Source organism: Semicossyphus pulcher, unplaced genomic scaffold, assembly GCF_022749685.1.
Source record: "Semicossyphus pulcher isolate SPU_LCO1_2020_fin unplaced genomic scaffold, fSemPul1.0.p SCAF_26, whole genome shotgun sequence".
In the NCBI taxonomy this organism is placed as follows: Eukaryota; Metazoa; Chordata; class Actinopteri; order Labriformes; family Labridae; genus Semicossyphus; species Semicossyphus pulcher.
Genome location: NW_027211700.1, coordinates 4,849,876 through 5,138,233, shown reverse-complemented (window position 1 = coordinate 5,138,233; position 288,358 = coordinate 4,849,876). Strand labels below are relative to the sequence as shown.

Genomic DNA, 288,358 nt, shown 5'->3' with positions numbered 1-288,358 from the left:
GTCGCCTGCTCCGATGGAGGGACACCTTACTGATTCACTTTGTTTGAGCTCATTGTTTCTCTCTCTGCTGCTCACACTGTTTTAATGTTTCCATGGATCATTTTTTAGTAGCTTTGTCTGCTCTCTTTAACAGTACAACAGGTACATTATCCCCAGCTACTTCCTGCTTTTAAACCCATTTGCATGTGGACAAATTACCAGAGTCCCCGTCTTCAGTGGCTCATCCACATTTGCAAGAACATTTGGGAACATTAGGCGATCGAATTAGCCTCCCATTATCTTTGTGACGCAGGATACCTTACCATGACAAGCTTTTGCATCATTCACCTCACATTTTGTCGCTGTGATGGAAGACTTTTGGACAAGCAATCAAAGAAAACATCCTGATACGCATATAATGGCTCAGTCCTGGTGGACTCTGTCTTTCTCACTTACATAACCGTGTCCCCTGCTACATTATCTGTCAGATACAGTCCACTTATGATTACAAATCACACACACACACACACACTTTCCATAGCTGCTACACACTGCCATCCCTTTGATCTTTAGCACAGCGTCATAAATTATGCCCTAAATAAACTGTATCATTAAGCACTGTCATTAAAGCTTTAACGTCTGTCAATAATGAATGCGTCGGATTTAAAGTGTTTGTCAAATCCTGCAAACATAAACTCAGCTCTTCATTTTCTATTTCTCTGAGCTATTTTTAGTTTTTATGCCTTTTTTTTAATCTTTTCATGCCGAGGTCATTTCCCGAAAACCTTCAGATGATAATGTATTTATGGCCTGCTGATAAAGATGATTGGCAGCTGCTGTGATTATAGACGAGCATTATTACAGTGAAGGTTAGAGGAGAGCGTTACTCCCACCTGTGCACGGCCATGGAGGCGACAAGAGCGGCCATCGCGGCGTTCCTTCTGCTGGCGGCGTTTGGATCATCTGGTGCCAAAGGTAAGAAAAAAAGACACGATTTTTTTAAGGCTTTGCACACTTTTAGAAGTGTCTTATTGACTTAATTATTAGTGTTCAGCTTCTTCTTATACTGGACACTTGAGAGGTTCCAACATCCTAATAAAGTCAGCTAATTAAGGATCTGTGCTTCTATTCCAAAAATTGCTATCTTTTCCCTTTCGTGACATGATGAGGAACAAAAGCTTTATAGCAGTTCACCTCTTAATCCTTTAAAAACTCGAGATTTAGAAACTTGAGATGACACCATCAGAGAGACGACATATTGCTTGCCATAGATTTTGAATGCACGTGCTGCACAGACACAGACAGGTCTTGCTCTTTAACTGGCATGTTAATAAGTCAGCTGACGGTTTACCTGCGTGCATCTTTTTCTCCTCAACTGACGTTTGAACACATTTCAATGCATACGCTTTGATGGGTACGGAAGCCCCAAGCGGACATGCATCCATACATTTTATTTACTCCATTTTCCCGTGAGTCTTTTCAGGTTGTTGTTGTTTTTTTCCCAGATCTCGACTTATTTATCTCATTATCTTGAGATAACAATGCTGCACCGCCGTAACGTCAGCATTTGAAACTGCAGCCTCAGTAGAAATGAAAGGTCAGCAGGTTGAACGTTAAAACAGTGGTTTAGCTACAACCTGCAAATCAGTTGAAATAATTATTTTCAGAGTTTTCAACCGAGGTTGCTCATTAATCACACATTTGCTTCAGGAGTCCCATCCTTTTCTTTCCTTTTCCTCCTTCTGTTGCTCACACACACACACCTGCAGATTTCTCCCTCAGATCACAGAGGCCTGAAAATGTTGCTGTATGAACCTCACCTTCTTCCCCCGGAGTCACACTTCTTTTCCATTTTTCTGTGTCTGTTTCAAACATAAAATCACTCAGGTGTTGATCTCTTCTCTCACTCTGTTTGCCCTCATTAAGACTCCTTCATTCTCCTTAATGATTGCACCTCTCCTTTCATCCTTTCATCCTTCACTCTTTTTTTAACACTTGTTTTGCTCCCAAACTTTTCGTCTCAGCACACTCAGTACCTGCGAAGTTATGCAACTGGCTGCTATCAGCGTTTACTGCTCATTAGTGGACTATTGTATCAAACTACCTGTTACGGCACAGAGAGATGTGCTGCAGCAGATAAGAGAGCATGTGACATGGTGTGACAGCTACAAACAAACATGCTAACACACACACACACACACACACACACACACACACACACACACACACACACACACACACGCACGCACACACACACACAGTCCCAGAAGGCCTGAACAAAGAGCAGTGGACTGGGTTTTCAGCAGGGATTGATCTCTGCAGGATGCACAGACTGGCTCTTTTTCTCTCTGCATCTGTCACATTTGAGTCTGTTCACCTGTGAGAAAACAAAGTTACACCTGTATCAAGATGCATGATTACCGAGAAGCATTTATTCTGCTCTAATCCGCTTATCTTTTTTAAGTGTTTGAACTTTAAAACCTAAAAAATAGGATTAGGCTGATTTGACTTTAAAAACAACTTCCAAATACAAAAGTTTCAACCAGTAATACCGTTATTTTGTCTGATCTGTTTGTTTATGTTGATAGTTGAGGAGGAGAACCCCGAGTTCTGGAGGACGCAGGCCCGGAAGACTTTGCAGTCAGCGTTGGACAGGAAGCTCAACACCAACGTGGCCAAGAACATCCTGTTCTTCCTTGGAGATGGTAGGTTACACAACCAGTCGATTTCTCACCCAAATTACACCACAGTCCCGCCTGTCTGAAAAGGTAAGAGACAGGAATTAGTGTCTGACCTAGTTAAGTATAATTTGGGGCTTTTTTTTTTATCAGCGTGCAGCACAAAAAAATAAGAAACAAAATGTGACAAAGCTCTGTGAGACTGTGAAGCAAGAACACTCTGCAGAAAGACATTATGAAAGTATGAAAAACTGTATTGAGGTTGAAATGATAAGAATACATTTGTGCGTGTGTGTGTGTGTGCATCAGGTATGGGAATCACAACCTACACGGCGGCTCGTATCCTCAAGGGTCAGCTGCAGAACCAGACCGGAGAGGAGACGGTGATGACCATGGACACCTTCCCTCACGTGGGACTAGCTAAGGTGCACACACTGCATTTGATCAATGGACAGATATACATGTGTACATTTAACGTGCATTCATATCTACTCTTTAATATAATGCATCGTGTTTTATTGCTTTATGTACTGTGCAATATGATGACTGCAATCCAAAAAAACTAATTTGAATATAAATGAGATCAACCGTGCACCTGCAGTATGAGACGTATGTCTTTATGCAACATTAAACTACACATACAGGCCAACATGTGGAGGGAGTTTAGAGAGAATGAATTCAAGCCAGGGTATGTATTTCATTTTGGAAGCTATTTATTGTGCTTTAGTTGTTGTTGAAAATCACTCCACAATTTTTTTTACAGTTGTTAATAAGTCAAATGCTCTGACATAAAAAGGAAAATGTCTGCGCTCTTTGGCAGTCTTCTTTTTTTTTTTTTTTTTTACAAATATAAGACATTAAACTTTTAACCACTAGACAAGGCAAGGAATCCTTTCATACGGAAGGCGACACAAAGTAAACATTAAAGTAATAATCTCGAAGATTTTCATTTCAATAAATGTCTGTTAAGTCTCCATTGCCGAATGAGGTAACACAAATGTGATGGAGCCTATGGCCCACTGATGAAAGCCTTTGCATTTGGAGTATTACAGACTGGGTGTCACAAGCGGCGCCCAGTTAGTGACGCATTCTCCATCAGCCAGCAGTGGTTGGTCTGCCAGAGAGGGTAGGCGGAGCTAAGCGGCTGCTTTTCCAGTCTCTGCAAGTGTTGCGAGTAAACAGTAATCTACTATGGCTGAACAAACAAAGAAAAGATGGATGACTACAGATACAACTTCAACAAGAAGTGAAAATCCAAAGAAAAAGAAACAAACTCGACGCTCAGATGAAGCAAACAGTCTGAAAAGGAAAGCGACCGTCAGCCAGGAAAATCAAGAGTTACAACCGGAGCCAACCGTATATTATATTCAAGCTCACCTTTGTTGTCTCTCACTTTGTGTGCAGACCTACAGTGTGGACTTCCAGATAGCAGACAGTGCAGCCACAGCCACAGCCTATCTGTGTGGAGTGAAAACCAACCTGAACATCATCGGTGTCAACGCAGCCGGTCGCAACGGGATCTGCAAGACTCAGAAGGGCAACGAGGTCACGTCCATCCTGAAGTGGGCCAAAGAGGCTGGTAAGACCCTCCCCCAAAAAAGGTTAAATCACTGACAGGTGCCAGAGGTCTGACAGTTGGTGTGGCTGGTCATGGTGAGGCCCTCTACACTGCCTGAAAAGTTCATGTGTCTAGGTGCTTCCTGTCCCGAGTTATTGGTGAGCTCAAGAGTCAGGCTAACTGTTAGGTGATTAATATGACTGAGAGTTGCTCCCTACTTGAATAGCTGTGGTTGTGAAGTAGCTAGATGGACCTAATTTGGCATGAGTGTGCCTTAGACGTCCTTCCACACTGCCTGAAACATTCAGGTGTCTAGGTGCTTCCTGTCCCGAGTTATTGAGGCGTTATTATAATGTTTATACGTTAAAGTAGTCATATAAAAGACGTACTTTACTCAAACGGTTGAACTTGTACAGCAGCTGTTTCACTAAAGATATTAGACTCATATGAACAGACACGCGTGTACAGCCCAGGAAACAAGGACAGTATAATGTAAGATGTCTTCAAGCAGAGCTGTGATGGGTTTTGTGACTCTTTGTGAGGTAGCGGGCTGATACCCTCTCAGCCCTGCTGTGTCACACTTTAGTTCTGGCTCCCGACAAAAACAAAATCCCTCAGGTCTCAAACAGCCTCTGCAAAACCTGATTTTACAGCTGAGCGCTCTGCTGTGAGCCGCAGTGTCCCGTCAGAGCGATATTACAGCAACCACCGGGGAGCTGAGAGCAGCAGCAGCCCGCGGCCGCAGGTTACACTGCAGGATGATGTGCTGCACGGGGAGCAGCCCGATGCTTATCGTGCCCTGTGTTATCAGCACACATCTTATAACACGTGCACACACACAGCGCTGGAGACTAACACTTAGGTGTGTGTGTGTGGAGATGTGTTACATAATACAAGTTAGATGTAATCTCTGATACACTTCATTAATGGTCCTAAAGCAAAGTCCTCAAATTGTTTGATAACCGAAACTAGCTGCTCCCGTCCTAACAGCCAATTAGATTAGAGAGTACGGAAGCCCTGAGCGGACATGCATCCATATATCTTATTTTCTCAGTTTTCCTGTGATAACAAGTAATTTCCGGTTGTTTTCTCAAGATCTCGACTCATTTATCTCGAGATAACAAAGCTGCACCACCGTAACGTCAGATGATCTTAACTCGAGTTTCAAAAGCACAAATCAAACATAGAAACAGGCTTAACTTACCTCATCAGTGTGGGCGTTGGCAGCGTGGCATGTCCTGGTTTGTAATATCACAGTGACCAGCCAAAATTACCCCGTTATCATGAGAAAACCAGCGTTGTTATCTCGAGATAACGAGATAAACAAGTGGAGAAAACAACTGAAATGACTCGTTATCGTGGGAAAATTGAGTAAGTAAAATGTATGGATGCATGCCCGCTCAGGGCTTCCGTACCACCGGTCAGTTAAGAGCTGAAGAAGCCTTTCGGATGAGAGGTGAAACGTCTTCAAGAACAAGTCCAGCTGCCTTTTGGATTACGCTCAGAACAGAGAGGAGGATGAACAAAGAAAGAAAGAAGCAACGACTAAAGACAATTACAATCAAACAATCATTCACGCAGTCTAGATCTTTGGTGAGCTCCTAAAACACACCTGCACTTACTGCTTATGGCCAAAGGTGGCGCCAAAGAGAATTAAACTTAGCTGACCTGCAGAGGTTTAACAGCCAACCTGTCAGGACCTTTAGGACCCTGTGACATCACTGATGGGTGTTCTGACCACACCCTTTAAACTCTTCAGCTACACTTATGACACACATGTGGGTTCACTATTTATGGTGTTGCATGGTGCAGAGCAGACATTAAAAAAAAGGCAGTCAGAGTTTCTGTATTTACTTACTTCGTTAGATGTTTGTAGGATAATGAGACAACGCCAAGGATATTGGTGGAGTCTGTACTTGCTTTCAGATTATTCATCTCACCGTCTCTGGAGTGCATTGGTGTCTAAGTTTCTTTTTATGCTTCCTCTGGGGGGCTTTTAGGGGGATTTAGAGAGCAATGTTTGGCTCCAAGGTTGTTAAAAGGACAACAAGCCCCATACCTCTACATAATCATAATGTACAATATCTGCAGGGGGCTGCAAAAGTGCCCGCTGATCAGACTGTTTCACACAAACATGCAGCAGAGTGCATACATTGTATATCTCTATTATGCATTAAGCGTGCATTAAATCCATATTGTAGGCAAGTCTGTCGGCGTTGTAACGACCACGCGGGTGCAGCATGCCACCCCAGCGGCCAGCTACGCCCACAGCGCCAGCAGGAAGTGGTACAGCGACGCCGACGTGCCCGCAGGCGCCAAGAAGGACGGCTGCACCGACATCTCCTCCCAGCTGCTCAAAAACACCGACATAGATGTAAAGTTCTCCACAACTCATTTCCATCAACGTATTAGCGTTTAACAATGAAATTCTGCTTCACATCACACTGAAATGTGTCTGTGCCTGTTTCAAGGTGATCATTGGTGGTGGCAGAAAGTACATGACCCCTCGGTACACCAAAGACCCAGAATACCCCACAGATTTCTCCTCCAGGGGCAAAAGAAAAGACGGGCGCAACCTCATCGATGAGTGGCGGAGCATGAAAGCTGGAAAGGTATTTTTTTCTGTCTAGCCTTATCAGATAAAACAGCTTCAGGGAGGAGTCTGCTGAATTACAAAAGAATAGGAAAAGGAACGCAGCGAGGTCTTTGGATCTCCTTCTTACGCCTGCAGTAACAGCTCTGCTTCTGCTGCCCGCTACTCTGAGAGCTTTTCACCTTGCTGCTCAAGCTGTCCAAACTGCTGTTGTGATTCAACACATATTCTGTGGTAATAGTGATATTAGCTCTATTCACACGGGGCTAGTATTACCCTTCTTATCTAATCTTTTGAAAATGACCTCCCTCCCTGTGTTCGTGTGGTAAATTTACACAGGACGATTGAGTCTTTATTGCTCTGTTTTATGAGATGAAAAGAGCTGTTTGACCTTTTAGTCGCACGTTTCAATCCAGACAAGACTGTCTGCTTTGCTTTTCCTAAATAATTACCACAAAGAAATGTAGATATATTTTCAATATCTAAATCAATGACTATATTGATGGACGACGCGTCTCCGTCTACTCTCATTGTATGAAATTGAAGCCAAAATAGCCCCTGTGACAGGCGCTGCCGTCTTGCGCTGGTGACGTCATTTGGAGCCGCAGCTGTGCGGTGTGCAAAACACACACTTAGCTTCCCAGAAACAACAGCAAGGATCCCGCAGGCCGGCGTGTTTACCAGCTTCTTGTGTTGTTCTGAAGCAGACGGTCACAGATATGGAAAATTCAATGACTGCAGTGTTAGTGTTGCTCCTCTCGCCGTTCCTTCTCTACTCTGCTACTCGGGAATAGAACGGCTGCAGGAGCCTGATTTGTCAACAGAGCTGTTAATCATCATTTTTATAGCATCAAATAAACTTGTCAGATGAATGAACACTTGGACATAAATCAGCAGGATAAGAACTAACTATAATGACAGAAACCATGTTTGAGAAAAATGTATCTGACGTGTATTTTGATTTTATAGTTTGACTCATGTCCCATCTGTTAACATGGAGGAGGCGGGGCTTATGAGCTATACTGCAGCCAGTCAGCAGGGGGCGATAGAGAGGGTTTGGCTTCACTTTTAGGGAGCTGTTGTGTCGTCCATCTTTTTATACAGTCTGTGATCTATATTCAATATTGACACCTGAACAACAGGCTTATAGAGTGTTCAGTTCTCCGCGTTGTGGTGTTTTCATGCAGTAAAGAAATCAGTGTATTTCTGATAAAAAACAACTCACCATGGATTCTTTCAGTCACACATTATTTCACAGATAGTAAACAAGCAGCTGTGAGGTGAGGAATAAATACTTGTACCTGAGAATAGCTGTGATGGAAAAGCTCGTCCTGTGACTCACAACAAACATTTGGCCATCTTCCTCCCACTCACTGTGTGTCTGTGTATCCCGGGTGTCACACAGGTAGCCCGCTACGTGTGGAACAAAACAGATTTCGATGCTGTTGACCCTGAAACTACCGACTACCTCATGGGTGAGTTTTCTTTTCTTCACCTCTCTTTGCCCTGTAATGCTTTCCTTTCCCTCAGAGCGACACATGAAGGCAGAGCGTTCCCATCAGGCCCGTAAGGAACACAATAGGCCTGCGTGTCCTTGGTCTGGCTTACTCATTTCCTTTGTGTTGCTGATGCCGGGCTTTCGTACACATTGTGTTTTTCCTCAAACACTGTACTTGACCTACATGATGTTTTCAGGGTGCTAAAACATTCACAGAGTATTTTAACACGTCTGTCAGCATGCAGTTCTGTTTACCAGAACCGGCTGATTACATCATCTTTTAGCTGTATTTAGTAGTCAAGGTTGGGAGAGTTATTTAAAAATGTATTGGATAACTTCAACACTAAATCTGCAAATAAACACAAGAGAAAAGAAAAGTCAACACCTTTGTAATGCGTGAATGTCTGTTTAAATTAATCGCAGAACTTATGCACATTTAAATGTACTTAGTTAAGTATAATATTCACACTACTTCAAACTCAAACTTCAAATAAACAGCCATAAACTTATTCCAGTCTGGAGCTTGTGTTTTTACCCACACCATCCCGGCCGCAGCTTCACCAGAGTCACAAACTATTTGTCAGTAGAAGAAGCAGACGACAGGTTAGCTAACATTTAGCTGACTGTCGGGGTCAGCCCTACACACGGGTCTGTATGTGACTGACTGACTGAGTGAGTGACGGTACTTTCACAGCCGTACAGATAGAGAGTTGCGACATCGCAAAGGCGGAGCATGGAGCAAATTGCACCTCCACTGACCTGACTCTCTGTCTATACGGCTCTGGATACTTTGTTCGGGGGAGTAGGCGGGACTGCTCCTCCGCTGTCCTCACCTACGTCTGCAGCGCGCACCTGCTTTCAAACACGTTGTCATCGGCCTCAAAGGCGCACATATGAGGTAGTGACCTAGTCTTGTTATCTGGAATTCTGTGCAGCTGACATTAGCGGTTGATCTTACCTGTAAACGATTCTTTTAATTAGATGAGCTCTTGGATAATGACAGCCGGAAGTCATAACTTGCACTGCACTGCGATGTTCCAATTTTCTCCTTTGAAGACAGAATGATGGCGAAAGGTCCACCCACTGAAAGCATTGTTTTCACCACAGGCCATGGCACATGGCACACCATGCTTTATAATTTAATCTACTCTTAATGTGGGCATAATTTACACATTTAACATCATGCTGTGTTGAAGAACACTTGAAACTAGCGGTTCAGACCATAAATCTTCTGGGGCAAAGTATCCACCAAGAATTAGACTACATGTAATCTGCCTTAATAAACTCAAACCAGTGGCGTCTCCGCCTACTGGCCAGTAGATACACTGCAGGTTTAAGGCACGGCAGCATGGGCTTCACTTTTTAAAGAGGGAGTATCATGCTGTTCCACATTTTAAGACATATATATAATGTTACAATGTTGGATGTCCAGACTAAACATGGGTGTAAGTTTCAGATCTGTAGGTAAAAGTATGTTGGAATAATCCCCAGGCTTCTCAGGTCAGTCTGCTGTGAACGCCAGGTTTTTTTTACATGCTGCACTTTGTGAGAGCTGGCCAATCAGAAGAAAGCGGGCTTGTAGGGGCGGGGTTTCTTAAAGGGACAGAGCTGACTTGAGTTGTTTCAAGCAGAGGCTGCATGAGGGCCTGCACAGAGCACCAGTGTGAGATTAATGAGGAGTTTCTTTAGCTGTTAATTGTGCTTAGCTAATCCACAGGTATCACAGAGTGAAATATGAAGCTTGAAATTAGCATAACACCCCCCCTTTAAACTAAGAGCTACATCCACTTCTTATGTACAGTCTGTGGTCCAGAAGCGCAAAGAGCAGTGCTGCTGCTCGAAGGGGGAATGAGATCATTTTGTGAGTTCTCTGTCTGCAAACGGAATGCAAGTAAATAAAAAATGAGCTGACAATGAGCATGTCAGCACATTATAGATATTCACATAATTTGGTGATATCAGTGACAAATGATTCTGCCCACCTGATGAATGTGAAGTCCAACCTGTACTCTCCTATAGCTTTGTTCTGCTCTATCATTGTTAGTTGGGATGTAATGGACGACAGGTAAAGATTCTGGACTGTGAGTGTTCACTCGTAGCTTTAAAGACTTAGATTTTACCCTCACAGTGTGGTTTATCACTTCCTGTGTGCTGAAAATAGCAGGAGCTGTAGGAGGAGGAGGAGGACAGGACTTTCCTTTCTGCTGCACCTCCACTGTAGGCGGATAAACCACAAAAAACAGTATTCCTACATGAAAAATGTTTTTATTTAATATATTCTTTTCTCTCCCCAGCTCTGTTTGAACCCGGTGATCTACGCTTCGAGGCGGAGAGGGATCCAAAAATGGACCCATCCATCGTTGAGACCGTAGAAAAGGCCATCCGCATCCTGCAGAAAAACCCCAAAGGCTTCTTCCTATTAGTGGAGGGTGAGGACAACAGCTTCGCCCACCTTCCTCGCTCTCCCCCTCACTTAATCTGTCAAAGGTTGGATAATGAAATCCCCTGAGAGGCGACCGTCCGGCTAAAAATAGGAGGAAAAACACAAGGCAATCAATCGAATCATTGATCCTGTTGTAGCGGCAATCTAATGAACACACTGACCATTATTGTTTGCTGCAAAACATTAGAGTGTGTTTATGTTTCATAACGACTTTTTATGTGGAGTTTCTTTGAGGTGGCCGTCCTCCAGAGCACATTACAGAGCCGTGTGCGCCCGCAGTGGATCTGTTGATTTGACATTGATTCTGCATACAGCTCGATGAGTTTGCCGCAGTGTGTGTTAGCAGAGTGTGTGTGTGCTCGGCTGGCGTGTTTCTGTTCCACACGGCCGCCTCGCCGGCCTCCTCATCCATCTCTCCTTTAATCTGAGGCAGCCGCCGAGGGACTCCACGCTGCTGCCGAGTGTCTTCACAATGACTTTAAAATAACAGGCAAATGTATAAATAGAAGCAGGCATATGGTGCGCCCGATCACTGACAGCTCACTGAGACCACAACTTATTAACCTAAGGCTACTTCACGTTCTGATACGGCTGGTGGAGAGGACAGGAGCTGTGGAAATAACGTGAGCTTTATCCTGCAGCAAGATTAAAATTCTCTGTTGCAGAAAATTCCCATTTTTTATGTTATTACAAGATATATTGTTCGGATTCAGCTCTGTAATGATTCAATTGTCTGCTGTCCTCTAACAATGCAAAGGAATCGATTCAGAAGGTTCCATATAAGGATGATCCACCTCAAATTTACTAAATTACAAGCACATTTTTAAACACAGCGAGGGGGTTTATGATACGGTACAGTCTTCAAGGATTATTAAACTCACATATTTTCTTGGCCTTTTATTGAGAGAGAGGACAGTGGATAGTTTCTGAAACAGGGGAAGAGAGAGTGCAGACGACAGAGCTAAGGGCCGAGGGTGAGAGTCGAACCTGGGGCTGCGGCATCGATGACTGTAGCCTCTGCATATGGGATGGGTGATTTAACAACTCAGCTAAACCGACGCCCTACATTTTTTCACAATTTATCAAACTTTTTGTGAAACCTTTTAGAACAGATATTACCATTTTCAGGGCTGCACGGTGGTGGAGTGGTTAGCGCCGTCCCCTCACAGCTAGAAGGGTTCTGATTCAAATCCCGGTTCGGACACAGAGGCCCTTTCTGTAAGGAGTTTGTATGTTCTCCCCGTGCATGCGTGGGCTTTCTCTGGGTACTCCGGCTTCCTCCCACAGTCCAAAGGCATGCTTGTTAGGTTCACTGATGACTCAAAATTGCCCTTAGGTGTGACTGTGAGCGTGAAAGGTTGTCTGTCTCTATGTGTCAGCCCTGTGATTGTACCCTGGGATAGCTGGGATAGGCTCCTGCGACTCTGAACAGGATAAGCAGTAAAGATGGATTACCAAGTCTTCTCTGCTAGGTCAGTAGATGTTGCAGTATCAAACCTTGACTTGTCTGAGTTAAGTTGAGAGCCTTAAAGACGAGTCTAACTTTGATGTCAAGTCATTCATGACAAGTTTACTGCTGATACATTTGAGAAAAGTCAGTGACAAGCCCGAAATCCACCCATATATCGCTTATCCTGTTCAGGGTCGCGGGTGGCTGAAGCCTATCCCAGCTGTCATTGGGCAAGAGGCGGGCTACACCCTGGACTGATGACCAGTCAATCACAGGGCTGACACACAGAGAAAGACAACCTTTAACACTCACTTTCACACCTACGGGCGATTGAGAGTCACCAATGAATCTAACGAGCATGTCTTTGGACTGTGGGGGGAAGCCGGAGTACCTGGAGAGAACCCACACATGCACAGGGGGGAACATGCAAACTCCACATCCTTCTAGCTGTGAGGCAACAGCGCTAACCACTGCACCACTGTGCAGCCCCAAGTCTGAAGTCATCAGAGAAACGTCACTGTCACACCTCAAGCTATTCACAGAGAGGCTTAAGTCAAGTGTCAAGTAATTTGTCGAATTCAAATATCAAGTAGTGACGATAAATTGGAGTCAACCTTTTGCATCATAGTAAAGTCACAGAGACAAGTCAAAGTCGAGTCTCAAATTATTCAGGGAATTTTCATTCAAAGAGTCGAGACAACAAACACAGACCTGGGTCACAAGTCAAGCTGAAGTCCCATCTCTTTTAACAGTTTGATTTCAAGAACAGTGTGAGCTCTGTGAGGACACGTCTTACGCCCTGATCAGACAGAGCGCGTTTCTGCAGGCTGTAAAACGTGAGGCGCACCGCACCGCCTTTTCTGTTGAAGCCTAGATTTAACGACCGAATCCTTAGCTGTCATTAACCTAAGCGTTATTTTGTAAACTGACAGAAGGCCCGCCTCTCCATTCATCCGATTGGACAGTGAGAAACAATGACGTCGGGCGCTTTTCGGGTTTGAGTTGAAGTTTTTTCAACTTTGAAATATTGCGATACCGATATTTTTTGCAGGACGAGGCGACTAAATCTCATTATCTTCTTCCAAACTTTTTTTCTTAATGAGTCTAATTAAAAATGGAGAAATTAGAGAATTAATCAGTTGCATCCGGCTTAATTAAGTTTTCACAGTTAAATTTATAAACTGTCCTCTTCCCCATCTTTCCTCCTTCACCCTTCGTCTTCTCTGCGCTCAGGCGGCCGTATCGACCAGGCCCACCACGCCGGCCGGGCGTACATGGCGCTCCACGAGACGGTTGCTTTTGACTACGCCATCGCAAAGGGCCTCGAACTCACCAAGGAGGAAGAAACTCTCACGATAGTGATGGCTGACCACTCCCACCCCTTTACCCTCAATGGATTCCCATTCAGAGGGCAAAGCATTCTGGGTAATTATTAACTTACTTCCTGTATTTGTTTTTTCCTCCTTTTGATGTAAGACAAATCTCTCCTTTCCTCCTGTCTTTGCTCCGTCCTGCCGTCCTTCCATTCCCGCCTCCAGGTGTGTTTTTGTCCCTTAGACACAGAAGGTGGCTTTTATGTGTGTGTGTGTGTGTGTGTGTGTGTGTGTGTGTGAGGCGCCTGCTTCCCCTCAGCTTCAGCGTGCCTCTGCCACCAGCAGCTTGACATTTCCCTGCTTTCTCTCCTCTGCAATTACAGCCCGGGTAAACACATATAACTGGCAGCCTCTCTCTCCCTCGCCTTTCTATTTCAGTCCCTCGCTTTCTCCTCCTTCTGCCAATCTCTGACCATCAACGCTGACACCTCTCCCTCTCTCTCTTTGATTATTCTCTCCAAGTTCTCCTCGCTCTGTCAGTCTTTCTCACCTGTTAATCTCCCTTTGGATTGTCCTTTTATAGACCTTACTTACTCCTTACCTCTGTTCCTTCAGCTCTCCGTCTGCTCTCCATCACTGCTCCCTGTCCTTTATCTCGAGGCTTGAAGCCTGAGATAAACCCAACACATTCATGGAGGGACAGAGGGTCTTATTCAGGGTTAAACCTACTTATTGTTTTCTATATGTGATCTCAGTGAAATACAAGAATGAGTGGTAGAAACAATGATGAGTGAGGGCTTTAAAATTAGTGATCCTCACTGCTCCGGGGTGCACAGTGTCCAGAGCATGTACAGACATAAAAGTGGCATTGGACTAAAAGTGGCAAGTGACATTCACTTTCAAACGTTCTTAAACTCGAAAGAAAGGCAGGATTTGATCCTAAAATCTGTGTACCCTGAGAAGTGGAGATCAGAGGTGGGTTCGGAGGCTTAGATTTAGCATTTGAAAACAGCCTAACTTTTGTTTTATCTGCGTTTCGAACAAGTTTTAGCTCAAAAGGTGATTGTGGTTTGGGTTCAAATAAGTTTTAACGCCAGTAAAGTGACATTTGAAGTTATATTTCTTACGTGGTGAAAAACTACCTGGTCATTTTAGAAAATGTTTCAAGTCCAGGACAAAAAAAGTTCTAAAAGGGGGGGTATTATGCTAATTTCAAGCGTCATATTTGACTCTGTGATACCTGTGGAGTAGCTTAGCATAATTTACAGTTTAAAAAATGTTTTTTTCTCACACTGGTGCTCTGTGCAGCTCAGTATGCAGGCTGCTGTGAACGCCAGGTTTCACACAGTTTTTCCTACATACTGCACTTTGTGACGTCACAAAGTGAAGCCTCAGCAGGCTTCGGAAAGCTGGCCAATCAGAAGAAAGCAGGCTTGTAGGGGCGGGGTTTCTTAAAGGGACAGAGCTGACTGAGTCGGTTCAGGCAGAGGCTGTATGAGGGCCTGCACAGAGCACCAGTGTGAGTGTGTGTGTTTTTTATCTGTAAATTATGCTAAGCTACTCCACAGGTACCACAGAGTGAAACATGAAGCTTGAAATTAGCATGATACCCCCCCTTTAACATTACATCACATTATGTAAGTAACTCTTTGTTGCGTTCAGACTGAAATTTAATATGTATACAGTGACATTCAGTCTCATGGAAGACTCAATATATATAAGACACGTGTATTTTAAAGTAACGCTTCGGCTACAATAATAGTGATACTGGGTGACATTAAAACTTTGGGAAAAGGCTAACAGTGCCAAAAAAAATGAGCTATGGTGTCTTTATCTGGATTTTCATTTTAGTTTACTTACAATACATCTGTGTAATTACTTTATTAAAAGTCTTAAAACTAAAATAAATTGAAATTACTGTCGCTGCACTAACCTATAGGCTCAAATCTCATTAGCTGTAGATAAGAAAAGAGTCCAGTTTAGAAGGAGAATCTTGTCACATGAAGGTTTTTATTACCTACAAAGGTAAATACAGCTGAAACATTTAGTTTCCCTTTCTTCACCCTGAAAGGCTTGGATTACACTGGGTAACTTTATGCTGGATTACTCTCTGCTCTTATACCAGTAAATATTTCATTACATTCCAATAAGTTTGGTTAACTGTGATGAATTTAAGAGTCTTATAATGGTCTGAATGCTGTTACAGAGGCGCTTCCACCCTGCAGAGAATAAAATCCTGCAGAAAACAATATTTTGAGGATTTTTTGGCACTAGAATATTCACTTTCAAAGATTCAGCCCACAAACATTTCTGCATCCGCCTTCAAAAGCTGCAATGATTGAGCTCTGTTGTTATGTCCTGCTGTTTCCACCTTTATACTCTCTCTTTCCTGCCGTATCCTGACTTTACCCTCCTCCTCCTCCTCCTCCTCCCAGCGGTACAGCAGTGATTAATGTGCTTGTGAAACTCTGAGCTCTTCATCAGCGGGGGAGACACGGCAGGCTAATGGCTCATCTGGAGAGAAACACAGAGATACTCAACAAGCTGTAGACCTCCTGCAGCACCCCGGGGACCAAGAGACCCCTCCTCTTGTGTGTGTATGTGTGTGAGAAGCAGAAAAGTGTAGAAGATAAATCAAAGTAAGTGTTTGATGGTCTTTCTTTATGTTGTAGGTAAATCTCCTCTGTGGGGTATAGACATGCTGCCTTACACCACGCTGATGTACGGAAACGGACCGGGACACAAAATCAAAAACGGGACACGTCCAGACATCCGCAATGTCAACACCAGTGAGTCTTTCATTCACAAAACCCCACAGAGCTGGATTAATTTAAGTTAACACTCTTTCAACAGTTAGAAATATACTGTTTCTTTTTTCTTGTTTCTTCTTCTCAAGATCATTTAAAGAAGAATGCTCGACCCATTTGTTTGTGGGCTTTTGTTTTAAAGCTTCAAGGTTGACATTTCAATTTTTTGAAACCAGAAGTGACCGTATGTGGACCAGAGGGTGGAGCTGGAGAGGAGTTAGCAAATGCTAAGCTATTAGCTAAAGCTAGTGCTAGCTTGGTTAGCAAAGAGGAAAGTAATTTACAGTAGTAAGTGGAAAGACAGATGAACCACGACTCCATCAGGTGTCTAGTTCTACTAAATGTTTATTTTTTAAGGTTGCCATGGAAGCAACTTGACTAAACAAGGTATCCGCGCCCTTAAACTAACCTGCTTTATTGGATTTTTGACTCCATGTTTACAAAATTAAAATGCTGCTGTATGGAAGGAAGACTTAAAACTAAACTCAGCATGTAGAAAAAACTGGCGTTCACAGCAGCCTGTCTGGGGATTACGCCAACATACTTTTACCTACAGATTTGAAACTTCACCCACGTTTAGTCTGGACATCCAACACTGTAGCATTATATATATGTCTTAATATGTGAAACAGCATTATACCCCCTCTATAAAGCTACTGTTAGGAACTTTTGGTTTTGTTGATCTTGGCGCCCCCCTGTGGACAAAACGACATCTTATCTCTCTGCTCATGGCTGTCTGCTTTTAAACTGAAGCTGAACAACACGCTTTCAGATTGGCAGGTTTGAGATGTCACAAACCTAAGGAGCCAATCCCGTTAATGGACGGGGCGACGCTATGCGTATCATTATGTGTAACCTATGGCGACTACTTTGGCGATGCGCGAGCCAGCTGTTAATGTTACTACTACTAATTACTACGTTTCAAGCTAGCTAAGTTTCAACAAGTTGCCACTAAACGATGGCAGAGACGTGTTTTGTTTCCGGCTGTAATTTTAGGAAAGCAGAAACGTAGTACATGGTGGGCGGGGCCTGTGCAGATTCAGGAATTTTTAATGAGGGAGAAGGAGGAGAAGCCTTGGCAGCATTTTATGTCTTAAAACATGACTGGAACTGGTCTCTAAGAAAAAAGGAGGACAAGAAAGTTTACTGAGGGGATAAATCCACGGAGAAGAGGAGTCTATGTCTTCTCTGGAGTTGCCCCCTGCTGTCCATAAGAAGTAATGCAGGTTTAAGGCACTTCTGCATTGTCCTTACTTTTCAGACTCACAGGCTACGTCCACTTCATTTAAATGCAATCTGTGGTTAAAGCTACATAAACTGATTTTTGGGGGGCAGCACAGCAGTTTGTAAACACATCGACTTTATAGCGTTGTTATGGAGAGAACGGTGGACAGAATCTAATATTTATCACTCTCTTCCAGAATCTAAAGACTACGTCCAGCTGTCTGCCGCCCCAACAGAGTCGACCACCCACAGCGGAGAAGACGTGGCCGTGCTCGCCCGTGGACCCATGGCCCACCTCTTCCAGGGCGTCAATGAGCAGAACTACATCGCCCACGCCATGGGCTACGCCGCCTGCGTGGGCGCCGACCTGCGGCACTGCCACTTGCAGACTGAACGACCTGCGCTTCACACCACCTTCAGTGACGGGATGAACGGAGCCGGGCCGGTGGCATCAGGCTCGGCCGCTTTGCTCATTAGCCTCCTCAGTGCGCTGCTCACACTTACTCTTCTGATGTAAGACCCCTTTTCCTCAGCGAACTCTATTGATCTCACTCCGCACAACATCAGGGAGGTCAGAGGTCAGGGTCGTAGAGGAGAGGGCAGGGATTCAGAGACTTGCTCAGGGACACCTCAGCAGGATGGATGTTTGCCTCTGCAGCTTATTGAACCGGGGTTATTTGACCCTGCAGCAGAACATTGTGGTAAGGAAGAGAGTCACAGAGTAAAGATATTATAAGATTAAAGAGGAATTGTTTAAGTCTAACTGCAAATGTTTTGAAAAAAATGACAATAAAAACCTATTGATTGTCAATTTATCTTGTTTGCACTTTGGCAATATATTGACTCCTTGTGTCATACAAATAAGGCTTTGAATAGGGAGTGGATTTGTCACTTTATCAATAGAGATATATTGATCTACGTCATACACTGACCTTCATGCCTCCCTCATATAAGATATGACAAACCTTCTGTCTTATATTCAGATCCATATCTGCAGCTATAAAAGATGTAGGCTGTCTTTACTTTTTCACGATCTAAAAATTAAAAAACGTAATATCCGTTTGTTTTCCTTATTAGACAGTTAGACAGGAAATATGGGAGCGAGAGAGAGAGTAGGGACGTCGGGAGTAGTGTGGGGCGAGGAGGCAATGTATATGGGGTGCACGCTATAACAAGTAAGCTAAATAGCAACTCTTGTATAACTTTCTTACAGCACAAAGGAACACATAATCCTAACTCAGCATTTTTTTTTTTTTACATATTAGTAAACATATTAACCATTAACCATTGGTAGCTTGTTGTTAATCACAAAACCTCCCAATTAAGTAACACATTGTACATGAAAAATTGTCTCATTGTTTGCTTAGTATTGCTGTTAAAAGGAAACACACTGAGCAAAGCATTTTAGGATTGTATTAGGATTATTGAAGGAAAACTCTAAGGCGCCTGTAGCTGTAGAATACATAATCGAGCATTATTAAACACCTACCCACTTACGAAATCAATTATTTGACACAAAATATTGATTTGGAAATTATTTTATTCATTTAAAAATTATCATATTTCTGTTCTCCCTTTAAAAAAAGTCTGTTACGGTCACAGAGAGAGCTGCGTCCATAGCAACGGTTAACTCTAGCCTTCTTAGAATGAGCTAAGCTAGCTTATTTCCACTAATGGTGAAGTAACACAAGCTGAACCAGACTGTGGGAATCAGAGCAGCACCTGATGGAGGTTTTCTGTCTCGTCACTGTCACAGTCTGTTGACATTTTCTTTTCCATTCACCGTCTTTACACAACGCCGTATCCCATACTGTGTTCTGTTTAATGTTTACTTCCTGTGCCATCTTCAGGTTTGTAGATCTCTCTGTCGTAGCTTCAGTTTTTGCATCGTTTAACCTTTATTGCTTTCTCTCTGCTGTTTTGTCTCTTTTATTTTTTTACCTCTGTAAACAGACCGACGTCAAATTCACCGGACTTCTTTCGGCGGATCAGTAAGATTACAGTTAGTCCTCCAGATTGTGTGATTAGAGCCGCATCCCTAGCAACGGTCTGTTCTTCATAGCAACAGTCTGCTATCCAGACATAGCAGCTGGGAATGTTGTGATTAACCAATCAGAATCAAGTATTTAACACAGCCGTGTAACAATATGACTTAAAAATATGCTACTGTTAAGCATGCTTATGAGGAAGAAGCTAATAGTGAATATGTGTCAAACTTTCCAAGTTTTTATCATAAGCTTATATATCCTGATGGTTTAGCCTGATGTAAAGCATACACACATGAAAGCGTGATACATTCATTCAATAAGTGTTGAACTGTTGAATTTGGGATACGAGCTCATTTGAGGACACGTTATTCTTAAGCATATTTTTGATATTTTAAAGTTCGTATGCTCGTTCCAGGCCGCTTACACTAAAGTATGTCTTTGACTTTATTTGCCTGAGTAAATAACTTATGATAAAACAGGAGACTGATGTGCTCTCGGCCAATGAGATATGAGTTTATAAAAAGGTGTAATTATCAAACCTGTGATATAAGATGAGTGTAAAACAGAGTCTTCATCCTTTGATCCTCTGTTCCATATCCGCAGCACTAATTGAGGTTTCCAGGCGTCTGGGTTTGATGACATTACTACATCACTCCATTAATAATGCAAAATATTTAAAGATTACCTATTTTTATCTGTGGGTGACAGATTGTGGTAATTATTTTGGACATATGTTGGGGTTTGGACTTTATTAAACCTGATTTGGACTCCTCTTGTTCTCATTATGACTAGCCAGAGGCCATCATTTGTGTTTCAGATGATAAGACTGTTCTCATCTTTTACACACGGTCAGTCAAGACTCATTTATACATCGCTTGGTGATGTGAAGCTCTACAGCTTGAGGGGAGATGTGAGTGCTTCTTTTGTCTGGTATCAAAGTTCTGCTGAAGGGGAGGAAGGAGGCAGCGATCAGGGTCTCTTTCATCATTTCACCTCTTTTTTACATTTAGACATGCAGAACACCGACTACATGGACAGATTCAGTGAGACGTCACACAGTGCACCATTTACAGGGGTTAACTTCTTCATTATTGTACTTTTTACTTCATTTGACTTCATTAATTTAAAAGCTTTAGCTACTTGTGGCGGCTGTGGCTCAGTGGTAGAGTCAGTTGCCTCTCAATCGGAAGGTTGCGCGTTCAATTCCTGACTGCTACAGTCACTTGTCAAAGTGTCCTTGGGCAAGACACTGAACCCCAAATTGCTCCAGGAGGCATAACCTTCAGTGTATAAATGTCCATAGAATCTGACTGGAGATTGGCAGCTAAAGCGGGGTACACACCACTCATGTTTCCCAATTCAGGGGCTGCATCCTTCGAAGGACGTATTCGAGGCTCCTTCAGATGCGGCCGACAAATGCGTCCTCCTTTTACCGGGCCGCGAAGGTAATAACTAGTTTCTTCTTTCCTCTAAAGTTACGAGTGAGTACCTAGTACTTATAGAATAATGAGTTTAAATAATTTCTCATTTCTTTAAATTACTAAAATTAAAATTAAAATCCCTAATTGTTGCTCCCTTATTCCACTATACCTACATTTAAGTACTGATACATGCAACGATATTACATTATAAGTACTGTAAGTTGCGGGCCGTGTTATAAAGCGCTACCAATTATTTTTCTCGGGTTATGAATGACTGAAAAATGAATCAGGGAAAACTTCAAATCAGATCAAGTTTATTTATACAGCACATTTTATACGACAAGCGCAGACTCAAAAATTATACATGACAAGCATATAAAATAGGTACATAAAGCAGAAAAAGACACCATGTACAGAAAAGAGCACAGACACCAGCAAACCCAGCACACCTCACCCGGGACCCACATGACACAAACGGTCCACAAACTTCTGTATCATTCCCACAGTCAGTGCTGAGTGAACAGTGAGTTAATGATGGCATCACTTTCATCAAGTTCTTTACAGAATTATTTGTTATTAGAATCTTTTAGAAACTTTTAATGGATGCCTCGTACTGACTTGTTTTGGGGGAATAAGGTTAAAAAATTCAAATAAAACTATTTAAAAAATGTATTTTATTTTTATTTTATTTTATTTTAAGTATTCTAAGTAAAATATTCCTTTATTCTTCTTTCATTTACTTGTTTTCCACTTTATCTCGCTCCAGATGAAGCCTTCTGTCCGTCACAGCTCTCCGGCTTGTGACCCACACTTGGCTCTCGTCTGGAGCCCTTAGGGGACAGGACATCTCCTCCAGGCTCTCATGGTTGGTCCCCGGGCCAAGCTCAAACACCTGTCACTCTGTTCTTCTCCTTCGTCTCTCTGCTCAGGGAGGCACCCCTTCACCGCCATTCATCCTCACTGTGGTCGAAGGAGATGAGTCTGCAGGATCTTAAATCAAGATCTGCATCTCGTCGGCAGCGTCAGCACTGACAGCCTGAAACTGTGGAACAGGTAGTGAGGTTTGCTCTGGAAAATACCTTCAATCTTATTGATGGCCACGACCTTGTTGGTCCTTTTACTTTAACCAGCATGGTGCTTTAACGGCTCCCCCACTTGGTCTATCTGTGCCGGGCCTGCTGGATCGCTCATTGTTTTTCAGCTGAAGGGCTGTGGGGAAATAAATTTGACAACAACTCCCGGTGCAGTCCGCCTGCATGTAGGTGGGAGTTTATGAGTGCACAGATGGAGAGTAGGATCCCTTTTCTTGTCACTATTAGAATCCACTTAAACCAGGTCGAACACAGCTGCACTTACCAGCTTTTCTCCAAATATGTTTCATACGTGGGTGGAGTTTAATCAGAACAGAGAGGCTGATACGGGGTGTTGTTGCCCTGTAAAGTAAAAACAACATAAACAACAGATGGAACTCGATGTTTTTGGTCAAACTGTGAGAAGCAGACTTTCATGCTCACCATTTTGAGGCCAATACAGGAGGCTGAGAAAGACGCACTTTAGTTGGATTATCACTTTAAATTGTCTCTGGCTTGTTAATTGCAAACTAACTTAAATATTGTGGGGGCTCAGTTTAGCTCAGTCGGTAGAGCAGGAAGTCCTCAATGCAGCAGCTGCAGGCTCGACTCCCGCCCTCGGCCCCTTGCTGGATGTCGCTTGGCTGTCTCTCGCAGCTGTCCTACAAATACAGGCAAACATGCCAAATAAAAATCATCTTTAAAATTTAAAAGATAATAATTAGCTATGTAAAGCAATTATTTATAAATACCCATCAGACATTTTACCCATTTATTTTCATATGCATAAACTAAGCAAATAACTAAGGCATATTTTTACTGAGAATAGGAACGACAGAGGGTTTGTGATCTCATACTTAATATGCAAAATATGACATTGTGGCCATTTTTAGGTGCAATAAAATGATGAAAAACACCAGATGTGGGCTCTACATGCAGGTTTTTGTTTCTTATTGTACGTTCCCTTTTTCTGGCACATGCAGGTTTTATTTTTGCAGCGTAAAAGCATCACGCCTTGACGCTGTGATAATACCGTCTCTCCTCATGTTCCCCCCAGCAAAGCCACGCGCTCTCAGCTCTGCAGTCACATACTGGCAACAGGCTCTCGGCACTCCTGCGGCTCCCACAGCTGCTTGTACCTCCGCCTTCCTTCCGGTGGCGCTATAGCTCCAGAAAAAAAAGCCCCGCGTGGCATGGCGAGGGGCTGATCAGGCTGCATAAGCTGTGGCTTTGCCGCAACTTTGATGTGTTATGAAATGGGAGCTGAGTGCGCACTGCAGGAAGAGAGGAAGTACAGAAGATTACAGTCAGCTGCGCTTCTGACTGTAAAATCACAGACTGTGGCACATTACATGAGTAAAAATGACAGTGTGACGAATGCGTGTGTCGAATGTGTGATGAGCAATGCTGCACATTTCCCCCAGTTTGTCTTCAAGCTGTGTGATTTTGTATCTCTCACTCGCTTTCAAAGGGTTTACTGTGAATTAAGTTAAGATCAGTAAATGTTCACTCTTTGGCAGGGAAAGGTGCATTCATGGTGGAATAAAAACACCTGTGGCACCTGCTGTTTTTCATTCTGTCCCTATTCTGTGCGTATTTACGCACAGGCAACGCGCGCTGGAGCGTATTTCCATTAACCACCAAACTTCCACTATGCTTTATATATTTCTGAGGACGATTTGGGGAAATACAATAACTAAAAAGACATTAAATTTAGATCAATATTTTTCCTCGTGAGTTGCGCGGAATGAAAACTCTACAAGGCAAAATTTTGCTGATTCCAAGCAGGCAGGTATGAGGTTTCTCTACTTAAAACAGTGCCACACATTGCACCTAACTGCGCTCAGGATCACATTAAATAAGATATCATGGGTATTGTGCGTGGGCAAATGTGGGAATGTGGTTCAGTGTCTTTAAAAGCACCCACTGAGCACCCACTCCGAACATACTGTTTTAGGGATAAATGGAAAATGCGCGTCTACTGGGGGCCCGGATGTGTCCTGCGGTAACAGATAATAAGTGCAGTGGAGGAGCAGCCGCGTGGGTCAGCCGCTCCGCGGGTCTATGTTTAGAGTCCTGGTGGGCGTTAAGAGCGGGAGAATGAAGATGCTTCAGCGCCGACCTGATGGAGACAAGAGCAGCTCGCTACAAATAGGCCACAATTAGGCCTCACAAAAGACCTTTCTTGTGTTCATTCACGCCCTCTCCACACGAGCCGCGCTGTGACGGGTCACTTTGATCGAACATGCGTGAAGCGAGAATGTCAAAGCTTATATTTAGAAACGCTGTCTATATTTGGGCGCGTGGACTCTGAGGTCGTAACGAGCCTGTAGCGAGGCCACTACACAGTGTGGGAGCATGAAACTGGGTTCTGATGTCCTAGGCTGCGCGTGAAAAATGTCACTTTGCTCACATGTGCTTCTGCTGCCATAATTGGATGGTCTTGTTATTGCATCACTGCGCAGCGCCTTGTGTAAAGGCCGCGGGCATTTATAGGTCCGACGCGACCTTTTCTCCCGCGGACTGTTAGATAATTCTCGACAGAGAAACATATATTAATACCTCACCCTGTGCACATGTTGCTCTGTTATTATTATTACCTGCTCCCGGCTGTCATGTACTCTGCCATTTTCCTTTTTAGACCTGTTGAAATATGCAGCATGTCCCCCATTTCTCATTATGTCAGCTGATGAGCTGAAATGCAACCCTTACTCGTTAACTTGTTCTTCTTATGTGCGGCACCGCTGACTCCTCCCTTCTCCCTGTGTGCCATGTAAGGTGACACCAGCCAATCACATCTCATTCCGCTTCTACCTAGCAGGGGAAAACAGCACAAGGAGGCGGAAACTCGCTCAGGGTGTATATAAGCAGTTAAGCGTGGGATTTTTGTATCAGTATCACCCTCCAATCATTCTCTGCCTGACCGGGCGAAGGTGAGAGCGCAACAGGGCGCGCAGGGACCCGAGATCCGTGCCGGCGTGTGCTGACCGAGAAGGGAAACCCCGGCTTCTGCAGCTCCCAGACCGCTGTAAGAAACCCATGCAGCCGCCGCCACTTGTCAGAGCGCTTTCCGTCCGCTGTGGTGCTGAACCGCAGGACTCGACCCTTCAACCGGTGACGTAGAGCTGAGACTCATCCAAGAGAGACACAAGACTCAAGCTTCTTCCAATAAAGACAAACAAATCTGAACTAGAATTGCCCTGTATGTAAATGTACATGGATTTGAAGCAAGTTGAAATCAAAGAAGAGACTGAAAACCCGGAGCAAGAAGTGATGGCTGGACTCCCCCCCTCCCTCGGCGTCACTCCGGCGGTCTGAGCAGCGCGCTGCCGCTTCGCACCGGAACCCAGCGGAGCCTCCGTGGATGAGCAGGAGAGTGACAGAGGCTTTCGATCAGTGAGGTACGCTCTTGCACGAGGAAATTAGGGAAAGAAATTTTGCTAGATTGCTCTCCTGAAGGGCTCTACATGCAGCTGCGAAAATGGGCTGTATCAGCTCCAAAGCGCCAGTTGGTAAGAGTTGTTTTAATCTCTCATTTAGATGAAACGCACGCTGGAGGAAGCCTGATTTTTCGCATTTGTTTTGCTGCAGCCTTCGCGGGTGCAGAGGCTTGTAGTGAATTTGGGTGCTTGTAGTGCACAGCATGCTGTGCCCGATCTCTGAGACATATGATAGCGCTGCTGAGTCATATGCATTCATATAGAAGAAGCTTTACATATAAAAGCGTTTTACGTGGCTGGAATTCATACAATTTCGGTCCATTTGGAGGTTAAATGTGTGTATGCAGGCGGGGTGGCGGGGTGGGGGGGCATTTTAGTGAGGTGGTGGGGAAGAGCTTGAGGGGCTGGTATCTGCAGCCTAAACATCGCGATGCTTCGAGAGTTGCAAGAAGCTTTTTGGTGTGCACGCCAGTCAGAGGCAGGGACGACAGAGGTGCTCTTGACACCATTGAGGGATGCGCTGCTAAACGGCTTTTCTATGTGTTTGTGAGGCGAGGACGCATCCAGGCACGATGGTTCTGACCGCGCTGACCCAGTTTAGCTGCAAGGTAGGACACACTTTGGCTCGTATCCTGACGCATGCGACCGAACCGAATCTTCGGCTTTATAACTCGCTATTCTAAGTATTTTGGCTTAACATCTTCCTGCTGGTAAAATGCTCAGACTAGTTCGCAGACGCATAATAAAAACGGACTCCATTAGCGCTTCCAGGCGCACACATGCAGCAGTACATCCTTTTGCTTGTTGCCAAGAAACAAGCTCCCTGTTGCCACCGTATCTCTCTGCTCTCGTGGTTGTTTACACCTCCGCTGTACGTGTCTCCCTGCACGCTGCGCTGGCGGCTAACCGTCGCCGTGGGCCCCGTCCTCTGTGTGTGCTACCCCGACCTAAGACTCGTGTCTCCCCCAGATATCCCTCCGCCCTGTTATTTATCAAACTGGGTCTCCTCTGTAGCCTCTATAAATCAAATCTGCCCCACATCCATCCATCTTTCCATCCATCAACTCATCCGTCTCGAGCTCACACTCCAGCAGACTTGGTCGCTTAATTTTTATTTCATTGTTGCATTGAACCTTTCAAACTGTGATTTATCCTTCATGTACATGCTTACATCTCCCCTCTGCACCTCTTAATTGGTTATGTAATCTGTCGCTTCAGTCACTTGATGATTATGGCGCCTCGTCCCCGTCTCCTTGTCGCGGAGTGCGTAAGGACATGCCCTAATGCCATAAACCCCCTATAAAGCGTCCGTGCGTGCAGGTTTCTGCACATTTATCAAGCCAGTGATATACAGTAGGTCAATAGCAGCCACCTGTTTGACTCTCAGATTCAGCCTGTATAGCCTATGTGTGTGTGTGACATCACACTGCTGCTGCTGGTGTCGACCTAAATGTGTTGATTCGCTCATAAGTCACTGAGAGAGCCCCGAAGACATGAGAGAGAGAGAGAGAGAGAGAGAGAGAGAGAGAGACAGAGAGAGAGAGAGAGATGCACGGCTGAGGTCTCCCTATCTGCAGTTTCCACGACAACGGGAATTACAGAGAAAAAGAAGAGAGAGAATGAGTGTGTGTGTGTGTGAGAGAGAGAGAGAGAGAGAGAGAGAGAGACCTATAAGTAAAAAAACATGGCTAAATAAATAAATAAAAAGAAGAATGCAGTTCTTATTTGCTTTGAGGGGACACTTTTTTTTTTTTTGAAAGATCGCAGTCAGAGGAAGAAGATTAATTAAGATAAAAAGGCGTCGAAGAAATGAACAAATTAGCCACAGACAGCGGATGACCGCAGGGCCAAAGAAGAGAGTCGCCACAAGTTTCCGTCTCTGAGTGATAAAGGCCAAAATCTTAGTTTGATCAAGCCCATCATATCGTGTGTGTGTGTGTGTGTGTGTGTGTGTGTGTGTGTATGTGTGTGTGTGTGTGTTTCATTACATTTAACGCAATTCATTTATCAAATGTGTGTTTTTTCCCCCATGCCATTTAAATTGCATACTTGGTCTTTCTCAGGGTCACTGCTGTAAAGCCAAGGCCAATGACGTATACCGGACTTGTGCATTGCAGACGTGAATGTAAACCATTTCTGTTGAAGAGTGCACAACGATCTGTCGCGATACACCGGCTCAACAATATCATGTAGTGCGTGTCTGGGTCATGACATGCGTGTTGACATGCATATGCCTGTGTTGAGTCTTGTTATCCTGGTTTGGTGTGATGGAACATAAAGAATCCAGGTCTCTGATCATCTGTGTGCTTCTTTTCTCGCCATCTCAGCCATCATGTTTACCAACACATACTGTTCAGCAGCCACGAGCCACTCCATCATATCCAGGTTTCTTTAAAACATGGGCTTATCCATGTTTCTGAAACCAGGATGTTTACATGCGCAAAACAAAAGCAGGATACTCCAAACCCCGATCATAACCAGGATAGACCCGTTTGTGCGCATGTAAACACAGTCAGCAGGCGGCTGTGCGAGTTATGAGCATTTTCTGTCAGCCAGCTGCTGATGTGTCACCTTAAATCCTCCGGGTTGAACAGGTAGCAGGCGCAAATGACTGTCATACTCTGGACATGTTATACAAAACACGTGCGCATCCTTCACTCCTTTCAACAATACATGCATTGACCGAGGTGGCCTAGATTCAATGATACAATACACCCCGGGTATCTGATCTCATCACACCCAATTAAACGGCACATATTGAATTGTGCTGGTGGGCAACCTGAGCCCGGCGCGCTAAACTGCGTCTCTTTGACCCGGAGGTGAGTGATTGGTCCTGATATTGGACTCAATATTTGAGATGGGTGCCGGCGACTAATCGAGCGGCTCGTTCTTTTCACAGACAGTAACTAGACACGCCTCCCCGCAGCGGAGGGCCGGAAAGAGGAGCCAGGCACTGACATTTAGAGGCCCACCTCTTAATCTCGTTTTGCAAATCTGATTTTGAAGAGTGGCCAGCACGCGCAGGGATTGCACGTGCGTGTGTGTGTTTGTGTGTCTGCAGCAGGTCTGAGTGCGGAAGCTTCAGTGTGCGGCGGAGAGGATGGGAGCTGTCCAGGTGCTGAAATGATCCGCTGCACGCTGCAGCGAGTTGCCAGGTTTATGCACACAGGAGCAGATTATAAGCAGCCCATGGTTCACTCTGTTCTACAATGAGCCTGTCGGGCTACGGCGAGGGCAGCTGTAAGAAAGGTTAAAGCATGTAATCAACCGAAGAGTCCTGTATCTGCAGGCAGTCACGTTTGCAGCCAGGAGGTTGCTTAGTGGCATTCCGTGAAGCACTGCTTTCTGTTCCCTCAGCTTCTCCCTGCTTTGTTGTGTTGATGACGTGGCGTGTTCACGTCAGAGAACGTGCTTTAGACAACAGGGAGGTAAAAATTGCATAATGCTTTCCCAGGCACGAGCCTTATTCTGTGCTTTTTTAAAATGTGTTACACTGCTTCTCTCCTTTTTGACAAACCAGAACCGACTTCATAAAATATCAAACAGGCTTGAGCTGCTGCCAAGGCCTCGGCCTTACCTGCATGACATGGCATGGCTTTAAACTGCATGGAAGTGGGCCTCCACGCCCCCTCCCCCTCCCTCCCTCCCTCCCTCCCTTCTTGACGTTATCTCACTACAAGTAGAGTATGCAGCAGTAAAGGGCTCAGTGAATACTGAGCCCAACACTTAGACTCGTACCAGGCATAATAAAAAGAAGGGTGCTCCAGAGCTACAATAGTGCTTCTGAGAGTGCATGGTACGAGCCTAAAGACGCCTTAGTTCTGTTGCACCCTGAAATAATACTTAACCTTCATCTTGACGGTGCTGTAAAAAGTATTTTAAATTAAATCTTCAAACAATATCGTTTTGAAGTACCTTTGAGTCCTTGAGTTTTTGAATCAGTCAGTTCTTTGGTTCCTTTTTCTTCAAATTTGCCTTCAAAAACCTCTTTTTTGTGTTCTTTTTGACATTTAGGAATTGGCTGGCAGCCCTACGTTTATTATGAGAGGTTGTAGTTTAATATTTCATGTAGATGTTTGATGTGGTTTTTATTGGGGGAAACTGCAGTGAGATATGGCAACGTTACATTCCCTTTATGGTCATCGCCCCTCCATTGATGCCCTGGGGACCCCGTGGAGGCATGGGGTTAGCATGGTGACTGCAACTTTAAACGTAAAGCAACATTTAAGGATCCACATCCTTAAAACTCATAGTAAGTTGGTCATTCTGGCTCCAGTAATTACAAATAAGATTATGACCAATAACGTTTTAGTGACGCATTAGAGCGGAAGCGTTGTTGTCATAATATTATTCGCTTATTTTGGAGCGAGGATATGCTTCGGAGCTTCTATGAGTTCTGTTCATTTGCTGTAACCTTCACGTGGCTCTCTTCCTCCTGACAGTGGCGGTTGACGGTACATTGCGCGTGGACTGGAGCGCGGCAAGCTCCCTGTCTGACCTCGCGCTTTTGGGGAACACGCGGACCTGCTTGGCGCGCAGACTGATTCTGACAGCACCTTTGGGCGCTCTGGACTTCAGCGAGGTGCCCTTGACTTATATATTTTAAATTCTTTTTATTTCATCTTGGTTTGGTTTTGTATAGCCGTGCTGTAATGTCGACCTACTGACACCTCGTGCATTGTCTTATTGCTCCTTTTTTATCATGAAAACATGGGCTAATAGCTGTTTTTAGGTGCTTAAACAAAACGTCATGAAGTTGGTACCTTTTTTTATTGGAAATTGGTAGAGGAGTCTTTTCTGATTATTAAAGCAAATGGAGAAGAAGAATTTTTGGTGCATGACGGGAAATAGTCCCAAGGGGCCATCAACAGAAGCAACTGTTGTATTAAATAACAAGAATAATGGAGTTTTAGTCATTTTAAACAAATGTTGTGAACATTTATTGTGCAGTAGTGGTTAATTAAATGACTAGTGTAGAACCTACACTATAAATTAAATTAAAGGAAGGTAACATGTTACGGATTTAAAGCCCCTCAGGGTGGTCTATAGCAGCACATATGATCCAGGTAGTAATTAGAGTAACTTAATTAACCTCTCTTGAATTCTTTAGCCTACGACATGAATTAAGGTCTGTTTTTTAAAGCTCCTGTGAGGAGCTTTTTGGTTTGTGTTGATTTTGGCGCCCCCTGTGGACAAAGCCGTAACTCTTATCTCTTTGCTGATTTTGTCCTGTACATGTCCTGATACAACTGTCACATGTATCACTCATTTAAAATTTTTGCTTTAAAGGTGGCGTGTCTGCCCCCCCCCCGCCAATAGTGTAAGACATTAAAAATAACTACGTAGAAATAATCAATGTTGTCGCTGATGGTCTGGTTTGCTTTTGTAGCTCATACAGAGGCATCAGAATTAATTTCAGTCTGTTTCTTAACTAGTGAAAAACTCCTCACAGGAGCTTTAAATACATGTACCTTTAATGCAAGCTTTAAGGTAAAGTGTGCGGTTAACTGGTAAAACTTTTATTTTGGAATCAAAAAATAATAGTCTTATTTTTAATTTTTTTTAAAAATTTTTTTGTCATTTATGAACTCTTATTTTTATTTATCTATTTATTTTTGTTTGACTTTTACTTTTAAGCTCATTGATGATCCGCCTGTTGTATGAAATGTGCACTATAATTTAACCCAACTGGACTTGACCTTTTATAGAATCGATAGAAATCTTTTGCTGTCTAGTCTTTTTGCAATTTCATTTGTAATACGCAAAACTTATGTAAGGATCATAATGCCTGGGTGTGTAAATGAGTCTGCCGTATTGTTTAACCTGATTAAACCAATTCCAATGATTGAACCGAGCACTTAATAGACATTCACAGACTTTATGGGTTTTCAGTGTATAAAAATTCACACGATTGAAGCTAAATGCTGTAAGCGTTCCGTATTCCGTATTATAACCTAGTGAGGCACGGAGCAGGCCTAATCAGAGATGACAGTCTCTCAGTAATTCGCCGCATGAAGCAGAAAATTCCAGCTTTAATAATTACCTTATTAATCAAGCCATCCAGATCTTTCATGTGTGTTTCAACCCTGAGTTCTTTCTCCAGTTTTTCTTTTCATTAATGTAAACCAGTTGGTTTCTAATTATTTAAAAGTCATTCAGCGTAATTAAAGCAGTACATTTTTAATTTGGGATTTTGAATAGAGAGCGTAATGCCTCATGCCTTTGGAGAAAATACAGCACAAAATCTCTGCTTGAAAGATCAATACTTATTGCACACTATTGATTTTACTGTTAGACCATGTAAGCAACTGAATCGTCCCTGAATGTTTAGTTCACCAAACTTTGGCGCAATAAATGAGTAAACATCATTGACTGTATATAAGAAGTGTCAGTGCTTAACCTGCACTCTTTCTAACGGCCAGCAGGGGGCGACTTAACTGGTAGCAAAAAAAAGTCAATTAAACATAATTTCATTACATCGAAACAGTGGACAAACGATCCTTCTTGTTGATCTGTTACCTCAGTAAACCTTTTCCTCAAGAGTTACTGGTCTCAATCGCCAGTTTTAGGTCTATAAGCGATAAATTATGGTCCCATTAGAGTAAAATGGGAATCATGATATCCTTTAAGGCAGTGGTTCTCTACTAGTCTAGCCTCAGGACCCACCATCATCTCCTTAATGACAAATCGCCACCCAAATTTCTGAAATTTTATCAACCACTCAAATTTATTTTATGGAAAATGGTGCCGTTTGGACCTGAGATGGAACACGACAGTATAATAGTCAACCAAAATGACAAGCAGGCAAATTCATTCATTCATTCAGTTCACAGCCTTTTTTACTCAAGAAGTGCAACATAAATGCAGCAACTGAAGTGCATGTAACTGGAGCTGTATCAGTGGAAACATGGAGTGTGAATAAACTACACTACAGCAAGCACGTCATAGGAAACCCATGTCCTTCAAAATAAAAGTGCAGCATAGACTTTTTTTTTTTTCAAACACATCCACCTGAAAACAGCTCCACGACCCACTTCTGGGTCCCGACCCACCAGTTGAGAACCAGGGCTTTAAGGCCTTATGATTTACAAGTTGCTACCACGGTGATCTCTCAATAAGGAGAGAACTGTAGCAATGTGTATCCACTTTTTTGTCACTTCTGGCCAGGGGCGGATCCAGAGGGGTGGCCTGGGCCCCCCTTGAAATCTGATTGGCCACCCCAAGTGCCAGCCCAAAATCCTACACTATGATTGGCTATTTGCCTATTTCAACTATTTGGGCCGTGTTGCAACAGGCTGCTAGTAGCGTTCATTTCAATGTGACACATTTACTTTAGTACTTTAAATTGTTACTCTGACCACATCTTCTGTTTGAGTCCTTAAAGAATTAAGATTAGAAGGAAGGGTTAATCAAATGGTATAATTATTGTGGACAATTACTTCACCGCCCCTGATTCTGCCTCCAAAAAAACAAGATGGTGGCCACAACTCAAGGCTTCAAAACAGTCAACAAACCAATGGGTGACTGTGCTCCATTTCTTTTACGGTCGATGGATAAAAAGTGAAGAAAACAGATTTTTGTGGCACACTTTGGTGAGTGTGGGGGCTCTAGAAGAACCTTCATAAGAAAAGTGGTTCGTCTGTGGGAGAGGTATTAAGCCTTGAAGTCTAAAGCAAAGTTCCGCATGAGCTTTTGAACCTTTGCTGTGGACCTGAAGTTAGTCTGATTCCTAGAACTGGCTCAGAGACGACGATAATGAGCAGGATGAATCCACCTTGACTCTTTTATCCATCAGTGTGCACCATCTGGGTGTGAATCTGATGTGTCACAGCGAGCCAGCCAGGCGACGATTAGCAGCGCCTAAGTGATCCATTATGAAATGCAGCCTCTCACTCTGCCGGTTATTGAATGCTGGGCGCTGTGAGACACCGGTTGGCAGCATTTTGCTGATCTTATCACATCACTTTCACAGAGGAAGAACTCTGATGCTGCTGGGACCACCCCAAAGACACACATTTGCTGTATTCGGTCAGACCTCGTATCAGGAAATAGTTCATATGTTTTGTTTTGTTGGAGCAAATATATCTCTGGCCTTTTCCTGCTTCATATTCGGCTTCATATTTGGCTTTGATGATGCAAATGCCTCATCTCTGACGCCCGTGTGATCCATGGCGTCTCTGAGCACAAGCGTCTTCGGCATATGAAAGCAGGAAGGCCACGTGCAGGACTCATTAATTTAGTCGCGTCGGTTGGTGCTCTGAGCGTGTGACATCATCAGTGAATCAGGCGCAGGCATACCTGGAGGAATTGTTCCATGGCGACCAGTTTCCATAGAAATGTTCCCATTGTGGAAAGTGGAGAGGGAGAGAGGTACGCACAGAAACGTGGCACGCTGAAGGAGGGAAAGGGTGTTATTTTCCACCGGGGAGGCAGATACCGCGCCAGTTTGTCACACTAAAACCAGCATGATTCGTCATTTGTATCATGTCTTCCTGTGTGTAGCACAAGCAACAGGCAAAATGCGTTTGTACCAATATGTTGTTGATGTTTAGGAAAGAAAGGGTATTTGACTCGATCAGCCAGTACAGTGGAACAAATAAGATTTCTGCTCTGCTGTGATGTAACCCTGAAGAAAGGGCAGCCACTTTGTCTGTCCAATCATTTCATTTGGACCAGGACTCATTGACAACTGCGATGCATCAGCAAGAAATCAGGGATCCAAGGAAGTAATCTTTAATAGTTTTACAGGTGTGTAGTTCTATGATTCAAAGACAACAAACAGCATCAGAACACGAGGAAGACAACAGCACAAGATGTCTTAAACATTGGCTGAGGACTTCATCATTGTAGGCATTGTGAATTACTTTCAGAGTACACTTATAAGACACTACTTTCACAAGTTTTAGCTTGCCACTGGAAATGTTTACCTTATGGTGGATGGCTTGCAGATTGCTGCTGTTTCTCTCTCAGCCACTCTCACCCCAAACTACAGAGTGGTGTCTGGCTCACATCAGTGTTTGCACCGATTTGGCTGCTACCTTCCACCTCCAACCGACTCAACTACTATAAAACACACATAAAAGTTCTTTATAATACAAACTATATTAAATGGTTTGATATTTTACCGTCCTGTCTACCTTACCTACATGTTTATCTACCAATGACCAACACGTCTCCATCTGCTCTCATTGTATGAAATTGAAGCCAAAATACCCCCCATGATGGGCGCTGCCATCTTGCGATGGTGATGTCATTTGGAGCCAGAGCTGCGCAGTAGAGATCGGCGGGTGGAGCCGCCGTAGCCACTTCCGCTAACCAAAAAACACACTTAAAAAAACAGCAAAGATCCCGCACGTCGGCGTATTCAACAGCAGAACAGCTTCTTGTGTTGGTCTGAGGTTAACGTTCACAGATATGAAAACTTCAATGACTGTAGTGATTGTTTTAGTGACGTCTCCTCTCGCTGTTCGTCCTCCACTCTGCTAATCCAGAGCAGATCGGCTGCAGGTGCCCGATTTGTCAACAGAGCTGTCAATCATTCCTTTTACAGCATCAAATAACTAATTATGAGTAAACTTGTCAGAAAAATGAACACTTGGACATGAATCAGCATGATAAGAACTAACTATAATGACAGAAACCATGTTTGAGAAAAATGTATTTGACGTGTATTTTGATTTTATAGTTTGACTCATGTCCCATCTGTTAACATGGAGGAGGCGGGCTTTATGAGCTAAACTGCAGCCATCCAGCAGGGGGCGATAGAGAGGGTTTGGCTTCACTTTTAGGGAGCTGTCATGTCGCCCATCTTTTTATACAGTCTATGATATCTACACACACTCTGCCTGTGCACTCATTAGTTAAAGCTAGCTAGCTGGTCGCACAAAAACAGTTGACAAAGGTAGTAGGATACATTTAATGATTCAAATGATGCATGGTGCTACCTTCCTCTGGAGGACTTGTCCTCCACCAGAATTCAGGACGTGCAGGTTCAGGTGTTTCATTTTTACATCTTATACCCATTATGCGTTCTCCAAAGTTGCCTACTCTTTACTTACTTTAACTTTAATTATCCCAAATGTGTTTTAGCCAATTAGGGAACCTGAGACGCTGTGTGTCACTGATGTAACCAAGTCTGAAACGCCACGTTGACTAATGAAATACATTTCTGAAATAGAATTAAAATAAACTTAAATACTCAAACAGCCCAAAAAAATGTGTGTGTGTGTTTGTGCAGACTTCCAGGTGACGCACACAGGGAGACACCTCTGAGGTCATCTCTATGTCACACACCCACTCCCCCCCTGCACTCTGCCTGCTCCCAGCTCCTAACATGCGTGTTGTGTCGAAAAGTCTGTTTTGATTTTCTGCGAGTCGTCTCAAGGCTGCATTAGTCCGCCCCCACAGCTAACCAGTGTTTTTAAGAGCCAAAAGCCTCTGTGCTGTCTGCGCTCACCAGACCATGAAGATTCACAATGTCAAGACATGAGCCTTCCCTGCAGTTTGAAACTGTTTGGGGTCTATGATGTTAATATTTTCAGCTTGGTGTCAGGTCAGGGTCATGCTTCAATAATGTATATATTTAGATGTGCATATATGTAAGTGGTGCATGCTGTTGTGATGTAAGTGTGTGCTGGAAGAGGAGCTGCACAGCGGTGTAACGAAGCGCTTGCTCTGCTCTGAGTGCTGCTCATGTCTTCCTCTGTGTTCGCGCTGCTGTTCAGTAGGGCAGTGGGGGAGTGGAAGCAGCAGAGGGGGGGAGGGGAGGGGAGCAGAGCCGGCAGCCAGCGGTGTTGTTAGCCGGAGCTGTGTGGCAAGGTGACGCTCGAACGTAGTCAAGGACCCGTTTTTTAAAAGCTTATACTGTAATATTTTATACAGTTGAGTTAATTTTTGTCATGATTTGGTGCTATATAAATATCTGTTTTTATTGTTGTAAGCATTCATTTCATCTAGGAATCCTCCACTGGAAAGAATAGTAATAAAAATGAAAGCAGCAGGAGTATTGGAGTTGGATATCTCTGAAGATCTACAAAAAAAAAGCCTCCCACACCATATGGAAAGGATTTCTCCTGGCATCTATTTGAAAACAAATAGAACATGTTCAGCTGTGGGCGGACAACATGAACCGCCTGACGTGGGATTTTTAATTTAAAGACCAGCACAGTATATCTCTCTAACCCTCCTCGAGGGCATATGTCACATTATCTCCAGATTATCCTCCCTCTGATCTGTGAGCTGCTCTGCGGCACAAGAGGATTATCACGCCTCGCGGCAGCCGCTGATACCGTCACCAGCGCGGGATCCCCCTTCTGCTCTTGCACGGCCTTTCTGACAGATAGTTTCTGTTTAGTTATTCAGCTGTCAGTCTGTTGTTTTTTACGTGGAATGACAGGACACGCTCAGGGTGTTTGGTGCTTTGTAATTCACTACAAATCAGATAAAAGGTGGTGAACCATTTCCAACTTGCAAATGACTCACAAATCAGAATATCTTTGATGTTTACGGTTGCATTCGAGTCCCTCGGTTTAGTTTCTCCAAATGAAAACAAGTGAAACTAGAGCCGCTGTCACTCACCACAGGACCAGGCACAAACTGTACCCGTAGAGCTGAACGTATCTGCCTAAATCTGTCATCATACGGCTCGATGAACCAGGTGTGTCGACCCATATAGAGTAGCGACTCCGTCAGCTCCGCATGTGGCCTTTGCTGTTGACGTGAATGTTTCCCACGTGAGTACAGGTAAGGCTATAAAAAGAGTAAGCAGACAAAGGCGCTTGTCAACACCTGATACTCCCTCTGTGGTTTGACTTTACAGAGCAGACAGATTTGATGAGGACAGACGGAGAGGAGGGGGTTCATCTTTTGTCTCCTGTCTGGTTCTGTTAACTCACTGAGATTACCCAACTAGCCGTCTGGACACAGGCCTTCATCAGTTTCCTTTCAAGAAGCTTTTCTATATAATTACTGGCATCATTGCAGTTGCGTCAGAAATCTCGTAACAGCTACATCTGGCACCACTGGAGGGATAATGTGAAGATAGACAGGAGACAATCTAGAGCAGTAGTGATGGCTTCTTGTCTGCAACCATAGATGACGCAAAACACTCTGGAGCTTGAGAAGGGTCAGCTCGGTCACCAAAACAAGCTATTAGTGTGCTAATTAGCCAGCAGGCTAATTTAACCAACCCTTTATGTAACGTGGCTACAACTAGCCACCAGTATAACTGCCGTGTTGTTTTTCCACCGTTTGTTTCTGCTCTTCTAGGTGTGATGCAATCATTAGCATGACTAGCTATTGGCTAACTAGCTATTAGCTACAGTAAGCAAATACAGTTGGAAATAAACCACAAGCATTTCATTACTTAAAGTGGCATTAAGTATTATTTCATAAAGGCTTGTTCTTGACTCGCACAGTCATTGTGTATGTTTTTCTTTTAAAACGAATCAGCTTAAAAAACATTTAAAATTTAGCCAGTCAGCGTTTTAAACCCGCTGAGCTAACGTAAGTTTAAAGTGATAATCTCAAAGATAAGTTAAGTCACTAGCTATCGCCGAATGGGGTCAATGGTGATTGAGCCTATCGCCTGCTGATGAAAGCCTTTGCATTTGCAGTATTACAGACTGGGTGTCACAAGCAGCGCCCAGTTAGTGACACGTTTTCCATCAGCCAGCAGTGGTTGGTCTGCCAGAGAGGGTAGGCGGAGCTAAGCGGCCTCTTTTCCAGTCTCTGCAAGTGTTGCGAGTAAACAGTAATCTACTATGGCTGAACAAACAAAGAAAAGATGGATGACTACAGATACAACTTCAACAAGAAGTGAAAATCCAAAGAAAAAGAAACAAACTCGATGCTCAGATGAAGCAAACAGTCTAAAAAGGAAAGTGACCTGAGCCAACCGTGGACGTCACACATGCAGCACTGTCTGGATATCTGTGAAGTGTGCTCCTGTAATTACCGTTTATCGCCACAGGTGTCGCCAAAGAAAACGAAACTTGAGATCTTCGAGATTACCACTTTAATAAAAAGGAACTAATGTTCCAGCTTATAAACTCTACCACAAACGGTTGCCATTGCAGATTACATTTGTTGACTAGAAATGAGAATCCTGGTTTGTCTCGAACTCTTTCTGAGTATATTTAGAATATTAGATGGTAAATCTGCCAAGGTAGTGTTGTAAACTGCATTTTATGGCAGGCAACAACGCAAAGCTTAACAAACGTATCCATGGTAACCAAGAGAAGCAGGACTTAGTGTTTGGTCAAAATTATTTCAACTTGAAAGGAAAGTTTTTTGCCCTTTTTTCCACAAAATTAAACAAACATGATATTATTTTTCTTTCTCTTATGGCAGGACATTGCAACTTTTCCCCTAACATGCGTACCTTACATTATTCAGACATAAACAGCCTTATTAATGAGTAGCTGCTGAATTATTCATTGATCAGCACTAATCAGCGTATGTGTGTTTGTGCGTGCTTATATGTGTAGTTGTTGGCGTACACCTTGGGCCTCATCTAGAGCATTGATTGGTGTGTAAAGAGAAAAATCCTTGAAGCACGCTGAGGTAGTTGAGGAACAGTGAAAGCAGGAGTCCCTCCTCCGTGAAAAGACAACACTGGGTTTTTCTGTGAGTCATGGCAGGATGTGTGGAGAGGCTGGCTCACATTCACGCTGAGCTGAGCTGCTCGAACAGTTTTCCCTGAGTCACACTTTTTTTTTTCTTGTCCTTGCAGGTGAATGTTGATGACACCATTGAAATGTTACCAAAATCAAGAAGAGCTCTCACCATTCAAGAGATTGCTGCATTAGCGCGATCCTCCCTGCATGGTGAGTGCAACATTGAACACTTAAAAGTTCATAAGAAGCTGAAACATTTGTACAGTTATTCTCTATCAAAACCCCTTTCTCTGTCGTTGTAGGTATTTCCCAGGTAGTGAAGGACCATGTGACGAAGCCTACAGCCATGGCTCAGGGCAGAGTGGCCCATCTCATAGAGTGGAAAGGCTGGTGTAAGCCGATCGACTCTCCAGCAGCCCTGGAGTCAGACTTCAACTCTTACTCCGATCTCACTGAGGGAGAACAGGAGGCGCGCTTCGCTGCAGGTAAGATTTCTACTGGGACTTTTTTATTGCACAAATATTTAAAACATAAACACCATGCATGTGAAAATATACACCATCATTTATTATAATTTACCATTGTCAAATTAGCATTAATAAAAGTCTATCGAATCGAGAGTTTTGAAATCTACATACCGTGGTTAAAATAACTCTTCCTAATAAGCATTCTGCATAAAACGGATTTGCAGAATTGAGCTTAATTTAAAAGTAATTTTAAAGTTAATTCAAGGTATCAACCCTAAAAGGCACCTTGACAATTATTCAGTAAGCTGGATCATATCTGGAGGTCTTTTGGGTCCCTGTCATTATGTTTTCAATCCATTTTAAAAAGATCAAAGTCGAAGCAGCAGAGGCCAAGTTATCCTGCCTCGTACTCCTTAGAATGGGTCACCTTTAAAGAGCAGCTCCAGTCATGTTTTAAGACATATAAAATGCTCTGCTTCAAATAATAAAATGTTTCTGATATGTTTTATCTGCAAAATACGTTTAATTACCATGTAAGAATCCTCCCAAGGCATCTCCTCCTTCATCTGCATTAAAAATTCCCAAATCTGCATCGTCCCTGCCCTCTATGTGCTACGTTTCTCCTTTGGTAAAATTGCAGCCGAAAACAAATATGTCTCTGCCATCGTTTAGTGGCAACATGTTGAAACTCAGCTAGCTTGAAATGTAGTAATTAGTAGTATTAACGTTAGTAGTGAGTTTGCAAAAATTACGATGACGGTTACAGCTGGCTCGCACATCGCCGAAGTGGTTGCCATAGGTTACACATAATGATATGCACAGCGTCAACCCGTCCATTAACGGGATTGGCTCCTTAGGTTTGTGACGTCTCAAACCTGCCAATCTGAAAACGTGTTGTTCAGCCTGCCTTGCTCAAGGGCACACTCTCCAGTTACCAGCCCCCAATTCCATATTTGGTCCGTACCGGGACTTGAGCCGGCCACCCTCTGGTTCCCAAGCCACGTCCCTACAGACTGAGCTACTGTGAACCCCAAATCTAATAATGACATCACTATGACATCATTTCTGAGCTTCTTCCGAAGTTGCTAAAGACATTACACGTCTGTTTTCAAAAGGTCACTCCTGATGACTCTCAGTATATCTCACCAAACAGGTCTAGAGGTCACTTAACTTTCTTCACAAAAGAAAAACAAGCAGCATCACCTCACTGGGCCGAGTCGCAGGCAGATTCAAGATACAAAGAACACGTATTAAGAGCAGGTGTAAACAAAGAAAAGTCGTAAATGTTTGATTCTGGTTTGCATCTGTCTCCTCATCTTTTACTTTTCCATCACTCACCTCTGCCCACTCCATTCACTCCCCGCTTCCTCCTACTCACACTGTTCCCTCTTTTAAATTTCCTCCCTGCCCTCTGTGTCTTTATCTCCTCTTTTTCTCCGTCTTTCTCACCCCGTCCCTCCCGCCTGCTCTGCCTCCATTCTCTCGCTCGCTCCCTGCAATGCAGACTCTCAAGGTTAATTTGCACAGTAAGGTTTTGCTCCTGGCTAGTGGCACAGTGACTGAGCGATTTTCCTCTGTGCCTCCTATTTTCACCTTCCTTTTTATCTTTTCCTCTTTTATTTCTTCCTATTTACATGACATCTCTTCTGTTCTCTGCTCGTGCTCGTGATCCATTATCACTATAAAGAATCTATTTCCATATTCCTTGGTTAGGATGTGTGATATGTGCATATGTAATGATGATTCAAACTAGTCTAGAGCACCCGAAGTAGTTCTTACAATCAATCATTTCATACTCTTTATATAGCTTTAACATCTCTAGACCTTTTTGGTACTGTTTGAACTTCCAATTCCAATTCCTCTGCAAGAATTTTGGATGCACTGCACAACCTTTAGTTACATTTAACCTTATGAAAACCGACCCCCGTCTGCAGCCACAAACAGGATGCTGGACATAGTTTTTTTTTTGCATAATCCTGTTTAAAGTATTTTAAATAAAACACAATAAAAGATAGACTCATAATTCTTTTTGCAATGGATGCTAAGGCTTCAGTCTTTTTTGTCATCATACTGTGCATTTGTCAAATATGTCATACGTTGTTACGATGATGCATAAGCAGCTGTAATTTGGCAGCAGGCTAGGGATGTGCAAGTCAAATGTTTTTACTGACTCGGGAGTCACGACTCCTCCGCTCCACTAGCTCGTTCACTAACTCACCACTCCTACCCGCTCCTAGCCACTGCAAACTGCAAATTTGAGGCGAGGCCATCGTATAAGCCTTGCCCTGTGAGAAAAACAACCACTTTGCTGTCAACTCAGTACTCCCTCCCACAGTCCCACGCCCGGAGCTCGCTCCCTGCCCTGAGCTGAAGGTCTGACTCGAGTTACACAAATCACTGAATAACTCAGCTGTCAACTCATGGCAGCTCTGAAACCGGTTGCGTGCTTCAAACCCCGTAAATGGCGCCGAGCATTAGACAACATTACATAGTGGTCAAACTGTCTAATTACAACTTCCTGGTCCAAGGACACAAAAAGCACTTTTTCCACACTCAATAATGGGCAAACAAACCCTGTGAAATGACTCGCTTTACTACCAGAAATTCATCAATTAGGTCGAAAAACAATCAGAAGGTCTAGAAGAGCTGCACGATTAAATTTAATCTCCAGTAATGTGAACGGAGTGCTAAACCGTAAGTTAGCCCGATCGGGTGACTGATATCTCAAGTGCGCATGCTCTGTGGGCGCTTGGGCCTGTGGGGGATTCAAGCTCTGGGGAACTGACTCAAGTGACTCGAAACCTGACTCTCTTTAGTGAGAAACTCGAGTTTGTTAAAAGAGTCGAACCTCCCATCTCTACAGCGCGCGAGGATTTTTTGCATGATCTTGTTTACATTGATCTAAAATAAAAGATGTCGTAGCGGGAGCATAACTTACAGAACTCAAATTACCTTTAGGTTGTAAAGATTTTAGGGACACGAATCTCTGATGATACTCAATCCGGAGGACTAACTGTAATCATATCAATCTGCGGAAAGAAGTCTGTAAATTTGATGTTGGTGTTTATAGAGGGAAAAAAGAAAAGAGACAAAACAGCGGAGAGAAAGCAATAAAGGTTAAACAATGCAAAAACTGAAGCGACGAGAGAGAGATCTACAAACCTGAAGTCGGCACATGAAGTAAACATTAAACAGAACACAGTACGGGATACGGCGGTGTTTAAAGACGGTGAATGGCAAAGAAAATGTCAACAGACTCTGACAGTGACGAGACAGAAAACCTCCATCAGGTTCATCCCGTTCTCCCGTGTCTTACTACACCATCAGAGGAAATGTTTTCATTTAATGTGAGTCACAACAGCTAGCTTAGCTCATTTTAAGGCTACAGAGTTTACCATTGCTATGGTTGCAGCTCTTCCATTCCACGTTCACAACCTGCTCACTATACATTATCCCTTACTTGTGTTCATGTTAGTCCTTTCATAATTTTTTAACTTAGGTATGAAGCGTTTGAAGATACTCCAAGAAGTGACTTTACAATAAGCTAATTTAGCAATGCAGGCAGTGGAGGACCATTTCTAATGCAGGAGCCGTGACTTTACATTATGCTTCTCCGTCTCTTACATCATCAGCGTGCGCCCGTACCATCAGGGATCTGCCAGTTGTGCTGACTCCTTTTATTTTGTCCACTCTCTCCTTGAAGCTTGTAGCGACGGCGTTGTTGTGGGTGACTGGACACGCTGCATGCGTGAATGTCAGCGAGCGCGTTAGTACATCAAGCGAGCATGTGCAAATGTGTGAAGTGAGAGCTTGATCCCTTTCGTTGGATGTAAATAAAGAAGAACGCAACACCATGAGTGTGTAGGAGGAGAAGGCAGGTTGTCCTATTGACAGACTGACTTCTACTAACACACACACACACACACACACACACACACGTTCTTTGAAGTTAATCCTGCAGTGTCTCTCCGTAGAGCATGAAACTGGCTGCCAGGCTTGACCGACACAGAAGGGCTTATGTCACTGTGTGTGTGTGTGTGTGTGTGTGTGTGTGTGTGTGTGTGAGAAAGAGGAACAGAGACAGAGTGAAAATGAGAACATTTGTTGAAAGTACATGTGTGTATATGTGAAATGTGTGTATGGGTGTATTAGAGTGGCTGAATTCCAGTTTCTCGTGCACTGTAGTGTAGCGGAGGTGTGTGTGAACAGTCCCACTCAGCTTTACACTACACCAGCAGCAGACAAACCTGTTGGAAACACTTAAAGTGGCAGTAAGCAACATGAACACTTTAATGTAAAAACAATCCTCCTCTCTGTATTACTCCGCTACACTAAACATGCATGCGCATTTTGTAACTGGTGTGTGCCGCGCAGCCGTCTCTCTGCAGCACGAGAGGCACAGAGAGAGAGAGGAGAGATGCTGTTTATTCCAATAAGTACACTTTATTCCAGGCAAAATGTTCAAATATTACTAAACTATCATTATAGTTAGCTTAGTGCTACCGTTAGCTGTTACCGTAAGAGCTACCGCTACCTGTCAAGAAGGAACAGGTCAACCTCTGCATCGTTCCGCTCTTCAGCTTCTTACCCTTAAATTCCACCAGATGCATGTTTGGTCCGTCTCCGCTCCGCTACGACAGTGGAGCTGATAGTTTTCTCTTCAGTCAATGAGAGTGCTTCCACCTGCTGCGCTGGAGATACGCAGGGCTTCTATTTCTGCTGGATGCCGGAGCACTGCGCAATAATTCAGCAAGGAGCAGATCGGCGACAGGAAATCAGACACCGAAACCACATTAAAACATCCGGTTAATTTTCAGAATGAAATAGTCTGTGTTGACGGCAGGTTGCATTTCGCTTAACTACATAGACAAAATGACTAAAGCACATTTGTTCATGAATAGGTTACTTATTCATGGAAGAAGCCAAAAAATCTCAAAAAAGAGACAAATCCAAGCAAGTCGGGAGTGTGTTTGTCATTGTTTTTATAGCACATATGTCGTATTATCTCACATGATTGCGCGTGATTCTGTAATTACCGCGGCTCCAGCTGTCCGTCGATGCTGCTCCGTGCTGCACACTGAAAACGGAGCCGGTGGGTGTTGACGGACAGGGGAGCACGGAGGCAAACCGCAGCGCAACTGTCACGCAACGGACACGTTGTCCGGGGTCACACTCCCACTCGTCTGATCCCTCTTTTTATTTAGGGCTCGCTTTGTTGCTCTTTTCTCCTCCAACCTCTTCCTTCTTTTTGCCTCTTCAGCAGTATATGCTGTTGTCAGCAATGGAGGTGCACGAAATCTACCGTGCGCTGCTGACACAAGTCACGTAGAAGCCAATGTTTGTACAGAGTCGCTGTGATTGGCTAGTTACGTGTCAGTCAAATTTCAATCAGATTTTATTTGTATAGCGCCAAATTATAACCAAAGTTATCTCTAGACACTTTACCCTTTACGTGTGTCAACATCATTTCAATTTAATGTTGTTAGGGAAGTGCAATGATCAAAATGTGTTATTTTAAAGTTCTTATGAAATAATGTTTCCTACTGTAGCTTTAATCTTGGATTTAATGTTAGGTGATGGAAGAAATGTCTTTGCTACAAGCGGCAGCACAATCTCACATGCAACTAACCGTGTTATTTCAATATTGATCTGAAAATCTGCACCAATTACAGTTTAAGGCCTGGTTCGTCTGTTATTTGTATCATGTAATACAAATCTGATTTGATTGTGAGGAAACGGAAGTGCTCTTACGTCTGTTTCTGTAGGCGTTCACTGTCTCTCATCATACGTCTGTGTGAAATGTGGGTCAGTGACACATGAAAGCATGCACGCACGTGAAAACGCTCTTCCTCCCGGAGTTAAATGAATTTTTAAAAAACGCTTTCAAAGGAGAACTAAAGAGCTTCCTGCACTTGCCGGAGGATGTGCCGGCGTTTGTGAGCAGAGTTCAGGGCCCAGCTACAGTCGGAGATGAATGAGAGCATCGATCTCTCTCTCTGTGGGAGACGATGCATGAATACTGAGCATTGACCAGAGAGACAGAGAGGCACAAAGGGATGCAGTCTGAAGAGAGAGAGAGTCAGAGATAGAAATCAAAAAAGAAGTGAGGGACATGGCTGAGAGATTGCACGCTGAAAGAAAAGGAATTGGTAGGAATGAGGAGAGGCAGGTGAGTCGATAGAGCGTTTCATTGAGAGAGACGACTGGACGAAAGGCGTGACATGAAGGAGGGAGCGGATGAACAGGGAGGAATACAAAACAGATGGATGGAGAGGAAGAGGAGGACGAGGCTGGACAGAGAGATAAAGAGAGAGGGGAGTCTTACTCCGGGATTGGCCAGCTCCTGATGATGATTGCAGGTGATTTGTCAGTTGGACCCGGTGGCTTATACTGGTTCCGGCACATGCTGAGTCACCTCAGCCAGCCAGACACAAACACACACTGATGTCCTCTGAGTGGCCTTATAATTATGTGTGTCTGTTTTTTACATGCACATCCATGTGAGTGTGTTGGTGACTCGCAAAATGTGCTTTTTAGTTTCAATGATGTAGAAAAGTTATCTTTTCTTTTATGTCCCATCTGGTGCAAACGTTGTAACACTAACAGAGGGGGGGGAGGAGCCAAATGCAAACTTGGATTACGGAGGTCATAATGTTCAAACACATCACCACACCAGTGCAAGTGCAGCTGACAGAGATCACGAAAAACCAAGAACAACACTATAAGGAACGTCTGCAAATGCTAAACAAGCTGGACAAAATATACTCGGGAAGGTGAGACTTAATAGGAACAGGTGAGACCAATCAGAGCAGGAAGTGAAGTGTTTGAAACAAGGGGAGAAATGAGTTACACAAAATAAAACAACTACATGTTTGAACACATGACATAAATCAAAGGTTGTGACTTGTAAATCCAGTTTTTTGTTGTTCACATCAACATGATATTGTTATTTGTTTATAGGATCATGTTTGTTTATAGCTGCATCTCAAGCTGCAATCAGCAGTAGGAGTGGATGAACACAAATACAGACACATAAACCTTGTAAATAAACGTTAAAGACCAGCTCCAGTCATATTTTAAGACATAAAATGCTCTGCGTGAAATAATAAATTGTGTCTGATGTGTTTTTTCTCCAAAATACGTTTAATTACCTCATAAAAATCCTCCCACAGCATCTCCTCCTTCTTCCTCATTACAAAACATGTCTCTGCCATCGTTTAGTGGCAACTTGTTGAAACTTAGCTAGCTTGAAATGTAGTAATTAGTAGTTGTAACGTTAATGTTAGTAGTCAGCTGGCTCGCACGTCGTCGAAGTGGTTGCCATAGGTTACACATAATGATATGCATAGCCCCGTCCATTAACGGGATTGGCTCCTCAGGTTTGTGACGTCTCAAACCTGCCAATCTGAAAACGTGTCGTTCAGCCTGTCCTTGGTACACTGCAGTTTAAAAGCAGACAGGCCCAGCCATGGAGATGACTGCTGATGTTGTCCCTGGTATGTCTTGTAGCACGTGAAGAACACCACATGGAGATGTTTACAAGGTTTAACACTTGATTTTCACTGGAGGGGGTTTTTAAGAAGCTATGGCTACGCTAACACTTCACAACAGCACAAACCAGGTTCTGAAAAAACTTCTTCTTGTAGTTATAACATCCATGACTCCTTTCCTGACCTCCTCTCCTTGGGTCTTCCCACCTATGTATGGGAGCTATGTATGCGAGGAAGAGACATGAGAAGAGAAGAGTTGAGGCACGGGGATTTAAATTTCGAATTAGATCAAAACAGATGTGTCTAGCATTTATCATCACTTATAAGCCAGTATCTCGCCCAACAATGAGGTCTTTAGCGTTATTTGCTGCTGTAAATGCCAATCTATATCCACAGCAAGTCCAAGCTACCTCTCTGTTATTACAGGAAACAGGTAAATATGCTGAATCAAATTTCACTTTGCTAACACTGTAACTTTAAAATAAATGACACACTTTCAGAGCTGTAAGTTTAAAGCAATGTTAATTAAATACGACGGTCATGGCTCTTTTAAACACAGCTGATGCCGAAGACTTCCATAAAGGATACACCTACTGTATGCATCCTAGTTCAGAGCTCCTTTAACAGGCCCTCTCTCTCCTCCCTCAGATTTACAGGTCACAGGAAGAAGGACAAAGGAGAGATGAGATAAGGAGGCCCAAAATAAAGACATTAGAAGAGCCCCGGACTTGATTTTAAATAATCGTAATTTCAGTTAAAGTGTTGATTATATTTCCTTCCTTGCATTTCCAAGGACGCTCAGATTGTGTCTGTGCTTTCATAACGATCTTCTCCGTGCTCCTTAAAACTTACCGTCTCCCCTTGAAGCTGAAGGAATGCCACCTGCATAACAACACTGTCAAACACGCAGTGACAGCCATCTTAAGTGCACCAGCCAAATGACTGTGAGGAACATCAACCGTAATGGGAACGCTGTCTGTCCGGTCTAATAGCACTGTGCGCACTTTGTTCCCCGCACAGACCTGCCAATCAAACACAGCTACATGACATGGAGACACAATGGCCCCGCTGCCTTCTTGTTACCATGCCAACCATGTATTTTTTTTGTCCGTGTGTACATGCGTAGCTTATGTGTGTATGTTTGTGTGTGCGCAGGAGTGGCAGAGCAGTTCGCCATAGCGGAGGCTAAGCTGAGGGCCTGGTCCTCTGTGGACGGCGACGAGTCCAACGATGACTCATATGACGAGGACTTTCTGCCTGCCAACGAGCCCACCACACAGAGCACAGGTACGCACGCACAAACACGCAATGAACCTCAACACCTTCGTATTTATTCTCTTCATATTGTCCCTTTCCTTCCATCCTAATACTCGATCACACACCCTCTTCCTCATCCATCTCTCTCCCTCTGTTTCATGTCATCTCTCTCTGTCATTGTCCCAGTGCCCTACTTTTCCTCCCTCGCCACATTTTTTTTGTTCCTCGGCGCAATTTGATATCCCTCCTGCAAGTTTAATATCATTTCCTTTGCTGCAGAGACGGTGTCTGTGTGAGGAATGTGTGTGAGCGGGTTATAAATACACACAATGTATTTGACCGAGGCGGTGTGTGTGTGTCTGTGTGTGTACCAGAGCTTTCATCTTGATTACACTGAGCCACCAATAACCTGTCCTGCAGCTAATAACATTCAGCTCAGTGTTTCTTCTCCATCTTTAGACATTCATCTATGGCCTCTTACTGTCAGGCACAGAGTTAGTGAACGCGGCTTTGCCAGTACCAGCCTCTGTATTACATTGTTCATCTATTTGAGGCTCCACAAACTTGTTCAATGACATTCCTTCCTAATAAATTAACTTTAAATATTTAAATCTGGTCCCTATTTTTTGCACACTAAAGACTTTATGGCTGTAGAAAGCTTTTGAACTGCTCATGTGGATCGGCAGTACGGACAAACTGAGTGGTAGATGCAGGTACCCTAAAGATGGCTGTTCCTGTTTAAAAAACATTATCATACCTTAACAAAAAGGTATATATCTTTAGGGGCCCTTTGCCTTATGGTTCCAGACACTTTAAAGTTACAATCTAGAAGATTTCAGTTTCGTTCTTTGGAGCCACCTATGGCGATTAATGGTAATTGCAGGAGCACTCTTCCCAGATATCCAGACAGTGCTGCATGTGTGACTCCGGTTGTAACTCTTGATTTTCCTGGCTGACGGTCGCTTTCCTTTTCAGACTGTTTGCTTCATCTGAGCGTCGAGTTTGTTTCTTTTTCTTTGGATTTTCACTTCTTGTTGAAGTTGTATCTGTAGTCATCCATCTTTTCTTTGTTTGTTCAGCCATAGTAGATTACTGTTTACTCGCAACACTTGCAGAGAGCGGAGAAGCAGCCGCTTAGCTCCGCCTACCCTCTCTGGCAGACCAACCACTGCTGGCTGATGGAAAACGTGTCACTAACTGGGCGCCGCTTGTGATTTTTTCCGTGAATGTCGCCACAGACACCCAGTCTGTAATACTGCAAATGCAAAGGCTTTCATCAGTGGGCCATCGGCTCAATCACCATTGTGTTACCTTATTCTGCGATAGATAGAGACACAGACATTTATTTAAATGAAAGTAACTGTCAAAAAAAGCACTTAAAGTGGACATAGATTGCACTAGTGGATCAAAACTCCTCATAGTACTTTTTAAATAAGTAAAAATGTAAATAATGACCAGGAAGGGTTCAGTCTTTTAATACTGGCCCTATGGAAGGATTTGCAAACCTTAATAACTGATACCACAACCACTCTAAATGTCTTCTTCCTTAATTGTTGTTCTTCATGCTCACAGTGTGTATGCTTCCCTCTAGATGTGCCATCATATCCTCCCTACTTGAAGGACCTGATCCACAGCCAGCTTTGCCAGCACCTGGGCCTGCGAGGACCCTGCTGCGAGAGCGGAGGTGGAGAGGGAGGTGGCAGCGGCGAGCCGTCCCCCACGGCGGGCTCTCCCGACACCCTGTGCTCCAGCCTCTGCAGCCTGGACGAGCACCACCCACTGCTGCGTGACCTGGGAGGCCACCGCGGCACCCACTCACACAGCAACGCCGCCGAGCTCGCCGCAAAGATCCTGTCGGCGCTGCAGGGAGGGGAGGAGCTTCTGCTGGCCCGACTTCAGAGGGCGGGGCAGAGCGTGCCTGGCGGGGGGGACTGTGCTTTTCACAGCCTGGGCGGGGGAGGGAGGGGCATCAGGCCCTGCAGGGGTCAGGACTCTCCATGCTACTCCATGTCTTACTCTGAGACGTACCTGTCGCCCGGCGAGGACGACGACACCCCCTGTAAGGACTATGAGAGCACCGTGTGCCAGGTGGAGGCGGAGGGCAACGGAGAGGAGTACCGGCCCGACTACGACCTGCGCAGGAGGGTGTCTGACGTAGCCTCCTCCGGCGTTGTGTCTCTCGATGAGGAGGACGAAGAGGAGGAGGAGAGGGCAGCAGAGCCACGCAACCAATGACTCCTTTCATCTCACCTCAGTGTTTGTTCCCTCCGAACTCTTTGGAGGGGTTTCTCTTTTGCAACAACTTCTCCTCTTCATTGCGTCTGAAAAGTCTGAACTTTCGCGCATGTTGTTTTTTGGACTGAAGCATCCGTCTTTGCCTTACTTGCAGCATTTCAACTCCCCCTGTCCACCTCCTAACTGCTCCCCCTCCCCCCCATTCGACGTATTTTCTTTGAAGGCGTCCAAACAATCTTTTTTATCGGTGTGACAACAGGAGTGCGGGACTTGCGACAGCAGTCCAGGTACTCACTCGTGGGTATGACGCTCACAGTTTTCGGCTGGCTGTGTAGTGACTCTGAAAAACGGACGCCACCTACAGGCAGACAGAATGACTCCAGAGTCTGAAAACTCTGACTTATCTTTGCATGTGTTTTGCAAGTGCTGAAATCGATGGGCTGACCCAGTCTTGAGCACGGTTTGTAATCTCAGCTGTTCTGTATAACCCCCTCTCCCCTCTCCCACACCCCCAGCGTCGCCCCTGGGAGGGAGCGTTGACACTGCATCCCGGGACCTGCCCTTACCTCCCCCCCCTCCTCTCTCCCTCCCTCCCCTCCCATCCTTTGCAAGAGACAAAATAGCATCCTTTTGGGCATGGCTTGCTGAGTATGCCAAACTATTTAACCCTGTCACTACCAATTATGAGCAAATGCTGGAATGTCTTCAAAGTGACAGGACATAGTATGTATTTTAAAATAACAAAGTTTAAAAAAGACTCGTCACAGATTATACGACAGAAATGATATGCTTTTATTGTACTAGTTTTCTATCACTCAGACATGTTGTTGTTCACATTATTCCAAGCATCATTATGATGGACATCTGCCATAATGATCTACTATAGCTACTGGATATTTTTGGAGGTTCTTTGGATTCCTGCGTGGAACACACAAGAACTTTGGTTGTCTTAAAAAAAAAATACACAAACAGCAGCAGAAGCATCAGCGACAACAAACTCTGACAGAATGTTCCTGAAGTGACCCTTCGGCAGAAGAGCAACGAAATGGTGCAGGTGGAAGAGACAGATTTTTCTGCGAGGAGACGAGTTGCATCGGAGATTTTCTATATTTTTGTATGCGTTGTCTTGCTTTGATCTCTTTGCCTATGCGGCGTGCCAGTGTATGTGGTTTTTTGCACGAAGCTAACGTGGCTGTAGATTTCTCCTTTTCTTCGTTATCACTGTGTGATATAGTTTACTGGGAAAAAAAATAACAAAACAAATGTGAACAATTTTTATTTTATTTTTCAAAAGAGGATACTGTGATACGGTTTGTTATTGCCATATGTCATGATCCTCATGAAGAGCTCTCCTTTTTCTTTCGGCTCTTCTTCCTCTCCTCTCATACTGACTCCTGAAAAGCTTTGCCTTTTACTCTATACTTTCCCTTCTTTTCTATGATGTTCGGCATGTTTTAATGTGACATAAGCGGAAACTCCCCCATCTTCACTGAGCGATGTGAGGAGCCATATTGAGGTTCTCCCAGAGGGACCGTCATTCATACAACTCAGGAAACTCCATTGGACCAGAGCATCATCAGTGCATCCCGCCCACTCGCATAACACCTCCGCCTCTCATCCTCAGCGTGTGTGCGTGCATCTTTGTGTGTTTGTAAGAGAGAAAGCCTGGCGTGCGCGGTTATTTTCTACAAATAATTAAAGCACAGATTCATCAGCCCCCTCATCCTTCTTTTAATGTTCAGAAAAGCCTCAACGTGCGAGTCTGTGTGTTGTGTGCAGACGTGTGTGTGTGGCTGTATTGTAAGATGTCAGCGAGCTGCAGCTTGCGTTGTGAATCCATTCCAAAACCCCTCCGATGCAGCGATTCCCTTTAAAGCAGTGTCTGGTGTAGCTGAGCTCTTGTTGGAGGTTGAACTTTAACTGGTGCTGGAAAATTTAAAGACAAAAAAGCATTCGGTACAAACATCTGGAAATGATTAGAACACAGAAGACAGCTGGCTCAAATGGGCTCAACACAGCGTGAAAACTACGCGAGCAGCCCCGGGCAGGAGAGTTGAAAAAGACAGCGACAACTCAGGGGGAACCATTAAAGCTGTGCCTTTCATTCGTCACCTTTGACCTCCCAAGTTGCACCATCATCATCATCACATCCTCTGGGCTGTCACTCAGGCCACAGCTTGGCTTCCTCACCCTTCTACCCTTTTTTAAATGATCGAGCACGGAGAGAAACGCTGCGACAGAGGCGCAAAAAAACCCACACTGTTGCATCTCCGGCATACATCCTCTGGCTGTAAGTAGAAGCTGGAGGTTACAGCAGTCTGGTGTGCGTCATGTCCTTTTGGTTGACATTAAACGCCGGGCGATGCTGGCGAGGCGAGGTCATGCTTTTGTCCTGGCGCTGTTATGAGAGTGAGCCATTGTTCAACACCCTCCCCTTTTTATCTGTCCACTACAGCGCCTGTCTCTCTCTCTCTGTGTGTCCCCGTCCTCTCCCCGGGTTGTGTGTGCGTGAGCGAGAGACGGGCACCTTTGTGTGATGCGCTTTTTTTTCATTCACCCGGCTGTTTTGTTCTCTCTCTCATATGCACATGAGTGTGTTTTTATTAGTACACTTCTGAAGGACACATTTCTATCCAGATTCAAACCCTGAATCCTGCTCCTCTTATGGAAGTGGCCCTGTGGTGGATTTCCTTATCCATCTCTCCTTGTGGGAACATTTTGTCCTCATAAAGATAGAAATGGAAGATTTCCCACTGACACACACACACACACGCACACAGACACAGACAGCCTGATGAATGTCTCCCCTCTCCATCCTTCTGTCTCTGTCCCGTCATTTCCTGCCCTCCCCGCCTTTCCTCCCACCGTCCTTTCCTCTTTGCCCCCTCCCTTCATCTCTCCCCACAGTGGGGGGCTCATTACGTAACCAAGAGGACGTCTGAGTGCTACCTTTGCCAACAGGCAATTAGCCCTCGATTATGAAACGGCCTGACGAACAGGAGATGCATATCTCTCTCCTGTCTGTCTTTTTTTCTCCCTCGTGTCATTTTCCCCTTCACTCCATCTGCACCCTCCCCTTCCCCTTTTTTCTCTCCGCCCCCCTCCGAACCGCCTCAAGCTTTTTCTAAGAGACATCTTTTGAGGTTGGCTGTCCCAGAAAAAAATCCAAGTGGCTCCGAGAAGTGTTTTTTGCTTGCCTCTCTGTTCGGAAGCGATTAATATTTCCAAAAACAGAAGAGCACCCGGTCGTCCTTGAGTCGGACAGATGTCTTTAGAATGAAACATGTCTCTTTCTGTGTGTGTGCGGGTGTGAGTGTGTTTATCTGGGCAGTGTGTTTTTAGTTGGTTGCTCCAGGCAAGCGCTGACATTGGACACTTATCAGAGAGAAGTGCTCCAGATTCTCTCTCTCTCTCTCTGTGATAGTGGCGGGAGAACCCAGCGCTAAAAAAAGACATCAAAACATCTGTCGGACAGCGTCAAGGCGGGAGGGCGAATGAATATTCAGTTGGTGGCGCCCTCGTCACCCTATAGCCTACTTACCATTTTAGAGCAAAGCAGAAGGGCCGCTCGCACCCAAAACACCGGCCCCCCCAGCGGTGACTATTAGGACAGAACCTGCAAACACAACTGAGGCCGTGAGTGTGAAAACTGCTAATATTTGCACAGAGAGAAGGTCTGTGTTTAACCCATATTAGCCTCCACAGTCTTAATTAAAACATCCCACAATCCTCTGGGGGGTCGGGTGCGCACAGTGACACCAGCCACACACACACACACACACACACACACACACACACACAAAAAGACAAGATGCTCGTGAGAGTTCACAAAGCCATACAACTCACCCAGCAGAGAGGGAGACACCATGAACTCACAGGGTACGAGGAAAACAGAGGACCTGAAATGAATGTACTGTCCCATCCACATCCTTAGCGGGTATCAAACCATCACAGCATCCGTCACACTCAATCTTCTCCTCCCTCTGAAATCTCAGTCGTTCTTTTTTCTTCTTCTTTGAATACTTTTCTTCCTCTTTTGGCTGAATGTAATTATTTGAATATTGCCACCTTGGGTTTGGAAAATGAATCTTTGTTTGCTGCATCTGATATTATTTCAAGTTAATAAAATATTGTTATTGTTCTTTGCAACAAATTCAAATCTGGAGTGTTTATTGCTTATTTTATGGAAATGAAGGACGGGCGTGAACACTGTGACGTCTGTATTCAAGTATAGAGTTAAAGCATTTTATACATTATAAATATAAACATAACTAAACTCTGTTTTATACTTTAAGATGACAAATTTGATGGGGACACAGTTTTCAGTCGGATATAACTTCAACTAACACATCTAACAATATTTGCAGATTCTGCATAGAAATGTAGAACTGTCGGCAGGGACGAGGATTTTACGGATGGCAAGTGTTCTGGTTTCTGTTTGTGGTGCGCTTGTGCTCTGAGTAATATTGACAGTGAGGAAAAACAGTCCGTGAGGAGAGCAAAAGCAGGCGGAACGTAATCACATCCCGGCTCCCATCAGCGTCATCTGACAACAATTTAGCTTCTTATTAATCTCCATAAACAGACATCTGCAGCAAGTTCAGCAACAATCTGCTCTAGATCACAAATTCAACCTGAGATAAATTCCCTTGAAGCTGTGTCATGACAGCAGATCAGTGTTTCCCGATTTCCTGGAATGCATCATAAATGATGGCTCAAACAAAAAGTAGTTTTCTTCTCCTCTTGAGGACAGACCTGACAAAGCTTCATGTTGTCTTGTTCCTAATCTGCATCATGATGTTGTTCTTTCAGCAAACTGAAGAGCCGTTAATTAAAGTCAATTACAAGAAAATCTGTTTCTGTTTTGGCTTCATGCCGCTGAAGTAAGCCAGAGTGCAGCCTCTGTGTAACTTACAGTTTACAGTGAAGCTGAGACTCAGCACAGACAGATGAACGGGCGCTCCTCCGGGGGATTTAATGAACCAAGAAATAAAGGCTTTTGTTTTGCAGACATTTGGAGGGGAGAATTTCACTTCACTTCGATCTGAACACACGGTCGCTTCTCAAGCTGCTAACTGGACTGTAAACAATGCAGCGCACGGAGAACGAAGTCACCTTTGTCCCCAGAGGCTACATCGTCGTCAGACTATAGTATGTGGAATGTAACGTGGAAGGCAAGGTATGTAACACAACTAGTTAGATGATTCACCATTTATTAAGCACAAGCAGAAAACACTGGAGACAGATTACAGGCAAGCTACTCGCTAGCAGAGTTAGCATGCACAGTTGTGATGCTACCAGAGCAAGATTAGCCAGCTTCTCCCAGGTATGGTTACTGTAGATAAGCTCCAGTTAAGTTTGCGGAAAGACAATGCTTCCATGTTTTAATTACATTTGTTTAGCAAGAATTGAAGCTACCATCACGGCAAACAACAACTGCGAGATGTATGAGGAAAGTGCTGTAAAATGTGGGTGAAAAATGGGGCAAAATGTGTGAAAAGTGCCCATGTGTTAGCTACAACTACAGGCAAATGTACAGCAAGTAATCTCTTGTCATATGTTAGTTACTTGTTATCTTGCTTTGATGTTGGGCAAACGACAGGTCTCTTTTATAGCTTAACTCTTTACTTAATTTACTAGCAGTGTTAGCATGCACAGTTGTGATGCTACTAAAACAGAGAACGTTAGCCAGCTACTTACAAAAACAAAGAAAGGAGATCTGCTTCCATTTAGAGCATAGCAGCTGTTGAGAAGGTGGGCCTGTTGGAGAAACTTAGTGCTTTTGTTCATGATAATGCAGCTAATATTGTGTTGACAAACCAGTACCTAATTTTTGCTAGCACTCTATAATAATTTAGTGTGAATACGAGCTCGTATGACCAAGAGTTACAGACAGACGGGAGGAGCAGCTCGGAGAGCTCAATTTATCTCACAAGATTCCATGCAGTGTTTTATGGTTATGATTGGATAATGAACTGTTACATTCGCCTCTTTCAACATCATTTACTACCGGACAATCACCGCGGTACACACACCATGAAGCCATCCGCAATTAGCTCCCTGACACGAAGACGACATCATCATTATCAAGTTATTACCGGAGCAGAGGACAGCAGTCGAGCTGGTCTTACCGATCCTCCAGCAGTAGGTATTTCATTCCTCCATGACATCATGGGCCCCCGGGGAGCTCAGTAATCCATTAGGTGGGTGGTCAGAGAGGGAGGGGTACATCAGAGTAGGACATGATGGATTTTGAACAAAGGCTGGTGTGTGGTTATCAGGGTTTTTGAATTCTTGAAATCCAACAGACAAAATAAAAGCCCAAGAAATAGCATCAGGGTTAGTTTCTGGGTCAGAGCTGCACGGTGGTGCAGTGGTTAGCGCTGTCGCCTGGTTCAAATCCTCGGATGAAGAGGGCGGAGTGTGCGTCTGTGTGTGAGTTTGCATGTTCTCCACGTGCATGTGTGGGTTCCCTCCTGGTACTCCGGCTTCCTCTCACAGTCCAAAGACCTGCTCGTCAGGTTCATTGGTGACTCTGAATTGCCCATATGTGTGAATGTAAGCGTGAAAGGTTTTCAGCCCTGTGATTGACTTGCGATCAGTCCAGGGTGTACCCCGCCTCTCACCCAGTGACAGCTGGGATAGGCTCCCAGCTGTGCAAACTGTTCTGCACCGTTTGATCTCCACACTTAAGCTGATTGAAAACTTGCCTGTGTTCATACCAAAAACACACCAGGTAGCCTCTTTTGGATAGTTTTGCACCATCAAAAACTTTTGCCAATGGAAAACTAAAATCAATCGTTCCAAGTGGGATAATTTGAATCTAGTCAAGCCGTACCGTGCAGTGGAGATGAGACCAGGCTTCTTTTTACTTTGTACAGAACCAGGCTCGCTGCTTCCAGTTGGTTTGCCTAAGCTAAGCTAATCAATCTTGTACGGACATAAGAATGGTTAGTCTTCTAATTACATGAGTGAGAATGAGTATTTCCAAATTATTGAGCTCTCTGTTAAAGTTGGAGACGGTTGAAGAAACAAACACTGACTGGTAGGAGGCGGGGGCCGAACAGCAGCCTCAAGAGCTAACCTTGTATTCTGGGCTTACAGTTACAGTCACGCCTCGGGTTTGTAGGCTGTTAAGGGTTTGAACAAACACCAAGTCTTAATTATTCAATTTTTAATAATTATTTTTTGTGCTAGTTAGTGTTTCACAGGTCATTTGACCTTTAAAGACCAGCTGTCATGTTTTAAGACATAAAATGCTCTGCTTGAAATAATAAATTGTGTTTTTTTTGCAAAATACATTTAATCACCATGTAAAAATCTTCCCAAGGCGTCTCCTCCTTCTCCCTCATTAAAAAATCTTGACTCTGCATAGGCCCCGCCCACTATGCACATTTCCAAACACAAACACGTCTCTGCCATCGTTAAGTGGCAACTTTTTGAAACTTTGAAAAGCTAGCTTGAAATGTAGTAAGTAGTAGTATCGTTAACGTTAGTCGTCAGTAGTGAGTTTGCAACAATGATGATGACGGTTACAGCTGGCTCATGCATCGCCAAAGTGGTTGCCATTGGTTACACATAATGATATGCATAGCGTTACCCTGTCCATTAACGGGATTGGCTCCTTAGGTTTGTGACGTCTCAAACCTGCCAATCTGAAAACGTGTTGTTCAGCCTGTCCTTGGTACACTGCAGTTTAAAAGCAGACAGGCCCAGCCATGGAGATGACTGCTGATGTTGTCCCTGATATGTCTTGTAGCACATGAGAAACACCACATGGAGATGTTTACAAGGTTAAACACTTGATTTTTACTGGAGGGGGTTTTTAAGAAGTTGTTCCTTCCTGGAAATAAACACCACTAGTGTTCCTAGACAGCATCGTGAGAGGAGCATTGTGTCCTACATTGCACTTCATGCATCAATAGCTATTGAGATACGTTGAGAGACGTTTTACATCATGTCTGTGACTGAGTTAAGCAGGAACTCTTCTGGAATGACACACAAGTCGAGGAAAAGTTTTTCCGGCTACATTTCCAGAATTTCTACCAGTTGCAACATCCTGACATGGCATTAAAAAAACATTGATATAAGACACATAGTCACTTGTCTTGACCGTGGCGTTCATGCAGGACTTCAGAGGATCACATCTGATTGAAAGATGATTAATTGATGCTTCGAAATGCTAAATGGAGCTTCTTTGATGTTCCGTTTCCCTCCTTCGCTGTTCTGCGGTTTGTCTGCTTTTGCGTCATTAACATCATTTCATCACTTCATCTCATCTGACTCATGAAAATACACGATTGGATAGAGGTCAGGAGGGATATACTGTGTTCTGGACTCAGTGTGACTAAAACTACTCCCGGTGGAGACACTGGACCTCTGACTGAGACAGATGAGTTAAATGTTTTCTATTACCCTGCTCTTCTTTAAGGTCATACCATGTGTAGCGAGTGGTCTTTAAACTATGCTTTAAAATATTTATTTATGCATACTGTTTTACACAAGGACAGATACAAGTGTTGCACCTGAGAGCACAAATTGGGACTGTCATGTTGATGTATGCTGCGTCTGTTAACTCGATTGTTTCAGCTTTACAGCTCACATGGGAAGCGTCCCCGCTATGACTGAGGTTACGTTATCCTTGTGGGTGAAATTAAGTACACGGCTAAATGTCATTTTTCACATCCTCGTATGAAACACACATAAACCATGAAAGGATTAATACGACACTCTTGACTGTCATAGCTGACATGCAGCTTTGAGGACACTTGTGTTGTCAATAAGCAAATGTCACTTCAGTCAAAGCTTCTAAAGAGGTGATGTTAAGGCGTGGTGTAAGGTAACAAAATAATGGTACTTTGTGAAGAACAAAGCCACACGAGAGTTATAGGGAAAAGGCACACTGTATAACAACCAATGACGGTATATATAGATGGACAACGCGCCACCATCCACTCCCATTGTACGATATTGATGCCAAAATAGCCCCTGTGATAGGCGCTGCCATCTTGTGATGTTGACGTCATATGGAGCCAGAGACTGCGCAGTAGCCACTTCCACTAACCCAAACACACACTTAACTTACTGAAAAAACAGCAAGGATCCCGCACGCCGGCGTGTTTAACAGCAGAACAGCTTCTTGTGTTGGTCTGAGGTTAACGTTCACAGGTATGGAAACTTCAATGACTGTAGTGATTGTTTTAGTTACGTTTCCACTCGCGGATCGTCCTCCACTCTGCTCACCCGGAACTGATTGGCTGCAGGAGCCGAATTTGTCAACAGAGCTGTCAATCATCATTTTGACAGCATCAAATAACGTATTAAAAATACACTTGTCAGAAAAATGAACTTGGACATAAATCAGCATGATAATAACTAGCTATGATGACAGAAACCATGTTTGACTCATGTCCCATCTGTTGACATGGAGGAGGCGGGCTTTATGGCCTATACTGCAGCCAGTCAGCAGGGGGCGATAGAGAGGGTTTGGCTTCACTTTTAGGGAGCCGTCATGTCGGCCATCTTTTTATACATGATAACAACATGCCGAAAATACAACTCGCGGCCAAAGCCGATGCTAACAGGGAGTAACATAATCAGTGCAAAACTAACAAACGATAAAAAAAAGTCTGTCGGCGATCACTGACGTCTCCGTAGTAGTTTGCAGTAAACAAGTCCGGGCATGTCTCCCTCACTGCCGTGTTTCGAGGGGATGCGCTGAGTTGTGCTGCATTCAGGGGCTCTCAGAAACGTGAGTGATCAGACACATTTTTATATATTTTTAAAGATCGATTTCGGGATTTATGAATCGATATTGAGTCATTCAAATGAGAATCGATTCGAGGGAGGGAAGCCACTGGGCTTTCTTCAGGCACACTCACACCGAGACAAGGATTTAGTTTAAAAAAAAAATATTACAGGAGTTAACGCCAACCGGTTTAGACCCTCATCGGGTCTTCCTCAGGGCGTGGCTAGGAAGAGTCATGAAAAAAGAGAATCAATTCGAATTGAAAAAATAAATTTTTTAAACCCAACCCTAATCTGTACTTAGGGTTGGGTTTCACTTCGACTAAAGTCATTTTCTGGTATCTGAACTTTTACTGGCTTTCAGGTTCTTTATCCACCAGCGTGTATAGGTCCCACAGGATGGTATATACTTTGGCTTGTGTCTTTTGACGTCTAGTTTTGTGTGTTATCTCGTGTGTGTTTGGGGGGTGGGAGAATGTATTTTTTAATCTTTAATCTCTTTATCTTCTTATAATGTCTATTTTATTATCTTACTCACCTACCCGGGGACTAAGGGCGGAAAAAAGCAATTTTGATGCAACACATCTCTCCTTGTTTTATATCAGGGTTCATGGTCTCTGTGCATTGTCCCTGCTCAAATAAAGAAACAGAACTTAACAGAGCAAGAAGCAATTTGCACATTAGTCAGATTTTGGGCCTTGATCTCTCTCCCTCAGGAAGCACTCTTTCAGATTTGAACTTTATCTTTTATTCCATTAGCAGGTTAGCAGCTCATAAATGGCCGTTTTTCTCCTGCATTATTGATACAGAGTTCACATTGCGTGCCCGGTCAGTCTAACGGACGACCTGACCACTCAAGCGCTTTGCTATTTCTGACCACATGCTCGAAGCGTCTCCGAGAGGCCCCCTTCAGCCTTATCTCTGCTGTCTGAATAAGAAGGGGTCTCTGCTCCTTATCAGTTTGTCCGTTACATTCTTGGCACCGGGAGCTCGACAAACGGCCATTTATGGTTAAAGGAAGAGCGACATGAAGCCCACGCTGTGCTCTACTGACCCACAATGCACCAGGGCTTTATAAAAACCCACGACAAAGACCCCTGGATGGTTATTGAGAGGTTAAAAGCTTTTGGTAACCTGCTTCTGTGACTTTTGTTTTCTCTGCATTTGTTCCAAGGAGCTAATTTGAGAGACGGTCTTGTTGGAGAGTGAAAGACAACCGCATATCCTCCGCTATGTCATCACTGACGTCTTCCAGCCGCAGATCCTCCTCGTCCTACCACTCCTCGTCCCGTTACAGCACCTCCAGCTCCTACCGGTCGGAGGGCTCCCTGGGGGGATCGTCCGACACCCTGGATCCTCTCTTTGAGCCGTTTCTAGACTCTGCTGAACATTCGAGTCTGTTTGCTGAAGAGGGCCCCGGGGGTCCCAGCTGTTTGGCCCCCTTCAGCAGGCACAGCAGATCCTCGTATGGACACACTGGTAAGGAGTTTTCACTGTACATTTACCACAAACAAATCTTAACATCTGAAACAGTCTATTATATTTCAGAAGGGATTAGATATAATGAAAGGACAACTGTTGTATCCATATAGAGACATTTTATTACTTGTATGCTAATGTTAGCTCCTTGAACTGTTGATAAACAACCACCAACTGAACTCTTTAGTGTTTACAGGTGACTTGTTTTTACAAGAACTCTGCAAAATGGTCTCCAGCATTAATTTGATGTGCACATACACAGCATTGAGCTACTGAGGCTAACGCTGCATGTCCCCTTGATGATTCATGCAGATTATGTGTTTTTGTAATGCAAGTTAGCAGTCCTGACATTATCAGTTTGCATACTTGTTTATATATTCACAGTATATTTTTTACTTTTGGTGCAACAAGAGAAAGGGCTGTAAGGATAAAGATAGACTTTATTGATCCTCCATTGGGGGAAATTCCTTTGTTACATCAACTGAAGGTAAAAGGCAAGGGTATAACAAGATGTAAATGATAGATTAAAAAATGCAAGAAGAAATGACATTAATAAAATACAATAATAATGATAATATATATGCTATGTACACCTATAACTTAACACTAGATGGTCAGGCTGTGCACAGAAAATGAAATGCAGTTGAAAAACACACAAATGATTGTGGATATAATTGTAGTGAAATGCTGTCGAATAGAAACTGTCACGAATCAGTGTTAACAAAAAGGTGGAGGACCCAGATGCAGACTTAGAAAAGAGTTTAATTAACTGAGGCAAAATGCAAAAACAAAATCTAAACTCCAACAAAAGACAAAAAAGGAAACCCAAAAGGCAGAGCAAAAACTTCAAACAAATCACAGTAACTGATAATCCAAGGGAAAAAACAACAGTAACACGAGGAGCCACGAGCAAACTAGGAGCAGGTACCATGAGGGTACACATACGTTGGTTTCATAAAGACAAAGACAATGAACCAGCACTGAGACAGGGGAGCACAAAGACTACATAAACTACGAGGCAAGGCTAATCAGACACAGGTGAGACAATCAAGGGGCACATAATCAAACAGGCGGGAAACACACAAAGGCAGGAAGTGGATCAACACGACAGACAAGGTGACAAAGTAAAACAGGAAATGATCTAACCAATGAGACACAAATGAAATACATAACTAAACAAGACTGAATAGTGATCAGAACATGGAAAACACTAAACAGAAAACTAAACAATAAGAATACATGACAACAAGAGACAAAGTGACCAAGTGAAACAGTGAGAAAAACACTGCAAAGAAGCTGGTGGATGAGTAACAGAGAAGTATTGTGATCAGACATTGATGCTGCTGTTAAAGAGTCTGACTGCAGATGGGAGGAATGACCTGCGGTAGCGCTCCTTCTTCTTGCAGGGTGTGTGTCTCAGTCTGCTGCTGGAGGAGCTGCTGAAGGCCCCCAGCTCAAGGGTGAGAGGGGTTGTCCATGATAGATGTCAGCTCCTCTCTGGAGTCCAGAGGACAGTCCAGGACAGAACCGTCCCTCCTGACCAGTCTGTTCATGATGAAGACATGCTGGGCAAATGTACCTCGGTAAAACTTGTCTGGGGTTGCTGGATTGCAAACTTTCCCAAAAATTCAATTAAGCTGACAACAGAGAACAGCTAAAGATAGCATAAGCTCTGATCCAGAATGTCTTTCCACACAGAAAATACCACATGGCTGATTTTTTGGGGATTTTGTCTTTATTTATTGGACAGCTGAAGAGAGACAGGAAGTGTTGGGAGGAGAGAGAGTGGGGGTAGACGTGCACCAACTGATCGGCAGACCAGGAGTCAAACCTGCGATCAGTGCTTCGCTCTACCCACTGAGCTAAACCCGCGCCCCAAACATTGATTTTTTAACATATACAGCTTATATTGAAGCAGACTAACACACTCTCCATACACATGTGTTCTGTTTTAGTTTTGGTTAAAACCTTTAAAATGCAGGGTAAGAGCCCCGTTATTCACACTTTGACACGTGAGTATATCCCAAGTTTGACAGGCCTTCAGTGCCTAATTACTGCTCTAAACTCTGATAGAACAATAAATGTGCTGTTGTTCAAAACGTCAACTCTCCCCTGGAAAAAGCCTCTGTCAGTCAAAGCTGAAGTTCTCTGTAATCAATAGAAGCAATAATATTTGATATTGGCGCCATGGCTGTGGAGAAGGTTGTACAAACAGCTCGTGGTTTCGCCCATTCTACATTCCTACAACCCCCAGCACGCATTGCGCCCCTCCCTCTGAAAGGAACGGCCCAGCGATAGACGCTGGAGTGAAATACTACCGTTTTCGCTGCAGGCAACGGCTCAGAGCGGTACAGAATCTGAAATACGTTGAGAATATACCGGTGGATCGTCTAAAAAATCTTCAGGTCTGCAGTCTACAATTTAAACCTGACGATTTTGAACGAGACATGACATCGGAGGCGGGCGTCCTAGACTGAGGAAGTGTAGTTTAGCGAGCTCCCTGGCCTCCGCCAGGTGGCGCGTTTTACGTAGTCTGGTGGAGGTTTTCCAGGGCCATAATGGCATTAGCTCCCCATAATAGCATGCTAGGACTGAGGTTGAAGATTGGCGAATTGGCTCTTTAAATCTAGATTAATAAGTGATTTTTTTGTTTATTATACGGCAGAAATGTTACACGTGTAAAACTGACTCATCCTCTCATCATGCAACAGCTTTTCTGGAGCGTGGAGCCTTTTTCACTCATTTCCTGCAGCAGCAGGACAGAAGCATTAGTTTCTCACATTACAGTGGTGGGTTGATTGAAAGAAAAAACGCCACAGAGAAGAAAAAGACCTGCGGCTCAGAGAAAGTAATGAGCCGGAGTCGCAGCAGCTTCTGTGCTCTGTGAGAAAAAGAGCCGGTTTGTCTCCAGACGTCATCTACGGGGGCCGCATAAAGAACAGAACCAAAGGTGGAGAAAGTGAAGTGCTAATATAAAACACAAGAGCTTCTAAAGACTTATTATGAAGAGTTAATACAGTTCTGCTGCAGCACTGAGCAGCAACAACCACAATAAAACAGGTTTATGACCGATGTGACTCTGCAGGACGATTAAAGTGTGATCAATAATTGGGGTTTAATTAGATTTCACTGACTCACGTGGAATATTTCAGCACCCACATGTCGAATGAAATAAAGAAGATCACGTTCGACGCCCAGAGTGAGTCTCTTCTTTTCATTTCCAGACAGGCAGTAAACTGAATTTACAGCCAAAACAGAAGCTGGAGTCTCTTATTGCTCTTAAATATGTTTGTGTTCTACTCTGAACATAAAGCGCAGAAACACCCACAATAACAGAGTTATAAAGCAAGAATATAAAGGCCCTAAGCGTCCAGTAATTATGGTAAATGAGTAAAACCACATTATGTGCTGCATAAATCTCTGAAAATATGTATAAATGGACCAAAGATTTGGGAGATGATACCTTTTATTGAATCACACGGGATTTTATTTTACAATGTTCTTTTTCAAATGTTTTTTATGGTATTTTTTATTATGAACTCGAGTCAACACCCCCTTATCGTTTAGCAAATAAATGTCTCTGGCTGCAACCAGTAACCACTTAGCTCAGAATAAACCTGCTGTCGTAAATGTGTGTGTGACATTTTAAATTCTGTGGTTATGAAACTTTCATGTTGGTTCTCTCTCTAAACGATATAGCAAAGAGTACAGTCTAGACCAATGACTGTATATATAGATGGACGACGCGTCTCCAGCTGCTCTCATTGTACGAAGGTGATGCCAAAATAGCCCCTGTGATAGGCACTGCCATCTTGCGATGGTGACGTCATTTGGAGCCAGAGTCACACATTTAACTTACTGAAAAAACAACAAGGATCCTGCACTTCGGCGTGTTTAACAGCAGAACAGCTTCTCTGTGTTGGTCTGAGGTTAACGATCACAGATATGGAAACTTCAATGACTGTAGTGATTGTTTTAGTTACGTCTCCTCTCGCCGTTCCTCCTCTACTCTGCTAATCCGGAACAGATCGGCTGCAGGAGCCCGATTTGTCAACAGAGCTGCCAATCATCTTTTTACAGCATCTTTCTTCTGATTGGCCAGCTCTCCGAAGCCTTCTGAGGCTGCACTTTGTGACGTCACAAAGTGCAGTGTGTAGTAATATGCCCTCTTTAAGTAAAATGAATAAATGAAAAAGATAAATTACAATTGAGCTAAATAATAGTAATAATAATAATAATAATACAAATTCAGAAATCTCTAACTCATGTAGAGTTATGCTGTGATTCAAATGCATTGCTTTATATACATTTCATTAGGCTTATTAACACTCCCATACTATAATTTTTACTACAATTGTTTTCCATGTATATATACAGCTCCTGAAAAAATTTACAGAGCGCTCAAGATGTTCCTTTAATCAGCATCTCTCTCTACACATCATAAGCAGAAAAAAACATATTTTTTCAGGAACTGTATATAGAAGTAAGAAAAAAACATACTTCTGTATGTTCTCCTTTAATTGTTAATCCCACCATCTTACCCTCCTGTGTTGTTTCCCAGCAGCTCCTGCAGGCGGCGCTGTGACGGCCCGGCAGAGCAGCACAGGCAGCGGCGGCGTTGTGCGTTGCCTGGGAGACAGCTACTACATGTCAGCTGACGTCAGCCAGTTCGAGCCGCACGACGTGGTGGTGATGGCCTTCAACCACCACGTCGTCATTCACGCCCAGAAGGTGTGTGTGTGTGTGTGTTAGTGTGCTTCTGATGGTGTGAGCAGGTACTATGTGTGGAGCATGTGTGAACACAACACATGAGGTTAGATAAACTTACTCGTGTGTGTCTTTTGAATTGATCTGCAGCGTCAACGATCTTTAAATTTGATCATTTTCATGTCGAACGAATCCACATAATCAGAGTAAAGCCTCAGATTTATTCAGACCAGCAAGTTACTCACAAACCGAATCTGCTTTAAGCCGTTATAACGACACTGCTGCTGATAACACAAATGCAACATAACCTCCTACCAGAGATACAGTTGATTCATAATAACTTAGTTTGTCAACAAAAATGAAGACTTTGGTTGATCAAGTCCATAAAAATATTCAAAATATTCTTTGTTTCCAGCTTCTCTAATGGTAGGGTTAGGGGTCAGAGGTCATTCAGATCTGAGAGCTAAATGCACAATAAACATGGACATTGAAAAGATGCCCCATGACTGCCCCACAACACCTGTGTTACTGGAGGATCCCTCTAGAGGGCACACCAGAGAGCTCAGGCTGTATATAACTACCGAATGTGCGGGATGTAAGTGACAGACATGGCGACACTCGAGGAGATTACTGTTATGTTCATTCTGAGATCACGCCGTCTGCACACGTCTCTCCAACGTGTTCCTCCGTGCACGGACGTGTACGGACTTGTTTCCATGTAGTTTTGCAGGTTTCCACGCCGACTTCTAAAACAGAACTTATCTGTCTCCAGCTGTTTTGACAGGCATGTTTGTCTCTGTGCAGAGGCAACGACACATCCTACAGGTGTGGGTAATTGCAGACTTGGACTATCAGCTTGTCATCAGATCTTTCTGACGTGTGTTGACATCACATCCTCTCTGCCTCTACATTTCCCCTACTGTTCATGTTCACGCTGCATCTCACGTCCGAGTAGCGTTGAGGATGTGCACAGCCGACGCTCCAAACAGACGCAGGGAACGCAAAGTTAAAAGTCAGCCTGCCAGAGTTGGTGTCTTCAAATGTCTAAGGGTTACTATCACCTAACTTTAAATTTATAAAACCATGACACTTAGAAGCTGTTGGTTCTAGCTGTTGCACCATCGCCACGCCTCCTCTGAAGCTTTAAATAACACGTTTTTGCTCAAACCTTTTGATGATTAGACACACTGTAGGCCTACTTTGAGCTAACCTGATGAGACTACATCGTCTTGCATGTCTTACTCCTTCTCGTTATCCTGTATAATCATTTTTGTTGCAGCATTATGCAAAAATTAAAATGTGTTTTTATCAGTAGCATAAACTGAAATGCAAATAAAAATAGATTCAAAGATGTATCACCAATGATATGCATGTAAATATAAATGTATCCAAGACCCAGGTAATGGTACTGTCATGCAGCTGCTGTGTGAAGGTACTGGCACCTTATTTGGCCTGAATTGGCACTGCTGTCAGTTAAACTCAAGACAAGCTGCCTGCTGCCGGTCTTGCTTCCTTCTCCCTCTCTCTCTCCTCATCACATTTTGACATTAATCATGTTTAAAAGGTGAGAGAGGAGAGGAAGACACAGAATGGAGAGACTCTGAAGCAGAGCAGGAAGATCATATTAACTCTGGTCAGCACACAAATTGGCTAAAAATCAGCAGCCATTCAGCTCGCCTTCAAGGCCTTTAACAGCAAATCGTCTTCAGAGGGAACTAGTCGGTGTTCATCTCCTCTCTCGCCCTCATCTTCTCTCTCTCTCCACCAGCTAAGCAGCGCTGACCTCTCACATCTCCGCCTTTCACTGGTTCTCACCCTCTTTTCTCGCCCTAGCACCTCTCCCGGCCCTGTTGCTCTTCTCACTTTCTCTCCCTGTCCTCCAGGGTTGGATGACCTTTCTTATCACCCCACCTCTCCTTTCCAGTAGCTTTTCCTTCCTCCTTAAATCACCCCCTCCGTCCTCAGCTCCTAACTTTGTGTCTCCCTCTTTCAGATCCTAGATGACGGAAGCGTCAGTGACACGTTCACCCATAAGTCCCTCTTGCCGGAGGATATGGACCCCCTGTCAGTCAGTGGGAACATAAATCCTGATGGTACTCTAGTGGTGAGTGTCCGCCGGACCACAGCGGAGCCCCCTGGTGTCCCCAGCTACCGCAGTGAAGCTCACTTTTGACCTCTGACCTCGCTGTGTTTCACTGTATTCCACCTCCTGTTGTTTAGAATGTATATAAGACTGTAATGTGTTCTTGTCAGGTGTCAAACTTTTGCATCTCAAAGTGTGTGAAAATCTGCTAACTATTAAATCTACAACCAACAGATACCTGCCAGACTGCTTTGACATTTAGTATCAAAATTCGTGATCCCCAGACGATGACTCCTAATAACCACGGTGACCCCTTGACCTTTTGTCAAGCACCTCTGTCCTGTTAAAGTTTTCCACTTATCAACATTTTTTAAACGAGGTGGGGGAGACTGGGGACGGTTGCGACACTTATTGCCTGTCTCTCAGGTACTCAGAGAAGACTGGGATGAGACCAATTAAAATTTAAATGATATATTTAAGTCACAACTGTTACTAATGACCTATATCATTTACAGTTAATTACACACGCCGTGTTGTTTGGAATATTTACTCAAATGGAGGAAGGCTGATTCTGATCAGGGACGGTTGCAGCGGTCGCAATTTTCACACACTAACCCCGCTAGTTTCTCAATATATTTCTCCTTTTATTTATATTTCAAGTTTATTTTTTGGCCTTTTTGCCTTTATTCAATAGGACACTGAGTAGAGTCGTAAATGTGGGAAGAGAGAGAGGGGATGGCATGAGGCCGGGGGTTGAGAGTCAGATCCAGCCTGGGGCTGTGTACTGATTGATGTAGTATGCGTTGTTTAACAATAATCCTAATGACAATTATTTAAACAATAATTTAAATTTTAAATTTGAATTAATTTGTTGAAGGCTGCACGCTGGTGCAGTGGTTAGCGCTGTTGCCTCACAGCTGTCTCTATGTGTCAGCCCTGTGATTGACAGGTGATCAGTCCAGGTGTAACCCCGCCTCTCGCCCAAAGACAGCTGGGATAGACTCTAGCCCTCCCCCCTCCGCGACCCTGAACAGGATACCACCTTCCTGATGGGGGAAGGATCTAACTGGGCATGTGCAGTGAGTGTGTTCACTCTAGCTTGGGTCTGATTGGAGGAATAAGACTTGTTGCATGTGATCAGGTAACTTGACAATCAATCAAAATAAGACTTCAGTAAATCTTTGCGTCCAGCCATCACTTAGTCTGGCACAAAAAACGCAGTAACCTTTAATTTACTATAAAGACGTAAAAGTGTTATTGATCGTTTGCAGCTCTTGGCAGGAGGACAAAGAAGTGTTAAACTTGTTCTTTATGCTCGTTAGGTCACGCTGTTATGGCGGATGGAAGGTGAAATAAAATTAGGTAACTTTTGTGAGCATTTGCTTTGACATTTTATATGTAGAATATTGAAAGTGTCAGAGAACGCAGTAAATGTATACGTTTGTATTTCAGTTGTATGTTAAAAACTCTTTGGTTGTTTTATAGATAAGCAATAAGTGTGCAAAGTTCATAAAAATGAATAAAATACAAAAAGATCTTTTAATAATTGTGTTGGTTTAAGTACTTTTTCTGAGCGAGTGCAGAGCAGAGGTCTAAAAGTCAAACAGGGTTGTGTTTGGAAAAACACTTTGACCTAAAACAGCTTCAACTTTTTGGAACTTTGTGTTTTACTTCATGAATAAGCAGTTAGATATTAAGGTAGCAGCAAGGGCTCTAAGAAGAACCAAACACTTATCCCCTTATTACAATCAAGATAATTGGACTGACGTGAGGTCAAATGAAATCTCATGCCTGTCAGCGCTCATCTCTTGTACCTGCGTCTGCACACACACACATCTTTGAGGTATTAAACTTCTGGTGTCCCAATGTTCTCCGGCCACATCCCAGGTCTCTGACTCTTACACACATTTATATTTGGAAGGAGTACAAATGACATATAAAGCCGGAGATATACTTTCTTTTAACTACACGTTTGCGTATGTACGATGGCTTCCCTGCGTCTGTTTGGCACATCAGCCGTGCACATCCTCAAAAATTAATGCTACGCATATGCAAGATGCAATATGCACATGACCGGTAGGGGCAGTGTAGCGGCAGAGGGGATGTGACAGGGTCAACGCAGCAGATGAGACAACAATGGCAGAAAGTTTTGAAGATAAGCTGATAGACCAAGTCCGCAAATCTCTGCATCAGTACGATGCTACTGCACAGCTGGAGACAGATAAGTTCTGTTTCAGAAGTCAACTCGGAAACCTGCAAAACTAAAGCACAAAAGCTGTCGCTGTAACCTCTTCAAGTGTCAAATGTCCGTTGTTTACATCCCACGGATTCGGTAGTTGCATGCGGCCTGAGCTCTCTGTTGTGCCCCCGAGCAGTATCCTCCAGTAACAATTGTAGTGCATAGACAGACGGTTGTTTACGTGAACACAAGGTTCAAAAGCAAGTATATCTCTGGCTTAAGAGGACAATAATAGCAGTGCTGTATGGCATGTACATCAGGACTTACTTAAACGAAGGTAAATATTCCTAAGGGCAGAAACAACATTTTTTTGTTTTTGCAACTTGAGAGCAACATATCGTAAGTCCTCTCTGCAGTTCTGTTCTTGTCCTGCTTCTTTATCACTTTGTAATGGAAAAGGCAAACAAAAGGGAGTGACGCCTGCGAGCTGGTTCAGTCAGGCAACTCGAGCTGCGCTGATTTCATTCCCCACAATCACCTGACAAACACTTCCTCCCGATTTGGCGCTCTATTTAATCTGCAAGTCTTTCCCTCTGCTCTGTCGCTGCCTCCGCTGCCCTGCACCAGAACTGCACTTATACTTTCAGCCCCAGCATCCACCTGCATCATTCCTCAAATGTCTCATGTAAAATAAATCTGTGAGCAGTGATGGAGCGTAGACAGCGGCAGTCTCATGCTGATCGCAGCCCTTTAAAAACACATACTGTCATGAAGAATAAAGATAAATACATTTTGCACAAATCCCACAGCCTGCCTTCGATTGTTTCTTGAGAAGCATCTTGCATTTCTGTCACACACTTTAATCACACAATGGCCCTTCATCACGCAAGATGGAATATGCGCTCAGTATGTCTTTATTGACATCATTCTCTCCTTGTTTGGAGGTGTGGCATTGATGAAGATGCACGCACACACACACACAGGCTGAGAACAACGCGTGTGTCTCCAGAGGCCTGTCTGCACCTCTTACCAGCCATTACATCAATCTGTCTCCCAGCGAGACGAGCACTTCCTACTCTGTCGCAGTCACTGAGAGGCAGGGAGACTTTCTGAGTGACGCCTTTATTTAGCATTCATCAGAGCGAGGGCGGCGTCAGCACGCGCAGATGGCGCTCTGCTCTACGCCGCTCATGTGTTTCTAACCTCATTCATCGCAATGCAGACGAGCCGCTGCAGCTGGGCCTGCTCCAACTCACTCTTGACTTCTCTGTATCCGTCTGAAAGAACTCGCACACACATGTTGATAACCCGGTTGTGTAACAGGATACTGAGGTGTTAGTGTCACACCACTACAGCTATTAACTGGCAGTGAGATTAGAGTGGATTAGAGATTACATGGGAGTTACGAACCACAATAGAACCTTAAAAAAAGTGCTAAACAATCTCCACAAACACACACAGGCAGGCACAGCTCACTCAGTCTCTCTGGAGTCCCACCTGACACTCACAGAGGGACGGAGCTGCAGCATACTTATCGAATGAGCTCATTAAGCTTTTACTCTTACTCTCTCCATTACAGTCCAGATGCTCTCCTCTCGTTCACAGACGACAGAATGAAGGTGTGTGTGTTGTGAATGAGGACGCGCCAGAAGGAGGGGACGGGAAAACACAGACAAAAGAAACAAACAAAAAAAAAGTGTGGGGTTGCACATCAGCGCTGTGGCGAATGATGCAGGAAACTCTTCCTAAGAAGACAATGAGGAACGTTCAGTTTAGGGCTGAGTGCTTTACATTACTTAGTTTAAACCACTTAATCAAACATAAGGTTCCCATGCTGGAGGACTCAAATTGCACGTTAAGATGTTTTAAGTAGATCACAACAGATACAAGATGGTTCAGACATAGTGGGCCTTTCTGTGTGGAGTTTGCATGTTCTCCCTGTGCATGCGTGGGTTCTCTCCAGGTACTCCGGCTTCCTCCCACAGTCCAAAGACATGCTCGTTAGGTTCACTGGTGATTCGAAATTGCCCGTAGGTGTGAATGTGAGCGTGAAAGGTTGTCTGTCTCTATGTGTCAGCCCTGTGATTGACAGGTGATCAATTCAGGTGTAACCCCGCCCCTTACCCAAAGAGGTGACCCTGAACAGGATGAGAGGTATAAATAATGGATGGATATCAGGACATGAATTGTTCTTACTTTTAGCATTTTCTCACCATGAATAATGTACAATAATATTTATATCTGTATTCATGTTGATATTTATAGAGTGCATTATCATGTGCAATACTAATACCATGTGCAGTATCAGGATCAATATAATCTTTTCATCCTGTACAGTTACACTCTATGTCATGCACTATCTTTACATTCATGATCTTGTGCAACAGAAGTTCTTACTGCGTAATAACTGTCATTTTAACTGCCACCATCACTTCCTGCCTTCTTCTGTAAATAGATGGGGCGACGCCTGCGAGCTAGTTCAGGCAGACAGCTCGAGCTGCACTGATTTAATAATTGATATGCGTCACTTCCACAGTCGCCTGACAAACACTTCCTCCCAACGTGGCGCTCTATTTAAGCTGCATGATCCTCGCTCTCTCCCTCGGCTCTGTCACTGCCACCGCTGCCCTGCACCTGTACTGCGCTCTCACTTTCAGCCCCACCACTGCCCCAGCATCCACCTGCAGGCTCAGAATAGGGGGGTTTATCTCATCACTCCTCAAGTTTCTGCATGTAAAATAAATGAGCGGGGAGTGATGAGGTCGGAGCCGAGACGCCAAACACAAGCTGTGTTCTGCTGCTGCTGTAAGCATTTCAAACTACGCGAGTTGTCTGACTGAACTACTGTAATATTGATTTTCTATCAGGCACTGCCTCACTTTATTTTTTCACTTCTATTTGAGTTGTTTTTCTGCATTTCTCTAATTACTACCTGGCACTTTTCCTTTGAGATTAATAAGTTCTTATCTTAAATGAACGTGTCGCACACCTCAGAGCATCTTCATCACACTGTGTTTGACCTTCTGAGCACTCTAGACTTTTCCAACGCTCACTGCTGTTCAGGAGGCGCACAGGAGTTTCATCTACGTTTTTTTTATGTCTGTGTTTATGTCGGTGAGAACACACTAAAAAAGTCTCATTACAAAGCTGACACTCTGGCTGAAACTGCAATGAATTGTGAACCTTGAACCAAAGTAGATAAAGAAATACAGCGTATACACCCCCCCGATCAACAAGTATTGAAGTCAGTGATGGAAATATGCCGTTTTCTGCTTCATCTGTTTGTTTACTGAACAAAAAACTCGACCTTGATTACAGCAAAGAAATTTTAATGAAATGTGTTCACACCTTTAAATGCTTTAGTCCTCCAGCCAGTGAGCTGGAGCGGGGCAGATTGAATTATAGGGGAACAAACATGAATATTGCAGCGGTGAGCGTATATGAACGGCCTCTCATCCAATCAGAGTTATGAAGAAATGTTACATAAAGCCTTTATCTCTCTGTGCTATAAAAAGATCTGGAGGTAAGACGAGCTACTTTGAACATTATTGTGGCATTACTGCGTTTGCTTCCCCACTGGGAGTATCAGCATGAGACAAAAAAAACACTCCAGGTGCTTTCCAGCTGCTACTGAAGGGACAGAAGAGGACGGGCGGGAGAGAAGCAGGATAACACGATAAGAAACAGAGAGAGAGTCGGCTTCCTGTTTGTTAAAATCTCATTTATTCATCCCTGATATACAAAACAATGTTTCATTTTTCTGTGTGAAAAATAGCTCTGGATTTTGTTCAGCTCAGTCTGGTTTGGCCCTCTGGGTTTGCCGTAGTGGAGGCCTCCAGTATGTACAATATACAGTCCCTAAGAGCCCTAAGGAGTGGAGAAAAGATAACCCCAAACATCTGATGAGAGCGTGGGGTCTTATCAAAGCCCCTCAGACAGAGTGAGAGGGGTGCATGATAACACTGACTCAGCGTCAGTGCTTAAGGGGGGCTTGTATAAGAGTGCCAGCTACAGTCCATGCAGCAGGAGTCACCACAGAGCCTTGTGAGACCAGACAGGGAAGGTTTCCCAAAGCCGCAGTGAGGAATCTCATCCTCTTCATCAAGACACGTACCAAACAGTGTCCTTAAATATCTGATTCCAGAGAGACTTTGGGGAACCTTCCTGTTCAAACCATCATTCAAACAGCTCGTTATCACACACGAGCTGGTGCGTGAGCGTCACTTCTCCTCATATACATACATCTTTTTACACTTTTCAGGTTTCTTTACAAAAATAAGGTTATCTTGCATTCATGTCATCAATTAAAACTGGGTTACAAAGTGAGATGAACAACCGTTATTGCACAAATTTGATTACCTACGAGTAGATCATCCATAAAAAGAACGAGGACAAGAAATTTTTTTTACAACTTCTACTTTGATTAATACAGACTAATAAATATGCATCCACCTCGGTGTACGCCTGTCTGCTAGAAAATGAGATGAAATGTCGGCGGAGGGGAAGGCTCTGGCACAAGGCAGAATAATGAGAATCGATGAAAGCACAAACAAATGAACAGAACCAGACGAGTGGATCTCAGTCAGCTCCTCGGGCGAGCAGAGGAGGAGGAGAAGGAGGAGGGTGGGGGACACAACGTCAGGTCGCCATGGAGATAATTGCACACCGAGCTGACACATCATCCACCCTCCTTATATTTTTGTGTACGTGTGTGTGTGTGAAAAGTGCCTCGTCTACATGCGTATGACCAGAAAACCACACACTTGTCGATTGCTTATTTCTGTTAAGAAGAAGAAGAAGAGGAGTTCATGCAGGCACTTGTGGAATGGACATGTCACCAACAGACCGCATACTGCTCCCTCCAACATTAAAGGGGGATTCTGGTGTTATCAAACCAGTCTCCTATTTTTACATATAATAAGGTCTTAAAAGCTACATAAAGGTTTTGAATTCCTCCTGTAGTTCGCCTCAACCGGCAGCCGCCGATTAGCTGTGAAGGCTGCAACGTAATCTTTCCGTGCAGATGTTTTGGCACTGACAGACTCTGTTAACCTGAGTATCTACCTTTATTATAGAAAGGATCCCTACAGAGATATACCTCTTTGTTAAGGTAAGATCCTTCTTTTAACACGAGCACATCATCCTCTTCTCACTAACCAGACTCCATTGACAAAAACAGTCATTTTACTTTTAAAAACACAGATGTTGCTCGTCTACCGCTGCCTCGATTTAGTGAATTTGTTTATGTTATTTTGAGTCTTCTTCGTCTTAAATGATTCGTTTGGAAACAACACAGTGTTTGTGTGTCATAAAATAACACAAAAAAACGAACTGTTCGAGGGGGCGGTAGACAAGCATGTCCCACGTTTTGCGAGGTATAATTGTTGATTTTGTCAATGGAGTCTGGTGGCTCTGAAGATGGATTTAAAACGGCATCTTACTCGCTTTAGGAATCCTTTCTGTGATGTTATTGGACACTTCATGTCAGCGGCAGCGGCTGAAACAATCTACCGAAGCCATTCAAAAACGTTTTCTGGTCATTTAGATCCCAAAATATGTCAAATAAGGGCTGAGTGTGAGACTCCATAATTCCCCTTTAACTTCGGCGTGCTTTACAATCACATTTCATTTCTGCTTCCTTATCAGGCAGCCGTCGCGAGCCTTCGCCCCGTTAGTGTTATTTGCACTTGTCTTAGTAGAAATGTTTCAGACAGCACGTCAAAATATAAAAAAAACAAACATTAAAATCAAACTTTCAAATCATCAAATATGAAAAAAAATACAACAAATATTATAAAACCAGTCCCCCAAATCTCTTTCAAACAGAGAATAGTCAACAATTTAAGATTGGTTAAATTATGATTTATATTATTATATTACAGTAATGATGTTAAATATATTAATCTGTAAGCATCACTTCGCAAACCCATCCCCAGGTCAAAAATCAGGTGATGAATAAAGCTCATTGGATGAATGGAAGATCATAGTGGTATTATCTGACACTGTAAGTATAAAATAAGATACAATAAGGACATATAACATACAGGCACATGATGGCAAACGTCATTCATTCGTCCCATATTCACGTCTGTCAAGTTTTTGTTTTTGGTACATTTTGATCACATTAAACTCACATGCTCTCTTGGCATGCAAAGCCATGCTGTCTTATAGAGTGTATTTTACTTTCAGTGGTACGCAGCAAGACAAGACACCACCGAAAATAAAATCCATGCGATGCATCAAATGCTAAATTACCACAATGAAGCTGGCTATGAGTGCGTATTTAAGGCCTCCAAACAGTAGAGCTAGTTCTGTAGGTAGTAGTGGACATTCTTACTTGGTCTAAAAAACATTTAAAAGTATATAAAAATGGAGTGTGTCTGAGAGGACGTGTTTGTGGTCAGTAGCTAACATAAGTGAAAGAACTGGAAGCAGAAGAAGGATGGAGGGATGGAGGAGAGGGAAAACAAATCAATGCATTATGGAAGACATGAATTATTAAATACACAGTACGTATACATCATCTGTCATGTCGGAGTGCTTGCTGAATCAGAGACCATGTCGGCATTAAAACACTAATGGCTCCAGTTCCAGGGATCATCCATCAACCGTGTTTGGCACACAGCTGGAGCGGGAATCAAACGCTGGTTTGGACTTAAATTGGTTAAAGAGGTACGATCTAAATGTTTAGTCTCACTGTGTGTTATGGATTACCTTTTTAGTGTTGCCAGATGTACCACAATGTCAGCTTAATTTCAACGATCATATTTACTGAAACAGACTTGGAAGGGCCCAGGATGCGACACTGAGAGGGAAAACTGTGCCATGTGAACCCTATTATTAACACATTAATAATGCAACACCCAAACAAGACGGCAACTGCTCACTTCAAATGTAGTAAAACCATAGACTGTATCATCCAGTTGGGCATTATTGTTTTATTGGAGCCGGGAGTGACCCCAGCTGTGTCTCAATTCAGGGGCTGCATCCTTCGGAGGACTCAGAGGTCTACGGAGGACGTGTCATTCATAGCCTGGGTAGACCGCTAAGGCCGCACTGGAATGAGACTGTCTGATCATCGGAGAAATTCCTGTTTGCGCCTCCAAACGCAGCTCCTGGCGCCTAGTAACAAGTAGCTAGCGGGCTAACTAGCTATCATAACTGACATTGCATAGCTTAATAGATTATTTGTTTCAATGCCCCTTTTGTTGTTTTAACATGTGGATCTCTAGCTATTCGATTGAGTTGAAACCAAAATTGTTTACATTTAAAAGTGTATTCCTCAGCCGCCATCTTGTTTGTATTGCCGCGCAATGAATCTCGGGAAACGTCGGGCCGCGAAGGATGCACCCAATGGATCCTTCGTGGCCCGGGAAAAGGAGGAAGCATTTGCCGGTCGCATCTGAAGGAGCCTTCGACATGGGACAGCCTTCGATTCACCGCTGTGATGCAATCGGCCTTCAAATACGTTCTCCGAAGGATGCAGCCCCTGATTTGGGACACGGCTCATATTTAGATGAGAGGATGGATCTGGAGAGCAGCGAGGAGTTGCCAAGCGACAACTTATTAGAGTTACGCCTGAGAGAGTTAAACCACAGAGCTTCTCACAGATTATATTTGCGGTGGTAGCTGACCGGAGGGGAGTAAAAAAGCTAAGAGAGCGAGAGGAACTTGGGTAAGTACACATCTCCAGTGGGAACGCAAGAGGTAAACAACTTAAAATAATCTCATCATCACTACAGCCTGCAAGCCAACTACAAATGTAACTTCTGTAAACGTACCGCCAAAAAGAAACTAATGTATGAGAAACACTGAACAAGCCAATAAGCCAGGTATAGTGAGTGTAGACGCCAATACTTGCTAATAAATGCCAGCATATAAATACAGTATCACTAAAATTTCACCCACTGGAAAAACTGGAGGTCAGACTTCTTCTTCTGTCAGCACAAATAACTGCAGAACAAGAACTATAATCTCTTTATGCATGAAAAAAGACGGAAAAGGCAACGCAAACACGGCAGAGGTCAATTTAAGGGACTGGAATTAGCCACCCGCCAAAGCAGCAATTTTTCACCGTCATATAATTGAGTTAAAAATAAAAATTCACCTGTACAGTCGTCGTGTTTTTTTCGTACCAGGCTGCAAACACGTTTATTTCAGCTGCAAACTTTGACATTTTAACACGGGGCTCTAAGGGAGTCGACTCGCTTTGGAAGCAGCCTCAAGTGGTCATTTAAGGAACTGCAGCTTCCACGTTTCTTCCTCTTTATTTTTCAGCCAAATGTATTAAAATAAAATGTCAAGATATTTTTGTTAAACTTTACCTATTGGCTGCGGGCAATCAGGCATTAGCTGGCGTGATTTGATACTGTAGCTTTGAGATCACTAACATGGTTTCTCTCAGTGTTTTTTTGACATGCTTAGAATTTTGTTCACTAATACAATTGTTGAAATTATTGTTCATATAGACACTCACTGGACATCTGGCAACACTGACCATGCTTCCGTTTAGTCAAGTTATTGATCTGCATTAATCAGGACATCTGCTGCTGTATATGTTGACAACAGCGTCTAAATCAGCCCTGAACCATTACATCACATGGTGGAGGGGGCGCACTGTGTCTCTGGTAGTAATGGAGGTTAGCGAACATGGAAATCAAAGGCAGATTGATGAGCGGGCCCAGAGCAGCTGGTTAGGTAATGATGTCTTCATTCTTTCAGCCATCCATTTGCTCCCTGTTCTCCCATCTCTCCCTCGCTTCCTGCCCCCTCTCCATCCGCCCCAACCTTCTGCAGCGCGGTTATTAAGAGCTATATTTAGAGAAGTCTCGGAGTGCATCGCCGCCGTCTTGTTTGTGCGTCTTTTTTAATGTGTCTTTGTAACGTAAGGCCGTAGCTACAGTATGAAAGGACATTCTGAAAGGGGTTACAGGTGCTTCCGCCGCAGCCAACATGCACGTCTGCTTGCATAGACTGGACTCTCAATCTGACCATCGTAAGAGAAGAGATGAGGAAGAGCAGTAATGGAGACGAGAAAATAAGAAGAAAAAGAAGAAATAAGGCATCTGTCCCCGTAGTCCGATGCTTCTCAACGAGGCCAACTGTAGTGTAATTAAGAGAGAAATGATGCAATGGCAAATTCCAGTTAAACCCAGACCACCTGATCAGCTGGAAATTAAATCATTCAAGCTGGAAAACAAAGAATGTGTTCGAAAGGCAATAAAAAAAAAAGAGTACGAGGAGTAGTCATTGTATGGAAGACAATAAGAGGCCAAGTGTCGGAAAAACAATGAGAGGAGGAAGATTGTTTTCTTGAATGGGAGGTTTAGAAAGAATCATGAAAGAGGAAGATTTTTGAGAATGTCTACTTTCCGATCATTTCTATATTTCTAGTATTTTTCTTTAAAATGCAAAAAGAAAAAAGATGTATTTTTTGATGCCTTGCATGAAAACTGAAAGTTTGACTTTAGTCTCAAAATAAAATGAATATCTTCCTCCTCAGGTTAGTTTGTTCTGCTGCCTTTCACTTTCACTAAAAGTTTTACTCGAAGATTTTTATTTAAATGTCTGTTAAGTCTCTATCTATCGCCGAATGAGGTAACACAATGGTGACTGAGTCTATGGCCCACTGATGAAAGCCTTTGTATTTGCAGTATTACAGACTGGCTGTCTTGTGACATTCGTGGAAAAAATCCCAGCAGTGGTTGGTCTGCCAGAGAGGGTAGGCGGAGCTAAGCGGCTGCTTCAACTCTCAAATGAAGGCAAACAGTCAGCGAGAAAAATCAAGAGTTACAACCTTAACAAAGGCAGCCAACCATTGTTGCTGGTTATCTGGGACGTATGCTCCAGCGATTACCGTTTATCGCCATGAAGTTCCGCCAAATTGAGAACTTCGAGTTTATAACTTTTAACTGGCATTTTGAAGTTTGTTCATTCTTGAAATGCAAAAAAAACCTTCCTCATCTCATTTTTGTTCTGACGCCTGGCCCTCGTATTCCTCCGCATGTTTGCTACCTCCCTCTTCATACACGCTCACATTCTCTCGCCTCATACACTCACACTTACAGTACACGCTTACGTTACTCTTCCTCGTCACTGTTGCTTAATTCTCTTTCTCTTTCTCGTTCAGAAAGACAACTTTGATCAGAACTCTAAAGATAAACAAGCTCAACAAAATCTGCTAAAAAAATTCCCTTTTGAAAGATCTGAACACATCCCCATCCCTTTGTTGGATTCAACCAACGTGTCTTTTATTCTTCGCCCCCCTGATCCACATCCGCTCTGCTGTGGGTTCTCGAGGGAAAATGCAGAGCAGGGCACAGGTTGAGTCGTGTTCCACTCCCTCGTGGAGTGTCGGGCTTGGTCAGTGCAAGACTCCTGGGGAGAGTACTGGTGATGCAAAGTGGTTGAAGGAGAGAAAGAGAAGTAAAGGAGAGAAATGAGGAGGCTGGCGTAGCAGTAGAACTCTTTCCAGAATTAAATATTGATCCGAAGCCCTGAGGATTTTGCATGTTTGTGGCTTTGGGGGATTAAAGATCTCAGCGCCTCCTCCTTCTCCTCCTTCACCTGCTCTTTTTCCTCCTCCTCCTCCTCCTCTTCTTCCCCTCATTGAGACTTCTCGTCGGACTCGGAGGGGGTGTGTTCGCGGGGCAGTGACATGCTCTTGTGGCGATCCCACAGCTTGTGGAGCTCGGTGGCCTCGTTCTCGCTGCTGCTGGTGCCGCTGTCCCTGAAGCTGGCCAGAGGAGGACGGACCTTCACACCTTTCACTGTCACAGAGCCCTCGATGGCCTTGCGAAGCTGGACGGAGGAAGACGAGACAGTTAGAGAGGAAGGCACAGAATCTAGGCACTCATGCAAGTAACACCCCAACAAAGCTATGAAGGATTTTAGTGCCTCAACCAACCAGAACGTTTAAGCCTTTGAGCTCCCAACCTGAAGAGTCTAAACTGAGATGTCCTGCACTGTCGGGGCACCTATGGTTTTTCTAAGAGGGGGATATACTGCAGACCAACACAGACAGAAGACACATCTGTTTTTACTACATTGGTTGTAGCACACACCAACATCTTCACATGCTTGTTATGTAATTAGTTTGTTGTGTATAGTCAATGCAGAACCTCAAGGACATAGGACATAGCTGACGCTGGCCGTCAGATGGATGCTGAAAATTTTCCTTTCTGCTTTAGTGTTTTGAAAACCTGCACGCTGCCGAACTTGCGTTAGTAGATTTATTTGCAACATTTTGGTGCTAGACCTTCATCAGCTATCAGGCTAGCATTGATGTTGCAAATAAATGTATGAATGCAAGTGTGGCAGTGTGCTGGAGGCTTTTTCCACCTTTGGATAGCACCTGTCTTTTATCACAAATGTCTGCAAAGTGCTCGTTTGCCTTAGAATTTCCCACAAATATTGCTGAGCTGTGAATAAGGCTGATTCTGATAAAATATCAAGTCAGCATGCATGCTGCTTCAGTAAAGGTCCACATTTTTAAACATGGATGCTTCACACACGAAATCAACCAGGGCAAAAAATGTTTACAACCATTGTTTCAAGTCGAGCAACCAAGATAAGTGTTGCCAATTGAGTATCCAACCTGACGATACGATACACGATACGTGATACGATGCGTGATATGATGCATGATACGATACGTGATACAATACGATACGATATGATACGCAATACGATACACAATACGATACGTGATACGATGCGCGATACGATGCGCGATACAATGCGCGATACGATACGCAATACGATACGCAACACGATACACAATACATGGCCCACGATAACGATAATATCACAATACAGCGATTCTGCGATAACTGATATATTGCAAACAATCATATAATGATACATCACGATATCTGATTAACTTCTTCTTTGGCTGATTAATTTCCGGTCACGTTACCCTCATTCATGTCATGAGCGCCACCGCGAGGAGTCATGAAGTAGTGACGCGGTGAGTCAAAGCCTATTGATAATTGTATTGCACAAGTCAGGACGACGATATATATTGCCATATCCTTTTTTTCCCCCACCCCTTAATTATGATGTCACAGTGAAGTTGACCTTTGACTTTTGGTTGATGTCATTATTTCATCCTATTAGACATTTGTGTGACATTGTTGTTCACAATAAGCACATTCATTCTTAAATTAAAAATGTTTTAAGAGGTCTAATTTGTCTCTGAGTCCAAGTTGGCGTTGTGCTAAATATAATAAATTCCTTCGAGGTCTTGCTGAGATATCGCCTTCACAAGAACGGGACAGAATGGACATTAAATAGTTCTAAAATAGCATAGTAAGTAGATAGTGTGTGTTTGGCCATGTGTGGCCTCCTGTATAAATACTTGTGCTGTATGGTGCATGGTTTTATTCCGAGTGCTGTGCTGCATACGGTTTTGTGGTTGGTGGCCCCAGTGGAAATGGAACTGCTAACCCAGACTCTGTGGCCTTGCTCTCCAGTGATCATGTCAGTAGTTTACAATTGGATGCAGAGGCACACAAGCCACTTTCTATTTTGTACTGGATTCTCTTTTACAAAATGTAATACAGGGAATGCTCATGGTCAGAGGGCAGCGTGCACTGAAAACTGAGGTCGGACTGACTTTGGCTCCGGCTGGTGTTGGTTGAATTATTTCAGAGGCGGAAACGGCTGCAGATTTATTAATCTCTGCGGCTCACCTGGCCTCCCACACGCAGCAGAAATGAAAGTAGATTTTAAAAAATGTTCCCTCACAGGGTCCAACCTGCTTCTGCCACAGTATCTACATGCTGCACTCTGCCTGACCATTACGCCGACTGCAGTGTGAAAGCATCTTTGTGGTTTTGTCAACGCCACCTGCAGAATTTACTATGTTGAATTGTATCCTGTAGATCGGCTACATATGGTCTGTGTCAGCGCAGATTATCAACTCTAACCAAAAGAGATATTTCCTCTCATGTTATAAGAATTCAAAGAAAAAAAATATTATTTAGGAAGTCGTTAAGTCCAACCAAATTTTTAAAATCATCTTACCGTTCATTCTGGGATAAATTATGCAGATTACAACAGATTATGCTCATGATTTACAATCTAACAGAAGTTTTTGGGATTGGATGTGTTCTGGTTGTCGTTTGTAGTCCAAGAAATATTGAAAAAAACTACGTATATTTGATAGTAATTATAAGGTTCTGAGATTAGCTATTTTATTCAGCAATTTCAACCTATAGCTAACTATTTGGACGGTTTATTCACTACATAATGAACATTTACAACCACTACTTTTGCAAACAATTTCAGTTTTATTCACTTCTTTAAGATAGCTTTTGAACTCTATGTTCACTTCATTTATGAACATTTTCAACCTCTACTTTTTGCTAACAATTTCAACTTTGATCATAATGTGTAGCTTACCATTTTAACTGTATATTCACTACATTTGACATATTTGACTTATTTCTTACTTCTATTTTCATGCCATATATTTCTCCATGCTTCTCTCTGTATCAGAGCAACTGTAACGCCCAAATTCCCTCCCGTTGTCGAGTATAATAAAGTATTTCTGATTTTTATTGCGTAGCATAATTCAACCATTATTGTAGCCTAAAACGTCATGTGTTCATTCACATCTTTGAGCTAACTATTGTACTCATCTTTTAGTAGCTACAATCACTACTTAGCTACATGTTTCAACGTTAACTTTAGGCCTCAATTTCAGTATATTCACTAACTTTTGACAAATATTTGAAATGTATGATTACTAAATCAAGCAAAATATTTTAACTACCATTTTAAAAGTTTATCATTATTATGCTGTTTAACATTTTAAGACATATATATATATAATGTTACAATGTTGGACGTCCAGACTAAACGTGGGTGAAGTTTTAAGTCTGTAGGTAAAAGTACAAATACAGTTTTTTCTACACCTCAGCAGGCTTCAGAGAGCTGGCCAATCAGAAGAAAGCAGGATTGTAGGGGCGGGGTTTCTTAAAGGGACAGAGCTCACTGTGTTGTTTCAGGCAGAGGCTGCATGAGGGCCTGCACAGAGCACCAGAGTTTTAACTGTTAATTAGTGAAGTGAAATATGAAGCTTGAAATAAGCTGAATATTTGAACTGTATTTACACTACATTTAAATACATACGCCAACCAATGAACTCTCATATTAACTGTTAATTACTTTGAGCTCACTATTTAAATTGTACACTCAATTTAGCAACAAATTTAAAGTCCAACAGTTTATTATTAGCAACATGTTTCACACACTATTTAAAGTTAGCATTTCAAATATGTATTCACTACATTTTGGTAACTGTTTGAGCCGTATATTCACTGTATTTTTTGTACAACTTTAAGCTAGCAATTTAAACCGTCTACTTTTAGCTAACTCTTACAACCATTTATGTGTTATTTCAGGCTAACTGTTTAGCCTCTTCTGCTTGCTTTCCAACTAGCTTGATGCAAATGAACTAGTAAATGAATACTGCAACTCTTCCAACTACCATCTTGATGTAAAGGCACGTGGTGCTAATGTTTTCGGTACATAGAGGAACACTTTGGGGTTATACAGCCTCTATAAACTACGTATCCATACTTAAAAAAACCCCATTATTCATCCTAAACGCACTGGAGTTGTGTGAAAGTTTTCTGTAATGTCTCCACAGTCTCTTTCATCCCATCTCTCTCCGCTCACAGCATGAGAGAGTATTATTGAATTTTCTGTTTGGCCAGGCCAAGTTTGTCTTTAGGCTGATAGGGTGAAGGATTTGGCTTCTACTGATCCTGTGGCAGCACTGAAAAGAAAAGCATCTGCATACTGTAGGGTGGAAATAATGCACTATAATCACACACACACAAACATCCCTGCGATCCGTCCTCTTCCACATGGACCAGTGCGGCTGTGATATAACAGCGTGTCTGTGTGACAGACAGGCAGACTGGGAGAGGCTGGGCTTTATCTGCTTTGGCTGGGTTTTTGTCTGCTGGTGGAACGCAGAACAAAAAAGCCTAAATGTCAGGGACAGGCAAGCGGCTCTGCACTTAGCAACAATCCTCTCCCCACTTCCTGGCCAATTCACAGAGAGCGAGGGGTTTGCAGTTGTTTGTGAGGCAGGCGAGAGGAAAGAGAGGGAGGCGGGCGGAGAACAGACAGAGAGACAATAGATAGAGACAGCAATATTAAGCAGCCTTTTGTCTGTCACAGTACATAACAGGGAGAGGGAGGAGGAATCATTAATGTTGACTGAAATGTCTTTGTGTGCGTGTTCGGCACGTTGACAGCGCTCCTGGTGATTTGACAGTGATTTTACAGTTATGAAAGCAGTGAATATGCTGCCTGTGTAAACGATGACAGTCGTGACGGTTTTCACGAGGCTGTGTCGAGGATATTGACCAAAAGGGGATCGTTACTTTTGGTGCAAGGCGTAAAAAAATCCATTAAACGCCTTGAGTGATAAAAAATGCACAACCGGCAAGAAGAGTCTTACCTCTTTGAGCGAAACCACTCCGATGAGGCGCCCGATGCTGGTGACGTAGGCGTGGTCGAGGCCCAGCAGGGAGAAGATGGTGTGGGTCTGCAGGGAGACAGCAAGAGAAGTTGGAAACAATCAGTGAAGCAATAAAAACGGTGCAAGAGACGAGGCTGTGCTGGGTTCCTTTAAGTAGAGAATGAGGAGCAGTTAGAGAGATGCACCAATGACTTCAATTATCCAACACCGACACTTCCTTCGCAATGGATTCATTCAAACAGTCAAATGTTCCTTTAAATGGGATACGATCACTTTGGGAAATGTGAAACAGAAAGACATTCTTGTTGCTCGATTTAAAACAAAAAAGCACATAACTAATTTAGAGAAAACGCAAGATGAGGGAAAAAAACAGTCGATTATAGAGGAAGAAGTCTTTGTCAAACTTGCTAAGTGGAGGTGCGGATCAAATAGCCGAAAGAGAAGCACCAGACTTCATGATCGTGTTTATTATGTGGATCAATGGAAACAGTAAATTCCTCAGTGAAATTCAGAGAAAGCTTGTTTCTCCTGCTCGTACCGAGATGCATTGTGCGCTAACAGTCATTAGCCTCGGCCTGCTGGAGCTCTTTATTCATCCTAGAATAAATACAGCTCAATATGCGAGTCAGCCAAAACACCGTAAAATAGATCCCCGTCCAGAACACCTTCTGCACTCAAATTATGGGATGTCATTTTCACCATTTGTAGTGTAGATTTCAGCTTTTTTGCAATTCAAGCAAAGGTGGTGCCAAGAAATCAAAGAGGAAGTAGCCTCTACTTATTTTGGGCTGCGACTACATCAAATAATGTTGAACAGTTATCAACATGCGGTGTTCTGTGTCTTCAACACCAGGATCGAAAGCTTTCTGATGTACAACCAATCGTAATGGGTTAGTCATCTGTAAAAGCCAGGGGTGGACAATAACGAAGTAAATTTACTTGATGACTGTACTTAACCTCCTGAGACCCGAGCTTTTGTTTGGTATGCATTTTTTATTTCTCCTACCTTTTGGGGATTAATTGGGCCTAATAAGTATAAAACCAAAGAATTGTCTTTGTGTTACATTGAAAAGTCCCAATGTCCTCATGTGAGCACCTTGTCGTAGCGGTGTTGTAGCTTGTTGCTATTGATAAAATTAGTCAAATGTGTCTACCATATCAAGCTACAACTGTTGATACGCATTAAATAAACAAGTTTCAATCATAAAATCTGAAGAGGTTTTCTGTAGAGACCGACTGTAACACATTTTGGTCGGGATCACGGCCATCTTGAATGTACACTGATCAGTGTAATTTGCTTTTGTGACCACAGGTTGGTGGACAAAGTGTCCATGAATAAGACCAACGGGTCCAAGTTTTGCAGAATTAAATATTATGGTGCTGTGAAGCCAAAATGTAATGTCCCCGTATGAGGACGCAGGGTCTCAGGAGGGACATTGTTTGAGTATCTGTACTTCACTTGGGTATTTTTCTTACTTTTACTTCTGACTCCACTACATTTCTGTGAATGTTCTCGTTACTCGCTACTTTTGCTCCCAAGTCAGCTTAATTTTCTTTTTTTTTCCAAAATCCAAAAGACAGTAAACTGTGTTCGTGAAGTTCTGCGTTTGGTTTGTCTAAGTGGTGTTGCCGTACCTGTACCTCGCACGTCTCCATGGTTGAACGCAGAGCTAACGTCACTCAGATCTGACAGTTCATTGAGTGGTGCTAATGATGGCTGATGTTTTCCCTGGTCATACGGTATTTTTGGTTGTTCCTGTTATTGTTCTGATTATTTTGGAGCTGCAAATCTGGAAATCTGCAGCATGCGAGTTTAAAAATGTTTTACTATAAACATCACGGAGCAGAATGTACACCCATGTACTGTGGAAATACAAAAAAAAGTACTTTTTAAAAGCACATACTCCAGCACTTTAACTCAAGTAATAATTTGACTGAGCAACTTTCACTTGTACTGGAGTAATATTTGACCAGGAGTATCTATACTTTGAAGTTGTGTACTGTGTCCACCACTGGTAAAAACAGGACCCCAAACAGATCTGCAAGGTCGGACACATGTAGCTTCACTGTGGTTAGCCCAACAATGCTAACATTAGCTAGTTGACCTTTAATGTTGCTTTTGAAGACTCCTTAAAAAAAAGCTGAAATATTCAGTCATAGTTTATACTCAGAAAACGGGGATAATACCAATAAGTTGAATATTTTTGTCCTAAATTAACCTCCTAATCTCTAGTTCCCGTTGCCTGTACCTTTGATCGACTGTAACAGAAGCACGACTCTTGTTTGTTGTTGTGTTACTGTATAGTTTAGCAGGTGCGTCAGAGGAACTTTACCTGCAGACTTGAGTCTAGACTAATGATGATGACCACGCATTAACCTGAGACAGCTGTCTCATGAATGGGATCAAACGCAGGTGCGGGATGTTAAAGTGCTCAGAGACTCTCGTAGAAAAGGGGGATAAAAGTCAAGACCAATTTCTAATAATAGTATTGACGTCAATTTCATCAGCTGAGCTAGTTGGAGTATCCAAAATAATAAGGATATTTAACCAATATCCTGGTTGATATCTTTGATTTTGAATATAATCTTTTTTGTAGTGATGATTTATAACAGAAAAACAACATGTATCATGTTTATGCAGTCCAGATAACAAAAAAACGTGCTCTCATGTTCTATGAAAAGGTGTCATTATGTGCCATTATAGTCATCCATGCCTTTATTCTTACATTTCCACTTGGAGATCGTTAGTTTTTACGACCCTGTTTTGCTCTATTTGTACTCTCGGCCCTATTAGTACTGTATTTGCTGATGCAACGACTCAGTTTCCCTCCAGGGATCATTAAAGTTTCATTTAATCGTATCTGCACTGCTAGAGTTACGGCGGAGGAGTGTGGCTCCGCGCGGCTAAGAGCACAAAGAGCGAGGGGTTGAAAACAGCGGCGGATCAGATGTGGAGAAGGACCGAAGCCAACTGGACTTTTTGTTCTGGAGCCTTTTAGGGTTTAATGGGACTTTCTGCTCAGCCGGAATGATCATTTGGGACGTCTGAAATTGATCCCACTGTGCCAAGCAAACTGAAGCCGAGCCAAGAAAAAGATTGTTAAGTGTTTTTAGGTCAGGGCCAGTCGTAATGTAACAGCAGCTTCTCTGGGGACGGAGTCAGCTCACCTCCAGTTCAGCACATTCACGTCTATTTAAACTGCTATTCACTGATTAAAAGGTGCTGCAAATAGAATTGAAGAATCAATTGATCGTCAGCGCAGCAATGGGACACAATAGAGACTGTAAAGGAAACAGGAGCTCGCCCAGCAGACCCCACGCAGAATTATTGTGTCATCTTTGGTGTTTGTCATTTTTTATGATAAAGTGAAAAGCTTTGGCACGACAGAATGGGGATTACAGGAGATGTGGGCATCAACTGGAGAAGCACTGCCAGGACCAGATGCTACAATTACTCTACAATAAGTATAAATGGTAATTATATCAAGGTGTCACATCTGATGTGGCAAATTATATATTGAATAAGACAAATCATGTGCTGCCCAGAGCTTTCAGAGATCTGTCTCCATTGGGATTTCAGACGCCAACACAATGGAGTGTAATTGTCTTTGTTGGCATGTTTGCGACATTAAATAGGGGGTATTATGCTGTTTCACTTACTAAGACATATAAATATAATTTAATAATGTTGGATGTCCAGACTTAACGTGGGTGAAGTTTCAAATCTGTAGGTAAAAGTATGTCGGAGTAATCCCCAGGCTGCTCAGCTCAGTCTGCAGGCTGCTGTGCATGCCAGGTTTCACACAGTGAGGTCACAAAGTGCAGCCTCAGCAGGCTTCGGAGAGCTGGCCAATCAGAAGAAAGCAGGCTTGTAGGGGCGGGGTTTCTTAAAGGGACAGAGCTGACTGAGTCGTTTCAGGCAATGGCTGAATGAGGGCCTGCACAGAGCAGCAGTGTGAGAAAAAAAAATGTTTAACTGTAAATTATGTTAAGCTACTCCACAGGTATCACAGAGTGAAATATGAAGCAAAATACAAATTCAAATAAAAAGACAGCTGGAGAGAGACGGGGAAAGCAGGGGAGAGAGAGGGAATGACATGCAGCATAAAGGCCCTTGATACATGGGGTGTGCACTTTCCCCGGCGAGCTACCAGGAAATAGTTTTTGGGAAAAGCACTACTTTCTTGTAGAGCGGACCTCTAACACCAGTACTTTTAAAGCTAACCAAAATGGAGCGCTGGTTTAGCTCAGTTGGTGGAGCAGGCGCTCCGTGTACAGAGGCTGCAGTCTTAACATACTGATCTCAGGTTCGACTCCCGGTCTGCCGATCATTTGGTGCATGTCACCCCCCACTCTCTCCTCCCCTTTCCTGTCTCTCCTCAGCTGTCCTATAAATAAAGCCCAAAAAAATAATCGTATACTAAACCCTGTCTGCTTGGCTCGCCTTGATACCACAGGAGGTGTGTGAGAAAAAGCTGATTTGTAAGAACCTATTGTGAAAATCGTTAATAAACGAAAGAAGAAATACAACAAAAGCAGACATTTCAATGGCGGGAACAATGCTTCTCTGAATAGCTGTCACAGTCGCTGCGTCGACTCAATTAAATACCTATGGGAGATAATTAAGCTGTTTGGGAGACTTGCTTACTGAGACACTTCTTGATTCGACAACAAGCTCCTTATTTGGATGAACCCGTCCATTTGTTTTGTACATTAAACATACAATAGCACCATGAGCTCTTTGCTTTGATGAAAATGTAAAAAATAATAGACTCATGGGTTGCTTTGAGTCCTGTTAGCCACTAACTCAAATCATCTGGCAGCGGCCAAGAGCCAAAAGCCCGAGCAGGCCCGACTGCAGAGACATATTGTCATGTAAATATTCTAAGGGACAGATTTCTGTTACAAAAGGGCCTGCAGACAAACACGGAACAACAACACCAGTAAACAGCTTGTGATAAATGATAGCCAGATCCAGAGAGGCTGAGCAATAGAACAGGGTAAGATGTAGGGAAAATAACTCCACACACACACACACACACACACGCGCGCCTGTATACAGCAGCGGCGGCAGCGGCGGCGGGCGGTGTTTAATATGCTGAAGGAGATTGTGCGTGGTATTGGCTTTTGGCAGAGTGCAGTGGAGGGAGGGAGGGGAGCGAGATGGATTGGTGCAGGATCCCTCTCTTAAATGTTTAAAGAGTATTCACACTGAGCCCAGAGGGTGAGAGAGAGAGAGAGAGAGAGAGAGAGAGAGGTAGCATTATGAATGGAGGACATTAGGCACTGCCACAGCCGCTGGCAAACCAGAGAGGGTGTGTGTGTTTGTGTGTGTGCGCTTGGTACAAAGTGTGGGTTTCAACAGTGGAAAGCACGTGTGTGTTTGTGCTGGGGACGGAGCCTTTTTCAGTCAGGGTGTGCGATTGTGCCGCAGTAAGAAAAGTAAATCAACACCGAGTTGAAAGAGCGAAACCTCATTTTTTTCATGCTGCAATTTCTCTTTTTGTTCGAGTGTGTGTGTGTTTGTTTTTTTGTGGTGTTTTTGCTGGATGCGTCAACCCACCGCGGGACGACCAACAGAGTTTTTAAAGTGGTAGCGGTTTACTCTCCAAGTGTTTCTGTGCATGATGGGTAATTAAGATTACGACAATACTTACACAACATGAATTATACTGTTTAAAGGGAACTTCCATCGTGACGACCAATGTTTTTGTTAAAGCCAGTGTAGTTTAGCCTTCTTCGAGTCATTTCCTGACGATGTTGATTAGCCTTCTGTTCGCTAAACATATAAAAAACTAGCTGGTGGTAAAAGGGAATCTCCCACATCTGTTTCAGCAACAGGAACTTACTGAAACAGTGATAAGGCACGCCAGGAGCGACACACATTTGTGTTCCAGCATTAGACACACACACAGAGTTTGAGCAGCAGCTGTATTTGCAATCAGACCTTATGCAGTGATGTGCGCTCCACCAGCTGGAAGGGGGCGGGGTCGATCTTGCAGTTGTTGAAGTTGACCTGCTCATCAAGCTGCATCTCCTCCCACTCGGCAATCTGCAAAACACACAGAGGAGGAGGGAGTTTAGGGGCAAGCTAAACTTCACAGAGAAACGGATGACAAAAGAAGAAACGGGAGCGGAGTGTCTTTTCGGGGCAGAAGTAACTCGGTCCGTGGGGACTCTGCTCGGGAACGGAGTGTTCAGAGAGTGGTCAGGTAGCAGAGGAAGTGCTGAGGTAGAACCACTTACTGCTCGGGGCAGTCTCACCTGTGGCTCGCTCTTTTCCAATTAAACAGGCGCAGGAACTGTAGATATCTGTGACTGATTTTTCAAGCCAACATATCATAAATTTTATTAAAGATAACTAATTTCTCACTAGTCAAAATGTTTATCCTGATATCAATTTATTTTTTCACTTGTGGAAAAGTTAATAGTAGATATCTGTAACTTCATTAAAACGCAGTCAACTTTAACCTTTGCTTTCTAATAAAACTCAGTTACAGATATGTGAAGTTCAATTTTGGAACATTTACTTTTAGATATCAAAAACTTCATTTCCAGTAGTCACAATCCTTTAAAAGACATAAAAAATGCTTGAAATAATAAACTGTGTCTGATATATTTTTACTGCAAAATACGTTTAATCCTCCCAAGGCTCCCTCGTTAAAAATCCCTGAATCTGCACAGTCCCCGCCCACTATGCAAATTTCCAACCGTCCCCCTAAATCTTTCTCACCTTCGACTCTGCCCATCAAACTCAGAAAGCTGAATGCTTGTTTTGATTTTTCTATTTTGCTACGTTAGCTTCTGTACGCTACACAATGAAAAAGTGGTAATTTAGGGGTAATTCAGTCGTAAGTGTTCGAACCGGAAAGCGATTGAGAAGAAGAAGAGGAGCAAATTGGACAGGGTCGCATACAAGTGGACGTATGCCATCGTTTATGGATGTCCAGGCAACTTGTTGAAACTTAGCTCACTTGAAATGTAGTAATTAGTAGAAGTAACGTTAACGTTTGTAGTCAGTAGTGAGTTTGCAGAAATGACAATGATTGTTACAGTTGGTTTGCGCATCGCCAAGGTGGTTGCCATAGGTTACACATAATGATCTGCATAGCGTCAGCCGGTCGATTAACAGGATTGGCTCCTTAGGTTTGTGAAATCACAAACCTGCCAATCTGAAAACGTGTTGTTCAGCCTGTCCTTGGTGCACTGCAGTTTAAAAGCAGACAGGCCCAGACATGGAGATGACTGCAGATGTTGTCCCTGGTATGTCTTGTAGCACATGAAGAACACCACATGGAGATGTTTACAAGGTCAAACACTTGATTTTCACTGGAGGGGGGCTTTATTAATCATATTGTAATTCTGTATAGCGGTAATAATTATTCTTCCTATTGAAGAAGTAATTACAGATTTTTATAATTTAATCAAAAACAGCAAATCAGTCAAACTAGTCAAAATGCAATTTGAGTATTGTCTTGCAAATATCTAAAAATTACATTTCAACGAGTCAAAAAGGAAATCTTGACATGTGAAAATGTTATTTACACTAGTCAGAACTATACTGCTGTTAGTCAGCCCTGCTAGCTGAATAAAAGAGCTCCCACTCTTCACTGCGACTGTCTCTGTCTCTGTGTGTCTTTCTGTATTAGTACAAGTCTTTGTATGCGTGTCAGATACGACTGCAAAAACACAATAAAATTTCCCCCAAGGAGCTTTATGAAGTCATTTTGTCTTCTTGTGTTTTTGCACTTCTAACAGCCAGTCTAGTATTGATTAATCAATAAGAAGGTAATCAAATGAATTGCATCATACCCAATTAAGTCAGAGATATAGGCCTCTGGCTTGACTTTAATAAAAGGTTAGGGCTCCCAGTGTTCGGTCCTGGCTTTCACAGCCAAACATCTAACTCTTTGACAGTCTGACTGCGTGCGTAATCGCTGCTGTTGGCAGATGATGTCTTTATGCCTGCTGTCAGTCACTAATCAGAAGACAAAGGCATCAAACTATTCCACCCCACCTCCTGACAAATCACCTCCCTCTGATAGACAATCAATGGACCGGGCACCGCACTGAACGACTCTATAAATCAAACAAAACCCACGTCGATGGGCGGCGAGGAAGGTGAACGGCGAACACGGCAGGGAGACGTAGCGAGGAGCGATGACAAGGCAGACGTATGCGGGGTGAACGATGAGTGATGGGAGGGACAAAGGAGGGGAAGGAGGGAGAAAGTGTGAGGAATGTGCGGCTGACAGAGAGGAAATGAGAGGTGCTGTTGATGGATGAATTATGAATGATGTCATATCCAAAAATATAAGACTGCAGGGTAATCGAGCCGTCTGGCGATATTGAGGTATCTGAAAAACCAGGTGGTGGTGTGATGTCATCAAGTGCAAGCTGAGATCAGACACAGACAGGCTTTTGAAGACCGACGCGCATGCTAAGACTCCAGAGTCTTTGACAGGTGATGGACAGAAAGGCTGCTCATATGATATGCTTTTCTGATTGTCAACAAGAAAGCCTGATTTATCTTCTTCTTCTGTACAACATACACAGTTCTGCTGCAGGACAACACTAGATTAGGGCTGCACAATATATCGTTTAAAAAGTGCAACTGCGATGTGTTCATGTGCAAAAGTCACATCGCTGGACGTGCGATAGTGCAACTTGCTGCAGTTTAAAACAACACGGACTGTTTCCTGATTGGCTGAAGGACTAACAGTTTGGTCTTTGATGACTTTTGATCCCTTTTAAGCTCAGTCAATGAATCAATTTGTATTTACATAGCGCCAAATCATAACAAAACTTATCTCAGTACTCTATGTCTTATTATTTACAGAGACGTCACCAGACATGAATCCACTATGAATAAACAGAAAGAAACCTCGAGCAGAACCAGGCTCATTGCTGAAGAGTCGTCTGCCACTTTCTGGGCTGAGAAAGTGGGAGAGGGGGAGAAAGAGAGAGGTGTGTGTGTGTTGGTTGGCTGTCTGCCTCACCTCTCTTATTGTCATGTCGTCCTCCACATCTCCGTCATCCTGTGGATAGAAGGAACAGAGGAGAAGTCAGTACTCTGTACGTAAACACAATAAATTCAAAATGCAGTAAAATGAAGAAACAAACATATTGTGACCAACACGAAGACACAAGAAGTGATGGAATAGTAAACAAGTGGAAGATAAACAATAGTGTCCTGTTATCTCAATAAACACGCCCCCAGCACTACACCTGCGCACACACGGGGTAAACACACAATCGCCCATGCACCACATCATGAGAGTTATACAGCGCTGCTGTCGCGAGACAGATGGGCACAAGTGGAATGGGTGACTAAAGGAGCGACTACAGTACATTTAATGAGTGCGGGGGATGTGATGTATGAGATGTCGGAGCAGATGATCATTATAATGACGGATCTGCGGCACACTCACAGCTCACGGCTCGAAAGTGACAGGCTGACACTGCCGACGCTGTTTGACAAGCTGGAGTCAAACCAGCAACCCTGAAGACGATGCAGCCGGCTGAGCGAGGGAAACGCACAGCTGAGTGTGTGAGAACGTAGCCGCAGGATGTGTGTGCAGCTATGTGTGTGCGTGTCTGAAATCATGTGCTTGAGTAAAGGTATTTACTTGCTTAGGATTGAACGCAGGAAACATATGTGTGTGTGTGTGTGTTTAGGAGAGAAAGGCAGAGTAAGTACGACCCAGGGGCTGATGGGAGCCCTGAGCTCATTTATCCTCATCGCTGCAGTTGCCGACCTGTCGGTAACCCTAGCAACTGTTGCCGCGGGGTAGAAAGAGGTGCCCTACTGTATCGTTATGCAAGCTGAGGCCAGACGTGCTTAGAGTTGATGAGGCTAAAACATAGACTGTATGAAAAGATAAGACGACCTGACAGCTCCCCAAAAGTGAAGCCAAACCCTCTCTATCGCCCCCTGCTGACTGGCTGCAGTATGGGTCATAAAGCCCGCCTCCTCCTTGTTAAAGGATAACTTCGGGATTTTTCCACCTAGAACCTATTTTCCCATGTGTTTGTGTGTACGTGACTTGTGGAGACAACAATTATTGAAATCGATCCAGCATGCAGGGAGGGAGCAGCCGCGACATGAGATACAATGTAACTAAACGGGGCACCGGGCACACGCCAATATACAGCCACTAAAAGTGGCTTGTTTTTGCTACTGACAGGCTCAGATTGTTATGACATGTCTGACAACACTGTGGCAGCCATGCTACTTTACCTTATGCTCTCTGTTGTTGTCTGTAACCAAGTCTCACTCACGGAGAAGTCTTGTGCTGAAATCTCGCGCGAGACCGTAGTTGTTGCGGGAAGGAGAGAGGAGTGAGAGAAGACGAAGACGAAGAGGGAGAAGTGCGATTTGTTGTGTTGGAGTACAGAAAGCGTTGCTCAGTGCTATCTAAAAGATTGTCATGGCTGAAGATCCTCTCTCCTCTCTCCTTCTTCCCGTAACAACGACGGTCTCGCGCGAGATTTCAGCGTGAGACTTCTCCGTGTGCGAGACTTGGTCGCGGCCGCCGGCCGGTGCTCCCTCCCTGAATACTGCATCGATTTCAATAATTGTTGTGTCCACTAGTCACTTACACACAAACACATGGGGAAAATAGGGTCTAGGTGGAAAAAGTTATCCTCTAACAGATAGGACATGGGTCCATCTGACATACGGTCATTGGACTAATAAAACAAACCTACAGACTCTGCAGTCTCGCAGATCACTCAGCTCGTCACAAGGGCACTCTGAATGTCGTTAAATGTAAACTTAAGAGGTATGGGAAGATCACACAACTTCTGTGAGTGTGTATTTGCAGAGGACGGTTTATTTCAGAAAGACAGAGAGGAGAGAGAGAGAGAGAGAGAGAGAGAGAGAGAGAGAGAGAGAGAGGTGGGACTGTGCATGCAAAATAGGTGCTTTCAGAAAGATTAGCTGCTCTATTAAAGGAGCAAATCTTTGCTTCTAGATACAGAGTTTAGCAGAAGTGTGTGTGTGTGTGTGTGTGTGTGTGTGTGTGTGTGTGTGTGTGTGTGTGTGTGTGTGTGTGTGTATGGGAAGTTGGGGAGTAAACTTCTGAATGCGACTGACAGTGAAATTGGAGGAAGTGTGTGGGCATATTCAAATTAGGTTTGTATGTGTGTGTGTGTGTGTGTGTGTGTGTGCAGAGACTCCAGAGTGCTGACAATAAGCAGATGAAGCTGTATTGCTTGCTACGCTGAAAGGTCTGTTTCCCTTCCTTTCCCTCCCTCCTTCCTCCTACAGCCATCCATCTCTTCTTCCGTCCAGCCAATCACCCAATCAGTGGCTGCCGTCCAAGACTAGGTCAGCAGGGAACAGACACAATCTACCACCAAAGACTGCTGTATCACACACACACACACACACACACACACACACACACTCTCTGTAGGATTATGTAGTCAGAGTTTGATGATTGTGGAAATGTGGATTAAAAAGAGCCTCTCCTCCAGGATGCTACTTCCTTTTTTAATCCTAGAGGAGATATATGAGGTCAGGCTGAAGCTTTCCTAACACTTCAAATTCACATTTTAACCTCTAAACACGTAAATAACATGGCAGTTATCTGGAGGGAGAACGCCAGGGGAGCTGTATGCACGCTTTAAAAGACGTAGGATGTTGGCTAACTCACCCATCATTTACTTTATGTTTAGGTGTCCAGTCTGACCTGAGAACACAGCTGATAGGTAAGTGATTCAGTGTGGTCATAGCAACATGATGGTCTGGTGATTGCTTGCTGTTAGGACGGCTTATTATGAGCCTACAACGAGGCTAGCAGCTCTGTGAGTCTGTATTTAGGAACAGGCGTGCTAAAAGCTCACAACCACATATTAACATCTCAAAGATAATGCTAGCTTAATATTTTAAGCAGGTAGAAAGTTTTCAGTGCCAGTTTAGCGTGTTAGCATGCCCACATTGGCTAATCAACACGACAAACAAAGTACAACAGAGGCTGACAGCCTCTAAAGGTGAAGCCAAACCCTCTCTATCGCCCCCTGCTGACTGGCTGCAGTATAGGTCACAAAGCCCGCCTCCTCCATGTTAACAGATGGGACATGAGTCAAACTATAAAATCAAAATACATGTCAAATACATTTTTCTCAAACATGGTTTCTGTCATTATAGTTAGTTCTTATCATGCTGATTTACGTCCAAGTGTTCATGTTTCTGACAACTTTACTTTTAATTAGTTATTTGATGCTATAAAAAGGGGGTGTGGCCTCATGATTGACAGCTCTGTTGACAAATCTGGCTCCTGCAGCCGATCTGTTCCTGATTAGCAGAGTGGCGGAGGATCGGCGAGAGGAGACGTAGCTAACACTAACACTACAGTCATTGAAGTTCCCATATCTGTGAACGTTAACTTCAGACCAACACAAGAAGCAGTTCTGCTGTTAAACACGCCGACGTGCAGGATCTTTGCTGTTTTTTTCAGTGAGTTAAGTGTGTGTTTTGGTTAGCGGAAGTGGCTACGGCGGCTCCACCTGCCGATCTCTACTGCGCAGCTCTGGCTCCAAATGACGTCACCATCGCAAGACGGCAGCGCCTATAACAGGGGCTTGAATGTTGTACAATGAGAGCAGATGGAGGCGCGTCGTCCATCTTTATATACAGTCATTGGGTTGCAGAAGAAGAAACCTACAGGAAAATTCAATAACAAATCTCTCCATGACAGATACCAGCAGTATTTAATGAGAAACTATAAAAAAGTTAATGAGCTCTTGAAGCAAGAATTTTAATGTTCTTAATATAAGATGACTGTAAAACCTGTTGTTTATTAGTTTTATCTCTGTTTGTTCTGCGGTGGGGAAAACTCACTTCAGCTCTCATGTTGCATGTGGTCTACGGTGAGGCCAGTGCATGTAATCATGTCGGCCCTGTCTCTCTGACCGTTTTTATACCAGAACACAAATAATAAACGGTTATCAGAGTTATACACTTTCCTTTCATAAATATGATCTCAAGTAACCCCGATGATCTGGAACACAAACAGAATATTAGTAAACTGGTGAGACTGGAGCTCTGCGGGGCCTGTGGGATGCAGCCTGCCTGCATGTGGGTGGACTCCCTGACATCAGCATCATTATCATTAGGATCCTGCACTCTGTCTTCAGAGGAGCCGTTTCAACTGGTACAGTGATGACAAAGGAGGCAATCAAGTTTATCTCTTGTGCTTAAGCTCAATATCGTGATGTCTGTTTCACTTACTGCTGTCTATACCGCACACTTAACGGTGCAGGAGGGAAACATTGCAACAATAATTACGTATCACTCATGTGCAGGCTGTTAACTGCTGATTTCCTTACTGCTGGAGCTCATTTGGCTCATTACATTCAAATGTTATTACTGCCTTATCTGTGGATCTGATTCAGCTGCACAGCCCTTTGATACAATTGTGAAATAACATCGTTAAAGACGTTTAAACTCGAGTGGTGTGGGTAATAATGATGGTTTGAAAAGTTGTCAAAGTTGGGAATACTTAAACATCTTAATATCACAATTAAAACTGCTTAAAGAAGTATAAAAGTAGGCGATGGGTCCCGACAGCTGCTGCCTATACTGAACACTAAATAGTGCTTTAGGGACACATTGCAACAATAATAACTGTTTGTTAATGTGCAGGTAGTTAACCGCTGATTTCCCTGCTACTAATGCACATTTTGCTTATTGCCTTCAAACTTAATGATTTACTTATCCGCAAAACTAATTAGATTGCAAAACCTGTAACACAAGTGAAAAATAACTTCATTAAAGAGCAACTTGCGGGTTCAATTTTTTACTATGTTAATAATCAATGTTTTCTGAATATGGCTGTGGAGAAGGTTCATCCTTGATTATTTAGAAGACATAAGGGCACAAATTTACAGGAAAAAGTGTCCGTTTTCAGTAAAGCTGTTAAAATTGTTTTTTTTTCCAACATGGCGACATATTACGTCACAAGAGAGACTCGCGGTAGTGAGTCTGAGCGGTCGTATCGTGTTGTGTAGATGTTATTTCCGTAGTCTAACGTTGCATTTCACCAGTTCTTATGATGGTTAAATGTTTCACAAATTGTAGCTTGACGGGACATCGAGCCCACTGTTCTCCTGACAGGAAGAGGAACGGAGCGAGCTTTCGTGCCTGGTTGTGTTTTGTGCAGGTGAAGAGAGACAGGACTTCGGGACGGGACACACGAGCACCTATCAGACAAAATATCTCTTTGCTCTCTCTCCCTCTCTCTCTCTCTCTCACACCGCTTTGGCACCGTTAACCGTAGTACGGATTTACCGCTATAGAAGGCAAATACAACTGATACAAGCTGACACTCGCTTGTTAGTAACTGTAATGGGTAAGTATTAACGCTCCCACTTGCTTCTACTCATGATTTGTTATAGCGTTTGGTATGTGATAACCTTTACAGTGTTGTGATGTGAGCGCAGCGTTAGATATCGCTAGCTAACACCTGCCCGGCTCTCCTCTGGTTGTCTCTCCTGTGGCCGTTATTTCTCCTCACCCCGGCCTGTTCCTGCTCTCTTTGACACCTAACAGGCTCATAATTATAAGCCTGTGGTCCGTTGTATGCATGTGAATTAACAATGTCTTCATCGTCAATGACAAGACGATGGAGATTGATTAAGATCCATATCTATTAATGTTAAACCTGTCATTATTTGGCGGGACTCCAGAAGCCACTTCAGTGTATGAATTAATATATTTTATTGAACATAGAATTATTAAATCATTCTCCTACACATTGATTCACTTGGGTCTCCAACCTGCAAGTTGCTCTTTAATGACGTTCAAACTCGAGTGGTATCGTTCGATGGGGAAAGTCGCGAACCTCCGAAAACATTTGATTGAGAACCCTTCAAAGCCCAAACTTCTTTCCACTGATGCTCTGAAACCTGCGACACATTTGTCTCCCTGAAAGTCTGATATCAAGCGACTAATCAATTCACCCTCACAAACAAATTCCAGTCAGCATGACACGCTCATCTCCTCCAGATAAGTTCACACATCGGCGTGTATCTCCTCTGTGTTGTCTGAAATTATTCAGGAAATGAAAAACCCCATCCCGTCCCCTGAACATTCCTCCTATCAGACACTTTGAAGGGCACTTTTAATGGACTGAGTGTCTCACAACTCATTGAACCCATTCTGACAGAGCCAACACTCGACCCTAATGATTTTAATAACTCATGCAAAGTGTCAAAGTTACCTTTTCTTGCTCTCTGGTTCTTAAAAAAACATCCTTCTTTAATAAATTTTATGAGGAGATCATTACAAAACTGAGACCTTTAAACTTCTATTACTCTGTCAGCTGATTATTGAATCCCTTTATTACTCGTCTTCTTAGAACAAAGCCTGCGATCTACTCTAGCAAATCGTTCTCTCCTCTCAGACTGTGGAGCACTGAGCGGGATGGGGGTCCAATTTCTGTGTTGCCTTCAGGGTCTACAGTTTTTCTTGCTTAGCCCTGTTTAAGTCCTTGATTAAATTCTGCTGTTACTTCATCTTATCTGAAAGTTTGGGGTGTTCATCCTGAGTTCTTACTAAGTGCTCGCTAGTTTCAAACTAATGATTCATTTTGGTTGCATCGTTAAAACTTAAGGGCGGTCAGAACGCGTTAAAAACTTTGTAAAGTGGTTTATAGGAAGCACTGTCCAATCAGAATGAATGAACTATGTAAACAGGAAGTCAAAGTAGCATCTGGTTTAGCTCAGCGGTTAAATCGGCGACCATAAACAGAGGCTATAGTCTTCAGTGCTGCGGCGCCCGGGTTCAACTCCCGCCCATGACCCTTTGCCGCATGTCATCCCCACTCTCTCTTCCCCCATCTCCGCCACCATCCACCGTCCACTCTCTACAATAAAGGCATAAAAAGCCGAAAAAAATATCTTAAAAAAAAAATAATAATAATCTGTAATTTCTATATACAGCATAAAAACATAAGAGACCACTCCAAATGTTCCTTAAATCAGCATCGCTCTCTGCACGTCATGGCCGGCCCAATCTCCAGATCTGAGCCCAATTAAAAACGAGGAAGACGGATGGTCACAAGCCATCGAACAAAGAGAGGCCTAACGTCACCCAACAGCCTTGTGAAAGACTGCTGGAGAGCATGCAGAGATGCATGAGTGCTGTGATTTAAAACCAGGTGATTCCAACAGATATAGATTCCTGAACTCTTCCTGAGTTGAAACATTCTGTTGTTTAAACATGAACTTGTTTTCTTTGCGTTATTCGACGTCTGAAAAACATCTGTTTTGCATCTTTTGGTTTTCTTAACCAGTCGTGTTTTTCTGCAAATAAAAGACCTGAATGAAAATATTTGATTTTTAAATGGTGAGAAAGTTCATTTTACACAAACATAAACCTAGAAATAAAAATAATATAATAATGTTATTTCTAAGAAATGTCATTTAAACATTGCGTCATTATTAAACAGCCTTTTAAATGGCACACTTTTAAATAAGGTCACATTATACAAATATTAACTCGATAGAGGACAAATGCTTCAACAAGCAGAAGCTAGTTATGTCAGTTGGTTCACTGAGCTAATTATATTCAACAAGCTAACTTGACTTCAATGAGCTCGTTTACATCTGAACATTACGAGGTTTGAATAGTGAGGAATCAATATAAATGGACTGTACTTATAGAGCACTTTTATAGTTTTCAGACCACTCAAAGCGCTTTGACACAACATGTCACATTCACCCTTTCACTCTCACATTATCACACTGATGGCAGAGGCCTGAGTGCCAATCTCCTATCAGTATCTGTGCTCATTCAAACACCAAAGCTACGCCTTCAGGAGCAGTTTGGGGTTCAGTGTCTTGCCCATGGACGCACTGACATGTGACTGCAGCAGTCAGGGATCGAACCCCCAACCTTATGATTGAGAGACGACCGACTCTACCACTGAGCCACAGCCTCGATTGACGTCTTTATTCTCCAAAATTTTGTGCAAGTCACTTCACATGTTTAAAACATCTGTATGTCTCATTTTGAATTTGGCTAGGTAAGCTAACACCAGTTTTATCAACTGATTAATGTTGCTAAGCAACAAAATGCTAAAACTTGTCTAAGTTTGATTTTATAAACTGCTCAGGCGAAACCAAAAGTTCAACTTCCTTTTCACGCTGATGATTCTCAGATATATTTGAGAGGTTAACTGTCGAGAAAGAGAAGCTGCTGGAAAAACGCTGGCTGCTTTCAACCACGCTGGGTCTTCCTCAGGGGGGCCAGAGCACCTGGCACTCACCTGGAGTTTGGAACCTCAGCACAGTGAGCACACTGCATCTTATTCCCTTTATATGAAGATGTTTTTTTACGAATACAAAGAACTGAACTTTCTCCTAAACTGCACGACAGCACTTTATAAAAGAATGTCCCGACGACGTGTGCAGCTGGATGCAGCCAATATTAAAATGTGTGTTTTGGCCTCAACAGTTGGAGGCACCAGATGTCACAGCGACTTAGCTCATTATTTTCCGACATCACTTATAACTCTGGAACTCTGCGGTTATTTGTCATTCTAATGTTGGAGAAATGTGTCAAAACAGTTTTGCAATCTGCTTCTAAAACCTCGCCAAAACTTGCAATGATGAATAAATTCCCCTCCAGTCGTTTATTTCTTCTTTTACATTCAATGTTTTGCAAAATGAAGACACCATTTATTTTCGCAACTGCCTCTTAGATCTGTTGTCCTGTCACTAAATATGGTTAAAATATTCATTGACTGCCAAATATGGATAACTGACGACATGCTTATCTATTCAACAACAACAAAACTGTTTTAACCAGTTCCTTCATGCGTTTCTGCTTATGGGCATTGGTTTCTCTCGCTCTCCTCAGTGGGTGATACTGATGCAGTGGAGTGTGAAGTGCAAAACAGCTACTCAGAATTGGATTCAGGCAGGGATGCTGAGAAAGAGGGCTCACTGGCACGCACACATACCTACAACATATTAACCCTCCTGTCGTGTTCGGGTCAAACCGACTTACAACTTTCATCAATCATAAATATTGTGTTTTGAATTTGATTGCCTCGAGGTCTCATGATGTCCTCCACACGAGGCATTTGAACATACAAAATTGCTGATCACCACTTTCATTGATATTTCAGTGGTTTAGTCGACTTTGTAACACCTGTGATGTTCCCGGTCAGAAATGACTGCCATATAGGACATGAATGGGTAACACTAGATTATGTTCATCCATCAGATGGAAAACATCCCCATTCACACCATAGACTGTATAAAAAGATGGACGACATGACAGCTCCCTAAAAGTGAAGCCAAACCCTCTCTATCGCCCCCTGCTGACTGGCTGCAGTATAGGTCATAAAGCCCGCCTCTTCCATGTTAACAGATGGGACATGAGTCAAACTATATAATCAAAATACACGCCCGATAAATTTTTCTCAAACATGGTTTCTGTCATTATAGTTAGTTCTTATCATGCTGATTTACGTCCAAGTGTTCATTTTATTTTTAATAAGTTATTTGATGCTGTAAAAATGATGATTGACAGCTCTGTTGACAAATACGGCTCCTGCAGCCAATCAGTTCCGGGTGAGCAGAGTGGAGGACGATCCGCGAGTGGAAACGTAACTAAAACAATCACTACAGTCAGTGAAGTTTCCATACCTGTGAACGTTAACCTCAGACCAACACAGAGAAGCTGCTCTGCTGTTAAACACGCCGGCGTGCGGGATCCTGTGTGTTTGGGTTAGCTTCACTCGCTTCACTCGCCGAGCTCTACTGCGCAGACTCTGGCTCCGTATGACGTCACCATCGCAAGATGGCAGCGCCTATCGCAGGGGCTATTTTGGCATCAATTACGTACAATGGGAGCAGATGGAGACGCGTTGCCCATTTATATATACAGTCATTGATTCACACCCACACATCCCCCAACATGAACCACACTGAACAACTGGACCGATTCTTTGAACCAGATGAAGAGGAGATGGAAGTTGAACCAGAGATAGCGGATGATGTCTCAGACATGGAAGACAACATCGATGGATTTTGGACATTTTCAATGTCTATTCTTTGGATATTCTCTGCAGTTATTCATGTCAATTACTGGAGACATCGTTTACAGCTTATAAAGGTGTTTGGTGATGATTAATGGTTTTTGTGTTCATGTAAGAGTCATTTAACCGGGAACACCAAAGTAAGGGGGGAGAAGCGAACACGACAGGAGGGTTAAGGTGATAAGAAAAGAGCAGGTATTCCTCTACAAACACTTTAAGGTGACTGGTCCTTTCTCTCCCGTAGTGTACGTATGCTTGTTCCCATTTAAGTGTGCATATGCCAAGAAAGAAAGAATGACACATTTTCTGCATCGCTCTAAAGAAACAAAAGAAACTCAAGGAAATAAAAGAGGGAGAGATGAGGTGCCAAAAAAACCGAGCCCACAAGCCATCATAAATAAAGCATAGAGGCATTACGAAGACGCGAGAGTGGGGGGGAAAATAATGAGAAAAACAGCCAGGAGTGACTGGGAGGCTGGGCGGCATCATTCCTCTGAAACAGACTACTGATGTCATTTACCCTGCATCAATATTTCACAGCCGAGATGGACGGAGACGAAAGGGGGGGGACAGATGAGAGGGGTGCAAAAATGGTGGAAGAGAGTGTGAAGCAGATTAAACCCAGAAACAGAGAACGACGGAAGCAGAGCTGAAAGAAAGCGAGAGGAGGACTTGATTTCTCTCCCGCCGCTCGGGTGTTACTCACCAGTGTTGAGCCTAAAGAGCACAGCGACGCCGCAAATAGCATCACGGTGAACTTCTACACTGGCTAATGTTAATAATAACTCCTGATGACGGGGGGGGGACAAGCCTGCAGGCTCAATGTATTGTTAATGCACACACACCAAGTGCTGCAGGGGTTCATTGCTAATTAGCTCACAGCGAGGCAATAATGACTAACATGCTTCTAGGCCCACTTAACACATCCAAAAATTCAGTGCGCTAATAATGCACCATCTGTCTGAGCACTGACCGTACAATATGCTCCTTATGCAAGCACTTAGCAAATCACTGTACAACAGAAGTGGCACAAGAGGGTCAGAGAAAACGTGAGTGTTAGCCGCCAATTAATGCTACACCTCATATAAATGTATAGGTACGGCATAAACACAGTAAGAGAGGTATATCTCATAGTGACTACGTTAAAGCGAAGCCACATGTATTCTGTGTTAAAGAAGCCAAATTGTCACAAACAGCAGATACAGATTTCTGTTTGATCCCAGGAAATAAAAGTAAATCTAATTACCGAGGCCGACGTTGATTGTGTAAGAGTTTACTCAGGGATAAAAAGGGTCGGCACACGCAGGAGATTAAGTGCTGAAATGAAACCTCGGATTAGAGAACTTATTACAACGGCTTCCGTGTCAATTGTTTTGGGATATATTTGTTTCTAATGTGCTTGATGTACAATATGAAAAGTACAGGTCTCTTATTACAAACAGAACAGGGGATGAAGGTATTAGGTGTAGGATGAAGGAGTGTGTGACTGCAATTAAGTTTGAGTCAGACTCAACGACAGAAAATACAGTGGTGTCAATCAGGAGTCTTTGTTTTTGATTACAATTTTCAACAATCTTCTGTCTTAAAATGGTCAAATTTAATCTGAACGCTTTACAATAAACCCTAAAATAAGACCTCATTTTTATATATATATGTATGTTATATACAGGCTTGGGGAATAACGGAGTACAAGTAACAGCGTTACATAATTAGGATACAAAAAAAGGCAACTGTATTCTGTTACAGTTGCAGGAAAAAAAAAGAGAAATACATTTTAAAATGAAGACGATATCAAACCAAAGCGTCTCATTTCTAAACCGTCCGTCTGACCGTCTCTGTACCATACTCAATACCACGCACCTGCGCGCATACGTTACGACACTTCACCACACACAAGTTTCGCAACACCGCTCCTCACAGTTGCCATCAACAGTCTCTGGTTGCCGTGGCCTGTGGTGAAAACAACGCTTTCACTGGGTGGACATGGGAGCAACATGGCAGTACGGTGTAAGGTCTGCCTTCCGGCTGTCTTTACCCAAAGACTCGACATCTAATTTAAAGAACGGTTACAGGTAAGACCAACCGCTAACGTTAGCTGCACAGAATTCCAGTTAAAAATGTCGTCTTCTTCTTCTACTGAAAAATAGTTTGCGAGCAATTCCGAGTATCCTCCATTTTTACTTTTCCGACCCGTCTCTCTTTCCAGTAATGTTTCTCTTATAATAGAAAAAGCTATACACTGAATAAAGGACAGGTAAATGCCTCTCCTTCGGGATCTGAACAAATCATATTTTTATTGTACAAATCCAGGAATCCTACTCACTTTAAAGAAACCAAATTTCAGTGCTCTCTGTGGTGCGTTCAATCTGTCTCAATGTCTGTTTTTTCCTCAGATTTACTGGCAAAATCCAAATAAGTATCTCAGAAGACTACTAAAAGGTTACATTAACATAGATTAGCAATAAGTAGTGCAGTTGTCCCGAGAAGTTTAGATTAAGCCTGCTGAAAGGCAGAATGAGCCTCGTGAAATGCCACGAATGTGACTGCATCTCATTACGCTTTAAGAATTTTACTTTCTCTCCACTTTCTGGCTGAACACTTCTCTTTGCCGAGTAAGTGCTTTTCTTTCTCTTCCTTAATTTGCTTTCATAGCGATCTTTAATAATGTCAACTCCAGCGTAGATCATGTGTAACCTTTATGAGGAAAGAGAAAAAGAAACCCAACAAGAAATCTAAAGCCTTTTCTTGGGGCGGAGTATAATCTGAGGAGCTGTGATAACTTAGAACTGTAGCAGAGGACATCTGTGATCTTACGCCTGTGCCAATCCGCAATGTGCGCTAAATTACCATCCATACTTCACCAAACAGATGTCATGCGATAACATGAGTCCCACGCAAAATGGGACTTATGGTTCCTCATTTCTGCCGGACTCAAAGTATAAAGGGTGTGTTTAAAATTACAAACAAACGTTTTGACTGCATTTTGAACACAAATTCAGGAGGCTCGTGTCACTAAACGGTTTAGACAGTTTATCAAAGAGAATCAGGAGAGTCACCAGGCAAGAGGCTGGGTTACACCTCAATCACAGGGCTGACACATAGAGACAACCTTTCACACCTACGGGTATTTTTAAATCACTGATGAACGAGCATGAACAAGTCTTTGGACTGTGGGAGGAAGCCGGAGTACCCGGAGGAGTCCCCCACAGGTACGGGGAGAACATGCAAACTCCACACATAACGGCGCCCTACATCCTAACCAGGATTCAAACCAGAAACCTTCTAGTTGCGAGGCGGCAGCGCTAATCACTGCACCACCGTGCATCCCAGGAATCCATCAGAAGAGCAAAATTTCAAAATGTTTCAACGGATGACATGCAGGACATCATCCTTTCTACAGTCACAATAGTGACATTGTGGTAGCCTGTTAATAGTAATGTTAGGAAACAAATATTACACAGAGCCTGGACATCAGGTCAGTGGGAAAACAGCTGTAAATGCAAGTTAAATACTTTTCTTATACCGTGCAAATGCACCCCAGGGAAGACAGACTTTTACGGGGGAATTCACTAAAGGATTGCGAGGCTTTTGCGCCGGCTAAACCTGAGCGCAAAGACTCCGCCTCATTCTCCAAGCACACGCAGAGGGTTGAATGCACCTCAAAGTGCGCTGCAGAGCAAACAGCGTCTCAGTGCTCCAGTGCTGTTTGCGTGTATTTAAATGAGTCATTATGCAAACATTCGGGGCAAATTTGACCCCCTTCTAATCAAATGAGCCTCGTGGCAAAAAGCATCTTACTCACAACCAGCAGCGCTAACAGCACCGCGCAGTTAGAGTGAAAATATTAGTACCTGCCGAGAGCTGATGGTAACTGCAGCGCAGTATTATAAGGGCTGTCACGCTCTGAGTTTCCACGAAAATTCCACTTTTTGTGTGACGAAAAAATTTATTTGTCTGTAAATATTGTTTTGTCATTATTATTATAATCGGGAGACCAGCCGGTCTGAGGCTGTGCGAGGCTCAACCCCGGCATACGCGCACACTTTGAGGAGATGGTCTGGAGCCGATTAGTGCAGTTTGGAGCTATCAGCGGCCACAATTCATTCTTTGTGAATTCCCCCCCGTAGCTTCTAAATCACATGAGGTCCCCAGGCGATACAAGTCCCATGGGAACAGGGTCAAAACACTAAATTAGTTTGTTACAAATCAGCCGTGTTGTGTTTGGTGAGACATATTCGGCTTTTTGTGGCACAATTAAACAGATAATGGAATTTGGATTTGAGTTGAGAGCACTTCTGCAGTTATTACTCATCACATTAGGTCCCAATTAAATATCAGTCTGGAGTGAACAGGAATTTATTGTGCAAACAGAGCCAAGAAAACCCCCTACAGGACTGCCCCTGAACCCCCCCTGTGCTGCACCTATTAACTACTGTAAAGGATTAATACAACATGTTGCTTCAGCACGCTGCGGTGAATCAATAACAAGACAATTAATCCCTTTCTATTACCCTCAAATGAAAACTGTGGTGCAACAGTTTTCATCCGAGTGAAATTCAGAAGCCTTTAGAAAAGTTTCAAAGATTGTGACCTTTAATGCAGCACCCCATCAGGACGATCAATGAGAGGTTTAAGTGACGGAGTGCAAACGTGCTGCGCTCTTGCACAGACGTTGCCTCAAAAAACAGACCGAGCATGTAATGAGCAGCGCGCCTGCTGCAAATGTGTGAAACCAGTACATTTTGTTTTTTATTAATCTTTTTCATTACTACAGTTGAAGAAAAGTGTTTCGTCATTCACCTCAAACTAAAGCTCCGCCGGCTAAATGCGGTCTCTGAGGTCTGCTGCTGCCACACAACTCAACACGCGCACTGTGTTGTCGGGGTGTGAAATACACGCCTCAGGGTTCACATTTTATGCCACCAAATGAAAAAACACTCCCAACGCGCCTCTGCAGCTCCTAATTTTGTACTTTTTTTCCCAGTTCCTCAAGGCGAGTCTGACTGCTGCAGTCTAATTTCATAGCATGGACTGTATTAAAGAACCAAAGTGCTACATTTGGGGACTTTTGGGGGATATTACAAAGCAGAAGCTGGTTATCTATAATGCTGGTATTGAAAACGCCCTGATATCCACTGGATGTATGTAATGGGTTTGTGTTTAAGAACATGGGTGCAGTGGGCGATTTGGGAACACAGTGTTTTCCTTACGTATCAACATGATTAAGACTTCACGGTGTAATTTATCAGCTGTGCACCGCTGGTTCACGTCGAGGCCTCTGAGCGACAGATGAAGAATGTTCTGGCATTACTCTTTGCTTGTGAATGATTGAAAATGTGTACAGACTTCAATTATTGTGGCTGACATGTGAAACTAATGAAGCTCTTCAGGAGCCTCACTAATAAATCCTTAATAGAGCGAACAGAGTTACAGTGACACCTTAATGATGAGAATGAAGAACGGTGTGTTCTTGTGTTATTTTTTATATTTAAGTGATGTTGGGGACTTTCCATTCAGGTCTGTGGATACCATGCAGAGCCTGCAACTTAGCTTTGAGTAGCTTAGCATAATTTACAGTTACAAAAAAACTCCTCATTTCTCACACTGGTGCTCTGTGCAGGCCCTCATACAGCCTCTGCCTGAAACGACTCAGTCAGCTCTGTCCCTTTAAGAAACTCCGCCCCTACAAGCCCACTTTCTTCTGATTGGTTGCTTTTCACACTGAGCAGTAGCTTTCTGAGATCTTTGAATAACGCTGTTTTTGGTCTTTGTTATAAAATGTTTTGACCTAGAGAGCGATCAACTCAAGGACATGCACTGTCCATCTGTCAGTGTGTATTGTGGTTGAAAGCCAATTCTAGAGTCCCTGTGAACATAATGCAACTGCATAAGTGCCCGATCAGACAGAAAATCGTTTTAGCAGCTGGGGGCTTTTTTCTCATTGTTTTCAATGAGAGGCTTTTTGCGCGCTGCTTTTGTGTTGCAAAGCGCCTCGTGTTTTTCCGCCCGGTGCGCCTCGTGTTTTTGAGGAAACGCTCCGAGCGCCTCGAGTTGAAAAAACTTGAACTCAAAGCAGAAAAGCACCCGACGTCATGTCATTTTTCTGATTGTCCAATCGGATGAAAGGAGAGGCGGGCCTTCTGTCAGTTTACAATATAACGGTTAGGTTAATGACAGCTATGATTCGGTGGTTCCCTTAACAACAGTAGAAAAAAGGCGCAGCGAGCTGCTCTTTTTTTAACCGTAGGCTTCAACAAAAAAGGCAGCGCAGTGCGCCTCATGTTTCACAGCCTGCAAAGCGTGCTCTGTCTGATCGGGTCCTAAAGAGTCAATGGAGAACACAGAAATGTAAGCTAGTGAAGCTAGCTAGCAACTGTACTTTTCATATGAAGTAGCTAAGCTATAGCAACACTGACTTTTTATTGAAGTATATTGAAGCTATGCTACTCTAAGATATGTGCAAAAAAGCTTCACACACAAAAACTATTTCACACCAACTGTAGGAGGATCTACAGATGGCTTATATAACAGACAAAGGCTTTATGACTATCATTCTATTACTGTGAGGCAAACTGTCATGAATGCATTTTCATTATTTTGTGATATTTCTTTATGATAAAAAAAAAAGTTAATGTTTTTGTCGGGCTGCACGGTGGAGCAGTGGTTATTGCAGTCCGAAGACATGCTCGTTAGGTTCATTGGTGACTCTAAACTGCCCGTGAATGTGAGCGTGACAGGTTCTCTGTCTCTATGTGTCACCCCTGTGATTGACAGGCGATCAGTCAAGGGTGTAACCCCGCCTCCCGCCCAATGACAGCTGGGATAGGCTCCAGCCCCCCCTCCGTGACCCTGAACATGATAAGCGGTATAGATCATGGAGGGATGGATGGATGTATTTGTCTCTCACACACAGAGCTCAGCAGAGTGGAGGAGCCTTCACAGCTCAGATCAGGAAATTCCTACCTGCTAGCATGATTTAGCTATGTGTCCTCTACAGGGAAATGTAGTTTAACTAGCAGTTTGCTACATATGGCATCATTACTCCCAAACACTGGCTGTGAGTGAAGCGATGGATACAATAGAGTTGAATATGTTTCACCTGCAGCACGGAAAACTTTACTTATCCAGACAATAGAAATAAGGAGAGCGACAGAAGGAAAATAAAAAACAGCCGTACATACACTCACACAGCCACATCCAACCAAACATGATCAGTGCGTACGTAGCAGTAGCTAATAGCAGGACAGTTGGTGCAGTGGTTGTTTGAGGGGAAGGAACAAAAACATGTGCAAATGCAAGGTCAGAACAATTCCTCCGGTCGACGTCTGTTTCTCTAATGTGTTGTTGTGAAATGACACTGAGTCAGTAGGAAGCTTCAACAGAATAACAGAGTGTGCTTGTTAGAAAGCAAATTTTAAACTGAAAGTCTTCGTGTGCTTCTGTGTCTGAGCACTGGATTGAAAGAGAGGAAATGTGAGGAAGATGCTCACCCCTGAGAACGTGCTCACACCTGAGAAGCTCTTTAAGCTGGGTGGAGGCTCCTAGTGAATGGAATGACATGTGATGAGTGAAAAACAATCCTGTGTTGATTTGCAAACGTGATTATGAATGAATCACTGATGCTGATGAACGGATACAGATCAGACGCGTTCATGTGTCTGTTCTGAACGTGTGATTATTCAACACTTTGATTTTTCAGGAATCGTTGTTGTCTGATCGTTGGTCATGCATCGCTGGATGTTTTTGAATCGTGGAATCATTTGTCTCAATTCATAATCAGACGCTTGTTGCATTGATTGACATGCACCGCTGCTGAAGCATGTGTGGTTGCTGGTAATTGGACAGCAGGCTACATCCCAGTCTGTGTTGAAATTTTCCAACGCCTCCCAGGACTTCTCATGCATCATCATTTTATCTGAGCCGCTGCAGGAACGCTGTCATTCAAATACCTGCCGGCTCCTAATGAAGAGATATGATGCTCCTATCTGGATGTTAACGCTGCATGCACAGAGGAACTCGCTTCAACCCGCCCCCCCCCCGACCAACCACCACCCTCCCTCCCCTGCAAATCAAACACATGGACGACAACAGTTTCCGATATCGATCACAACAAAATGCGATGGGATTGTGTCACTCCAGGAACGAGGTCCTGTGAGGCGGTCACTGATTGGACACCTCGGGTGACACAGCTGATGATGGACAGCACAGCATGCTTGGTTGAACAGCCTCGTTCTTGTAGAACACTTGACCACAACTAAACCACATGTTGACTTTAAAACGGCAGGAATTTGACTGTAGTTTGGTGAAATCTGATTCTTACAGGTTTCCCTCAAATGTGAGAAAAGCTTTAATAAGACTCCATGAAGCTCTTCAAGAACAATGGAAGGGAGTGTACAAACGGAGGTCACTACCATCAAATATTTAAGGGCTATATTATAGAATGGGCAGTAGCATCTAGAATTTGATTTAAAACATTTTGTAACAATGTAAAAATATGGACGATTAGTTGTATAATGTAACTGTATAATTGTTAAATGATGAGTTTTAAAGCCTCTTATTCTAAACTTACATTTCATCAGGCTACTTTTTATAGATTTATTTCATTTGTTGCACTGAAGCTATTTTTTTCAAAATGTTCTGGTTATAAAGTCTGTTTAAATGTCATAATGGCCCTTTATCTAATGAATGAAATAACATTTCATAATAAAAGAAAGTTTCATATGTTTAACGTTAAAGTCATGATCTCGAAGATCTCAGTTTCGTTCTCTTTGGCGGCACCTGTGGCGATAAACTGTAATTGCGGGAGCACACTTCGCAGATATCCTCCGGTTGTAACTCTTGATTTTCCTGGCTGACGGTCGCTTTCCTTTTTAGACTGTTTGCTTCATCTGAGCGTCGAGTTTGTTTCTTTTTCTTTGGATTTTCACTTCTTGTTGAAGTTGTATCTGTAGTCATCCATCTTTTCTTTGTTTGTTCAGCCATAGTAGATTACTGTTTACTCGCAACACTTGCAGAGAGCGGAAAAGCAGCCGCTTAGCTCCGCCTACCCTCTCTGGCAGACCAACCAATGCTGGCTGATGGAAAACGCGTCACTAACTGCGCGCCGCTTGGGATTTTTTTTCTGCGAAAGTCGCCACAGACACTCAAAGGCTTTCATCGGTGGGCCATAGGCTCAATCACTATTGTTTTACTTCATTCGGCGATAGATAGAGACTTAACAGACATTTATTTACATGAAAATCTTTAGATTATTACTTTAAATATAACGGTTATTGGAGAAAGTTATTCTTAATATCTTCCTGATCTTGTCCTACACATGTGTAAGCAAAAATCTGCTTTCTTTTAACATTCAAACATATAACTCGCTGTGAATCTTTATTGTTTAAAATATAGAATAAAAGTGGTTACGCATATTAAAAATAACTACAAAGATTTAATCAGTCTTGTTGCTGATGGTCTCGTTTGCTTTAGTAGCTCATATAGAGGCACTGGTATTAATTTCAGTCCCTTTAATAACCAGCAAAAAACTCCTCACAGGAGCTTTTTTTTTTTTTTTAAGATTATTTTTTTGGCCTTTTGGCTTTATTTTTATAGGACAGCTGAAGATAGACAGAAAATGTTGGGAGTAGAGAGTGGGGGATGACATGCACAAATGATCGGCAGACCGGGAGTCAAGCCTGCGATCAGTGCGACGAGGACTGTAGCCTCTGTACATGGGGCGCCTGCTCTACCAACTGAGCTAAACAGCGCCCCACAGGAGCTTTAAACTGATAAATTAAATTCATTTTGGAAAAGAGCAGGATCATCTTACTTTTAGTGCAAAATTCTCTTGTGGTTACATTTTATATACTTTCTGTGTTATCCTTAAAAAATAATATTTGAAATCTAATTTTTTATCCCCAACAAAGTAAAAACTGATTAAAAGTAAAAAGTAACTACCTACTGCATTTAAAAATAAATCGTGTACCAGCAACGTTTTAGGCTCATTTTAACTTTACGATTGTACTGAAAAGTGGTGTAAGGCTGGTCTCACTCAGATTGACCCTTCTGCTTTGAAACAATTCAAATAACAAATTTAAGAACCTAATTATAAAAGCACACCATGGATAGTTTGCTTTGCCAGTTAGCAGTCGTGGTGTTTCAGTTGTCAAGTGTTCTCTGTAACCTCCACCGACCATCAGACCAATGAAAACAAGTTAGACTGAATGGATACTAGGCCTTAGCCAATCACGTAAGCAACTAGCAGCAGTGAAAGGTCAGTGGGCGGAGCTACAGGTTGCACAAGGAGGAGGGTGTTCAACACTTTACGGCACGATGACACAGACGGGCTTCGGCATAGCCGGGCCCAGATCACAGTCCATCGGCATTTGGGATTAGCCCTGGGATGAGATGACGGGGTGACAATCGGTTGATTGGCTGATGAACCTGTTGCCGGGCAGATTCCAGGCAATTTGGTAGCCGTGATCGGTGGCTCTTACCACGACGGATATCCGGACTCGTTTGGAGGGTCTCCTGAGCTCAGGAGACGTGGGGCTCTCCACGTTGTTGTTTTTCTTCCAGGCGACCAGAGACAAACACACAACGTTAACAACAGCCTCAACGTCAGTTTGGCTTTGCAAAATAAAATCCCTTTGCGATGCCGTGTCGACGTTTGCAATGTCGAGGAAAAAGTTTCTATCAAACAAGCCATTAGCAAGGTGGTGGAGTGTGAGAGAAGTGATTCTGCTTTAAAGCCTCGCAGGATGCAAGGCTGAGACAAAGTGAAAAAGGTTTTATATTGAGGCAGACTGATGTGTGTGTGTGTGTGCGTGTGTGTACTCTGTATATGTGTTTGTCTGTTTGTGTGGGAGGCACTGTACTGTCGAGCGTGAAGGACTGTATGTGAGAGATAGCATAGGACTGTGTGGGTGTACAGAATGTGTGAACGACAGGATGTCAGCCGCTGAGAGTGTGTGTGCGTGTGTGTGTGATGGTGTTGTTGTTTTGGGTGTACTCGAGGACAGAGCTCTCTCACCTCCAGGCCTTCTGCGTCTGGACTGGCACAGAACAGGTTCTTTAAAGCGATGCCCGAATTATCGTGGGGACCTGAGAGAGAGAAAGAGAGAGAGATTCAAACACAGCTCATCAGTCAGATATCTTTAGTCTCAGTCTGCTAGATTCTCTCATTATGTGCCATCTGGTCAAGAGACCTTTTCTTACTGGTCCCAGCTAACGAAGAGTTACAACAACAGCTGCACCATCTGCAAAAATCAGTCAGATTTCTGCCTCCGGGGTAAAGCTAGAGAAGATGTTTCCAAAGGAAATCTGAGCAGGTTTTTACTGGCTCTCACTGAGATTTAATAAACTAAATATCTGTAACATTTGTGACGGCTCAAATCAGAAATTAATGGGTTTATTATCTCAAGAAGGATACATAAGAGAAATTCAGTATTTGGTGAAGTTACTTTTACCAAAAATGATACAATGTTTGATGTCCAGACTAAACGTGGGTGAAGTTTCAAATCTGTAGGTGAAAGTACGTTGGAGTAATCCCCAGGTTTCTCAGCTCAGCCTGCAGGCTGCTGTGATCACCAGGTTTCACAGAGTTTTTTTTTATACACTGCACTTTGTGACATCATAGAGAGCTGGCCGATCAAAAGAAAGCGGGCTTGTAGGGGTGGGGTTTCTTAAAGGGACGGAGCTGACTGAGTCGTTTCAGGCAGAGACTGTATGAGAGCAATTCATTTTTTAAAACTGAAAATTATGCTAAGCTACGCCACAGGTATCACAGAGTGTAATATGAAGCTTAAAATCAGCATAATACACCCCCTTTAAATGATCGACAGAAAATTTGACACTATTTTGTTCACAAATCAGTTGTTACAAGTAAATTAAGCAAAAAAAGGGGGAGTTCTACCCTCTTGTTTACATTGTTGCTTTCATTGTCTGATGTCAGAATAAACTGAACATCTTTGGGGCTTTGGATTGGAGGGTCAGCTTGTTATAAACCATCTCTATGGGCTTTAGGAAACTGACAAGTATAGTTCACAATTTTTTTGGGAAACTTGCTACTTGCAACAGTTTACAGCTCCACAACCACGATACCCATAAGCTTTTACAAACAACGTAAAGTTGGTCCTGCTTTCGCTTTTTAATGGTGCACATCTAAAATGACCAAGTTCGCAAAATGGAGTGGCAATGCAAGCACGTCTACCAGACCTTAAAAAAGTTCAGGTACAACAGCACATGCCATCAGCACGACTACACGCAAAAGAGAAAACACAAATGACCTCTGGACATCTGTAAACTTCAATGTTCTGAAAAGAGAACACTGCGAGGCAGAGGATTTGACACTGACACTGTGATTGACCAGAAACTGAGTAAGACAAACTAGGCTTGGTGACCCCAGCCCGGCCTCTGAGACTGGCGGACGCAGACAAACAGAATAAAAAGCAGAGAAAACAGATTGTGTCTGTTCTGCTAACAAACAGAGCTAGACAGGGCAGCACCTCCTGCTACACTGCAGCTAAATAAATACACACGCATCAAGTTGTGTACCAAAGAAACTAAACTCACAGACCAAGACTCCGACGCTCTCTCAGACCAAAACACGATTCAATATTTACTCGGAGAGCAAAGCTGACACTGCCAAAAAGCAAAACCTGTCAGAGCCTGTCACAGGCAGCGAGAAAGCAGTGCAACAACACATGTAACCAAGTCGACTCTTCTTCTATGGTTCTATCTAAACATCTGTTTGTACAGACATCCATGGCCTCTGGAAGATGACTCCTTGTGACTTTTTGTTTTTAGTTTTTAAAGATTATTTTTTTGCCTTTATTGATAGGACAGCTGAAGAGAGATGGGGAATGTTGGGAGAAGAGAGACCTGGGGATAGGGATGCAGAAATTCAACATTTTCTCTTACTGATTTCTCGTCCCATTGCTTAAATGATCACTTGAGTAATCGCTTTGTCGTTTTTTTCCCCCCTATAGAGGTCCAGTCTGTAAAAGTTGCGCAATGGAATCAATGCGGAGCCAGTCTCCCTTTCCATTACTTATCTGGTAGTTAATCAGCAATGAAACGAGAGACTGTCTGCTCGCCACATATGGCAGTTGTGGCCACCAGCAGGGACTGAAGCACTGGGGTGATTTCCTCCATATCCCTCTGGTATTCATCCCGGAGCTCCAGGGTGCGCACGTCGCTCTGGCTGGTGAAAGAGCGGTCAGAGATGACAGCAATGATTGCCCACCTCTATTCAATAAGGTGTACAAACATTTCATAAACGGAGCTCCAGCGGGTTTTACAACACTCTCTGGTCCTGCTTCAGGTGCAGAGCCTGCATCGATGGGGCGCTGTGGTGAAAATGTGCCACACGGCGACTAGCCGCTCCCACGATGCGCTCTAGGTTAGGGACAGCTTTGAAACCATCATTGATGGCCAGGTGGAGCGGAGGTGTGGGCCAAACAGCTGACCAACTCCCAGTATTGCCATGAGAAGCTTTTTTCTGCTATCACCAGAAGCTTTTAGCTAAGTCTTCACAGGATTCTTCAGCTACAGACGGCTGTGTGCGTTTCCTATGACATCATTGCTGAATTTGCAACGTTGCCATGGGGATTTTTTTTTAAACACAGACAGCAACAAGCATGATATCTTATTAAATAACAGTTACAGGCCTACATGACACAGGGAACTTACTGCCATAAAGTGTAGAAAAATATGGAACTACAAAACGAGTACTGATTTGTTTTTTTTTGTAACCGATTATGATTTAATCAGCAAGTACTCGTTTACCCGAGTACTCGTTTGCACCCCTACTGGGACATGCAGCAAAGGTGCAATGCAGCTTACACCTTCAGTCAGCACGCTTCCCACATGGCTATCGTTTGTTTCCACGTGACAATCTACAAAGTGCGTGCTCGGCTGTCCTCGGGGTTCCCCCCACACAACAGGATATCGGATCGTAAAAATTGAACATGTTTAATATTTCACACCACAGGAACATCTGGAAGATCATCTTTAGAACCACCAAAATATCAGGACTTTGATACTTTTGTCTGAGGGGGGGAATCGGGCCCAAATTCGGCCTGATTATCTTGTAGTGTGTACCCCGCTTTAGCTTGCTAAGTTGTTAGCTCGCTCAGGTTTCTCCTGCACAGAACAGCATGCCACCAACTATTAAAGAAGAAACTCTCCTAGCTGAGGTGTTTATATGGAGCGTTTCAATTCCTTTTGTGTTGTCAAACCAGTTATAATCGCTTCACGTAATCACACCTGTTGTTTTGAGCGCCATCCTCAGGTCACGACTTTAATTGTATTAATGCTTTGGTTTATAATCAAATACCTGCAACACTAATTGCATTTATAGTTATTATCATTACAGTTATTTATTACTTAATTATACAGAATGACGAGATGAGGAAGGGACGCACTGTGCTCGGATGTAGTACTAAAATGCTTTTACCCTCATCCAAGAGAGAGAGAGCGAGAGACACAGAGAGAGAGAGAGAGAGAGAGAGAGAGAGAGAGAGAGAGAGAGAGAGAGAGAGAGAGAGAGAGGGAGAGAGGTTCTGTTAGTGTTATGTGAGTTTAGAAACAGAGAGGCCATTAGCCACAATTCTTATAGATCTATTTAATTTCCTTTTCTTTTCCCTTTTTTGATTGCTTCATTTGTTTTGTGTTTGAAAACTCTCATTTGTGTGTGTGTGTGTGTGTGTGGTGAAGTGTGTGTGGTGAAGTGTGCTTCTTACTGGCGGGTATCTCGGTGGGTCGCTCCACCACAGAAGGTCTCTTCAGTGCAGGTTTGAGGGGCTTCTGAGGAACTGGACGGACGGGACTGAAGGTGGACTCCTCAGTGGAGATCTGCACACACACACACACACACGCGCACACACACAAACACACGGTTAGATAAGAAACAGCTTTTAAACCTCCAAAACCCTGATCCTGCTTAAGAGATCAGCCCCTCTCTCTCCTTCTGCGGACTCATTAAACAAATGGAAGCACTTCTTGGGAGTGATGAGATGGAGGGAAATCAAAAGGAGGGAACAGCAGAGGGAAAGAAGAAATCCCCAAAAGAAAAGAAAGCAGCGGGAGATGAGAGCTGAGATGGGTTCTCATGTCGGCCTTGATGTTAAATTTCATGACTTCAATGACTCTCCATGCTGGCGTTTCCATGACCTAAAAAGGAGTTTTGCTGGGGTTATGTTAATGTGTATTTCTGAAGTGGGGGAGCATGACTGACTGTGTCTCACAGACCAAATGCTTGAGTGAAACTACTGAGGAATCCTTTCAGCTGTACGTCCGTGAAGTTCCTGATGTGTAAATTAATTAATGTCTCTGATATTAGCTGTGTCTCAGTTCAGGGGCTGCATCCGTCGAAGGTCGCGGCCTGTGGAGGATGAGTCGTTGGGAGTAAGGCCGAACTGAAATGAGGCGTTCCGGTCTACGGAGGATTTCTTGCGTGCGTCACCAGCTGTTCCCGGCTTTACCCTTGTGTCACAAAGCGCCGCTCCCGTCGCCTAGCAACAGGTAGCTAGCGGGCTAACTAGCTTTCATAACTAACGTCACCTAACTTAACCTATTATTTTAAAGATAATTTGTGTCAAGGCCCCTTTCGTTTTTTGAACATGTGTATTGGTAGCTACAATAAAATTCGGTGTACAAGACGAAATTTTAATACTTTTTTTTTTCATCAAAAAGTGGGCTGCGTCCTTTATACCAGTATAAAATGCAGAGAGGTATTTTATTGTGTTTACTATCCGGTTGTTAAGTGATGTCCCATCGCATTAAACCATTTCCATGCCGATACAATATGCCACAGGGCTGTTTTCCTTGCTGTTTTAAGCGAGGAAAACTGACTCAGTCACGGTCGTGCACCGCCATGATCGCCACTGCAGCCACCACCCTCACAACAATCAAAGTTACAGAAGGCCTTCCGTACCAGATTGCAAACTGGACATGGTGAAAACAGATGGCAGGCTGTAATCTGTGTGTGTGTGTGTGTGTGTGTGTGTGTGTGTGTGTTTACAATGAAAATAAATTGAAACCATTGGCTTTAAACTCGAGCTGAGTCCGACACTGTGTTTTTGTTGTTCTTCTCTTATTCTTATATGTGGTTTGTACTTTGTTTTCCTTTAAGCTGTTTGGATTCTTCGAGCCTGTTCAGCACTTTGCCCAACTGCGGGTGTTTTAAATGTGCTTTACAAAAAGCTTGACTTGACTTGAAATAGTGCTGAAATAACTTGTATAAACATTTTTATGAATACCCCCAAAAACAGACGTCTGCGTCTCATATTCCAGTGCAACTTACATTCCATATTTTACGGTATTCGACTGAGTTGAAACCAAAAACTTCTACATTTAAAGGTTTATTCCTCGGCCGCTTAAGAGTCCACCATCTCATTCGTATAGGCACACAATCATTCTCTGGATACCTTGGGCCGCGAAGGATGCACCCGACGGATCCTTCATTGCCTGGGAAAAGGACTACGCATTGCTCTACCGACTGTTTAGCTCAATCGGTAGAGCGAGCGCCCCATGTACGAGGCTACAGTCCTCGTCGCACTGATCGCAGGTTCGAGTCCCGGTCTGCCAATCATTTTGTGTGTGTCATCCCCCACTCTCTACTCCCAACATTTCCTGTCTATCTTCAGCTGTCCTATAAATAAAGCCAGAGGCCAAAAAAATTATCTTGAAAAAAAAATAAAAAATAAAAAAAGGGACCGCCTTCGAGGCGCTGCTGTGACGCAATCGGCCTTCAAATACGTCCTTCGAAGGACGCAGCCCCTGAATTGGGACACAGTTATCCTCTTTGAATTGATGAAGGACATCAGCTAGCTGGAGTTTCTGTAAAGCTTATCAATTATGATTTTCATTGCGTACAATAAAAAAGAAGACATCGCCGAAGCAATCTGTTTTTTTTGTTGTTGTTTTTTTGCTCCAAGGAAAGGGTTAAAAGTAAAGGATTGTGTTTATGACAAAAACAACAAAACAACAACAAAACTAGCATCATAAGAAGCAATTAACTGTAAATGGTTTAACTCATCCAATCTATTTAAAAGCATCGATGAGAGCAGCACAGAGGGGGACGGAGAAAGTGTAAAAAAGACGGGAAAAGGACATGAAGTCAGAGACTCAAAGAAGTCAGAAATGCATGAGAAGGCACACACACATACACACACACACACACACACACACACACACACACACACACACACACACACACACACGCCTTCCTCCCACCCACGCATCCACGCCTCAGGGCCTACTCAGCCACTCACTGCAAACTGATGAAAGAGAAATGAAGACGGAAAAAAAAGGATAACTCGACGTTTTGAGCTGTGAAGAGCAGGACCTGGAACCAGTTCAGACATCTGCCTTGAAGCACATCTGCATATTTCCCTTCTCTGGCCTGCACACACACACACACACACACACACACACACACACGCACACGCACACGCACACACACACGCACACGCACACACACACACACACACTCACACACACACACACACACACACACACACACAAATAATCTCCTTTTTAACACATGTTGATAATGCTCTAAGCTATCCATCTGTCACACAATGACACACACACTATTGTAAACTGGTCTTGAGGTGCAGCAGATAAATGATGTAACGTCTGTCTGCCCAGACTCATTTTTCTCTTCTGTCTTTGTTTCAATCTTCGCCGGCAAAACTTTGTCACAAGTCAAGCTAAACTAATATTGCATTTCCTCCTCGAGAGGATGTTGAAAAGAGAGGCTGTCACAAAAACTCCAGCTGGGTTTTATTTGATCTCCAGGCCGTCATTAAAATGTACTGTTACAATATTTGTAGCCATAGTAATATGCCTTTATGGGCGGTGGTGCTACTTTGATGGATGGACAAGAACTTTGGTACAGACACATTATCATCGTCTTCATGATGAATTAAATCAGTGATTTCTTTACTTTTTTCAGGATCCACCGTCGGGTACAAATGTCTTTTTTTAAAGTTGTTTTTTTTTGTGCCAATTTTGAAAACATTAAGGCAAGAAAAACAAATAATAACAGATAAAATATATATATATATATTTATATATATATATATATTTTATAGTCAAATTGTTTGGGAAATTATTCAAAAAAATTTGGGTTTTCTGAAAATATTCATGGTTCAGGTCATTTTTTAATTTAACAAACTCAGGGACAGTTGGTGACTGTTGTCCCTGCTCAACATTGAAATACAGCAGTACTTTTAGAGCTACCTCTCGAGGTGGTGGACCAGGTATACATCATTTTACCTGAGCATGTTGGCATTGACATTATGAGCATGTAAGCGTGCTCATAATGTCAATGCTAACATGCTAATTTATCTCAAAGTACTGTCGTGCCAAAACCAGCCTCCGGTAGCCTCCAGCAGGACTGTAGACTCTAAGGGGGGAGTTCACTAAGAATGAACTGCGGCCGCTGATAGCTCTGAAAAAAAGATGTGAATGCAAAAACGCTTCTGTAGAAAAAGACTCAAAGACTAAAACTTTGTCCATTTGAACATCCGGGCAGTGCTTGTCATTCGTTTATTTGTTTTGGCGGTGCTATTTGTTTTCACAGTGACTTTAGCGCTCATGCTAACCATGCAGCTCTTCTTTTCTTTTCTTTGCTCATTTTTAATTGAAAAGTTTTCCTTGTTTTTGCAGATAAAATCTCTATAAAAAAGAAAGGCTGAAAAAATCTGTGAAAACATCTTTGACAGCTGATGTGAAACTTTTAAGGGCTTCCAAGCTCAAGGAGCTCTCAGTACAGTTTCCTGGTCAGAAAGTGTAAACCATTAAGAAAGCTTCTCGGTGACCTCTGACCTGGAATCGGACCTCCTGACTGGCCCGATGGCTGCCGTCCTCGCTGCCTGGGTCTGACACAACCGACATGCGTTTCTTCTCCGCGACCGCCCGCTCTCTGATGTACTCGAGTCGCCGGGGGCGACCGAGCTGCTGGGAGAGCAGCGACTGGAGCTGAGCGCGCTCGATGGAGCCCAACAGGATCATGGACTCTGAGGGGGGGGACACAGAGGCAGAGAAAGGAGGTGAAGAGAAGCAAGAGAGTGAGAGGGAGAGTGGATGACATTGGAGCATTTTTGTGGAAGAGATTAGGTTATTAAAAAGTAGATAAAAGAAGAAGGAAGGAGGAGAGAAGGATAAAAAAGGAGGAGAAGAGACAGTTAAACTTGTTTTACAGAGGGAAGAGTGAGCAGACTGCAGGAGACTCCAAACACATGTTGCAGCACTGCAGAGAGCTCAGCTGAGTTACATAACAAGAGCCCAGAACGCACTGAGTGTGTGTGTGCGCGTGTGTGTTTGTGTGTGGGTGGCAGCTTGCTTGCTTGCTTTAAGTAATTGCCTTTGTGACAGTACGTGCTGATTATGTATTTGGTTAAATGCCGCAGCTAATTGTTCCCGCACGATTGCATAATTGAGACGTCGATGGAATACCAAATTTACACTTCAGCGAGGTGGGGAGCGCGACGCCATCAGCAAGCTGTGCTCTGACAAGTTTGTCAATCAATCAATCACCGTAATGAGCGCGCCACCAAGGTCGCTGCAGTTTGTTTAGGTACAGGCGAGAAGGGACGCTTCGGCGACATCCAACACAGACATCAATACGACATCAGGCACGGCGATCAGCACACAACACACTCCACTGCATTGTTATTTTAATTTAGACAGCGCACCATTGTTTCACACACCACAATGCTGCAGCTAAGATGTCAATCAAGGTTTTTTGTCTTTTGAAACGTCACTTAAATATCTCATAAAAGTTTCACTATCTAAAGTGAAAAATGAAACCAAGACAAAAGCTGTGACCTCATTAAAATGTCTCTTTCTCCTAATTCATTTAGGATCTGAATACTTTGGTGGCAGCATTTGGTGCTTTAGCCATTAATATTGTTATTAACAGGTGTTAAAATGGCTCTGTATGTCTTTGTAATGTAGCAGAGTGAGTACAACGCTACTGATGACATTCTTTCTCAGGACTTGAATTTAAACCATTTTCTGACGTCCTTAAAATACAGATATTTAGATCATTTATTGTAATAAACGTTGGATGACTCGTCGACTATTCGCTTAAACTTCGGTCGATGAGGAAAATCTTAATCCACCAGCTCCAAAGGTAAAAAGCAGCGTAATATCTGTAACGTGTAGCCTTTTGTCTGATGCTGGAGAGGCAGTGTGATGTTGGTTTATCGAAGCTTCCGGCTGCTGTTGGAAACAACGGAGATAAGAAAACACTAGCCCCTTTTACACTGCGTGTTCAAGGCAGGATTATTACGCCTCTGTTACGCCTCGCCTTTCTGTGAAGCGCACACAGGCGATATGGCGGGGTGAACTCTTTCTGCCCGGGGGTCATTGCAGCGTCTCTATTTAAAGAAAGTTATATCGTAATACCATAAATAGCTGTGCTTCATTCTTCTCCATCATGTTAGTGTTTGCTCACAGAACGGCTTTAATCTGCTCACCTCGCTTCTCTTCAGTCATTTCTCCCCACACACCTTCACCTGCACACAGCAGCCCTTTCTGTGTCTCTCTCCCCCCGTCTGTTTCACGGTACACCATGGGCAATGAAGGATGCACCCGATGGATCCTTCATGGCCCGGGAAAAGGAGGACGCATTTGTCGCCCGCATCCGAAGGAGCCTTCAAAGTGGGACTGCCTTCGACGCGCTGCTGTGACGCAATCAGCCTTCAAAAACGTTGTTTGAAGGATGCAGCCCCTGAATTGGGACACTAACTTAATTGTTGCTAACGCCTCATCACTGGAATAACTTATAAACGAGTTTTATTAATAAATAGCTATAGCAAACCTTTTTCCCTCTGGCATACCCCGGAAAACCAACTGCGTCTTATATTCTGGATGTTACAGTACATGTATTTCTTTCTGCATGTTGATGTCAGACACGGCTCACAGCAGTCAGCAGTTATCTATGATTGTGCACAGCTGCATATATGGATCAATGCAGTGATGTGTAGCTGCTTGTATCAGAAGGTTAGTGTAGTGATGAGTGAGCATTGGGCATTAGTGATATCACATGTATCACATATATTAGATTACAAACTGTGATTAAAAGCAGGAAGAAGTAACAGGAGAGAAAGTGCAGTGTGTTTGTGTCTCACCAGCTGACTCCACCAGAGCCAGAGTCTTGAGGTGGCCCGTCAGCAGGACGTTGTGCAGGTCTCTGTAGCAGCAGTTCAGTGTGATGTACCTCACGTCCCGAACCATGATGTCCTCCACGCGGATGTTGTACTTCCTGCGAGACAGACAAAAGAAAACATGAGAAGAAGAAATCATTCCCCGGAATAATCGGAACATTTATGCTGCTGACGTTTTATATTGACGATGATGCTTTGGCAATACTTCTAAAAATGAATAATGATGCACTAAAGTTATGTAACTATAGTTTCAGCTTGGTCAGTGCAGGTTTCATAAAACTATCTATAACCACTCTCCTTCATAGCGGCCGCTGACAGCACATCCCTCTCTCAGCTGAGCGGTCAAACGCTGCCGACACGTCACGCGGATGATAGCGGCAATGACGGCATGGCCATGTGTACAGTAGGGGGAAGTGGGTGACATTGTGTGAGCAGATCTTGCCTCAGCAGAATCGTACGCCCCGGTACACCAGTCATAAACACTCAGCCCTCTCTTCCTGCCTTAGCTTGCCAAAACCTGCAAACACGACAGCAGCCGCTCGATGGTTTCCGCTGCCAAGTCCCGAAGCCGTGCCAGGACACCGGCTCCGGCCAAGCCTCCGCTCCTTATTGTGGTGACAACTCAATACACTGACCTCTCTCGGAAAACAAAGTTAATTTGATGAGCATCCTCCCCCATCTCCACTTTGAGACAACAGAGCGCACAGTGGGTTTTGGATCACTATGAAGGTAAAGGCCTGTGTACAAACCTTAAAGAAAGGTTCTCTATAGGCGCTGTGTGGTGCTGTAACAAACCGATAACGCATCAAATGCTCCACTAAAAACAGCATTAAAGGGTCAGTTCACTGAAAAGACTGGGGGATTCTGCAAAACCTCCAATTGCATTAAACCTTTATTTTATCATTTCTACAGAGCCGGATTTGTCAACAGAGCTGTCAATCATGAGGCCACACCCCCTTTTTATAGCATCAAATAACTAATTAAGCTAATTAATAACTCCACTGCAGGTCAGTGAAGGCTGACGCTCATGGCATAGAAACATGACTTAAGTGAGTTTCCGAGAGACAATATCCGACAATAACCAAAAATCACAACTACTTAGATTGTAAATACAGTCACAAGAAATCTAAGGGTTCTTTCACACCTGACAGCTTTGGTCTGGACTTTCGGACTTGTTTGGACAGGTGAGATCACGCATTCGAACTCTGGTGCGGACCAAACCACCGGACCATCGTTCGCTAGAAAAGACAGGACTCGGTCCGTTTCGATTCAGGTGAGAACAGAATCAGAATATGAAGAATGTGGGAAGTGAACCAAAAAACTGTGCATTGTGTGTTGTTAACGGATGTTGACACGTGCAGAGATGCAGCGCAACCAGGCAGCAAGATGAGTAGAGGACAGACGCTGCTGGTCTGCTGGTAAAACCTGCCGTGTGAACACAAACCAAACTCAAACACGAAACCAAGGCAAAATGTAACTTTGTAACAATTTAGTCTTTGATTCGGACCAAACAAACAAAACGCACTTGACCCAGGAAAACAAATCCAAAAGTTTCTATGGGACAAGTTGTAGGTCGGTTAGAACATATGTTTTTGTGTTATTTAGGTAAAATCAACGAATGTGCTGACTTGTAAGACTTTACTTTAAATTTGGTGTCAATCCTTAGTCCCAAGTGTTGCTGCTGCTGTAGTTTATCTCAGATCACCTGTCAATCAAACAGTGTCGGCCCAAATCTTTTTTGTTACTGGATTTTCTGGGGATGAAAAGTGAACTTTTGTAGCTGCTGCTTTTTGTCTCTCACGTCTCGCTGGCTGTCACTGCTCATACTAACGCTCCAGCTCTTATCTAAAACAAAACAAGAATGGAGAATAGATTACTTCCTGGGCATCAGAGGAGGTTTTCCTCTGTGACAGATCTGCCAGACGCCTACTATAATCATCAGCAAATCAAATGTAGGTGGAATCACTGCTGCTTTCAGTCTCTGATTCAGAAATACATGCGTATAAAAACCTTTGAAATACATATCAGTCTTTAAGAAAGCCCTCTTTGCTCTGAGAAAAAACCTAATGCATGCCTCTGAACCGGCCACAACCGCTGCCAACACTAATTTCCCCGGGGATATCAAAGGCAGTTGATGAAATCTGATTGGTTTCATCTTAATTGAACCTTCCTCCCGGCGAGCTCGGCAACACATCTGATCAGTGTGAGCCATCTTGCTTTAAGCCGGAGCTTATAGATTTGAGCCAAGATAAACAGAGTTATAGGGTTATAAATCCAGGATTAAAGATCATCCATATTGTCCAGAGCAGAGTGGAGAGGCTCGGGAGTGTTGACGTGTGTGTGTGTGTGTGTGTGTGTGTGTGTGTGAACGTGGGTCGCTAATAAAAGGACGCTTGTAATGATCCGGAGAAAATAAGATCATCTCATGTGGCTTCGCTCCCTGACAGACGAGCAGAGACGACGGCGGACAGAGGACAACAAACTATAATTGGCCGTTATGAAATGCTTAGAAACACAAGAGGGACGGATACAAACCACACACACACACACACACACACACACAAAGCGATGTTATGTAATTGTTCCCACACTTTTTTTCTTCAAAATTGCACTCCGACGCTGAAGACGGATCCATCAATAGAGAAGATGGATCAGGAAAAGAATAGGAAAAGAAGAGGTGGAAAAGGTTGCATATGTGCGACTGGGTGTGATTACAGAGAGGAGAAGTGTGTGACAGCATGCCGACTGTGTGTGCGTGTGTGTGTGTGTGTGTGTGTGTGTAAAGCTATAGAAAAATAAAAGATAAGGAATCCAATTCTCTCGATGTATATGTGGGCGTGTGAGCAAAATATACATGCCATTATACGTGTGTATCGTATGGCAGGCGTTACACAAGTGTTCCAGTGTGTGTGTGTGTGTGTGTGTGTGTGTGTGTGTGTGTGTGTGTGTGTGTGTGTGGGCGGACGGTGGCGTGGGTGTGAGATGGATCTTTTCCAGTTTGAGTGAAAAACACATTCAGCATGGAGGGGGCCACGCTACCTACAGCATCTCATTGCCAACCCATCCAAGCCACCTCCTCCTCTGCTCTCGTATGCTGCAGTGATAAAACACACACACACACACACACGCACGCACGCACGCACGCACACACACAGACTGAAATGCACGGCGAGGCAGACAGAGAGGTGAACATATGAATGAAGGATGGAGGGAAGACGGCGCTTTCTGCACAGCGTCTCAGGTATATAATATCTGTGCGTGTTATCTAATATAGATGCTTCAAGGAGTTACATTAATGTGTGTGTGTGAAGTTTCCACACACACACACACACACACACACACACACAGCAGGTTCCACACACAGTTTATCAATCATCTTTACGCCTCAGCAACTTTTAACATTTCCAAACGTATATCATTATGTCGAGATAATTTGATTTTTTTTCGATGATAGATGATCATGTCATCATTTATTTTCACTTAGCATTCTCTCACACACACACGCGCTCGGACACACACACTAGAGGCTTTCTGACAGTTTCTCAATCACCTTTATGCCCTGGCAACTTTTAACATTTGGAAACTTTGTGTTTACTATGAAGAATAAATGATGTTGTGGAGCATTTCTTACACGTTCCTGTGAACAGTTCTAGTCTCAGAGACCTGCAGAGTCACTGAAAAAGTAAAGGCAACATGCAACATGGTTGCCTAGATACATAGACACTTTAATCATCCCCTTGGGGAAATTCAGGTATCCAGTAGCTCACACAGTCAACAAATGGTCCAGTTGACAAACAATAAAATGGACAAACAATAAATAGAATAAATAGAAGTCAGTGAAATACGAGCTACAAGGATGTGCTGCCACTCACGCAAGAGTTCAGTTAGTTGCATGTTGCATGTCGTGCCGATAGCTAGGACAGAAATTCAGATGCTTTGAAGCTAGTGGTCGTAATGTTGCCTCAAGTAGCTGGTCTTGAGCAGGGATGAGCATCAGGCTCGTTTAAGATCACCGTGTCTCAACTCCTTTAACATCGACTGATGCTGATGTAACGGACATCACAAAAGATGATTTGTCAGACTTTCTCAAGCTCCCTCTGGAGAGTGCATACGACCTGCTTCACTTATGCAGCAGGGCTTCTTAAAGACCTGTAAACAGACCAAAACTATTGAACAAACATTGAAGCATTTAAATATCCAGCCAGAAGGAGTCTGTCAATGTAAATATCTCTAAAGCACTTCATGATCTTCTTGCTGGCTACTAGAGAGTGAAGGCAAAAGGCTGCAGCACCAGAGTGCTGCGGAGGCTTTCCAGGGCAAGTAGAAATGAATGGATGGTACAAACACAGTTATATGTGCAGATTGATGAGGGGAAGCGTGTGTTCCTGCCCGCTCAGAGAAACTACTTGGCAGAGAGGCACACCGAGGTCTCTCCAAAATTGTGTGTGAGCACTTCATGCACAGTCTTCATAATTTCTTGAAATATGACAGGGAACAAAGATTTAACAGTGAGTGCTTTTGTGCAGACGGATTGATTAATTTGATATTTTGAAGATTTTCATTTAAATAAATGTCTGTTAAGTCTCTATCTATCGCCAAATGAGGTAACACAATGATGACTGAGCCTGTGGCCCGCTGATGAAAGCCTTTGCATGCGCAGAATTACAGACTGGGTGTCTGTGGCGACTTTCACGTAAAAAATCGCAAGCGGCGCCCAGTTAGTGACGCGTTTTCCATCAGCCAGCAGATGTTGGTCTGCCAGAGAGGGTAGGCGGAGCTAAGTGGCTGCTTTTCCCGTCTCTGCAAGTGTTGCGAGTAAACAGTAATCTACTACTCTATCTATGCTGAACAAACAAAGGAAAGATGGATGATTACAGATACAACTTCAACAAGAAGTGAAAATCCAAAGAAAAAGAAACAAACTCGACGCTCAGATGAAGCAAACAGTCTGAAAAGGAAAGCGACCGTCAGTGAGGAAAATCAAGAGTTACAACCGGAGCCAACCGTGGACGTCACACATGCAACACTGTCTGGATATCTGGGAAGTGTGCGCCTGCAATTACCGTTTATCACCATAAGGTGGCGCCAAAGACAACTAAACTGAGATCTCGGAGATTACAACTTTAAGGCTGACAAGCGCAAGTTTAGTTTTTATTTTAAAAATAAAAAGTGTTAAATAAAGTTTTTTTGTCCGCATTTTGTACCGTTGTATGTCAGCATTTGTCATCGCAATAAAAGAAGACAATCTGCCACAATGAGTTAGAAAATATCTGCATATCTGATAAGTGCTCCAGTATTATGGTTTAGTAGAAGTCATGGCACCTCTTTCCTTTTCTAAACAGTGGCCTCATCATCTTAAGTGAAGAACTTGTGAGATCTTTTTTGTGCTGTTATAACAGCAGGGTTTAGACAGTTTAGGAAGCTTCCCTCTCTAGTGTTTACTTGTAAAAAGGGTAAAAATGTTCTTATTAATTGAATAGTATTAATGATTCTATTAGTCCTTGGCAGCCTGAATGGTCAGTCCTGTTTCTGTGCATGTGTCCACAGTGAGAAGAGTTTGCTACTTTACATAATCAGTGACAAACAAACCATGCAACACCTCTCTAAAAACACAGCTCACATTACACGCAGCGTTCTCTCCTCTCCTCTTTCTCTCAGACACACTTACAGACAGGACAGGGGGGGTGAGGACGGGACAGAGAGGCCACGAGGTCACGCTCGATAATAGGCAGAGACAGAGGAGACGAGAGCACCGAAGATAGAGTGAGAGAGGCATAGATAACGAAGAGATGGATGGCGTGGGTCAGCTGAGGTGCTGATGTAGAAAGTGGATGACTCAAGTGGCGGACAGGGACGAAGCTCTTCAGTGGACGGCCACAGGAAATAATGAACAGATGGGGGACGAAAAATCATCTTTCCTCATTACTCCCAATTAGTGCTTGATGCATCCTAACCATTATCTCCACCTTATGATTTGCCAGCATCCATAACAATAATCGCCTCCAAACAATTAAATGAAAAGTGCCTGTGTGTGGAGCTCAGAGCACACCAAGCAGCTGGTAATACTGTTCGGTATTGTGTGGTTGGTATAAATTATGAATTGGGGTGAAAGCAATTAAAAGCCACGTAACGCTGGACCACGGAGCCAGGCACCTCCACCCTCGACTTGTCTTTGTTCCTCTGTGTGAGTCCACAGATACACTGAAGGTTTCATGGTGAGCTATTCAGAGCTCAACAGTATCTACAACCGTTAAGCCTCACTGTGAACTCAGCCTTACGTATAAGCACGTTAGATTAAGACAACATTTACAAAACAAACATAACAAATGCCATGTCGTGTAATGCAATGTGTGATGTGAAATAGAACACTACGTACTCGTGGTGTCCCCAGCCCAGCTCGGGGAGGTAGGGCAGCTTCTTGATCCTGATGATGGAGTCGTACAGGGAGGGCTGCAGGGACTGGGCCACGGCGTTGGCGAGGATCACTGCTATCATCACCGGCAGGATGTGGGAGATCTGACCAGTCAGCTCAAAGACAATGACCGCCGTGGAAACCGTGTGGGTGACCGCTCCTGACAAGGCCGCAGCACCTTTGGGTGGGGGGAGAGAAGGGTCAGGAGTGTAGAGAAGAATTGTTCAGATCAAGGTGGGGTCTGGTGCTAAATAAAGAGGTGTCATCATCCATCAAAATGAATAAGAGTTAAATATTTCTTTGATTTTAACGTGTAATAAATGATAGTTTTACCACCACGCAGCAGCATAACAGAGAAGCTGTTAAGGAGTACAAACGCAACTTGAGAAACTTGATCTCCACTAGTTTCACACTATCAAATCTCACCTCCCACCAGACCTGCTAATATCTGGAAACAGATATAATCTGAGAGAGGGAGGATGGTGCCATGAGGTTTGTTCTTAACTTTAAAAAGACTTCTGTATCTCACCTCCTGGAGTATTACACATTGCCACCTCTATTAAAAGCCTCTGAATAATTCTTCCTCCACACCCTCTTCACTTTACCAGCTCCACTATGACTTTTGTCTCCTAGAGGCATCTGCAAGATGTACCGAGGACATTGGGGCGGTTGGTTACATGTTAATTAAACTGATCAATAGTTAACATTCCTTTATTACACGGCTGAGTTCAATACTTGATTCTGATTGGTTAATTCCCACATTCCGAGGTCTGCTATTTCTCGATAATAGACCGTTGCTATGAAGAACAGACTGTTGCTAGGGATGCGGCTCTAATCACACAATCCAGAGGACTAACTGTAATCATATCAATCCGCCGAAAGAAGTCCAGTTAATCGGCCTGTTTACAGAGGGGAAAAAGAAAAGAGACAGAACAGAGAGAAAGCAATAAAGGTTAAATGAGGCAAAAACTGAAGCTACGACAGAGAGATCTACAAACCTGAAGACGGCACATGAAGTAAACATTAAAAAGTTTGTTTAAAGACGGTGAATGGAAAAGAAAAAGTCAACAGGCTCCCATTCACCGTGTCCGACTTCACCATCAGTGGAAATGTTTCCATTTAATGTGAGTAAAAACAGCTAGCTTAGCTACAGAGCTACAAAGTTAACCGTTGCTATGGACACAGCTCTCTGTGTGAGTTTAACAGACTATTTTTAAACAGAAAACGTAAAGATAATCATTTTTTAATTAATAAAATAATTTTGAATAATTGATTTCATCAGTAAAAAGCTGTGCAATAAGCAGGATAATGTATACTGAGCCGGTTGTTATCGCGGAGGAACCCCTTCAGAGTGAGACAAGACCTGCTCACACTGTCCATTCTGCGACAGCAACCTGCTCAGTATACATTATCCCTTAATTATTGTCATGGAAATATACATAAAACACAAGGATGTTTTACAAACACCTGAATATCTAACCCAAAGATGGTGCCTATTCAGTCCAATTAGACTCGCCTGCCTGGCTCATACACCAAAGAGTTTCTAGCTCCTGGGACGACTATCTGCCCGCTGCGTATGCTAAGCAACGCAAAAGTAATCTCGTAATGTAACAAGTTACTTTTAAAAGTAACGTTACCCAACACTGATCGTGACAACCCTAATGGGGAGAGTATGTTTTGGGCAGCAGTGTATTTCATTGCTGCAATACCTTAAGCGGCCACAGGGAAAAGCTGAGGGGCATTGCCACATACAGGTCTGAATAAAGCTCCAAAGAATATAAGAAATACAATCCTATTCATAACTGTTATTTCCACATGGACAGTACAGGCTGTCTTAAACATAAATGTGTCCACTGTGTATCATATAAAATATACTTTACAAGCAGTATTTTTGATCAGATCACAAAACTGCACTTCAGCATTGATAAATAGATTTTCTCAAAGATTGGAGAGCATCATTTTGTTATCAGTTTCTTTGAGCAGACAGCAGTTTCAATCCTGTATCTATCCTCAGCCCGACAAACCCAATTCACATTCCTCTCCACACAATCTTCTCTCTTATTCCCATACAGAGAAAACTGACTTATTCAGCTAATTCAATACAAAAGGGAACCTCAATATTTCCAAATCTTTTTTTGTTGTAAAAGGAGCAATATAAAAGCTGCATCAAAGCAGACAGAGCAGCATGGGGGCAGAGTGAGTCTTCACTGCTCCACAGAGAAAATGGATGAGTCCAATCCAAAGAACGAGATGAACAGTGGAAAAAGCATTAAAATAAAGTGAAAAGAGAGGGGAGAGCGGAGAGAAACAGATGGTGGGTGAGCGAGCCTACAAAGGCAGGTCTCATTGTTCTTCCTCATAACTTAATTAAGCCTTTGTATGTCTGCCTATCCGCCTCAGATAAATGCTGCTGCTCCCTCTGCCCGGCCTAACATTTAGTCCCTTAAAGCGAGCTTGGCTGTGAGATGAAAGAGGCTCATCAGAGTGTCAGGCCTGTAACGGGCTGAGTCATCAGCTACAGTGCACCACAACAACAATAACATCAGCAAGCCCCAGAAAAACCGCCGCCACCAGCCTGCAACAGTGGCATAATCAGCACGGCTGTCAACAAGTAGCACAGCGGAGGAAATCACAACGCTGCATCTCATTAGACACGCAGCTTCAGCAGGCGGGGAGAGGACGCGGCTCTGAAGGGACAGCTGGTGTTAGCAGGACATGAAGTATATTAAGGTTTTTACTCTTATTTTAAGTACAGTCGATCTACTTTAATGTTATATGTACATTTTATATAAGAATATTTTGGTGATGAATCCTCATCAATCATTCACAATCTGCTTCACTTTCCTAACCATCAATGCATCTCCTTCTGTAGGTGAAGCCTCATATATTGGCTGATAGATCAGGCAGGTTTAGCTTTCTGCAGATATATAGGTGACAGCATTTACCGTTTGTAGCTGATAAGCAATAAGAAATGTCAAGAGAGAGAGAGAGAGAGGCCAAAGACGTGTTTGAGGTAGAAACCGAGCATTTATTTAAAGAGCAGCTCCAGTCATGTTTTAAGACGTGTGTGTCTGTTTTTTTTGCAAAGTACGTTTAACTACCTTAAAAATCCTCCCAAGGCATCTCCTCCGTCTCCCTCATTAAAAATTCCTGAATCTGCATAGTCCCCGCCTACTATGCACATTTCCAACCGCCCCCTCTGTCGCAAAAACAAAACACGTCTCTGCCGTCGCTTAACCAATCTTAGCTAGCTTGAAATGTTGTAACTAGCAGTAGTAACGTTAACGTTAGTAGTGAGTTTGCAAAAATTATGATGACCGTTACAGCTGGCTCGTGCATTGCCGAAGTGGTTGCCATAGGTTACACATAATGATACGCATAGCGTCACCCCGTCCATTAACAGGATTGGCTCCTTAGGTTTGTGACGTCTCAAACCTGCCAATCTGAAAACGTGTTGTTCAGCCTGTCCTTGGTACACTGCAGTTTAAAAGCAGACGACTGCTCATGTTGTCCCTGATATGTCTACATGAAGAACACCACATGGAGATGTTTACAAGGTTAAACACTTGACTTTCACTGGAGGGGGTCTTTAACAGTTTGTGCACATTTTCAACGGTCATTGCCATACTGCGTGATATTATCTGTCATTTAAAATATCTATGCACATAATGGTATTTTAGTAACGTCTTGCAATTTCCCGCCAGATATGCGACAATACAGCCGCCTACATAGGCAGCGAATAACTTGTGTTTCAAGAATCTGATGCACTATGCACATGTAACAACATCCTCAGTTTGTTTTATTGTTTAACTGTAAGTGTTGCTAACAAGCTATAAGTTTGCCATTGTGATATATCAGCTCATACAGGCTGATTCTAGAGACACTGGTAAAATGTGTGATGTGTGAGGTGATTTAGAAATAGTATCTACGTTACTTATTTTGTGCATCAGAAAGCAACTGATCCTTTGATCCTCTTGTCAGTTACATGTTTACGATGCCCGAGAGGTTGAAGGTCAGCTGTGTGGAGGTAAAGGGAATAGCTCTTTGACACCTTATTTTACTCCATGATGCAAGAGCCACCAACAACTACTTCCATCCAGTTTTTATTTGAAAGATGTGAATTATGTATTTTCATCTCCCAAACTTCTGCGGGCTGTGAGAGTTTGTAGTCGTAGACATTTGCAGCCTTTTTTAAAGCCCTGTCTGGTGATCTTGTAAATGTAATTGATTCTGTCTCGAGTGTTTGGGTCTCATCATATCCCACGTCTCATTGGATCAGGGTTCACTCTGTGTTTTAACTCTGAGCGATAAGTTGAGGCATCGGGCCGTAATGAAATGTAGTGATAAAAAAATCCATCTCGATCCATTTTCTATGAGTGGTGGCGCGAAAAGTTAAATATTTTCTGGAGGCACTGACGCCTCACAGAAACCTAATGAGAGGTAACGAAAATGTTTGCACAGTTTCCACATTAAAACGAGTCAATCACCCAAGAGCAGCTGAGTTAGTGGTGAGTGAGAAATATATTTATGCAGGCCTTAAAACTCCCGCTCTTAATGATTTGAATCTGAAACGGTTTGAAGGAAACAAAAGTAAAAGAATATTCAATGGTAATTTCAAGACTGGCAAAGAAAGACGGACTATATAGATCGCTATGAAGAATCACAGCACCATCTTTGTGTCTTTAACGTACCCACGACAGCGTAGCCTCCTGGCACTATGGGGTAGATGGTGCCGTCTGTGTGAATGCCATCTGGGAACCAGGCTGCCATGCTTTCTCCAACCAGACGACCAAAAGCTGCCCCTGAAACATGTAACACACATGCACAAAGGAACAGAGAGCACAGTTAACACTGCAGGCAATAATTAACCCCATCATACTGTGTAACAGCCTCAAAGTGGGAGGCGAATTTCCTTCTAAGAAATGAAAAATATAACACAAGAATTCAGTTTTCTCTCTTGTGATTGGTTCAGAAAACAGAAAGAATTTGTCCAGTGTATTGAAATTAGTTTTGCTTGTTGGGGCTAATGCGTTATGAACTAATCCGTTAGAGTGCTGGGATTCCTTTTTTGTTGTTAAGAGTAACGTGACGGTTACTTTTGCAAGTCAGGTAATCTGTTACTTAGTTACTTTTTCATAAAAAGCCATCTATTACTGGGAAAAATTGGCGTATTTCTTTTGTCGCCACAAAACACTGAAAATCCCAGAAGCACTGTTTCTGTTTCTTTCCTACTTCTTGGCAGGCAGCTGCAGACCAGCAGAAGGTAAACAGTCGTGTCAGTGCACATGCGTAGCTAACGAGAGGACAGCGTTTATTTTGTGCAAATATTCACATTATTTTGAATTTTTGGGTGAAAGGGACGAGAACAACATGACGGTGAAATGTAAGCTGTGTCTGGAGGATAAGTGCTCGTCAGCTGTGAAGAGCTCGACTTCAAATGTAAAGAAGCATCTGCAGCTAAATGCAGCTCCGCAACACTGGTGGGACTAAGAGCCTGTGTTGTATTGTTGTAGTGGAAACAGCTAATGCCTAATACTGAATGCCTCTACCCAGTTCACTGTCACATTGTTAGCAGAATAAAGAGCTCTAAAGGTTATACTGCGTCTAGCATTCCTGTTATTAGGCAGCGGAGTTACAGATTATAGGATGTAAACGAGGCTATGCGATGACGTTAGAGTCGATACATTCAAAGATAGACACGCCGTCATGACAATATAACCCATGTGCTTAACAAGTTGCAAAGTGGGTTTAATTTTTGGTAACGTAACCTAACCTGTCTAACCTACATGTCTAGTCTACGTGGTTTTTAAACTACAAGTAAATAAAGTAAAGTAAAAGTATTTTATATTTGGCACAAATGGGCTAATTTTTTCCTCCAGGAAATATGGTATGCACTAGCAAACAAACGATTCATCCACCTAGCTAGCTTGTTTGCTATCTAAGCTAGGAAGATTGATAGCAGTAAAGATGTCAGTGTGGTAAAATTACTGCATAATGTAGTCAGCTTTTTAGATTTTCTAGGCAATTTATCTAATGTACTTCTTTTTTGATCAAAGTTTTTGGTAAACTTCTTGTTCAAATTAAAGTGGTCGGGTAAAAAAAACATAGGGGTCACATACAAGGGGGCCAGTTGCTTCTTACCAATGACAAATACTGGCATAAAGGCTCCGCAGGGGACTGGGATGGTGGTGGCCAGGGCAGACATCCAGAACTAAAAGAGAAAAAGGAGAAGACAAAGAAAGAGAAGACATGAAAAGAAAGAACAGGGTGGCATTTCAATTAGCGTCAGAGTAGCATCCTGTGAGCCCCTAGATGATCGCCAAGTTGAATCCTCTACAAGCAGCGAGGAGGCGGCCGTGCGGCGCTCATTGCTGTGGTTAGATTGAACTGTCACTTTCACTCCTCATTTGACAAAGACCCTGAAATGAACCCTGGGTAATGAGCGGGCTCCGCCGATTGGCCGACAATGTGCCAGGCGAGCGGATGACTGCTAATTAGGAAAGACAAACAAAAAGGGAAATGTCACCATGACAATGTGCGAGCAATAACGCAGGTGTGTGCGCACGTGTGTGTGTGTGTGTAACTTTAAGAAAAGAGAGAAAGAAAAAGCCGAACTTGTATTCAAGACAGTTATTAAACTATGAAGATCAAAACAATGTGCCGGCTCGTGTGGACTCGTGAGATGTTAGATTAGACGTCTCATCAAAATCTAATTTATCCTCCACACAGCCGGTGTGGTATCGATCGATTCTACAGTAAATATGTGATCAATCACTCAAGCCGTGACATAGGAGGTGGACAACACTGATGAAACACATTTCAAAGCATGATCAGTGTCTCACGGTGTGTGTGGACATCACACAAAGCTACTTTTAAAGGCAATCTGAAGTCAGTGCAAAGACGTCATCGCTGCAACATTTTTTAACTTGAGTGACAACTTTGCACCTTTCCATGAAGTTTAATGACAGAAAACACTTATTAAAACAGACTTCAAATACAATCCAGCAGTTAAATTTGTGACCGATGTGCTTCAACTTATGGGGTGTGCAAATATTTTTGCTGATCAACAGACAAAGGAAGATGAAGTCGAATAAGGAGGGCAGCGGGCAGAGGCAGGTCGGAAAGCACAAAGACGACCTGTTATTTGTTGGCTGGAATATGGTTGAGCGGCAAACTCTGAATCTTGTGGTCAAGTGTATCGGACCAAGTCAGTTATGTGCTGGACTCATTCTAGGCTGCAAGTGGTGACTTCATGCTAGATGAGCTTGCAACCTACAGGTCAGACGACCTGTTTTACCCCTACTTCAACTCTTTATGCTAAGCTAAGCTAACAGGATATGCACAGACGCACATCCTGTACTTCTAAATATAAGACTTGTAATGAATTTTAAAGTCACTTTGACTTCCGTGTTGTCCTCCACATTAAGTACAATTCAATACTGTTCAGATGTACAGTACCTACACGCCTACACACGCCCACTCTTTCACTAGTTTCTCAGCAGAGGAACACAAAGCGGCTAATCCTTGTAACCGAGTGTTGGCCTGCTTAAAACAAGAAGTACGAATTAGCGTATTGTACAAGCCATTACACAAACTTCATCACTGTAATCATCTCACGGTTTCAAATAGACTTTTTAATTACGCTCAATGCTCCGACTCTCTCCATACCTCCACTCCTCCTGCTCTCTCCCTCTCTCGCTCCCTCTGCTCCGTCTATAGTTAGCTGTAATTAAGGCCGGCTGCCACGGCAAAGTAATGGATCTCCTTCTGTAACCTTACACTGCCGCCGTTTTCACACCTCGCACCGCGCACACACACATATGTGCGTAGGTGTTCACACACCCATGCACACACCATGCACACTAGCTCAGTGGCGAGAATCAGAGCTGAACGCGGCCAGGGTGGGAGAGGAACAGACACACAACCAGTGGAATACACAAAGAGAGGCCTTGAGACGATAATGGGAAGAACTCTTCCTCCTCCGTCTCGTCCTCCATTATTCTTTCTCTTCCACCTGGACAGTAAAACCTTAATAAGAGCTCGAAAGGTTTAAAGGATCTGAGAACTCATAACACAGGATTAACTTCATCACCGAGGCCATGAACTCTGAGGAGCGTGTGTGTTCCTGTGGAGCTGTGGGACAAATCGTCACACAATTTTAAAAACCACACTGAGCGGAGAACACAGCAATCCAGTTGTAAATGTATGGTTAGGCTTTATAGTCAGAGTGCCTGAAACCAGCTGTCATCTGAACGGTTTACAAGCCTCTACAGGACAGTCGATCTTAACAGTGTGTCATTATGGCCACAACAGGTGATCAAAAGTGTAAAAAATGTGGATTTTAAACTGGAGTTAAGATGCAATGGACACAGTTCAAACTCTAAAATGTAAGGGATTATTTTTATAGCAGGAATTCAATCATTTATAAATCAATTAAATTGTTTTCCAATTTTGAAAAAGACAACAATCCTCTGATTATGTCGCGGCTTCTTTGCACTATAACGGCGCCTGCCCTCGCCCACAGGAGCCGTTTCTGGTCCGCAGCGGAGCGCTGGCCCGAGCAGCTGGATTCTGGAGATCACAAAATCGCCTGAGAACATCAATGTTAAAACAGAGCAACACACAAACAGTTCAGTTTGCACCTCTCAGGTTGATTACCTGCTCACTTGGAGATCATTCTGTGATTTTTGTGCTTCTACCATGGCTGAGTACACTACTTAATTCATCTTTTTTCAAGATTTCAGTGTGTTGTTGTTATAATTATGTCCATGTTTGTCGTCTTCTGACCTACAAAGTTAAAAGTTAGAAGAACGGGAGTCTGGACATGGTGTTTTATTTTGAAATGACCGGATGCTCTATGCTGTTTTCATGTCTGACTTCCTGTTTGGAACGATCTGCTCTGTTCAGCTTGATGTAGCAAAAGATAGACGTGGCGCATATATCTTTAGAGGGGCAGTGTGGAGAGATGTTTTGGAGACGGACCGTGGCGCGTGCTGTGGAATCGTTAAAGTCGAGGTGAAATGAAAAATGTCATTTTAATCCTTTCAGATCATCCCTGTGAATATTGTGCATTTATTTGACAATATAGGCAAAAAAAAAAAATACAGAAAATCAATTTCTTCGTATTCTTATATCAAAAAAAAAAAATTCAACTAATCGATCTGCAACATTTAGCCGCAGAGCACCAAGAACGCTCGGTCAGTTAGCTAGCTACTGCGCTGTGGAGAACGTCTGTCTACGCCCACTTCTCAACGATCAAATCAAATCCCTCTAATGATATGTCCCGCCTCCACGTCCTGTTTCACTCGGAAATACGTCACGATACGGAAGCTAGGTACTCTCGAGATGCCGTTTCAGCTCGACTTTAAGGTCATTTATTTTTGATAGATCTTAGACATAAATCTTTGGGAAAAAAGTAAATAATTGTGTTTCAGATTCGACTGAGAAACATCTAAGTTATGAGTCTGGCTTTAATTAAAGGCAGTATAGATGATCACTGAGAACAGGAGGAACAATGCTGTTAATCAGCTGCCATTCAGCCACATGAATATGATCCAGGACATTTTCCTATGATATCGTTTAGGCACTTCAGTGTGTGTGCAGGTTTTTACAAGAACTACTTGAAAGTGTTTGAACAAGTAATTCAGAAGCCATTCAGATTTAGACCGTTTAGTTAGATAATCTGAGGGTGACTGTTCTGAGCACAGATGGACAGGAAGCTCACAGACACATTTCCAGCAGCGCCTCTGTAAGTAGCTGACAGTGTTATCTGAACCAGCTGCTTGTTTACCCACAATAATGACTGTCACTCTCACACACTTGCCCACAGGTGAGTTTGACAGGATGTCAGATGCAGTTTCTTCTCCTTCCTCATTGAACAGGAGCCGTATATCACACTCATATGATTACAGCCTGCACAGTTATATTTGCCCCTGGGTTCTCCTCCAGGTGGCTCGGGGGTACGAAGACATGGACTAATAACCACTTTAGAGTTTCTGTTTGTATGCTGCTGCTTCGAGTACGCTCAGTGCGAGAGGAAGTAGTAACATAGACTGAATAAAAAGATGGACGACGCTTCTCCACCACCTGTCATTGTACTTATTCGAAGGCGAAATACCCCCTGAGGCGGAAGCTGCCATCTTGCGCTCGTTGTGTGATTTGGGACCAGACTGCGCAGTAGAGATCGGCGGTTGGAGCCGTGTTAATCATGCCCCGCCCCTTCCACCAAGAAAAAGACACATTTAACTTACCAAAATTTGTTTTTAAAGATCCCGCATGTCGGCGCATTAAACAGCTTTTTCGTGTTGGTCTGAACAGGTCAACAGACTCTGACAGTGACGAGACAGAGAACCTCAATCAGCTGAGATATAAGATACAATAAGCATTGTTGTAAAAACTATTTAGCCTAATTGTATTTTCTTTATTTGATTTGACAGACGTTCAAAGTTTATAAATGTATGGTACTGAATCATAACGCTGGTCAGACATTATGATGTTCCGGAATATTCTGGACCTCTTTCAAGTTGAATTGAGTACCTCTGCTCTAGAGTTATCCGTTGCTATGGACGCAGCTCTCACGGAAAGATTCCAAATCAATATTTGTTGTCAAATAATTGATTTCATAAGTAGGTGGCCGTGTAATAAGCAGGGTTTTGTCTCATCTACAGGTTCCTGCCAGTGTTCATTTGGGCAGCTATTTTTGATTTAGTCTTCGTCTCAGTCTTCAGACGAAAATGCGGATTAGTTGATTAGTTTAGTCCAGTTTTAGTTGACGGAAACTCAAAACATTTTAGTCCAGTTTTAGTCAATAAAAAGTCGTCACATTTAAGTCAAAACATTTTCTCTTTTCCTGTTTTTACCTGTTTGCTTCAGGTAAAATGAACACTTTAAATTTCAGCCAATCATCCATACTCTAAGAGAACGATGAGGACACCGCATCTAAAGATTACTTTTCATCATCACTTCTCATTTAAACAGTCTGACTGAAGCAGGCAGACGATGATCGCTCCTTTTTGTGCAGAAGAAGAATCAAATGAGTGTAAAAACGCCGCTTTTTCTGTGAGCGCGCACAGAGCCTGGAGCAGAAAGTCACACAGAGGAAGTTCACAACCAGCTTCCTGATACCCGTTACCCAGTTACAGGAATGCATTGCTCATATTTCATTTGAAGAACATCAGCTCCTGCCATCAAACAGAAGATGTAGAGTCCCACAGGCTCGACTGAACAGACTGAGGAACTCTTTTGTCCCTCAGTCTGTCAAGTTATTACATCAGTGAGCAGGCCGCAGGGTTCATGTGTGGACTGAGCACGTGTGAACGTGATGCACTACAGACACTTTGTAATGTCTGATGTAATCTATGTTGTAGTGTTTGCCTTTGTTATGTTTTGTTTTGTTGTTTATGTGAGTTATCTATGTGTAACTCTGGACATCATGAGACGCAAGACAAATTTCAGTCCACTTCTGACGGAGAGATGAGAAGCACAGTGTGGGAAAATATGCATTTTAAATGTCCGACAGCCGACCGCTAACATTTTAGTCCCGTCTCGTAACATACGTGTCGTCAGACTTTTTATCATCAACGACCTATTTTTATCTCGCCAACGTTTCGTCTTCGTCATGGAAAAAAGATCGTCAAACATTTTTTGTCATTATTTTAGTTAACCCTTTAAGAACTAATGTCGTCCTTTGTGCTGTTATATAAAAAGTAATGAATACATGTTTTCAAGGTGGGTGGTATTGTAGTTATTTTCATGCACAAGCAAACACACAGAATGTACTGTAAAACCCTGCTGGGCCTCATATACTGTATATATATAGAAACAACATACAGTGCGTAACCTTTGGTCTCCTTTAATACTGGAGCTCTGCCTCTGGAGCCTTGTAAACCCTCCTCCACTTCATGCTTTTACTCTGCAACATAATGAGCCTCCATAACGGTTTACAACACCCTCTTTACGACCAGAAAAGCTTTCTGCATCACTTCTACGTGATATCCAGGTATTAAAATGAGCTTTTTCATTCTGTTTTACTTCTGTAGTTGTAATGAAATGAAGATGGGGAGTGAGTCATGGCGTCCTCGACTCTGCTCCTCGCAGCATCCTGATCAACAGGATTTATGAGGTTTAAGACTCAGAAAACAACAACACCCTGACCCGCTGAAGCCTCGTTGGAGGGCACGGCCTTACAGCACATTCTGTCTGATTGCTTGAGCACTTGACATATAACGGCGGCATAATTGAGAGTTGATCGACACATTAGCATTTCCAGACTTAATTCCACATCCTTTATTTGCTCTACTACTCTTCATGTCGTCCTAGCTGTTGCTATATCAGATTCTTTTCAGCCGGAATGACTCACTTTCCCCCCCGAGGAATCATTAATATTTCTTCTAATCTAATCTAATCTGCTAAGAGTACATCTCGGTGAGGTAATGCACGGCCATCAAAATTTATGAGGATCTCCAACCTCAAACCGACTTCACTGAACCTTCAGAGGAAGCAGACGCCTTCAGGCGACCAAAGAAAGCCAGGGTTTGATTGGGTTGTTGGTTTAAAACCCAAAAAGTGCTTAAAACAAAATGAAGTGTAAGAGGTGAAAAAGGAAAGCTATTAAACGAAAACCTTCTATATTAAAATCCAATTAAAAAATATTTAATGGAGCACATAAATTTTGACGGTAACTTTAATTAGACTTAGAAGTTTTAGAGCTGCTTCGGGGCTCAACTATTTTAGAAGAATGTCTTTAATTCGATATGTGAGTCAGATTTAATAAGCAGACTTATAATGAATTATTTATATGTATGTAGGATTCTGCTTGACAAAAGCACTCGCAGCTGCTGTTCCAATTCCAGTTGGATTAGAACTTTTACTTAGGCCTTTTGTTTTAGTCATAACTGACATAAACAAAGACTTTAAAGCAGCTCATAACAATAATTAGTCTGTAATGTTCTATAATGAGTGTAATGTAGCAAATGAAGACAAAAAGAAATAGTCAGACCGTAGTTGTAGCAGAGAACTAAAATGAGGAAATAGAACTACACTATATCAACTCTGTGCTATTGTAGACGAAAAAAAGTGTCCCTAGCAACGGTCTGTTCTTCATAACAATGGTCTGTTATCGAGAAATAACAGACCTCACAATGCCATAATTAACCAATCAGAATCAAGTATTTAACACAGCCGTGTAATAACAGATGGTGTTTACTTCACCTTATGTTAAGACCTGTTGTGTTAATGAACCATAAATATTCCTTCCAAAAATATATTAATATTATATTAAGATAAATCCAAAGTTTTTCCAAGATGCACATTACACGTATTTTGTAAACAGAATATTAATATTGTTAACTGTAATAAAATAAACCGCCCTATTTAAATCTAGAAATAGAAATCCAGAACTTAACTAATTAACTAAAGAGGTGACAAATCATAAAATATATAAGCTTAATATATCATATTATTATCCTGTTTTGGACCATTATTGTGGTCGCTTTGATACAGACAAGAAAGGTGTCTGACACTATGACTTTTATACAATCCACTCATTAAAGTGATTGAAAAACACACAAAAAAATTGAATACAATTTACACAAAGACGAGCTTTCCTTTCAGAATGTGCTACTTCTGACTTTTAAACACAAAGAACAGGAAGCTGGCCTCCACGAGGCCTTGGCATTATGATACTTCTGTATAATTTGTACATCAGAATAAATTATCTGTCAACACACTTTCTGCGGATCTGTACACTTGAGGTTATAATTTAAATATGTAAAGACGTGAGCTGCTGAACTACTTAAGTACAGCAGCCGTTCCTGCTGTAACACTGAAGGGAAAGGCTTAATGCAGACCTAAAGGTTCAGATTAAGTTCAGGTGAGAAGTGGCCTTTCATTCAATCAAACAGATAACCAAGAGATACAGTGAAATACTTAACTTGAATTATTTCATCAGCCTTAATAAGAGAATATTAGGTAAGAGGCTTTTTCAGGCCTAATTGTCCACTGTGCTTAGCAGATTTTATCATCTTAGCTAGCTCGCTAACTAAGCTAACTAAGCTGCCTTCATCTGAGCGTCGAGTTTGTTTCTTTTTCTTTGGATTTTCACTTCTTGTTGAAGTTGTATCTGTAGTCATCCATCTTCTCTTTGTTTGTTCAGCCATAGTAGATTACTGTTTACTCGCAACACTTGCAGAAGCAGCCGCTTAGCTCCGCCTACCCTCTCTGGCAGACCAACCACTGCTGGCTGATGGAAAACGCGTCACTAACTGGGTGCTGCTTGTGATTTTTGCCACGAAAGTCACCACAGACACCCAGTGTGTAATACTGTAAATGAAGGCTTTCATCAGTGGGCCATAGGCTCAGTCACCATTGTGTTACCTCATTCGGCGACAGATAGAGACATTTATTTAAATGAAAATCTTTTAACTTCTATAGAGAACATGACATTTAGACTAACTTTATTCTAACAAAACCCTTTTGAGCTTTTTAACTCAAACAGTTTAAGAAAGTCGATTCATTTATGCTTTCTGGTTGTATCTCTCTTATCATGAACACTAACCAATGTGACACTGTGATTGATAACTACTTTGCTGTCGGGGATGCTGGAGATAAACCCTCTCCTAAATCCAAAAAGAACAACGGAGCGGCCAAGTTTAGCCTGAACGCATCCTCAATGCATCCTGCGTGTGTTCACTCCTATAGTTAAGGCTGTCCTCTTGTGATCCAAACACGAAAGCCACATGTCAATACCGAAAGTGAACAGGGTCTCTGATAGAGTAGCATCCAGGACAGGCTACCATTAAAGAAGTGCTACATAGTGGACGTGCTTTTTTAACGACGTAACTTTCAACCCTGTAAAGTATGAAACGCTCCTCAACTCCTGGAGGTAATGAGGTCTGTTAGCTGGAGGTAGTAAGCTAGTTAGCTAGACATGCTAGCATTTAGCTTCAGTTTTAGGAATGGATCATTTTTGGGTTTTGAAAAGGCAAGAATAAAGACTATTAATTAGTGGTGGGAATCGCAGGGTGACTCACGATATGGTACGCGATAGTCGGCCCATGAAAATATCTGCTTTAGTTAAGTTAGTTTCCGTTCACGTTTCCCTCATTCATGTCACAAGCGCCACCGTGAGAAGTCATGAAGCAGTGATGCGTTGAGCCAAAATAGCAGGGAGAGAATTTGGCGCAAGCCTATCGATAATTGTACTGCACGAGTCAGGACGAAGATGTTGCCGATAAGATAAGATTGCCGTATCCGTCCCACCCCAATATAGTTTAACACCCGAGGAGTTTCACGAATGGTCAATTAGCATTAAAAGCCATCTACTTCTATGAGCAATAGAGTTATAAAACACAGCCTATCACCTGTTTATGCCCCTCGGCTCTGACTTTGTCTTGATTTATTGTTCTTAATCATATTTTAACTTTCAGAAATTGGCCAAAAGTTACGATGACGAAGGTGAAAAAGAGGATAAAGGGAAGTAAAAGAGAGGAAATAAAAACAGGAGAGCGTAAGTGAGGTAGGCAGACGGGACGAGCGGAGGATACTCAGGTCAAGGGTATCAGTTATGACGCAGTATCCAGGACATTTATACTCTGTTTAATTTGTCAGTCATCTGGGAGCCCTCTCTGCTTGTGTGTGTGTCACATTGAGAGGACAGTCTAGCGCCTGGGGGCCTCAGGGGACCCTCAGGGGCCCTTCTTCTATTCCCACTCCAATTACAGCGCCACCAGCTCTCTGTCACTCTCACACAAACACACGCGGATAACAGAGGACCCATTCAGGGTGTAGGACACACACAGAAACACACCTGTGTTAATAAACACGTTCCTCACTGAGAGCTGTTGATGTGCGTTATTGCAGACCGCTAAAAATAGCATTTAGCGACAAAGCATGCCAAATTAGTTTGCAGGTGTGCGAGCGTGTGTGTGTGTTTTCAGGTGTGCGAAAAACTTTCACAGAAGTTCCCCAGCTGACACTCGTCCTCCTTACAACAGAGACATTTCAGCCTTCACTCTTAGGACACGTTCTTTCTTGTTTTTTATTGCACCTAAACACATGCAATCACAGCATTTACAGCGGCTTCATCTGTTGACCTGTCAGCGTCCACTTCCTTTACCTTGAAAAGTTTAGCAATCGGAATGAGAGCCGTCCAGAAGTGTCGGAATGAAAAGGGGCAACAAGACAAGATGGCTGCCGCGTCACATAAAAGAACCATTCATTACGGAGAAGGAGAGGGAGAGAGCAATCTCCCCTTTGAAAATCACCAGGCGGAATCCAGGAAAACCAAAGGCTGTAATTAGACAGAGCCATTACAGCCTCACTTTGAGTGCTGCATGTGTGACGACGTGTGTGTGAGAGCGAGGACATGACATAGATGCTGAGAGCAGTGTGAGGAGGTTTCTGCAGGTGGGGGATTAAAGTTAGACGCGTCTGCATGTGTGTGTGTTTTTGTCCTTATACTGTACACACCTCTGTCACATCTGGGAAGGGCTGCATTTGTCTTTAGTGACCCCGCACACGCACACACAGAGGTTAGATATCACACGAGGACGTGACGCTGAAAGACATCCAGCATTTCCCTCCCCTGAAGGACGGGATGGGGATCGGATGGACCGGACAGAACAGAGGCTCATGTTTCAACCAGAAAAGTTAACTCACTTAAAACGACTTCATAATCAAAATACTTTTTTTTTTTGTCATTGTACAGATATAAAAAGGCTGACAGAGACTCTCTATTGTACTGTTCAGAGACAATGACAAAGAGACAGTGAGACAGTTTCTGTCGTCACTGCAGTACAGACTGTCACACCATCACTTCTCTGCTTACATAACTCTGACACCGGAGCTTCTCGCTGGTGTCAAATACTCCTATCAGTGTGTTTTTAACCACGTTTTGCAGAGCAGGTTGCTCTGCAGACGTTAAGGTCAACACATACGTGGATACTGTTTTTAACCACATGTATATGTTGCTTAGGGCTGCCTCTAATGACTATTTCTCTTAACGATTAATCTATCGACATTTTTCAGATTAGTCGATTACATTTTCTCAAACACTTCAATTTCTAAGGAGGCAGGCAGACGACGAAAGCTCTCCCTGCTCATGAATAGGCAACACTCACGGTGGTTTTGCCTTCTCTGGCGGTCCATCATCCAGAGCAGCACCTTCTGTGTTTCCTCTTCAGGTGCTCGTGCATGGCACTACTGCTGCTGTGGTGTGCCAGCAAAACTTTGCACAGGGTACAAACCACCTTTTTGTTTTGTGATGATTTGAAGTACTGCCAAACTTTAAAGCCTTGGGCTCTTGGAAACTTTCGCTCTGAACCAAGACGGACTCTGCTGCTGTCAGCGCCATTTTCTAAAACCGCGTTGGTTGACTGGAGCTGCTCAGTCGACCAACAAGTCGAGCCAAAAACGACAAAGAAAAACCTTGTGTCACTCGCGGCAGCCCTGTTGTTGTTACATCAATTGTAGTAAAACACTTAAAACTATACTTGCATAACTTACTTCAGCAACACTTGAAGAGACTGTCCCATTTATCTTCAAACAACAGAATGATTGACTGAAAACTATAATCACAAAAGTCCTTTAATTAAATGAATAATCTTGAAGATTTTCATGTAAATAAATGTCTGTTAAGTCACTGTCTATCGCTGACTGAGGTAACACAATGGTGACTGAACCTATGGTCCACTGATGAAAGCCTTTGCATTTGCAGTATTACAGACTGGGTGTCGGTGGCGACTTTCACAGATGGTTGGTCTGCCAGAGAGGGTAGGCGGAGCTAAGCGGCTGCTTCTCCGGCCTCTGCAAGTGTTGCGAGTAAACAGTAATCTACTAATGCTGAACAAACAAAGAAAAGATGGATGACTACAGATACAACTTCAACAAGAAGTGAAAATCCAAAGAAAGAGAAACAAAGTCGACGCTCAGATGAAGCAAACAGTCTAAAAAGGAAAGCGACCGTCAGCCAGGAAAATCAGGAGTTACAACCGGAGCCAACCGGGGACGTCACACATGCAGCACTGTCTGGATATCTGGGAAATGTGCTCCTGCAATTAACGTTTATCACCACAGGTGCCGCCAAAGAGAACGAAACCGAGGTCTTTGAGATTATAACCCTAATATTAAAATAATTTAAAATCATAACTAATATTATCACCTTGGGATTGTATGGGTCTGCCAATCAGTCAAGCTGCAGTTTAAATCTATCAGTGTTTCCCAAAACACAAACTCAGCCTGTTACTGAGGCTGATATCCATCCATCCATTTTCTTGCGGTGGCAACAGGCTAAGCAAGTTAGCCCAGACAATATTTTCTAGCTCCTCCTGGGAGATCCCGAGGCGTTCCCAAGCCAGGTGGGATATATTATCCCTCCAGCGGGCTCCGGGGCTACCCCAGAATCTTCTCCCAGTTCGACGTGCCCAGAAAACCTCCACAGGGAGGCGCCCAGGAGGTATCCTGATCAGATGCCCAAACCACCTCAACTGTCTCCTTTCGATGCGAAGGAGTAGCAGCTTTGTACTGTCATTCTTTCGGTCACTTCCTAAAGCTCATGACCACAGGCGAGGGTTGGAACGTAGATCGACTGGTACATTGATATATTAGGAGACATTTATATTTGTACCCAGTAATTAATCCTTTCTGATCGGATACAAAAATAAAAAGCAAACCGAATGTTCCTCCAGGCATTGTATAGGTATTGTGTTAACAAGAATGGGACCCCAGTGAGGTGTCTTTGACCTTTGACCATCAGAATCTATAGTTCATCCTCCAAGTGGATGTTCTCCTTTCTTTACCAACCTTTTCCCTTCATTCTCTGAGTAACTGTAGCTTCCAAAACCATTTCCCATTACTGCTCTGTAAATAAACTTTAAATGTCAGGCGCAGTGGCAGCGAAAGTTTAGAAAAGCAGATTTTAAAAAGCTTTCTGTAACCCTGCCCGCAGCAAACCGCCTCACCTACACACACAAGCGCACATAATCAAATAACCCAGCTCCATTCTACGTTGTATTGTGCACCTACTCACACTGCAGGGCTCTCTTTCTGGCTTCCCTTGCTGTATGAAGATCACAGCACAGACACACACATAACAGAGCTCTTGATGCAGTGAGGGGCGATTTACGACTTCTGTTTTGGTGGTAGTGGAGGACATTGGAATTCACACAGAGTTGCCAAAATAAATAAGGACCACATAAAAAATTCAATCTAATCACGACACAAGCGGCACTCCTCCACAGCAGCCCTTAAAAAGGGACGATAACAGCGGCAGACTGCCGGGGCACCGAGTTTGTCTGGACTCCCAAACTTCTGTTTATGAGTCTCACAGAGAGACTGAAGGACCGGCGAGTGCAGAGTGCAGTGGCTCTGTTCCAATCCTTTATATCACAGTGATGCTGTTTCCCTCACAGACACCCAGGGGGATAACGTCAGTATGTTTACCGCAGATCCACCTTCACCTCCTGCCTCTTACCTCGGGAAAAATGAAATCATCCAAACATTTGAAAGAGATGTTTTGAAAGTAAACGTCTGATGTAGTCATATAACTCCAAAGAGCCAGACTGTTTTCCTCGTTCTAAGAAACATTTGATTGAATACAAATCCATTATGGACTCAGATTAGGTTGCAGGCAGTCTCAATTTTGGCAGCTATTTTATATTTAGTCTTTAGACGAAAATGTTAGTTTTAGTTTTAGTCACACTTTAGTCAGTGTTACTCTTTATAGCATTTTAATCAAAACGTTTTCTCTCTTTAAATCAGCCTAATGCAGCTTCAATCAGCTGTAAAGCGCCGTCCTTTCATTAATAATGTCCTGACGATGTTCTACAAGGGTAATATAGATCCTCAGCTGAGGTTATATGGAAACTTCTGGAACGTAACGTTACGTGTGTAAAGCATAGACTGTATATAAAGATGGACGACATGACAGCTCCCTAAAAGTGAAGCCAAACCCTCTCTGTCGCCCCCTGCTGACTGGCTGCAGTATAGCTCATAAAGCCCGCCTCCTCCATATTAACAGATGGGACATGAGTCAAACTATAAAATAAAAAAACACGCCCGATAAATTTTTCTCAAACATGGTTTCTGTCATTAAAGCTAGTTCTTATCATGCTGATTTACGTCCAAGTATTCATTTTTCTGACAAGTTTATTTTTAATTAGTTATTTGATGCTGTCAAAAGGATGATTGACAGCTCTGTTGGCAAATTTCGGCTCCTGCAGCCAATCAGTTCTGGGTGAGCAGAGCGGAGGACGATCCGCGAGTGGAAACGTAACTAAAACAATCACTACAGTCAGTGAAGTTTCCATACCTGTGAACGTTAACCTGAGACCAACACAGAGAAGCTGTTCTGCTGTTAAACGTGCCGGCGTGCGGGATCCTTGCTGGTTTTTGTTTTTTTTGCTGAAGTGGCTACGGCCGCTTCACTCGCCGATCTCTACTGCGCAGACTCTGGTTCCATATGACATCACCATCACAAGATGGCAGCGCCTATCACAGGGGCTATTTTGGCATCAATTACGTACAATGGGAGCAGATGGAGACGCGTCGTCCATCTATATATACAGTCATTGGTGTAAAGCCACAGAATGAAGCCGTGCAGTTACAGCAGCACGTACTGCACATTCCGCTCTTGCCTTATTTGCAGCAGCAGTGTTGGTTTTTACCTTAAAAACTTTTATATATATTCATCATCGCTTCTCATTTAAACAGTCTGACTGAAGCAGACAGCTGGCGATCGCACTTTTTTGTGCTGAAGAAGCATCAAACGACGCGTAAAACGCCCCCTTTATCTGTGAGCGAGCACAGAGCCTGAAGCAGGAAGCCTGAGTTAACAGAGAAAGTTCATAACCACCTTCGTGATACCTGTTATCTCTGACTGGAGCTTCAGGCTTTGTGGAGCCAGCTTACTTCGAGAGAGCGTGAGTATGTTGAACTTGATTCATTCTACAGCCCTCCGTTTTGCGTGGATGCTGTCATGTTGTTGTCAAGCTGCCGCTTCGGGACATCATCACCTGTATGGCATGGTCTGATTCACGCCGCTCAACCAATTCAACCAGTTACAGGAATGCATTGTGCGCACCACTAACATTTCAGTCCCGCCTCGTCTCGAAAACTGAGTTTTTATTATCAAAAATCTATTTTTAGCTCATCCACGTCTCGTCTTTGTCGTGGAAAAAAGCCGACAAACATTTATCATCATAATTTTAATTTTAATCAACACTGGTTGAAGGAAATAAAAGTCTTAATATCTTAAAGTAGAAATAAGATGGGTGTATTTCTTTGTACTTTTACACATTACCTCTCACAACCTCACAACCAATCCAAACAGAAGTCACTTTAAACCGAGCCTAGCGTCCTCATAAACCCTTCTATTATCTGCATTCACTTCCTTTGACCTTCCAGTCGACCTTTCGTATCAAACAGGCCGGGCTGAGCACCGGTTGCTGGTTTTACACAGAGCTATGAAGACGTTCTCTGTTCACATATTTTTATATGGATCCCGTCGGCTCTCACAATCAGCGTTAGGACATCAAAGAGGACTGAAACTTTAAACGGCCTTCAGGGAACGTAACTTTGTAACACAGTACGGGCGGGGGAGAGATAGGGCACTTCACATGGTGTCTCTTTGTCGCCCCACCAGTGACAAGAGGAGATGGGCTCAGTTCCAATACTTTCCCATTAGCCTGGGGCCAGTATTGAATAAGAAGGGCAAAACCTTCCCATTTATAATACGTCCGTGTTCAATCACTGTCTCCTCATGACCTTCCTTTATCTTTAATGCCCCTATAGCTACCAGCAGCATACTGCATACAAACTGCACCAGCACATATCCAACATCAAGAGAGTGAGTGAAGGAAGGCTTGAACATGTGGACATGTGAAGTTTAAAATAAGAAGAAAGCGAGACTGTAGGGCTGAGGAGCTTCCAGAAGTATCTTGAATGTATTCAGCGACAAACCTAGATTATCTGTCATCGCAGGTTTTCTCTCCTACCTTCATGATGATGAAGAGGACCAGGGTGACGAAGACGTTGACCTGCGGGTGTTTCCAGGCCGCGGAGTGTCCGATGTAGTCAAACTCCTCGGCGATGCCCTGTTTGGCCCACGTCCGGTTGTCAAGTAACGTTACCAGAGACTCTTTCTGGGTCAGCTGAGGGCCACAGGAAGTGACATGGGTTAGAAAACATGGGGGGACTGTTTTGTAGCATTTTGTCTTGTTTGACTGAAGAAGCTACAGAGAGTGGAGTTATGTTGATTGCTTTCTTTTAAAGTTAAATAACATTCCATCTTTTGTGCATCTGACTCACAGACTGTATAAAAAGATGGACGACATGACAGCTCCCTAAAAGTGAAGCCAAGCCCTCTCTATCGCCCCCTGCTGACTGGCTGCAGTATAGCTCATAAAGCCCGCCTCCTCCATGTTAACAGATGGGACATGAGTCAAACTATAAAATCAAAATACATTTTTCTCAAACATGGTTTCTGTCATTATAGTTAGTTCTTATCATGCTGATTTACATCAAAGTGTTCATTTTTCTGACAAGTTTACTTTTAATGAGTTATTTGATGCAATAAAAAGGGGGTGTGGCCTCATGATTGACAGCTCTGTTGACAAATACGGCTCCTCCAGCTGATCTGTTCTGGATTAGCAGAGTCTGTATTATGTATTTTTCCCTACTTGCGTGTTGTACATTTGTATCTGTACACCGTGTCGTGATGTTTGACCCCAAAATCGACGTCTTACCAATAGTGGACACAGTTTTTGTCCCAAAAGCTCTGGATGAAAGTAAAGGTAGTAATGTAATAAAAACATGTGCAGAACTTACCCTGCCCGCCATAAACTGTCCGAAGCCAGGGGGAAACGTTAGCGTGGAAACAAGTAAAGTGACCAGCGCGGGATAGAGCAGACGTCTGAGAGAGAGAGAGACAGAGAAAGAAAGGAGAGAGGTGAGAGAGAGGAAGAAACAAAACAATCAATATCCCACAAGATTTAATGATATTAGTGATACTGATGTAACTGCATGGACTGGATATATGTGCTCCTTTTACACCGACGGCCTCTTAACAGAAGATGGACACTCATCTTTGTGCCACACAATGTAAATAGAGTCTAAAATTAAAAAAAGGAATACATTTCATTTTTATAGACTCAGATCTCAAGTGAAGAATGTTGGTTGGATAAAAACACCTCAGCTGGTCACAAAGGCTGATTTCAAAAGTAAACATGGAGATCAGTTATAAACCAGCCTCGTGTCCTAACAGCATGCAACGCCGTGCACGGTTTTATCCTGTCGCTAGCGTGGACAAGGACGAGGAGCGGTTCCACTGAGTAGTTACCTGTATGACACCTCCTCATTTCCCTACACAAATCTAAATAAAGTGCCAGCTGGCTAGAGGGAGAATTACCAGGGAGCGGGGAGCGTCCAGTAAGGAAATGTTTCTTGATATTCAGTTACCTGAACAGTCCTGGCTTAGCCTCTAATTTTGCTTCATAGTACGCCCCTCCGGTCTCCAGCGCACCGCTGAGAGCAATATGGTTTGTTTACGTAATGAAACTGTAAATTTGACGGATGCAGTGTGGACAGCGAGCGTCCGATGTTACGTGATGCGACGCGATGTCTGACGCTCGCATGCTGTTAAGACACGGTGCAAGTCATATGCGGAGAACACCACAATAAATACTGATCACTAGTTACATGACGTGCATCGTATTACATTGTATGCAAAATCTTCACCTAAAAGTAATGACAGCTTTAAAGTTAATGAAGTAGATTTCCAGTATTAGCTCTGAAATGTACCTTGAGTACAGCACTTCTACTTCTACTTCTACTCGGATAAAAAACCTGTTCAATTAAAACAGATTTGTTTAAACGTTCTAACCTGCGATGAGCAATGCAGTGTGTGCAGCGCTGCTGCTCTGTTTTGAGCTGAACTTTAGTCATAAGCCCTTTTGTTATTTATTCCCTGCTGAAACCACTGAATCATTGAAGTTAAAATGTGGTGTGATCCGCACAGCACCCTCCGATTTAACAACCAAAACCTGAACAAGAGAGGCAGCAGGCTGGAGGGAGTGACCTCTGTCAAGATGGTTATAGCAACCTACTTACTGCTGCTCTTATCGTATGTCATTTCCAGTGGTTTGTTTGAATCTGCTCATTTTAAGGATCGGTGTGGACACAGAGCATCAAAAGTTATGAAACTCCACGCGATAGGCAGATGCTTGTTCTCTGTTCGGACACAGAGTGAATACATTTACTCTAAACGGTTTGAACTCAGGGGCTGCACGGTTGGCGCTGTCGCCTCACAGCTAGCAGGTTCTCAGTTTGAATGTAGGGGGCCTTTCTGTGTGGAGTTTGCATGTTCTCTACGTGCATGTGTGGGTTCCCTCCGGTACTCCTGCTTCCTCCCACAGTCCAAAGACATGCTCGTCAGGTTCATTGGTGATACTAAATTTCCCGTAGGTGTGAGTGTGAAAGGCTGTCTGTCTCTATGTGTCAGCCCTGTGATGACTGCCGATCAGTCCAGGGTGTAACCCCGCCTCTCACCCAGTGACTCAGCTCCAGCACCCCTGTGACCCTGAGCAGGATAAGCGGTATGGATAATGGATGGATGGTTTGAACTTACTTCTTCATGAGGAATCTGTTGATGGCCTTCTGCTTCCTGATGAACTGGACAATCAGTCGGTTCAGGTAGACAAACAAAGCCCCACCGAAACCACTGGCGATGCTGCAGAGAGACAGGACAGAGAGGTGAGGCAGGTGGAGGCATTTTTATATTTGGTGCATAAACTCCTAAAGGGTCCGTGGTATTCTTAAACAAACCACAACATCAGTCACAGCATTTTTCATTCTCAAACCACCTCCACAAGTGCCTTTGGCCACAATAAAAACTATGTAAACACAACGAGTCTCGGATGCAGTGCAGGCGAGTAACAGCAACAGGTGCCAATAAATATTGTTGAATCCTTTTTACAGTAGAGTCCACAGACGGAGGAGCAAAAAAAAGGATTTTCTGCAGATACAGAAGAGAAAAAAGGAAAAACAAAGACGTAGATAGAGAGGAGAGAGTAAACAGGGAATCACAGCAAAGACAGAAGAAGACACAGAGCGTGCAGTCAAACGGAGACGTGCGGGGGAGTTGGAGTCAAAGCAGAGAGGTTTACATAAGCATTCATATAAACGCTCAGTGGGAGTCCTCTTTATGGCACTGAGAGGGAAAGAAAGGTACGGAGTGAAAGAATAGACTCCGACGGTTATGCAGACTACCTAATGCTCATAAATTTATCCTGCTGCATTATTAATTCTGTCAAATACATCTGAATAAATAATGAAGAGGATGATGAGGGAGTCTTTGCAGCCGCCGTGCAGCCGAGGAAGACGCTGCATGTGTGCCTGTCTATGTTCTTTGTAGTTTGAGGGCGGGATTTGTGGTTTTTGGTGAAGATTCAAACGAAGGTGAGGGTACCACTGAAGGCCAAGCAGGGTGAGGGGTGTGATCAGGTAAAGGTGACACAGCCTGATTACGGCTTCTCCTGGAGAGAGGCAGTGAAAAACTGCAGGGTGTGGTACATTACTCCTGATGAATATATATATCACAGCTGATTCATCAAGTACTTGTTGATTTCAGCCTTTTATGCCTTTCTTAAGAGGAGACAGTGTCATGTCTCCAGGATGGTTAAGTTCCCTTTTGTTACCCTTATGTTTCATGTCTTGTGTTTACTCATACCTTAGATACCTTGTGTCTCTTTTTAGATCATCCACTGTTCCCGGCCTGTGTGACTACCTGCCCCTCCCTAATGTGTTTCACCTGCGTCTAATTGTCCCCACTCACCCAGAGTATTTAGACCATGTCCACACGTACACGGGTATTTTTCAAACGCCGTTTTAGGTCACTGAAAGCGGATCTTTTGTAAAACTCCGGCCAGGGTGAAGACTTTTAGAAACTCTGTTTCCACGGAGACGTGTAGATGGGGTAAACAGCGTTTGCGGCGGCTTCATTGGACAAAACCGGTCCGCTGCTTTTGCAAAGTTGAAGCCATCCAACCCATTGGGACAATTTGCAAGTTATTAACCTTTCTTCCTCAGTGAGGGGGCTTCTGGAGCGAGAGTCCACGCTCTGCCGCCACACTCGACACGGGAATTGTGCCCGTTATCTCCTTCGTGAGGCGCCACACACGAGGCGACATTCCTTGCAAAATGACGGACATGACAAAAACAGTGATGCTTCTAACCTCGCTAACAGGACTTTTCACACATATATGTACAATTACTCGTCCACTACATTGAGGAGCAAAGGCGTCGGGATGCACTACTTCACTACATTTGATTGGCTGCGATTTTCTTTTTCTTCTTTGCACGAACGGGTGATATCGCCCCCTGTTGGTGTGGCATTCTCATGACAGTGTTTCTGTTGTGTTTTTGCGTTTTCATTTAGACAGGGATTTTTTTATGACCGTGCTTGTGTGGACGGGTTTCTTTGGATACGAAGGAGGGAAAAATGCCCGTGTAAGTGTAGACATTAGCCTCTGTGTTTCCTTCCTTCTGTGCCAGTTCGTCTTGTTCCTTTGTGACTACGTTCCAGCATTTCCCTCGAGTATAGTAGGCGTACTGATCTGACCTTTTGTGTTTTTGGACCTTGCCTTTTGTCTGATATTTTTGTACACCTCTGCTTGTGTTTTTGGATTACCTGTGTACCAAACTTTTTCTGATTAAACAGACTTTGATTTTCAATTCCTGTCTTGGAGTTTTTGCCTTTGAGTCAGTGTGACAGACGGTAGATAGAGTCAGAAACAGGGGAAGAGAGAGAGGAGAGGACACCAGCAAGGGGCCAAGGGTGAGAGTCGAATCAGGGGCCGCAGCTTCGAGGACTGAGTGTCTATGTTGGGCGCGCTAAGCTAAACCGACGTAGCGTAATTGCTCATCTTTTTAATGGTGAAAAAACTGCTGTCACAATTCCCCAGAGCCGTGCACCTGTCATGTTATTGTTTTGAGTTGTGGACTGGTGGTCAGAAGAGAAAAACGATTACATTTTATTATAATAACAAATAACGTAAAGACAATTAGGGCCTAAGATTGTCTGCATCCACCAACCAGTCACGCTGTAGTTTACATCCCTCAGTGTTTCCCACAGTGTGGCTTGCATGAGGGACTTGGGATATTTATTCTTATTGCAAATATTTAAAGGAATCTATTAACCTAAAACAAACAGCAGCATAACAAGGCCTACGATGACGAGGAGAGGTCGCACACACATCATGTACCCGTGGGAAGTGACAGCGCAGAACGTCTTCTCTCTACAGAGCGTGTGGCTGGTAGTAAACCTTCCTCACAACAGCAGAACAAACAGCTACACGAGGATTTTCCACTAATTAAAAAACATGCCATTGTTCTCTTACACGGGTGGAAAAATAAAAATAAACCAGATGTGATGAAATGTCTTCCTGAGGTATCATGTTCACAAGAATGGGACGGGAAATGTGTGAAGTTAACCTTTGACCTGTTGGCTAAAAATATAATTCCTTTATCATTTGTGTGCCGTTAGCATATGACTTCTTGAGCTATGGGCTAAAACAGACGGCAGAGCGACCTTCACCTTTGAACATCTTAATTAAATCAGTTCATCCTTGAGTGGATGTTGGATGTTTTTCCTTTCAGGTGGTCCTGAGGTATTTTGTGCACAACAATGGGATGTTTTGAATGAAGGACAACTGGATAGAAAACCTTAAAACATATTTGCATGTGTGCAGGTATCAGAATGTACTTAGCATCCTTGTGTCCGAGTGATTCTCACTTCTTACGCCGTCGGGTGAGCAGGAAGTAGAATAGTGTGTCTTTAAAGACGTGCTCTCGGCAGCGTGCAGCACGCATCATCTCTTTCTGGCCTAGTGGATTGAGACACTGACCGACTTTCCCTGCTTGACAGCTCCTGGCGATGGAAGATGGACGTCTCCACATGACACGCACACACACAGATGTGTCATAGCACGCTATAGCACAGTGTAAATCCGGGGATGCTAGGTGTGTTGTATGTGCAAGAAACTGGTGCAGTAGACGGCGTTAACATGTCTGTACAGAGACCACCAAACGATGAAGAGAAAAGATGAAAAAGAAAAGAAAAAGGGTTTTTTTTTCTCCAGGGAAGCTTAGGCAGAGTAACACACCACCATGTGCTTCTTCAACTGAGATGGAGTGAGAGAGGGAGTGGCAGAGGGAGCATCCCCCCGGGAGTCTGTGGTCTCATTCACAGCCATGGAGGAGCCCTCGGGCTGCGGCAGGATGAAATAAGACATGCCTCAGTGCCAAGCAACTGTTGCAGGCTGAATTATCCATGTTAGGTGACTCATGCAGGCTACCCTGAGGTAACACCTTCGCCGTGCAGCTCATGAATAATATCTGAATTAATGCTGCCGTCACTGCAAATGGGAATTCCTGTCAGAACAACCAGATGGACGAAAAAACAATGACTCAGTGTTTGGAATTCATCTGAACTTTCTGTGGACTTTTACGACACAAACTGTTTTCACTCCGGAAGACTGGAAAAAAAACTTCTTTTCAACCACTTCCTGAATGTTTGAGACCGATACCGATTTTTAGTGGGGAAAAAATCACACTTACCAACATGGCAGCCGATATAGAAATGTTCTTAACGGTGAATGAAAATTGAACTTTTAAATTTGGCACTGATATGAAAATGCAAAGTAACTCAAGAAGTTGTAATTTAAGAATATGTAGCATTATTATACATTGTGAACAAACCTCAGCTATGATGCTCTCCTACAGACAGCGCTGGGAAAATTGTAAACTATGGCTGAACGATCAATCACCATTTCAAGTTTTAATATTGGAAAACATAAATACCAGTACTGATACACAGTACTTGTGATAAGGGCTAACGTGTTAAATCAATGGTTACAATACTTGGATAAAAAAAATAAAATGGATTTCTTACTTTCCCAACTGTATTTTCTTGGTTTTGAAAATTAGATTATATTCCCGATCCCTGCTTATATTCATTTTTGAAATCAAAGAAAATGACCAATCACAAGTGAAGACTCACCCAATGACGGCAAAGGCAGGAAGCTCCTGGAGGTCGAAGGGAAAGTCAAGCCGGAAGCGGGTTTTAAAAAGCGCTGTGATGGTCTCTAGAGAAGGACAAAGTACAACGGGAGTTAGGAAAGGCTACGAGCCAAACAATCATCCAAATCATAACACAAGGTCTGAGGTCTGAGGTCTGAGGTCGTGCAATCGGATGCAGTGCACTGCAAAAGTCCCCAATGGAACGTAACAAGTGAGAAGTAAACAGAAAGTTGAGCTGCAGTTCAGTCCTGGAAACAGAGGTGTAGAAAAAGTTGGGTTAACGAGGAACTGAGTCCTGAGGACGCCGTGTGATTGGCCGTGAGTTTCAACATCTGCTTCTGGAAACTCTGGTTAGTTTTTTTCTCAACAAGGAACAGCATTAGCATTTTCGGCGCCAGCTTACACCCTCAGTTATCCTTCACTGCTTTCGACAGCCCACCTGACACTGCCCGAGGCCGTTGTCACACACAGCAGGGAGAGTACAGCTACAGCTACAACAATAATGATGGCTGGATTCCATTTCGGTGTTCCAGGTCTAACTAGAGCCAACAATAATGTAAGCAGCTATACCTCTGCTGTGCCGGTATTAGGATTTGTGACTTCTGCCCATGTCAGTATCCTTAAAAATCTACCGACATTTCAAGTGATTGCACTGTTGCAGACAATTTTCCAATGTCTCAGTCCCTAAGTTTTCTGGAGCGGTGCACTCCCGTTCTCACGATCGTTGGTGTGAGGGAGTCAAAAATGTCCATACTGTCTGCTGTCTTTTTTCTGCTCTTGACTTTCCGATATAATCAAACATGTTAAGTATTTCGAATTTTTGGCTGCAGCAAATAGAGAAGTTTAATGACATGAATGCTGTCAACAACCAGCACAAACAGAAAGTAACAAACCGGGTAGAAAGTAAACATGGCTGCTGTTGTTCTATTTGAATGTGAGGGGATGGTTGGACCCTTGCTTACAGTTCAGAAACTTTGAGGTAGGGAGAAAGGAAATGTCTTGCTAGCATTCTGCTAGCTAGTAATGCTCTTACAGCCAACATTAAGGCCTCAATCACTGCAGATAACATAAACTACTGCACACACAAGAGCAGCTGTAGAGTCTGTTAGACTTCTGTTACTTGATCTAAATTGATTTTTTCTTTGTTAAAATTTCCACCAGGAGAGAGATGTGAAATCATTGCTGTGTCTCAATCCAGGGGCTGCATCCTTTGAAGGACACGGCCTACGGAGGATGAGTCATCCGTAGATTTAGAGCACTAAGGCCGAACTGAAATGAGACGGTCTGGTCTACGGAGGATTTCCTGTTTGTTTCACCAGCAACAGGTAGCTAGCGGGGTAGCTAGAGGGCTACATGCTATCATTACTAACGTCACGTAACTTTACCAATTATTTGTTTCAAGGCCTGTTTCATTATTTATAACATTTCTATCACTAGCTATCTGACTGAGTAGAAACCAAAAACTTTTACATTTAAAGGTGTATTCCTCAGCTGCCATTTTGTTCTAATTGGTGCGCAGTGAATCTCGGGATACGTCCTCCTTTCCCCGGGCCATGAAGGATGCACCTGATTGATCCTTCGTGGGGAAAGGAGGACGCATTTGTTGGCCGCATCTGAAGGAGCCTTCGAAATGGGAAATCTTTCTACACAATCGGCCTTCAAATACGTCCTTCGAAGGATGCAGCCCCTGAATTGGGACACGGCTAATGTTTATCTGTTAATGATGAAGATATCTTGAGGGGGTGTCAGACTTTAGATGTAGATTTGTAACCAATACTTTATTTATGTCTGAACAAATCCAGTTGTCATCTGAAGTTTCTTGGACTGTCCGTTTTTGCAGATGTTGTTTATAGTATTAATAGTACTCGCACTTTGATCCCACAAACATAAAGTGTATTTGAGCACATGTCAGTCTTACCTTCGTCTCTGTTCCAAACAGCCAGCACTCTGAAGATGAAGGCACTGAAGGTAGCAGCGAAGAAACCTCTCCAGTAGTTCCGCACCGCAAAGAACGTGGATGTTACTTCGATACTGAACAACACACCTGGATCACACAAACACAGAAATTGAATAACATTAACAAACAGCATTTCGAGAGTATCTAGCTTCTGTATCGTGGCGTATTTCCGAGTGAAACAGGACGTGCAGGCGGGACATATCATTAGAGGGATTTGATTTGATCGTAGACAGACGTTCTCCACAGCGCAGTAGCTAGCTAACTGACCGAGCGTTCTTGGTGCTCTGCGGCTAAATGTTGCAGATTGACTGGTTGAAATTGGTTGGTTCTAGCCTTTTTTTTTTTTTTTTGGCCTATATTGTCAAATAGCTGCACAATATTACCGGGGATGTGATCTAAAAGGATTAAAATGACATTTTTTATTACTTTCACGACTTTAAAGGGGGGGGGGGGGGGGGGGTATTATGCTATTAAGCTAATATGCTAATTTCAAGCATCTTTCACTCTGTGATACCTGTGGAGTAGCTTAGCATAATTTACAGTTGAAAAAAAACTCTGTGCAGGCCCTCATGCAGCCTCTGCCCGAAACGACTCAGTCAGCTCTGTCCCTTTGAGAAACCCCGCCCCTACAGGCCTGCTTTCTTCTGATTGGCCAGCTCGCCTAAGCCTGCTGAGGCTGCACTCTGTGATGTCTAGCTTTATCTTAACCTCAGGTGTGCATCATCTACAGGTTATGAACTATCTATATTGGACAAGTAGGTAATTATCCATCCATGTATATATTGTGCATCCAAAATATAAAGGACCATATATATGTTAAATTAATGTTATTTGGCGAGCTAAATTATTGTGACTTTGACCAGAAAACGTTGTTTTCTTTTCATCACATCCACACACGACTTCCTGTCATCGCATGCTGCTGAACTCAGACATCCTCTCCCTTTAATGAGTCCTTTTTATTCCTGTTAATTTAATTGTACTGAACGACTCCCCTGAGCTGAGTTTCTCTATTAGCTACAGGAAGTCATCGTGCGCTATACAATGCTTCAATGATGACACCCACACATCCTCATGTTCTGATCTGTACCTGCACATATGAAGGCCCTAAAGTTAGCCTGAGGTGATATTAGCTGTACAGGCAGAGATATTGCCTTCACTATAACATCCCCACTGTGTCACATAACACTCACTGTGTGTTACTATATTTCCTATTAGGACAACAGTAAAAGAAACAACATATATTAAGTAACACACACCTACAGAGCGCTGTGTGCCAGACTTGTGCTACTATAAGACTCACCTCCTATGGGGGCAGCAAAACAGCATCCCACGCCCACAGCGCAGGCTGCTGCCAGCATCTCGATGTTTCTTGACTCATTCTGAAACACACACACACACACACACACACACACACACACACACACACACACACACACACACACACACACACACACACACGGTTACATTTCACTTATTTAAACACACAATTACTATTCTGAAAATCTCTCTGACAACACCGGCTGTGACACCAAATGCTACGTTTCAGGACATTTATCCTGGTGTCTTTATTTTGGGGGCTAAATGAGCAACAGGTACAAACTAGCTGGTAGCTGTGAAACAAGCTGTAACGGCTGAAACATAATTCCCGCAGACAAATACGCCTGATCAAAGTACAGCCAACAAAACTGCTGACAGGCTCAGATCGTTATTCAAGAGATAAACCCTTTAGTTGTAAAGTAAGATGCCTTTTTTTTAATTAAATAGAAAGAGCTGTTACATTGCTCACTTCAAATCACCCAGATTGCACTGATTGTGTTGTGTTGCCTGATTGCTCTCCTCTTCCCCCATGCAGTCGTGTGCTGGACCAGGAAGAAGATCTCACTCACACACACAAAGCCCGAGGAGCAAGGCTGTGCTCTATCTCTGCTGAAGAAGCATTTTGTGTCTGACTTTTTTGGGCAAGCGAACCGTGTGCCCGATGGGATCACCGGGCAAGTGTGTCAGAGAGGCAGTGTATTGGTGTTAATTAAAATCTCGTGTGTAAAAGAGACAAAACACTCATTCAGAGATCTGTGTGTCTGTCGAGCTGCAGTAGAACCCCGTAAGCGACCGATCTGACAGAACACGTTTTAGCAGCTGGGGGCTTTTTGTCACTGTTTTTAATGAGGGGCTTTTTGTGTGCTGCTTTGGCGTTGGAGAGCGCCTCGCATTTTTCCGCTCTGTGCGCCTTCGCGTTTTTGAGGAAACGCTCTGAGCGCCTCGAGTTGAAAAAACTTCAACTCAAAGCAGAAAAGCGCTCGACAGCATGGGCGTTTTTTCTCATTGTCCAATCGGATGAAAGGAGAGGCGGTGAATGACAGCTAATAATTCGGTGGTTGCCTTAACAACAATAGAAATAAAAGGCGCAGCGAGCTGCTCTTTTTCTAACCGTAGGCTTCAACAAAAAAGGCAGTGTGGTGCGCCTCATGTTTTACAGCCTGCAAAGCGCGTTCTGTCAGATCGGGGCCTAACACAGTTGCGTGTTTCAAGTTTACTGAATCCAAACTCACCATTGTAAACACAAAAGTCACACAATAACACAAAGCGACTAATTGATGAAATGAAGGCAGCAGTAGTCCGGCGACTCGCACGTTCTACGAGTTAAATTTGTCTTTTTGTTGATGGAGTTTCGTGTCTTTAAAGGGAGCGACAAACATCTTTCTGTAATCTGTTATAGACACTTAAACGAATAAGAATTTAGAAACAAGCTCTGTTCGTGGACTTATTTTGAATGGGGACAATTGCTCGCTGCGAGTATGTTGCAGCCATCAAAGCTCATTTCACAGGCTAATTTACCGGAGCAATACCAAACTTTTTTAGAAGTACCCCTAAAAAAGAGCTGGTGAAGTTGAAAAAGTTGAGGAATTACCAAAGAAAAAAACGAGTAAAATGTAGTGCACAGTAACTGCACAGTCTTTAAGAGAACAATAATGAGGTTACAGTCAGATGACGAGAACACACAGTAAGGCGCATAGGAATAAATAACAATAACATCAAGGTGCATCTTGGGGGATGGAGTTTCTTTGGCATGCCTGATCTTACGTACCTTCATTCCTATGAGACTGGTTTCCTTCAAGCAGCATGTCAGTGATAAAGAGATGTTAGTGTGTATTTATGTGTGTAAGTGTGCATCCCCCTTCACTGTACACTCAGAGGCTTATCCTGGTCTTACAAACTTATAGTGTGGAAGTTTGATTAGCATGCTGTATTGCTACTTACACACACACACACACACATATGGTCACAGAGTAATATAAAAGGGGTTATCAAGAAACATGTGCAAAAAGCAGCTTGCACTGCAAAATGTGTTAATCTAGACTGAATGCTGGAAACGCCTGCAGGCTGGAGGACTTCTGCTTCCTCCAAGTTTTAATCACAAAATTCTCCCATGAGAGTGAAGGATGCAAGAAGCGATATTTTTAACCATTTTCATTTGAATTCACAATCATTACAAACACGTGTTCAGCAGCCAAACACCGGGCTTCATGCACGAACATTTGGGGGTCGAACACTTAGGGACTGCACCCCGAAGTGCCCTGAAGAGCAAACAATGTCTGTGCACTCTGGTGATGTTTGCGTGCATTTAAATTATGTCATTATGCAAACATTCGGGGCAAATTTAGCCCGCGTCTAATTCACAAACATCAGCGCTAACAGCACCGCACAGTTAGAGAGAAAATATTACTGTCTGCAGAGAGCTGAGCTCCGTCAGCGTGGAGCACAATGCATGAGAGCGCTGCTCCACGCAGCAGAGAGCGGAGGTGCAGACAGCTTCTCTCCACAATCAGATGCAAAACAAGAGCAAACTTTATGGCCGTGTTTGCTCTTGAATATCATCAGTTTGCTTTGATAATCGGACCTTGAGACGAAGCAGGTAGCGGGGGCAAACGATGGTTTGGATTTGGCACATGGTCTCTGAGTAAGATTCAGTAAACTCTCTTAACTGTAAAACCTTTTGTAAACCTTTCTACTTGATTAGTGCCTTCTGTTCTCAGGGAGCTTATGTAATTTGATCATGTGAATTACGCTAATTACCTGTTTGGCTTTGTTTGTGGGAAAGTCTCAGTCATAAAAATGTCACACAAAAGCAAAAATGTAACATTGCTGAGCTTCAAGTCTCAAATGTATTTGTGTCATTGTGTGAAAACTAAAGAACCCTAAAAGAATTTGCTACAACTGTCGACACAGAAACACACAAAAAGGAAAGTTTTGAGTAAAATTAATCACCGTCAAAAGGTGGACACTATATTCTGTTCTTACTGTACAGCTTTATCTGTAACCAAATTAAAATTATTTGAGATGAACCGTCAGTTTCATAACTCATGGCATCATTTGAAATTCTTTAGGAGAGCCCAAAGTTTCTCCAGACGCTAAATGTGTCTATAAATATTTTTTAAATCATGCACGGGCCAGGAGAAGCCACTAGAATAATATTCTTTAGTTTGATTATGTCACTTTACTCGCAAGTAAACTCTAGGAATTCATAAAAAACTCATTATTTAAGAATACATCAGGATGACTGTTTGCCACATGAAGGTCGAGCACCGAAACGTTGCAAGCAAATAAATGTATTTTCTGTACATTGGACAGTGTGCCAGACTTTTACCGGACAGATTTTTACCTCACCAGGCAGCTGTCCTCTGAAACAGATGTGTACGTTTTTCTCTAACTTAAATCATTTACATGATGAGTTCGATGATTTCAAAAAACTCGATGAGAGACATGAAGAAACGCTCCAGTGAACGGACACTTGAATAAAAATAAAGTTTGTTTGCAGTGAAAGAATTTAACCGGACTGCAAAAGTGGGGAAGAGACAGTGAAGCATGCTGGGAATTACCTTCATGGAGGGATCCTTTATGAAGCATGGGAGTAAAAGACAAAGTTTAGATACTGGACAGCGATGAATGACTTTAGGTACTGAACGTACTGTGAATGCAGCGCTGAAATACGACCCTGTAGCATCACATTGTTTTATCTGTTCACGTGTTTTAAAACGACGGCTCACTCCACGTGCGTGTCGAGCACTCATCCCTCTTTTTAGACACTCTATCTAAGAGCAATGTGAAACAGAAAGCAGGTTTTTACAGCCCACAGGCTACATTAGCATACTGTACTTCAAACTCTGGAGAGGGTGAGACACTGCTGCAGGGGGACACTTCACACACACGCACACACACACACACACACACACACACACTCTGAGCATTAATATGCAATAAAATGCAGCACAACACGAGCGAGAGGGGAGAGCGGGAAAAAGTAACAGAGGGTTACAGGGAAATGAGGAGGAGGAGGAGGATGAATATGATGATGATAATGACAGGAGAGATAAAGAGGAGACAGGCCGGTGGAAATATTACAAGACGCCTCGGACGCTGTGTAAAAATGAGATAAAATTTGCTGCCATCATTCTGAATGAGTGCAGATTAATAAAAAAAGAACGTTCGTGGGTTTCAACATAAAGTATCTGTGTCTTTGTGTTTTTTCCCATTTTAAATATAAGTCTAAAAGGATGAGCAAGTGATCACCTTCTGTTTTAACTTTCACACAGCTTCCCAAAGTTTTCACCTGCCTTCTGCCTTTTCTCTGGTCATAAATACTGCAGCCATTAGAAGTTGTGTAATGTCCACACAGCTGTGGATCAAGGTTGACAAAATGTCCCATACTTTAATACTTTTCGATTCCACGTTTCAAAACGTTACATTCTCCTTTATTTTTACGTTTGATAGGACCAAAAGGTACCGAAGCTTTAAAAAAATAAAAACAAGAAGATTACTCAATTTTTGGTACCTAAGAGTTCTTTTTTTGTTGTCGTGGTAATGAACCAGACATCGAGTATCGTTTTTTTACTCGTATCATGTCGAAGTTTAAAATTCTGACAATCCCACTGAGGATGCACATTTTGACTAGTTATTATATTTAATGTGTATTAAGAATGATTAAATCAAGTTGTTCCTCCAAACCAGCTTTGCATCGAGGCACAGTTTGTCCGTGCAGTAACCTACAGTATATATGAGGACATAATGCGGATGCAGCGTGGGGACTTTGGGGCTCTGGCACCGACCACTCTCTCTGTCTCACTGCCCTCTGTACTTTCTTCAACCCCCTCCCGCTTCATCCCCCCCAGGAGAGGTGCTCACATCTTCAGAAAGGAGAAAGATGAGAGTCAAGATTTTTCTCTGCCCTCCTCGGGCTCCCAGACTCCGATCCCGACAGACAGGAGGAAAAGGAGGACGAGGAAGGAGGAAATCATTTCATTTTCCTGATTTCCCCCTTCTCTCCCTGTCCCTTAATAAAGTTTACATCCACATCTCGCTGCAGTTCTTCTGATCTTATTGTACAAGTTGATTAAAATGTACATAGTCTCTTATTACTGTCAGTTGGTTTTGGTTCAGATGATCGGTGGTCAAACAGAGATGGTAGAAGATATTTTCTTCACTCATCTTTATCTATCTTTGCTTCTCCCCTTCACTCTTGTCTTGCAATTCACCTGCAAGTCTTTAACTTTAATATTTTAGGCCTTCACATCTCTTCACCTCTCCGTCAAACATATGGGGAAATGTCGGCTTGTTCCCCCTCTAACACCATTCCTCTCGGCTTTTAGAAACACCTGTCTCTGCTGGTATTCAATATGCAACAATGCCTGAAGACATTACTGGATGCTTTGCTGATCAATTCTGCATGGTGAGGGATTACTTCTGAGAATATTAACTATGGATTAAATTATTACTTGGAAAATAAAACAGGCTGTCTGAGGGGCCGGGGCGCAAGCACGCAGAACGCACGGTGAAACCAAACCCCGAGTCAGATTAAAATGTTAATATTATGTGTTACATGATTACTATTACGGTACGTTTAAATTCTACATGCTGTCTGCGGAGGTGGGCATGGCTGGCATGCAGCTGCAGGAGGGAGAGGTGAGTTGCCAGGTGAGCTGACTGGCACAGCTGGTGCTCGTTAGCTAAGGGAGAGCAGACCCATGAGGAAGAACTTGAGGAAGAACGTCGCGTCGACAGATGAAGCTCATACTGATGTTTTGTTGAACTGTTAAACTGTTGTTGGCGATCGAGCCGGTGTGCCAAGGACGCCGGGCAGCAGAGGTGCGCGGCGAGAGAGCGATCGTTGTGTGTGGAGTATAAACTGTAAGTGACCCGCCTGCTGTGTTTGAGTGAGCGCTCTCACAGAGGCATGAGATGTGCTACACTATCTTTTTAACATGCTAACAAACCTCCAAAAAGGATTTCACAGGCTCCAACCAGGAATGAAAATGAGGTAAAAGATTTAAGCAACAACAACAACAGCAGGGGCATTTTCAACTGCAGAGGCAACCCATGAGGGTAAACTGTCTCACACATAGCAGCACGTGAAAGCCGACGCTTTTTCCACCATCATTTATCCACTGGAAGGGCAACTGAGAGGGCACTTTGTCTTTTTTATCTACTACAGAGGCATCCATGAGGGCATTTGTTTGTTTGTTTTTAAACATGGGGGGCATGGGGGGCAATCGCCTGAGTACACCACTGTACTCAGTGTTACACACAGCCCTCAGGGCGAAACCAAAGACGAGAACAACAATGTCCACAACACCCTCTCTTCCCTCATGTGAGCCACAGACCGAAGTGAAGTCAATGTAGAAGTGTCTTACACCTGCATTATTTCTAATGACCAGCAGGGGGCGACTCTAATGGTGGCAAAAAGAAGTCATGAGTTTATGGTTTTAACAGCTCATTTAGTAAATTCTGGTTTAATTAAGAGAAAATGAGACAATAAAGCCGGTTACACTTTAGAGCGTGGCTTTATTTGATTGACAAGTCGCAACGTCGGCACCCTGAAGAGCTTCCTGTTGACGGTCGCTTTCCTTTTCAGACTGTTTGCTTCATCTGAGCGTCGAGTTTGTGTCTTTTTCTTTGGATTTTCACTTCTTGTTGAAGTTGTATCTGTAGTCATCCATCTTTTCTTTGTTTGTTCAGCCATAGTAGATTACTGTTTACTCGCAACACTTGCAGAGATCGGAAAAGCAGCCGCTTAGCTCCGCCTACCCTCTCTGGCAGACCAACCGCTGCTGGCTGATGGAAAAACGCGTCACTAACTGGGCGCTGCTTGTGATTTTTTCCCGTGAAAGTTGCACCAGACAGCCAGTCTGTAATACTGCAAATGCAAAGGCTTTCATCAGTGGGCCACAGGCTCAATCACCATTGTGTTACCTCATTCGGCGACAGATAGAGACTTAACAGACAGAAAATCTATTTCAACATGAATTAGCATCTTGATAGCATTAGAGCTAGCGTTAGCTGATGCCATAGTGCTTGCTGACACCTTGCTCTTCTCAAGTTCCACCCTGTTGTCCAAATACGGTCACAAGAAGCTCACAGTGAAAGAGCCAAACTTGACTAATCAAAATGTTAACTATAACTCCACATTTCTATTAACTCACACTTTACCTGATTTTGGCAGCTGGAGCAGTTAGAGGGCAAAGGTCAGAGGTTTGTTTTTAAAAAGGGATCGGATGCTTTAAGCACCAAATTTGACACATGAAAGAAAGGGACTAATTTTCTTGTATGGTGTATGGAGTGAACAGGGTGTATTTAAATAAAGAGAAAGAATGTAATGAAGGTCATTGTCATAAAAAACCCAGCAAAGACTGACCTCATAGATTCCTCCAAAGAGAGACATGAACTTGCTGAGGAGCGCGGCACACAGGCTGGCGATGTGAACGAAAGGACCCTGACAGGACGAGAAGAAAAAAACACAGTAAATCAGGTGTAAATGTCACAAGTCAAGAACTTCCTGTCGTGTGTCACACAAGGCTGCACGTAAGAACTCTTTGAAAACACATCAACATCAAAAAAAGAGTCTGCAGTGAATATTAAGAGTCTGCGGATGAAGTTCAAAGTGGAACTAACAGGATTAAAAGTGAGAGTGTCACATCAGGAAAGTGATGCTGGAGTTAAAGGAAGTGAGAGGCCTGCGCTGAATCAGAACTGTGGATGCTTCTGCAACTGAAAGGGCCTGAGGCTCGTGTGTCAGCGTGTGTGTGTGTGTGTGTGTGTGTGTGTGTGTGTGAGGAAAAGATACATTTCCCTGCGAGTATGTCTTCAGGCGAGTCTTTCAGAGGATGCCATACAGTGTTCCTGCTGAAAAACACAGAGTGTACTGTAGCCTGGGTGACTATTCCTCGCACATACCCACAAAAACAAGTCCACAAGACATAAACAACATCTGCAGAGCCGGGTGTGGGGTACAAAACATCTCCAGAAACACATTCCTCTCGCTCTCCTTCCTTGGCGTTTTTAAAAAGGTCTCAAGTCAACTCTGCAAACTCCTTTCTCCCTCTCTCAGTCGCTGCTCTCGACCCGAGCCTGAACATATCGGCCCATCGTGTGCCATTTATGAATCATTTGTAATTCATGCTGGGGGGATGCAGGTAACCGGAGAGTGAAGGAGTCGGGGAGGGTTATGTTTACCTGGGAAACTCGTGTTTGTTTATGTGTGTGTGTGCACTGATGAGAGGCGTGATACGGCGGCTGTAACATCTGAGCTTTACCACCTGCTCCTCCAGTGTTCCTTTGACCTACATGGGCTTTAAAGAGCAACTTGCAGGTTGGAGACCCGAGTGAATCAATGTGTAGGAAAATCATTTAGTAATTATATTCTTAACAAAATATATGAATGAATACACTACAGCGGCTTCTGGAGTCTTTTTGTTTTTATATTTCCGCATCAAAACAGACGACCGGATGTGACGTAACAGAAGGGAGTCCCGCCGATTAACGACGGGTTTAACATTAATAGATATGGATCTAAATCACAGTCTTGTCATTGACGATGAAGACATTATTAATTCACTTGCATACGACGGACCACAGGCTTATAATTATGAGCCTGTTAGGCGTCAAAGAGAGCAGGAACAGGCCGGGGTGAGGAGAAATAACGGCCACAGGAGAGACACTGAGCTGTAGTGCGATGAGAACCAGAGGAGAGCTGGGCCGGTGTTAGCTAGCGATATCTAACGCCGCTTTCCCACTGGTCAAAACACCCACTAACACCCGCTAACACTCTGTTTTTTTGCTTAATGGGAAAAGTAACAATCTGCATTCAGACCCGGGTTAAATGGCTCTGCAGTAGACCCGGGTAATTATCGCCTCGGCTCCGATCGGCATTGATGGGAACACAAAACCCGTGTCGACACGCTAATCTCCGCCCCCTTTCCGGCGCGATGCTATGCTCCGTCGATAACTTCTGCGACTCCTTGTCATCTCAGCTACAAATTCCGCCCGTCTCCGTCCGAGCAGCGCTCGAACATCATTCCAAATTTGTCAGCGCCAAGTTTGATAAACAGACAGAATGAGTGATCCCAGGTCGGAAAAACCTGCGTCAACACGCTAAATTTAGGTGGGAAAGGGGTACAAGGCTGTGCTCACATCACAACTTTGTAAAGCTTATCACATATCCGTACTACGTTTCACAGTGCCACAGTGGTGTGAGAGAGAGACAGAGCGGTGACAGTTTCCTGATACTTTGTTTGATAGGTGCTTGTGTGTCCCGTCCCGAAGTCCCGTCTCTTCACCTGCACAAAATGCACCCAGACTCGAAAGCTCGCTCCGTTCCTCTTCCTGTCAGGAGAACGGTGGGCTCGATGTCCCGTCGAGCTACAATTTGTGCAACCGGCACAAACGCAAAAAACTCGCAACGCTGCTGCAGGTTGAGCTAAGGCAGAGTCGGACACAGCGAGTCCCTCTTGTGACGTAATATGACGCCATGTTGGAATCGGCCACTTTTTCCTCTAAATTTGTGCCCTCATGTCTTCTAAATAACATGAAATCAAGGATGAACCTTTTCCACAGCCATTTTCAGACAGCATTGAGTATTAATGTAGTTTAAAATTAAACCTGCAAGTTGCTCTTTACATGACTGATACTGATTCGAGCCGAGGCTGCAGAGAGCTGGTACACCAACACTGACGGTTTGTTGTGTAATCTGGCATTCAAACCTGACGGCAGCTCCGTGCCAGACTGGATTCTGTATTTGATCACAAGCAAAGATTCGACGCTGCCAATCCATGAAACTGTGTTTGCAAACATCGAACATCAAATGTGGGACAGCATTTGACTTTGGCCGGCTTTGCTAACATAAAGAAGCAGTTTTTTTTAGTCCCACAAAGTCAGCATGAACGAGATGACAGAAGCAAAGAGGAGTTTTTCTTCTGCACACTTTTTAGTTATTATCTTGTGCTCTGCGTGCGTGTGTGTGTGTGTGTGTGTGTGTGTGTGTGTTACCTCCTTCCCCAGGGGCATGCCGCTGCCCAGAGCGCAGGTGAGCCCGATGACTTTGGCAACAAAAGTTTTGAAGGTGAGGTATTCCTTCAGCACGACTCCTCTCAGGATGGTCTTCATCTCCGGGATGCCTGAACCTGCAGGGGAGCACAGTGGGCGCTTACAGCTGACTGTTCATGAGGACAGTATCCAATTAAAGGTCAGTGGCTCTTTAGGTTGACAAATACTTCAGTCACATCAAAAGCTGATCGAAATAGTTCAACAGTTTTGAAATATATGTGTGCTCGTTACAACTCAAAGACCAGAAACAGGTTAAAGCATTCACCTGGAGGCGCCTCTAAAGTGAGCTAAATAACATCTTCTATCTAGTTTATTATTTCTGTGCGAAACCTGAAGTGTAAGACAGACATGTTGCATTTTTCCAGGACCGAACAGGATCGTAAAACTCTGCCAGGAGGAGCAACTTCCCCGAGTCTTTTCGGAAGATTCCCCCGTGTAACGCTGCCTGTGAAGTTTCCATTGAAGACGTCGTTTGTGCTTGTTTATCTGGCGCTACACATTCAGGCCTCCCCCTTCATCGGAGAAAACTACGTAACAAAACCTACACCAGCTCCAAACTGTGATTCAGTGAAGGGAAGAGTAAAAGGGAAAAGGAGGTGTGCCTCGCTGACAGAAGGGGAACCTCAGATTCTCAGGGGCACATCCATCTCTTCAGCCTCTTTAACGCACAGTGACAGCAGAGTCAGGCACCTGATGGAGAACCACAGTGTGACTGACACTGACACTGTTTGCAGACAAACCTAACCTGAGCGTTTGAATTGTTAACAGAAGTTTTGGGAGGATTCGTCTCCGAGAGTTCCCCCTGGGGGGGAAGCAGAGCCTCGAGGGGCAGACTGTTACAGTGTGACACAGAAGTGTTACCCTGCAGCAGCTAGCGTTTAAACACATTTAGGAGTTCATTACAGGACAGGGTGGCACTATCAGTCCGGTAGTTCAAGTGACAGGAAGCTAAAAAAGATATTAGGAAAGCTATCACGCTTTCATTTCAACTAATGTGTTCAGGAGGGAGGCTAACCAACACAAAGTGATGGATTGTGTAGGATCAGTAGTTTTACAGTATCAGCACTCCAAGGGAGCTGCCCGCACTATAACTTAAATAGATATGCAATGATATACAATATTTCCTCAATTTTTAAAGTAAAAGCTGGGTCTCTAATAAAGATGTTTTCCACTGGATGATGCATGATTTCAAAATAAAAGCCTAAACAATATCTAGGAAATATATTCACTTGAAAATGCCACTTAAAGCTCCTGTGAGGAGTTTTTCGCTGATTATGAAACGGATTGAAATTCATTCTGATGACTCGATATTACCTACATAAGCAAATGAGACCATCAGCGACGAGACTGATTATTTTTATATAGTTACTTTTAATGCCTGAAACTGCTGGCGGGGGGGTAGGTGTCAGACGAAGCGATTACCTGCACGCTGCCTTTGTTTACATTCTCCAGGGCAGAACTTTAAAGTGAGTGATACATGTGACTGTTAAAGAAAGCAGGATGAGATTCTTTGTTAAACACCACCACTTCAGCATGTAGAGGACAAAATCAGCAAAGAGATGAGAGGTACGGCTTTGTCCACAGGGGGCGCCAAAATCAACACAAACAGAAAGTTCCTCACAGGAGCTTTAACGTGTCATCTGGGCCAAAAGTATGTGAGCGTGGGTCGCAAAGGAAAGTATTTTCCTTTTCCACTTAATATATTGTCTTGAAATCGACTCAATATCATAATAATGTCTATAGATCTATTTCTATCGTGCAGTGTTTTAAGGCAATGGTTTCGGTTATTCTTGGTTCTATAAAACTGTGAACCCAAATATGTAAAAAAAAATTACCTTTATACAGTATTTGATTGTATTTAATCTCATTTAAATTCAGTGTTAAATCCAGTGAGCATATCCCAATACCCTACATCCTTACCATCCTTGATGTACCGTAAAATTCGGTGTATAAGACGCACTTTTAATACTTCTGTTTTTGTCTAAAAAGTGGGCTGGTGCGACCAATCTACCGGTATAAAGAGAGGTATTTTATTGTGCTACAGTATTTTACCCAGATGATGGCGCTATATTGTAGCAAAAGCTTCGTCACTGACATGCGCCGTGATGATCGCCAGTGCAGCCGCCATCCTCACAACAATCAACGTTACCATAGGCTGAGCGCAACTACCGCAGCGGTAGCTAGCGGGACTGCAAACTTGACATGTTGAAAACAGATGGCAGGCTGTAGTTTGTGTGTTCTTTTAATGTATTTCAAATAAAAATAAAATTAAATAGTGTTGAAATAACTTAATTATACACGTTTTTATTAATAAAGAGCTTTAGAAAACCTTTTTCCCTCTGGGATACCCCCAAAAAACAGACTACGACTTATATTACAGATATTACGGTACCTTAAGTATCAGCATATTGTCTGTAATATAGGGCTGAAACGAAGTATTTTTAAAACAGATTAGCAGTTATTATGGGTCGAGATTGTTTTTCTGATGGCTCAAATTATTACTTAGTCTTTAATTAATACAAGTTATTAATCTGCACTGCTGTAATATTCACAATATCATGTACCTTAATGTAAGTCTGGCTGTACGCTGTAATCTGTGTGTGTTGTGTTTTGTGTGTGTGTTCGTCGTACCAACAGCCTGCGGGGCGAGAATCTGTGTGAAGCCGGCGGAGAAGGTGATGAGGACCACGGGGTAGGTGACCCAGGCCAGATACTGCAGGAACACGTTACTGTCCAGACCTCCGTACATCCACTTCTGTGCTGTGGACACACACGCACACGCACACACACACGAAACAGGAGAAGACATGTAAACAACAACGGCAAGATAAACACACAAAAATACACAGAGAAGGAAAGAGTCTGTTATGTAAGGTGTTCTGTATATGTCCATGCACAGAGAGGTACATTTAGAGCTGCATTAAAGCTTGTGGGAAACACTCTAAAGCGTGGGCGCACACACACACACACACACACACACACACACACACACACACACACACACACACACACACACACACGCACAGGGCTTAATGTACATCAAGGAGAGCTGTCATATAAACCTTTTAAAAACATGAAAATGTGTGTAGCAGTGAGTGTGTGTTTCCTCAGGACAGGTGCTTTCTCATGTTCTGGATCCAATTAGGAGAACTGTACACCTTAACTGGAACTGAAAGAGTAGGTTAGCTTCTCCTTGAGCGCACGCACACACACACACACACACACACACACACACAGAGCCTGAGAAATCCGTTTGAATTAAAGCTGCTCCCGTAAGATTTCAGATCAGCCCTCACAACTTCCTGCAGCCGTTTAAAGACGTCTGCCTGACTGATAATCCCTCGTTTGCCGTCTCCTCCCTCCGTTTCCTGCATCTACACCTTCAGGAAGACGATGGATGCCATGAGAGGCCTTTCCTCCATCCCGCATGTTTTTCTCTGATCCACCTTGACTCACTCTTCCTGTATTCCTGCTCTTCCCTCTTTAACATCCTCCTGTCTTTAAGACACATCTCCTGCTCTGATCTCCACCGTTTGTCCCCGGGGCTCAATTTAAAAGCTCCCGTGGGGCCTAATAATTCAAATATCTCACATTTAATTGCAACATTGTGCAGATGTTTTGCAAGTAGACAGAGTTCAACTATCTTCCACAATTTCTTGCAATTAAAAATGTTGTATGTCTCTTATTTTTATCCAGCTAAATGAAATGAAGGTGAGAGAGTTGTAGCCCTTTTAAATCTACTGTTTTTTTTATAAAACTCGACTTATAAGCGCAAGTGGAAGTAAGTGGGTCAGAGCACCTGACACATCCAGAACCGGAGCTTCAATAACCTGAATGGTGGTTTTATGATATTGTTCAGAAGTTAATGTCAGTATGAAGTATTTATTGATTGATTGATCTCTTTATTTTAAACATTAAAAACTGAAATAAACGACATCCCTCCATTATCTCCCGTATACTCGACAGGTGTTTAACCAGTCCTGCGTAACAGCTCGGTCTGGTGTGCCTGCGTGCCAGGGTTGAGCCTCGGACAGCCCGGACCAATCGATCTCCCGATTTTAATAACAATGACAAAATATTATTAACAGACTGTATTTACAGAAATGTATTTTGGTCACACAGAAGGTGGAATTGTCGTCATGAACGATAGAAACTCAGAGTGTGACAGCCTTTATAATACTGCGCTGCAGTTCCCACCAGCTCTCTGCAGGCGGTAATATTTTCACTCTCACTGCGCGATGCTGTTAGCGCTGGAGTTTGTGAATTAGGTGCTTCTTGCCACGAGGCTTATTAGCATAGAAAGGGGCTACATTTGCCCCGGGTGTCTGCATAATGACTCATTTAAATATGCACAAACAGCACCAGAGCGTAGAGACGCTGTCTGCTCTGCAGCGGACTCTGTGCGTGCTTCGAGAATGAGTCATTTGCACAAGCTTAGCGGCCACGAAAGCAGCGCAATCCTTTAGTGAATTAGGCCGCCAGTGTCAAAAGAAAAAAGAGAGAGAGAAATAAAAACAACTTTTAAAATGAATAAAACTTTCGTCCTCTCTGTATCTATCAACAACGTTTCTTTGTAGAAGCTTGTGCTGTGTTTCGAAGGCTGACAGCCAGTAGCTGCTCCAGCTCTGGATCACGAGTACAGCCGAGTCTGTGTCTGCACACTCTTTAGTTTTAACACTAGGACCGCCAGGGATCACACTACAGTGTACCTAACACCGCCAACGGGTAAAACTTACCCGCTATTAGAATGCATTGATTTTCAAGGTACAAGGTTAATTTATTTATCATTATACAACACAAAGTTGTGTCATGAAATGCTCGATGTGGTGTCTTTATGCAGCTTATAAAATGACATCATGACAATGAAATATGTATATATAACAATTTATGACCTGAGGAGCAACTCGATGACACACAGTAGTAGAAAAAAAGGCGTTGCCATAGCAACATACAATGTATCGATCTAGAAGCGCAAAATTAATAGCGCGGAAATGACAGCGTTCTATATCTGGGTAAATTTGACCCGCTGGCTGTTATAGGTATAAATGGCCATTTTTACAATAGGGGGCGCTACCGAACACGCCACCGAGAGGTCAAAGACTGGGGGGGGCTTGAATATTTCCTGGAAAACAAGTTACACACAATCAAAAGACAGCTGTGGGTAAATTTTACCTGTTGGTGGTTCTAGTGTTGATACTGTTCACAGTCCAGTGTTTGTATCATTCAGGCTATAAATGTCCTTCTGATGTATGTGAGTCCTGTTCTACTACAGAGAATGTTAATACCAGTTTAAAGACCTTTCTATTCTCTCTCTTTAAACTCGGTCTGATGCCGCCTCATCGTTTCCTCTGGCTTTTACTCCGTTGTAAAATAAATGTAAAACAATGAATTGCTTGTATTGTATTCTTTCTTCAGTCTGTAAAGCACTTTGGGTAATCGCCTGTTTTTAAATGTGCTTTATAAAGAAAAATGACTTGACTTGATCGTGTTTTAATGTTATCATAGATATTTTGGATTCGATTTATGATGTATACGTACAAAAAAGCATCTAATTTTCCTGGTTATTTTTTAAAGGAGACTTTAAAGCACTTTGAAAGAAACCCATTTCAGTTATGGCACTGATAAATAATATGACTTTTATCTGTTCTTTTTCTCTTCTCCTCCAATATCCTGCCTATCTGGATCTATCGCACCTCTCCAGTCCAAACTATTCATCCTTTACCTCTGAGATCAAGCTTATCAACGCTGGTCATGCCCCAAACTTGTAGGAACCAAATCCCTCCCTCCCCCCTCCCTCACCTTGTAGACAGATGGCGATGCAGAAGTCCACCACCCAGCTGACCAGGGCCATGAGGAGTCCCAGCAGGATGAGGAAGATCCAGTCCTCCCCGACCCGCGAGATCAGGAACTTCTGACAGCGAACCGTGCAGACTACAGGGAAGGCAGGAACATGACATAACATGTTAGGGACTACAAAAACACACACTAAAAACTACATTTCCCAGGATGTTGCATTGAGGTTTGAAAAATGGAACTAGTCAGCCACTAGACACTGAACACAACAAAACTGGAAAGAACGGAGCGTGGGAATATTAGTAACACTTCATTTTACAATCAAATGATTTTCTATTAAAAAAAAAGCTTGATGTGAAATGTTTAATGTTGATTATAATGGAATTATTGACTTATGTTCACAGGCTGTTATTGATCTTGATAGGAATGTCCTTTTTAGTCATATTTTGGCTCCTTTCCAGGAAATGTTTAGGAGATTTTATGAGACCTGTAAAAAGCAGCTTTGAAGATAATTACTTTTGGCAAGGTTGTGTTTTCAGAAAAGTACTTATATCCCCCCTCCAGTGAACATGAAGTGTTTAACCGTGTAAACATCTCCATGTGGTGTTCTTCATGTGCTACAAGACATATCAGGGACAACATCAGCAGTCATCTCCATGGCTGGGCCTGTCTGCTTTTAAACTGCAGTGTACCAAGGACAGGCTGAACAACACGTTTTCAGATTGGCAGGTTTGAGACGTCACAAACCTAAGGAGCCAATCCCGTTAATGGACGGGGCGACGCTATGCATATCATTACGTGTAACCTATGGCAACCACTTCAGCGATGCGCGAGCCAGCTGTAACCGTCATCGTCATTTTTGCAAACTCACTACTGACTACTAATGCTAACGTTACCACTACTGATGACTACATTTCAAGCTAGCTAGGTTTCAACAAGTTGCCACTAAACGACGGCAGAGACGTGTTTTGTTTTCGGCTGTAATTTTATGAAAGGAGAAACGTCGTACATAGTGGGCGGGACGATTCAGATTCAGTCATTTTTGATGAGGGAGAAGGAGGAGATGCCTCCAGAGGATTTTTTACAAGGTAATTAAATCAGACACAATTTATTATTTCAAGCAGAGCATTTTACAAGTCTCAAAACAAGACTGCAGCTGCTTGATTGATTTTTACGAGCAGGTAACTGATACCTTTCGTGGAAAAATAAATTGTCGAATGCATATAAATTTTGTGGATTATTCTTGTAGCCGTCACAATGTCTCTCCCATGTTTAGTCCCTTGCTGTGCTTTTTTTTGATGGCTTACAGACTGATAGCCGCAATATGTCACTTGATAAGGTTTTGCTTTACTTTAAGTAGATATCATCGTGGCTCTCTCTTCAGTAAAACAGTTTTTTAATCAGGTAATTTGTTTTGTTGATTCAGTCATTGAATGTTACAGACATGCTGGATTTATCAAAGGTGTGAGCGTCGTCAACAACAAACCATTCACCAAAACAAGGACAGAGACGCTGAAGTGATGGAGATATTTGTTTATTACTAAGTTATCAGTGGTTGTTTATTTATATATATATACTCACCTGCCTCACATTAACACAACGTTGTCTTTTAAGCTGTACAAATATTAGACTTGTTAAAGAATGCTGGGATGTTATTTGACCTCAAACCAACTCTGACCAACTACGTCGAGCAGATGTTACGACACAACGCTTGTTATAATCTTGTGTTAAGAACATATGGCCTAAAAGGTGATGCCGCAGGAGACTGAAGAGAAAACAGACTGAACTGTTCTACAACACAGATCATTGTATGTCAAACACGCAGCACATAAGCAGATCGAGGCACTACAAAGCGTGTAGCATGTAGTCAATCACATCGGCTATACTCACCTTTAAGCAACAGGAACCTCAGATTGAGGGCTTATGTACTTTAACACTCTGTTACTAATTGTCTAATTGTTGGAACAAAACATTTGTTAGATGGCCACTCATTAGGATACACATGCACAGACTGTAATTCAGAAAGCCTCTTGTTCACACCAGATTTCTCTTCTCCCCTCCTCCTCCCTCCTCCTCCCTCCTCCTCTCCCCCGTCCTCCAGGCCTGTCCTCGTTTCCCTTCCCTCCACTGCAGTGAAATGACACTTGGAAGCAGTGGGGTGCCCCTCACACTAATGACACACACACACACACACACACACACACACACACATACACACACAGTATTTGTTTCTTCTCCCATGTTTCTTCTTTCATCTCCGGCATTAGGAACCAATCATGCTTATGCAACACTATTTGTCAGTAATCTTTGGTACGTCAGTGAACCCCAGAAAACCAAACCCAAGTTATTTCCTTTTTTGCAGTAAAATGTAGAATCTGTAGGCGAGTGGATTTTAGTACAGAAAGTGTGCTGGTTGACATTTGTGGAACGCTTGTAGTCCGAGTAGTACGTGGTTGACGTGTCTGTGTGGAGAGCAAAAGCAGACGGAACATAATCCAATGAATGACATCCCGGCTCCCATCGGCGTCATCTGACGATGATTTATCTTATTAATCTCTATAAACAGACATCTGCAGCAAGTTCAGCAACAATCTGCTCTAGATCAAAATCCGCCTGACGCTGTGCCGATCAGCGTTTAGATTTCCCAACTTCCTGGAATGCGTCAGAATTGATCGATCGGACCTCCGTTCAACAAACATCTCATGTTAAAGTAGTTTTCTTCTCCTCTTGAGGACAGACCTGACAAAGCTTCATGTTGTTCCTAATCTGCATCATGATGTTGTTATTTCAGCAAACTGAAGAGCCGTTAATTAAAGTCGATCACAAGAAAATCTGTTTCTTTCTCGGCTTCATCCCGCTGAAGTAAGCCAGAGTGCAGCCTCTGTGTAACTTACTGTTTACGGTGAAACTGAGACTCAGCACAGACAGATGAACGGGCGCTCCTCCGGGGGATGTGATGAACCAAGACATGACAGTCGCTTCTCAAGCTGCTAACTGGACTGTAAACAATGCAGCGCACGGAGAAGGAAGGCCTGGCTGGAAGTGATTTATCGCTAAACGCTGGCTAAACGGGACATGCCAGACATGTTCACAGTCACTCTTAGAGGCTATGTCGTCATCAGACTGTAGCCGATGGATTCTGAGATTGAATTAAAAGGAGCAATTCTCCCTGGAAAAAGCCACTGTAAGTCAAAGCTGGTGTTCTCTGTAATCGATAGAAGCAATAATTGGAGAAAGTTGTACAAACAGCTGGTGGTTTCGCCCATTCTACATTCCTACAACACCCAGAGTGCATTGCGCCCCTCCCTCTGAAAGGAACGGCCCAGCGAGAGACGCTGGAGTGAAATACTACTGTTTCCCACTCAAGGGCATCGATCGCTGCAGGCGGTACAGAATCTGAAACACGACGAGAATATACCTGTGGATCGTCTAAAGATCTTCAGGTCTGCAGTCTACATTTCACACCTGACGATTTTGAACGAGACATGACATCAGAGGCGGGCGTCATAGATTGAGGAAGTGTATCTTAGCGAGCTCCCTGGCCTCCGCCAGATGACGCGTTTTAAGTAGTCTGGCGGAGGTTTTCCAGGGCCCATTGGAGAAGCAGATAGCGTCCTCCAAAGGCACAGAGCGACATTGCATTTTTTTCCTACTATAATGGCATTCGCTCCCCGTAATAACATGATAGGACTGAGGTTGAAAATCGGCAAACTGGCCCTTTAATTTGTTTAGTCTAAAAAGTATATGAAAAAAAATACTTTTAATGGGTAAGCAGCTAAAATGTAAAACAAAGAACATTCTGTAAAACGTAAAATCAAACACATTTGTGACTTTGAGGCGAAACTGACACCTCTGCTTCACCGACAGACGGGGAGGCGGGGTGAGAGAAGGGGACAACGAGGGTGAGAGAGAGCACGAAGGGGAGAGAAAGAGGGCAGGAGGTGAAAGACGAATGCTGCAGGGACGGGGAAAAAAAGATACACACCAACATGCTTACAACACAGATACATGCGCACGCTCCAATTAACACCTTCAGGATGTCTCACACACACACGGTTACGGAAGCGGTGACGAAACAAACACACACTCATCGATTCTTTCTGTCGCTCGACAGACAGTCATGTGACACTTCTGAGAAACAGGCTTTGTGCATGAGTATATTTAGATATATGAGCGTGAACATGTGTGTGTGCGTGTGTGTTAGTGTGTGCTTGTGCGTCATCTCACCCACAGGCCTTCTGTGTTCTTGGACCCCTTCTGTCATCCAGACAGTAGTCAATGTAAATGACTGTAAGTGTGTGTGTTTGTGTCTGAGAGCATGCATGTGTGCAGACGTGAAACATGGACAGTGTGTGTGTGTGCGTGCGCGCGTGTGTGTGTCTAGCAGCAAATGTAATCTTGTATTTTTGGAGATGTAATTTAGTTAGCTCTGTCTGTGCTGTTATTGCTTAATAGCTTTTTTTCTGCAGTGCACGCGCGCACACACACACACACACACACACACACACACACACACACACACACACACACACACACACACACACACACACACACACACACACACACACACACACACACACACACACACACCTGCAGACTGGTTGCTGACTTTATTCTTCATGGCATGCAATAAGCAGCATACTAGTTCCCAATCACTCCCATTGCCTTCTGACTCACCCTCTGCACCACTCTCCCCTTTCATCCCTCCCCTCCCTGATCCAATCATCCCTCGCTCCCTCTCTCCTCCCTCTCTCCTCCACCTCTTCTTCTTCTTCTTCTTCTGCTAATCACATTCAACCTCTGACTCTACCTCTCATCTTCTCCTCTCCCTCCCTGCCTCCCTACACGCCTCCTTTCCACGCTCGTTGCACTCTCACCTCTCTCTCTCTCTCTCTCTCTCTCTCTCTGTCTGTTATTTCCATTCTTGCTTGCCCACTTGCTCGCCCTCTCCTTTCCAAGAGACATAATGCCCACATACCTGCTGAGACTAATTTAGGTTGCCTTGGATACACAGTGCATCTACTTCCTCGGCCTTGCATGAGGAAGCTGTGTGAGTGTGTGGACATGTGTGCCTGTTTTTGTTTTACAGTTTTAAAGAAACTCTAATTAAAGGGCCGTTCCAGCAAATTAAACACTTCTTCTGTTTAAGGTATTTGCAAATGAAGTATTTAACAGAGGTGTGAAACCATGTTTTTAAAAGGAACAATGACATATGTTGTTACCAGGATGAAAAAAAGCAACTTTATTTTATTGTGCAGAAAGAATATTTTATTATCCAGATGGTTTGAAGAGTCTTTGAGGATTTCTTAAGTGCAGTACTTGTTGTGGAGTGACCCTGTGTGTGTTTCAAAGAGCGAAAATTGGATGCTTCACTGTGATGAATTACAGGCAGATTCATAGAGGTTACTTTATGTGCTAACTGACTGCAACAAAAGCTGGCCTTTCAGCTTAAAGTAATAACCTCGAAGATTTTCATTTAAATAAATGTCTGTTAAGTCTCTATCTATCGCTGAACGAGGTAACACAATGGTGACAGAGCCTGTGGCCCGCTGATGAAAGCCTTTGTATTTGCAGTATTACAGACTGAGTGTCACAAGCGGCGCCCAGTTAGTGACGCGTTTTCCATCAGCCAGCAGTGGTTGGTCTGCCAGAGAGGGTAGGCGGAGCTAAGCGGCTGCTTTTCCGCTCTCTGCAAGTGTTGCGAGTAAACAGTAATCTACTATGGCTGAACAAACAAAGAAAAGATGGATGACTACAGATACAACTTCAACTAGAAGTGAAAATCCAAAGAAAAAGAAACAAACTCGACGCTCAGATGAAGCAAACAGTCTGAAAAGGAAAGCGACCGTCAGCCAGGAAAATCAAGAGTTACAACCGGAGCCAACCGTGGACGTCACACATGCAGCACTGTGTGGATATCTGGGAAGTGTGCTCCTGCAGTTACCGTTTATCGTCAGAGGTGTCGCCAAAGAGAACGAAACTGAGATCTTCGAGGTTACCATAGAAACTGAAGAAATCCGCAAAAGCTTAAATGGTAATGTAAGTCGGTGACCAAAGTGTTTTTGCACAATACATTTCATATTGTGCATTTGTTGTTTTTGAGATATGTTCTTTGTGTCTTATGAGTTAAAGGGAGTTTTGATGTGCAATAGAAACAAGGTGCAGACTGTTATCTTTGCTTATTGTGATGTCATTTTTGAGATCTTCCCGTAAATCTGCTCAACCTAAAGGTTATTTTTTTTTAGATCAGTTTCTGGGGTGCGGGTTTAGCTCAGTCTGTAGAGCAGGCACCCCGGATACAGAGGCTACAGTCCTTAACACAGCGGCCACAGGTTTGACTCTCGCCCTCGGCCCTTTGCTGCGTGTCATCCCTCACTCTCTTCTCCCCGTATTTCCGGTCTCTCTTCAGCTTTCCTATAAATAAAGGAAGCGGCCAAAAAGTTTCAACAGGTTTGTGCACATAACAATCTCCCATGGCCGCATTGTCATCCCAGCAGATGCCTCGGCTTCCTGCTCCAAAGGATGAAGGCTTTAAGTATTAAAGTTTTTATCTTCCATTAATTTAAACAGGATTATGCAAACAAGGGTCCATTAAATTTCACGTCTGACACCTGCTGGCTTCATTAGAAATTATATTTCTGCATACCTGCAGACATTTTTAATAAGAATAGATCTTAAGCATGTAAGACAAGGGGCTCACAGAAGAGACATTCATCACGTTTACATGACATGATGAATCAAGCTGCACCATATCCATCATCTCAGAGACGGACGGAGCGAACATACCAAGAGTCCTTTTTAATAAGAGGACAGAATCTGAAGAACACACATACGGAGTGAGATTATTAACTGATGGCAGGAGGTAAGCAGACACACACACACACACACATACACACACACACACACCAGTGCAGATTCCCAGCTGACGCTCCCTCATAAAAAAACAGTTATTTAAATGAGCCCTCGTTTGTGATGCAAGGTGGCAGCTACATGTGTGTAAGGGGTCAAAGAGCCGGCCATTAAAGCTCGGTTCTGCACAGTCATGCCGATGAGGCCTCTCCCCATTTCATGTGCATGTGCCCCCACATTCATTATGTGGCTTCGTACATGAGGGGGGATTCGATTAGTAATGCCTGACTGTGTTTGAAACCACCAACTTAATAAGATTAGAGTTAAAGGAAATCTGACCATTCAGCTGCTTTGTGCGATACAGAGGGAGGGGTAAGATATGTGCAGCACAGCCCAGCTGGATGTAAAGTACAGAAGAGCAGGAGACGAGTTTTAAAAGGTCAGACAAAAGGTGTGGACCCTCAGCTCCCTCAGAGTTCAGCACTTTCAGGACGGGTTGCAATCAGTCGACAAAAAGACGAACACATCTGAACCTGACTCATGAATGTGTCCGTCGAATCGAGCTCGGCTGTCCAAACGAAGCTCTGACTGATTCGCCGCACCGAACATTACTTCCATTTCTATCGTTTAATCGCATGATGGATTTTGGTTTAGCGAGTGAGCTAACATGAGCAGCAGCTCGGCTTGCAGCCCCTGAAGGGCCCACCAATGTGCAGCAGAGAAACACTGACTTTTAATTAGAAACTGCTTTATTTAGTGTCTCACTGGTTTTTATGACGAGCAAGGTCTGTGTGGTTTGGAGAGGAGGAGACCTCTGTGGATAATTCGTCTCCCATTAAAAACCGGGAATCCTGTGTTGGGTGTCGAAGGAGGACTCATTTCTAACTTTAAACTGCTTTATTTAGTGTTTTACCGGTTTTTATTTCTGGGTCCGTTTGTTTTAAAGAGGAAGAGCGGATAATTCAGCTCATGAACCAAGAACAAAAGTTTCACTTCCTGCTTTGTTACGTTACCTTTGGATTGCTCTGTGTACAATAATGCAGCTAAAAAAGTGCAGATATTTAACTGACAAAATGGGGGGTGGGGAGTGGGGGATGACATGCACCAAATTAGGCTTGGGCAGTATCCGTTTTTTCATACCGCAACACCTTCCTGCCGTATTACCGGGTATAAGGTGTGTGAAGGTGTATGAGGGCTGGAAAACTGCGGAGCGGCTGGTTGGAGGGGGAGGTCCAATTACTTGGACATGTCTTGCTACACAACACAGGATCACATGAAATGCTAACATAAATCATACGACTTGGACGCACACACACACGACAACAACAGCAGTTGGTCGCCTATCTCTTTTCTTGTCGCTGATCTCTTCTCTTATCACTGTGCGTGCCCCATTTTTTAACGGAAAAATTAGCGTCTGGATTTTTGATGGTATTGAAATTCATACCGTTGGGATTTGTAAATATCCGCCCAATACCGCCCAAGCCTACACCCAATGATCGGCAGACTGGGAGATTCAAACCTGCGGACTGTATCCTCTGTATATGGAGTGCTTGCTCTACCAACTGAGCTGAACCTGCGCCCCTCCACTGGTGATTTAAACCATCGACTTTTAGGGGCCCGCTGTGGGGATAAATGAGAGGTAAGCTTTGGATATGGCTCTCAGATCGCTCAAAGTTCGCTTCTGTTAACAAATTAGCAGATAAAAGTTGATCAAAGTTGGCAAAGTTTCAGTGCAGATTTACCTGAGCGATTCGACTGATCCCTGCGATTCCACTGAAATAAACTTAATGTGTAAATGAGCCGCTGCAGCAGATAAAGAGGAAAGGAAAGGCGGCACAGGGGAGAATGAAGTTAAGCGCGAGAAAAGAAGGGCAAAAACTAACAAGACAAATTGGCCCCCACAGACAGAAAGAAGAAACAATGTAGGAGTAATAAAACCAACAATGCATCTGTAAATGGTTCCTCTGGTACTTAATACGGCCATTTCCATTCCCTCAGCACACCATAACTGGAGCATCTCCGCCTTGCTCTCCTCTCCCTTCCTCCACATTTATCCATTCATTAATCCATCCATCTATCCCTCCTCCGCTCCCTCCCTCGTGTTGATGCGTTCTCTATGCTAATGAGATGTAAAAGGAGGTGATGTTTATGTAAATGTGCTGTAACGTCGTCGGTCCCGGGCGAGCGGGCAAAGCATCTCGCCTCGCACTCAATCACTGCGTTCGCTCGGCGAGGAACGGCGCTCGCGACACCCGTCTTATGGCTGCAGTACAATGTCTGTTTAATGAGGTGTAATAATATCCACACAAACACAAACGGGCCAAAGTTATTATGCAAAAACAGCTGCAGCATCCCTCTTTAATCGTTTCTGGAGAGTCTGCGATGTTTAACGTTTCTTCAGAGAGCAGCACTAAAACCCTGAGATACTCGTTTTCTCATCTTAAAGCAGAGAGACGAGAAAAGTTACCAAATATAATCAGGTGCATTTGTTTCACATGTTGCCAAACTAAGTTCTTCCCAAGAAAAAAATGAGGTTTGTTTTCCTGAAGTTTCACAACGCTAAGGGAGCAGGAACTTTAATGTGCTGAACATGTGAGGATACAGTCTGAGGTTGCTAATGCTAACGATGCTAACACTTTTTCTGCATCAGGTTTAACTTACAGTGCAAAGCTTCACATGGCAATTTATAGACCCATTCCTGACCTCAATTTGTCATCCTAAGTTCAAGCCATAGGTAAACTTGCATGTGTATGATAATGATTTAATTATCGAGATAAAAATTTTGCGGGGCTCAGAAATTAGCCCGATCAAAAGCTGAGAAAGAAACAGCAACATTGTTCACACTGTGCTAAATAACAGAGACAAGAAATCTGTAATAACACACGCACCAATGGGGTCATCTTGTAATTACAACACTTGCTAAAGTGCAAATTATTCTGAATTTGTCTGCGAACTAGCAAGGAGACTTCATGGTTATAAATCCTTATTCACATTGCGCCGTACCGCTCATCGTGTATAAATTCGCACTACCTCCATACAGTCACTACTCAATGTTGCAGTGTACAGTTGTAATTTTAATAGCCTTAATGTTCACGAAAGCCTTTCAACCTGAGCCTATCAGGACACTTTCTACTGACTACTACAACTTAACCAATGGAAAGCATGGGCTTGACAGCACCTGCAGTACAGCCTCATGCTTTTCTTAAAGGCCTGTGTCCACTAACGGTGTTTTCATCGCTGGCAGGGCCCACCGGCCCTTTCTGTTGCTAGGTTACGAGGTTGACTCACGGAACTTGTGCTTCCCTTTTTAGTGACCGTTAAGTCTGTTTTAAATTGCTCGGTATGCTTAATGTTTGCTTTTACTGGAGGAAATTTGACAAAGAAAACGATGGAGAGGAACCGTGTCCTGGCGTTAGCAGCCACTCTACACCTGGAAATTGTACCCTTGGAAAAACGAGTCTGGATGCATGAGATCAATGTCAGTGAGTGATTTTGATTGGTCGGTGAGGGAGAAGTGTCATTGACATGCACGGGGGTGTTACAAAAGTATGACAAAAAACAGCTGATGCTGAGGACGTTATCCTCGTTAACTTTTGGATTTTATTTGTTTCTGTTTTATTTTGTTATTCACACCCTTGTGATGTTGTACTTCCTGTATCCCGTGTTTCCTGCCACCTGCGTCAGCTCGGCTCTACTTGGCCTCACCCGTGTCTCGTCTTCCCCTGATTGTGTGTGTACGTGCACCCCGGCTGTCTTCCCTCATGTTGCGTCACGTTACTGCCCTCAGTGTCAGAAATATCATCCTCGTGCATCCTCATTCTGAGGCCTCCTGATACTCAGGCTGAAACCGACAGATTTCAGGGTGGACTACTGATGACCCACTCTCTGCTTCTACCTTCATGATCAACACTAAATCAGAACATTACAGACTTTTAAGCCTCTGGTTAATTGTCTCGAGACATCTGTGTCTTAACTTTCTGAGCACCAAAGTTTTTCTACCATTTTTAAACCTCAGATCAATACAGCTTCTCATCTGTAACCAAACACACACTCAAAGATCGATACCACACTCCTAACATTAACTAATGAATGTATTTGGGCCTCAGGGTGATCGGATTGATTCTGAGGATTCTGATATTTTCATCCAATGTCCAATATTTATCAATCAGACAGTTTTGATGCCCGCGCAAGCACGCGCACACTCCAGCAGAATAAGTAAGACAGCCGTCAATATTATCGTACTTAGGATCAATAACAGGATTCGAGAAGTCTACTGTCAGATTTAAAGATTATCTTTTTTATTTAATGCAGTTTTTATCTTTTATCTTTTACCTATACTACCCACGATGCAATTCAACAGATCACGGTCACACAAAAGGCAAACACTCTTTGTGTCACGATCAAAACAGTGTATAAGTTATTGAAACAGGCCGACAGCTTTTAGAAGCTTCTGGGCCCAGTTGTTTTAAGGTCAGATTAAAGCAATCGGATCGGATAAAATCTTGAAAACGGGTTGTTTAAAACTTTTTTGTAGGATTGTGATAACTTCCAAAAATTCAGGACCCTGATCCAAGAAGAGGGGGGCGTTTCAGGCTGGATTACAGGAGCAAAATGTAAGACAACTTTTAAGCTGCTCAAACAAAACCCGATTCACGATGATGTTGATACTTTACATATATTTTGTTTATATTTTGCTCTTGAAGCGCTACGGTGACATAGTGGATGAGGTAGACATTAAGGTTGTGGAAAAATAAAGGATTTCGTAATATATTTCGCCAAACAGCTTTTAATATCAAAAATCACATTTTCAAATAAATGCAACTGGATACTTTATATTGTGTGGATTGTGGCGCCCCCTGTGGACAAAGCATGAAGTCCCATTTACTTCCCTGGTTATCCAGATTATGTAATCCTTAAAAGTCTGTATCTGGTTGATCCTGTCCAGTTTTCTTTGAAAAACCAGGATCAAAGTCAGACGGATTACCTGACCCTGGAAAAAGATCAGGATCGTTCTTATTCGGATGAAACCTTCTGAACAACAGGGCCCTGGATTTAAACAGCAACAGATCGTCAGTCGATGGCTTCTTAAACATTTACTTTTGTACCCAAAAATTCTAAATATAGATTTAATTAAATTGAAACAAAAGAATAAACTTCTGTTTTCCCAATTAAATGATAAATGATGATGAAGATTACGATCGCTGCATGGACACTGAGGCCGGGATTACGTGAATCATAAAACAGTCATATGATTTCTCTGCACTACGAACAAACTGACGCGTACGCAGAGGCACAATTAAAGTTTGTGTGCACACGGTTTAAATGTGTTCCTCTTTGTGTTTGTGTGTGTGTGTGTGTGTGCGTGCATCCCGATCACACGGGGGAGAGGTAAGTCGTCTCATTTCCTGGATGAAAGCCTGCTGAAAAGCCGAGGGACCTGCTGCTTCCTCTCTGCACTGCACTTCTCCTCTCTCGTCGGCCTCTCTCACTCCATCTCAATTGATTTTATCCATCCCATCGTCACACCTTTGCCACCAACTCCCCCTCCATCTCTTTCTTTTTATCCCTCCCTCCACTCTCTATTAGCTTTTACTACCTCTGCCCACCTCCTTCTTACGCTGTGTTTCCACCTCCTTCTCCTTTAAATCATCTTTCCATTTCCGCTCTGCATCTTTTCATTCCTCCTTCCCCCCTCTCTCTCTCTCTCTCTCTCTCTCCTGCTCTCTTTATTTTGCCCACCCCCTCCCATCCGCGCTGTTGCCGAGTCAGCACTTCCGCTCTGCAGTACTCTGCAGACACACAAGCGCGCTGATTTACACTTCTACACCCGTGCAACCAGTTTCAGAGCATTTCCAATCGCACATACATTTGCTATCCTTTAAACTGACGGCAACACACACACACACACATGCACACACTATACACACATGTTTAGTGTTTGTGAGGTTGCTTGCAGCGTGTGCGGAGAAATGAAGCGAACACGCCATCAATCTTGGGAGAAACAACAAGTATTAAAAGTTGCAGGTGAATGCACAATAAGGAAAACACACACAGCACAAAGTGTATGATTAAACCTGCATGTGTGTGCGTGTGTGTGTGTGTGTGTGTGTGTGTGCGTGTGTGCGTGTGTGCGTGTGGCCGTGACCACATTTGTCTGTTCTCCAGCAGCAGAGAGCAGACATTGATCACCATGCTTGTCTGCAGCTTGCACCGCCTAATCAGAACCATTCATCTCTCCCTCTCTCTTACACACACGTGAGCACACGCACACGCACACACACACACACACACGCACACACATGCACACACAGCACTAAACTAAGATGTTCAGAGCTCTTTATTACTTTCCATTAGGGCTCGGGGCGAGCAGTAATAAGGCCGGGCTCGGAGAGTTAGTCTTTTCTGGCAGGGGGAATGGGAATAATATGCACACAGAGATATTTTTCATGTTGGCTGTTGATTAATATGAAGCCACAAGGTGAAAGTGCGTGTGTTAGTGTGGGTGTGTGTGTTTGTGGGCGCTACTTTGCAAACTGCAGGATCATCAGACTTTGGCTTCTGCCCTTAGTCACACACACACACACACACACACACACACACACACACATAGGGTTTGAATCTGCAGAAACCAACCGTGTGATTTATTTAACTGATGGCAGCATTAATACGTCGCACAATGAGGGGGGCAGGGGACTCCTCGCACACTTATTGACCACTTATTAAAGATTAATGATGGAATATTAATGCAGCAGTATTAGCTGAGCGAGCATCGAGGCGTAGCCGGCAGTTAAAGGGGCAGACCGGGAATGGAGCGGACGTTTCGTTGCTTGTTTGTTTACCAGAGATAAAGTCCTGGGCTGGGCCTTGCAGAACATACGGGTACCCTGACCCTGCAGGACAAATAGACCACATAACAAAGTTAAACACAAGCTGTGCATGTGTGTGTGTGTTTCTTCCTCACACAAGCCATCCTTCATTTTAAACAAGTTTCCTTTCCTTCAGTGTACAAAACAGACAGGAAAAAAACATTTTTCTACATAACATTATTAGTGTGTGATTGATGCCGGCGCTGTGCAAACTCAGCGGCACGACAAATGAACGAGCACCGGAGGAGAGGGGGGACGAAGGAGTGATATGGGAGAATGCAAACCCGCCGACAGAGAGGGATAAGTGTTGGAAGAGTGGCGATATGAGACGAGAAGGAAGGGGAGGCGGGCGAGGAGGAGAGAGGGGGAGGCGGAGATAAGGCGGAAAAGAAGAAGGAAGAGGGAATGAAAGACAGGCAGCTTAATAATAACTTTGGGTAATGAATGATTCAGAGGTCGTGTTGTCGATGGCAGGATCACATGAGGAAGAGAACACAGACATGCTGTACAAGTGGAGGAGAGCTGCCACGAGGTCATATATATTTTACATGTACCATCTGCAGAACGACGGCCATGATTGTCGAATCACAGCTGAAAAATCGAAGCTTTAGATTTCCGGCTCTAATGAGAGGGGGGAAAGTTTTCATTAGTCGATCCAAAGGCTAACATAAGCATGTCTGTCCAGCTCCCTAAAAGTGAAGCCAAACCCTCTCTATCGCCCCCTGCTGACTGGCTGCAGTATAGCTCATAAAGCCCGCCTCCTCCATGTTAGCAGATGGGACATGAGTCAAACTATAAAAATCAAAATACACGCCTGATACATTTTTCTCAAACATGGTTTGTGTCATAAGTTAGTTCTTATCATGCTGATTTAAGTACAAGTGTTTTTTTGACAAGTTTACTTAGTTATTTGATGCTATAAAAAGGGGGTGTGACCTCATGATTGACAGCTCTGTTGACAAATGGGGCTCCTGCAGCGTTCTGTTCCCTAGTAGCAGAGTAAAGGAGGAACGGGGAGAGGAGGTGTAACTAACACTAACACTACAGTCACTGAACTTTCCATAAGCGTGAATATCTGCTTCAGACTTAGCTCCGCCTACCGTCTCTGGCAGACCAACCACTGCTGGGTGATGGAGAACGCGTCACTAACTGGGCGCCGCTAAAGTCGCCACAGACAGCCAGTCTGTAATACTGCAAATACAAAGGCTTTCATCAGTGGGCCATAGGCTCAATCACCATTGTGTTACCTCATTCGGCGATAAATAGAGACTTAAGACGTTTATTTACATGAAAATCTTCGAGATTATCACTTTAAAGACTCTTTTACAGAGTTCTGTTTTAAAATATGTCTGCTGGAGACCAACCTACGAAGCTAACCTCAGCTCACTGAGTCAGCTTAAATTTGCAGCAAGATAAACAGCTGCTAGCTCGAGGACAGTTTATTTTTCACTTGTGTTTTGGGGGAAAGTGTTGAACTTTATTGCTTTATCGTTATAATCTTTATAGTATACATATAGGCTATGTACTGTATATGCCTGTGCCTTAATAAGAAGCTCTAAAGGCACAGAAACTTAAGGGGACAAGGTTTAACTAAGTCTACTCAGTTTGCTATTTTTATGCTAAAATATTTTAAGTTTCTTCATATAAAGAAGTTTTAATGAACATTTTTAACCCTCTTCAAAACAGTAAAATCTTCCCTGAGACATTCAAACAATAAAACTCTTAATTTAATGAAACCTTGATACAAATTAGATTCTAAGATGATGAACACAACTGTCCTGAAGGCAGCTAAAGACAGACGCATTCATCTTGAGAAACTCATTGGAGAATAGTTTTTAAAAGTCCGTCTGTTCTCCTCGTAGAAAACCTGTGATTTAAAAAATGATGAAAAGTTTCTGTTTTCACCCGAGTCTGGAAACAAGGCTGCAAAGAACGGGAAAATATGTGTTGTAAATCAGCTCTGGGCTCACTGATGATTAGAGAGTAATAACTCAGAACATGGGGCTCAGATGGACGCAGAGAGAGAGAGGGAGAGAGAGAGAGAGAGAGAGGGAGAGAGAGAGAGGGATACAACAACACACACACACACACATACACTTTATATTCAGATTATACCCACTGGAGAAGAGGGGGTGGAGGAGGTAGTGATGGATTACAGACAGAGAGAGGAGGGGAGAGAAGTGTGCTGAGTGGTAAGAGAGGATGAACGGGTAAAAGAAGAGAAGACAGAATAAAGTAAAGAAAGAAGAGAAGAAGGAGATCGAGGGTAAGAGAAGAAAAAGGATAGAGGAAGGGAAAGAGAAAGTGCATGTAAAGAGAAACAAAGAAGATGGAGAAGGACAAGAGGAAAAAAGAGACGTAAGACAAAGGAAAGTAAAGAAGGAGGGAAGGAGAGGAAAGGAGAGGAGGAGAGAAACAGCAAGAACCTGAAACCAAAGAGCAGAAAAGGTAAAACAATATTGAAACACAGAGCGTAACGCTGACTTCACCGCCGCTCTCGCTGTTTAACAACCATCGATTTTACAGTGAGGAGCCGGCTCTAAAAGCCACATGTTGATACCACAATCCAAACACATCAGAATTAATGACTGCATTAATAAAACTTTGGCCTGCACGGTTACAGCTGCAGTAAAGACTGTCAACGATTCACACAAAGCTGTATGATTCATAGATCTGCAGAAGACACTGTGGATACGTTCGCCTCAAACCGCAGTTAACAGAGAAATACAGGAGCTTTACGGTCTCTCTCTACGGAAGACGATTAGGGTCAGGTGAAACAAAAAAGGAGAGTTTGTTGAAGTCAACCTAATCCTCAACCACAAACCACAGGAACATCTGGACGATCATCTTCAGAACCATCAGAAAATCAAGACTTTGCTTTCTTTTGTCGGAATCGGGCCAGAAATCAGCCTGATTATCTTGTAGCGTGTAGCCTGCATTACTTGTTCTTCTTGGACTTTACTCTCAACTCTTCCACTTTATTCTTGACAAGAGCTGGGTTTAAAAAAATCGACTTGTCCGATTCGAAATGATGACCCAATATCGATTCATAAATCCCGAGATCGATCTTTAAAAATATGTAAAAACGTGTCCAATCACTCACATTTCTGAGCGCTCCTGAACGCAGCACGACTCAACGCATTCCCTCGAAACACGGCAGTGAGGGAGACATGCCCGGACTTGTTTACTGCACCATCTACAGAGACATCAGTGATCGCAGACGGACTATTTTTATCGTGTGTGCTTCCATGAATATGTGAGTTAGTTTTGCTCTGATGTTTATGTTACTCTCTGTTAGCGTCGTCAATTCTTACTATAAACATTAAACATTTTGATAATGCACCAGGTTAGAGGTGCACTGTCAAATCGAATTAAGAAATCCATATCCATACCCAGCCCTATTCTTGACATTTTAACTTCCTCTGAATGTTTCTTTCTGAAGCCTCATCTCACTGATCTTCTGTATAAATCCAATGACAAGTGTCAAGTATAAAGATGGTTATATCACAGGTTTATCTACAGACACTGACCACAGCAACATGATTAAAGAGGAAGCTAATGTTCAGGGGAAATGATTCATGTTGAGCTTTGCATCATACACTTATCACCAGAGTATAACTTTTATATAAAGTAAACTTCCTGATTGATTATACTGCTGCAACATAAACCCACCCCCTTCCTCCTCATGAAGTCCCACTGCTCTCCTCATTCTTTAACCTTAACGGTGTTGCATTTTTCAGACTCCTTCAGTAGGCGGAGAGAGACTCCACCCGGGCCCAGCATTACTCCTTCAAACTGCCCCCTGCGGGCTGAGAAACCTGATGACTTTGGCAACTCTTAGTGAGTCTCTCAGTGACAGTATCACTCGCAGCTTCTTCCCCCGCTGCAGAGAGACGACGAGTCCGTCCAGAGAGGAGATCGTGTGAAACTGTCATCATGGAAAGTGAATAATGTACCTGGACGAGGTTTCCATCAGCCAAACTGCACTCTCTGTGACACACTGAGAGATCCTCCGCCTGTCAGTGCCGCTTTAACGTCTCTTAAAAGAGGCTTATTTATGCATCACTTTGTCCTTCAAGAGCTGCAGCTGCGTGTAGACGACACTGGATGTAAACAGCCCATAGCAGCCATGTTACTATAGAACTTATGTGTAGAATTAATTCCCTCATTTTCTGAATAAATGTCCAAGCTTAACTTAACTGAACCCCAATATCAGGAAACTTTACAGAACATTTCAGTTCAAACTCATTTCTATTCTATTATTTCAGGATTTTGGCGTACCCACGATATTGCGATATTGACTTTAATGTAAACCGTGTGTAAACCGCAGCAAACTCTGCTGCATATCAAATTAAGCGCTCCCTAAAGTAACAGCCCCTTCTCCAGGGGGCGATGGAGAGGTTTTGGATTCACTTTTGGGGGAGCTAGCATGTCATGTCATGAGTGCCGACCTTGCAGCGGCAGTTTAGAGAGAAAGAATAAAAAACAGAGAGCGGTGTTTCGGTTCGACGTGTGACCGTGTTAACTGGCACTTTCAGCCGAATGAGTCTGTGGTTGCCGTAGTTACAGCAGTCGTTAAAAACAGGAAGAGAATACGTAGCTGTCCTCGTGAGTGCCTCTTTGTTTTTCTCAACATATACTGATCTGTTACGTCTTTGAAGTGCTGTTTGTGTAGCGACTAACGCTCTGTCGTGTTTTGAACGCTGCTTGTTGTTCAGCTAAAACAGGAAGAGAGAAGGTCACTCGTTAAACCGAAAGACCGGTCCCCTGAAACGGCTCATCATCGGTTGTTTGGAGGTATTTCAGGTTTAGGGCGAGTGATGAAACCGGCCGCAAAGCAACACGACTAACTTGTTCAAGTGATTAGTGTATGAAGGCTGAGAGGAAGAACGTCGCTGCTCCCCGTCATCCATAACAGAGACGCTGCACAGCGCGACACGCTATCCACCCAACTCCCAAAGACACACTGAAAATACCCATGATGCACCAAGCTCAGGTAAAGAACCTGATTTTAAGTCAGATGCAGCACAAAATGAAACGGAAAGCTTTATTTATGCAAATAAATGATAAATGAAAATACAGACGAAAGTTAATTACATTTGAAGTTGAATTAATTTGAATTTAATAAAACTTGTGTATTTGACCCGAAGTGCATGATAACAGATGAGCTGATTGGACTAAGTTTCTGTTAAATGTTTCTGGTAGTCAGAGGCAAATTAGTGCTTTTAAGGCTTTTAATTTAGTCAAACTAAGAATAATAAATAAATGAACCGAAGACAGAAAATCAGAGTGTGCTGATGAGCAGTGACACTGAATATTGCAGCGTCCTCACGCTCTCCAGAGCCCATCCCACACTCAGCAGCAGGAACCGAACGTCTGTGTTTGGCAGCGACCGTGCTCTGGCTGTACGTCGGGAAAACCGCCGGAACCCTCATTTAGACACCTGGCACCTGAGACAGGTGTGTGAATATTAAAAATGATCCTAATGCTCCGAGTATTGTTGTTACAGGTGCCACTTGGCTCAACCCGCTGTCCCTGAGACGACACAATGAGTGTAAGCTAACACTGTGGCTGGAGACCACTCTCTCTGCTGACACCATCATTGGACCGGCGCCACAACCTCTACAGTAGAAGCAATGGACTACAGAGTCCAAGATCAACTCACACACACACATTCAAACACACAAACACACACACACAATCTGCTCGAGTGGCACTGAATCAAATATTGATCAGAGGCCCAAGTCTCCTTGGTTACTTGATATATTAAAGTGAAAGTTCCCTCGCTCTCTCACTCTCCCTCTCTCTCTCTCTCTCTCTCACGCACACACACACAAACACACTCCATCAACCACACAAGCAACAGTTTAACAGTGTGTGTGTGTGTGTGTGTGTCAGTTGTGCTACTTCCTGGACTTGGCTGGCAGCTGAATGTGAATGACGTCTGAACACCCCCACAGTGCGTCAGCAGGGTGTCCCACACACACACACATACACACACACATTCACGTGGCTCATGTGCATATTCAGCATGCACGTGTGTTTTAGTGAGTGCATGTTAACAGTAGAACAGCGTGTGTTAATGCTTTCCCGTTCACAGCTGATTTTGTAAACGCAGTCTGCTGAAGTGTCATCAACTATAATCCAATCACGCTCCGGCCTCCGCTGCACTTCCTTCATCACGGCTGTAATTTGGAAACTTTTATTCAGAGTGGCCTCAGGTAGAGAGTATGAAAAAACACACACGAGCTCTCACTTGCATGGAAGGAACATGTCAGCAGGTGCACACGGACGTATGATGTGTGGGTAGTTCCGGCTCTGCACTGTGAGTCACGTGTGAAAAGAAACGCAGGACTTTAATGTGCATGTTTTTCAAGCTCACAGTAACAGCGTGATTTTCTTTTACCATGAGATGAATTTACTAATAGCAACATTTTCTTTTTAATTTAAGAAGCAAAAGTGACGAACATTAATTTGTCAAAGCTGCTCAAATGTAAAGATTAAATTTCCTATAATTTATTTTCAATTTTAAAGTGTTTTTTCAAGATTATGTTTACGTCAATCTATTTGAAGAATTCACGTTATTTCCTATCTCCTTTTTTTTTCTTAAATATTTTTCTTTGGCTTTTGACTTTATTGAATGGGACAGGTGAAGAGAGACAGGAAATGTGAGGAGCAGAGAGCGGGGGTATGGCATGCACCAAACGATCGGCAGACCGGGAGTTGAACCCGCGATCGGTGCGTCGAGGGCCGTGGGCGCCCGCTCCACCAACTGAGCTGAACCAGCGCCCCGTCCCATCTCCGTCTATTAATCTTGGTCTTACACAGATTTTTGGGATAATCTTGCTTTAAGTTTTGTGGAAAAGGTTCCCATAATTTCAGGGTTTTGGACGGTGTAAACAGGAAATGTAATTTTGGCACTGTTAGCTTCATGAGCTCTGGAGGTTTCCCGGGCAAACAGAGAACTTCGACACTAGTAACAGATTGACGGATATTATTTTGACTCAGTGTGACTTAAACCTCCAGAACAAGATCTGTATGAATTTTTCATACACATAGCTGCATTCTGGTGCAGTGGATTTCTATGCACCTTCTTGGATATCAATGATGTTTAACTTGCTGTTTTATTCAGAACACCTGCTCCTTTCGCCTCCAGCAGTAACTCCGCCTGATGTTTCTCCATCCGAGTCCTCCTAGAAACTTTTAGACACCCTCATGGGGAGGCGTAGGTGTAATGATTAATTGATTAGCCCAAAATAAGAACAGAATAGTGAACGTTGTTATCTTCAAGAGGAAAAAAAGTAGAGTAAAAGTTAATACCCCTCTCCACCTCCACCTGTTGTTGAACCCAAGCTGGCTATATATGAAAAGAAGGGCAAATGGGAATGTAACATTTTAAAACAATTATCTTATTTTTCATGTTTAGTTTTTAGGATCAGAAATGCAAATGCTGTCCCAGGTGGATTTGACCTAAATGACAAGTAGAATGGAACAGAGAGACACAAGCAGTGTACCGACCACAGTGGCGCTCCACTACAAAAGGATGGTTAAAGTGAATATTAAAGAGGGGGTATTATGCTGTTTCACATTCTAAGACATATATATATATTGTTACAATGTTGGATGTCCAGACTAAACGTGGGTGAAGTTTCAAATCTGTAGGTGAAAGTATGTTGGAGTAATCCCCAGGCTTCTCAGCTCAGGCTGCAGGCTGCTGTGAACGCCAGGTTTCACACGGTTTGTTCTACACGCAGCCTCAGCAGGCTTCAGAGAGCTGGCCAATCAGAAGAAAGCGGGCTTGTAGGGGCGGGGTTTCTTAAAGGGACAGAGCCGACTGAGTCGTTACAGGCAGAGGCTGTATGAGGGCCTGCACAGAGCACCAGTGTGAGATTATGCTAAGCTACTCCACAGGTATCACAGTGAAATATGAAGCTTGAAATTAGCATAATACCCCCACTTTAAGAGGTTGCTGTTGAGAGCTGCAACCAGTTTTTAACAGCTTACTCATTAGCATTTATTTGGAGTTGTGTTCCTGAGCACAAGAAGAATTGAAGTCTAAAATATACCAAGTTTTTAGTTCGGTTTTGGTCTCCACCATCTTGAGAAAAAAAAGGCGGGATCTTTAGCGGCTGGGAAAAGTGCTTCTTTCTTCTTTCTAATTCTGGCTAACTTTTGCTGCTGTTTGGGTGACAATTCTCTGTGGGTGTGTCTTGCTAAGCGACGTCTTGAACATGAAATAGTTGCATCACAAGTAATTTGATCCATTGGTGGAGTTTTACCAGGTCCAAGCTAGTCTGATTTCTGCCTTTGCTTTAGAGTTTGTTAATAATATATGTGTCTCTTTTTGCGTTTCTTATGTTGTTGGTTAATCGTGCAGTTTTTTTAATTTGTGTATTTTGATTTGTGGAATCATTTTGTGCTCCTAGCTTGAAAACAAATATTTTATCATTATCAACTATTGTTGTTTGTCTGAGAGATGAAATGTATCTGACTTGGTCATGTTGGTTTCACTTTACAATAAAGATAATTCTGAATTCTGAATGTGCTGTGCCAACATGTCTGTGAACTCACACCTGCACTCATACGCTCCTACTCATGCCAACACACAAGCACCTCCACGTGCACACTCACAAATATGCCCCCTGTGGGTCACCAAAGTGGCAACACGGGATGTGTCATTGGTTAACGAGTATCAAAGTGTACACGAGTGTGTCGCCGTGGTTTGTGCACGCTTGGATGCACGTGTGCGCGTCCCGTGACAAATGTGTCCAATCCCCCCACCTGGACCTGCCGTCGGCCTGTCAGCTGCTTTTCTGCGCCGCCATTTCAGTCCAGCTATTACAGCACCGACGGACGGGCGACAGGAAGAAGAAGGGCGAGAACAGAGGAAGAAAGGGGGGAGGATGAGGAGAGGAGGCACGGAGAGCAGGAAACGGAAAAGAAAGACGAAGACAAGAGCATGTGAGCAACTGTTGGTCGCTAGGTGCCCGACGGTCACCATAGCAACATGTGGCGCCATGCTGAGCTCCTGCTGACATCACACCTGTTGAAGTGAAACAGTGTGTGTCTGCGTGCGTGTCTGTCTTGGAACCAATTAAATGGCATAGCGGTGCAGGTGGACTGAGGAAGAGAGAGAGAGTGAGACGGGGAGGGGGCAGCTGTGTGTGTGTGTGTTTCATCACCTTGTGGACACAGCTGCTTATACTGTGTGTGTGTGTGTGTGTGTGTGTGTGTGTGTGTGTGTGTGTGTGTGTGTTTTTTTCTTCTGGGATGCTGGGAGCCCATGTGGGAGCCCGTGACATCAGCCGTGAGAAAGAATGACAGCAGCCTGAAGCCTGACTGTTCCACACACACACACACACACACACACACACACACACACACACACACACGGTTACAAAAGCTAGAGGTGACCCCAGGGGCTGGTGCTCCCATCACTACAACACATAGTCTAAGTTGTTGACGAAGATTTGTCTTGCAACGACTCTGCACGCCGCTGCCATGTGTCCGTGAATAATTATATCGCAATCCTTTCATTGACCCTCGCTGACCACCATCGGAGCGCTCACGCTTCTGTTATTTAGCTCACGCAGGGCTCTAGTGCGTCAACAATCTGATAAGTACGAATTTACACTTTCACTGGTCGCAACGGCGCGCCTGACATGTAGCAGCGAGTCGGTGGCGGACCGTGAGCTTCCTCTGCTTCGTGCTAAGTGTCCTTTGGACAGTCACACAGCCAGCCCGGCTTCCCGGAGTTGTGCCGCGGCTCTACGGGGGCTGCAGGACGGGCAACTGACGCTACATTAGCAGCCCGCAACGGATAATCAGGACTTGCTAGCTACAGCAGCTAATTATTAAGTTTCCGTGTTGTGGAGCCTCGCCATCTCTGCATCTAAACTACAGTACCACTGTGAGCATGGAAGGAAGAGGAGAAGCTAAACGCCTGAGACACCTAGCAGGGGCTGTCGCTAACAGCTGAGCTGCAGTACGGTCACTAGCAGAACTGAGGAGCATGTAAATGACGGATGAGCATGTAAATGACGTCCTCGCAATCAGATGAGCGAGGACGGAGAGCTGTGAGTATAGTGCAGTGGATTATTAAGATGCACTAATGAAACGTTTATTTTGTTGCAGTGATGACATGACATTATATCTAACGCTTTTATGGCTGGTTAAAATATATTTTTTGGCCGGCTTACGCGCCGATGGCAGTTGGACTAAAAAGTTACTTTTGGACCCTGCGCAGGCATGCAGGTGAGAGGGTCATTCTTGAGATTTTCTCCAACATAAATAACAGTAGGCATAGTGCAAAGGTCGGCTCCATCGTACGGTCTTGGGATCGTGCGATTTGCACGCTTTCCTACACTGGAACGACAACATAAACAATGCTAGGTAGTTGATGATGCTCTTCTTCTTCTCCTTGTTTTTGAGGTGCATTAGCGCCACCTTTTGCTTCAGAGTCCGACCGCAAGTGTGCTCGAGTACGGAACAAAACTACTAAAGTGAAAGCTGACCGATGGAGGAGAGGAGAGGAGAGGAGGGGGCAACCGCCCTTTTAAACAACCGAGATCTTCAATTGGAACTATTTTAATGTCCAGCGAGTAAGCTGAAATAAAAACTGTTGAATGGAACAGAGAAAAAGATGCACTGAGAAAGAAACGGAGAAAAAACAGAGACGAGGTGGTTGATTTAAATTTGCTTTGGCATCTCCCATCAGATCACTAAGTCACTGCTGCGGGTAAATAAAGCTTGACTGGGATTGGAAATGGTGCATTGCTGAGATACGTTCCACCCCGCATCCTTATGTGTGTGTGTGTGTGTGTGTGTGTGTGCGTGTGTGTGTGTGTGTGTGGCAGGGCAGGTTCCTCTTGTCAGCTGAATATTTCATGTCTGTTCTCATGGCTGAGCTCTTTTAACAGAATCTGTTACGCTGCGCACACAAACACACACACACACACACAGTAATACAATCCTTTTAACTCTGCCTGTTGACGGGATTCACTTCAAACATATTCAGTCTTAAAATTAGATGCCGTACCTTTGTGCCATCAACCTTCAGAGCACGATAGTTTCACCTGCGATGTCCAAACAGAATGAAATAATTTGGTGTCGACAAAAGGAAGTGATATTAACGTTAACCTCGACCCGAACAAAAAAAAGAGGTTATGGAAGAATACATGAATATTTGTGTGTCCAATTGATGTTACACACCTGAGCACACACACACACACACACACACACACACATATAACAACAGGAGAAGAGAGGACTACCAGTATACTCTTCTACCTTAAGCTTCCTTCGCTACGTGCTGCTGTAAAGCCCAACGCTGCCCCCTGCTGGCCATCTGCCGCAGTGACAGGCTCTCCCAAAGGGCCGCACTGGGTGGTTGCACAGCCAACAGTGAGTGAAAACACCGTCTGTTCCTTCTTGTGGCACTTGTTTTCCAGTTGACGGTCTCCAAATGGAGGCGCTGTGGGCATGAAAACCCATCCGGCTCGCTGCTTTCAGCTGCCAGCTGCCTCGATGAGGCCAAAATGTTTCACTCCAGCATTTATGACCAGCCATGCAAACTGGTCAAAACCTGGATATGCAGGAGTGCTGCATTAAAGAGAGTCTGTGATCAAAGTCTGAACTAAGGTCAGTACTCTAACGTTCAGCGACGGATAAGGGAAGGATAAGTAGATACACAAAAATACATTTAATCAAGTGTGTAAGTATTTCAGTACAATCTGAGGTACTTCATAATGAGTTGAGTAAAACATAATTCATGCTACTGGTGGACTTCTACCGCTCCATTTCAGGTACTTTGCAGATTTAGGTTCCCTTATCCACAACGCTCATCCTGTTCAGGGTCGCAGTGGCATTATTGGGCAGAGCACACCCTGGACAGGGCTGTCACATAGAGACAGACTACCTTTCACACTCACTTTCACACCTACGAGCCATTTAGAGTCACCACTGAAGCTAACGAGGATTGGACTGTGGGAGGAAGCCGGAGTACCTACAGGGAACCCACGCAGACAGGCCCTCTACGTCTGAACCAGGATTCAAACCATGAACCGTCTAGCTGTGAAGCGACAGCTCTGATCCAATACACTGTTAAAGATGTCCAACCTTTCTGACTTGCCTCTCAGCCCATTGTTTCAGATGTCTGTGAGTTATTTGCAGTTGTCGCTTAAAGAGACATTTAAGCTCAAACTTCTGACATGCTTCATTAATGTTTCAGTTGGATGAGTAAAAGAGCAAAAAACAAGGATACAAAAGAAAAAAGTTGATGAGAGATGAGTAGCAGAAATGATTCTTGCTTTCCAACTGTAAACAAAGAAAAGTGCATCATATACGACTCTTAGAATCCATCCATCCATTATCTTTACCGCTTGTCCTGTTCGTGAGCAGACTGTCTAATAACATCACACCTGATTTTCCTGCAGTTAAAGTACTTTTGGCTCACAACACTTCTCCTTGACTAAAAGATCTGAGTACTTCTGCCACCACTGAAGACGTGCGACCTGATCCTGCAGGTCCCAGAGCCTCCCCATCTGACGTTCTGTGATCCAAGTGCCCCCTGAGGAGTGGACAGCTTTACTATTGAAAAACACTTGGCATCTCTTGTTAAATGTATTTATTTTTAGCAGCAGCTGGACTCTGCAAAGAGAGATGTCCGCTGGTCACTCACGCTGTTCACCTCTGATAAAAGCACTTCGTTCTGCCCGGGCGAGAGAAGATGCCAACGCAAGTCAAACGCTCTTTCAGCAGGGCCAGTGACAGGAGGGAGTCTGACAGACACACAGATACACTTTATACTTAAACAACAGTGACGAGCGTTCACTGTCCGGTGGTATTTATATCTTTACAGTTAGCTTGGTAGATATGTAAAGGATAATGTTTCATGAGCAGGTTGTTCTCATGGAATGGAGCCCCAACAGAGTGAGCAGGATGCCGACACGAAATATTTGACACAAAATATTGATTTGGAAATGATTTTATTTTCATTTTCCGTTTAAAAATAAAGAGAGAGCTGCGTCCACAGCAACGGTTAACTCTGTAGCCTTCTTAAAATGAGCTAAGCTAGCTGTTGTTACTCACATTAAATGGACACATTTCCACTGATGGTGAAGTGAGACACGGTGAACGGGACCGCAGGAACCAGCGCAGCACCTGATGGAGGTTTTCTGTCTCGTCACTGTCAGAGTCTGCTGACATTTTATTTTCCATTCACCGTCTTTAAACGCCGCTGTATCCCGTACTGTGTTCTTATGTTTACTTCATGTGCCGTCTTCAGGTTTGTACATCTCTGTGTCGTAGCTTCAGTTTTTGCGCCTTTATTGCTTTCTCTCCACTGTTTCGTCTCTTTTCTTTTTTCCCCTCTGTAAACAGACCAACGTCAGATTTACCAGACTTCTCTCAGTGGATTGATATGATTACAGTTAGTCCTCCGGATTGTGTGATTAGAGCCACATTGCTAGCGGCGGTCTGTTCTTCATAGCAACGGCCTGTTCTTCATAGCAACAGTCTGTTCTTCATAGCAACGGTCTGTTCTTCATAGCAACGGCCTGTTATAAAGAAATAGCAGACCTCGGAATGCCGTAATTAACCAATCAGACTCAAGTATTGAACACAGCTGTGTAATAATCCAATATAATTGCTAGCTAACCAGAAAACTATGACAGCTTCAGTTCAGAGCTACAGCAGACATCACATGTGGAACTTTCTGTTTACATTATACTACCAATATTTACATAGCTGATAACATCAGACAATTTTATGAATACCACTTTTAATATAATTATTTAATCATTATGGTTAAATTTTCCCTTGAAAAAAGTCATACATTCCTCATTGAGTTCTTTACTGACCAAGAAGGATAAGATTTCCTGCTCACTCAGCTGTGCCTGCTACGCCTACATGTACCAAGATGCATTTCACATGAGCAGCCATTGCCTAGGCTGTAACCATACACATTTCCTCTTTCTTATACTTTTGTTCACATAAATAAACACTCTGGCCAAAACACTCAAAAATGTACCCTCATCCGTAACATCCTCATATCTTGGAATGTAATTTCCGCCGGTGGAGACGTGGCCAGTTTGCAAAACAAGCTGCAGGAAGCGCGACAGATTTTGCAGCTTTGCCCGGCTGCTCCCCAGAGACACAGCGAACATCTGCAAGAACTGCAGGCATTTTCCACACGGTAAACCTGACTCCGATGGGTGGAGATAAGGTGGGAAATCAGGGAACAATCTCTTTAAGTAGTTATACAGTTGTTAGCTGCAGCAGATAACAGTTATTCCAATCACTGAGGCATTATGTCCTAAAGTCACCTGAACAAGTATTCTTGGCTGCTGTAGAAAACTTGCAGGTAAATCAGCTTCATGAACTCCCTCCAGGGTTGCCAGGCTTCCATAGATGTCTATTTTTTAAACGGTGATTCAGAACAAGTTTCTCTGGCTGTTTGATCTTGAGCAAATGTACAGTTCCCCACAAAAAGATCCACTCAGCTTTTCCTCAGCCTCAGAAAGGGTAAAGGTGCCCCGGCTGGTGATGCACGACTGGGCTCTGCCTCATAAGGGGATGATAGATGTGGAGAGTAGCTGCAGGGGGAAAGCCAGTCGAGCTTTAACAGTCTCCAGTTAAAAGCTGAAAATTGAATGAATAAATTCCAAAAATTCACAGGTGTTACATTTGGGCTTCAGGTTCAGCAGCACTGTGGTGCTTAAGCTGCAGAAGAGTCAGACACACTTTAGAGGTAGAGAAGTGAAAGGAAAGTTAGAGCCAGTTAACTCCTTCAGTTTTCCAACTTGTAAAGGTTACATCCATCCATCCATAACATCCATTTTCCTCCGCTTATCCAGGGTCGGGTCGCGGTGGCAGCAGGCTAAGCAAGTTAGCTCAGACATCCCTCTCCCCAGTCAGGTTTTCCAGCTCCTCCTGGGGGATCCCAAGGTATATTCCCTGCAGCGAGCTCTGGGTCTACCCCGGGGTCTCCTTTCAGTTGGACGTGCCTGGAAAACCTCCAACTGAAGGCGCCCAGGAGGCATCCTAATCAGATGCCCGAACCACCTCAACTGGCTCCTTTCAATGCGAAGGAGCCGCGGCTCTACTCCGAGCTCCCTCCAACTGTCTGAGATCCTTTCCCTGTCTCTAAGGCTGAGCCAGACACCGTGCGGAGGAAACTCATATCGGAAGCTTTGCCTTCAGGCTCAGCTTCTTCTCCACCACAACAGTCCGGTACGGTCCGGTAATGCCCAGCACCAGCCCGCCTGTCAATCTCACGATCCGTTTTAACCTCACTCGTGAAGAAGACCCCGAGATACTTGAACTCCTTCACCTGAGGCAGAGACTCACTCCCCACCCGGAGGGAGCAATCCACCGTTTTCCGGCAGGACACCATGGCCTCAGACTTGGAGGTGCTGACCCTCATCCCAACCGCTGAAATGAATGTATGCCATTATGCCGTTTGAATGGTATGACTACAACTCATCCATTAGACTTCACAGCTGTTTCTTTTACAAACATTGAATTCGTGCATTTTAAATTCTGTTTCATGAACATTAACCAGCATAGAAACAGTGACTCTATACATAGTAAACGGCTCTACAGTATAATTAACTAACAGCAGGATTCTGTGAGCTGCACTCATTTCACACTTGACATGCGTCATTCTCCACAACCCCCTGACAAACACTTCCGCCCAATGTGGCGTCTATTTAAGCTGCATGATTTCCGCTCCGTCTCCCTCGGCTCCGTCATTCCCACCGCTGCCCTGCACCAGTCCTGCACTCATACTTTCAGTCAGACTCGGACCGGCAATCTGGCAACTCCGGCAAATGGGCCACCAGCAATATGGGGGGGGATTGTGGGAGAAGGAAATCGACTTGCCGGCTGCGGCCCACTACTCCAAACAGACACCGCAGATCAGGCTGGATTGCAGAGCTTCTGAAAGGGATACGATCGCACCAGAGCGCTAATTGGAACGGCACAACGGGAACGGTCTGCTCTCTGGTCTCTTCAGAACTAGCCCGGCCTGGCAACCCTGGCTTCGCATCACATGACGTGATATGAAACTTTCTTTGATCATGAAGCCTGATGCATCTCGGCAGCTCCGTGTTAACAGTAAAATATATGAACTGCACCGCATATGAACGACAGAGATGCCTGTGGAGACGATGTTTATACTTTAACTGTGCCCAGAAATACGGACAGATCGTGACGTTATTGATTCAGGTATGAGCATCAAACCACGCACAGGTCTGCGTCATATCTGCTCCTCTCCAAACGTCTGTCTCCTCCCCATACTCATGATAACTTGCATGGATCGCCTCCTGTTCATCTCATTCACAGCTTGTGGAGACGTATTTTATTCTTTGTAAAGGTTGTGTACAGAAATACGGGAGCGAGCGCGACCCTGGTGAGTCAGAGGCAGAGCCCAAGAAACACACATAGATCTGTGTCCTCACTGCGCTGCATGATTATAAACCGCTCACAGCTGGATCACATTGTTAGCTGTCAGCTAAACTGCTTGTAGATCAAACTCCGTCTCCCCCTCTAGTCGGATCATCCCGTATTAACACCCCCCCACCCCGATATTGCGCTGTGTATGTTCCAGAAGAACCCTGCTTTTAGCCCCAGCGTCCTGCAGGTGCACGCTCCGACTCAGGCGGGTTACGATATTATCTCCTCAAATTTCTGCATATAAAATAAAATCTGTAATGAGCGACGCGGTCAGAGCCGAGGCGCCAAACACGAGCTCGTTCTGCTGCTGCAATAAACATTTCAAACTATCACAAACTGTCTGACTGAACTACAGAGACGCTACCTGTTGTTCAAGCAAGAAAAAAACACATTAAACACACACGCAGTTAAATGATGACAGCTCCTTCTGCACCAGCTGGAGTTCCTGTTGCTGTCTGAAACATTTAATAGAGGCAAATAAAAAATGAGTGAGAGTGAGAGCGAGCAACAATACAGGAGGGATTGTGCCGATCCAAGCAGGAGAGCACTGAGAGAGAGAGAGAGAGAGAGAGAGAGAGAGAGAGAGAGAGAGAGAGAGAGAGAGAGAGAGAGAGAACCTCCTTGTCTCCCAGCTGCAGTCATTACCCACAGCAGCAATGAAGAAAAGTGTGTGTGTGTGTGTGTGTGTGTCACTTTATATTTACATATATCTTCAGCCAGTTGCCACTCTGTGTTTTTACATTCCTCATGCAGAGAGAAAAGTGTGTGCACGCTCAGATCTCCCTGAGCTACCTGCTGAGCGACAAATCAAATCAATTGCCGGCGTTTTTCTGTGTCCTGATCCTCACAGAGACGATGAGAGCCGGAGAGAGAGAGAGGGAGAGAGAGACGGATAGCTGACTCATCAGCCGACAGCGAAACAACAGCAGAACTCATCACGGAGATGAGAGCAGAGGACACACACACACACACACACACGAGAACACACACACACACACACTCGCAGATCTGCAGCAAGTATGGTCTGGATGCATTGAGCGATTCTCAACAGCAGAGGGCGCTACATCAACAGAGAACAGGCAGCTGCAGAGGTAAAGGTGTTACTGCTGTGCTTATCAGCACTTCAGCAGTGACTTGATTCACTCGCTTTGATCTCTCGTCATCCATAAAAACACCAGTGAGCAGGTTCCAGGTCCGAGGAGGACAGGGTGTCAGTTTATCTCTAAAGCATACAATCACTACTTTTCTTCAGACTCTAGGACCCTCATGACACATGACAGCATTCAGACCAGGAAGAGACCCATTACTAACCTCTAATGTCAACATAAGGTGGCAAAGGTCACAGTCCTCATTCAAAGGCATTTATGTGTTTGAGTGTCTGTTCTTTAAGACAGGCTTTATAAAGTGTTAATCTCTTTAAGATTAAATGTGCAATCAGAGAAATGATCAAGAAGTTCTTCTGGAAATGGGAACTCTCAGTAAGAAATCTGAACACCGAAGTTAAAGTCTTTCTGTAGATGATCCAGTTACCTGAGTAGCTCCAATTCTACACTCGGATCAGATTTCAAACTGCTGCATACTAAAGGCTGATCGTGGTGCCAGCCCTGCCTGTGAGTGAAGAGTCTTGCTTTTCTTCCTCTTTTAAGAAGCAGAAGAACAAGAAGAAGAAGAAGAAGCAGAAGAAAAAGAAGAATACAAAGAAGAAGATGAACAAGAAGATGAACAAGAACAAGAACAAGAAGCAGAAGAAAAAGAAAAAGAAGAAGAAAAAGAAGCAGAAGAAGAAGCAGAAGAAGAAGAAGACGAAGAAGAAGACGAAGAAGCAGAACAAAAACAAGAGGACGAAGAAGAAGATTATTAATCCCAGAGGGTAACTTAAATGTTTATCACTCTGTTTTACAAACATGCTCCACACATAACACTAATGGAGAGCTGTCAGAGTGAGGGGGCTGCACATGGACATGCGCCCCGGGCAGTTGAGGGGTTTGGAGCCTTGCTCAAGGACACCTCGACAGTGTCCAGGAAATGAACTGGCACCTCTCCAGCTACCAGCCCCAATTCCACGTTTGGTCCATACCGGGATGTGAAACGGCCAACCTCTGGTTCCACAGTCACGTCCCTAGAGAATGAACTACCGTCTACCCGAGGTTATCTATTATTTAAGAAGACTTATTTATGTGCCTATTTTGTAGATTTTATATCATACATCCCCCTGACTTGGAAAGTCACTACCTTTGATGGAGAACAGTCTAATAAAATTACACAACTTTTCTTGCACTTATTAGTCCAACAGGCACGGACACCTTTGAACAGATCGGGAGAGTACACACTCTCTCTTTCCTGATGTTTTTTATCTGTTTTTTTGGGAGTTGTGTGTGTTCACTTGAATGAGCACTCTGCTGGTTTAGCATTCCAGGTCTATAACAGAGTCGGGCTCATGATGAAGAGTGTTAAAAATCAATGCAGGAGAACAAGAGTAGTTTTCTTCTCCCTGGAACACCTGGTGCCTACTTTACCCACAATGCAACTTGGCTGGCAACAGTTTGGATGTTTTATAAATTGGCAGCTAATGTAGCACCTAGCCTGAAGCAGAGATATGAAGGAGCTCTTTGTAACTCCATATGCCAAGGTTTCGATACTTTGATGCGTTGCCTCGAGTGATGTCACTTGAGTAACCTCAGTTTGATCCAAAGTGTTCCAGCTTCCGTTTGAAATGCTTTAAGCAGTGCGACCTTTTCAATAGTTTCTGTCTTTCCCCTTTAAAAAAGTAGCAAAGTTCAAATGTAAAACCACGATGCACAATGTTCATAATTTCTTTCAATAAAATTGGAATCAAGAACAGAGAAAAGACGAGAGGCGTGACAACAGAGAGACATGTGAAGGAGAGAAGGACAGAGAGAGACGAATCAAGTGTGGGGAGGTGGATGTTGTTTGGCGAGTCCCAACGGGTCACCAAGTCCAATAAAGCTTGACCACAAACACACACCGTCTGCAACTGTTGGTGTGTGTGTGTTTGATGCAAAGTAAAGACCTTCTCTCCTCGTCCTCATGCATCTGAATGACATTCCCCACTTGTGTTTACAGCCTTTTATATCCTGTTATGTGTCCTATACACAGTCTTATCTAATCTCATTATCAGCTGTTTCACACACACACACACACACACACACACACACAGATATATAATTATATTTATATATTAAACATCAACAGTACAAGGAGGAAGGAGGGGGAATCACGCGAGTCCACCCGTGCATTTAAAAGCAGGATCCATTCACATGCCGGCGTCCACAGATTCACAGCGGTTGTGTTGATTGTTCAGCGCTGCAGCATTTCTTCTCCTCTCGTCTCTATCCCACCAGCCGACATGATCACAGCTCCCAAAGCAAGCACATTAGGTGTCTTACAGAGCAGCAAAGTGCCTTGAGTATTACATTTCAAAGACCGAGGGAATGTTCAGATGTCGTCCCCTCCGTGGGTCAGTGACGCTTCAGAAAGGCTCGGGCTGCTGTGTCGAGAGCAGGGCTGCACGATTAATGGAATATTAATCCCGATCATGATTTGGCTTCCCACGATTAAGTAAACGTGATTGAAGGCGATTTAAAACACGTGCTCTGCTGTATATCAAATCAAGCGCTCCCTAAACTAACAGCTGCTCCCCCAGGGGGCGATGGAGGCTTTGGATTCACTTTTGGGGGAGCTGGCATGTCATGGCATGAGCGCCGACCTTGCAGCGGGAGTTTAGAGTGGAAGAGTAAACAACAGAGACGGTCGGGAGAAACAAAAGTCGGAAGCAGAAGATGAAGAGCTGGTCCCCCAAAAGGGCTCGTCATCGGTTGTTTGGAGGTAATCGATTTTCATCTGAATGACCCAATATCGATTCATATTTATATCACTCACATTTCTGAGTGCTCCTGAACGCAGCACGACTCAGCACATCCCCTCGAAACACAGCAGTGAGGGAGACATGCCCGGACTTGTTTACTGCAGCTACTACGGAGACATCAGTGATCGCCGACGGACTCTTTTTATCGTGTGTGCGTCCACGAATATGTGAGTTAGTTTTGCTCTGATGTTTATGTAACTCTCCGTTAAGCGTCGTGTATTTTCGGCATGTTGTTATACAGTGTGCCTTTCCCTATAACTCTCGAGTGGCTTTGTTCTTCACGCTGTGAGATCTCGTGGCCAAATCTCGCGCAAGTTGAAGCCCTAAAAGGTTTGTCTAAAAAGCTGACACTGGACAAAAAGTTAATAAGCTGTGTAATTCATAAAGTTGTTAATACTGTGCTGACTGCTGTGTGTTGTTAAATAAAAAGTCCATGATGTAACTTCTTTGGGGTCAATTCTTATTGTAAACATTTTGATAATGCACCAGGTGAGAGGTGCACTGATATTGTAACTGAAACACCCCTAACACAAATCGATATTGAATCAATATCCTTCATCTTTTTGGCTCAGAAGCAGACACAACAAAGGAAATTCACACAACAAATATTCCCATAAAGCTGTTGATCCAAGTCTGTGACATTTCCAGAGTTACTGGTGTGTTTTCAGCAAAATCAACACTAAATGCTTTATTTGTCAAACCTCACCGCTCTGATTACTCAGAGCCCATAAAACGGAGACTTTTGGATGGAGATGCAGGGATTTCTTATCTGTCACAATGTGTCCTTCCCTGATTTGTCACACTTCTATCATGTGCCACATCCCAGAAACAAAACAAACCAACATCAGCTTTGCCCTGCAGCGTTTGATTCAACATGAATAACAAATTACAATCGCCGCTGACCTTTTCGTCTGCAGCAGCTGCTGCTGCGCCGTAAATTGTGTTTAAAATACAAGTGAAACATCTCGTCTGTACGGACATAGCTTCTGTTTTAAATCACATTTCAGTTGACTGGTTCATAAAAACATGAGGTTCAGGAAGATTGAAATACAGGTGGATTGGGAGCACACTGTTCCTGACCATTTGAGTAGAATATGGTGTGTGAATGATTACTGATTGACAGTTGGGCACTTTACGCAGCAGCCCCTGCCATCAGTGTGTGAAATGCCTTGAGTGGTCGCAGGCCTAGAATAACACTATATAAGTGCAGTTTATTTACCATTATGTAGAAATCACACATACTGACAGCATCACACTAAGTGCATCAGTCTGAGCAGCTGAAAGTTGACTCCTGTTCTATGAAACTTACTGCGACACTTGGCACAGCGTCCCTTGTCGTACTCCAGCAGATCCAGAGTCCGGCTGCGCTCGCTGACCGATCGCCTCTGCCCGCTCTCCCTCAGCCGAGCGGCCTCCTCTTTGGCGTACACCCCGAGCTCCTGGGTGTAGCGGCCATACATCTGGAAACGGACACAGTGAGCAGTTAGCACGTTTAACACACGTCTTTCAACAAGCAGAAAATAAACTACTTTCAGTTTTCATTATCCCAAAGGTGTAGTTCTCTAATTTGACATTTAAAAACCGTTTGAACGGCTCTGCTTTAATCACATCGAATGCCACTATTTGAATGCAATGAGTCAGTGAAGGGAAACAGAAGATTATATGGAGTCTTGTGTGGTAGACGGAGAGACAGCAGGGACTGAAATCAGTGACGGTTTACAGCTTCACAGCTACAGTGTTCAAAGAAAGAAATATTCCACTGAGCTCACGTCTACACTTCCTGCCGTATCAGCCCAGCTGTCTACTACAAGACTAGTTTTGTGGGCACTATTAATAACTTGCTGGCTCATTCTTGGCCTGGTGATAGTTTGCACTGTGCCGTCTATAAAACTAGTTTGTTAGTTGCCCAAATTGCTGCATCATGTTGCTGTAAAGGCATTAGTGTATCCGCTTCTTCAGTAGCATGCAGAGCTCCTCCGCGCCATCAGCCAAAACTTTTTACGGCGGCCTCCACAAGCACTCCTTTGTCATTTTTCCTCACTTAAAACTCTGCAAGAGGCTCATCTTCCTGCAGCTCATGCAGATTTAAAGTGGTATACTGTCCATGTAGCGAAATATAAGTTGCAGGTTTGTGTCATAGAGTTATGCAAACTCCTCATCTGATATTAATTATATATCCTCGGGCTACTTTCTAAGAGACAGTGGAAGTCCTAGCTGTTCAAACGTTGCATATTGATATTCCATTTTCCAGCCCTAACATAACTTTGTTCCCTCTCAGTCCCTGTGAAGACAACACACACACACACACACACACACACACACACACACACACACACACTTCGACAGTCTGCAATGAACCCAGTAACTTCTCTTTGGCGCCAAACTGGTCCAGCCTCAACCTTAACTGTGACCCCAGCACAAAAGTACATACTTTTAAACACACACATACAAAAGAAGTCCAGTCAGCAGTACGAGAGACAGGAAGTTCTGTACACCGCCCAGACACCAGCTCACCCTCCCATAATGCTCCTGGGTGGGAAACGGGAGCAGGGGCACTAATGGCTTCCTCTTGGCCACCAGTCACAACCCAGCACAGTATTTAAACCCACCTTAGCAGGTCAGTCAGGGACATACGGGGTGGTTGATGGGCAATATGTTGGATATAACATAATCAATGTAACCAATGAAAGTCAAACCCTGCAGAAATTACAGAGTGCCCAGATGGCCGCCCTATAGGAGGCATCATAACTGTTGTTTCATGGCCGATCAGAGGCCACAGATACTACAGGTGTTAGCCTTCTAATGCTACATCTACCATTTCAGTTCTGCACAATGATCCAACTGTGAGAACTCTACACCCCGTATATTTCACAGATTACAGCCATTACTCTTCCAGGTCCACATCATGTGGTGCACGGCTGAAGCCCACAGAGAAGAGGGAAGCAGGGACAGGAATATACAGTACTCTAACCTCCAGTCCTAAATGCAAAGTGCTAGACCATCCAGCTTTATAAGAGTCTATCTGCTTGTGAGAGGGCCTGAAGAGCGAGTCAGACTACATTTAGTCATACTGAACACAGTATATGCTGGAACAAATCTGCAGCCTTTCACAGGGAACGCAGTCTTTTGGGAGCATTTTCAGCTGCATTTAGAAAGCGTAGCTACAGTGTGTTCTCATTCTAACACTATACGGAGCAAAAGCTTTACACTTTGCTTATCGCTGTTGCATGTAAATAATGATTCATCTTTATTAATTATTTTATTTGTCATTGACAAATAAAGAAGAGACTGAACAACTGACTTTTTGTGCAAACAGCCTTGATAATCCTAAATTGTGCTACTGTTAAGAGGATCCAGGTGTGTGGGTATGCATTTGCAGAACAGTGCTTTTACTGCTGGAGCTAACAACACAATTTACAGCCTTAAAAGTTATGCCAAGAAAAGATTAACCATAGCATCAGTTGGGGATCAGAGGAAACAAGACTTTTGACCAGGTGATGGCACCAGAATTTGATAAATCAGAAGATGACCAAAGAATGAGATCGCAGATACAAGCGGTCGAGATGAGTTTGCCGCCGCAGGGAGTGTGAGCTCAGCCTTAGAGATAGCATAAGGTGCTCAGACATCCGGAGGGAGCTCGGAGTACAGCCGCTACTCCTACGCATCAAAAGGAGGAGGATCAGTCGAGGTGGTTGGGCATTAGGATGCCTCCTGGACGCCTTCTGTTGGAGGTTTTCCGGCACATCCAACTGGGAGGAGACCCAGAGTCAGACCCAGAGCTCACTGGAGGGATTATAAATCCCACCTGGCCTGGGAACGCCTCGGGATCCCCCAGGAGGAGCAGGAATACGTGGCTAAGGATAGGGACATCTGGGTCAACGTGCTTAGACTGCTGCCACCGCGACCCGACCCCGGATAAGTGGATGGAGAAGATGACCAAGTTTCAGCAAGACCATGAAGGTCTGCACCAAATCGCATGGTTATCTGTTTGTGCTTTGCTTTGTGTACGACGGCCTCAGTTCCTTGAAAGCACAAGACAAATGCTAATTATCATTCTTGATAATATTGTCAAAACATTGCTCTCTCCGGTTAAATCGGCAGCCACATACAGAGGCTATAGTCGTCGACGCGGCGGCCCCGGGTTCAACTCCCGCCATCCGCCCTTTGCCACATGTCATCCCCACTCTCTCTTCCCCCATTTCCGGCACTATCCACTGTCCTCTCTCTAATAACAACACAGCATTGCTCTCTGAAACACGTGCAGAGCTGGTGCAGAGTCAGAAGGATTCATCCTCTGGAGACCAGAGATGGCTTTAGGGAAATTCCTAGCAGAGCATCCAATAGTTGTTGAGATATTTCAGTCTGGACCAAAAGCAGCAACCCATCCCAAGTACCATGCTCCTAACTTGGCGAAAACAGATCAGCATTCAGACCCACTACAGCCACTGGGAAATATGTGTCTCGGTTTGAGAGATCCCTGCTGCTAAAGAACACTTAAAACTACTGTTCAAAGTTTATTGGGAAACATCCGATCTTTACAGCAATCATTAACTCTGAGAACTGAATGGAAAGGTGTATTTTACCTGCTTATTTTATGTAAGGCTCAGTAGTGTTTTGAATGCTCATAGCTTGTATTGTGATAACCATGAGCATTAATGTTGACCATGAATCGAACTGAATCAAAAATCTGGGGGGAAACCAAACACTCTTTAATGTCACAACAGTGTTTGTTCCATTTATACTCTAAGACTGACATGGGTTTGTTTGCACAGCAACATAATCAGATGTCCAGATTCACCACATCAAACAAGTCGATCACACACAGGCAGCAGGCTTGCATTTCTTTCCACGTGGCCCCTATGGCCTGATACTGTTTAGGTATTATACAGACATGTACCCATAAACACACACACGGTCACACAAACTGACACAAAGATGACCTGTGAATGATAACAAAGGCACCTTGTAGGCCCCGTCTGCCATGCACACAAACTGCTGGCTATTTTTGGACACACACACACACACACACACACACACACACACACACACACGCACACACACGCACACACACACACACGCACACACACGCACACACACGCACACACACACACACACACAGAACCACGAAGCTCAAAAGTTCACTTCTGTTTTACGGGGGTCAACGATCGCAGCCGGCTGACTGATGGCGGCACAGGATTTTAAATTATAGAACTGTCAGTCAGAAAAGAGACGGCCTAAAGAATGGAAGGTACTGATTAACGGACAGGACGGGTTCAAGTCACGTCGGAGATCGGATCAAGTCAGACTGTCAGAAAACATGTATGACATCATAACCGAGCTGGGAAAAGGTCAGCAGCTCTTACAACTCTGTCTTGTGCAAGTCTTATATCAAACACACTTGGTATTTGTAAAGCTATGACAGTTGAGCAACACGGGTCAATGCAATTCCAGCAGTCTCTGTCGCTGACTATATTTAATGGATCAGGCATCGGCTAGACGTAACTCAGTTTTTCCAATGACATTGCAACATTGTCTCGGATGAGGTATTTACAATTGTACGAGCCTGAAAACAATATTGCACTATTGAAATAAATGTCTCATCTTAACGGGTCAGCGTGCTCCCAATAAAGTGCTTGTTGAATGGAGCGAAGTCCCTGCCTGTGTCAGGACCCTTGAATGAGCCAAAACCATCAAATGTAACGACTGAATTTAAGTCGGTTTGTAACGAGCTGACGATCCCGTCGGGTTTAAGGCTACAGACGTCCGCTGTCCGACAGCCTCTCCATCCTGCCCACTCTAACTAGCAAATACTGCAGTTGTTTGAGGTTTGATGGTGGGCAGGTTTTGTATTTGTCCTTCAAGCTTTTTTATTGTACTTCAATTGACTTTATGAGTGTAATAATAACAGTAATTGAATGCACAACCTTGAATGCCTCCGATGAGAGATTGTCTGACATTGTGGCCGATTATCTTACATCCACAAATCATCCTGGAACCCCTCCCTTCTCTCTGACAGCTGGCTTTCTCGTCTGCCTCTGAGTGTGGCCCTTTGTATCAGGTTAAAACACTTTTGCTTTCTGACATTGACGTTACTTGGAACAGCCTTGTTTCTTGGTAATTTACCAATTTCCAGTGGACATGTTATGTTTTCAAGTTATTTTTTTAACTTAAAGTCCATCAGTCGAATCATTTCAACGCAGTTGGGAAGACAAATCTTAAATTAAAGATTGAAAATAGAAAATTGGAACAGTGCTTCTCAAAGCCAGGTAACGGACTATCTTAGTTAGGGGTGGGACAAAGTAACGATACAGCATATCGTCGTCCTGGCTCGTGCAATACAATTATCAACAGGCTGGTGCCAAATATCGATATTTTAATTTACAAATACAAGCACTCTGGACAGACTTCCCAGCAACTTAACTCACCACGTCACTACTTCATGACTCCTCGCAGTGGCACTTATTACATGACTGAGGGTAACGTGAATCCATGCAAAAGCCAAGTAAGGGACCGTCCTTCACCGCATGCAGAATGGTCATTCATTGGGGACACCTGCAATGCCGAACTCTAGCCATCTTTTCCAAGCACAGATCCTTTGATAAGCTTAACTGAACCGGAAAATAAATGATGGAATTTTTGGGGGGTAAGGAGGCAAAGCATGGCCGTGGGTACCGGTATCTGTCTGGGAGTTATGCGTTGATACTAACCTCTGAGTGAGGATCTCGGAAACAGGAAGTCCTCAGCAGAATTGGATATTATTTAGACAGAGTCGTGTCTGATTGAGATTGTGCTCGTTAATTCCAAACTTTGCCTAATGGAATAGATAAAAAGGCTTAAAACGTGGAGCTGGCAAATTCAAACTATTCCTCAGTACTGAACCATATTGGGGTTAAAGGATTAATTGACTGACCAGCCATGCTGAATCCATGTGAAAGTCTCATTTGCGAGTCGGGAAGGAATGAACACAAACAGTGGGAAACGGAGGCCAAATCAAGACGGGATACATTTGGGGAGCGATTTGGGGTTTCCGACATCAAATGCCAACCGCTGTTCTACCCAAGATGCCATTCTGCGTCGCATTCTCGGCCACATTCATGATCGCCAACCCTAAGTTTTAATTACGTTAAGAAAGTTCAAACGCAAAGGAAACTTAAAAGACCCAAAAACAAGAGGGCAGAAATAGACCTTCTCAGATGCACCCCTTGAATTTTGCATCTGACGAGAGGAAGAAAACAAACAGACCCATCCAGAACAAAGGCATTACTGGTTGAAAGCCTATCATTATGTTGAGTATAGTCAGAAACAGGCACTCGGCTGAGCCTGCCTAACTGGGTTAATTGATCCCAGATGAACGGGTTGTCCTGGACTCACTGTCCTGGCAGCTGGGGCGAAGGAAAGGGCATTGGTGCCAAATGATTCAAGCATTGATATGAGGAGCAGTCGTTGGAAGAGCCGGGGTATGCAATGAAGCGAGAAATTTAAGAAAGGCCCTAAAACATTTCCAACAAAGATTTAAAGACTTAACATGGAAACAACACAGTTCAAAGACTAAATGACAAACCTGTATTAACAATTAACAGATCAGCCGAGACATAAACCATAAATACACCTCAAGGGTCACTCGTTTAATAGGCGAGATAACAGGTAAGATAGAGGTGGGTAATTACTCCCATTTTTGTCCTTGACTTGCTTTGTGGACCCAACAGAGTGTTCCAGAAACGGTAGGTTGTTTTATAATTAACCTGAATATTTAGGCAGGGCAACTTAACCACTAGTCCTTTCTTTATGACAGACGTAGTAACAAGTGACAGAACATCTTAAGGAACAGGAAGAAACAATCTTGTTTCAAAGTTTACTGCCAAGCGTTTGTAAAACTTTCACAAAGTCATGGGTCATTGAATTTTCTGCACCGGAGCACCATAAAATCCTTCGAGGACTGTTCGAGAACCGATGTCTTAAATTTTACACACAACACAAGTGATGTTGGACTTTTCTGGGAAAATGTAAAAACTGTTTAGGATTCCGAGCTCGTCTGCGAGGATGAAAACAACCGGGGATAAGGAAAGGAATTCATGTTTTATTGATAGGGAAAGTCCAGAGAGGGAAAACAAGTCAAGGGAAGAGGACGGGGTAAGACTGTTGACAAAGAGTCCAGAGGAGCCAATCAAGTAGCTCAGCCAGAGCCACACCTTCCCCTGCCACTTCGAATGGTTAATGAGTGAACCAGTACAGCTGGAGTTTAATGAGTCCAGCATGGTTACAGTGGACACAAGACACAAAGGTACATCATGGTGCTTGATCTCAAACAAAATTCTCTGCTTGCAATTTCACTTTAATTCCAATGACCGCACCAGCAGCAAACCAATAAGTTATGGTTCCTGAAAGCTTCTCTTGTCCCTTCCATGGCTGCTTTAGTCCACGGTTTACCTCTGGGGTTTGCTGCCTGCTGAATATACGCAGTGTTTTTTGTGTGGCTAGACCCGGCTATGAGTTCCCGCTCAGCCCATAGACGTTACACATCGACGTCGCAGATTTTCAAATCACTTTTCTTGTTTTACAACTACAAAAGTACTAATACTGTTGGCAGTCCTAGATGTCCTGTAAACAGAAATCTATTATATAATGGTGATCTGCAGAGAAAACATTTTGTGCCACAGGGGGATTGTTCGCATTACAACCAAAGGCCTCAGAGCAAACTTAGAAGCAAGGCCGAGGAAGAGTGAGGTGTCCAGGTCTTAATCATAAATCGATGGTGCCAATGCCTGGCAACAGTTTGTCATTCCTGTATTGTGATTACAATTACTGGACGATGCAGAGAGCTGAGGTCACTGTTTTGTTTGTGTAGTAAGTGTTAGTGTGGAGTCTGTGGGAGCCGATAATGACAAAGCAGTTCTTGGAAATTACCAAAAGTAATGTCTGGAGTAAACGCTAACAGGCTAACTAGCTTCCACTATCCAAATAAAAGTCATAAAACCCCTTAAAAATTATGATGGTTTGCCACATTCCAAACACCCAAATGCTGATCATAACGGTGAAGAAACAAACATTCTTAGTGTAATCAGTTTTCCGCTGGATTTTTAATGCTTTGTTTCAAGCTTGCAGGCTTAACGAGGCTCTGACTTGTGACAGCCAGAGACCACTAAAGTTAAAAATGGATTCCCCTTGGCACGGCAACTCTCAAAAGTCAGTCAGCTGATCAGCCATATCAGACGGCCCGAATCTTAAAGACCCCCTCCAGTGAAAATCAAGTGTTTAACCTTGTAAACATCTCCATGTGGTGTTCTTCATGTGCTACAAGACATATCAGGGACAACATCAGCAGTCATCTCCATGGCTGGGCCTGTCTGCTTTTAAACTGCAGTGCACCAAGGACAGGCTGAACAACACGTTCTCAGATTGGCAGGTTTGATACGTCACAAACCTAAGGAGCCAATCCCGTTAATGGACGGGGTGACGCTACGCATATCATTACGTGTAACCTATGGCAACCACTTCGGCGATGTGTGAGCGAGCTGTAACCGTCGTCATTTTTGCAAACTCACTACTGACTGCTAACGTTAACGTTGCTACTGCTAATTACTACATTTCAAGCGAGCTAAGCTTCAACAAGTTGCCACTTAATGATGGCAGAGACGTGTTTTGTTTTCACGACAGAGGGGGCGGTTGGGCATTTGCATAGTGGGCGGGGACTATGCAGATTAGGGAATTTTTAATGAGGGAGAAGGAGGAGATGTAAACGTATTTTTGACACAATTTATTATTTTCAGCAGAGCATTATATATGTCTTAAAATGTGACTGGAGCTCCCAAAAACATCTCCAAAAATATGATTTTGTTTGGCATTATAGAAAAAAAAAGCAAAATAGCCGCTTGTTTTTTTTAATGTATATTACCTGTGAAAAAAGTGAGAAGAATTAACACATAAGTGGAGCCCTAATGCCATATTTTTCGATATTTGTAGGGGTAAATGACGGTGCTGATCAAGCACGTGAATGCAAAACAGTGAAGTGAAGAAACAACTTGAAGGATACAGTAGTTCAAAGGTTGGCAAATCGTTTTTGGACAGAGGTAATGTGGGGCCACAGGGAAGAGCTTGTGTGTGTGTGTGTGTGTGTGTGTGTGTGTGTGTGTGTGGCATTGCGTGTGGTTCAATGCCAACTACACACAAGTCAGGCGTAACTATAGTGGGGACCCCAAATGAGGGAACAAGAGCCTAACATATAAAAGACCGAGACAAGAGAGCTGATAAAACACACACACACACACACTGACACAGAGCTGGCTACTGTCCAAGCAGTCAACCCCAAATGACCAAGAGCCCCACCATTTGAGCCCAGCATGCCACCACTCACTGCAGCTAATGAGCTCCCTGACAGAGTGTGTGCGTGCGTGTGTGTGTTTGAATGTGTGGAAAATAGTAAAAGGACATTGATTTATACTCAAGGATTCAGAGTGGTGCAGTGAAAAGAGACAAAAGGCAGATACGACGGTGTTCTTTCTCCAACGCCGACCTTCCCTTTGAAAACATTCACACATACAAAAACAGGTAGAGGAGGGAGCCACACACACACGCACACGCACACACACACACACACCTTTTCCTGCAGTGTTTTGTGTGTGTGAGTGCACTTGTGTCAGCACACTTGTGTGGGAAGGAAGGAAGAAGAGAATTTGAAAGAATCATTGTGTAATTAATCTAAAGGAGGGACTGTGTGAGGGGACTGAGGAGTGAGACTGTGTGGGACAGAGGAAGGAATTTGATGGTGTAAAGGCTTTTCTATCCAAACGACGGTACAGGGAGGGGGAACTCTGCATCCTTGGAAGTTTTACGGCTTCACAGAATGTTAGTGAACTCAGCAGCACCTTTGTCTTATGTGAAGGCTGCATTTGTCCATTTCAAATTCGCTATGTTTGTTGGGAACTCCTTGTTGAACTTTTTTAACTGTAGCACTAACAATAATTACAATGTGCCCTTCACCTTCACCCACAGTCAAACTCATTAAAGTGTGTTTTTGAGTAGGCAGGTGAAAGAGCTCTGTCAGGTGAGCTAATTGGAAAACTTCCAGTGGCGCGGCATGTCTGTGACCCCGACTCTGTACGTCGCTGCTGCAGTTTTACACCCTTTACTTATTTTAATGTTTGTTTGTACTTTCAGTACGGGATTACTTGTGTGATCGTGTGTGCGGATGTACTGCATGGCACAATGTCAAATCTAATCTAACGCCTGGATCCCACACGATCCGTGTCCAGCACGAGCTTTCGCCCGCGGGAAGCGTGTCTGATGCGCTGCGGAGTTCTGGCCCAAGCAGCTGGATTTGCGAGATCACAAGATAACATGAATGATAAACAGAGCAAACAACAGTTTAGTTTGCTCCTCCGAGGTTGATTATCTGCTCATTTGGAGATCATTCTGTGATTTTTGTGCTTCTACCATGGCTGAGTTCAATACTTAATTAAAAGTGTTCTTTTTTCAAGATCTCAGTGTGTTGTTGTTATGAAAACGTAAAAACGGGAGTCTGTACCAGTCTGTACGTGGTGTTTTATTTTGAAATGAAAATGCTGTATGCTGTTTTCGTGTGTGACTTCCTGTTTGGAACGATCTGCTCTGTTCAGCTTAACGCGCGCTTGAAGCGGCCTCCATATCTTTAGCGGAGCAAAGCGGAGACACGTTTCTGGGACGCGCCGGAGACGGACCGCGGCGCGTGCTGTGGAATCACGAGCGTGGACTTGAATGGGTGCGATCGACTCTGGAGGTCGCAGCGCACATGGAACGCGCCGGAAACAGATCCTGTGGAATTTGAGGATAAGACAACTTTTTACTCCTTGAGTAAACTTTATGATAATGGTCGGACAGAAGGGGCTGGCCATGGTGTCACCGCTAATGACTATTATTCTATCGATTAATCTATCGTCGATTTTACCGATTAGTCGATAATATAAACGATTAATTTTCTTTCAAACAATCAAATTGACCATTTTATTTTAAATTTAAATTTTTTATTTTAAAACTGTAATTTTCAAACACTTATTCGCTGGACTTTCTAATGAAGCCGGCAGACGGCTTTATGAGCTTTTATTAAACAGATATGAGGATGAAAGATATTAAAAGCTCTCCCTGCTGATGAATAAACAACACTCATTCTGGTTTTGCCTTTTCTGCTGGTCCATCATCCAGAACAGCACCTGTGTGTTGTCTCTTCAGGTGCTCGTGCACAGCACTAGTGCTGCTTTGGAGTGCTAATGAAACTTTGCACAGGGAACAAACCACCTTTTTGTTTGGTGATAATGTGAAGAACTCATACTTTTGAAGCCTCGGGCCTTTGGATTTGGCTTCACTTTTAGGGAGCGGTTATGTTATGAAGAAAGTTAAAGAAATTCAAATAAGAAAAACAATGAAAACCTTGAGTCGGTTTAAAATATTGACACATTTTTAGCGTCGACGCCATCGATTACGTCGACTACTCGCGGCAGCCGTACACCACAGGAGGTCGTTGAGTTAATGATCCTGTTGAAATCCATCTCAAATAAAACAAAGTTTACAGCTTGAGCGTAGTTAACATGTTATCTTTAGGGAGATACTCCAAGCAATGACACGAGAAGCAAAATGTATATTTTATATGAAACTATTCAAACACATTTTTTGTGTCTTTTATCTATGACACAATTTTGATAATGTCATGAATTATCATTGTTTATTGTCTTTAATAACCTCTTATCTTAGGTTGTAAAGATTCCCATGATAGAAGGCATCTGAAAATGACCCTACAGTGCCTACATTGGCATGTTTGCTTATTGTTAGTGTCTTTAAGTTCTCAGGGTTAAAGGAACATCCTACACTTTGCTGTGAGTGAATAAGTCACTTAACAAAAGGTGTTCTATTTCTCACACTCAGTAAAGAACCTTTATTCATCCTAAATGTGTCTTAATGCCTTCCTATGTGTTATTCTTCAAAGTTTGATTCAGAACTCATGTCCCAGATTCACCCAAAGAGCCGCAGGCCGCTCTGTAAACGAGATGGACAAAGAGCATCAAAGTGAGACCTGAAAGGAGAAAGGCTGAAGGAGTGAGATGTGGAGGGATGTACAGTAAATAAATGTTTCCCAATCGTCCTGAGGGGCACCCCGGGGGGCTAACAGGGAGTCTTGTGTGCTTGTGCCAGGCTGCCATGCCAACCCCTCTGGGCCTCTCTTACACTGACCCGGAGCTGGACAAACAGATGGAAGAAAAGAAGGTAGGATGGATGGACGGATGACAGAAAAAGTAAGAGGCAGGAAAAAGCTACAGGAGGTGTTTGAGAAAAGCAGCGGGGCCGATGACGGACAGATTGCACAGAGAGGTCAAGGAAAAGGAGAGAGGATAAGTTCATGTGTGTGCAGGAGGGGGAGTGAAAAGTTTGGCTCAATACACAGAATCCATCCTGCAATGTGAGCTGAATTTAGATCCAAACTGTGTGTCGGAGAGGAGGGAGGAGGAAGAGGAGGGGAGAGAAAGAGAAAAGATGGAGGGAGGGAGGAGAGAGGAGGAATGAAAGAGTGCAGCTGTGATCGCAACGGCTGGTGATTAATGACAGAGCATTCACACCTGCCTGATGTTCGCGCTGCACGGAGAGCAAAGTAATGCAGTGAATTACAGCAAACACACACAATACAGTGCAAACACATCCATCCGTAATTATTCTGTACACTCACACTAATATACATATTAATTACGTTCCAGAGCTCCACTTTAATAATCATGATTATTCAGCAACAACTTCTCAGAGGAACAACTTTTCCCATCTTTTCTCATCTCTGGAGCAGTTGTGCGCATAGCCTGTTAAGAAGAAGTGGACGTAGCCACCGTGACAAACAATAAAGCCTTGAGTTTGGCTTTTTGGACGCCCCAGACGTGACCAAATTAGGACAACGGGGAGGACGCTTATTGTTACTTCTCTTTCCAGGTTAACAAGAGGCTGTTCTGGGGAGTTGTCAATCACAGGTCCTAAAGTAGGACTGCACGATTTATCGTTTAACTATCGCAAATTCCGATGTGCACCTGTGCAACAGTCACAATAGCGGAGCCAATTGACGTTTGTCGTTTTACACAACTGATCTACAAGAAATGTCAGTCTGATATCACGTTAGTGAAGCTCTTCACCCGGGCACGCAGAGACCTGACGCTGTGCAGCAGAGTCTGTGCATCACCTGCAGGTAGACGTGCATGCAACGCTGCAGACATTCAGGTATGCAATGTGGCTTTTAGCGTGCGTCATCCCTAGGGCTGGGTTTAAAAAAAACGATTTTTTCAGTTGGAATTGATTCTTATTTGAATGAACCAATATCGATTAATAAATCCCGAGATCGATCTTTAAAAAATGTGTAAAAACGTGTCTGATCTCGCACGTTTCTGAGCGCTCCTGAACGCAGCACGTCTCAAGTCTCAAGTCATTAACTTGCAAGTTCAAGTCCAGTCTCAAGTCATTTATTTTTTGTCAAGTCAAGTCACAAGTCATCAAAACGGTGACTCGAGTCGACTCAAGTCCAAGTCACCAAGTCTCAAGTCCACATCTCTGCTTGAAACTAGTGACTGTGAAAATAAAAACATGACTGAGGTAATAAATGAAGAGGGAAGTAGAGAGTTCTTTATGACCCAGTGACTCTCCCCCTGCTGGCCAGCAGAGAGAACGCAGCTTTAAGACACTTTAGCTTCACTTTTAAGACCACTTCCACTTCTTATGCACACTCTGTTGTGTGTCAACAAAGGAGCACTGATGCTGCACTAAAGTGACAACATGAATCTCCTCTCCCTCTCTCCCTCTTCTCTGTGAATCGCTGTCTCGTTCCGTCGCTCCAGTAATGAGTTCCAATGGCAGGCGGGCAGCTGCACATTGGTATGAGAGCCACGTCTTAAACCACTGCCTCGAGGAAAAGCCACAGACCCAGGAAAGCACCGATATTCACCTGTGGACTGAGTTGTGTTTGTATGTGTCAGAGGGAGCAGCAGGTGCACTCTCCTGTTGCCTCATTAAGAAAACCCATATTTACTTGGGCACATTCATCGCTGCTGGCAGACGGAGCTCCGGCTCCTTCCAAATACTCCACCACACTTCCGTCACAGTTTGTCCTTCCTCCCGAGGTTTGAAGCCGCACGCAGTTTTCAAGGCCGGAGAGAATATCGATTCGTCTTTGAGACTGCCTTTAGCCAATTAATTGTTCGCATACTGCAGAACTTTAAAGATCGTTACTTACAGCTCTTATGGTGACTCCTTTGTGTTACACCGACAGTCACTTTCTTTATAATTAAACCTCCTGCACATTACTGCACAAAATGTATAGCTCTATATTATAACAGATAAAAGATACACGGTATATATTATATATTATATTCTTTCATATGTCCATCATAATGTTTTTTCTCAACAGTAAGAGCACTGCTATTTCCTCTCCTCCTTGTTTGTGTAAAACAACTTACATGGCTTCCTCCTATGGAGGTCCTGACACATAACTCGTCTCTGTGTGCTGGCATCTTTGAGCTCATTGTTTTGGCAACTTTGCTGTTTTGGTTTCATCAGTTATTTCTGTTTCAAAATGCAACAGGGAGCTCAAAATAACCCCGCTGTAAGCTACTTGCTCAACACCAAATAGCAGACGCAAGTTAGCGATTAACAGAGCCCCTCTGGTGACATCTGGGGGGGAGAAAATAATGCGTGGCCACACGATGTGTCTCATTGAAACAACTCCAACGTGCACTGAGTGCGCAGCGATGTCGTCCCCTGAATGTATCCTCACTGCTCTGTCAATTATAAACTAAAACCTGGGCATGGCCCGACAGTGGGAACTTGCAGTGTGTTGTCTGTTGAAATGTAAAATGTACTAAAATAGGTTTGAGCTGCTGTTTAGACGAAGTGACTGACGATGCATTGTTGGATTAATAGCACCATGAATTGTGCCGGTCCGATTCCCAAAGCACAATGTATTAATGATAATAAAGCGCAAACACGACCGTTAAGTGTTTCTTCTCCGTGCAGTTTGCTCTTGTTTTGTGTCTGATTGCACCTCCACCCTCGGTTGCAAGGAGCTGCGCTCTCATCCTAGCAGTCCCCCCGAAACGGTCATCGGTTACTTGGAGGTATTTCAGGTTTCGAGCGAGTGATGCATGAAACCTGCGTCTGCACCGCAAAGCAACACGACTAACTTGTTCAAGCAGCTGGAAAAACAGCACAGCATGACGAGTGTATGAAGGCCGAGAGGAAGAACGAGCTACTCCCCGTCCTCGTCCGGCGTCAAGTCAGACATCCACAACAGAGACACCCTGTCCACCCCACTCCCAAAGACACACTGAAATTACCCATGATGCACCAAATTCAAGTTCAAATTCTTAGTTTGATGTAAATTTGTGCATGAGAAGAAATGTAGCACAAATGGAACTGAAAGTTGCTCTGTGTAAATGTGAAAGAACATTTAAGGTAAGAGAAGATAATCCTTTATTGATCCCCAGGAGGGAAATTCAGGTGACAAAATGCCGTAATCGTGCAGCCCTAGTCCTGAGTGAATCAAACAAAAGACGGGATTGAACCTGTGAGGACCTCTGAAACAGACACGAGGGTTTCCATGAGGAAAACAAACAGACTTAACAGATAAAGAAAACACACAAAGAAATGTCAGAAGTTGAAGAAATCGGAATTTTCCGAATCAGTGAAATCAGAGACATCGAGGCTCGACAAAAGCTCACAGACTTTAAGAAAAATCTAACCCTTAAAAAGCCTTTAAATAAAGAAGCTGCAGAATAAACGGTTCATGAGAAGTCTCATTATGCGTTTGTTTCAGGTGATTTAGCAGCTTCTCAAAGCTTTGCATACGATTCCCAGAATGCCGCGGTGATCTCTGAGAAAAGAATGCATTTTATTCCACAACATTTCAAAGCATATGTTGCCATAAAGCGTTCCCTCACTGTGTGTTGTTCCTCCATCCCATCCTGCACACACACACACACACACACACACACACACACACACACGCTGCAGTGAGGAGAGACGGTGTCAGTGAAGCAGCAGCTCTGAGGGACAGATTCCCATTAGGGGAATTGTTCAGGTGACATGGCTGACAGCAGTGTGCCGGGACTCAAAGCACACACCTCGACTCTCTGAGCAGTAGAAATAAAGACGCTCATCTAAAGCAGGGAAAAAATCTGCTTCCAAACTTTATCGATATTCAAAAACACTACTGAGTATCGCGAAACCGAATATGACAAGTGCATCAATATTTTCCTTCACCCCGAAAGTCATTACAGCTCATTTTCCCCGCAGGGTTCCTTCTCACAGATGATACTGAATCTGACATGACGTGAGGCAACAGAAACAGAGCGGACAATGAAGCCCCAGTGAGAGAGAGGGGGGGAGACGGAGGGAGCAAAGGAGGGAGAGGAGACATTTGTGCACAATGACTCCCTGTGTTTGTCTCCCTCTCCTCGTTTTTGTCTCCCACACGTGCTCTGCGGGGACGTGGGAAGGTACCGCCATGGCACTGCCCTGTACCGGCCCCCGAAACACACACACACACACACACACACACACACACACACACACACACACACACACACACAAACACACACACGAGGGGTGAGGACACACTGTCCAGCAAATTCATCACTGACGTCTGACTGAGAAAACACAGCTGTGACAATAACAGGCCTGAGAAAGCGATCGGCTGAAGACGGAGAAAGAGACAGAAACGGGAAGAAAGGGAGAGTACAGTCGGACAGAGAGACAAAGAGAGAGAGGAAGAAAAAGAAAAGACTAAAAGTGATGGGAGAGAGAGAGAGAGACGGAGAGAGGTGTGTGAGTCTGACATCTGATCATCACAAAATAAACACGGCGAGTGTGAGAGAGAGAAAACACACACACACACAGAGCACATGAGAAAGTCAGACGGAGCCAGGTGAGAGGGTGAATAATAGAACAAGAGAGGCTCATGCTCAGATATTCAGCGACTGCAGTGTCTCACACACACACACACACACACACACACACACACACACACACACACACACACACACACACACACACACACACACACAAAGGATGAAGAGGAGGAGGAGGAGGGACTCCGCTTATTGCCAGGCGAGCAAGTTTTGTGTCAATATCTGTAATGGAATAAAGGTTGCCTGAGACAGTATCCAATCAACCGGTGTGTGTGTGTGTGTGTGTGTGTGTGTGTGTGTGCGTGAGACAAACCTGCAGCCATCAGCACACAGCTGCATCACCACCCCTCTACACCTTCAGCTCAATCACTTTAAAGAGCTCCGCCTCACTTTGCTTATTAAAGCTGCTTTTCTGCGACACATCAAAGATTTCTGATCCAAATGTTCGGATTAGTTTGAATTACAGTTTAATGGTTCCTGTTGTTTATTGAGAGAACAGAGGGATGAGACCGAAGGAGGAAAGCAAGCAGGAGGGTGAGGAGGAGAGGCTGGGGGGGAAGATGGGGAAAAAAAGAGGAAGAGGAAGACAGGGAAAGAAAAAAGAAAGGGGAGAGGAGAAGAAGGAAGACAAGATGGAGAGGGGAAAAAATGATGAAAAAGAGGAAGAGGACGAGGAAAAGAAAACAACCCAATTTGAGGAGAAAAAGAGAAGGGAGTAGGGGGATGAGAAGAAGAAGAATGAGGAGGAGGAGGAGAATGATGAGAAGGCAGAGAAGAAAAAGGAGGAGGAGAAGGAGAAGATGGAGAAGAAAAAGAAGGAGAGGAGGAGGATCTGGGAGGAAGAAGAAGAAAAGGAGAGAAGAACGAGAAGAAGGAGGAGGAGGAGAGGAAGGAGGAGCAAAAGAAGAATAAGGAGGTGGAGGTGGAGGAGGAGCACGACGAGAAGGAGGAGGAGGAGGAGATGAGTAGAAAAAGAAGGAGGAGGAAAGGATGAGAAGGAGGAGGAGAGGAAGAAGGCAGAGAAAAAGAAGAAGAGGGAGGAGGTGGAGGAGAAGGAGGACAATGAGATGGAGAAGGAGGGGAAGGAGAAGAAGAAGGAGGAAAAGAAGACAAAGGAGAATGACGAGAAGGCGGAGAAGGAAAAAAAGGAGGATGTGGGAAGAAGAAGAAGAAAAGGAAAGAAGAGCGAGAAGAAGGAGGAGGCGGACAGGAAGACAGAGGAGGAAAAGAGGAAGGAGGAGAGAAAGAATGAGGAGGAAAACAAGGGAGGAGAGGAAGAAGTAGGAGGAAAAGAAGGAAGGAGAGGAAGAAGTAGGAGGAAAAGAAGGAAGGAGAGGAAGAAGAACGATTGGAGGGATGACAAAAAGAAGAATATTGTGGAGAAGAGGAGAGAAAAGAAAAGAAAAGGGAAAAGAAGTAAAGGGATGACGGGAAAAAGAAGGAGATGTTATGGTCTCAGGTGTAGCAGTATGAAAACAAAGAACAGCAGCAATAGAACGATGATGATGCGTTCAGGGCCATGAATAAAGTTTGGAGACACTAAAAACAATCATTTGGAAACACAGAAGCTCCTGAACTTATTCCAGGAAATACTGAAGAAAAAAGATGATCAAAGTTCTGCTTAAAACCAACAACGGGCGCACTGTCAGCACACAAACACTGAGACGAGCACGGCTCAGTGTGGTCTCCAACACACACACACACACACACACACACACACACACACACACACACACACAGAGAGAAATGACTTTTCCTCTGTTGTCGGGGATTAAACTTCCTTTGCTTTATCATGTGAGATGAGATTAGCTCAATCAAGTTTACTCACGCACGCAGGGGCACAAAGAAAGCTTTTAGCAGAACTGTTTTGAAATTAAAGCAGCGAAGAAGAAGAAGAAGAAGAAGAGGAGATAAAGTGTACAGGGGGGAAAAGGAGGGGAGGAGGGGAGGGTGCTGAAATGATTAAACTAGCAGATCTATTAGTTGTGCATCAGTGTGCGTCTCTGTTGTGAACCAATCTAACACTCGAGCGGGTAATAACAGCAGCCTGTGTGGAGACACATCCTCTAAAGTCAGAAAAAGGCAGATGAGATCCACCTCTCATAACACAGCTGATCTACATGTGAAAACAGGGCTCAGAGAGAATCAGCCAGCTGGAGCTCTTTGGACATGTGACGGTGAAAACGCTCCACTCTGGTGCCTCGGTAAACCCGCTTAGCTGACCAGTTTAGAGATGGTAGCATCATTACCATGTTAGGTGATGCATTTCCAATCTGATAGTAAGGAGTTTTCTGCAAACGTGTTGGCTCCTCGACCTCATCTGAATGTTTGGAATTAACCCTCCATGTGTGAGTCGATATCCTAAACCTAAATGCGACCATGTTTAAAGCGATAGTTCGGATACTCTAGTTCCATACTCTAAGTAGTTCTGGCGAGATGCCAGGGTCATGAAGCCTTGAAGCTTTACCCTGACGTGATCCATCTGTTTCCGAGAGAACACGCTGGAATTGGTAACTTGGGAGACGATGTTTGTTAAAGAGGAAAATGAACGTCTAAATGGAGCGAATTTGTGATTTTCCTGGCTGTAGTAATAAAAAAATCCACCGCACGTCTTTTTTATCATTTTCCTGACACGGATTGAGACCTAAGAGGTCCTGTTGATCCGTTGTGTCCGACATGTTTACCTTAACGATGACGCGAATCAGTCAGAATCAGAGTGAAACAGCTACTATGTCGGCACACCTGAGGAACCGGCCTGTCGCAGGCGTAGTGATACTGGATACTGGCCACAACTGCCATATGTGGAGCAGACAGTCTCCCTTTCCATTGCTGATTAAGCCACACACCACCGGGTCAGCAATGGAAAGGGAGACTGGCTCCGCATTGATTCAATTGCACAACTTTTGTAGACTGGACCGCAGGGGGAAAAACAAAGCGATTACTCGTTTAATTGTTAAAGCAACGGGACGATCGGTTAGAGACACTGTTGAATTTCTGCATCCCTAGTATCTAATGAAAGTTCTGATCCAAACCTCTACTAACCAGGAACATACACTACTCTTCCAGCTGTCATAACAATCCATCTGATAGCTGCTGAGACATTACACATGAAACCATAAAACTAATACTGCATCACCTGCTGGTGGCGCTAGAGGATATTTTTCTGGATCACAAAAGTCTTTAGGATTCCTCCTCTGAGAACCACGACTGTCAGAGCAACGTTCAGCACCAATCCATCCAGGAGATGTTGTGACGCCTGCTGGTGGCGCCAGCTGAAAGTCAGGGTGGCACCAACGTAAGTCTTTTTGCTTAGACCTCAGTGGGATTTACATCTGTCTGTTACCCTGGAGTGAACCCTCATGATGTCACATAGGAACCAGAGGAGTACATTAAAGTTTAATCCATGGATGTCTTTACTACAGGCGACATCCAGACATTCTGTCTATACTCAGAATAATGCATCGAGCTGGTTTTGCTCTGGGCAAAGGATGAAGGATCTCATCCACAGACATGTTCTCTGGGCACAGTGAGACGACTGTTTGTCCAGGCTCGGCTCTGGAGGACCCCCAGGTACCCTCACTCCTGCTGCTCTTACTGGAACACACACAGAAATGTGCAGACAAACACACCGGGATCCCTGTCAAAATCCCCACTGCTTGTCCACTGATCCAAGTGAGTAATGCTTGTCCAAAGAGCGCCACACACACGCACACACACACACACACACACACACACCCTGCAGACCGAGGCTCGCGCTTTAATAAAAGTCTGATGATGAAAAAGTTGTTTTTCTAAATCAGAGGATTTACTGTAAACGGAGGACATCTCCTGATCCATGTGTTGGCTAAAGTCTGTCCAGTCGAGCTATGATGCATTACGTGTACATACCATGATGTTATCTACGTGGTTACATAAGCAGACGTGTGTGCGTATGTGTCCTTGACATATATACAGGTTACAGGGAGCAGGGGCTTGTAAATGTAAATGCTACCAAAGACAAACCTCCTCACTTTTTTCTGACAGCTAGAACAAGCTTAATTTGATGGAGGGTTAGTTTATGTCACTGTTACCCGTTTAAAAGACGTTTCCTGTCACCCATGGCGTCCAAAGAGGCGTTTGGCAGGTGTGCTAAAGGCTGAAATAATCGTCCCCCATCCTGATGAACATACCTATGGTGCTAGCAAAGCACACATGCATCCTTAAAGAGCAACTTGCAGGTTTTTTACTACATTAATAATCAATCTTGTCTGAACATGCCGATGGAAAAGGTTAAACCTTGATTATTTACAAGACATGAGGGCACAAATTTAGAGGGAAAAGTGGCCGTTTTCGGTAAAGCTGTTAAAAACGTCTTTTTTTTCCAACATGGCGTCATATAACGTCTCAAGAGAGACTCGCTGTGTCCGACTCTGCCTTAGCTTAACGTGCAGCAGTAGGTGGTAGTGAGTGTGAGAGGTCGTATCGTGTTGTGTAGATGTTGTTTCCATAGTCTAACATTGCATTTCACCAGTTCTTATGATGGTTAAATGTTGCACAAATTGTAGCTCGACGGGACATCGAGCCCGCCGTTCTCCTGACAGGAAGAGGAACGGAGCGAGCTTTCGTGCCTAGTTGTGTTTCGTGCAGGTGAAGAGACGGGACTTCGGGACGGGACACACGAGCACCTATCAAACAAAGTATCTCTTCGCTCTCTCTCCCGCTCTGTCTCTCTCTCTCTCTCACACCGCTGTGGCACCATAAAACGTAGTACAGATTTACCGATATAGAAGGGAAATACAACTGATACAAGCTGACACTCGCTCATTAGTTACTGTAATAAATAAGTATTAATGCTCCCACTTGCTACTACTCATGATTTGTTATAGCCTTTGGTATGTGATAAACTTTACAGTGTTGTGATGTGAGCACAGCGTCAGATATCGCTAGCTAACACCTGCCCAGCTCGTCGCACTACAGCTCAGTGTCTCTCCTGTGGCCGTTGTTTCTCCTCATCCCAGCCTGTTCCTGCTCTCTTTGACGCCTAACAGGCTCATAATTATAAGCCTGTGGTCCGTCGTATGCATTTGAATTAACAATGTCTTCATCTTTAATGACAAGACTGTGATTTAGATCCATATTTATTAATGTAAAACCCGTCGTTAATCGGCGGGACTCCCTTCTGTTACTTCACATCCGGTGATCTGTTTGTCTCCAACCTGCAAGTTGCTCTTTAAAAGTAAAGCACAAAGAGGACACCAAGAACAGCGTCTGAACCTTCTCCAGCCTGAGAATAAATTCAGGAAAGATTAAAAAACACATTAAAAAAACCTTTTTGCTACATTGCTTTTATTTGAGTCACAACAAGGGCCGTGAACTTTAACAGCTCTTTAAAAACTTTATGATAACCTATTTACGAGTGGTTTTAACTCGTCAAACTCTGGTTCCCAGCGTGCTATCTCCACCATCAGCAGCTCTGCTCAGACGCTCTCCAGCTTCTTATCTATTCAGCCTTGGCCTGCTCTTTTCTGCCGTCTGAGCTGAGATGATTAACTTGTGGCTTAAAAACAACCTCCCGTGTCGGTTCAGGTGCACTTCGGCATGCCCACCTGCTGCGCACGTCCCTGTCACTGCGCTGCTGTCTCACGGCTTCCTCTTCAACACATTTGAAGTACAAAAGAGAGAAAGGAGGGAGGGAGAGCAAGGTGTGTGTGATAATTAATTTAAGGTTAATGATGGCCATCTATCTTAAAGCAAGTGGGTGTCACTGGCAAACACACACACACACACACACACACACACGAAGCTGACTGATTTAATCAATCCCCTTTGATGTAGCCCTCCCCTCACACAGGCTAAAGCTAATTGCACTACTGATTGTTTCGAAACCTAAGGTGTGTGTAAGCGCGCGTGTGTGTGTGCACGTGTGTGTGAGTGTGTGTGTGTGTGTGTGAGTGTGTGTGTGTGAGCATGGAGTCGAACATAAAGAAGTGGTTACAGGCTCTGACAGTGCAGCTGCATACATAATATCACGCTATGTTAAAGACAAACATATTCATTGTGCAGCAACTGAATACATTTACCTTCGTGTGTGTGTGTGTGTGTGTGTGTGTGTGTGTGTGTGTGTGTGTGTGAAGTCACTGGGGACCTTGTATACAGGCTTAGTGGAGTCGTATTGTGCTAACAAGTACACAAGGCGATCGATGAAGTTCACACACAACTACCGCACATCGACCTGACGCACACACACACGCACACGTTTGGCCCAGTGGGAGTTATACAGCCACTGTGGCTAATACTGACTCTTAAAGCAACAGGCAGAAAGGCACAGGGGACACGTGATATCCAAACACACACTCAGGATGTTGGCAAAGTAAGTGAGCTAGTCTAGTTTAATGGAGTTCAAAGGTCACGTCTGTGTGTGTGTGTTTGTGTGAATAACCCTCCTGAATCAATAGACTCATGATTACAGTGTTTACCTCCATCAGATTCTGAACTATTTGATTTGTCGGCTCAGATCAGTGTCATCATTTGTCTCAACAGTGTGTGAGAATGATTACTCTGCAGATGAGGAAATTAGTTGGAAATCTCTACATTAAAGTTGTAATCTCAAAGATCTCAGTTTCTCCTCTCTGGCGACACCTTTGGTGATAAACGGTAATTGCGGGAGCACACTTCCCAGATATCCAGACAGTGCTGCATGTGTGACGTCCACGGTTCCTCGCTGACGGTCGCTTTCCTTTTCAGACTGTTTGCTTCATCTGAGCGTCGAGTTTGTTTCTTTTTCTTTGTATTTTCACTTCTTGTTGAAGTTGTATCTGTAGTCATCCATCTTTTCTTTGTTTGTTCAGCCATAGTAGATTACTGTTTATTCACAACACTTGCAGAGAGCGGAAAAGCAGCCGCTTAGCTCCGCCTACCCTCTCTGGCAGACCAACCACTGCTGGCTGATGGAAAACGCGTCACTAACTGGGCGCCGCTTGTGACACCCAGTCTGTAATACTGCAAATGCAAAGGCTTTCATCAGTGGGCCATAGGCTCAATCACCATTGTGTTACCTCATTCGGAGATAGATAGAGACTTTAAAGTCTCCATATATGGAGTAACATCCGTCCATTTATGTATTTAAATCCTCAGAAACCACATTGAGGGAGAACCCCTCATTCACAACGCTGCAGAGCATAGACTGTATTAAAAGATGGACGACGCTTTTCCTCCGTTTCTCATTGTACTTATCCAAAGCGAAAATGCCCCGAGGCGGGCGCCACCATCTTGCGCTGTTGACGTGATTTAGAGGCAGAGTCTGCGCAGTAGAGATCGGCGGGTGGAGCCGTGTCAAAGAACAAGAAACATTAAAAGGAAAAGGGGTCACTCCAGGACTCCAGGAGCAGACTGATGGATTTTTCATTTGACTGCCGTGAAGGAGTTCTGCGAGGTTGCAGCACATACGGCTGATTTGACCCAACTGTGCATGTCAGCTCTGATGTTACCTCACGTAACCATCAATTATCTACCTGCAGGATCCCTCACTGATAAGATAAGATGTTTTCGTCTCATCTGACCTGACATAACTGATTTCACCCAGTTCCTTCTGTCCTGCATCGATGTCATCTTTTTTTTACAATCCGTGTGACACGACCTGCAGATAACCTTTAAGGTATGTGGATTACAGCTTAACCTGCATGTTTGTCAATGTTAAAATCAATCTTTAACAGCTGAGGGAGTGAGGAGAGAGCTGCATGAACCCCCCTTGTTTTTGTTCCAGATCCAAGAAATACAAAAGACACAACACTGTGCAGGAAGGCGCGCTCCATTACAACAAACAGAAGTGACCTGGAAGTAGGGTTAAGACTGTTAGTCCACAAAATTAATTGCAGACAAATGTAACGTCATCGCGCTGTGTGTGGACATAGCACCGTTTTCTGGAGCTGAGATGCTGAGGGGTGAGCCATCTCGCATCCTTACTATCTCTGCTGAGAGTTGCACATGCAATACAGCGACCAGGAGGTGACAAAATATTGCAAAATGGCGGCGGGTGATGCAGCACCGTCGCGTCCTAAAACTTGTAAAGTCTGGGAGCATTTAACCCTCAACGCTGCAAAGAAAAGGATCGCCTGTGAGATCTGTAAAGCGGACATTGCTTATCACAGAAGCACGGTAAAGCGCGAGCATCACAACCATTTAAAAGTGTAGCATTGGCTTTCTAAGTACTTTTATGTGTCGTTTGCTTTTGTTGCTGCTACACTACCCGTCCTTGGTTTACAGAAGAAAACATTGTTGATTTGTTTTAATCAATTTGGTTTTTGTATTTCTCTTTTGCATCAGTAGGAGGCAAATCAGCAGCAAAGTTGATCAAAAGAGATATTTTTGAATGAAGAACTCGTATTGTCTTTGTTTCTTTAGCACTACATTTAAAGCAGAAAGTTAAATAAGAGACATTAAAGGGCCAGTTCGCTGATTTTCAACCTCAGTCCTATCATGCTATTACGGGGAGCTAATGCCGTTAAGGTAGGAAAAAATGCAATCTCGCTCTCTGCCTTTGGAGGACGCTACCCGTCTCTCTAATGGGCCCTGGAAAACAGGGAGCTCGCTAAACTACACTTCCTCAATCTGTGACGCCTGCCTCTGATGTCATGTCTCGTTAACAATCGTCAGGTTTGAAATGTCGACTGCAGACCTGAAGATTTTTCAGACGATCCACCGGTATATTCTCGTCGTGTTTCAGAGTCTGTCCCGCTCTGAGCCGTTGCCTGCAGCGAAAACGGTTATATTTCACTCCAGCGTCTCTCACTGGGCCGTTCCTTTCAGAGAGAGGGGCGCAATGCATGCTGGGTGTTGTAGGAATGTAGAATGGGCGAAACCACGAGCTGTTTGTACAACTTTCTCCACAGCTATGGCGCCAATTTCAAATATTATTGCTTCTACGGATTACAGAGAACACCAGCTTTGTAACTGTGCGATCCATCATCCGATTAGTCGATTAATCATTACAATAATCAATGACTTGTTGCAGCACTAGTTGTGTAGTTGTGTTGTGTCCAGGCATGTGCTGCTCCTGATCCTGATCATCATGTTTGTATACATCTGTTGTTAGCTCACTGGAGCTCTTTAAGTTACGCCTCTGGAAACACATTCAGCTAATCGGCTGTGTTAATCATTTAATGGTAAAATGATCAGTTACTTCGCCTAAAACAACTTTCCTCTTCTTCCTATCCTGTGAGTGCTTCCCTGATTGGGGACCTGCAGGTCTCTCTCAGCACACATTTAAGACCTTTTTAATGCTCTGTGCAATTGAAAACAGATTTAAAAACACAATGAAGGACGAGAAAAACAGCGAACACACAGCCCATTTGCAATTTACCCGGCTAATGAAATGAGAGAACGTAAAAGGAAATCTATTCTGAAGGCATATAACGCTGAAGTGTGTTTACTGGAGCAGGTAATATGCATGATTTTGTGTTCATCCCTGCAGCCCTCCTCTCACTGATTACAACCACAGTGTGATGTGTTGTAGCGGTTGCTTTAGAGGCCTTGCTCAAGGACAACTGGGTGTTGGTTGTTTATCTAACAGTAGATATGCAGCCCGACACGTTTTAGGCTGTTTGCAAACTCTCTGTCTTTGGGGCGAGGCGGTGTGTGTGACCTTCTGGCTGCGTGCTGAACTTAAATCACTGCGCGGGTTCAAACAGTGAGATATCAACACTGGCTAATCTCTATCAGACGATGCTCTGCCATTTACAGAACATGATACAGTGACCAATGTCCATGCTCATATCAGCGTGTGCGTGTTTTTGTGCGTGTCACTTTGAACATAGAAACACTGCATCATCAGCAAGGTGCTTCAAAGGTTGAGGAAGTTTAGATTCTGTACGTGGATGTGAGATCCCGATCCCAGGTCGTCAAACACTGCAGCTCGGTCAGTCGCCAATGCTCCAATATAAGGAGCTTTAGGTACCACGAGTGTCATTGCTGAGCAACTTCCTGTCTTATCGATCTGATGTACGGAGGAAGTCAGGAGACTGAAGGGGGTGAAGGTCTGCTTTGGGTGAGGGGGCATTGAGTGGGTCAGGACTTTCATCCAGGAGATCAAAGTTCAACAAGCAGTCAACACCGACTTCTCTTTGAGTTATAGGGTAGTAAAGTCATATACATTACTAATACATACATTAATACCTCTATTAACCCACACTATGCTCTGTTTCCTAAACCTAACCTGACTCGACATCACAGTTTTGTGAGTTAACCACATGTCAGTTATTGTTGAGTCAGAATGTGAAATGTTTTATTTTGAAAGTCCAACAGGAAGTTGCTTATTTATAATAGCCAACCAGACAGATTTATTCAAATCTTTGTTCTATCATAACAGGAAGTTGGATATTAAATATAGCAAACTATCCAGCTTTATTTTGAAATTATTCTGCTTTTCTATCATAGCTCACTAAGCAACCTTAATTTACTATTCTAACTGGTCTATATTTTTATTGTAACAATATGACAGCTTTTTACTTTTAATGTCATAGGAAGTTGGATATTTATTCTAAAGAATTTTATAGCTTTATTTTGAAATTCACACCGGTTGTTTGATATTTATTACAGCTAACTTAGCAGTGTATCAGACAATTACTTCAGCTCAGCTCAACCTATCTGAGCTCCTTGTCATCCCAGCCAGTCCCTCAGTGCAACCACAGATCAATAACCAGCTCGGACAAACTGAACTCATACCGACAAAGTCTGCCCGGTACCTGGGCGTCACAATTTCGAGCAGCTAACCTTTAAGGTTCATGTGGCCTCGATTGCTCGGTCATGTCGATTTGCCCTGTACAACATGAGGAAGATCAGACCCTACCTTTTAGAGCAACACACCTGCTGGTACAGGCTCTCGTACATATCACACATTGATTACTGCAACTCCCTACCGGCAGGCCTCCCTGCATGCACATTCAAACCTCAACCTCACCCCATACCAGCACACCTCACTCCACGGCTCATCTCCCTCCACTGGCTCCCAGTCACCGCTCGCATCAAATTCAAACCCTGTTGCTCGCTTACAAAACAACAACAAAAACGGCTCATGCCTACCTGAACGCCCTCATCCAGGTGTACACTCCGTCCCGCCAATGAAAGGCGCCTGATACTCCCATCACAACAGGGCCCTAATAGTCCCTTTCACCTTTAAAAAGAAGCTAAAGACCCAGCTCTTTATGACCTCTGACCTTAAGAATATTGATGCTACTAGTGATGATGAAGTTTATGCTGACTAGGATTTTCATGATGATGATGATGATGACTATACTGATGTTGTCGATGTTGCTGATGATGATTATTATTTAGCACCAGTGTCCGATCGCACTTGAAGCTGTTTGTTGACTCTTCCTGACATTCTTCCCTCCTGTCTTGATCGTTGCTTGTGTTGCATTAACTCTCAGATGTTCGTTGCTTTGGACAAAAGCATCTGCTACATGAAAGTGTAACATTGTATTTCATCATGCATGAATGCATGGACATGTGTGTGTGCAGATTCCATAGGGCTGTCGGTGTGTACCAGGCACAGCTCTCACATGCCTGAGCCCGGTGCAGTGCACCATAGCATGGCCCTGCGGCACACGGCTAAACCCCAACAGGTTTTTCTGCCCCCCCTAAATCAACTGGGGAGGGGGTGATGGGGGAGGGAGGTGCAAGACGGCTGAGGCTTTGGCCAACTTATTAGAGGCAGGTCGATGTCTGTAAGCTCTCACACTCTGTCAGCGGGATGTGGAAGAAGTTTTCTGAACATGGACGGGTGGGATGGAGGGACGAAAGAAGGAGGTGAAGAAAGGGAGGAGGGGCAAGGAAAGCTAAAAATAGCATCGATTGATCCAGCTTTAACGTGAATGTGGTGAAGCAAAGGGGGGAGAAAAGGCTGCAAACTCAATCAAGCGTCCCAAAGGGCCGGTCTGCATCTCACAAGTAATACATCTCACACACACACACACACACACACACACCATGTGTACTGCAGAGGTACACACACACTATCTAACGTACACACATGCACCATCCGCTAATTGCCACTGCTTAACGACGGAGGCAAACACAAAGGGGATTATTTCAATGCAGATGCACAACAGGGTCTTTTTTTGCCTGCACACACACACACACACACACACACACACACACACACACACACACACACACACACACACACACACACACACACACACACACACACACACACACACACACACACACACACACACACACACACACACACACACACACACACACACACACACACACACACACCAAAAACTAAACAGAAAGCTTCACAGCTATTCTGACTCTGTGCGTCTCACTTGGAGAAAACAGAGATGGAAGGATAGAAGAAGACAGAATATGAGTAACCTCCTACACTCTCAGATTTGTCCTACCTCAGAGATGGGGAACTGACTACACACACACACACACACACACACAAATAGACACATAACACACACACACGACACAGGGGATAAGACTGGCTATGGGAGGATGAGCACAGCCGTAGGTGCCATACACACTTATAAAAAAACAAACACCCACCTGCGGTAAAAATAAAATGGAGTGATGTTTCTGCTACAGTTTGAACACAGAGAGAGACAGAGAGGGTGGAAGAGGTAGACATGATGACTCCTCCTCGCAGTCAGGAGCTTCAAATGCACGAGTACGGGAAAGGCTGCGAGCGCGACCCGACAGGGTCAGAAGAAAACAATTACAGAGCTGAAGGAGTTAAAGCGACGCATCACTTCACGTGTCCGAGTTAAAGCCAGCATCAGTCACAGCGGAGACGGACGGCCTGACAATGACATAATGCTGATTCCTGTTCCGTCCGTACATCCACCTGTGTCACCCAGCCTCACCTGCTCAATCGCCACCTATTGTTAAATGTCTAAGCTGGGTCGCCCTGGGGTGGCATCAGGTGGCCCTGCCTGTCCAAGCGGCACAATGCTCCTCATTCTCCCATAATGCACCCTGTCCCGTGTGAAAGTGAGGAGAGAAAGCTTTACACCAGTGTGCCCCGCGACCGTGTAGGTGTCATTACAACACCAAAGGGTGCCCACACGGGCCCCGAGTACCTGTCTGTCTGTCGGACTGACTGTCTGTCTGACTGGTCCTCCTACTTGTGTTCTCTGGTCCCTCTTTCAGTGGAGGAGAGGAGGACGAACGGATGAATGACTTCACTGTCAGGCGTAGGGGGGAAAGGAGAAACCTCTTGTTCTCCCGTGCAAAGCAAAAACAATCTGCCTTCATACAGATGTAAAGTGACTAGCTATGACAATTTAGCTGCTGCTAACAAACAAAGTACAGACGAGGGATGGGTCATACATTTTGAATATTTCGAATTGTCATTAATGTACAAAAAAATATATTTTTTCCGTTGTTTTTACCGGCGCCTGGTTGTAATGCAGTACTCCCGCCAGACAGTGGCTGTCATGCCTCTGAAAGCTGTTTGCAAACCGCCATTAAATAACAAAAGAAGAAGAAGGCAGCATTAGTGTCGGTGCCAGTAAAACGGGCGTGGCACCACCTCGCATAACAGAGCTGCTGCCGTCACAGATAATGTTGGCGAGATGAACGAGGTGAGAGTATTCAGCAGAACCTCGTCCCGGCGCTGGTTAACGCTGTGGCCACATGACCGTTCACGGAGCGGACGTGCCGTTTGCTTTCAGCAGCTACACTTGCTGTGCGCACACACACACACGGCGTGAGGATGTCCGTGCTGACAGGAAGCAGGAGACGTGAGTTTTTGTTCTTGTTCTTGTTCTTGCCACGACAACATGCTCAAAGATCAGAAATCAGAAGACTGACTACAGGAAAAGCAACTCAAGGTTTTATTACACTTGCAAGTGGACACATCAAACCAGCAACAACAAATGTTTCTGGCTGGACGCGCACAGTAACTTTCTTGAGTCTGCCTTTTATACAAGCGAGTACATTCTTCATTCCATCACCTGTCGGTTGTCTTCTCTGACACAAATCCTTTTGGAACTAGCCCTCAAAAATACTTGCTTGACCATGACCAAATAGTTCTCAAGAATGTTTGTACAGCTATTCTAGTTTCAGCTCAAGGTGGTTTAAGTTTAAGGTACTCCATTACGCATGTTCACAGCTTACAGGCAGGTGACACACAGACTCTGCTGCAGCAGTCAGTTCACTCTGCGCTCTGATGAAGAGCTGCACTAATGTGGTCACAGACAGACTTCTTCTGCAAAGTCATTAAAAACGAGAAACTGCAGAGTTTTCATTTTGCACCGAGCAACAATTAAGTAGCGTCTTGAGGTGTTTTTGCGTAATTTACTACGCTATCGCACGTACTGCGATGTGAATATTGCACATGCGCACATTGCAATTTTTAACGATATATCGTGCAGCCCTAGTGTGAAACACGTCATCATAAGTCTACAACAACTATGAACTGAATGGCTGCTTCTCAAGTAAATGATGCACTGTGTAGGGATGATGCACTGTTTAATAAACCCTGTTGTAGGGCTGTCAAAGTTAACGTGTAAATAACACGGTGCCTTTGAGGTACAGTGCAGTACCTTTGAGGTTAATATTCTGGACAGTCATTGTTTTGGAATGTTGCAATAATAATAAACATACATTTGCATAAAGGAAGCATTTTTGTCCATTCCCATGTTGATAAGAGGATTAAAAACTTATAGAAATATCTCTTTAAGGTACATTTACAACAGGTAAAAAATATGCGATTAATCACGAGTTAACTATGGACAACCATGCGATTAATCGCGACTAAATATTTTAATCGACTGACAGCCCTACCCTGTTTTTTTGCGTACACACTTTGTCTGTTTTATTTTCATGTCAAAGTTGTGAAAAAGTAAATGGGTCTCTCTCTCTCTCTCTCTCCTCGTGTCCCGTGTTTGCTCGAAAAGCCCATCCTGAGTAAATATTACATTTAACTTCAGGTAGGTCAACCACAATTTAAGTGTCAACAGTACAGCCTTGAAAGAAGAAACAGCGTAATACATTTTCATTAGAATGTTAGTCTTTCTTCTACACGTTGTTCCTGCTAATAGATGAGATGAGAAAATGCCACACGTTGTGTTCTCAAAGAGCTCGGAGTATTTCGCTGTCTCTGGATCTCTGTTGTCTAAAATGATTTAAGGCTGTCGGGGATTTGGAGGTTTGACGGTGTCAGAGGGGAAGAAACTCTGGAGATGCAGCAGTTGATATTTTTCAGGAGGTTTAACGCTCGCTCGATGTGCCTTCGACAGGCCGGGATGTGTGCTGAAGTAAACAGTGTGAGACTCGGGCTTTGTGGGTTGTAGTATGTGTATAATGCTTCATCAGATAGAGCTGCTGCGAGATAACAAAAGAGGTCTGGCAGATTTTAATGTGCTCTCCTGAACTCTTTGATTCTGATCTACAGAGCCGACTCCATCGGGGGAGTTTGACATCACAACACACACACACACACACACACACCTCATCCTTTGTGTGCTCGAGCCAGACAGGTCAGATGGGTACATGATATCACTGCAGTAACAGTAGCTCCAGGCGTCAGGAGACTTACTGTGCACAGGGTCTCATGCTGCGCCCGCTGCAGCTGTCATTGTACTCATTCTAGACCCTTAATGTCAGTCAGATATCATCGCTGTGCTACATTTAACTGCAGTGTTTCTCCCTGAACACAGAGCCTGTGTGCTCCTTTGGCCTGTTTGAGATCTATTCCTTTATGTGAAAACAACAAGGTTTTCTGAATGAATATATTACCATAAGAAACACTACACTGGTTATTTGCATACTGGTGAAACTGGTGAACCTAAACACCTCTTCACACAGGTTCCTGCTTGCTGATCAGAGCTCTGTTACATACACAAAAAGGCAGAACACTATAGTTACAGATACAATGTAGATAAATACATTTAAGTGCAGATCTTTAACGCTTTGTTGGCTAAACTTTAAAAGATTTAGTTTCTCGTCTATGTCAGCCAGAACTAGTGCTGGGCATCGAGATGGATTTCTCAATTCGATTCGATTTCCGATTCGATATCAAATTGTTTTAGGGGCGATTCAATATCAGTGCACCTCTAACCTGGTGCATTATCAGAATGTTTAATGTTTACAATAAGAATCGAAAGAAGATACATCATGTACTTTTTATTGAACAACACACAACAACACAACGAACTGGGCTTCAACTTGCGTGAGATTTGGCCACGAGATCTCACAGTGTGAAGAACAAAGCCACACGAGAGTTATAGGCAAAGGCACACTGTATAACAACATGCTGAAAATACACTCGCAGCCAAAGCCGACGCTAACAGAGAGTAACATAAACATCAGAGCAAAACTAACTCACATATTCAAGGACACACACCAGATAAAAAGAGAGTCGGCGATCACTGATGTCTCAGTAGTAGTTGCAGTAAACAAGTCCGGGCATGTCTCACACTGAGTCGTGCTGCGTTCAGGAGCGCTCAGAAATGTGAGTGATCAGACACGTTTTTACATATTTTTGAAGATCGATCTCAGGATTTATGAATCGATATTGGGGCATTCAAATTAGAAGCAATTCGAATCGGAAAAATCGATTTTTTAAACCCAGCCCTAACCATACCACTTTATTGATTATGCCTCCCGGGCCGTTACTATCATCTAATCAATCAATTGAAGCGACTGTGGACAAGAGGATAAAAAACTTACAGTTAAAAAAAATATAAAAAAATATAATATTTTGCGATATCTGTAAAAAAAAAATGTACGTATGTGGTGAATTTTCCTGTATCGTTTTCAGCTTTCATCTTTTGGGGATCCTCTTCTAAGAAAACAAAGCACTCCGACTTCAGCCACACGTGGTTCAGCCCTCTGCCAAACACTTTCAGTTTTCATCAAGGAAACTATAAAACTATGAAACAAATATTTTATGATTTAATTGTTTTATGCATGCAACTCTGACACCTGTATGGACGAGTGGAGAGAGAACAGGAGGACAGATATTTTTGGGAAAATAACACGTTGCTTAAAAAGTTTATTAACTGACTTTTATTAAAATGTTATCCACCGTTTCTGACTAAACGTAAATGTTAGGCCTCCATGAGCGGCTAAAGATGAAAAGACATCAAGACACAAAACAGCTCCCAGACAGTAACTGTTTTACTTTTAAGCTGCACGAGGACGAGGTGCGGCTGATAACAGGGAAACACGTGACCAAAAGGCGCCTAGCGTAACTGAACGCCTGCCTCGAGCATCCAGGCAACTGGATCTGTGACAGCAGCTGTGTGGTGTGCATGTCTACATGCAGGTGCAGATGTTTTTTTGCTGTGGAGTGGCATTAAAAAAAAAGGATAGTTTAAAAGGTATAATAAGACTTTTACAAAAATAAATCATCCCTTATGGGCCTCTATACATGTGTGTTGGTGAGTGTGTGTGCAGACCCTTGTGAGACCCTTCCCTCTGCATCTGTTCTGTTGTTTTGCTTTGCACGGGACGTTTTGAGGAGGGGCGCTGTCGTGGTTCCCTGAGCCAATCACAGCGTACAGGTGAGTGTGGGAGTGGTTCAAATTAGCAACTGGGCTCCATTCAGACCGGAGAACATGGCGAAAGAGTGATGCACAGTTGGCCTTCTTTCTGTTGGAGAGGTAGGTGCCTCAAACCAGGTAGGACAAGGTAACCGGCGGTTAGCATGCTAGCGCAAAGGTAACCGTGATGCTGTCGGGGTGGGCGTGTTCTCGCACGAAAGAGTGAGAGTGGAGAGCCCAGGAGGAGGGGCCCAGTTTGAATGTGAATGCAAGAAAAAGTCCTACTTATTAAACCTTTAAATTGTGTATTTAGCTGCAGAAAAGTTTTAGCATTACGCGTTTTAGTTAATCTCCTTTAATTGATATCTTACGACCTGCAATGTTTTTATTGCATATTAGCAAAATGTTAAAATCCTGAATATGCAGCGCTAGTTTCTTTTGCAAATGTTTTAAGACTTGTGGAAGACTTAAATAAAAAGCAAATTTCGGAACATGTCAGTGAGATAAGAAATAAAGATGATAGAGGGTCCAAGGGGCTGCTGTGAGTGAAAAACTTTACAGGCAGGTAAGTGAATAACGAGTAGGAGAGGAAAAGGAAGAAGTGGGTGAGGAAAGAGAAAAAGAGAGAGGGGAGGACGAGAATTGATGGGTGAAAGGTGGATCAACTCCAGAACAAACCAGTTAACAATCTAGTCACACACTCGCATTGCAACCGAGACCCAGTGGGCAGACCTTCAAACACAGTGTAGCAGAGTGTGTGTGTCTTTGATTCTGCATGTTGTGCCCTTTCTGCATGTGTGTGTGTGTGTTCGCATGCCTCTGGGTGCACCAAGTGTGTCCGTGCCCTCCCATGTTTTGTGTGTGTTTGTGTGTAGGAAGACTAATCGCACGTTGTGGTGAGAGTGCAGAGGGGCGTTCAAAGGCACGCAGCCATTCTCCCAGGAGGAAGGAATGTTGTGGAATCTGTTTGCAGAAACAGAACACACAAACAGCAAGCGAGGAGCAGATGCACAAATGCTATAGGAGAGGGAGGAGGGGGAAAAAAAGAGGGAAAATTACACCGGACGGAAGAGAAAGTAGAGGGTGAAGCATTTGTGCCTGCAGCCAGAAACAGTGTTAGGAGGTACTGGAGCGAGTCGTTACAACATTACAGCAACAAGTGGCGGCTTTCTTCAGGGTTGAAAGATGAAGCGAAATTCCAAAAAACTGCAGTTCCTCACGTGGCCACTTGAGGCTGGCTCCAGGAGCGAGTCGATCCCCACAGAGCCTCATGTTAACAAGCCAAACTTTACAGCAGAGTAACATGTTTACAGGCTTTGGTCTAAAGCCAATTCCTCTCTTCCTGACACCTGTACAGGAGTGAAATGTTTATATAACTCACCTGTTTAAATTATACCGAGTGAAAAAAGTCATGCATAACTATGGGCATGGCCGTTTGGAGTGACAGGTGGATGCCTCTAGCTGTCTGCTAAGCGTCACTTCAGCTAACGGTACTTGTATTGTTGGTGCCTTTTTGGATATTTTATGCATATAAAGAACAAATAATATGCTTCGCTGTGTGGTTTATTGCACTTACAGGCTGTTTAAAGGTCACATGTTAGCACTAATTAGCAGATACTGATCTTTTTGCTCATCTTTCCCAGATTGTTAGTTTGATCAGAGCTTCCTTTACATTAGGGCTGTCACTTCTCGATACATCGTTCGAAGCTGGTGAAATGTTAATAGTTCGAATCGTAATGATGCGATCGTATTCAAGAAGCACAGCAGATGACGCATGGCAAAATAAATTAGTAATCTGTTTTCTGAGTCGCAGAATGTTTAAAGTAGTGTGCCGTGTATTCCAACAGATGGCGATAACACGCTGCCTGCTACAAACCAATGGAGGAAACTAACGAGCCGTTGTTAACCTTTCCTGCTTCAGCGTCCCGACCGGAGTCAGAAAGCACAGCGGAGACTTATTGTTGCACCGAGCTGGCTAGCTTCGGTGCTAACTCTCGTCACTTAAGTACGCCAGCAGCAAGCAGGAAGAAGGCACAGGAGCGCGGCTTGAGTCTAGAGGAGTCATAGGCTCTATTATGCACAAACAGCCTAAACTGTACAATAGTTGTTGTTTATACAGCTACCGATCGCTCTTTTCTCTGCTCTTCTGCTGCTCTGGTCCCCGACACTTCACGTAACTCGTGCACACACACTTCTGTTCTCTCACTCGCCCTACCACCACACTGTCACGCACTTAGCTCTTCCTTTGATTGAGGAAGTGTAGTTTAGTGAGCTCCCTGGCCTCCGCCAGAAGACGCATTTTACGTAGTCCGGCGGAGTTTTCCAGGGCCCATTGGAGAAGCGGATAGCGTCCTCCAAAGGCTACCATAATGGCGTTAGCTCTATAATAGCATGACATAACTGAGGTTGAAAATCGGCGAACCGACATTCACCCACAGCTCGCTATCCCAACCAAGATGAGATCAAGTGAGCAGCAAGTCTGCTTTTTATAGCTTTCTTAGTTTAATTGATACAACTCCGGTCGGCTACCACAAATAAATTCTCATTATGTTGGAAAATTGATGGCTAACTAGCTTAATAGCCTTGACTGTAAAGCACTTACATAACCCTCCTTTCATTCCAGCTTAATCCTCCAAAAATAGTCGCTTGTGGCGACAGAAAACGTGCCTGCCACAGTGTCGCTCTCCAGGCTGCAGCTATGTACAACACACAAAGATACACGTGTTGGCAGGCCGCACATTGGCAGCACCAACATCTATTAGCCTTATTCCACACTGAAGACGCTATCTGTTTGAAGACAAGACGCTGCTTGTTCAGTGGATAAAGAGACATAAAGTGTGTGTGTGTGTGTTTTGTCAGTTTGTTGATGTGTGTAAGAGGGGGTCCTTTAATAGCTGAGCCGTTAAAGAGAGCAGGCCAACTCTTGAACTTAATCTCTTCTTTTCCACCCTGCTGTCACATCACATTACACCATCAATCCATTCAACAAACACACACACACACACACACACACACCTGCCAATAATGCAGCTCAGAGTTAGACACACTGTAGTCAGGATGATGAAATGACTGCACAGAGTCGAGGAGTGAAATCGCAGAGAAGCTCCCTCGGTGAGAAAGCATTACCTCTATATTAACCCCAACCAACATGATACTAAACACTATTTCTATTAGTTGATCTAAATCAGGGAAGTGCAAATAAAACACATCACTTCCACTCTAACATCTCTCAGCACTCGTCTTCAGAAGAGAGCTCCTGGACTGAGCACGAGGATCAGTCGCTCTGACGCTACTTAATATGCGAACCTGGCAAGACTTAAATGCTTTCCTCAGCAGCACTGATCAAGTGTGTGAGCAACAATCAGCGGATGTCCTGTTCGAAAAGGTTTTATAACAGCACTGCTAATGCAACTCAAACATCACAAGATGAACTCAAATATTTGTGCATCATTCCAGCCAACTTTTTATCCCGACCCAGCAGAAGCTGCTGCACGTTTTGTTCGGTTAAATCTTTGGAGACTTTCAAACTACATCATCTCTTAAGTTAAAAAGCTCTGCACACACCTTACCTCCAAATCTCATGGGCATTAAACATTGGAAAAAACATCTACTGGGCTTAAACTGGAAATATTAATACAACTGAAGAAAATATTATATATAATAATCAGGCTTCAAGTTATTAGTGTCTCAATTTAGGAGCTGCGTCCTTCAAAGGCATGAGCCCTTTTTACACTGCGGTTCCGCCTCAGCGCCGTAACGCAGCCCCGCCGTCATGCAGCCTTTGCCTGCGGAAGCAAAACGTGCGAGAGGTGTAAACAAACATTCACACACACGGCGCTGTTCCGCCCTGCCTGGCTCCGCTGTGTACAAAGACGCCGTTTCGCCTCCGTTACGCCTCTAACTCTGATACCTCAGAGGCGGAACGACTTGGCCCCACTTTTCTGCCTCGTAACAGAGGCGTAATAATCCCGCCTTGAACTGGCCGTGTATAAGAGACTATAGGCTAAGAAGGATGCAGCATTCCTAACCTGTGTAGGTCGCTAAGTCTGAACTGAAATGAGACGGTCTGGTCTACGGAGGATTTCCTGTTTCCGCCCTTACCCTTGCGTCAAAAAGCTCTGCTACTGTCGCCTAGCAACAGCGGGCTTACTAGCTAATGTCATGTAACTTAACCTATTATTTTAAAGATAGTTTAAAGAAGTTTCAAGGCCCCTTTTTAACATTTGAGTTGAAACCAAAAACGTTTACATTTAAAGTGTATTCCTCGGCCATTTAAGAGTCCGCCATCATGTTTTAATTAGCGCGCAATCTATCTCCGGATACGTGCTACGAAGGATGCGCCCGATGGATTCTTCGTGGGAAAAGAAGGACACTTTTGTCGGCCTTTCAATGAGACAGCTTTCGACACGCCGCTGTGACTGCTATTTAAGGTGACCTTGGCGTGTTACATGTACTGCCTCCACCTGAAATTTGACAATGTAGGGAACAATTCATGTCTGTTTATTGCTTTACGTTTTAGCTAATTTAAACCAAAAGTACACAGAAATAGCTGTTAGCAAGCGTCTGCATGAGTGTTTTTGTTTTACAGGATTGCAAAAAAGGAGGTCATCTTATAACTGACTGTTAAAACCTTAAACTGTTGTGATTCAGAGTCCTGGAAAACACCTAAAACATTTCAGTATCCATCGTGGACATCCTAAACAAGGTGCTCAGTTATGACAAAAGGCAGCAGTTACAGCAAAGTCACACAAAGTCCTAAATAATCCAGGAGGAGGGGAACCTGTCTGAACGGCGCTGGGTGTTAAACATCAGCTCATCTGTACGACTGGCAGACACAAACATCAGCAAAGCCCTGCAAAATTATAAAATCTGCAAAGGAATTTACATAAAGCTCATAAAAACAGAGCGATGGAGATAAAAGAGGATGCCCTGCTCTGATGTGCTGCTCTCTCTTCATCACAAGAGTTAAAGCGGCAGAGTTGAGCCAGCGTAGAAAGGAACAGGTGGGCTGGGCTCGGCTCTGTGTGCGGGGATCGATTTCTTAAATGAGTAGTGAGTGCATCTCACACCTGCCTGCGTGCGCTCGCTCAAGAGCTGCACACAAGAAGAAGGTCAAGTGCCTATTAGTGAAAAATGTGTGTGTGATGAGCGGAAACGTGTGTGTGTGCGCTAGTACACTGACAGAGTGCTGTAAGCCTGCTGATAACCAGCGTTTGGTGCGTCAAAACACCTTCCATCGTGCCTTTCAATCTGTCAGCGAGGGGACCGTTGTGTCTCGGCTGCCAAAAGCAGCGCCGATCGTATCCATCAGCAGCTAAACGCTGCCAACCGTCTGTTTAATTACACTCCGTCAACTGTTAAACCAACAGCAATTAGACGGCAGACGAGCGAGGAGGACAACTACCGTAACTCTGGGTTGATGAACGGAGGACAAATGGGGATAAATCTACAACAGTAAAATCACTTCCTAAGAAAGATGAAGGGTTAGAGGAACACCGTGTTTCAACAGGGACGCAGTTTAAACACTTAAAGACACATTATAGGTGAATAACACGCTTTATTTTCAAGTTCACGTCCACTGTGATGTAGGACTATTAGAAACACATTAAAGGCTCATTAGGCGTTTACCAGATCTAACTAAAGAGTGGTGATACAGAGCAGCGCGGTGAGCAGAGGCCACGATGACCACATTAAACTACAGGAAAAAGGTTGCTCATTCAAACTGCTTCTTTTTTTTTAGCCATGCTTGCAGTCTGTCAGTCCACCAGTGTCTTGGACAGACCTTCATGTTCCCCAGAGGATGAATCCTTCTGATGATCCTCTGAATTTCCCTCGAGTGTCAGAAACTCGTTTAGAACCAGACCTGCAAAGCTCTCTAGGGCTGTGTGTTGGCAAGAATCTGGCGATACAATAAGTATCATGATACAGGTGGTGATTTCCAACCACTCAAACCTCTACACTACACTACACGTTACATTCACACACTGACGGCAAAGGCCTAAGTGCCAGTCTGTGTGTGTGTTCTTCTGTTTTCTGGCTAAAGAGCACCTCAAGCGTACTCAATTTGAGTCCAGGAAGCGCTCCTTCCCTGACGTTTTTCAGCATCTATAAACACTCATACCTGATGGCTATGCCGCCGCGAGCAATCGGGGGTTCAGTGTCTTGCCCAAGGACACTTCGACATGTGGCTGTTGCAGTCAGGGATCGACCCCCCCAACCATCTGATTGAGAGACAACTGACTCTACCACTGAGCCACAGCTGCCCAAGCAATTTATTGCAATTTATTATCTTTTTAAACAAAAAATATCTATAAAAAAAAAGACAATTTGCATATGTGAAATGTGAGAGTATAGTGTGCCTTTGTCAACTTACGCTGGAAGCAGCCACAACCTCAATATTGCGCTTCGCATGCTGGTGTTTCCTGTTGCTAGGTTACGAAAGTTGTCTGGCAGCACTTCCCCTTCCCTCGGTAGTGACCGTTAAGTCTGTTTAAACCGCTCTGTATGCTTAATATTTGCTTTTATTCAAAGACATTGTACAAAGAAACATAAAAACAATAGAAAGGAATCGTGTCCTGGCGTTAGCAGCAGCTCTACAGCTGGAATTTGTACCCTCGAAATGATTAAAGGATAAGCTTCTCCTCTGCTATTCTTGTTGGAAAAGTAGATATCAGAAGCCCCGCCCCTTCTTGATTTTGACTGGTCCGTGAAGGAGAAGTGACATTGACAAGTGCGGCGGTGTTCCAAAAGTTGAACTATTTTCAACTGAGAGCGCCGCGACAAAAAACAGCTGATGTGGAGGGTGTCTTTGTGCTGAGGACACTGAGCGCTGAAAACTCTGAACTGCATTTGGTTCTGTAGAGAAAACAGGCGAGCAAAAAGCTCTGTGACACAGGCCCTAAAGGTTCTCTTTGTTATGAAATCAAAACAATGGGATCTTTATTTCTAATTATAAAAGCTGCTAACATCCAACATCATTGCTATAATTTTCATTTTTTTATGTTTCGCTCTATCAATAATCAACTATTAATCAATTGATAGTGTTTTTCAGAATCGATACTGCATCAAAAAACACGATATAACACCAAAGTGTATCAATATCTTCTTGCACCCCAAAAACTATCTCCCATCAGCCTGTGCCTTGAGTTTAGTGCTAGTTAGCAAACGTAAGTAAACTTACAAGCTAAAATAACATTGTGTTAGCATTGTCATTGTAAACATGCTAGCATGCTAACACTATTAATCTAAAGCATTTTGTCAGCATCTTAATCTAGATTTAAAAGATGTGGCCAATTGCAGTTATACCGTATCTTACATGAAGACCGAATACATCTATTTATAATAACATTAGCGATGTTAGCTTGCTAATAGCTGTTAAACTGGTGAGATAAGCCTTTTTCCTGTGCTTGCATTCAAGTGCAGCTTTACAAGAATGTAGCTTTCCACAGCACAACTTAATAGATAAATAATGTGTGTCTAATAGTGTCGTAACGATGACCTCCTGACCCTCATGTTTGTTAAATATCTGCTGCTGCCCTCTGTTCAGTGAACAATGTGCTGATGACGCAGCACAGATAGATAAACACTGAGGCAGTCAGCCACAATGTGGAGGATCAGTAGTGACAGCAGATAAGGAGCGACCACAGCAGAGATCATCGTCAACATGACAATGATGCAGACCGGCCTGAGGAGGAAGAGGTCATCATCACACCATTTCCCCTTTTTATCGTGACAAACATCTGCATGAGCTCGACTCAGCAGAGACTAAATAAAACTCTGTGGAGTCTATTAATGGCATGACGAATGTTGGCTTTCCTGGTATTTAGTTTTTGATTCTACAAACTGATGGAAGAAAGGTTTCATAGACAGATTTATTGGTTTTAAGGGGAATAGCTAATAATTTCAATATAGTTCAAAATACATTGTGTAACAGTAGCTTATTGCAGTTATATTGGTGTCAATGTAAATGTTGTAAAACTGGGTTAGATTAAATAAAAAATCTTAATGACACACTTTGTAACCTGCTCCACACTCTTCTAAAAATAATGGATCCAAAAACAAAAAGTGTAAAATAATAATATAATGCATTTTCTGTTAAAACAAAATATAAATTATTACCAATTCTTTTAACCTGACAAATACCGATATCAGTATCGGCTACAAAAATCTGATATCAGTCAAACTACATCCAAAATTTCTCACCACTATTTATTCATTATCTGTTTAGTCTAAAAATCTCATCAACATTTCAGAATGCAAAGATTTACATGTTCAAATCATATGTAACAAACAAAGGCTGCAACTTCTCCTACTTCAGAAGCAACAAGAAACAAGAAGCAAGTGTTGCAGTGTACTTTCAGTTTCGAATGTAAGAGCGCTTTGTTGTGATCTTTTGAATGTTTTGTATATCTTGTGTTGTGGGGTTGGGGGTACATCACTCCCGGTCGGGATGTAGAAGGGGGTGCATTGCATAAAAGGTTTGGGAACCGTTGTTCTAGAGGTGAAATAAAAATACAATTCTAAGAGTTGGGTGGATAGTGTGTCTCTGTGCAGCCTCTCTGTTCTGGATGTCTGACTCGACGCTGGAGGACGGGGGAGTAGCTCGTTCTCCCTCTCGGCCTTCATGCACTCCTCATGCTGCACTTTGTGCTGTTTTTTCAGCTGCTTGAACAAGTTAGTTGTGCTGCTTTGCGGCGCAGACGCAGGTTTCATGACCTCTGTGCTGATCACTTTTTCTTGCTACATCTGAAATACCTCCAAACAAGCGGTGACGAGCCGTTTCGGGGGACCAGCTCTTCGTCTTCTCTTCCAGACATCTGACTGTTGTTTCTCCCGACCGTCTCTGTTGTTTACTCTTCCACCCTAAACTGACGCTGCAAGGCCTGCGCTCATGACATGACATGCCAGCTCCCCCAAAAGTGAAGCTCAAATTTCTCCGTCGCCCCCGAGGGGAGTTAGTTTGAGGGGAGCGCTTGATTTGATATGCTGCAGACTTTTCTGCGGGCTGAGGAACGTCAATATCTCCTGCAATTAATTATTTAATCATCGGAAGCCAAGATCGTGATCAGGATTAATATTCGATTAATCGTGCAGCCCTACTTTGCTGCCACTGGCCCTCTGTCTTAACTCATATTTATCAATTATATAGCTGTCTACCTTTTACAGTAAAGGCAGAGGACAACACACACACACAGCCTAGTAAACACTTATACAGAGACACTGGAGCAGCTCTTTAAGCAGCACGGTGCAGACTCTCGTTCAGACAAGGGTGTTTGAAGAGGAGACAGCCGGGGTTAATGTGTCTCATTGTTCAAGTGTCTGGATCTTTTTTTATGACTCAGTTGACACATCAACAAGATCAAAAAGGTGTTTAAGGTAAAAGCAGCTCTACGTGTGGAAAATCAACAGCTGATAGCGCTGATGTGTCAACTCTAACTCTACAGCTTTATCACCCGCCCCAAGGTGACTTCGTCTGTCTCTTGTCCCGATTGTCCACTGGTTTGAACCCGCTGAGCTCGTACAGGAGGAGGAATAGTGAGCTCACACAGACGGGGGCGAGACCGCTGCTCATTTATTTCACATGATTGTTTGAGGACGAGCAGAGACGAAGGCAGAGAGACAGCTGAGAGGGAGATTTCAGCAACTCGGTCAGGGGTGTACGTTTGCTTTTAGAAGACAAGGAGACAAAATACGGTTCAAAAAAATGGGTATAAATGTAGTAAATGTTGTAAAAATAAAACCTTCCCCGTATTTTACATCGACCTCATGTAAAACGCCAACAAAGCTTTTCAAGAGCATCATGCAGCCTGTTTGTAGAGAGGTAAAACTCAGGGCAAAGTTAAAGTGAAGTGTTAATGATAGCCACTTGAGCGACAGTGGTGTCAACTTAAGCCGCCTTCCTTTGACGTCTATAGAGCTCTTCGTATCCCTCACAAAAAGCAAGACAAGCTTATTACACAGCAGCTTCTGCCCCTTTGTGTGTTGAATATAAGAGGAAGCGACGTCCACAGAGTCGCTCATATAAATGGAAATGATTTTGCATCTTCAGAAGTGAAGCGCTGATGTCGGTTGAAACGGTAAACACTTTGTCCCTGGACACACGCGCTGATGTTATCGGTCGAGACAGGCTTGTGAAAGTATGTTTATTTTATTCTTATTCCTCGACTTTTGTTCTTACTTTGAAAAAGAGGGAAATCTACCTCCACCTTTGTATCATCGCCTGTTTTACCCTCATGACCGCTGTGTATGCAGATGACTTTATCAATGGCCAGTCTCTAAAAGGCGTACTACCATATTTATAACAATTCATTATTTATCCTTTGATTAAGATCAACAGGTTACTACAGATCAGCTGTTTTTTATCTGTTTGTTTTCATTTATCATGAACCAGTGAAATAAGAGTCTGCTGTGTGATTCAGAGGTACCAGCTGGATTAAGACACACACGGTCTGCTGTGCTGTTAATTAACAGTATTCAGAACACCTGGCTGAGGCGGAGTGATACACACAGTAAAAAGTCCCAGCGAGTTTGTTCTCTATGTCGCCACTCATGGAATGCCTCTTATCCGATTAGATTACTTGGTCGGAACTAATGTCGCTTTCCCACTGGTCAAAAAACCAGCTGACGCCCACGAAAACACCCGGCTTCTTGGCTTAATGGGAAAGGCTACAATCGGCATTCAGACTCATCGTCGTCTCAGCTACAGAGCCCATCTCGCAAACATCGTTCCAAATTTGTCGGCACAGAGTTTAATAAACAGACTGAATGTGTAAAAGATACAGTAACGACCTAACCACTGTAACATCCTCACTGATTACCAACCCTGTATCTGGCGCTTTTGTGACATCAGAGGGTGACGCAGCAGAAAAGAGACCGACAGGAGTATACTCCACTGGCAATGGGAACAGAAACAATGTGTGATTAGAGCCGCATCGCTAGCAACAGTTTGTTCTTCATAGCAACGGTCTGTTATCGAGAAATAACAGACCTCGGAATGCCGTAGTTAACCAATCAGAATCAAGTATTTAACACAGCCGTGTAATAACAGCTGATATCGGCCTGTCACACATATATCTGTATCGGCATATATGCATTCTCATATGCACCGATATAAAAACAGGGGGGCTCAGTCCACTGTCTGCAGCACATGTAGCAGAGCCTCACAGCCGAGCTAACAGGTTTGTTTAGGAAAGCAGCCCTCTGACTATTTATGCATATCGATGCAAAATTGGTGCATAATCCACAATGATATTATCAGACATATCGGTATCGGCTTTTTCAGAATAAGCAGATACATTACTGTTTCAAAGACTTTATGATGCAGAAAACATGCATAGTCATATTAGTGCAAAATCCACATACAAAAGGTTTGTTTGTTTCCAGTTTAAAAGTGTGCTATATCGGCTGCTATATCTGTATTTGGTGGATTTTTCCCTCTAAAGTCAGCATCATTATCGGCCTAAAGAAATCCCATATTGGTCGCGCTCTATTTACCTACAGACTTAATGCACTTTAAGCCCTTTATTGAGCTCACACTGCTGAGTACAGTTAATCTATTAATCAGCACTTTTTCTGAACCAACATCGACTCGCCTTAGATCTCACTTTTCCATCTATCCTCTAATCCATATTTGTTCAGGACACGAGAGCGGGAAGAAATAATTCTAAGGCACTAATCAAGAGACACGCTTCAACACTTGAAAGCAGCTCATCTGCTGATCTATCGACGCGCGGAGTTTTCCTCTCTCCATCTCTGGCTGGTTAATCATCCACACGACGCCAGCCGGTGGGATCAATGCGTCTTAGAACAAACACATTCCTCCTTTTACCGGCAGATTTAGTCAACATTTCTTCAAGTGTTTGTCAAACTCACAGGTGTAATTAGAAAAAGCGTCTCATGTCGAGGCTTTTGTGTTCGTGTTTGTGTTTAGACTTAAGATTCCTTCACACAACGAGTCCTGACTGAAGACATCCATCATGGCTGTTTGTCCAGGAAGTAAATAAAAAGGTGAGTGGGTCATGTTAAAAGACAAAAAAGCAAAGGTTGATGTCTTGTAACAAGAGAGAGAAAAGTGTTCGAGGCTTTTGATGCTTATCTGCAGCAAAGGAGCCTATTCACAACCGAACAAATGTTATGCAAGAGCCCCTTTCTCCGCAACATAAAAGCAGGAGTCAAGGAGCTGTTGACCTGTCTTGCAAAAGTAAAAAAAAAAAGACTTTAGCCACGCGGCGTGATGAAGTGATAGTGAAATAAAGGAGTGGAGGGAGTGTGAGTAAAGGGAAATTTCCACTACACTTCAAACGGACACGGCCGCGGCTACATAAAGCCTAATTACCACAGCAAGGGAATAACACAGGGTTACAAATTACCCCGTGTCACAGCAAGACAGATGGCCACTACACACACGCGCACGCCCACGCACACACAAGGGGAAAATGTTCGCACATTATTATGTAGCCATACTTCTTTTCTATCAGACACTTTGACTTCCCTGTTGCTTCATTATCAGAACATTAACAGATTCACGATCATAAACTACAAGTCGAGCAGACAGAAAGACACGCCCTGACCAGTTCTGTCACGTGACAGCCTGTATCACCTGATACAATTCTGTCAATGAAAGAGCTCTTCTTCTTTTCTCCTCTTTCTCTCCTTATTGTTCAAATCTGTGTCAATCTCACAGGGCTGAACAATCAAACGAATATTAACACGGATCACGATTTGTCTTCCCACGATTAAATAAACATGATTGACGTTTAAAATGCTCCGCCCACAGAAAATTCTGCTGATATCAAATCAAGCGCTCCCTAAACTAACAGCCGCTCCACCAGGGGGCGATGGATAGGTTCACTTTTGGGAGAGCTGGCATGTCATTGGCGCCTAGCTTGCGGCGGCAGTTTAGGGTGGAAGAGTCAACAGAGAGCGGTCTTTCTGTTCAACGAGTGACCGTGTTAACCGGCCACTTTAACTCTGATATGTCTCTAGTTGCCATAGTTACGGCAGCTGTTGAAAACAGGAAGAGAATACGTAGCTGTCCTCATGAATGCCTCGTTGTTATTTTTCATTAAGAGCTCAAAATATACTTCTTATATCTGTTATGTCTTTGTTATTTGTGTGTGTCATGTAGGCTGCTGACACTCAGTTGAGTTTTGAACGCTGCTTGTTTTTTTGAACGCCGCTAAAACAGGAAGAGAGAGAGTCGGCTCATCATCGGTTGTTTGGAGGTATTTCAGGTTTAGGGCGAGTGATGTAAACAAGAAACAATAACATGCAAAGCGGTCATGAAACCTGCATAGCAACACATCTGACTTGTTGAAGCAGCTGAAAAAAGAGCACAAAGTGCAGCATGACGAGTGTATGAAGGCCGAGAGGAACGAGTCAGACATCCAAAACAGAGAGGCTGTAGAGCGCGACACCCTATCCACCCAATCCCCAAAGACACAATGAAACTACCCATGATGCACCAAATTCAGGTAAAGAACCTGATTTTAAGTCTAGGTTGGATGCAAAATTTGTACAAGCCGGAAAGTAGCGCAAAATGTAACTGAAATCGTTGCTCTGTTTACCTAAATATGAAAGTACAATTTAATAAATAATCTTGTTTAATAATTTCAATACTGATCAAAATAACTGTGATTATCATTTTATCCATAATCATGCAGCTCTACAATCTGACGCTCTTCTGCTAACACAGAAGTCACAAGAATGTAGCTGAGCTGCTGCTAGCTCGTTTGCTTGGCCGAATTATCCACAGACGTCTTCTCCTCCACAATAAACAAACATGGTGATCAAATCTGATTAAAAACACTGAAAAACGCAGTTTAACGTTAAAAATCAGTGTTTCTCCAATGGTCTTCAGTACGGCTTCAAGGGCTTCAAGCCACACTGCTTATTAAATCCTTCAGTAGTCAGCTGGGCATGTTTATAATGAGGCTGGTAAAGCCCTTTGTAATACAGTTTCTGACACAGCCACGAGGTAAACAACCATCATGTATTTACAGCTTCCAGGTGTCAGATGGTATACACCTATAAACACATAATAATAAATCAGTGGTTATCCTTTGATTACATATTTGCTGGTCAGCTTATCTCTCACCTTATCTACTTATCTAGTCTTGTGTGAGCTACTCAACATCCTCTACTTGACACACAGAGTTGGGACAAAGGCAGTGTTGACACATCGTCACGAGCTTTGGGAAAGCTGCACAAGCCTCCAGACGGACCATGTCACCTCGTGCACACACACGACATTACCCAGCACATTCATACGGCCTGGCAATAACGATAAGGAGCCATCAAAACCAGCGGGTGACACAAGAAGGGGAAGGTGGGAAGAGGACAAAAGGTAAAAAGCAGGAATCACAGGCGTAATGAGACGAGCTGAATGGTGCCATACAAAAGATCCCATCGCTCCCACACACATACACACGATACATCCAGAACAACCACTTTACAGACGATGCAATAAAATACACAAAACAATCACGTAATCTCAGAGATATTGCCACTTCCTGTTAATGCGATGCTCAGGCACATAGGTCTGTTTTATCCTCTCAGACTTTTTGGCACAGTTTGTTTCATTTCAGTGCGATGTCATTGGTTTGGTATGTGTACTAAGCTTCTAATAGGAACTAATCACAGCGCACATTTTGGCACACGCCCATCTTTTTGTAAAAGTGTGTTACGCCTAGAAAGCCTTTCCAAGAGTGATATTGTTGTCGCTAATCAGGTTAGCCAAGCTCATAAGGCTAGCTACAGTCTAATGATAAAGTGTTACACTTCCATAAAGTTGGCTCGGTCAAAATCTGTACATACTTTGATCCAGTTTGTGTCAGGATTCAGAATACAGCCTAAACAATAACAATACGTAACTGCAACAAGTTTGATAATTAAAGTAAGAATTCACTGGTTCCTGATCGTAAATATCTGCTGGTTTTCGTTGTCTTATAATGTAGTCACAGCGAAAATTTGACCTATATTTCAATAATTAGCCCTTCATGGACCAAACCATTAATCACAAAAACAATCAGCAGATTTAGAATAAAATGTACGGGTGCTTTGGTCCGGACTTTTCGGAAATTTCGTTTCGTTTGGACAGGTGAGAGCACGCATTCGAACTCTGGTGCGGACCAAACCACCGGACCATGGTCCGCCAGAAAAGACAGGACTCGGCCCGTTTCCAAGCGAACGACAGTCCCGTTCGATTCAGATGAAAAGTTAAACCAGACTTAAAGTAGGACCTAATACAGGAAGCAACCCAAAACACAGTGCATTGTGGGTCGTTAACAGACGTTGACACTTGGCAGCAAGATGAGTGGAGGACTTTACTTGAGCACTCCCATTAAATGCTTCTTTACTTCAACTTCACTGCCTCTCAGAGAGGTTAGTGCTTCCTACTCCACTGCTTTTGTTTGATAGCTGGGGCTCTAATAGAAATCTGGGCTGACCAAACAAATGCTTTTGGAAACGATCAAGTATACGGAGGAATTCAAACTGTTCAGTGAAAAAGGAAAGGAGACTGCAAGTGATCGAACTGTGGAACAATGTCGGTTAAAAGTAAAGTCAAAAACATTAAAAGGTCCACCATTCTCTCTCTTTGTTTACTTCAGGGAGTTTTCCCACGTGGAAATTCTGACCAATCAGAGAGCAGTTTCCTCGCGCATCAAATCTTTTGGTGAAAGCTGCCGTGTGAACACAAACCCAACTCCAGGCAAAATGTAACACGGTAACAATTTGGTCTTTGATTCGGATCAAACAAACGGACCTCGGCTGTGAGAGCACCCTCACTTTAACTTCCTTAACTAAAAACAAACACGGCCGACAATGATCATGTGATATTTGGTGCACAGAAGAACAGCCTTTGTCTTTTAAACTTCAGCCACCAGTGTGCAGCACGGCCGTGCTGATACCAGGTGTTTGTTGACGAGATTCAAGAAAACCATCGAGATGTCATAAAGGTTATTTTTGTAGAGAAAATTACCATGCTTCATAAAACGTCATAAATTTAAATGAGCCTTTGTGATTGTACAAAAACTAATCAAACTTTACCTTTAATAACAAGATGTTCCATCTATTCATTAATGACACGAGGACAAAACACACAAACATTTAAATCACCTCATAAACCTGTTTGAGGTTGTTTGACATGTAATTGCTGGTGATAAATAATAATGAATATCAATGTTTTCATAATGTCCTTTCATTAGATAGATACAGTAATGATGTCACTAATAGACCAACAATCTGCCAGAGTGAAAATTGCTCCGAGGCTTGATTTATATCTTTTAACCTGCGCCTAAAAGGAAGCAATAATATTTGAAATTGGCGCCATAGCTGTGGCTCGTGGTTTCACCCATTCTAATTCCTACAACACCCAGCATGCATTGCGCCCCTCCCTCTGAATGGAACGGCCCAGCGAGAGACGCTGGAGTGAAATACGACCGTTTCGCTGCAGGCAACGGCCCAGAGCGGGACAGAATCTGAAACACGACATGAATATACCGGTGAATCGTCTAAAAAATCTTCAGGTCTGCAGTCTACATTTCAAACCTGACGACTTCAAACAAGACATGACATCGGAGGCGGGCGTCCTAGATCGAGGAAGTGTAGTTTAGCGAGCTCCCTGGCCTCCGCCAGACGACGCAAAATGAGTCAGGTTTTCCAGGGCCCATTGAGGAAGCGGATAGCGTCCTCCAAAGGCACAGAGCCAAATTGCATTTTTTTTTATCTATAATGGCATTAGCTCCCTGTAATAGCATGATAGGACTGACGTTGAAAATCGGCCAACTGGTCCTTTAAGAGACGGTAATAGTTTTTCTCTGTAGTCAAACCCTCAGTCGTACCAGAAAAAGTTTGCTTTACATGCATCCATTTTCTTCCGTTTATTCGGGGTCAGGTCGCAGTGGCAGCATGCTAAGCAAGTTAGCCCAGGCGTCCCTCTCCCTAGGAACATTTTCCAGCTCCTCCTGGGGGATACCGAAGTTTTCCCAGGCTAGGTGGGATATCCCCCGGGGTCTCCTCCCAGTTGTGCGTGCGCGGAAAACCTCCACAGGGAGGCGCCCAGGAGGCATCCTAATCAGATGCCCGAACCACCTCATCTGGCTCCTTTCAATATGAAGGAGTAGCCGCTCGACTCCGAGCTTCCTACGGATGTCTGAGCTCCTTACCCTCTCTCTAAGACTATCTCTATATTGATCCAAAATGCAAGAAAACATACATTAATGGCCTTGATTTTTTTGCGTAAGTAAGTGACGTAAGTAATGTAAAAGGCCATAACAGTCATGGTGCAGTTGACACCTTTGCAGGATGTAATCTCTTATTTTTCTGCATCATATGTTCTGTAAAAAAGGTTTTCATATCTGCACGTACCTGAAAGCATTTCGACGATGACAGGACACCCTGGAGACTAATGACATAAAAGCATGTGTGCATATACGTGTAGAAGACTTTGCATTAAGGCATAGATGCATCCAGGCAATATACATCTTGTGTAATTTTGCAGACGTAATCAAGCGGCCTCGTGTCTGTCATATTAACCGGCACAAATCTGACATCAGGCTGTAGCAGCTTTATAAAAATGCAAACTGATGCATCAGTCTGGGGTTATCTGACAATATGTTGAGGCTGGTTATATTCTGCAAGTGCTCCTTACTGCCGGCCCTGCCAACATCTCTGTAGCCAGCCTTTCAGCGTCTCTCACAGCCAAACTACACTGGCCTCTTTGAGCATCCACTGCCCACAACAAAACCCACACAACCATCATGACTGCCAATATCACACAAAGACACCATGTTACTACAACCCACGACGAGGAGATGGGGGGCACAGAGAACTCATTTATGTTAAAAGAGGTTATTCTCACATTGTAGCTATTTTTATTTGATTCTATTTGGATGCCTTTTCACAACTCTGTTCATGTAACAATCATCCAAACACAAGCAGAGTCAGCTGAGATTAACAGGAAAGGTGGATTTTTTTTTTTGCAGAGAGAGCTGCCTGCACGTTCCTTTCAGAGAGCCGGAGGGCCGAGCACGAGACCCCGCCAGGGTGACAGAGCGTCCAGCGCTGAATCAGCGGGTCGCACGTTGTGTAATCTCTCGCACAAACACACACACACAAGATTAACAGCACACAGAGAGGCAGGATAAAGAAGAGGGAGGGGGGCTCTTTACAAAGAAACTTTTTCAAGAAAGGGAAACACAGGGCCAAAGAAGTGTTACAGTCGAGGCTCTTCTTAATTTAAAGCCTCACCGCCGCTGAATGGGCGCAGTTAGCCTATAAAACTCGCTTCAGATAGCAGATTCTTTAGGCTTGACAGAAGTTTGTCAGGAAAAGTTCAACTAAAGACTTTACGCTAAAACACACATTACCAAAAGCTTAATCATCCTGAAGGGCGTGCTGTGAATCAGTGTGGGTTTAAGAACCTCGGGGGGGACTTCAAGGGGAGAAAAATAATAAAAAGAGCAATTTCTCGCAAACATAATTCACTAAACCGATTTAAAATGTGTAAGAATCATTTTTGCTCACTCACCAGTATTATCTCCCATGTTATATTCATTTATTCTAATCATATACTGCTGAATATAAATTTAAAAACAGCCCGAGGACAAACTGTTGAGTAGCGGTCCACAGGTTCTGATGGATTTCTGTGTGAGCGGCTGTGACATGCAAATGCTTGAGAGCCCCCTGCTGTAACAATCAGGTCTAATATCAAACCCCTTCACTCAACTGGTTCATCGTCTGAGAACTGTGTGCAGACCACCGATGAAGCCCAACAACTGCTTGCTTGTTATGCAAGCTGAAAAAAGGAAGTGATATTATGCAATGGTCATGAGGAACAGTGACTTATTAAGCTCAAATTCAAATCACTGTTCCCACTGTGGGACCCTGCCTGCATTAAGGAGAGCCAGCATAGCTCGGGACACCTGCTCGACTGTAAGATGCACCTTTTCTTACAACACATTATGCATGGGCATGTAAACAGCAGATTTTCTCAGCACCCCGGCTGAACAACAATGAATTGATCTATTGTTGGATGGTGATGATGGTATCAATGCAGCCTACACATGCTGAGCTCCTGACAGTGATCCCAGTGTTTACTGTACTGTTTAGCCAAGATGACATCATCGCCTTACATGCAGAAACTTTACAGTGATTGCCATATCACGGTTTTGATTGTACAGATTATGAAGCAAAATTCCATTCAAAAATCTGTAAATGGAGAGCTAATTAGATTTTTGACAAATGTGCACAATGTACAAAACATTACGACAGGGCTTTTATAAATCACTGGGAGCCTACTGGGAATTCGGCTAATCTATTAAGCCCCGAGCAGCACTTTATTTCATAATATTTCCACTTTTTATCGCTTCAAGCAGCTCGCCTTCGCCCACTGTGGTGTCTTTGAATTGAACCCAGACAGTATTAGGGTGACAGAAAACCGGGTGCCAAAGCTGCAATTTGATATATGTAAATAAATGTTTTATGAACAATTTTTAATGCCGAACTTGTCAGCACATTTTCGCAATTCAGATCACACATATAGTCATTTTTTAAATACGCTTGGGACAAAATACAAGGCTATCTTAAAATATTTTACAATTTTGACAGTGAGGTTCGGCCAAAATCAAGACTGCATGTATCGGAATTGCCAAATCCAGATGTTAAAGCACCTTTATTACCAGCACCAATATTAAGCTAGGTTAAGAAGTTGGACAGTGTAAGAAAAAAAACAGAAACGTGTCCTTTGTTGCGTATGACAACTCAAACTTAACAAATAGGCAAATAAGTGCAAAAGACAGATGAGCCAAACACAGCGCCTTCACACACTAGGATGTCTCGGTCACGTTCACGTGAGTGTGCAGGGCACAGAACTTCGTTTAAAATCTGACAACTTATACTTGGCCCTCGGTTGTTGGCAAATACACACACTCCAGAAGAAACTTCCAAAGTCACGTGGACACACTGTTTGATTCGGCATATATATGATACACCAACACGCATTCATTTCGATTGAAATTTAACTTTTGAGCACATTTCGTTCACACAGCCCTCTGTCATGTAGTTAAAACAAAATGTGTAGCAAGCAATCAAACCAGTGTTATCTTAATAGATTTGTCAGTGGAGTCTGACTCTCCTCTCCTCTGCACGCAGTGTAGTAACAGCGAACAAAGTTCAGAGTAGCAACAAGTCAAACTTACCAGAGTTTGTTCATACTGCAGCGCCCGCTGGTCCGAGCCGTCCCCTGCCATGGCTCCGCTGTCTCTACCCGGCGACTTGATCAAATGTTTTCAGCTTGGAAGCGACAGCGATATCTCTCTGTGTGAGCACTGATTAAAGCATTGCTCTGACTGTAGTTTCTGTAAGGGAGTTCACATAGGGAACTCCGGCTACAGAGTGTGTCCCGGTTACAGTAAGTTCCTTCATTTTATAGCCTCAAGTTCCCAGTAAGATACACACTGTGAGGCGGGACTTAAGGTGCTTTAAAGTCGGCTCGACCCGCCCATCTGGAACAGCTGTCAATCAAACCGGAAGAAACGTTCTTTTTGGGTTCTTTAAAGCTAATTATCAGAATATGTGTATCATATTAAAGCATTGTTTCATATTTTGTATAAAACAAAAGGGAAACATGAGGCAAAATTAACTTTAAGGTGATGTGTGGTGATTTACCTGAGTCCACTAGGTTGAGCCACACACCTCTGAAAGTTGATGATTAACCTCTTATAGTCTTTTTAATAGTGCAAATGATTTATGAATGTATGAATTATTGTTGGTCGCAAATATTGAGTTACATTATTATATTAACATTTGAGTTTTTTTATGTAACTAAAAAAACAAAAAAGAAAATTCATTCAAACTGTCAAACAACAATTTTAACCAAACGTAGTGCTTTAGTTATATCATAACACATATTATAGAACATGTTTTAGAGCTGCAGAGATCATTTAATCCATCATTGGAGCATAAGAAAATTAATTTTATTATACAGACAGGTCCAGTGAAAATTATTTGCTGATGTATATGCTATAAAACAATGTTATTGGAGTGCAATATAAAATCAAGTATACTCTTCTATGACTCAACTCTTAAAAGCAGTAAATATTTTAAAGCTTCTTCAGCCTCTTAAGACCTCTGATGGCGCCCACAGCCCACCTTTGGAAAGGTAAGGAAGGTAAGTTACAATGCACTTTGTGTTGCAAGGTAATATAACATGACACAACGATTCTTCTGCTTATACAGGGAAACGTAGCCACATTAGCAGCATGGCTGTTTTGGATGTCTGTTGTGCCCCTGGTTCAGTCTGAACTGAAATATCTCAACAGCTATCAGACGGATTGAGATGAAGTTTTGTACATTTGACATTCGTGGTGAGTTCCTTCAGACATCCAGGGTGCAAAATGAATCTATTATGCTGAATGGTCCTCTAACTTTTCATTAAGTTCCACCGTCGCTACAACTTTAGCTCCATCAGGTCAAAGTGTTTATATGTCCTGTGAAACATCTCGACATCTACCATATGGATTCATTCGTGGTTTCCAATGATGTTATGACATTTTTCACATCTGTGGTTGTCAACAATTAATAGATGCTTTGGCATGAAGTTCAATTAAATTAATTACAGCTTTAGGATTAGTACTCATAATAACTCTGGTGATCCCCTGACTTTTCGTCGAGCACCATCATGTCCATTTTTAATGTCAACATTTCATGTATTAGAAGCTCAGGACAAGAAGAATCTCTTTGCCTAATTGCAGCCTCACACAGCAGACTGTAGACTCTTCCCATCCATCCATTATCTAAACCGCTTATCCTGCTCAGGGTTGCCGGGCGGCTGGAGCCTATCCCAGCTGTTGTTAGGCGAGAAGCAAGGTACGCCCTGTACTGATCACCAGTCAATCACACAAACAGGTGCAGGCAATTAAGCTTCACCAATGAACCTAACGAGCATGTCTTTAGACCGTGGGGCGGCTGTGGCTCAGTGGTAGAGACGGTCGTCTTTCAATTGGAAGGTCGGAGGTTCGATCCCTCAGGCTACATGTCGAAGTGTCTTTGCAAGACACTGAACCAAATTGCTCCCGGTGGCATAGCCAACAGGTATGAATGTGATATCTGATTGACAGTTGCCATCAGTGTGTAAATGGGTGATGGTGATATGTAGTGTAAAAGCAGCTTTGACTGGTCGCAAAGACTAGAAAAGCGCTATATAAGTACAGTCCATTTACCATTTACTGTGGGAAGAAGCTGGAGTACCCAAAGGGAACCGACACGTGCACGAGGAGAACATGCAAACACCACACAGAAAGGCCCCCATTTTCCAAACCAGGATTTGAACCAGGAACTTTCTAGCTGTGAAGCGACAGTGCTAACCACTGCACCTCTGTGCCACAGTGAGATGAACATCTTTGATTTACATTATTCCTGGCTCCTGGTATGAATCCCTGTCCTGAACGTAGGGGCCTTTCTGTGTGGATTTTGCATGCGTGGGTTCCCCCCGGGTACTCCGGCTTCCTCCCACAGTCCAAAGACAGGGTCGTTAGGTTCATGGGTGACTCTAAAAAAAGGTTGTCTGTCTCTATTTGTCACCCCCTCGATTGACTGGCGATCAGTCCAGGCTGTACCCCGCCTCTCACCCAATGACAGCTGGGAGCCTGAACAGGATAACCGTTATAGATAATGGTTAGCACAGGAGGTCATTGAGGTGCACTTTGTACACATTTTGTAATATGATACACTTATATGAGAGTAGAATCGCATTTGAAAGAGCGTGCCTTAATATACAAGTCATAAAAACAGCATTAACCCGGGGTGAATCTGCAGAGGATCAGTGGGCAGAAAACTGCTGCTGCTGCTCTGTGTGACAATCTCTCCAGATATTAACAGCTGGCCCAGAGCAGAGGATCTGTCTTCATGAGGTCAAACACAAGCTTAATTAAATTCATTTTCAGAAACTCGACTCTGAGAAACTCTAGTGTTTGATGTTCTTTTGCATTGATGTCAAACAAATAGAGGGAACTTAGATCTGTCAGCAGGGAGTCCAACGTGTGATGGAGCTCTGTAAAAACACACTTGAGCCCACAAAGATATTTTCCACTTCAGCAGAGAGTGTGTGTGTGTGTGTTGGATGGAGAAGGTTAATCATTAGAACAGCCCTGCTTTGTGTGAATCCTGTTTGAAAGTAGCAGCCTTTGTAGTTTAACCCCTCGTCTTGTGGAACTTCTCAGAAAAGCTCTGCTTGCACACAATGGAAAATGACTGGAGGTGCGAGATGATCAAGGCATCCATCTGTGTTACAGCACTTATCTCCAGATCTGGGTTATCATGGCAGCATTGTGATGTTTGTTTGTTTGAATAGCCATATCTCCAGCTTTTCTTGGGGTATCCTTGGACATTTCTTAGGCCAGATTAACTCTTAAGGCCTCTTTTCTAACGTCCTGTTTTAACATACCCAGACAACTTCTACAAAGAGAGAGGACCAGGAGATATCCACTCAGATGCCCGGGCTGGATACACCCAATTACACAGATGACTTCGACTCGAGTGGCGAACATTACAATTGGCGACCATAGAGATCGCCGAGCCCCCACTGGCACAAAACTCTCCCAGGGTTTCCCACACATGCTTGGACCCCAAAGCACCCACGGTATCGGCGCCTTTGGTCATAGTATTGGGTATTTGGCGACCCATTTCCGCCTTCCACGATCGATTATGGCACTTGGCTATCTCCCCTCGCTCTAGCTCCTCCCCACATGTTCGTTCTGATGTTGCGGGGGAGGCTTCACCTAGCCTACACAAGTCACACATTCTCTGCAAACTTGAAACAGAGAGAGACGCACACGTGTCTCTCACGTTGAAGACGGCTTAGGGCTGACCTGATTTGCGTTAAAGCTTCAATCGTTGAGTTACAGTTACTATAAAGTACGTCTCCATGCAGTGAACGACACGAGCAGGAGCTGTAACCTGCGATCGGTCCATCACAGTTTATAATGAGGCAGCGTTGGGAGACGTTATAGCAGCGTGTCGGAGCCAGAAGGTAACAGATTTGGACGTGAGGGTGGAGTCTTTGCATCGCTACGCCTCCATCCATTTTATCCAGAACTGGAGCGCATTACAAAAAAGGGAAAAAGACTTGAAACTAGCAAATAAGACCATACGCTTATTAGGATCATGTTTACTAAGGTTATAAATGAACTGAAAAGTAGGGCCATTTTCTCATAAGCAGACGTCTTTTTGCAACCAGTGTAGTCGTCCGCTGCCGATTACAAACAACGCAGGCTTTCCCTTTCAAACCAAGATGCTACCTCCACTTATATACAGTCTACTTCAGACTGCTGTAGCTGTACACATGAGCTTCATATATTTCAATGTACTCTTCGAAAAGGCATGCAGGTGTGCAGAAACTTGCTACCAAGTCTCAGGACACAGAACACGCTGTTGAACCTCGTCCCAAACACCGTAAGCTCCGATTCAAACCACCTGTCGCACACTGGGAGTCAATGCAGCAGGTCTGTCATTAGAGAGGTTTGATTCTGAGTAACATCTGGACAAAGATGCTGAAAAAACAAACCCTTGATACACTGTCATCCAAATCTGAAGGGATGACGGTCTTGATCTACTGGCAGAAACTCTGACCTTTAGGTTTAAACAAATCTGTGTTTCAGAGCTGTTCCATGATGTAATCCCTCAACGTGTTTACGGTGTTAAAGTACAGTGGTGCAGGGAGAGGAGAGTGAGACTTTTGTGCTTTTATAGGGAAGAAAAGTCAACATAGAAGAGTGACTGAGACCAGGACAGGTTATCATGTGAGCGACGGAAAAGTACTTGGTGTGAGAGAGAAGTCTGAAGTACTACAGCCCTGAAATAAACCTCGTATATTTCCTGCTTTCTTCTACAGTCTCTGTCACGTCCACATTAAGCCCAATGCAATCCATCAGCTGCCCTAATGCAAAAGTTAATGGTTTTGTTTGACTGTGTGACAGCTTGTTTGTTAGAGGCCTCTGAGTGTGACAGATCGGAGCAGCGGGGGTAAACACACAGGTACAGAATGGGAAATGAGACAGCTGACGACAAAGCAGCGAGAAGGATAAATCATCATTCTCTTTTACAAGTCGTTCATCCGTCTCTCGTACGTATGTGTCATGTGGGTCTCAGACTTATTTAAATTCTTATCAGAGCCACTTACACAAGCGCAGCGCTCAAGAGTCAATAAACCATCAGCAAACCCAAACAATCCAAAGTGATGGAGCGCGTTGCACAAGAGCAACTGCAAATTCCCGGAGAGCTAGAAGAATGGAGGTCAATGAGAGGGAGCGGCCAGAGCGGTGACAGCGCTGAGACATTCAGCCCTGCGTCCCCATGTGTGTGTGTGTGTGTGTGTGTGTGACTCAGATAGGCCGGCACCTTTTGTGACAGGAGGCGCTCAGCTGTGACTGTCCTGCTCTGAGGCCAGATTACTTCTTTTCACCTGGTCTGTGTTGACATGACGGATCAGTCTGGCTGCATGAAAAGAGCCCACAGTTCACATTTTCTAATCCTCTTTGATTTCTGCGGAAGACCGATACGACACCCTCGAGTAGTTCTGTCTGCTCGCCAGTAGTCAGAGAGAGGGGCTGATTTTTGGCCTCCTGGTAAAATAGTAAAAAACTATTTTGCACATTAATCCTGAAAAAGTTTTCATATATATATCTCCTTGACGGCACCTATGGCAGTGCTGCATGTGTCACGTCCAAAGTTGTAACTCTTGATTTTCCTGGCTGACGGTCGCTTTCCTTTTCAGACTGTTTGCTTCATCTGAGCGTCGAGTTTGTTTCTTCTTCTTTGGATTTTCACTTCTTGTTGAAGTTGTATCTGTAGTCATCCATCTTTTCTTTGTTTGTTCAGCCATAGTGACTTAACAGACATTTATTTACATGAAAATCAAGATTATCACTTTTAGATCTACATACAGTAAAGACTATATCAAACATATTACGAGAAGAATAAATGAATAAATGAAATCATACTAAAATAATAAAACAGTGGCTTTAGATGCATCATATTGAAAGCTGTCTATATTGAAATGCTCAGTTGCTGTTTGAATTGTTCGCAAAACTGCTTTTAGCATTAAAGGAATAGTTCTTAAAGTTCTTAAAGAAAATGTTTGCCTTTCGTTTTTGCCTTTATTGATAGGACAGCTGAACATGATCCACATGATCAGCAGGCCGGGAGTCTAACCTCTAGCCTCTGTATATGGAGCAACTGCTCTACCAACTGAGCTAAACCTCAACCCCAATAGTTCAAATTTCTTTAAGTGGGGTTGTATGAGGTACTAACAGTACAGTAGATAACAGTCAGCACAGCCCCTGTTAGGAGAAGCTATGCCAGAGTTCCTACACCGAAGCTATGTACCGCTGCAGACGGGGTCAGGAGTACCAAGTACTTTAGTCGCTTAAAAGAGTCCTACACAAACATTTCAGTTTAAGTGTACGCTGTGTTTGATTTGTTTTTCACCACTTCACATTGACGTCAGACAGTCCTTTCCCTCGGCACTATGTCTCACCCGGTGACAGTGTTGTGACCAAGTCATCTTTGCTCAAGACTCAAGTAAGTCTCGAGTCATTTGGTCCAAGTCTCAAGCGAGTCTTGAGTCATTTTTTCTTGGGCAAGTCAAGTCAAGTCAAGTCAAGTCAAGTCCTTAGTTAAGGCAAGTCCTGAGTCAAGTCACTTTTTTCCACCTAAGATCCAGCACTCTTACCTGAAGTATCCCGTCTTTATAAATTGAAAAGACAAGGTGTTAGTGGCTCGTCTAATAATGATATTATTGGCCAGTTTATATAACCTGTTCTAAAAGTATGACAATGAATTGTATCTGTATTATCTCGGCACAGACGCAGCCATGATGATGGTCTGCTCTGAGACCGTATAGAGTAGTAACGAGTACGACTGATGAGGCTTCTCTTTGGGGGCTTTGATGTTGCGTGTTGCCATAGCGAGGAGTTTCCAATGTCCAGGTGTCATCCAATCATGACAATCACATACAGGGAGCTTTTTGAGTCGTCCAATTATGATTCCCAGTCTGCGCTGCGTACATACTTGACAGTTAGACAGAAACATGACAACATTTTATATTTAACAGCTAACATTCAAACTTATGAACAGACGCAAGTCATCCGAGTCATCATACCTCAAGTCTTACAGAGTCTTACTTAACAGCTGTTTGGGTCTGCGGTTTATAGAAGAAACGAGAGGTTCACAGTGAGGACTCAGGGATATTGTTTCCCTACACATGCCGTGATGCGCATGATGCCGTATGGCAGCTGTTTGGGTCAGAAAGTGCGGCGGCGAGCACCGACTGAAATCAAACTTCACTCTTGGAAAAATCCGAACTATCCCAACAGGCAAAAGAGCAGAAACTAACCGCTAGGTTTGGGCATCTCCAGACGGGGAAAAGGGACCATTATTAGGGGAAGTAGTAAACAAACGTGTAGTAATTTAAATCCTCTAACTACTATAATGCTTGTACTTCCTTTTTATTTGTTGTTCATCGAGTTGTGCCATGGTCAAACCTGATTGTGGGTGCTGTTGTCCCTTCAGGCTTCGTTCCTGATGGACTCATGAGAGGCTCGTGTGTGGTTAACCAATTAAAAAGCATTTCTCTTAACTCCAACCGCACGTTTCACAGCCGAGGATGCAGCTGCTTTTAGCAACGTCTATTTATATCATTACACTTCTGTTGTTTTGTTTGTTGTTCTGTTTCTCGTGTTTTCTACATCATAGGGCTTGTTTTTTATATTCGTTCTGCTTTTGTGTTATCGCTTAGTACACACACACACACACACACACACACACACACACACACAGGCGATATTTCCCTTTTAGTAACAGGCAATTATTACTCCTCTCTGCGGCCTTTCTCGGTCTATTTTTGTCCTTTTGTGCCATTAAACACTCTTCATCCCTCCACCACCACTTAATTAGTTTATTCTTGGTTTTACGAGTTTGTTTGTGGACATACAGTATGCATCTTGTGTGACTGCATAGTACCCTTTGTGCCCGGCCCGTCTCCGCTCTAAGCATGTGATGTTGTTTGTTTCAGCTTTGGCTCTTTCATTTGTCTCTCTGTATGTTTAATGTCTGCAGTAAAATAAAACTGATTTTATCATTCTCCCAGGCTCCTCCTTGAACCATGTGGGGGACTCACAAACATCCATGTGTGGACGTCGATGAGCATCAATATTTGTGGTTGTAACAATCAGACTCATTCATACAGTGTCGGCTCCTTTTGTGCAACACTGCAACACTGACCCCTTTTGTTTGATTTGCATGCATCCTCCAAGTTCACACACACACACCCTATGGCCTCCAGACACCTAACCTTCACACACAGACCTGCCTGCAGGAACTTTTTTGCAACAGGCAATATGTGAGTGTGCATATCTTAGTCCCCACTATTGTATGGCCGTCATACTCACACACACCTCCAGAAAAGTACACAAAGTGTGATGTTTATTATGTCCGTGCACACAGCCACCGAGGACATATTGAATCATGAGAGTAAACTAGACACAAACGTTCTTCGCGGGACTCTAAAGTCCTCTGTGAAGAATTTAAATTTATTCTACTGTTACAAAATAAAAAAACAATCTCAGGATATCAGGAGAATCTTAAAGTGATCATCTCAAAGATTTTCATTTAAATAAATGTCTGTTAAGTCACTATCTATCGCTGAATGAGGTAACACAATGGCGATTGGCCTATGGCCCACTGATGAAAGCCTTTACATCTGCAGTATCACAGACTGGCTGTCTGTGGCGACTTTGTGGACAAAGTCACAAGCGGCGCCCAGTTAGTGACGCGTTTCCATCAGCCAGCAGTGGTTGGTCTGCCAGAGAGGGTAGGCGGAGCTAAGCGGCTGCTTTTCCTGTCTATGAAAGTGTTGCGAGTAAACAGTAATCTACTATGGCTGAACAAACAAAGAAAAGATGGATGACTACAGATACAACTTCAAAAATAAGTGAAAATCCAAAGAAAAGGAAACAAACTCGACGCTCAGATGAAGCAAACAGTCTGAAAAGGAAAGCGACCGTCAGCCAGGAAAATCAAGAGTTACAACCGGAGCCAACCGTGGACGTCACACATGCAACACTGTCTGGATATCTGGGAAGTGTGCTCCTGCAATTACCGTTTATCAACATAGGTCTGATTCGCTTTCGTGACTCCATCCATTCATTTCTTTACCGCTTATTCTGTTCCGGGTCGCGGGGGGCCGGAGCCTATCCCAGCTGTTATTGGGCGAGAGGCGGGGTTACACCCTGGACTGATCGGCAGTCAAACACCGGGCTGACACATAGAGACAGATAACCTTTCACGGGCACGCTCACACAGAGTCACCAGTGAACCGAACGAGCATGTCTTTGGACTGTGGGAGGAAGCCGGAGGGAACCCACGCATGCACGAGGAGAAAATGCACACTCCACACAGAAAGGCCCACTGCATCCGAGCAAAGTCTCAAACTAGGAACCTTCTCGCTGTGAGGCGCCACCGTGCACACATTACTATACTTTTTATTGGTAATATTAAACTTAGTACACACACACACACTAATATTAATCTATTACTATTATTGGCATTGCAGCCATATGTCTGTATTATCTGTTGTTGCTGTTGTCGCTCTGTTTGTCCGTCACTATCCATCTCCCTCTCTCTCAGCCTTCCAGTCGGGGCAGATGGCTGTTCATCATGAGTCTGGTTCTGCTCGACGATTCTGCTAGTTATGAGGAAGTTTTTCCTGCAACTGGAAGCACTTCTTTGACAAGAAAAGATACTGTAGACTGTAGAGAATATGAAACACATCTGGCTTAGATGCCCTCGCTGCTCGAATCTGTTCATTTACAGCAACAGATGGACATCATTAACCTTCAACAGGATTACTCATTTCTGTACAAACAAATTATGCCATCAGAATAATTCCAAACATCCTTTAAGAACATAAAAAAGGAGGCTGTGGATTTGTGAATACATGAAAAGAGAGGAGAGAGACTGAGCGGTGCACCGGGGTGAGTTTCTGTGTGAGGAATGTGTGTGAGCAGACCGAGTCTTCAGGGTAAACTCAGATGAAGAATAGCGCGAGTCCGGGCTGTGTGAGTGTACATAGATCTAACTCATGGTGTTTTACACTGAGGCTATTACACATTAACAGACTAATCATCAATTATAGATTCCAGCATCCCGAAGCTCGCATATCTTCACCCTGAGCTGCCTGTGTGGCGTCTGCTGTTTATAGATTTGTTCTGTCTGTCTGCGTATTTCATGTATTTTAGCATGTGTCTCTTTTACACTGGTGCATGAAGCACCTAAAAGCCATACTTGAGTAAAAGTTCAGATATCGTACCAGAAAATGTAAAATGTAGAAGTAAAAGTTACTCTAATATTACTCGAGTAAAAGGCTTAAAGTATCTGATATTTACTGTACTTAGTATTTTTCTGATAATAATTGTACTTAAGTATTGAAAGTAAAATGAAATGATTTTAATAAAAAGAAAGTGGTCAGTCACTTGAAGAAAAGCAGTGGCTGTGTTCCAACTCAAATACTTTATCAGCAGTACGTACTGATTTGGCCAAAATGTAGTCTGTAGTATGCAAACAAAAGCTAAATTTACAGTATGCAAAAAACTGATACGGAAAAAATCTCTAGTATGCATCGGACCCAAGGACTGTATATATAGATGGATAACGCGTCTCCATCTGCTCCCATTGTACGTTATTGATGCCAAAATAGCCCCTGTGATAGACGCTGCCATCTTGCGATGGTGACGTCATATTGAGCCAGAGACTGCGCAGTAGAGATCGGCGGGTGAAGCGGCCGTAGACACTTCCGCTAACCCAAACACACACTTAACTTACCGAACAAACAGCAAGGATCCCGCACGCCGGCGTGTTTAACAGCAGAACAGCTTCTCTGTGTTGGTCTGAGGTTAACGTTCACAGATATGGAAACTTCAATGACTGTAGTGATTGTTTTAGTTACGTTTCTACTCGCATGTCGTCCTCCGCTCTGCTCACCCGGAATAGATCGGCTGCAGGAGCCGAATTTGTCAACAGAGCTGTCAATCATCATTTTGACAGCATCAAATAACTAATTAAAAAATAAACAGAAAAATTAACACTTGGACGTAAATCAGCATGATAAGAACTAACTATAATGACAGAAACCATGTTTGAGAAAAATTTATTTTGATTTTATAGTTTGACTCATGTCCCATCTGTTAACATGGAGGAGGCGGGCTTTATGAGCTATACTGCAGCCAGTCAGCAGGGGGCGCCGAAAATGTTTTGGCTTCACTTTTAGGGAGCTGTCATGTCGTCCATCTTTTTATACCGTCTATGATCGGACCAGTCTACCTCGCCTAATGTATCCCACAATGCAAAGCGCCGGAACGTCACAACAGCAGTTGAAACGGCAGACGGCGGCAGCAGCGTTCAAGCGAGGAGGGGGTGTGGTCGCTAAAGAAGCAGCGGTTTGCTTTCCAAAACCGGAAACTGGTGCCTGCCGTTGCGTACTGCAGGATAAATCTGAACAGCTCCGTAGGCTGCTACATACTACCGCCGAATGCAGTGTGCAAGACTATGTAGGGTGTAGTACGCGATTTCGAACACAGCCAAGGTCTTCCCAACTTAAAGGGGTGTTCGTCGACTCGTTCGTCTTCGTCACCGCCGCCATCTTTCACCAGAGTAGCTGGTGCTGAAGCTGATGCTGTCTCGGCCTCCATCATGCATCCAGTGTCACCATCGAGTGGTATTCTGCTACTCGCTTGCATCTGACATGTCTGGATTTGACTTAAAAGTGAAACTGCTTTGAAATCCCTTGTTGCATGAGTGCACTTGATTTAACTTCTTCTTCTTCTTCTTGTTGGAGGTTTTTAAACCAGTTGGCATCCACGCTGTTGCATGACTGCCACCCTCAGTTATTAACCTCTCGGTTTCCGTTCATTTAAAGTCGTATTTTCAGTCTAACTAAACTAAATAAAATCGTTAGAGCACCAAATTTCTCCTGATTTAATTTAGAGTAACGAAGATTCTTAGTGGAAATGTAGAGGAGTAAAAGTGGAAGTTGACTATAAGTACTTTAACGAAGTACTATAACTTTGTTACCTAACAGCACTGGTGATATATACACACACATGTGGGTGCAGGCAGTATCTGTATGTGTGTGTGTGCGTCCCTCTTCTATCCACAGATGGAAGCTGAAATAAAAGAATAAAAGGTTTTCTCAGGGGGGATCAGGATGTGGATGCTGAATCGTTCCTGACATTGGACTGCAGCTTTGAGGTCAGCCAGTGGAACGTGTGGAAAGACAGATGAGAGACTGTGATACACACACACACACACACACACACATAAACTACACACTTTATATCTCTGTTGTGCCCTGTCTTTCTTCAGGTTGCATCTTATTCAAGCTACTTTGCAGTGGGGACGAGATAAATAAGTCGAGATCTCGAGAAAACAACCGGAAATGACTCGTTATCGCGGGAAAACGGAGTAAATTGAATGTATGGATGTATGTCCGCTTAGGGCTTCCGTACCTGCGAGATGTGACAGGGAGTATACATTTGGGATCTGCAGGGATACAACAATAAATATATGTGTGCTATGAGCGAGCAGGCACGGTCGTAAGTTTCCTATGTCCACAGGAAGTGAACGTTTTCAGCAACTGTAGATTTTACAACAGAAAAAGCTCCAAAACAAACGAGTGTGTGATTAATTACCTTCATTAAGTCGTCCTATACTTTATTCAGATTTGGGATGAACAAAGTGGTACCATGCAACTCTATTATCAAGTTATTTTCACAGGACCCTTGAGAACCGCAGGACTCCTAACATACCGGAATGAATGAATAATTCAGACTGTGATCAGGCAGAAGGAGCAGCAGGAGTCTGACCATCTGGACGCTCTGGAGAACAGCGGAGCGACGAGCAGCTCCACCACGTCATGGCTCATTCAGCGATAGACATTATAGACATTCAGATTTGTAGTTTTGGGAGGAGAAGTCTGAGCAACTAACCTCGTTCTCCTCAGCGTCATAATAACTTTGTTGATCCCTTAACTTCCATCCAGTGCCGTCATCGGCTCAGTTTTTTCTTCACACTTAAGTACTACTTTTTAGTGTGGGTTGACACCGACAATTATGCTAAAATGCATTGCAATATGAGTACCCAGATGGTGCCAAATTGAGATTAGATTGGTCAAGGGCTGTCCAGCAGTGTCTGGGTCGGCTGCCTACCACAGAAATACAATCAGCGATGTCGGCTAAAGAAGTGCCGGGGTCGGGTTAAGTGCAGCTGACCTGGAGACGATCACTGCCCACGGCATCATCCAAACACTTGGCTAGAAAAGTTGGACAAAATCACAAGTGCAACAGTTTGACTTAAGAGAGGAAGTAAGAAAGAGATGTGGTCGGCCAGCTTTGAGCGTGCACCGGCCCACATCCTCCTATCCACATCCTTAAAGTGAGTTTAAATGTTCGCCAGTAGAATCCATCCATTATCTATACTGCTTATCCTGTTCAGGCTCGCGGGGAGGGGCTGGAGCCTATCCCAGCTGTAATTGGGTGAGAGGCGGAGTTACACCCTGGACTGATCGATCACACGGCTGACACGTACAGACAGACAACCTTTCACACTCACATTCACACCTACGGGCAGTTTTAGAGTCACAGAGCATGTCTTTGGACTGTGTGAGGAAGCCGGAGTACCAGGAGGGAACATACGCACGCACGGGGAGAACATGCAAAGTCCACACAGAAAGGACCACTACGTCCGAACCAGGATTTGAACCAGGAACCTTCTGGCTGTGAGCCGACAGTGCTAACCACTGCACCGCCGTGTAGAATACTGAAGGTTTTTATTATTCCCATGAAACAGGGGGCAAAGACCACAGCTGCAGATATTTAGTCTTGATGATACCATTGCTCCTCTGCAGCCCAGCAGGGAAACACAAAGAGAGAATTTGGTGCAGTAAATTCAAACTACTGAAGCCACGTATATGGTTGAGATACACTTTTAAGTACCTTTGAGCACATAATGGATTTAGTCCTGTTCCCTGCATTGAAAGTGCATTAGGAAGAGATGTTCAATGTGAGGAATTATTGCCTGTGTCAGCGTCCATGTCAGCGACTGTTGTTTGAAGACCTGTTTGAACATTGCGAACCTCTGATTTAAGGTAGCTTATATATAGCAACAAGTCCAACTCCTCCAGCACGTTGCCCAGCTTTACCTGCTAAAGTGCTGCTATGTCATGACTCATGATTTTGTGGCAAAGCATCTGACTCAGTCCACAAAGTATGCAATACAAAGACAGGTCTTAAAATACCATCCCAGTACAATCTCCAGCTTCTGTTTCAGCCTTTTCTTAATATAGTGCAATAATAGTGACGACACAGACCTACTGTGAGGAGTTAAGCTCCTTATGAAACAGCGTCTGAACACCAACGTCTCTATTAAAGTGAACAAGAGGATTGGCTGTTGCTATGTACAGTAGTTATTCTAAATGCCTTTAACGACTGTTGTCGGGTTGGATTCCTAGGAAGACATCTTTGACTTTTCACTGATCCATCCATCATCTATACCGCTTATCCTGCTCAGGCCTACAGGGGGGCTGCACGCCGGACTGATCACCAGCCAATCACAGTCTGACACACTGAGACATACAACATTTCACCCACTCACTCATCGTCACTCCTCTCTCATTTGAACGTCACGTCAACCACATCTCAAAAACTGCCTTCTTCCATCTCAAAAACATCTCGTTCTCAGCAGCTGAAACTCACGCATTCATCACCTCACGACTGGACTGCTGCAGCAGCATCCTCTACGGCACATCCTCCTAAATCCTCAACAAACTACAACACATTCAAAACTCTGTCGCCCGTCTTCTCACCCGCTCCCGCACCAGAGATCACATCACCCCTGTCCTTCAGAACCTCCACTGGCTCCCCATCCAACAAAGAATCCAATTTAAAATCCTCCTCATCAGCTGCAAGGCCTCCTCACACCTCTCACCCGATCCAAGCACCGGACCTGGGGGGGGCAGAGCCTTCTCTGTTGTTGCCCCCTTCCTCCCCCATCACCTCAGACACTCTCCCTCACTCCCCTCTTTTCTGCACCTTGATCGTTTTATACTGTATATTGCTTTAACTGTGAATTAAACCTGACGAGCGTCTGTCATCAGAACGTGGGAGGAAGTACCAGGACGGAACCGACGCATGCACGGGGGAGAACATGCAAACTCCACACTTCGAACCAGGGACCTCCTCGCTGCGAGGCGACAGTGCAAACCACTGTGCAGCCTCCATGCATTCATGCTTGACAGGGATCTGCAAAGACCGAAAAAAAGAGGTTTGACTAAAGAAGAAAGCGGTAGAGCGAAAACACGATTCAAGCTTAGTCGACCTTTTCCTCCACGACACCTAAGTAATATGTCTCCAGCTTATAGATACACTGAGACAGGGCTGTGTGCTGTCCACAGAGGACTTATAATGTAATATTCATGGTGGCTTTACAACCAGGCTAAATCTGTCGGCTCATAATAATGAAGACATAACATTAACACACAAAATTTCTGTTACAGTGCAACCAAATCTGTAGCTGTCGGCTGAATGAATGAACAAATGTAATCATCGTCATATTAAAGTTATTATTCTTGCATAGCTACCCGACCGCAAAAAGCTGTTTAAAACTGAAAAGTTGTATTAAAGCTGTTGCATCTTTCTTTTACTCGCTTCCAAAACAAATGCACACGCTGGGGAGAGCAAGAACTTCACAACACCAGGGGCTGAACGACAGAGTCAGAATGAAAGTCTCTCATAGCTTTTAGAGTCATCTAATGTTGGGGGCCTTGGTAATCACAGCATACATACATGAGACAGATTTACAACAGAGTGGAAGGAGAGAAAATATGACGCACAGACGGCTTTTCAACAACCTTAATCTTCATCCAAACTAGGGCTGCACGATAGCAGAAAAAACGTTTCCTGTGGATTAGTCTTAAAATCGAGAATCCGGCAAGTTTTCGTTTGGCACTGAGCAACAATAAAGTAGCAGCTTGACATATTTCCCTTAAAGGTATATCAAGTAGGACTTTTCCTTGTATTTTGTCAACAACACATTCAAACTGGGCCCCTCCTCCTGGGCTCTTCCTCACCAGAAGCTCGCTCTCACTCTCTCGTGCGAGAACACGCCCACCCTGCCGAGCTAACACTGACAGGTTACCTTTGCGTTAGCATGCTGACCACCTGTTACCGTGTCCTACCTGGTTTGAGGCACCTACCTGTCCAACAGAAAGAAGGCCAACTCTGCATCACTCTTTCGCCATGTTCTCCGGTCTGAATGGGGCCCAGTTGCTAATTTGAACCGCTTCCACTCTCACCTGTACGCTGTGATGGGCTCAGGGAACCACAACAGCGCCCCTCCTGAGAACGTCCCGTGCAAAGCAGAGGGAAGGGGCCTCACAAGGGTCTGCGCACACACTCACCCACACACGTATAGAGGCCCATAAGTGATGATTTATATTATATTATATTTGCAAAAGTCTATATTTTATTTTACTACTTATTATACCTTTAATTTGCTTCACTGTCGCACGTCCTGCGTTGTGACTGCGCACATTGCAAATGCGATTGTTAAACGATATACTGTGTAGCCCACATCCATCCAATCAAAATAAACTCCTCTTAATGATAATTGCCGAAGTAATGATTTTTTATTTCACCTATTGAACAAACAAAACTTGCTATTCTTCTCAGAACACTGGCCATCTTTCAAGTCAGAAAAGAGCCAAATATACAGTAGAAACGCTCTTCAGATTCGGCCACATCAGATCAATGAAATGAAGTAAGTGAACAGAGGATCAGAGGCGTCTGTGCTTTAAGAGCACAATGATTAACATGAACACAAGTCCTGACCTCATCCTGAAGACAGTGTTGGCGAAGAAAAATACCTGGAGGTAATCTGTACCGTTATGTAATTCCAATAGACGTCCATGTGCCGTGCAAATACAGTTTAAAAGGAGCAAAGAGATGTTCTGAGCAGATAGCAGTCAGATCTATGTTTATGTCTCCAGCAGTGATTGAGTTGATAAATATGGAGTTTGGCAGCTTCAGAAGCAGACTTTGATGAATGAGGGGGCACTGTCTTTCCAAGAACCTTGAAAATCAATTGCAGACTGTATAGAGATAAAACAATGAGGACACTGTTTCTGTATCTTTGTTTCCTTATTTAATCCTCTTGTTTGACTCTAAGTTCATAAACTCTTTCTTCCACTGCTGGTATGTGGCTCTGTCCCACTGATGATCTACCTTACCCTTAAAGTAGCTCCTACATGCCTTCATCCAACTGCTACCTTAACCTTTAAAGTGGAGATGAGCAAAAAGAAACAAAGCAGGAAAGGATGGGGTCAGCAGAAACACTGCTTAGATTTAAACCTCGGCACTAGTAAGGGATATCTCCAAATACAAAAGGATTGCCATCAGCCAAGGGCGTCGTCGATTTGACCATGACAACAGCAGAAGTTCAGAAACATTTGTTCTCCTCCTCTGTAGACACTCTGAATCTGTTTGTTCTTTGGGAGCCAACGGCATGAGGACAAGAGGGCTTGATGCCATGATGGAGGATGAACGTCCTCTACTTTATCAATCCAAAATGATGAGCAACATTGAACAACAATGTGGTGAAATAAAGTGGTGAAAATCAATTGTGAGCTACCCAACTGTATTGTGTTGGATTTTTAGTGAGCTATAAAAGTTCACTTGCAAGTTACGTGTACTCTGCGTTCATTGTAGATATCATGCCCCATGTCCCCCTCTAAATCAGCCCAGCACCAGAGTAAACATCTTTAGCATGTCCAACATTTT

The 288,358-nt window shown here is 43.6% G+C and overlaps 4 protein-coding genes across 4 annotated transcripts; 3 read left to right on the top strand and 1 right to left on the bottom strand.

The window, feature by feature from the left end:
- Positions 1–884: 884 nt before the first annotated feature.
- alp3 (alkaline phosphatase 3) lies at positions 885–18,281 on the top strand. The gene is made up of 11 exons (XM_069676583.1): positions 885–954; positions 2,568–2,684; positions 2,967–3,082; positions 4,062–4,236; positions 6,417–6,589; positions 6,687–6,827; positions 8,214–8,283; positions 10,601–10,735; positions 13,433–13,624; positions 16,185–16,301; positions 17,741–18,281. Exons 1-11 carry the CDS (start codon positions 885–887, stop codon positions 18,058–18,060), a joined length of 1,626 nt encoding a protein of 541 aa, XP_069532684.1. The 3' UTR covers positions 18,061–18,281.
- An 11,636-nt stretch (positions 18,282–29,917) lies between these two features.
- On the top strand, positions 29,918–54,310 carry fam131ab (family with sequence similarity 131 member Ab). Its single transcript, XM_069676590.1, has 5 exons — positions 29,918–30,044; positions 39,195–39,288; positions 39,381–39,563; positions 48,191–48,322; positions 49,884–54,310. The coding sequence occupies exons 2-5, from the start codon at positions 39,219–39,221 to the stop codon at positions 50,525–50,527; spliced, it is 1,029 nt and encodes a 342-aa protein (XP_069532691.1). The 5' UTR covers positions 29,918–30,044; positions 39,195–39,218; the 3' UTR covers positions 50,528–54,310.
- Positions 54,311–61,506: 7,196 nt separating this feature from the next.
- On the top strand, positions 61,507–68,633 carry LOC138604546 (heat shock protein beta-7-like). The gene is made up of 3 exons (XM_069676475.1): positions 61,507–61,753; positions 66,318–66,484; positions 68,454–68,633. Exons 1-3 carry the CDS (start codon positions 61,507–61,509, stop codon positions 68,631–68,633), a joined length of 594 nt encoding a protein of 197 aa, XP_069532576.1.
- An 11,863-nt stretch (positions 68,634–80,496) lies between these two features.
- Positions 80,497–216,561, bottom strand: clcn2c (chloride channel 2c). Its single transcript, XM_069676530.1, has 25 exons — positions 216,411–216,561; positions 181,052–181,183; positions 177,884–178,012; positions 175,196–175,329; positions 172,566–172,643; positions 165,180–165,258; positions 163,841–163,966; positions 161,903–161,987; positions 157,472–157,573; positions 155,674–155,758; positions 154,842–154,997; positions 138,994–139,063; positions 137,544–137,654; positions 132,817–133,030; positions 126,405–126,538; positions 124,096–124,286; positions 120,003–120,114; positions 116,291–116,361; positions 115,755–115,829; positions 112,785–112,817; positions 95,221–95,259; positions 92,169–92,273; positions 86,201–86,287; positions 81,289–81,522; positions 80,497–81,111 (listed from the first exon to the last, which is right to left on the bottom strand). Exons 1-24 carry the CDS (start codon positions 216,559–216,561, stop codon positions 81,328–81,330), a joined length of 2,694 nt encoding a protein of 897 aa, XP_069532631.1. The 3' UTR covers positions 80,497–81,111; positions 81,289–81,327.
- Between the last annotated feature and the right edge of the window lie 71,797 nt (positions 216,562–288,358).

Excerpts from the sequence above, each read along its gene's own strand:
- alp3 (XM_069676583.1), top strand. The coding sequence starts at position 885 with ATGGAGGCGACAAGAGCGGCCATCGCGGCGTTCCTTCTGCTGGCGGCG. Across the intron at positions 4,237-6,416 it reads GAAGTGGGCCAAAGAGGCTG|GCAAGTCTGTCGGCGTTGTA; the intron begins GTAAGACCCTCC and ends TCCATATTGTAG. Across the intron at positions 6,828-8,213 it reads GGAGCATGAAAGCTGGAAAG|GTAGCCCGCTACGTGTGGAA; the intron begins GTATTTTTTTCT and ends GGTGTCACACAG.
- fam131ab (XM_069676590.1), top strand. The coding sequence starts at position 39,219 with ATGTTACCAAAATCAAGAAGAGCTCTCACCATTCAAGAGATTGCTGCA. Across the intron at positions 39,289-39,380 it reads AGCGCGATCCTCCCTGCATG|GTATTTCCCAGGTAGTGAAG; the intron begins GTGAGTGCAACA and ends CTGTCGTTGTAG. Across the intron at positions 48,323-49,883 it reads GCCCACCACACAGAGCACAG|ATGTGCCATCATATCCTCCC; the intron begins GTACGCACGCAC and ends GCTTCCCTCTAG.
- LOC138604546 (XM_069676475.1), top strand. The coding sequence starts at position 61,507 with ATGTCATCACTGACGTCTTCCAGCCGCAGATCCTCCTCGTCCTACCAC. Across the intron at positions 61,754-66,317 it reads ATCCTCGTATGGACACACTG|CTCCTGCAGGCGGCGCTGTG; the intron begins GTAAGGAGTTTT and ends GTTTCCCAGCAG. Across the intron at positions 66,485-68,453 it reads TCGTCATTCACGCCCAGAAG|ATCCTAGATGACGGAAGCGT; the intron begins GTGTGTGTGTGT and ends TCCCTCTTTCAG.
- clcn2c (XM_069676530.1), bottom strand. The coding sequence starts at position 216,561 with ATGTATGGCCGCTACACCCAGGAGCTCGGGGTGTACGCCAAAGAGGAG. Across the intron at positions 163,967-165,179 it reads TTTTGCTGCCCCCATAGGAG|GTGTGTTGTTCAGTATCGAA; the intron begins GTGAGTCTTATA and ends TGTGTGATCCAG. Across the intron at positions 161,988-163,840 it reads TGTTTGGAACAGAGACGAAG|AGACCATCACAGCGCTTTTT; the intron begins GTAAGACTGACA and ends GTCCTTCTCTAG.